Source organism: Cyprinodon tularosa, unplaced genomic scaffold, assembly GCF_016077235.1.
Source record: "Cyprinodon tularosa strain WSP-4 unplaced genomic scaffold, ASM1607723v1 ctg815, whole genome shotgun sequence".
In the NCBI taxonomy this organism is placed as follows: Eukaryota; Metazoa; Chordata; class Actinopteri; order Cyprinodontiformes; family Cyprinodontidae; genus Cyprinodon; species Cyprinodon tularosa.
The window spans coordinates 217,472-502,500 of NW_024039580.1; the positions used below are offsets into that span (position 1 = coordinate 217,472).

The window sequence follows — 285,029 nt, forward strand, 5'->3', positions numbered from 1 at the left end:
AAAAAGACCTATCATCCTCAGCCTCAGCCTTGTCCTCATACTCATCCTCGTCCTCATACTCATGCTCAACCTCTTCCTCATCCTCAACCTCGTCCTCAGCCTCATCAAGAGACTCAGTAGAAAAAGACCTATCATCCTCAACCTCTTCCTGAACCTCGTCCTCATCCTCATCAAGAGACTCACTAGAAAAAGACCTATCATCCTCAGCCTCATCCTCGTCGTCATCCTCAACCTCTTCCTCAGCCTCCTCCTCATCCTCGTCCTCAGCTTCATCAAGAGACTCACTAGAAAAATACCCTTCATCCTCAGCCTCATCCTCCTCCTCATCCTCAACCTCTTCCTCAGCCTCCTCCTCATCTTCAACCTCGTCCTCAGCCTCATCAAGAGACTCACTAGAAAAAGACCTATCATCCTCAGCCTCATCCTCAACCTCTTCCTCAGCCTCCTCCTCATCCTCATCAAGAGACTCACTAGAAAAGTACCTATCATCCTCAGCCTCATCCCCGTCCTCATCCTCAACCTCTTCCTCATTCTCAATCTCTTCCTCAGCCTCATCCTCTTCCTCATCCTCAGCCTCCTCCTCATCCTCAACCTCGTCCTCAGCCTCATCCTCAACCTCTACCTCATCCTCTTCCTCATCCTCAGCCTCCTCCTCAGCCTCGTCCTCAGCCTCCTCCTCAACCTCTTCCTCAGCCTCATCCTCAACCTCGCCCTTAACCTCTACCCCCAAAATATCCTGTATCTCCACCTCCTCATTCTCCTCCACCACTACTGCTTCAGCCTCTACCTCCTCCTCCTCATCATCAGAAGAAGCTTCCTCCACCTCCTCAATGTGTAACTGTTCTCTCAACCTCCTCATCCTTCTCCTCAGTCCTCCCATGAGGTTATTAAAATTGAAATTAAAATTACCCAGTTCCTGAATCCAGAACGGGAGCTCCGGGTCAGGAAGGGCAGCGACTGGAACAGTGAGGGAAAGAAGTCATTAGACCAGGAACCTTGATAAAGGAACATTAAATAAAAAATTTAATGCTTTATTTTAGGTTGCTGGATGTGCCTGTGTGAGTTTGTCAGGTTAAAGTAGATTTAATCAATAAGAACATCGATCTGTGAGCTAAAATAACCCAATAAAAAACATATTAAGAATGTTAGTGGTTTGGTTAGTCTTAAAATAAAAATGGACATTGTTGTAAAAGAGACAATAATACAAAAATTAATACACACAGAAATATTAAAAAATATGTATATATGTGCGTATATGATTATCAGCCTGAGGAGGATTTTAATTACTTCACCATCACATTGAGGATATCTTTTAAATCACAAGACTGCCATTAAATTTTAATTTTTTTTTAAATGTAAATGTTTATTTTACTGTTTAGTAGGGTTTAGAATTTATTTTCAGAATATTATCAAATAATGAATGTTCCATTTATTTAGTTTATTTCTACCAGGCTTCCTACAATGAGACTGAGCTCCCCCTAGGTAGGGCTGGGTATTGTTCAAAAATCTTCGGTGCCGGTACCAATACTGATACCTTCACTTCGATACCGGTTCCTGAACGACACTTTTTTCGATACCAGTTTTATAATATCAATTCGAAGAAAAAGAAAATTACACAACATAATAAAGTACAAATCTTGAGTTTTATTTTAAGCTCTGATTTTTCCATTTACATTTTTCCTCTTACATAATTATTTTTTTCAGTGAAGAACAGTTGCAAACAAGTCAGTGTCTAATATTAACTGTAACATTGTGAGGACCTTTTTACTTAGCAGTTTTTCTTTAGAAAAATTAACATGTCTACTTTCTCAGGAGACAAACAAGCCCGTTGAATGGGATCCTACTAACGGCACACCGCTGGTATGTGAGGGTCTGAGCGGCTCCGACAGAAATAATATTGGAAGGCAGGATGGTAATCTGGATGAACTGACTGCACTGATTTAGTTTTCAGGTGGATTGTCCCACTTAAAAACATAATAAAACTACTTTATTCCACTGATCACAGCAAATATAGCTGCAAGGCAAATAAAGGATAGAGTAGCTCCGCCCAACGCCCAGTAGCCACTTTTCAACTGCGCAGCCACAGCAGCAAAGCTGCTTCAGCCGCGCGTCAGAAGCTGGTATAACATCAAAAAAGGAAGCAGCAGACACGATTTTGCTGCTCTTGTTGCGTCCGGTGTGAAAGCAGCATGATTCACTCCGCTCTGGCTTTGCTCTGCCCACGGGCTGCTGAGAGGAGGATGGTTGCGCTGGCTGTGGTCCGCTCTTCTTGCAGTCAAACACCGCGCAACTTTCTGCTCTTAAATTGTTTCCATGCACGATGTATTGCATTGCGCACTATTGGCATCAGTCTTAGTAAAGTGAAGCCACACTTTTGACCTGGGGGGCATTTTAAAGGGGTTCCATGACGCTCGCAACCAGGTCACAACAGATACACATGAACCCTGGCTGTAGGCGTGACCACGTATCTATTTTTCCTGGATGACGCAATCAGATTAAGTGTTACAGCCAATCACCGAAACTTGGTACCGAAAGACAAGGCATGTTTCGATACTCTGTAGAACCGAAGCATTTCGGTCAGTACCTTAAAAGAACTGATGTTCGGTACCCAGCCCTACCCCTAGGAGGCACCCACCCCCCTTTGGTAACTACTGACCCAGACTATGCATCTAGATTAGTTCAGATTGAAGGACACTTTAAGCTGCCAGTAAACATTTTTTGCATTAAACTCATACTACCAAATTAGAAATTGTTTTGATCCATTAAATATATTTCTTTATCAGAAAAAAAAGCTTAATTGGGTGATTTAGTAATATAATCATACATCTTTGAAGTTTATTTACTATAAGTAGAAAATTATCCTAATTAAAAAAAATAAAGGTTTAAAAACTTCAGGCTTTAAATTTCACATGTAAAATGATCAGAATCAGAACCTCAGCTTATCAGACCCATTCCTCAGTGCATCCTTAATTAACACACATAGGAAGCCCAGAGCAGAAATGGACATTAGCAAACTTTATGCCAAACTATTCAGATTAAATTTTTTTTCTACAAATCTAAGAAAGGGGATCCTATACAGAACCTTTAATTGTTTAGAAGAACAATTAAAGGTTCTGTATATATCCAGCGTTAAATGTTTTGAAGATCTAGAAAATGATGAAGTCATCTGTAAACAAACTATTATTTCTGGTGACAGATAAGATTCAATTATTTACATTAACCTGAAGATCAAAACAAGGGCTGCAGAAACACGTTTAAATAATATATTGAATCAAACATTTATTCTTTACGCTTTCCTCACAATGACAGCACTTATAATAAACTCTGCCAAGTTCTAAACATTTTACTGCCCAAAAATGTAAAGGATCTGATTTTTAGTCAAGTGCAAAACATTAAAGTGTTTTAGGAAACAAAACTAAAAAAAAAATGACAATGTTTAGGGTTTTATTAATATAACAAGAAATACGTTGCCTTTCAGAATAATTTTAAAAGCTAAAGTTGTTTATTGTTGTATTAAGAAGACCATACTTGTTCTTCGTGTCCTTCTCTGACAGAAGGGGCCAGACGCCACCTTATTTTGCAAAAATTTGATACCAAACTCACCAAAAACGATCCTCTGAATCCAGAAACTTTTAAAATGACTAATTTTTTAACACCTTTGACCTTCCATTAAAGTCAAAAATATATGCTACCTTAAAACCCTGTTTAATGCATTCTACTAAGGTATCCATGGAGACCAATATGTTTACCACTGCATGTTTTAAAAAAGAACTTCCTTTTCAAGTTTAAATATATTTAAAAAAAACGTTATATTCTAAAACTGTTTTGTATTTTTTTCAACCATTTCCACAATAAATTAATCAAAGATTATTCTCACAAACCAAAATGTGTTTTTGTTTTACATAATTACATCTCTGTTGTCATTCCTCCCATTTCCAACCAATAAAAATCAATTTAAATAAAAAAAAAACTGGTTATAAACCTAACATTTCCTAAACACATGAACTAAACTATACAACTTGAGAATCTTTATCTTTTATTTCCCAGTTGTTTATCAGGAGAAATTCAGTCAACTTCCAAAACACTCAAAATTATATATATTTTTATCAAATACAAAAAAATAAACAGTTTAGCTTGATAATATATTATGCTAAATGTCCTTCAAGTGTCTTTTTATATTTATTTAATGTAATTTCACCAACATTTTCATACAGAGCAAACTTATTTTCAGGGCATTTTTTAAAAATCATAGACCTAGCACATCTAGTTTCACAAACATTTCACCTCAAATTCAAAAAAGGTGTTTTTCTTAAACACAAATATATTTTTTTAAATCACTGTTAACATTCCTGGCAAGAACACAAAACACTTTTAATCTCTGAGATGTCAAAGATGCTAGATGCTAAGCTAGCTGTCACAACTTCCATGAAAAAACTTAAAACTTATAATTTTTCACATAACATTTTTGCTTTTAATTAACATAGTAAAAGAGTGAGATATACCTTCTAGATGATCCAGGAACCAGTTGTCCAGCGGCAGTGTTGGGCATGTTACTTTGAAAAAGTAATTAGTTATAGTTACTAGTTACTTCTCCCAAAAAGTAACTGAGTTACTAACTGAGTTACTCCACAATAAAAGTAACTAGTTACTAGTAAAAGTAACTATTGCGTTACTTTTGAGTTTCTCGCCCCCGTAACCCTCACCACCCGGCCCCCACCTTCTCGCCGTGTGTTTCCAAAGCCAGCTGAATAGAGCGGACGACAAAGACAAGAACCTGCAGAGAGTTTCTATCTATCTATCTATCTATCTATCTATCTATCTATCTAAATCTATACTCTGTGTGTGACATAAAATATGGATCTCCATCCCTGCCACAAAGGCCATCAAATAATGTTTAAAATAAAAAATACAGTAGGTTGAGAAGGCAGAGTATCCATCCATCCATCCATCCATCCATCCATCCATCCATCCATCCATCCATCCATCCATCCAGATTTCTCCCTTTCTCCATATAGGCTATCATTTGATCGTTCACGCTCTCCATAGTTCTCCTGTGGCGCGAGCACAGGGCGACTGTTGCGCGCCTTTAGCGAGCATGCGCGTTTCCTGTCGCGTGTGCGGTGACTCTTGCCGCCTGCGCTGTGCGGAGATGCAGGGGAAACCGTATGTGATGGGGAAACGCAGCTCGATGTAACACCGGTATTTCTATCAGGAAAACGCTGTTTTGCTGCTGGAGTCATCCTCACTCTCCATCTCTCTGTGTGTGCTGTACGTTAACACCCACCAGCGGAGACACCCGCCTACCCAACTGACAGACGGAATCTCACTATACATCAGCCATTCTCATCCTCCCCTCTCTCATGACAAGGCGCGCACCTCTGGATGACCTAAAAATAATCTTTAATATCTCTTAAACAAAAGTAGCACAAACAATATTTTTTTCTGCACAAATCTTCACTAACGTTGCACTAACCATTCAGTCTATTTGCAGAGTTTTTTTTGACGTGGGTGGGGTGTCAGCTTCACGCAGCTGCGCACGAGTCCTATCATGAAAAAAGGTTCATTGTGCGACCTGAGTAACGCGCAGTAACGGGGTGTCTGCAATGGTAACTGCGTTATAGTTACAGTCAAAGTAATTAGTTAGATTACTCGTTACTAAAACAAGGTAACGGCGTTAGTAACGCCGTTACTTTCAACGCCGTTAGTCCCATCACTGTCCAGCGGTGCGAAGCCAATCTTTAACAGGTTAGCAAACCACAGAAAGCAGCAACTTCAATCTCCAAGGTTCAGGTTAGAAATGGGTTAAAAATGGCTGGTGCTCCGTTTCCATGGCAGCGGGTGAGCGTGCGCACGCACACGTGCGTGCGTGAGACCAATTAGAAAAGCTTGCTAACTGCACCAGCTAATTAGCATCAAACAAAGCACGTTTTTCTGCAGTAATATATTTTTATCCTCACCCAAAGGTGAGTTCAGTCAAAGTGTGCATTTTTCTTTTTTTTTTTTTTTTTTTTTTTTTTTTTTTTGTGTCCTGTCCAGCATCATAGTAAGCAGAATGGTAGTCTGGTTGCTTTATTGTGTTGAACAGATTTTGCTTTGCCAAGGGGAGCTTGGGGGTTCCCCTTGAGAACCTATTTATTATTTTATTAATTAATTTTATTTCTTAAATTACACATTTTTATAGCAACATTTTACATCATACCGCTGGGCTTGACAAAACGAAACTGAAAGAGGCAATGATAGAAGTGGAACAGAGAGAGATAAAGGAAAAAAAAAACAAAAAGAGTGATGGAGAGAGAGAAATAGAGAAAGAGAGAGAGAGAGAGAAAAAAAAAAAGGATACACTCACACACTACCTTGGTGCGTCTATACAGGAACCCCTAAACATCATTCCGCGAGCCCCAAGCCCCCGCCGCCCCCCGCCACCCCAACCACCGTCCCCCATCCCCAGGCGCAGCAGAACAGGCGCCCCCTGGGTCCAGCTGACCCCCCGCAGCGCGGCCAGCCGTGACCCTGAGCCCGCGGAACAGCCACCACCCTCCCCCCCAGCAGCGCCCGGGAGGCCAGGGCATCAAAGGATCCCGTTTCCCTCACCCACTCACTCATGGCTATGTGTAAAATGTGTGTTGTTTGCGGTTAAAACTGAGAGGCAGTGCTAAGCCATGTCAGGAGCGGGGCCGCGCAGACAGCATGGCCACCTACCCGGCCCCCCCCCCCCACACACACTCCGCGGCCCGCCCCCCAGAGGTGATTGCGAGCTGTTGTTGTTTCATGTGTCCAGTGTCTAAATGCAGTTAAAAACTGGGGAGCAGGTTGTCTCGGCATGCGGCGAGCTAGGGCACGTTGATGCCCCCCTCTCAGTACCAGCCCGAAGTCCCCTCCCCAGAGCCCTATGTGTGTGTGTGAAAAAGAGCGGGGGGGGAGAGGAATCGGGAAGGAAGACCAGCGGGGTGTATGAATTCCCCTCTGGAGTTTAAGCCGTTAACGGCATTAAGTACCCCTGCCTCCTGGGATCCCCCCAGGGCAGAAGAGGCCAGGCACGACCGCCCCCAGAGCCACGCACCCAGCACCGCCGCAAAAGGGCCAACAGTGGCCCCCCAGGGGCCCCCGACCACCACCGCCACAGAGGAGGGACAGGGACGGGAATGAACGAGGACCGCGGAAGGGCCAGGGCCCACAGGCCCCTCATCCTCAGGTCCCGTAGACCCCCCCCCACGGGGCAAGGACGCCAACCACCCATACATCCTCACACACAACAAGCACCCACCCTCCACTCCAGCTCTCGTCCACTCCAAGCACACCCCACTCCTCTCCACCTGCGCAGGACCAACCCCCAGCCCTACACCCCAACCCACCACACAGCCCTCCGCCCATCAACAACCCTCTCACCCCCCCACCCCACACACACACACTCCCCCCACGGGTAACCACACACGCACCCCCCCCGCACATCCAACCCCCGCATCCTCAAGGCCGCTCTCCTCCACCAACATTAAGTGATGGAGCTAATCACAGACCAGAGGGAGTGGAATTCATCTAACTGATTCTTAGAGAAGGCAGACATTGATTCAATACTGATGTGGTCTACTAAGAAATTCCTAAACTGGCTGATACTCAGATTATTTTTGGATTTCCAGTTTGCTAGGATAGTTTTCTTTGCAATACATAAGACAGTAAGTATCATATGTGCACAGTTGGTGACCATGTCGATCTCATCCAAGTTCCCCAGTAAACAAAGTGTGGGGCTTACGGGAAAATTACACCTGAGCCACGTTGACAGGTCGTCACATACCTGAAGCCAGAACCTCTGGACAGGTGAACAGGACCATAAGGCGTGGAGATAATTGTCTGCTGTATTCTCATTACAATGTAAGCAAGTATTTGAAGGTAACAGACCCATCTTAAACATCTTCTGTGCTGTGAAATGAACTCTGTGCAAAACTTTGAATTGTATCAGTTGCATATTTGAGTTTTTGGTAATTAAAAATGTGTTTAAACATATCTGTGTCCATGAATTGTGGTTAAAGGTTCTGGACAAGTCAGCCTCCCACCTTGAAATTGGAAGGGACATTGAATCATCCAGTTTTATTAATAGTCTATATATTTTTGAAAGTAGTTTAGGGATAGAGAGATTCAGAAATTCTGCTACCCTAACTGGAGTCTGCAGGTTCAGTTGGTTAGAGGTATATTTTTTGCTTATTATAGATTTAAGTTGATGATATTCTAAGAATTTAGTACTACTGATTCCATATTGTGAAGTAAGTGTATTAAATGATAAGAAATTTCCGTTTTCAATTATATGTTCTAATTTTTTTATTCCTTTATCTTTCCAATGTGCAAAGTTAATCATTTTCTTATTTTGTAAAATATCCAGATTATTCCAGATGGGTGTAAGCTTGCATGGAGTAATAGAAGACTCAGTTAATTTCAAGAATTCCCACCATGCTTTCAGAGTAGAGCAGATATTGATGCTTTTAAAGCATGTATGAGACTTAATTGCTGAGCTGATGAATGGTAAATCGGAGACAACCAGATCTTCACAAAATGCCTGTTCTACGTCTAGCCACGGTTCGTCCAGATGGCTGGGTTTCAGCCATTTGTAGATGTACTGTAGTTTGTTTGCCAAGAAGTAATAGTTGAAATTGGGTAAGTCTAACCCTCCTCTGTCTTTTGTCTGTTTTAAGGTTTTTAAACTAATACGTGATGGCTTGTTTTTCCAAAGGAATCTGGTTATGTGAGAGTCCAGTGACTTAAACCAACTGGAGGGAGGTTTGGTGGGTATCATTGAGAACAGGTAGTTAATTTTGGGTAGAACCATCATTTTAATGGTAGCAACTCTCCCCATTAGTGATATGGGTAGGTGCTTCCATCGTGTAAGATCTTCCTCTATTGATTTCAAAAGCTGGACATGATTTAGCTTTATTAATTCTGAAAGTTTCTGAGAGATGTTTATTCCTAAATATCTAATGGTACCGGCCTGTATTGTGATACCAGGAATGTTTTGTAAAGTACACTTAACAGATAGAGCTGTGGTCTTGGACCAGTTAATAGAGTACTCAGATACCATTGAGAATTTTTTAATCAATGTAATTGTCTGGGAGAGAGACGTTAATGAGTTCTGGAGGAAAAGTAATACGTCGTCTGCATAAAGACTCACTTTGTGCTCAATATTTCTGCCAGAGATCCCTTTAATATCTGTATCCTGTCTTATCGCGGCTGCTAGTGGTTCAATGAAAATGGCAAAAAGTGATGGGGAAAGCGGGCAGCCCTGCCTAGTGCCTCGCTGTAAACAGAAACTTGGGGAGGTTTGATCATTAGTCCTAACCCTTGCATTTGGGCTATTATAGAGAATTTTTATCCAGTCTATGAAATAAGGCCCAATACCAAATTTATTTAATGTTGCAAATAGAAATTTCCAATTAACGCGATCAAAAGCTTTTTCTGCATCTAACGAAATGATAGTGGATTCTAAATTGTGAATGGTAGCGTAGTCTATCAGATTAATCAGTCTGCGCGTGTTAGTAGAAGAGTGTCTACCTTTTATAAAACCAGTTTGGTCAGGATGTATTATGAGAGGAGTTATTTTTTCTATCCTTTTAGCAAGTGCCTTACTAATTATATTAAGATCTACATTTATTCATGAGATTGGGCGGTAATTAGATGGGAGTGTAGGGTCTTTCCCTGGCTTTAATAAAACAGTGATAATGGCTGAGTTATTATTTGGTGGTACTTTCTGTTTCTCTTTTATTTCGAGTATCATTTTATAAAAAGTGGGAGCCAGAATTGTCCAAAACTCCTTATAGAATTCTACCGGATACCCGTCTGGTCCTGGGGCTTTGTTATTGGGCATATGTTTCAGAGCGTCATGTAATTCACTTATTGAGAGGGGTGAATCTAAAGCCATCCTATTTTCCTGTTGCAGTTCTGGAAGAATAATACTATTAAGAAAATGATTGATATTGTCATCTGAGGGGTTTATTTGTGATTTATATAATGTTCTGTAAAAGTCTCTGAAAATATTATTTATCTTGTCAGGATCATGTCTGATACTTCCTTCAGAGTCTTTTATCGAAGAGATTGTTGTTTTTTCCTTATTTATTTTTAATTGATTAGTTAGAAACTTTCCAGATTTGTTGCCGTGGTCAAACTTTTCTAAGCGAAGTCTTTGAATCAAAAATTGTGTTTTTTTGTGGATTATTTTGTTCAACTCGAATTTAGCTTTCCTTATGTTGTTCAGCATGTATTCCTCCGGGGAGACTTGGTAGGCGTCTTCTAGTGTTTTAATTTTGACCTCTAATTCTGAGATTTTTGCAGCATCCTTTTTCTTCTTGTAGGAAGAGAAGGAAATAATTTTCCCTCTCATTACTGCTTTCCCTGTTTCCCACAGGACGCATGCTAAGGTTTCTGGTAAATCATTGTTCTCTAGATAAATGGACCATTCTCTTTTAAAATAGCTGATAAATTCAGGATCTTCCAGTAGGAGAGCGGGGTTGGTTGTCACACGGGTAGATTGTCACAGTCATCATAACTCAGCCACTAGAGGGCGCTGATCAAAAATTTTGACACAGATCTGTTCAGAATTTAGGTCAAAGGTCACCTACATTGACATTGGAGGTGAAAGCAGCATCAGTTTGAGGTGAGACAACTTTAAGTGTTTTTCACATGTAAAACCAACTTTTGAGGCCTCCATTGTTTTTCTTATAAATCATGATACTATAAGTTGGTGTAAGAATAAATATTGCCATTTGAAAGTGTAAAGGGAAAGCTACAATTTGGTAATTTTATTTCAGAACTAGGGTAATACATGTGGATGCTAGCCTCCAAAATAGCTAAAAATGTCTGTTGGGGTAGGTTGTCACATTTTTTTCGGGGTTGGTTGTCACATGTGACAACCAACCCCATTGTTTATATTTGCATGCATGCTGTTATAAAGCTAGTTATCTTATTTTTTTTAGACAGAAGAATGGGTAGAAAGTACATTAGGAAGACAGTTCAAGGCCAGACACTGCCCGATGTCATGCTTAGGGCAGTCAGGGAGGTGAAGCTGGAGAGCAAATCCATACGAGGGACAGCTGAGAAGTACAACATTAACTACCGTACACTGGCAAGATATTGCAAGAAAATCAGTCCTGCAGAAATTGAGGGAGATTGTGTCCAGCCATCCTTTCCAGTAGGGTATGTGAAGAATAGGAGAGTTTTCACAGAGGAGAGATCAGATCTTCCCCTCTTTCCTCCAGAGTGTACCCTTTACGAAATAATTTGTATATATGTTTCTTAATTTTAACAATTATTTGTTATATTGGCTAATGGTAATAAATTGAGTCAATAAGTGTATTAACCGCCTGGTTTGAATCAACCGCCGTCTCACAGGAACTGTGTCACTACAGCATTATCCTACAGTGTCACAGCCTCATCCTCTAAAGTGCAAAGTGTGCATTTAATGAGGCAAAGGAGCGAGTTCTAAAGCTCACTGGCCGCTTTCTAAGGTTTTCTACCATAGTTTGAAATATTGTGCATTAAATCTGAATCTGAATTTGGAAAGAAATTTCAATCCAAAGCCGCTTTTTTCTGATCTCCATTCTGATTTGCATCCATGTACACACCCACTTAGATCTTTGGAGTAAAATAATCTCCACTGTGGTGGACGACATACTCAATAGTAGTACTTGATACTATTAAAAACTTAATCAACTACAATTAAAGTTACTCACTTAAACATCTACTCAAGTTGAAGTATTGAAGTATTCAATTTAGAAAATATTCCAACACATTCTCCATCCCAACTCGTCACATTTAGACGCTCGGTCAGGCTCCCTCTGCGTCACATAATGACAAACCGGGTATCCCTTTCAATATTTGACGCGCAGGGCGCTCCACTTGACTGTTATAGCCTATATGGCACCAGGAGGATGGTCCATTATCATTTTTTGAAAGGTATAAAAGAATGTATCCCCAAATTAAATCAAATGAAATATGAAAATGTTGTTTTCCTGTTTTCCGAATGAATCTATTGTAACCCTATTAATTAACCCTTAATTACCTCAATGTAATGCATTTCCTGCTGACATTAGGAAATCAAGTGCAACTCAGATTTTCACCACTGGGTGGCAGCATATACAAATGAGGTAAATCTTCCATAAAAGGTGATTTAAAGGAATAGTACACCCAAAACATGATTAGCCTTCATTTTCTACTCACCCCCATGCTGAACAAAACTCTGGAGTACTTTTTTGATATCTCAAATGCATCTGGAGATCTGGGAGGCTTCTTGCTGTCTGCTGACAGTCAAATAATGGAGGTCTATGGCGCCCGAGACAGAAAGGTCCACAAAAGTCCACAAAAACTTGTCAATATTCCTCCATACTGCTCGTCCAATGTAATCCAAGTGTCCTGAGTGGGTAGCATCCAGAATTTACTCGAAACGAAGTCATTTAGAACGTTTTAGAGCCTAAACAGTAGTGTATAGGATTTCCTAATAGCGCCCCCATGCGCGCTCACGATTCTACGGAAGCCGGCAGACCAAACCAGCGCATTCAGCTCGGCAAAGAACTCATGCTCTTCCTCAACACTGAAGTCCTCAGACATTTTTCTTTCGTTGTTTCTTTCTTTGCACAGGTAAACAGCACATTTCTTCTTCTACGCTTGCATTATCGGCAGAGCAGACGCTGAATGCGCACTTTCTTCCGGTTTGGTCTGCCGGCTTCCGTAGAATCGTGAGCGCGCATGGGGGCGCTATTAGGAAATCCTATACACTACTATTTATGCTCTAAAAACATTCTAAATGACTTCGTTTCGAGTAAATTCTGGATGCTACCCACTCAGGACACTTGGATTACATTGGACGAGCAGTATGGAGGAATATTGACACGTTTTTGTGGACTTTTATGGACCTTTCTGTCTCGGGCGCCATGGACCTCCATTATTTGAATGTCAGCAGACAGCAAGAAGCCTCCCAGATCTCCAGATGCATTTGAGATATCAAAAAAGTACTCCAGAGTGTTGTTCAGCATGGAGGTGAGTAGAAAATGAAGGCTAATCATGTTTTGGGTGTACTATTCCTTTAAGCATAAAAAGGATTCAGAATATAATTCATAGCTTATTTGCAGATACACCAGGCTGGTTAATGTTGTTGAACTCCATTGGAAATTTAATTAGAATCTCAATCGAGTTGTCTCAGTAAGTGTTAGCTACCATTTTGTGTATTTAGCACATGACGTAGTCATTGAAACACGATATAAAAGGGTGTTAAATGATATCTAAGCCTTCATTTTTTACAAACCAGTCGGGATGACTTTTAAAATTAGCTGTGGTAGCTGTTCACGGTGTGTAAAATGTTTTACTCACTGAATTGTGTTCTCTAAAACCAGAGATGTTTTAGCATAGTAGTATGGACGACGAGATGATTGAAAATTAACACAATGGAGATCTAGTCCTATTGGCAGACATTCATTTAAAATGTAGGCAACGGCATGAAAAAAGTGGTTTCTACTTTTACTTTTATACTTTAAGTAAATTTACAAGCCTGTACTTTGTTACTTTTACTTGAGTAAAGAAATTTAATCAGTACTTCCACTTTTACCAGAGTATTTTTTAACCCAAGTATCTGTACTTTTACTCAAGTACGGAAAGTGAGTACTTTTGCCATCTCTGGGCTTATGGTATATGCCAGTTCCTAACTACATCACTTAGCCTACCTCAAATTGACATATGTCTTAACAAAATGGCTGTGATCACAATAATGGCTTTTTAATGTGAAGATGTTTTTTAATTATTATTTCATTGATCTCATGCCACATGTACATGTGGCATGAGATCAGCAGGGGGCAGTTATCACCTGTTGCTAGCAACCATAGAAAAAGTGTAAACACGATAGTTTGGATAATGCTTAGCAGGTCACAAGCCATCTACTTTATACTTTAATACTGACAATATGCTGACGTTTTCTGAACATATAGTTACATTGTCAAACACAAGAACGAGATTTGGTTTGACTGTTTACTGTTTTTTTTCAACAGATACACATTTACAACCACATACATAAACATTACTGTTTCATGAATGCAAAAATGGATTGTCAATAAAACCTAATTAGAATATTCAGTGCCCATGTACAGAGAAAATTTTTAGAAGGGTGGCCAGGCAATAACCAGTGTACACTGAGTGTTGGCCAAAAGTAGAAAGACGCCAGAACCTCATGGTCAATCTACACTATTGGAACAGGAAAATTAACAAGCACAACATCCACATTTTCAAAATAAAGACAGACTTTACTTTCCTACAGTCTTTGCTAACATATAGATGCCTGTATTTAAACTTCCGTGCATTCAAGAAAAAATGTATAGTGGATAAAATTCTTTCAGGTTTGAGTTCTTGGGTAAACATCTTTTCCTTTGTCATTACTTACCTACCTTTATCTGTAATCATTCTGTATTAAATTGATATTTAAAATTACTTGCTTACATAATACCTACATAAATTGATCATTTAATAAGTTTTTATTGAAATAGTTATTTATCTATGATTTCACTAAAGACTCCTACATATATTACTTGAAAATACATTATTTTATTTTTATCATTTTACCCCATATATAACACAAAATGTACAAACTGTAGTTCTGAAAAGAGCATGAATTTTGTACTTATCTTTATTGTTAGTATACTGATGTGCATAATTATAAGTTACAATAAACAATTGTAAGTTACATCACGGTATTTCACCATCAGGACAAATATCAGCTTTCCCTCTTTTAAATACTCTGGATAGGGTAAATGACCAGTCCATGGGAATAGCAAGGGTAACAAAAGCATGCTAAGGAGCTTTAAGAAGCTTTAAAAAGAAAAAAGAAAAGAAAAAAGAACTGAGATTGCATGGTGTTTTTTTTCTTTTTGTTGTTGTTGTTTTTTGTTTTGTTTTTTTTTGCTTTGTTGGCAGTGTCATCAAACACAAATGGCAAATGTATCACTGCATGAAAAGTGAGATTTTCGTCCCCGTAAACCCCCGTAAACTCCCGCAGATCTGCCTGATTTTCGTCAGTTTCCGACAATTTGCAACCCGTGCTTGTCCGCGTTTGTCGTGCCACAAATTGTCGGAAACGGACAGTGACGTAGGTGGAGAGCGATCAGCTGTACTAATGGCCCTAATTAGCATATGAATGCAGCAAACCCGCGCGGCTGGCCAGGTCTGGCTTGAATAACCTTCTCAGTATTGGCTGAAACCACTATTCTCAAACAAATGAAATCGCTCGTGATTGGCAGCAAAACCACACGTGGCTAGCCAGGCTTTAATTTTCTTACTGAGTATTGGACGGAACCACTTCTTTTTAAACAAGTAAAGTCGCTCGTGATTGGTTGGCATATATATATATTTACATATATATATTTATTCATATATATATATATATTTATTCATTCATATATATATATATATTCATATATTTATTCATTCATATATTTATTCATTCATATGCTGTGTATTTATGTTATCCTACACTACTACACAATTATTATGCTACCATCAAGGACATGAATGAATTTATGAAGGAAATGGAGATTTGCCAGGAAGCTGTTTATGCAAAGAAAGAGCTTTATTAAAACACACACAACTATATACAACGCGTATCCAAACACATGCGTATCTAAAAATTACAACTCCGTGAACGGTCCGTTTGCTTCCTCTGGGTTGGAGGTAGCATTCCCTCCGAGGCAGGTCCGATGTGCAGACGCCTACTGTGCGTGGCCCTGTACTTCGGCATCGCTTCTAACCGGGACTGCAGCTTAACACAGAGTTCAGTGAGATCCGGCCTACGAAATGGCGACGACCGTACAATCCATCCAGAGACACCGCCGACGACGCCATCTTCTTCGTCGGACATGAGGTCGACGGTGGCGGACTTACAGAGTTCCACTTCCTCATCTGCCAGCACACTCTGCCTCGCCTTCAGCAGCTGAAAAAAAAAAAAACATGAATCAGCGCACTGCATATGGACACAACACATCCATCAATGCACCCGAAAAATAGTCACCAAATAAAGTCTTACCCTCTTTCGTCTGGCCCGACTCCGAGCAGATAGCCTGGCAGCCTCCGCACGCACTGTGCTGGCTAGCAGCGTGTATCTGAAGCTCCTGCATACCGTCTCATCTTACAGGCAGCTGGAAAACAATTAAATGAGAGTGGTATGAATAAAAAAATTTAAAAAATCAAACGCAAGTCACAGTAACAAGGAAGGAGAAAACATTAAAACAAGTCACTTACACACAATGTCGTCTTTATCAACATCGTGCAAATCCGAGCAAATAGGAGGTCACCGCCTCATTGTGAGGCGACTGTAGTCTGTGAAAAAAAAAAAAGTACAGCTATGGTCGGTATCCATCCGTATCCATGTCCTTTTACCGCAGAATGAAAGCATATTCTTTAAACCTCACCCCTGCCGGTTCATAGCGCCTGCAATTAGTCTCCGAGTTGTTAAGACGGCATAATGCTTCCTGTGAATCACAAAAAATACACTTTAGTAAAGCTTTAGGCTAGGCTGCTTTTAGCTTACCTAGCTAGGCTAGGCTGTCTTTAGCTTGCCTAGCTAAGCTAGGCTGCTTTTAGCATAGCTACCAGTAATCGAACATACACTATATTGCCAAAAGTATTTGCTCACCCATCCAAATTATTGGAATCAGGTGTTCCAATCACTTCCATGGCCACAGGTGTATAAATTCAAGCACCTAGGCATGCAGACTGTTTTTACAAACATTTGTGAAAGAATGGGTCGCTCTCAGGAGCTCAGTGAATTCCAGCGTGGAACTGTGATAGGATGCCACCTGTGCAACAAATCCAGTCGTGAAATTTCCTCGCTCCTAAATATTCCACAGTCAACTGTCAGCTGTATTATAAGAAAATGGAAGTGTTTGGGAACGACAGCAACTCAGCCACGAAGTGGTAGGCCACGTAAACTGACGGAGCGGGGTCAGCGGATGCTGACGCGCATAGTGCGAAGAGGTCGCCAACTTTCTGCAGAGTCAATCACTACAGACCTCCAAACTTCATGTGGCCTTCAGATTAGCTCAAGAACAGTGCGCAGAGAGCTTCATGGAATGGGTTTCCATGGTCGAGCAGCTGCATCCAAGCCATACATCACCAAGTGCAATGCAAAGCGTCGGATGCGGTGGTGTAAAGCACGCCGCCACTGGACTCTAGAGCAGTGGAGACGCGTTCTCTGGAGTGACGAATCGCGCTTCTCCATCTGGCAATCTGATGGACGGGTCTGGGTTTGGCGGTTGCCAGGAGAACGGTACTTGTCTGACTGCATTGTGCCAAGTGTAAAGTTTGGTGGAGGGGGGATTATGGTGTGGGGTTGTTTTTCAGGAGCTGGGCTTGGCCCCTTAGTTCCAGTGAAAGGAACTCTGAATGCTTCAGCATACCAAGACATTTTGGACAATTCCATGCTCCCAACTTTGTGGGAACAGTTTGGAGCTGGCCCCTTCCTCTTCCAACATGACTGTGCACCAGTGCACAAAGCAAGGTCCATAAAGACATGGATGACAGAGTCTGGTGTGGATGAACTTGACTGGCCTGCACAGAGTCCTGACCTCAACCCGATAGAACACCTTTGGGATGAATTAGAGCGGAGACTGAGAGCCAGGCCTTCTCGTCCAACATCAGTGTGCGACCTCACAAATGCGCTTCTGGAAGAATGGTCAAAAATTCCCATAAACACACTCCTAAACCTTGTGGACAGCCTTCCCAGAAGAGTTGAAGCTGTTCTAGCTGCAAAGGGTGGACCGACGTCATATTGAACCCTATGGATTAGGAACGGGATGTCACTTAAGCTCATATGTGAGTCAAGGCAGGTGAGCAAATACTTTTGGCAATATAGTGTATATTTACCGCTAGCGTGGCGTTGTGCACCCGTCTTCTCTTCCTCGAGTTCGTATATCCCGCAAAGTTGCTCGACTGCAGATAGGGTGGCCAGATGTCTGGCTTTAGGGCGGACAGTCCGGATTTTCATTGCACTGTCCGGCGTCCGGCGCTGCACCCAGCCGGACGTGTATTTGTCCTCCTTTACCCCCAGATTCCACATACTCCGTCAGCGCTCCGCCCCGCTCACGTACGGAGTACTTGTCTGTCTTCTTCTTCTTCTTCTTCTTCTTGTCGAGTTTTATGGCGGTTGGCAACAAACTGTTAGTAGCATTACCGCCACTTACTGGTATGGAGTGTGGTTCGTGATGGTTTAAATATTGATCCTGATACATTCTACCCTAACTTCTTCTAAACATACATTCACACATTCACACTTAAAAATATAAACATATTTGTGCACAGCTTTGTATATCATTCCTTCACTCACAAACACACTTACTATAATTAAATTCTATGGAATAATTTCGTTTTCTTTAGAAATCGAATAATTATTTGTATGTGTTTACTCCCTAAATTTTTCCTCAGTATATCTAATAAATTAACCTTCTCCTTAATGTCTTCAAACTCTCTTCTCATATATCTTCTCTCTTTTTCATATTTATGACATTCTAATATAACATGTTCTATGGTTTCATATTTATCACAGAAATCACATTTGCCCGTTTTATGTTTTTGTATTTTAAAAAGTGTATGATTAAGTCCCGTATGACCAAATCTTAACCTTGTTATCACTCTTTCATCCTTTCTATTTCTTCTTCCATTTCTTCTTTCTCCTACCATCTTCTGAATTTTATAAAACCATCTTCCTGTTTTATCTTCATCCCACCTTTTTTGCCAAATTTCCATAAGTTTCTCTTTAATAATACTCTTTCCTTCTGATTTACTTATTTTAACTATAAAACTAATAGAATGTTTAATTGCCCTTTTTGCCATTTTATCTGCCCTCTCGTTTCCTTCCACCCCAATATGTGCTGGAACCCACACAAATGTAACTATCAGCCCCATGTTTCGTATTCTGAACAGTGTATGATTTATTTCTAATAAAATGTCCATCCTACTATCTGTATTACTTGTCTGTCATGTAAATCAATGAGAGCTGTTCCACATCCTCCGCTCGTCACCGCCCACGTACGTCTTCTCCGTCCTTCACCGTCAAAATACGGAGCTGAGCTATTTTTTGCTCCCCTCCGGTCCGTCCAGATCAAGACCCGCTATTGCAATCGCACCAAACAGAAAAAAGAATGTAGAGAAGACCCGGTTTGTCAAATTAAATTATAGTAAAAACAGATCGGTATCTAGAAATTAGAGCATAGTTTGTATATATTCCCAAAAACTAAAACAATAAATTTAGATTTTATTTCCTGGCAAAACATTCAATTCGGTTTATCCATTAAAGAAAAAAAAATTTGGAATTTTTAATCAATATTCTAATAATTGTAACAAAGTATTATATCCATAAATGTCGCTATGCAAAATGCTCCCTCTCAATCTCTGCTCTCAAAAATGAACTTTCCCTTTTCAAAAGATGTCTGAGAAAGATGCAGAATTTAAATGCAATTAAATTGTTTGAGTTAATTGAAGAATTTCAGTTGGTAGTCCCCACTGATTAATTTACTTTAACTACTATTATTATTTTATTTATTTTATTTTATTTTATACTTTGTTCCAGCCTGTGCATTTAATTTTATTTTTCAAAAGCAGGAGTTGTGATATTTCTTCTTGTATTGAAATATTTGTTATTGACTTGTTATTTGAGATTGTTATTGTTTTCTTATATATTCAATAACAAAAAAAAAAAAAAGTGGAAATCTAAAAAAAAAAAAATTAACCATTACAGCCAACTGATTCTGATTAAAACTAATTTTTGAAGTAAATTATTTTGTGTATATTTTTTACATAACATTTGCATACACAGTAATCTAGCGTACTTTAATTAAATAAATCAATTCAAGCTAAAATGTAAGAGTCTATAATTAGGCTATACTGAGCCTGATCTATTTCTACCATCTATTTGGGGGATATTTATTGCCACACTTTGGGCCACTTAAAACCAATTTAGCATGCTGACCTATGTCCTTATGACCACAGTGTACCAATCTTCTGATGGCTACTTCCAACAGGATAATGCGCCATGTTATAAAGTGAATCATCTCAGAATCATTTCTTGAAACTTTTCCACTTAAGTAATTGTGAATTGAGCATATTGACAGACAACATTTTATTTTTTATCTTATATGCAAATTTTAAAAAAAATAATTACTGCTCTAAATGTATTGCTCTGTCAGCTAAAGATCTGTTTTGGTCTCTATACTTTAATTAAATAAATCAATTCAAGCTAAAATTCAGGCTATACCTGATCTCTTTGTATCAGAGATTTTCTTACCCAGAAAGATGTCACTTGGGGTAAAACCCCCCCTGCAACCCTGGTTTGCATTTGTATAGCTCACAGCATGTTCATTTACATGTTAAAGCCTCCCCTAGAATTCCATGGGGGGGAGGCATGGGGGGAACACTGCCTAAGAAATTCCACGTCAATTTCTGACAATTTACGGGAGTTTTCGTCGAAGCCTGCAAATTGCCGTAAACTGCCGCTAACCTGAAGTTCCACGACAATCTACAGTGCCGTATATTGACGAAAATCCCACTTTTCATGCAGTGTATAATCCAGAAAAGAGCAGGTCCAGGCAGAAACTGAGGAATGCAAAGTGGAGAAGTCCCTTATTATTAGTATTAGTGTTAACTGATACCGCCAGACAATTTGGAATTTAGAGCTATTTATTTCAGCCTGCCTATTAAGGTTTGTACAAGTTATACTTTAGACTGGTGTGGGACATCTCTTTGACGTATTTTTGTTTCCAGAATTCCAATAGTGGATTATTAAACAACACATTAGTTGTCTTCATCTGTTCTTTAGTTAAACTATGAACTGCCAATTGAAAGTAAGCATAAAGGCTTGCATTTTCGGCCAGATGAGATGCTCAGTTAAGCGGGTCATGACAGTTAAAAGTTAGCCAACCATGTCTGTGAGTAAATAAGAAAACTACATAGTTGTTATGAATATAACTTTTAGTGAATATACATAGGTTTATAGAAAATTATTCAATCCTTTAAAGGCAGCAAGATATAAAAAGTACAACTGGACAGCACCTTTTGCTTTCTACGACACATGTTTAAATACTAGTGTTAATTGATGCTGCATTTTGCTGCACACACAAAGTAAAATATCTGAAAGAAGTTGTTTTGCAAGAAGTTCTTACAAATGTCTGTTTCATAAAGTTGTTAGCATGCCAACAGCTCTATGTGGAATAGCCTGAAATCCATAGTGGATAAAGAAGTCTCCTTATATATTTGATCTAACTCCATCTCCGCTCTAAACATAGAGGAGGTGCAGGTATTTATAAACAAGATGAATGCTTGTCTGTCTGATAGCCTTTGCCAATTATTTATATAGAACAGTTTCTTCTGCTTGTTGATACTATGAATATAACATACATTAGTCTTGATGGCCATGTAGAGTTACAGAAATATAGGTATCTTTATTTCGTAATCATGTTGACAGGGTACATTTTAATTCTGTCCTGTAATTCCACTATTGTATATCTTATTGTTATTCATAAAAACCTGCATGAGCCTATGTATATGTTTATTGCTGCTTTATTAATCAATTCCATTCTTTTCAGTACTGTTATCTACCCAAAGCTTTTGACCGATTTCCTATCTGAGAAACAAATTGTGTCTTATCAGTTTTGTCTCATACAAGCGTTGTTGTTTTACTCTTTAAGCTGTTCAGAATATTTGCTGTTAGCAGCCATGGCTTTTGACAGATATGTGTCCATATGTAAACCTCTGCAATATCATTCAATCATGACAAAAAGAACAGTGAGTATTTTTCTTATTCTTTCCTGGTTTGTACCTCCTTGTCATACTGTTGTGCCTGTCATTGGAAGAGCAAATACCAAGCTCTGTAACTTTAGTTTGAAAGCAATTTTCTGTAACAATTCAGCAAATAGTCTTTTCTGTGTTGCTTCGAAAGCATTGATGACATATGGCCTTGTTGTTGTATTCAACCTTGCTCTTTTCCCAATGCTTTTCATACTATTCACCTACACAGCGATAATTATTGTGGCCAGTAGAAGTTGCAGGGAAGTTAGGAGAAAAGCTGCACAGACGTGTTTGCCTCACTTGCTGGTTTTAATCAACTATTCTTGTTTGTTTTCTTATGACATGATTATTGTTAGACTGGAATCTAATATTTCAAAGACAGTAGGTTTTGTGATGACAGTGCAAATGATGATGTGTAATCCTCTTTTTAATCCAATCATATATGGACTGAAAATCAAAGAAATTTATAAACACTTAAGACAATTGCTTTATAAAGTTGGAGTTAAGTAGCCCTTTTACTTGATGTGCACTTATTGTAACTGTTTCAAGATATGTCCCAGATATATCTAGCTAAAATATCCATCCCATAGAGGTTTGACTGTAGTTATATTAACTATTTTCAAGATTTTTGTATGTCATTTTCTGTTTGGTACAGTTGAGCGTTGTTTATGTGAATGTGTGTGTAAAAAACTGTTAAGATATTTAAAATATTTTCTCAACATTTAAGTAGCAATTCAAGCTGTCATCTGGATGATCTTTTGTGAATGTAATCCAATACATCTACATGCATTGCTGGATTAATAAACAAGTCAAATAAAGAACTGGAAGAGAGACTGCCAAGTCATCTGGACCCACTGCACACCAACAGCACACAGGGTTGGTTTAGAGGCTTTTCTAAGGACACAATGATCAAGACAGATGTCACGGGATATCAAACCGGCAACCCAGTAGTTACAGAAGAAACCCTTACCTACTAAATAACCATCTCCCCAACAGGTATATTAAAACTGGGAATGATTCATTAAGTTATCAGAAATTCCAAAGGTTTATTAAAAGATTGTAATTGTAATACTTCCTAAAAATTTGTTTTGGTTTAAGCTTTAAATGTGGTATGTTTAAAAATGTCAAGCCTTTTCAATAAATGTCTTAGAAGCTTTTTTATTTTGTATTTTTTTATTGTAAGATCTCAACCCTACACAGGGTTTGTAAAATTGCAATTAGTAATAAGGTCTTGATAATTGGAGGAGTGTTGGTCTAGTGGGTCACAGCAGTGTGCTTGTGCTCTGAGAAGGTTGCAAATACAGTGTTCGATCCCCACAGCCTCCACTCTCAGTGGAGGCTGAATAAACAACTTAATGATTGAGTCACTAAAAAATTTGTTATGGATGAACAGACATCTGTGGCCAAATCAGAGGTAATTCACCCTACAAGCAACTTGCCCCAATGCTAATCTTTTGGGAGGTCAGGCGATTAGGTCTTGCTGTTTAAAACTAATTTGGACACTCAGGTTGGGCCCCTATCTGACTTTTATAAGGCACGTCTGAGCCACATTTATATGTGAGATTGAATTCGACATTTGATCTCTTGGAACATGATTAGAGTATGAACGACTAATGCAGATTAGAAGTGACTGAGTTCACTCCATCAAATTCGCCACATTCTGTGCCACCCAGCTTTTAAATGTGTGTATATAAAAAAAAATTAAAATACTCGATGGAGTCAAGGTATACTGTATGTGCAACGAAGCCTTTGCTTAGCCAAATTATATAGAATTTTAGAAACATACAGGTATATTCAGGTTCTGAAGATATCTGTTGTAAAAATAATACCTTATGTTCTTCATTCAGTAGCAGATATTTTCCAATATAGCTTGGATGCTTTAACTTCATGTGTCACTTTAAATTTTAAGTTGATGTGGCTGTGGATGTATGTTAAGTCTCAGCAGGCACAGTTTAATGTGATTTTTTTTTTCTTTCCAGGTCTTCCTTTGATAGTTCATAGAACTCTGCCAAGCACTCTACAAAGCTGGCATCCGAAATACCAGGCAATGAGTAGGCCATCATTTGGGACTAAACCAGTTGATATTAATTTGCACTGACAAGAGTAAGGATTGCTTCCTAATCCCTCAGAGATTTTGGCTGGCCTTTTTGCACCTTACTTTCTTCATGTGTTCAATACTTTTTCCCTGTGCCATTCCACATTATTACACATAACTTCTAATAATCATCATCATAATTTCTGGACATCTATAGTTTAAAAATTTTCTATATGTGAATTCCATGGATTGTCGATGTGAGAGAATATTCTTGAACTTAATTGGTGCTCTTCAAATGCATGTTATTTTAGATAAGGACTACAAATTCTATAATGAAAATATTTTTCTTTATAAAATCCTAATATTGACACTGTAGTTCCGTAGTCCCAAAACTACGGCCCGCGGGCTGCACACGGCCTGTCTCAACATTTGACCCTGTCTCTGAACAATACCAACTCTGGACGCAAAAAAAAAAAAAAAAACTACTACGATGTCACTTTTGCCCAGTCACAGATCGTGAACGTCACCCCCTAGGAAGGAATAATGGCAAAAAGGTTAGGTAAGAGAAAAATTGATTCAGAATGCAGGGTGTTTAACCTGCAGTGGACACACTACTATTTTTTGTTCAATGCAAAGAAAAGGCTGTTTGTCTCATCTGTCAAGAGCCAATGGGGGTATTCAAAGAATACAGCCTGTGTGGACATTATGAATCCCGTCACCATGACAAGTATGCTAGCTACCAAGGTGAAATACAAGCAGACAAACTCTCAAAGCCAAAAAGTGGACTGTTAGCTCATCAGACTACATTTCTAAGGCAAAATGAGCTGAACCAATCATTAGTTCGTGCAAGCTTCCATGTTGCTCAGCTGATAGCAAGCTGCGGTAAACCTTTTACTGAAAAACAGTTTGTCAGGAACTTTTGAATGTTGTCGCGGAGGAGGTGTTTCCCGAGAAGAAAGATGTCTTTAATGCAGTGAGTCTGTCGGCAAGTACAATTACCAGACGGGTTGAAGAAATCGGGGGTAATATGTATGCCCAGACGCAGCAGAACATTTTGGCCTTTTTTCATTAGCACTGAATGAGAGAACGGATGTTCAGGACAAATTGAAGCCTCCAATTTTTTATTCTTGGAGTTACCGCAAACTTTGAGATGTGTGAGGAGCTGCCAGCCCTACAAAGACTGAAAGGCACTACCACTGGAGAGGATATTTTAGTATTAATTAGTATTAAGTATTCATTTTTTTGCATTAATAGTGTTATTTTATGAAATAATTAATTATAAAATAAAATTTTTTTTACTTATTAAACACATATGAAGCCTTCAAATCACCAATTGCTGGGAAAGGGATTTTTTCAAGAACATTAAACAAAGGTGAATACGAGCGCCTGGGCTTCAGCAGGGAGAATACATCGAATTCTCTGCAGAGATGGAAAACACGGGTCAGTGACTGGAATAAGGGGTTGATTATGACTTGGTGCAAAAGTCACTAACCTGGTTCAAAGTTCAGTCCGATCTCAGAGAAAAGGGAGGAAACCAGGGGAGAGGTTATCCAAGCCAAGGTCAGTGAAACAGTCCAGGATCGGTAACCAGAAGCATCCAGGAAAAACAGAACAAAAAAACAAAAAAACAGACAGAGCAGACAAGGACAACGCAAAAACTTGAATATCCAGAGCAAAAAAAGAGGTCAGAATCAGAATAACAGACAAAGTCTATTAAGCGCTAGAGTTACTCTCACAAAAGCTAGAATAATCTAGGTGGAAGCGACTGCGTTAATTAGCTGCGGGGAAAGCAGACCAGGAACAAATGAAGAAAAACAATCATCAGGGCCAAAATCATGAAAAAACACCAATGGCTGAAAACCAAACAGCATAAAATGGAGAGAGCCCAGTGGTGCTAGAGGGAACCAAGTTATTGCCATGCTCAATCAAAGGGAGTTGGCTGGCCCACTTAGTGGGATCAACCTCACAGAGGATGGGGATCTTGGTCTAAATCTCCTGGTTGGTCCTCCCTGTCTGATGGTTTTCTCCAGCCTTTGCCTATTCTGTCCTGGCCTTTGTCCCACAGGCTATTATTTATTTATTCATGTATTTATTTATTTTTACAGGGAAGTTAAATACCACTTAAACTAGACAAGGTGTTTAGTGGTTGGCATTTTTTTCTAACATAAAATCCCTACAAGGCCCATCTTGAACAGAGAACATTTAATATGGTTTATTTTATATACCAGAAGTAATATTTTATTTATTTATTTATTTTTATTAGTTATCACCAGTGTTGTTGTTGGGACCATTTAGGACCTTCTCTAAATGCTCTTTAGGCCCTAAAAGCCGGACACTGTCTTACACATTTAGGTACAATAGGAGTAGGAGAAAATAATCTCTGACTCTGCCTTCTTCTGATACAGGTATTGATTCCTTAAGTATAACTAAAAAACATTGATGTAGTTAGGCATCTTTATTTATTCTGTTCTGTCCAGCTTATTTTGAAACTGAACATTTACAAGGTTCAGTTTGTGACCTTTTACAAACCATAGCAGTGGCACAATTTTCAGCATGAAAGTATCATCAAAATACATTTTATTATTTAAAAAATTGTACAGGATTATCTAATTTTTACCAGCTATCAAAAATGAACCTGCATGGAATCAAAAAACAAATTCATGAAAGCCCAAAATCAGATAAATAACACACAAGAACTGAAATCTAGGTAGGTTTTTCCTTGATTATGTATATTTACACTTTATTTAAACAAGTGAGCAAGACAATTTGTCAATAGAATAAGATTATTTACATTTAAAATAAATCAACTTTCTTATTTCGAGTAGATAATATCTAAATATCTTATTTAAGGGCAGAAATACTAATTTTATTGGCAGTTTATCTTATTTCCCTGATTAAAATTAGGATACATTTTCCGTATTTGCAGATTAGTTTGCAAATCAAATGTATAAAGTTCTCAGAAAAGTATCCATTAAGTGATGAAATTTCATGTTCTTAATTGTGTGTGTCTCTGACAGGAAAGTAAAAAGGCAATTTAACAAAGCATGATGCAACGTGTTTAGAGAACTTCAGCATGGTCTTGTGAGACAGGTTTATCATTTGGAATGAGGCGCTTTGTCTTACAGTCTCACTGGACAAGTCATGTTGGTACAGTAATGACTCTATTTTCTGTCCTTTGCCATGGCCTCCCGAGTGTTTTAACTGCTCTGAGGTAAACAGGACAGGCCTCAAAGGACCGGCCTGAATACAGCCACGCTGAGAAACAGGTAATTATCACCCAGTGGCCACAATGGACTGGACCAGAGGGATTTTGTTACACTTGCCTCTGCAAACAGAAAGTGTTGATAAACTAGGCTAAAACATTTATTGTAAAAAAAAAAAAAAAAACTCTTTAGCTATTCTTTTACTTTGAGGTTTAGATATCATTAAATTAATAACTTATTAATTAATAAAATTAATAAATAATATATGAAAAAGCTTGGGTGTATTATTGGCACAAAATTTAAATGACAACTGTTTAATGTGTCAAAAAAAGACAATGTACAAGGCATGTACTTCTGGCTTTTATTTTCCTGTATTATGATTGCTGGTTCAGGAACTGACAAACTAATATTTTATGTGTGCTACCAGCAAGGGCGTAGGAATATGTTTACTATTGGGGGGGACACATGTCGGAAATCTGAGATTCGTATTCAACAGAAACATATCTTAAGTATGCTACTTAAAAAAAGGCTATTTAATCTTTTACTTTATTCCTTTATAAATGTGTCTTGCAAAAATAATGCATTTAAAATTTACATGATGCATTTGTTCATAAGATGTGAGCATATCACCAAACAAAATGACTGGAGTCTTTTATTAAGCAAAGGGAGGTGTCTTTCAAGGGCTTCAACCCTTAGCATATTTAGTGTCTGCATCACACTAGAAAATCAAATATTTCAGTTTGATTAAAAACAATTCACTAAGCCACACATGTGCAAAGTTTGATATGTTTTATTTTGTCAAACTTGCAATAATGGTCAAAAATGAATTTATATAGGTTGACTGACAGAGGGAGCTGACAGTGTGTTGAAGAATTATGGACAGGGCGCTTTGAAGCATCTGGTTCAAAAATGCATTCTAAACCTTTGGTAGAAATCCATCTATCCTTCCATTTTCTGTACACCCTGTCCCTTAGTGGGGTCGGGAGGTGCTGGTGCGGGGTCCACCCTAGACAGGTGGCCAGTCTGTCCAGACCTTTGGTAGAAATGGCGCCTTTAATTCCAATTTGCAGTACAGAACAGAGAAAACTACAGAGTTGTCAATGTTGTGTTAATCTGTTTATCGTCTAAAAAGAGGAGCCAGCAGTTTATTTGAGGAAATAAAGGTGCAGAAGTTAATTAGTTGGTTAATTAGTGGTTGTGCAGTGGACTGCTGCACAACCAATGCGACCGCCGCTGCTAAGAATTAAAATTAATTCTCCCTGTGGTTTTAACTAACGATCAGGAGCGCGGCAGGTATAACATCTGTCAATTTCGGCGAATCAAAACCACGCAAAAAATAAAAAAATCCTCGTTAAACGCACGCCCAGACCAGGCTAATTTCAACACAAGTTGTGTTAGGTGACTGTAACTCACACTGACGTTTCTCTTTTTAAAAAAATCTGAGTAAGTCCTACTGCTGTTTCAGCCTTTTAGTTGGTGGTGGCATTGTACTGAAATGAGATATATATAAAAAAAAAAAAACATTTTGGCTAGCGTAGCAAACGTCTAGAGAAAGTTAGCAGTTAAATATTGGATGAGTGATCATCCCAAGACTACGGAAGAGGATTAGGGCCACTGAAAAAAAAAAAAAAAAGTTAAGTGATTTTTAAATTTCATTTCAGTTTAATACGGGAAAAAGGTCAGAATTCTGACTTTTTTTCTCAGAATTCTGACTTTAATCTCAGAATTTTGGATCTTAATGTAGATGGGCACCATGAAGGAAGAGATGTGGAGCACTCAGCTTCACTGACAAAGATGTGAGTTGTTTGAGGTGGCCAGTGACACATTGGTGGAAAATGACGGAATTAGGCAACTTTTTACGTGCCCGAGGGGTCCCCTCATTAATGGAGGAGCAGAAGAGAGCTAGTCTCTAAAACAGACATGGCTATGGCTGGATGCTAACATGTTTGTTTTTAAACATACTTTTGTTATATTACATTTGTGTTGTGTTTTCCAAATAATGTATAAAATGGATGGTGGGTTTATAATGTTTACCTTTTATGAGCAGGACAGGAAGCAGAGAAGTGTAGCATTACCTCCAACTAGTTAAACTCATAATTATGAAGTTATTCAACAAATTCCTCAAGTAAAAAAGTGCAACTTTTATTTTTTATTTCTTTTTGTTTTTTGTTTTTTTACCAGATTTGTTGATTAATTTCAAAATTATGTATTCCTTCCAAATTTCCAAATCTGAAGAATTTTTTAAACCAATATCTACATTATTTAACATTTAGTTTATGTTTTAGCAGTACTTCCTGTTATATTTCTTTATACGTATATTTTACATTTTCTTGCACAGCAAGCTCAGCAGATTTGAAATTGTGTGCTTGTGTAAACACTAGTCAATCTTTACTCTAAACATATATTCTGGTTATTTTTTAGTTAGACCTACTTTTTTTTATGTATCTGTATAAGTACCCCCTGAAAAAAAATAAAAACACTGTAAATTGATTAGAAATATTAATCATCTGTCAGATTTCTCAGAAAAAAGTCAGAATTCTGAGATTAAAGTCAGAATTCTGAGATTAAAGTCAGAATTCTGAGATTAAAGTCAGAATTCTGAGAAAAAAGTCAGAAGAAAAAAGTCAGAATTCTGAGATTAAAGTCAGAATTCTGAGAAAAAAGTCAGAAGAAAAAAGTCAGAATTCTGAGAAAAGTCAGAATTCTGACTTTTTTCCCCATGTTAAACTAAAAAAAAAATGTAAAAATCAGTTAACTTTTTTTTTCCAGTGGCCCTAATCCTCTTCCCTACAAGACTAAGATGACTAAACCAAAAAGATTCAGTTTCTATATATAACAGTGAACTAAAAACAAAACGTTATAAATGGGCAATCGGTCTCCGCCAAGTGACGTCAATTGTTTACCTCGGGCGCGGTACACTATGCCTTTTCCACTTAAAATGGCGTCTTAGCAACAAATGTCACGTGACTGGCGGAGACCGATTTTCCTAAATCCGCCCCTGTTTTCAGGCTTATGTTAACTGTAATGACTTATCTTGGACAGGCTGCTATGTAAACAGGCCTTTAGTCCTTCGTTTAGCTATGCTGCGGTTGTTTACACTACACCTTTTCCAACTAAAATGGCGTCTTAGCAACAAAAGTCACGTGACTGGCGGAGACCAGTGGTGTCAAAAGTACACACATTTGTTACTTAAGTAGAAGTATAGATACTGCAGTTTAAAAACACTCTGGTAAAAGTCGAGGTATCAACTTGATCTCTTTACTCAAGTAAAAGTGAAAAAGTATGTGCTCCAAAAACTACTTAAAGTATAAAAGTATAAAGCAACCTTTAAAAAAAAAAGCCAGATGCCGCTATATGAATTGAAAGCTCAATTTCTCGACTGTTTTGAAAAATTCTTTGAGATCGATCGACCAAGTTAATCTGTTGTTGGTCTCCGTCTCCATCTCCCGATACGCTCTCCCCTGTGTCCGCCCTTTCAGAAATTTCAACATCTTTTTCTGAATCCAACATTGTAGCATGGCATAGACAATTCATGTTTGCAGTTTGAAGAACCCCTGCTTGATTCTGATGATTTCCTTTAGCTAACCAATGAGTGTTTGCGTTATATGACTCATCCAATTACACTAGTTTTAACTAGATGTGAATGGAGCCAATGATTTATAAACATTAAACTGAAGCCAAGAGTAACGAGTAACGTTCGTTTTAAAAATGTAAGGAATAGAAAGTACAGATACTTGTGTGAAAATGTAATGAGTAGAAGTCAGAAGTAGGAAGAAAAATAAGTAATGGAGTAAAGTATAGATACCTAAAAAGTGTACTTAAGTACAGTAACAAAGTATTTGTACTTTGTTACTTGACACCTCTGGCGGAGACCGATATTCATAGCAGCATCCCGACAGACTATTTTACCTCTTTCACAAGTTTCTGATTTCTGTGTCGCCGTTTCCCTCCCTGCTGACTGAGTGCTCAAACACTCAGCAGTTCAGAGAGGGGAGGGGGAGTACAGTGACGTAACGCTATGCTGCGCCTTCAAAATAAAAGCACGCTAGTTAAAAAAATGTCAAAATCTAATATTTTGCGGTACAATTTTTGGGGGGGACATATCCACCTGGCTTTTATATTGGGGGGGACATGTCCCCCCCGTCCCCCCCGCTTCCTACGCCGCTGGCTACCAGTAACATTTAGGAGAATGTGGCTGACAATGGATCCTACTTTTACACTTCCAAAACATCAATATGCAATATCACTCATTTTATATCTTTCATTAAATACAGACTTCCTCTGGAATTAGCAGGTTTTTGAAATACGGGTCGACCCGCTAACAATCGGCATTTGGGTCCCCTCTGATGCCCCACTAGCAAGCTGCATAGCCAATGTCCAACACCACTGCTTGTCTGGTGACTCCATCAGGCACAGATGATTTCATCAGAGTGACAGAAATCAGGAAAATAAACAATGGAGAGCAACATGGAGAGAATCCAGGGCATAGCCAGTGTGTTTTGTTTTTTGACTCTTTTGTTTGTACGAATCCCTCCTACCTGTGCTGCCCCATGTTTATCGAATGTAAGCGGAGTTATTCTGGCTTGTTAGATCAGACATACTGGGGTGATGTTATGTTCAATGATATCATGTGAATTAACTGGTCGACCAAGGTCACCACATCGGAATCGAGCCGTTTGAAGCTGTTCCGAATGGTATTGAAAGCCGATTGTATGCAGGTTATTTGGCCAGTGGGAAAGGGGTATATGTGACAGAAAGGATATCATCCCCATCATTTGTCAAAATGCAAGGTGCCATCAAAAAGTGTCAATGCTACATATCCCCAAATTAATTTCATAAATTAAAATATGACCATTTTTAAAACACAACCAAATATACCTTAAGTAAATATTTCTTCTATTTCAGAAAGGATCCAGGGAGGAACAGGTTTGGAAGGGATAAGATGTTTTCATATAATGTAGGTCACAGAATAAATGTTTGTATTTGTCCGGCATTATATCATATAGTGTATACAGTCCAGATCACCAATATCATTAGGGAAGCAATCCCTCCATCCATGCATTTTCTGTCATGCTTATCCCAGTTGGAATCGCAAGGGGTGCTGGTGCCTATTTGCAGCTGTCTACAGATGAGAGGCGGGGTACACCCTGGACAGGTCGCCAGTCCATCGCAGGGCGACACAGAGACAAACAGGACACACTCACACCTAAGGAGAATTTAGAGAAGCCAATTAACCTAACAGTCATGTTTTTGGACTGTGGGAGGAAGCCGGAGTACCCGGAGAGAACCTACGCATGCTCAGGGAGAACATGCAGAATCCATGCTGAAAGACTGGGAATTTAACCTGGAAGTTGTTTGCCGGAAGGCAGCAGTGCCCCCCTGAGCTCCTGCATTAGGTAATCCTGTATGAAAAATGTTTAGCCCAATTATGTCAGGTGCTGGACCTAGTTAGCCAGCCTGTTAGCCTGATAGCAAGCTGGCTAGCTGCACAGAATTAATAACCGTGGTACCTTATGTGTTACTGGTTTTGTGAAACTGAATGAGACCGCATAACTTAATCCCTTGTCTTGGCTTTGTGAAATAGATGTGATAACCCACTAACACATACATAATATGAAAAAAACAGATAACGCCAGAGCCATAGTTTGTACTACAGACCACATGCATCAAGTATCTAGAATATAGCTTTATATAATGCCAAAACAATGAAAGCTTTAGTTTTCTTTGTTCAATTGTAAACCCTAGACAACACCAAAAAAAAAAAAAAAAGATTTAAAATTGTAATTCACATTTTACATGTTTGTTAAGGTGCTTGAAGTCTAAATGAGTAAATTGATATTAAATAGATTTTGAACTCATGGTCATTTCTTGATTAATTTGTACACAAACAACACCTTGACCAAGTTTTAGCTCACATTGTTTGAAGTATTAGTATTCCTAAAGGGTAGCATTATTAGGCTACCCCTGGATGTGTGAAGTAGCTCTTTTTGAAGAAGTTATGTCCAGTTTTCTATGCTCTATTCTCTCTGAACCAATGCTAGCCCATTTCTGTTGTGTGTACAGGAGTCAAAGATGCTGCAACCTACAGTAGTAGCCATTCAAAATTTCTCCACTTTCCTTGATTGACCCTTCGCTGGTCCTTGGCTGGTGCCCTACAGTTCCATTTTAAACATCAATCTTTGCACTAAAATATTCTTTCTGCCATGATTTGTGAACATTAACATCTAAACAGAAGTGCCATCGCCTGGTCAGACCCTGTAATTGAGTGAAAGGGTGGAGTCAGAGTACAAAACATGCACACCCAGGAGAAGGAGGGGGTCCCTTCAGTGGCTGGAAGTTGGAGGGGATTCTGCTGGGAGTTGCAGGGAAGTGCGCTGGCATTTGACTGGGAAGGGCCATTTTGAATGGCTGCTACTGTACCATTGTCATGTATGATTGGGGGACAGCACTGGACACTCTACCAAGCCAAAATCTTTCCTTAACACTCTATTGCAGGGGTGTCAAACTGGTTCCAAGGGCCATGTGGCTGCAGGTTTTCTTTCCAACGAAACAGTATGCTATTGTTTGGTTGGAAAGAAAACCTGCAGCCACACGGCCCTTCCTGGAACCAGTTTGACACCTGTGCTCTATTGCATTGACTCACACTCTCTGTGTGGGGGAGTGCTTTATGAAAAAGACACAGCTAAGGTGTTTTTTCAACACAGAAAGGGTATGGAAAACCTCACTACTCTGTGTCTTTAGCATTTTACAAATCTCTTAAGTGACCTGAGACCTTTATAATTCTCTCAACCATGATGCAGGAGAGAGCACCGTTTATGACTATCATTATCAGAACTTCCCTCCAGGCTATGCTAATGATTAAAGACAATTAAAGGTACTGTGAATAATTATGACAACTAGTTTTTCAAATTGCAAGTACAAACAAAATAGGCAGCAACCAAACCAAGTATTGCACAGGCTGCCAAGTCAAGAGGGATGAGGATGTCGTGCTGCTAAATTCAGGATGATAAATAAAGACGATTTAGTCAGTAAGTTGTGGGGTAAGTACTTTGAACGAATACAGAACTTCATTGAATATTGCTGAGAGTGTTTTTGATTCCATAGGGTTAATCCTCACCCATACTCTGCCCTTTTGCCAAAATACAACACCAAATGCTGCACAGTGTTTTGGCAACTGGTGACTCTCCTTCACTAGTGTCATCAAAGTTCAATGATCCACATGCCATCACTATTGTTATCAGTTAATGGCATTGTCAGGTTCATTATGTGTAAATAGGTATGTAAAGTATTGGGGTTTCAAAGACCTAAAAAAAAAGGGGATGTTAAACTTAGCCCAATAATGTTTTTCCTTTGACTTGAGGAAGTAACAGAGCGGACTAAGTTAGTGAGTTGAAAACTAATTTAAGAAGCCCTGAGCCCTCTATTATAAAACTCAGTGCTGCTGTCATTTCTTATTACTATTCTCATCTATGTATACTCATACTATAATGGTACAGTTGAAGTGAAGGGTTGTCTTTGTAAAAGTTTATTGTAAAAAGGTCCACATTATGTAGACCTAATAATACTCATTTGCTGTTATTAGTTGCAAAGTACAATGAAGAAAGAAAGAAAAACGTTGCATATCTATCCTAAAGTAAATTACTTGAAAGCATTGAAGTTCAAGCTTCTTATAGAAAAAGACAACAAGATTTGGCTTATCCTGAATTTTAGCTAAAGAACTGAATGTTTCCCACAGTAAATATCTCCTGCTGATTTAGTTTCACAGTTTTTGACCCAAATATATTAACAGGTTGTATATTTTAAATGTTTCTGTTTGGTTTCATTGATTAAACTGTTAAAAAGTAATATTAACTGTTTTAAACATTGGAGAAGTGAAATCCCACTCCTATTTGTTTTAGCTTAGGAGTTTAGTTTGCTCAGTAGCAAACTTAATAGTCCTTAGTTTGCTCGCTAAGGACTATTGAGACAAGTTTGTAACAGTGAGTAATAGTTACATATTGGCATCCTGGATACTTTTCAAAGTGTCAATGTCCTCTGTGGGCATTTTGGTAAGCAGAAAGCAATCTCTTCGGACTGGATGTAAACAGCCAATCTTTTTGGAGCTAATGAGGACCCAGTTGGCCACCGGACCCTTGGGGACCCTTGGGATGTCCATGTGAACAAAAACATGTGTTGAACTGAACTAAAATAATAGATCATTACAAACTCCCTAGATGCCACTCGACCACTTTTTCCCTAATTAGTTCTTTAATCATGCACAAAGGTATTTGTCAGAGTAAGAGTTGGTCAGCAGGTCAAAGTCTAATGAGTGTTGTGGAGAGCTGTTAACTTTAGCAAAACTAGAGCCAATGTCAATCATCTTTAACAACAGTAGAAGTTGTTTTTGGTATTCTTTTTATAGTTGTTCTGAATGCTAAATCAAATGAACGTGATCATTTCTTGCATTCCAATAATCTCAAGTTTAAGTTGTTAAATTGAATGTCCAAAAGGAATTAACCGTAATCACAAAGTTAAAGAAATACAATTAGTTTTAGAATGTGCCTCATCTTATCATCTTTCCATCTTCTAGACCCTCCATTTGTTAAAACTAGTTTTGGGATTTTCTTTTATGTTAAACCCTTATAATGTATGGCTGTTACTTACAGTTAATGTTTTCCCAAGCAGTAAACCTTTGTAATTATGTAGGACAGTTCTTCCATCAGGATAAAAAAATTATAATCTTCATCATGTGTGTGTAAGATTTAAGAACGAAATGGGAGCATTGTCCTTGTTTTAAAAACAAGTATTATTCTGATATGGATGGGGTTTTATTAAAACTAGATAAAAAAAAAAAACGTTTTATATGTGTTTTTAAAACTACGATGTGGGAGATATAATGAATAAATGTTTTCCAAAGCACATTTTGCTCTGCTTATATTGAATTTGTTGATGAGAAACCGCAATACCTTCACTTAATTTCTTAACTCACAGAATCCAGCTCTCATGCACCTAAATGCACCTTAAGGCTAACAGTGGGATTGCTGGTTTTTCACTTGGATTTTGCTTACTTTCTTGGTGAGAGTCTTTAATTTTTGTGCTGAAGACAGTCGTGAACTCCTTTGTTGAATTTTTTTTTTTTTTTTTAGAGTAAAATCTTAATGTTTAATTTTTTGGACCCTCTTTGTTTTGGTCATGTCTTATATATTGCGCCTAAAACGAGTCGGGGTTGAGATAAACCCCAGGATGTGACACTGCAGGTCTAGTGATACGGTTAGCACAATGTTCCCAAGTCCCGACTAAAACCCTTTTCTCTACACTAAGCTGAGCACAGAAGGCCAGGAATAAAATAAACGCAGCTCATATTCAGATTTTGGGGGGCTCCTTTTCCTCCTAGTTCCACGCATTCAGGTAACACTCACAATGCCACAATGAGATCTTTAATAAAGGGGATCACAACAGAATACCCAGATTTTCTTTTTGGGACAACATCTATAGCTCCAATTAGGAATATCCTAATTCATTCATAAATGAGAATAAATGAGAGGCTTACAAGCCATGGACATCCATGTTTGATGCCATAGTTCTGGTCCACCATGGTACTCCAGATGATACAGGCAATTGAAATGATATGTTGGATTTTTATAGAGATGAGCACTTGCTTGAATATTTCAGAGTAAAAATAACTCCCCTGATGACTTACTCGAGGAATAAAAAGTAATTTTTGAGTAGAAAGAAATTCCAGCTGGTCACTCAGAGTTGGTTCCAACTGAAAAAATATTATTCTGGCTGCATTTGCTTGGTATTGAACAATCAAACTCACAGACTGTGCCTACTTTCAAGCCATTGAGGTGATACGCCATTTCTCAAAAGTCAGGTTATGTTACTGAAATCGAATGTGTCTCTGCCTCTAATTTTGATGAAGGAATGACAGTATAGCATAGTTAAAATGTTTAAAAATGTGACATTGCATGATAGATATAGAACCATGATTGGGATACCTAGCCTAAACCAATACATTTAGTTTATCTTTTGTAGTCTTTAATACCTGGTATATTACTGCTAAAATATGTCGCCTTTCTAACGTTTATTGCCAGCCTTTACAAAAAGCAGTGGTGTCAAAAGTACACGCATTTGTTACTTAAATAGAAGTATAGATATTGCAGTTTAAAAATACTCTGGTAAAAGTTGAGGTATCAACTTGACCTCTTTACTGAAGTAAAGTATAAAAGTATCAAGTAACCTTTAAAAAAACAGCCAGATGCCACTATATGAATTGAAAGCTCAATTTTTCGACTATTTTGAAAAATTCTTTGAGATAGGGCCAATTATGAGGGAGGCCTTATTGGTCTCTGATATGCTCTCGACCTTTCAGACATTTCAACATATTTTTCTGAATCTGACATTGTAGCATGGCATAGGCAAGCTATCTGCTGTGCATGTGACCTAATAAAAATATAATTTTCATACATTTGGATGTTAAATTTAAAAATACCTTCAGATTAAAAAGCCATTGGTGTTTGACAGAACACAGCCACTTTATGTGGTCTTGTGTCAGTTTCAAGTAGGCCTATTTGAAGTAGTCCAAAATCCTTTATAAAACTCGAGAAAAATGACAACAAAAAAGATGGGAGACTGACAATTCTTTTTTAGTTGACCAATTTGTTTTCTGAGGATATCAAACTGTTGAATTGTGGATGTCCGTCCCCTGCTCTCTGAAAACCTCCTCAAATCTGCTTTTCGTAGATTTTCAGTATTCTATTCAGTATTCTAGGTTTTTTATATATATAGTTGTGCTCCTTTTGCCAATTAACAAACTAAGAATGGTGCCCAGCAACTCTGAAAAGGAAACTCATTTTTGCACATTGTATGCACCATCTTGTCCGTTGTGTCATTACCCAAGACCTCTAGTCCCTATTCTCAAGACCGCCCTGCACTGTTGGAGCTGGACTTCGCAACCTGGCAATTCCCTTTGTCTTTAATGTTTGTTATTTGTTTTTATCCCAATCTCTGTGTATGTGTTCCAGAATCACCAGTGTAACCTGAACTAACCTGGATCATTCCAACTGCTACGCTTTGGTGTTAAAATAAGTATCTCTCAGTTTTGTATGGCTGTCTTGCGTTCTGGTTCTCTATCTTAAAAAGTGACATAAAGAAGCTGACAAAAATGAATAGAGGGTAAAAAGAAACATTGTCCAGTGTCATGGGCGGCTCTTGGCCTTGCTGATAAGGCCGGTAGCAGTTTCCCATCTGCCTTACCAACAAGGCCAAGAGCCGCCCGTGACACTGGACAATGTTTCTCTCCCCCATTCAGGATTTCTGCGTTACATTAACGCACAGTCTACTGTTTGTATATAGCTTCTGTGTGTGTGTGTATATATATATATATATATATATATATATATATATATATATATATATATATATATATATATATATATATATATATATATATATATATATATATTCTATCTTATTTAGTTTTTTGTCTGCAACAACAACACCAAGTGAAATTCCTTGTAAGTGCAAACCTACTAGGCAATAAACTTGATTCTGATTCTGATTCTGAAAGCACTGGTTTTGGGCATTACATTTTGGCCAATTTTAGGACTCATGACAATGTTTCTGAAGGTCATGCAGAAGCGTTCTTTGGACTGGTGGCTTCTAGTATAAAATTACACTCTTTTTCCTTCCGTCTGCTCTGGAAAAACACAAAAATAATTTCTTACTCCCGCGAATATATGATGTTAAATCTCAGGCACCCAACAGTCTTAGTCAGCTAAAGGCCAATTTATGCTTCTGATGCATAGCCTCTGCATCCGTCAAATCTGTCCCTGTGCAGAGGTTCTGCAAACGTTGTTGCGCACGTAAAAAAAACAGTTGCAAACCCAAGCAGACCTCAAACGTAAGTGCATAGACAAAAAGCAGCTGTGATTGGTCCTTGGTCCTTGGTATTCCTTTCCGGCTGTCTGTGTGGTCGTCCTTCTCAATTTGGTGCCAGAGGGCGCCATTTTTAAAAACCGAGGAACAACTATAATGGAAAACTACAGCGAAAGGTTAATAGAGGAGGTTTGCAAGTACAATCCGTCAAAGTTCCCGCAAGTTCTCGAGTAAGCTCCCCCTTGCGCTTTGGTGGGAAACTGCTGTGCGTCCCTGGAAATTCCAGACCTACGGTGCTGAAGCATACCAGCAAAACTGGTTCGCAACCAGACCCAGGTGAAATTTGATGTGTGCGGTTGCAGAAGTCTAATCTGCCCTTAGCAGGCCAATAGTCAAACCTGGGATCCACAAGTAATAATGCAGTTTTCTTCCTGGTCGCAGCACATTGGACCAGACCTAAACCCTTCATCTGATCCGTTCTGGTCTCCCCTTGTCCGTTCTTTGTATGACCCCAGCAGGAGCTTGGTTCGCATTAACGGCAGTAAGTCAGACCTATTCCCGGTGCATGTTGGTCTCCGCCAGAGCTGCCCTTTGTCATCGTTTGTGTTTATTATATTTATGGACAGAATTTCTAGGTGCAGTCAGGGACCAGAAGGTGTCCGTAACCTCAGGATATCATCTCTGCTGTTTGCAGATGATGTTGTCATTTTGGCCTCATCAAACTGGGACATTCAGCGTGCACTGGAGCAGCATCTTCAAATCTGAGGCCATGGTTCTTTACTGGAGAAAGGTGGACTCCCCTCTTCAGGTCGGTGGAGAGTCCTTGTTTTAAGTTGAGGAGTTCAAGTATCTCGGGGTGTTGTTCAAGAGTGAGGGACGAATGGAGCATGAGATCGATAGACGGATTGGTGCAGTGTTGGTAGTAACGCAGTTGCTGTATCAGACTGTCGTGGTGAAGAGGGAGCTGCATGGGGCGCAATGCTCTGAATTTACCGATCGATCTATGTTCCCACCCTCACCTATGGTCATGAGATCTGGGTAATGACAGAACGGACAAGATTGTGAATACAAGCTGCAAAAATGAGTTTCCTTTTCAGGGTGGCTGGGCACCATTCTTAGTTTGTTAAATGGCAAAGGGAGCACAACTATATAAAAAAAAATAGAATACTGAATTGGTTATGAAAAGGAAGTAGACATGGAAGCCCTAGAAGTACTGGGTTGGCATTTTCTTTTCTCCTTCTGGTTTTTTATTTTTTTTCCACAGCTACACATTAGAACTAGACACAATATAATCCTGCAACACACACCTGACACTAATAGTTGAATTCCCTTTGCACATCATTCAGCTCAACAGGGGCCTCATAAGAAGCCACACATTTAATTTAGGTGTTTTGGATAAGAGATGCATCTAAAAGTTGCAGGATGGTAGCTGTCGATGACAGGGCATCTTTGGCCTCTTCTTGGGTTGTGATATTAACAGGAGGGTTTATTGTCACTTTTATAGGTCACAACATATTACTCCATTCAGTAGACTGGGCTGCAATAAGTGCACCCAGTTAGAATCTTCCTTTCCATGTGGCAGGTGAGCCGTGTACAGTATGTGCTTGGTTTGCTGGCTGGAGCCAAACAGTTAACTTGGGAAACATGAAAGCCAGCTGGTGCCTTTTTTATGTGCTTGTGCTGTTGCTGAAAGATGCTTTAGTCTTAAAATTTCAGAGACTGATTACTTACCCATTCCCCCAGCTAAATTTCTCTTGAGCCAAGTCTAATGAATTTAAGTGAAATTTTCTGCAATTTTTTTATAGCTATCCTAATATTCCTATCCTGCAGTTAGAAAAACAACCAAAACAAACAGTTTACTCAGACAATATTTAAACTGAACAGACTCTTGTGAAGTTATTCCTTTAAAGCATTCAGTGTTACTCCATGTAGAACTTTAATCATAGATTGACTCCATCAATAAAAACAACAGTGTGACATATACGTTTGCCCTGGTGAGCTAAAACGTTGCCCAAGGACCTGTCTCTTATAAGTCAAAAAGACCAATAAGTCAACTCAAATCTTAAATCAAAATTTAAATAATATCCAAATGTTTTCTCACCATCCAATCTCTCTACCAGTTATCACCAGTCATGTACCACAGATCAACACATATTCGTCATGATCTCTACAACAATGACACCCAGTTTTCATCTGATCAGCCTGTTCCAGCTCCTTTTTATGCTGCTTGTTTCCAGTCATTAGTGCCAGATTATTTGATCCATGTGTGAGAGTATTCTAGCGTACCTGTGCGTTTCTCATTACCTGATCTTCAGAAGTTTCTGCCTATGGATATCGAAAATCTGGACTTCGGACTGTTTCTTGGATTCTGCCTGTTTACGACCTTGGATCTGTCCCCTGTCCCCGGCGGGTCTTCTGACTTGGAAACCTGCACCTGCATCGACTCTGACTCTGGATTCTCCCTCCAGATACTTCTGCTCTTCCGCATCTGCTGACTTCTTTTGCTATGTTCACACCGGACGCAGCTGGCGCAGCAAAATAGGGTCTGCTGCTTCATTTTGGCTGCTTGTACCAGTTAGTTCTGACGCGCGGCTGAAGCAGCTTTGCTGCTCTCGCTGCGCGGTCCAAAAGTGGGTCTGACGCGCGTTGGGCGGAGCTTCACTGTCCTTTCTCTGCCTTGCAGCTATATTTGCTGTGATCAGTGGAATAAAGTAGTTTTAATATGTTTTTAAGTGAGAAAGTCCACCTGAAAACTTCATCAGTGCAGTCAGTTTATTCAGATTATCATCCTGCCTTCTAATATTATTTCTGTCGGAGCTGCTCAGACCCCCACATACCGGCGGTGCGCCGACAGAAGGAATCCCTTCATCAGCAGCCTCTGGCCGTGTCGCCTCCTAGCGGTTCACCGCGGCAGCTGGTAGGTGTTTTTCATCTAAATAATCCAAACTGCAGGCAGCAGGATAATAAAAGCAAACATATTCTGCCGGCAGATGTCTGCATTTTAAGTTAATTTATGCGTCAATAAACTGTTACAGAGGAGTGATCATAGCGCTCTGTATCATGAGCGATGTGTCTGTCTCTCTGCCAGCTCCCAGATCAGCTTCTCTGATTGGTTGACGCGTCCGGTGTGAACGCAGCATTTTTGTCAGTCTGCTCTGCTTCCCTTCTGGAACTCTCGGGGGTGGCTCCCGCCGCGTACTGTGGGGAGAAAATCCTTCTGGATTCCACTCCTTCCTTAACCGGGTTAGTAACTCACATGCTTGTTATCATTTCCCATCTGTTTTATAGTCACTAACCTGAGTTTCCAATTCTACAAAGTATCCAGTGATCTTGCCCCAGCTGACGAGCCACTGTACACAAAGCAGTTTATAAACGCTTGCTGTGAAAACTCTCTGATCTGTCTGCTTGAATTCTGGATCCAAGTTTTGAGCTTCAGACAATCAGACTGTGAACCAAAATACAACTAGGAACAATAAGGAACAGTTTACTATTAAATGCTATTAAACTAGTTTACTATTGGAACGCTGCAGAGAACTCGGTAGAAGGTTTATCCAGGTGGAAGGAACCACTGAAAGGGAGAAAGCAGGTTGGTGGCTGGACAGGTAATTCATAGTAACGAGAGAGTCAGGCAAGGGTCAGAGCCAGCAAATTCATTCCAATACAGGGGTTTTTAATAGTAGACAGAAATCAGGGAACAGGAGCAGGGTAGATATCCAGAACAAAACAACACAACAATCCAGAAGGCAAAAACAGGGTTAAAATAAGGCAGTCCCTTAACGCTGGATGCTTACTAACCATGGGCTTTCAGACAATCTGGCACTGCCAACTGGTCAAAGGCATGCTTATGAAGGCTGGGAGGCAGGTGGGGGGAATGAGTGGTAATAAGACTGAGCAGGAGCAGCACAGTGAGTAATCAGAGCAGGAGGGAAAGAGGAAAGTAAACACACTATTAGACAGGTCAGAATATTTCACAGTACCCAACCCTCAAGAGCCGGCTCCCATTGGACCCCTAGGTTGATAGGGGACAGACAAATGAACTCCCTGATGAGCAGAGATGGCAAAAGTACTCACTTTCTGTACTTGAGTAAAAGTACAGATACGTGTGTTAAAAAATACTCTGGTAAAAGTGGAAGTACTGATAAAACTTCTTTACTCAAGTAAAAGTAACAAAGTACAGGCTTGTAAATTTACTTAAAGTATAAAAGTAAAAGTAGAAACCACTTTTTTTTCATGCCGTTGCCTACATTTTAAATGGATGTCTGCCAATAGGACTAGATCTCCGTTGTGTTCATTTTCAATCATCTCGTCGTCCATGCTACTATGCTAACGCCACCGCCACCAAGCTGCAATGATTTGCCGCCAATGAATACAGCCGAATCTGTCGATTCATCTTGTAGTGGTGCTTCAAATGCAACGTAGATTCCCATCCAATTAGATTGAATTGGGTATTGATAACGTGAAAAATAATAACGGTAACTCCATTGAAATGATTCAAAACTAAAGTAACGAGCCAATTTTTTTAAATGTAAGGAGTAGAAAGTACAGATATTTGTGTAAAAATGTAAGGAGTAGAAGTAAAAAGTCGCCATAAAAATAATTAGTAAAGTAAAGTAAAAATATCAGAAAAATCTACTTGAGTACAGTAACAAAGTATTTGTACTTCGTAACTTCCCATCTCTGCTGATGAGTGACTTAGCAATGAACTGTGCTGTAATCCAAAACCATTCCTCCGGCCCATATCCTTCCCAGTCCACCAGATAATGGACCCCACGACCCCTCCTGGATCATAAGATGTGTCACACGGTATAGATAGGTTCTCCATCAAGGTACTGGATGGCAACTCGGTTAACGATCTTAGAAATGGGAAAAGGCCTGACAAAACAAGGTGCCAACTTAACACGCGCCACTCTGAGAGGGAGACCCTTGGTGGAAAGCCTGACATTTTTGACTTGATAGGCAGGAGAGGGGACAGGATGACAATTGGCAGTTCTGGAATGTAACCCGGACAATGGCCTGTATAGCTTTTCTCCAGACTCGTTTGCACTTCAAGGCAGTAGTGCGGGCAGAAGGAACATGGGCTCCCTCTCCCGGATAAGGAATACCGGTGGCTAAAAACCATACACAACATAGAACATGTGAGGCCAGTGGTACATGAGAGAAGAGAATTAATTACACTCTCAATCCAAGATTGTGGGAGATTGTGGGACCACTTAGAGGGGTCAGACCAGCACAGGACACAGAGCTTGGTCTTAATTTCCTGGTTAGTTCTCTCAGTTTGACCATCAGTTTGAGGGTGGAAACTGGAGGTCAGGCTGATAGAGATGCCCAGCATGGAGCAGAACTCTCTCCAGAAGCAGGAGATAAACTGGGGACCTTTATCTGACACAATGCCAGAAGGGAGCCCATGTAGACAGAAATCCTCCCTAGCCAATATGGACCAAAATGAGCGGGATATAGCTTAGGCTGAATGTGCTGTCAGAGACCACACATTTGTCCTACCTCTACCAAACATGATTTCTTCTCAACTCTCCACTTCACTGACTCGAAGATTAAATTCTACCTCACTGAAATTGCATTTATCTGCTATTTCCTTTCATTGATAACCATGAGATGAATTCTATTAGTTGGATCATTTACAGTAAAAACACATTAGCCTGTTATCCAGTTCACAGCCATGCTGGAGATTCTGTGGCCAGACGGATGTAGGCCACACGAACATATTCTGGTCTTGTCAAAAGCTAACCACATACTGGCATAATGTTTGCCTAATTTTGAAATACATATTGGGTTATTGAATACCCAGATCATGTAAAACACTTTATCTAGGATGCCTGACACATGATGTAATTCAAAAGGATGATGAATACCTGCTAAAAGTATTGCTTTCACCATCAAGGAAAACTATTACAAAACTATGGTATAGACAAGACCCCCCTGAGGTGGAGCAGTGGTTGAACATTGTGGAAGAGATTTTTCTAATGGAGAAAATCACACATAGACTGAGATTGCAGGAGGGTTAGATTTATGTTAAATGAGAAAAATGGAGCGACTACAGGCGCAAGGAGAATACCACTCTTGTATCCAGATAAATATGGTCAAGGTTGTCCAGCATTGTATATGAATTTGAATGTATTGATGCCTCTCCACTGTATGTGTTCAGAAATGTTCAATAAAAAATAAGTATATAAAAAAAAACATTAGCCTTCATGAGAATCCTTCTAGCAGCCATTTATGGCTAAATGCAGGTAGAGGACAGAAAATGAAGTGGCCTGTCTGTCTTCATTTACAAACTTGTCCTGCCATGTATTAATCATCCTCTTCTAATGCAACTGCAAGTTCCACTTAGAGGACCCTCATTTGTGCTCACTCCTTGGCTTGGCTTCTGTATACAGACAGAACCAGATTTTTGAGAGCCGTGTGTGAGTAAATCTCGAACATCCTTTCCCTGCTCACCTGATCTTGACAAGTTTTTGCCTCTGGGATTTTCCTGTCTTGCCTTTCCCTTTTTAGACTATACATAGGCCTCTGGTTTGGGCCCTATGTGTAGGCTCAAGCCAATGACTTTCGCCTAGCACATGGATTACTCTCCTTGCCTGTGATTGACGCTACTACTGAGGGGATCTTTCAACTCCATCCAAGTGGTGGGAGAAAGAGAAACTCAGACAACAATACTATCTGTGTTTAAGAGTTTCACCTCACACAAGCATGAAGCTGTTGCAGAGCTGTAGCACTCCTTATGACAGCTGCATCTGAAATGCACAACAGTGCATTACCACAGTTTCAACCAAAAAAACAGTTAGACCCTATTACAGTTACAGCACCGTACAAATTGAATAGATGCTTACAATGCAGCTTTATTTATTTATTTTTTGGCTACATTATATTGACTCTTTTGTAAATTTTCCCAATCTGTACAGCTGACTTTTTAATGTTTTTTGTTTTTTTTCTGTGTCTACAGTATCTGTATGGTCCATTTGCCTTTTTTATATCCAGATGACAAGGCCATAATAGTTCCCATGACAGGCCGTGATGCTTTTTCCATTTACCAAATGGTATTTGAAAACCTAAAGGTTTATGTGACAGTTTTTGACTAAATCTCACAAGATCGACTGTAATGTTCTACAAGGGCAGAGTTAAAAATGGCAGATAATTTTCCTTTAAGCCACCCACCATTTAGACCCAGCAGGTGGTGCAAGTGGAGGTTTATTTTTATTTTTTTTGATACCTTGAAACAACCCGGAACAGACATCAAGCTGTTTTAAAGAGCACTAGAGACTTCCACCTTGCTCTTTCTCCCGTGTATATCCCATCTCTCAGTCTGTTAACACTCTAGATAGATGTGGATAGAGTATTGATTTTACAAAATAATGTATCTTAATCTTGTTATTATACTTAGTATGAGGTTGTAATCTGGCAAAATCACAACAATGTTTCAATGATATTTTACATTCTGACAATATGACTGTCAGCATTTACATGCTGCAGAACTGCATTTCTGTCAGCAGTGCATGTATTTCTGTCCGTTTTTATCGCTGCGTCTGTGACGGTGGGATCAGTGATAATCTCTGAGGTGACCCACTGACACTTGCCCGGGAATAACCCCACATGCACACATATACTCTAATGCAGACAGCTGCATGCAGCTGGCCTCTTTAGCACCCAGATGTTCCGATGGGATTAAATGTAATGTAACTATAAAGTTGTTCCATTTAGCAAGAATATTGCTGTATTACTTGCCTCTCTTATTTGTCTACTTGTTGACTTTACAGTGGAAGATTTGTATCCTACCAAGTGGAGTCACTAGAAAAGTAAGGATGTTCTTCAGAAAGCTAAAGGAACATTTCATTATAGTGTTGGTCTTATCGGTCCATGCTGGTATCAGGTTAGGTTAATAGATTATGCAAACAAAGGTCCTTGCAAAGAACAAGCTTTTGTACTGTCTGGGTTTGTGTGGCTGTGGCTAAAAACAGTGGGAGACTAAGAGGCTTTGTGATCCTCTGAGCTACACTGAATGAGTGAGATAGTGAGAAAAGGACCAAATAAGAAAAGAAAAAGAGTTCACACACAGCAGAAAAAAGTTAAATAAATGTAGAAAATTGGCAAAACTGTTTCAAAAACTAAGAACAAAGAAAAGATATTTTGAATTATTTTTTAAAGAGAAAGAGGATGCAGTGGAGGCGGAGAGGAAGAGCTTGGTAGATTAAACTGGGTTAGAGGGGATTAGTGTCAGGTTTGGTTTGGTTGTAAACTCACATCCATGTCAGTCACTTTTGGCTGTGACTGACATGCTCACACTGCTGATTCACTCCATCTCAGAGATCAATCTCTAAATCAACACACCCAGGAACACTGGAGCACAGGAAGATAAGGTACATTGATTTTAATGCTGTTTCCGTGAGTTGACTGGATTTAAATGCATTTGTTTGTGATTAAAAACTGAAGAAAAAACAGGTTGAACTGACTGACCACAGATGTATTTCCTGGCGCTGTGGGTTGAACATGAACACGGTTCTTTTTGATTGTTTGTTCAAATATATTCATGTCTTTATTGCCTTTTTAATTATAGGAAATGTGGCTGCATTGTTTTATTAAATTATTTTTATTCAATAGAATGTTAAACTAATGGATTGCTTAGTGACAGAAAATTATAACTGGATTAGTTCAATTATAAAGACATGTCAAAATTCACAGTTATTCCAGTTTTGTATGAAATCATATACATGTAAGGAAATGCAGTTTGTAAAAACTACTGATTAAATCCTTTTAAATGAAGCCCTGTTGATTGCACCGGGTCAACAATTTAGCAACCACACCTCCTTTAGTGTTAATGCAGGAACGATAGGGGATTAGGGAGGGGGATCAGGAATATATAGAATAAGCCACTGAACATTGGTAAAGCAATTAAGTTCTAACCTTACTGCCATTTCTATCAAACTTTTTTTTTTTTTCCTTTGTTGTCGTTGTTTTGGGGGTTTTTTTAGGGCTAGATTTGTGGAAAGCTTTCTTTTTATTTTCAAGTGTGTCAAATTATTTTATTTATTTATTGTCTAAATTTTCGTTAAATATTTAATATTGATGATAAAATCAGAGTGCTTTGACTAAAAATGGTCATGGAATGTTAAACTAGTGGGAATAAAGCATCAAAAATATGTTGGTGTTTTTTGTTTTTTTTCTTTTGGTTGGATTTTAGTGTAATAAATACTCTATGTCAGAACCGTACAGATTCTCACCGTGTCATATTTAGTAGGAGGTTTTAATGATTTCTTAGAACTCTTCTATTTTGGTTTCCTATGACTTTAAAATAAATAACATTAATAGTTTTCCTTAAAATTAGTTTTTAGCAACAGTGGAGAAGAAAACTCCTTTAATAGATAATGTAGATGCTATTTAACAGAATTGGTGAAATGTAATTAAATCAGTTTTTCAGCAGTTTTTTTCCATAAATAATGTAGTTTATACTTTTTAACTGTACTGAGCTCAGGACCCCTCCATAAACTGAATATTAGCTCTTTTTAACCATTACTAAGAGCCATGTCACACCTTGCCAAGTTATCCATTTCTATGTATTTTTTCAATGTACATAGTGTAATCATAACGAGTCCAGAACATATGTCCAATGACAATCTAACTTATGCATAACGCACGGCAGCGTAATGCCCATGAAATGTCACAAGCCAGTGTCCTGGGGGGGGCAGCAATGCGCCCGGAGGTGCCCGGCCTGCATAAAAAGATGTCTTTGATCGCGGTATTAACCCAGCCCCTAAAAAGAAAAAAAATAAAGAATGAAGGTTTGCAGTTGCAGCAGATTCAGTGTCATGTCTGCTAGGAAGTTTGTTGGTCATAGCCATGGGCGTGAACGCAGGGAGGATCCATCACACTCACCTTCACACCTAACCTATGATAGGGATGAAGTCTGGAGGAGAACTGACGGTTTCCTCCTGCGACCCCACTTTTATACCAAAACGCTGCCAATACGCCATTACACAATAGCTATAAGTGAGAAACAGGTTCAGCGGTCGTCTGGAACACGTCAAATATGTTGATATGATTTGGAGATAAGTTCTTGATAAGTTCTTGATAAGTTATACACAAGTAAATCATAGGGTTTTGGATAAGCTAGACACCACGACATATGAGTAACTTAAACTTAACGTATGTCACCGATCAGATAATTTTATCTGTAACTTATGGCCCACGTATGAGCATACGCTGGCATACTTCGGGATTTCTCAAAGAACTTGTTGTATGTCTACGTGTTTCAACGTACTTCAGCATACAACAGCGTGCTGTTTTACAAAGCTTACACATAACTTATCCAACATATGACAGCGTTTTATGCAAGATTTTTTGTGTGGAATATGCTGTTTAAATCGTCAAGGTGTGAGAGATCCTTAAACAAGATGTGTTTTTATGTATGTGATCATCCTGCTTGAAACAGCATATTTTCCTATTTCAAATAATCAAGCATGATAGAAGATAAAGTTAAAAAATGTAGCACCATTCCTTCATTATTACTTGTGTTATATACTGTCTATTAAATCAGCTCTATCACTACCACCATCAAGTTTGTTCCTAAGTTGGAAAATCTTTCCATGACTCCTCCAGACATTTCTGTGGTCCAATAGCTTAATCTTTGTCACTGCTAGCTATTAGTTTCTTATAATTGAAAACCATACTACCATTTCTTGATCAATTTCTATTCTGCTCTTTTCAAATGTACAGCAATCATACTTTTTGGATTTTTGAACCTGTCACAGACGGTTAAGTTACCTTTATTTTCTATATTAATTGTACTATTATTGACAGGTGTGACAATCTCTAAAGGATAGTATTGCGTACAAAAAATTATCTGAAATCAGTGTGAGGAAAAGGAGTTTCCTATATTTACAAGGGGAGTTTTGTTAAATTTGTTTCACACCTTATATATTTTTATCAAACCACTGCATACCACAAAAACAACTGACTGGCTTAGGTAATGAAAAAACAGGCAAATGAGGAGACACAGGTGATTACAATCTGTTAAATAACAGAAGGCTCTGGCTCAGACAGAAATTATTAAACATGAATAAATCAGGAAAAATGAAAGAATGTAACTGAGAGATTCAATCCAATGATATAAATATCATGACCAATGAAAGTAAAGACAAAACCAACTAAAGAAAAAATATGCAAGAGACATTAACTAGAGAATATCGGGCAAAAGGTTAACAAAGCTAACTAGTATGGTAAACCCAAAACAGCAAAACTATATCAAACCATAAAAAAACAAAAACATGATGCAACCTGCAGGACCTAAAAAGCATATCCGTATTTTTAAAAGCTATTTGGCTGTTGTGCAGACAGTGGTTATACTGAAGGTATTCATATTAACAGAGAGTCTTAAAGTGGTTAGCATTGAGGCCAGCAGCTGCAGTCAGTCTGCCCACCTTAATTTGATCAGGGGAAAGCAGCTGCTTTAGACTATTACTTAAAGCTTAGACGGGCCATCTGTCAGCAACTTCAAACCAACACCGATATTAAAACCAAGGAGCAGGATGTCATCAATAGATTATTTTTGTGTAGGACTGCTGTACCATCTTGTAGTGATTCACATCAATCTCATGACCTTACAAATAAGCCCTGACAGCATTTCTAAAACCATATTTAGTTCCCAGAACTTTAAACAACACTGTGGCTTCTTTTGGCTCCAATTTAACCGAGTAAGAAGGAATGCATAACTATAAACTACATTTGGAGGTATTGAAAAAGTTGTAAGCCATATGACATATGGCATATGAGGTATGACATATGCAACTTGCTCTACTGCATTTCATGATAATGTTTGGCAAATGTTATGTGATTTCTTTACAGGTTAAATACAGATTCCTTTCTCTACGGTGTTTCTAGATGACAACAATGAGACAATCTATGGAAGATGGTGAGAAAACAAAGAAACTATGAGCTACAAACAAACATCTTTTCAAAGCTGCCTTTTAAACTATGCTCTGCTAATGCTTTGTCTTCTGTGTATATACTCACACACGTACACCCATTCACTCCTAAAAAACAACCAAACTTTCTCATTCACACTACTATGATCTCAGTGTATAATAAAAACATTTCAAAACTCTTACAAACATGATGTAACTCTCTAACATTCATCAACCTCTCACACATACCAATAAACCTATATATACACCAACACAATCATATACAGATATATCCAGACATATCAGATTATCGTACACATACTATTAAATGCTCTAACATATATTATGAAACTCTTACACTTAAGAACAAACTCCTAAAACCACCATTCAACACTCCTAGATATAACATAAAACACTTAATATTCAGACATGTACATTTTTTTTCAGCAAAGGAACATTTTAATTATTAGTTTACATTAAAAAAAAAAACATTTCAACAACAAAAAGTTGAATACATTGATAAATGCTGCTCATTTGAATCTGACTACAATTTGATTTTAAAAAATGACTTTCAGCTTGATTGTTTTATGGTCTGTAAGAGAGATTTTTATGGTATATGTGAGAGAGTGTGAGGATTTATCTAAGATTTGTTAGTATAAAGTTTGTTGGTATACATGAGAGTTTATTGACATGTGAAGGAATCTGATGTTTATATTAGATAGTTTGATGTAATATATGAGAGTTTAATGGTATGTGTGAAATAACCTTTTGTCTAAGTTAGTTTGATAACAGATGTAAGAGAGTTTGCTGTTAAGTAAGAAAGAGTTTCATTGTACGTGTTTGAGAGTTTGATGTTTAAAAAACTTTCATAGTGTATGAACATGAGAGTTTGGAAATATTCAATTGGGACACTGAGAATATAGGTGTTCTGATATGGTTTGGTTGCTTTATACAACTTAATAGCTGTGTTTATAACAAAGTTTATGCAAGGATGTATCATTTTTCATAAATTTTGTCTCATGGTGCTCTTTTACACATGTATGTGTAGAAGAGCTGATATAGATGCCGCTTTCCTTCGCTTTAGTCACTATTCATATCTCAGTTGTTTCACTTTGGTGATAGACTCAGGTCATAGTTTAAAAAGGCAGCTTTGAAAATATGTATTAATAAGTGGCAGCTGGTGCCATTTACTATTTTCCCCTTTTGAAACAATAAAAAAGACTTCCCTTTGAACAAATCAAATTGGATCCTCCAACTTTTATTCCACTTACCACACAGATTTATATTGGGATTTAGGTCTAGGAACATTGCAACAAAAGGAGGTTCAATTTTTTCTCCAGTGACTCTTTTCTATGTTATTTTGGCCATCTGTTTTGAATTGTCACTGTGCTGTAAGACCTTTGATTTTTCTTATAGGCTTCAGGTTTTTACATAAAAATCTCCTGATACGTCTACGAGCTCCTGATGCCATTAGTTGCAACAAGATTCCAAAGACCTTTAGAGTAGAAACAGTGGGATAACACAGCATCTGTTGGATAACTATGTGTTTTACATATTTATCCATCATGCGTACACACCTATTTCTGTGTATGCTGTTTTGTTTCCTACAGCCTAATAGTTTGATGTCCGATTATATGTCTGCATTTATATTTCTGATTCAGTTACAAATTTCTTAGGCAAGCTGTAATTTATCAGACAGCAAAAATAAGGCTGTGGTTGAGAAACGTCCCTTCTCTTAATTTGGAAAGCTGAAATAGCATTCAGTTGTGATATGATGTCAGTTGTGATATGAAGGTCTCTGTGTTTCTGCGTTTGCAGGAGTCAGTGAGGTATTATCGAGTGTTGTGGAGGATGTTGGTGAAGCTGTCAGTAGAAACATTAGTGGTGCTCAGCTTCTTCATGAACTACTGAGTGCTCCATGGCTACGCGCCTTACTAAAGGTATTTCATAAATTTTTTGTTGATGCAATGCATTGGACCCGGTATATATAGCTGGGGATTGATTAAACAATTGTTTGTGTTGCCTTTTTAGATTTATGAGTGCCTGTTGCAGTTCCAGAGATTTACTCCAAGTCCACTTCTTCCATGTGCCTCTGGACTCGTACAAGAGGTGAATAGACAAATCTAGATACATCAATCATACCTAGTTTTTAATCTGGACTTATTTTCTTTTACAATGTTAAATTTCTTGTTTTGTCGTTTTTCAGGCATTATCATATTTCATCAGGCTAAGGTTTTGAATGCATCTTTTAAAAGAGATGAATAAATAACAATTTTGAAAATTGTTGAATTTTTGACAAATTGTTCAATAAACAACAGTTTGAATAAACAAATTGTTGTTTATTAATCATCTCTGCTCCTCCCATGTCTTTACATTTTCTTTTTAGCACCTTTGCTAACTTAGCCAACTCCTATTCTTTCGTTCTTTTCTATGAGCTCAGAATTCTAACAAAAGAGCACCATAATTAATACCAAACGGTCAACTTTATTTAAAATTTAAGCACATGAACTACTCTTCACCAAGATTTAAGTTAGGAATATATCATAAGGTGTACACATTGGTGTATAAAATCTTTAGGCTTTGCAAAACGTTATTTTGAGGTGGAATGCAGCTGACTTTTTCTCTTTGTTACAACAGTATTTTTTTCCTAATAATGAGCAGTATGTGTGTTTGCCTAGAGGTGGAAATTTCATAAGGAAATCAGTTTTTGGTACAATATTATGTTTCATAGGATAATTCAAACAACCAGAAAGTGTAATGCTACGTTTGCAATGCGATTTGAACAGCAAAAAAGTACCTGCAGCTTCCTTTTTGATGCTTGTACATTAAGACCAGGTGTGTACAGATGCATCTGATGTTTCCGCTGCTCCTGTGTTGAATGGCAGAGAGCAGCTTTGGAATATTTGCTGTGATCGGTGGGTGAAATTTGGTTTTAATATTTTTAATTGAGAAAGTACACCTCTACACATTGTCTGTGCAGTTAGTTCATTAAGTTCACAATCCTGCCTTAAAATATTATTTCCGTCTCGGACGTGAGCAGACCCTACATACTGACGGTGTGCTGTCTCTAGGAATCCCCAGCAGCAGCTGCCTCAGGCCCTTTTACCCTTTGGTTTTTTACTCCTACTATTCGTAGTGGCTGAAAGTAAATGTTAGCCTTTTTCAGATATGTGGTGCTAACTACAGGCACTAGAACAATAGAAGCGAACATAGTTTGCCGGCAGATTTTTCAACATTGTAAGGTAATTTAGGCAGTAAACAATTTTAATGGAGTGATTACAGCGATCTGCATCAGCAGTGCTGTGTCTGTCTCCCTGCCAGCTACCAAATCAGCTTCATTGATTGGTTGATGTGATTGATTGCTTTTTATACACCTGTAGATCCTCTCCTACTCGTGTGTCAGTTTACATCGGTGGCAGACTTTGAAGTGTGTGGTATAATAATATGCCTTATTACAGTGTAATTTTAATAACCACATAAAGAGCCATTGCACTCTAATATGCTAGCAGAAATCCTACCAACATCATCAAAGCTTTGGCAACATCCTTATGCATAATGCTTTGAGAAGTTGTTAATAAGCAGAGAGTAGTAGTGGGTATTCACAACCAATCAAGAAATTCACAAAGGTTGATTTTGGAAAATCTTTAGATTTGTAGATGATTTGCTTGTGTACATAGAACCTGGAGTAAATTTTTGTTCCTGTTATTTTATGTTGTAAACCTTGTAAGGCCATTAACGTCATTGAGGTGTCTAGAAATGTTAATGCTTTTTTATTATGTTTATGTTTTATTTTTTGAGATTTTCAACTTATGTGTTTCACACTATGTCTAAAATTTAGAAAAACTAGGTGAACCCAAGCGGCCCCATTAGTATTGGCTATGCAAAGAAAAATAATTACACATGAAATTACATGAAGTATTAATAGACTTTTGATGTTTTCATGTTTAATTGCAAAGCATAATCCCAGAGCATGTGAAGTGGTTAGAAAAAATTATAGTTTTTAAAACGTTTACAACAGAAATCTGGTTGATTCCTCCTAAATTCAGGGAAAACAATTATTTTCACAACTCATTTATTAAGAAAGTTGAGTCCTAGAGCATGGAGTTTAGGCTTAGCATAAATCCATATTCTGTGAAGGGCTCAAAGCATGAAAAACAAGAGGCGCAAGAGAGATTTTAGGGATTAATTTAGGAAGAAATTTAATGAAGGATCAGGTTTCAGAGCAATATCCTGCCTTGTTCTGCCTTACTAATGGGGTATTGCTACATCCATTCTGCTAAAATGGTGAATATAAGCCCATCTGCACACCCAGCATGGCTGTCTACTAATACAGAAAGACTGAACAGCAATTATCAAAAAGGCAATCAACAGGCCACTTTTAAACCTGGAAAAGTTGCAGAGATCTAGAGCTAAGGTTTAAGTGTTTTGAAAGGAAAGCTCTTAGTCTTTGCACTTAAAAAGTCATGCTTTTATTAAAAAGATGAACACTATGGTCTAAAGAAAGCAAGACAAGGAGGATTTGTGGTTCTTAAAGGAAAGTAGGGGAAACAGTAAACATCTGGATGGAGGTCAAGATCTGACTTTTTTTAACGATATGCAACATGTAAGGGTAGATGTAGATTAAGATTAATCAAAACTTAAAACACAGTGAATATTGAAAGAAGGGCAACACAGAGAGACAGAGACACAGAGGACAAACAACCGTTCTCACACACACTAACACCTAAGGAGAATTTAGAGAAGCCCATTAAGCTAACAGTCATGTTTTTGGACTGTGGGGGGAAGCTGGGGTACCCGGAGAGAACCCATGCATCCACAGGGAGAAAATGCAAACTCCATGCAGAAAGACCACGACCCGGGAATTGAACCCAGAACCTTCTTGCTGCAAGGCACCAGCGCTACCCATTGATCGACTGAGCAGCACCCAAATGTTATCCTTTCCTTTCAATCCATAATTATGTGTTGGTCTGTTGCCCAAAATCGTATTAAGCACTCTAAAATGTTGGGTCGTATTCAGCAAATGCAACCAGTTTCATTTGTTAAGTATACGTTTCTAAGGGAATTGTATTATTTGAAATTCCACCTATGGTTAATAATCTTTCTTGTTTTACTTATTTTTCAGATCATGGTAATTATACAAAGAGCTAATCGTCCTTCACCTGATGCTCTTGAGCTCTTCAATCTCCTCAGCTCACCACATATCCAGGTTTGACCTTTGATTGAACCAAAACATCCATCTAAAGCATTTTCAATGTTGATTTAACACCTTTGGGTGGTATTTGTGTCCACTAGGCCCTAATATCATCTCACGACAGTGTGGCACAGTGTGACTATTTACCCATCCTTCCTCCTCTTCCTGATGAATTACCCGAGGATGAGGAGGCCATGAGGATTGTTTGTCTTGTGAAGAACAACCAACCTTTGGTGAGATTTAAGTAACGTTTTTGTCAACTCTCCATTGAAGTTTAATGATGGCCTAAATAAACCTATAATCTTTGTGTAATTTCTATTATTTGATGTATCTAATTGCAAATATTTAATTATTTTATCCATTGAATCAATTAACATTCACTCAAACCAATCTCAGTTTATGATTAATATTTGATACTGTACTAAAGTAGTTTGCAGTTAAACTCTAGATCAATTAATACTCAGACTTTGAGTTTGACAGGGATTTCTTTAAACCTTAAAAAACAGAGTTTCTTGTTCATCCTCCAAGACTGGAAAGAGTTGCAGAAATGTAGAAGATGGGGTCGGAGTGATCCGCAGTCGTTGGAGCAGCCTCCGCCGACTCACACTGGAGCGCCTCATTCCTGCAAGAAGGGCGTGCTCAGGGGAGGAGTTCAGAAGGGCAGAGAGTGAGGCCAGGCCTCTGCCCCCTCTTGGAAATCTGACCTGCCAATCTCTTCCTGGTTACATGTTGACACCAACATATTGTTTATGTCCACATAAAGCAGAACTTCCAAAGCAAGTGCTCCATCACTCAGCTCCGTCTGTTTTTAACTCAGGCAAGTGTTCCGGTAAGACAAGGATGAGTTGAACCGATCATTCATTTGTCTGTGATCAACCTCCATCTTCAGCCGCAATGATGGAGAATTCTGAGGAATCAGCCCATCATTAATCATGCTGATCATCATTATGTTCATCAAACCCCATCAGCATTAAATGTTCCTATTGTGAAGACATCGTTATTGATTTTTCCATGGACAGGCATATTCTTTGTTCCTTTTTTGCTACCATGTAAACCTGAGGGGGTGGGTCTCATGGTTCCATTTATGGTGTGGGGTCCCGTGGTTCCATTTCTTTGGGGGGTCTCATGGTTCCATTTCTGGTGTGGGGTCCCGTGGTTCCATTTCTTTGGGGGGTCTCATGGTTCCATTTCTTTGGGGGGTCCCGGGGTTCCATTTCTTTGTGGGGTCTCATAGTTCCATTTCTTTGGGGGGTCCCGGGGTTCCATTTCTTTGTGGGGTCTCATGGTTCCATTTCTTTGGGGGTTCCCATGGTTCCATTTATTTGGGGGTGCCATGGTTTCATTTCTGTGGGGGGTCCCATGGTTACATTTCTGTGAGCTTCGAACATAATTTGCATTCTTGTACTTTGTAGATGTCTACAGCTTTTCTTCTTCTGCTGTCCCCCACTGGTTTGTTTCAGAGAGACCCAAAACCAACAAAGAAGATGATGCTTCAACTGACAGGAGCAGTGATGATTATTCTTACCCTCCCCCTCCAATCCTAGCCTACAGTGTCAGTCTTCCCAACTCTCCCCTCATGTACAAAAAGGCTGCTTCAGGAGGAGAACTCAGGAACATTCGTACTCCTGGTAGGACTTTTGTTGAAGTCCACACAGCACCAGCTATTCCTACAGCTCAGCTCTCTCATTGGCAGCAAGAAGTCCGCACTCTCCCTAATCCTACACACCGTCAACACAAACAGCCTTTAAAGCATTCAGTTACACTCAACTCTTCTGTCCTGCATCACAATCAACCACAACTGGAGCAAAAGCAGGAACAAAAACATGATCCACCGCCCAACCAAACCTGCTCCATGGAGGAGCTCAGGGCCACAGTTCAGACTGTGGCCAGCAGTATTGAACACAGTAGTCAGGATGTACGCCACCTAGGACAAAAAATGGTGGCCGCCACAGAAATCATCACAGATCGTGTGGAGGAGAATGCCCAGGCCCTTAACCTTCTTGCTGAAGTGGTGGATAAGCTCCAAGGGATCATTGAGGCCAGAAACCAGCAAGAAGGATCCACTCGGTCTAACCGTCGCCCTTCACCACCTCCAAGAGTCTCTTCTTTATCTCCAAAAGGGATCTGCAAACCTCCCACATTGTACCCACAGCCCGCTTTGCTCTCCTCCTCTTCCTCCAGCTCCTCCTCTTCTCCATCCACCAGTTCCTGTGTGGATGGTTTTATGGAATACCAAAGTCCAAAAAGGCAAAACATAAGCAGCAAGCAAGCAGATTATAGGGACAACAATGGACAGGTTCTATTCAACAACGGACCTTTAACACAAGCTCAACAGGAAGGCAATCAAAGCCGTAATATCACAGGCTGGTTAACAATGAACAAGAAAAAGAAGAAAATTAAGCAGCCACAATAAAAGATTCTTGTTTGGAAGCTAGAAACACACTAAAACTTATCTAGCCATTCTTTTTACAGGCCTTTTTTAGACAGATTTTCTAAGATGAACAAACTAACATGTATCTTTTGTGATCACAAACTCAGAGTTTTTTTTTTTTTCTGAATCATCTGAAGAATGCTAAAGGAAAATAAATCAAAGGTACAAAGACTTTGTATTTTCTTCATGGGAATTTAGAGTAAGTGTACTGTTACTATGATTATCATTATAAGTTTCCCATTTAAACCTTTAAAACTCTGGTTAGACTTCATTTTTTTATTTTTACTTCTACTATGATTGCAGCCTCATACACTTAACCCTGCAGCTAGCTTTGAAAATTTGCTTGAGCATTTGTCTTATTGACACAAAATGTTTCTGACCACTTCTCTATGTTAAATATTTTCAGCTCTGCCTCCTTTCTGAGAAAATAACTGCTTTGTTTTTTTTTTTTTGTTTTTTTTTTTTGGATGGCTGGCAAATTTGTTTTATTAAGTGTGTCTTTTGTCCCATAAAACTAATGAACTTCTAGTGTTTTTACCTTTATTGTACTGCAAAATACTGTATTGTAGGATTGAAAACCATTACAGGTGGTTAATTTTTAATCTAGGGGGCGACAATAAGGAGGGATGAGGAGACAGGAGACATCTACATTGCCAGAGTAATTCATGGAGGACTGGCAGACCGCAGTGGTGAGATAAAATTTATCCCAGCTGTCTTAGAAAGGCCTTAATAATGAATCTGAATTAAACAAAATATAGTATGGATTACCGTAGATTTCTGTCTCAGGACTCCTTCATCCTGGTGATCTGTTAGTGGAGGTGAACGGCAACTCAGTATTGGGGCTGGAGCCAGAAAAGGTCATTCAGATACTGGTAGGTTTACAGGATAAAGGCCTATTTATGGTTTAAGTCAATCAGTATCAACTGGAACTAAATTATCTTTGTAATTGTCAGGTCCAACACCTAAAACAATGTAAAACAAGAGTCAGAATTATTTTTACTTACAAGGAGAGTAGGAAGAGACCATGCAGTTACAATCTCCACCCCACTCTGCCGGTCTTCAGCTTTCTCATCGCTATTTATTATGGTCAGGGTGACCCTAGTTACACAAGCTGAGGTTGCACTAAAGAAGAAGGGGAACAAAATGACCTTACTTTGAACCTCATCACATATGTCAAAACAAAGCATGTGGTTGATTTGCAGTTAAGTTTTTTCCAAGAATAGATATTTCAAGAGTGACTGGTTCCAGCTCGAAAGAAAGGGTCGTATTACCCGAAGAAAGAAAGACCTTTATCTGGAACGGTCTTTAGCAACAGTTAATAAGCAATGAATCACACATTAAACATCATAATAACAAACATTAAGTATCTTATAAATGATTCCAACAGTAGTTTTCAAAGCATCAAATGCACTTGATTAGCATGGATATCCTGTAGTCACACTGTTTCCTGATCACAGGGCACTTGATCGAAGATTCAAAATAAGGAGCTGTACATTACTTAGAAAAAAATCCAGATACAATTACCGTGAGTGTTGAATGATATAAGATAACAAGCACAAAGGATAGCAGATACAAATTCCCTTTGATCATCTCATTTTAACTAGTAAATTGCGTAAGGTAGACCTTATTTGGATATATATAGTATGCCTTGATATTTAAGTTAAAAACACATTTTGTAACAGATAACAATGAGGACCAAAAGTCTACAACAGAAGAATATTTAAATATTTATTGAAATGTGTGCTGCTAGATTGTCAGGCAGCCACCTGTAAAACAATCAGGACCCTTTGAAGGAAATAAATAGGTTAGTGGCTGGGGAGGGACTTGTTGACAAAATTTGGTAATGAAACCACTAACCTTCATAGGATCCGTGAAAGAGCAAGGATGCCAAATTTTGGCTCATTAATTTAGTGGGCTGGTGACAAGAGAATGATGTCACAGTGGGACTGCCAAACTGTGACAGATAATCCCCGGTCTGATGTTTGATTAAACACATCCATAAAATGAACAAAAATAAGTCAACTTTAAGGTTGACAAATCCAGTGGATTGACAGCATTCGGCGATCAGAAAGCTATAACTGGCTCAGAACCATGGAAGCAGAAACAGGTGACAGAATCTAAGGGTCAGGCTTGAACAGGTTGTAAGGGTAGAGAAACCACATCAAACACAGTGAGGCAGATTAAGCATGACAAATCCGGAGGTTAGGCAGGAAGTAGAAACAAGGTCAATGTCCAGAGATGAGAAGCCAGGAGAATATTTGAAAGGCGCAAAGAAAAACAGGGAAATCAAGGCAGAAATCAGATCGAAAATTGGCAAGAAAGAAACGCTTGACATTTGTTCTCTCTAGGCTTTCAGTAATCTGCCACTGTTTGCCAGCCAGAGGGCAGTATATAAAGCTAGGTAAACAAGTTGAGTGAATGAGGAGTGATTAGGGTGCAGGCAGGGAAGAATCTTAGATGCATCTGAAGTAGGCTATATAGTTCGAAATTATTTCAAACTAAACAACTTTCACTGGAAACTGTTTTTTCTGTGCTCACCCAGGCCAAAACTACGCCTATTGGAAAGAAGTTGCTAAATAATAACAATTAAAGATCCCCAGTTTAAGCGACAGTTTTAAGCAACCAGTCTTGGTAAAAATTTTTAAACAGTAGCTAAATTTTTTATTTGGTACTGTGATAAATAACATATGTTATTGATAATATTACATTGTGTTTAATGATAATCTGAAAGAATTATGTTTCTGTTGCTGGTCTGATGTTTCTGAGAAATTTTGCAATTGACATTGATTGTCTGTGTTTTCTCCCTGTCAGAACAGTTCGATTGGAACTATTCTCTTTAAAGTTATTCCAAGGTCCACTCAGGTCACCAGCAACCAAAAACCGGTAAGAAAACCCCTCTGCTGAAATACTAAGGCTAGTTTTTCGTGCAGACAGATTGAGAGTGGTAGCTTCATTAACCTTAACCATTGTGAATTCAGATCTGACCAGAGGTCATTATTCACAAGGGGATTTTTTTCAGTCTGTATTCTACCTAAGATTTTTTACTTCCTTGATTTAATTCATATAATCAGCTAAGATGATAAAACAGTCACAAGGCAATAATTCCCTTTGATTTAGATTGCTTAAATTGAAAGAAAATCTCTTAATCTTGCTCAAACTTAATTCTTCCCATCAAAATTCCTTTTTTTCTGAGTAAAGTTCGGTTCAACTAAATTCCCTTTTTCAGAATCCAGGTTGTAATTTCTTAATTTATCAACCTCCTACAGTGTTAGCTAATCTCCACTAAACACCTTGATTTATTGCTAGACATTGGATTGACATGGACCCAAAATATGTTGAGCGTTACTAAATTTGTTTATTGTTGTGAAAGTGTGCAATGAACATCTCCACTATAATATGATGAATATAGCTGGTTAGTTATTGGTGAAACGAAAAACACCACTTGTCCCTTTAAAGAAAGGTATACTTTATACGGTATAATCCTCTTCTGTCCCTGGCAATTTAAAATTGTCGGATATTTTTATTATATTTTGATTTTTATATCATGATATTTTGATGAGCATCACACTAAAGTCAAAATGACCAAAATCTCTTGCACTTTTTCATTATGCCTGATTACAATTTCAGTTTTCAGAGTCTTTTGTCAAAACAACATCTTCAGAAAAAATCTTATTGCCTCAGATTTAGGCAGAAACATATTGTCAAATTGAAATATTCATTAAATTAAATTCCATTATAATTTGACCAAAAATTGGAAAAAAGAGGAAAACTTAAAAAATTAAAAACTTGCTGACTGGAAAGGTTTCTTATGTGTAGATCTCTCTGATTTTATCGTTTTAAGGTAGATCATTGGAATCTAGTTTCTCATTCCAGTATCATTGATTCAACTGACCTTTGGAATTATACAGAACATGACCTCTGTTTCTTTTATAATAGTTTCTTATGGCAATTACTTTGCGTGATATATTTTCCTGAAATCATGTGTAGGAGGTGAACATCTAGTAATGTGCGGACCAGTAGTCTCTTGAGATAATGGGTTTAAAGTTAAAAACGGATTCTGTGTCATGTGTGTCTATAAAGCTTTAAGCCAATCAGGAAACAGTTGAGCCATCAAGCAGGAGGCTGAAAGGCAACAATGTGGAGCAGATCAGCAGCTAATCTCACCCTCCGGTTACTTTATTTATAAAAGTTAGTTTTTCTGCTTCAGGCTGCCACATAAAGCACTATTTTAATTTAGAAGCGACAAAATAATAAGCATGTAGTGAAGTACTTAAAATATGATAAGTAATATGTCACCAATATTTAAAAAGCAAATAAAAAGGGCTACACCTGTCCTGTAGTTATCTCGTAATTTCTTTTCCTCTTAATGTGAATCACAGCCTTAGTTACACCCAAGTTAATTCCAGCTCTTAAAATTAACTTTTTATATACATACATACATACATACATACATACATACATACATACATACATACATACATACATACATACATACATACATACATACATACATACATACATACATACATACATACATACATACATACATACATACATACTTACATACATACATACATACATACATACATACATACATACATACATACATACATACATACATACATACATACATATATACATACATACATACATACATACATACATACATACATACATACAGCCTTATGTAAAAACATTCATATTTTTATATAAGGCGGCATCTATCATTTCTTAAGTTGATTCTTTTAAAGCACCAGATTATATCTGAAGATAAAGTCTGCTAATGATAGGCCATGTTTTGATAGAAAAGAAAGATCTAAACCAAGCTTATTTTGGCACAGAGTTTGAGTTTGTTATTTCATTACCATGTTCTTTTATTTTCTGTCTGCTATAATAGAAAAATATAAAAGTTTATCTTTAAGTATATCAATCTCTACCTCAGATTGAATCAAGGAAAACAGTATTCATAATCAGTGTTTATTTTTGTTTTTTTCTTACAACTTTATTTAATTCCTTATTGTGGACATCAGAAAGATAGAAGCAGTTATATTTGTCTATCTTGATCTGTTTTTTAGGTGTATATGAGGGCCATGGTGGACTACTACCCCCTGCAGGACTCCTCTATACCATGTCCAGATGCAGGAATGGCTTTCAGCAGAGGGGAGCTGCTGGAGGTGGTTGACCAATCAGATGCACAGTGGTGGCAGGCCAGAAAGGTTCCCTGTGGTGCTTCCTTTGCTGGTCTAATTCCTTCTGCCAGCACCCTGAGGAGGTGACACACACACACCTGCTAGCAGCTCAGTCTGCCACCAGAGGGAGCAATTGTTTCTCCAATTGTTTTAAGTAGCTGATAGCAAAAAAATTTGATATTCCATTTTATTGACTAATATGACTAATTGGCTATAAATGAGTGATTTGTACTTGTTGAGTATTTTATAATAGCCGTGTTGTTACAACTCTGGTTGTAATTATCTACTAGTATATCTCTATTTTCAACTTCACAGTAAACAGAGGGAGCAGTGGTGGTGCCATCCTTCCCAGGTTCACACCTGCATCAGGCCTTGTGAGAACATTCACTATTTCTGAATTTATGTTATATACATCCATACTGTACATTTCAGGCATCCATTCAGTCTCTTTAGACCAATTTTAATCAACTATTCTCAAATGTGCGTTATCATGAGGCAACGATACACATTTTCATCTAATAGACAGGATAAACTGCTTAAATACTAAATATGAACTGCATGTTCAGGTGGAAAAATCTATCATTTACAGAAATTATCTTTGTCCAGCATCCTTGGTAAAAAAATATATATATTATATAATATATAATATATATTTATTTTGATGCCACCTTAACAGGTTTTGTATAGTTAGTTCATAGCTCCTGCAGACAGTGCACATGTTCATAAATTCCCATGGAAAAGAATTACAATATTGGTCCCTCAAAACAAGTAAAAAATTATCAAATTAATCCAGGATGCAGGGCCCGTTATTAAGTGGACAGAGAAATTAGGTATATCCCTTTAATCAACATATATACTGCTTACCTTCTTTCTGTGAAATATGTTTCTAGTCCTTTTCATAGGAGTAAAGCTAAACTTCTATAAACCTTTATTTAGCATGTAGTATTCGAATTATAATGAACAGTGTTCTAGTCAGAAAAAGTCTTTAAGTGTTCATGCATATTTCTACCTGTGTTGCATTTATGGAGAATCGCTTTCAACAGCTGTTTGTTTCCTTCCTGCTTCCTGAAGACAGCGTGGCTGATAATGGTGAGTGTTAGCGCTGATAGTGCAAATGCTCACATTTTTAGCATTTACAAGAACCACTGTGCAGCGTTTAAGATATACCAGCGATGGACAAAAGCAGCTGCAAATGTTTTAAACCTTTAAATGTTCCTTGGGTAGATGAAAATGCTTTTTTTATCATCATCTAAAACGGGGGGAAGTGTTGGCCAAGTGGTTAGAGCAGTGTGCTTGTGCTCTGAGAAGGTTGCAAGTATACTGTTCGATTCCCACAGCCTGCACTCAGGCTCTCTTAGCAAACCCTTAACTCCACACTGCTCCCCAGCCGCCACACAATGGCAGCCCACTGGTCCCCAAGGAGATGGATTAAATGCAGAGATACATTTCTCCAGTGTGAGATCAACAAAGTTCAATTAAACAGAGTTTCCCAACCTTTTTTGACTTGTGTACCCCTTTGGGCATTTTGCCTTACCATAAGTTCCCCTCTCAGTCAAAGGTATTGATAATTGTCTCAAAGTGGAATGTATAATAACCGAAATAAAGACTATTTTACTTAATCTTTTAATATGAGCATTTAATTTTTTTTATAATCTAATGCTTTACATTTCAAATATAAAAGAAAAACATAGATATGTTGCCTGGAAGTTAGTAAGGAATCAAAATAAATAACCTGAGCTGCTTTGATGAGCTCCGATAGCTCAGTGTGAAAAACAGTTGATAGCAGGCTGTGCTCTACATCCAGTCTGTTCCTCTGCTTGGTTTGGATGTGTGTCACAGCTGAAGGTGAACTTATTTTACTACCTAAGAAATAAAATATTTTTATGTACCCCTGGCAATGCACTCGCGGACCACTAGAGCTATTTGTACCCCCAGTTGGGAAACACTGATCTAAACAACTATTCATTGTAGATCTCCTCCTTTTAGCGATATGGAAAGCTGAGGTTGAAGTAAAGCTGTCTTTGCATTATTTTAAAACAACCAACATGGCGTAATTTTTGAAATTCACATGCATTGATTGCCTAGGCTAAGAGAAATTAATGATTACAGTTTAATCTGGTCAAAGTGCCCAGTGGGTTTAATAGTAAAGCAGCCTCACACTGTCAGTGTGCCCCAGGACAGCGGTGGCTACAATGTAGCTCACCACCATCAGTGCATATATGGCTGAATGTAATGTGAAGAACTTTGGGGACCATTTCTAGAGTACAATACAAGTAGAAGCCATTTATCACATTTATTTACCTTTGTGTGACTCACATTAAACATTTCCTGTTTTGTTTGGTTCTTTACAATTTGTTATTTTGACAAAATAATGAGGAAAAAACATAGGGTTTTAATAGATTTCTTGGAAATTTCCTAAAATTCAGACATTTTCAATTTTTTCATTGTTATTTTATAGAAATGTCTAATAAACTTTGTAACTTAAGTCAGATTGATAGAACGTTTGGTTCAGAATTGGTCAATCAGAGCCCTGTATGCTGTCAATCAACAATCAATTTGCTTTCCTTAAGCCGTTTAGTTATTAATGCAATTCAGTTTCTTTATATAGCACCAATTCACAAAACTTCTCATCTCAAGGTATTTAGCAGAAAAAAATCAATCAAATCATGCAGTCAGAAAACAGCTGATTGCATCTTGTCATTGATTTTGCAGGATTCCCTCCTCCTGGATGCAAAGAAAGTAGATATTTGCTTGCTTTGTGTTGCTGCGTTGTGTTGCAATCCCTCAAACCAAGCATGCATAGAGTGACAGTGGAGGGGAAAAATTCCCTTATAAAAAGAAGAATCCTCCAGCAGAACCAGACTCTGTCTGAGCGGCCTTATGTTGAGGCCAGAATTAATTCAGTTATTAATTATTGTTTAATTGTAATCAATTGGTATTTAATCTCCTGTTAAGGTTTTGGTCATGGACATTTGGCTCACTTATGCCTACATTTCTAGACATCTTCAGAACTTCTTTTGATTTTTACCAAGTATTTCCTCTTGATGCTGTCCATTTCACCATTATCAGTCTCTTTGTAATCCAATTACAGCCAAACACCTTATATTTTGGCTTCATTAGACCAGAGACACTTTTTCATAAAACTACTTTTCTTTTCCCAGAGAAATAAACAAACAAACTGTAATCCTGCTTTTTTTTATTTCCGTTGCAATATTGGCTTCTTTCTCCCTTGAGTTACCTTTAACAATATGGTTGAAGAAAATGACATTCTATCGTCAGCTAAATCTAAAATCTTTAAGAATATTTTGATTTTAGCCTATGCTTCATAAACGCCAAGATAGATATGTGGCGCAATACCCCATGCTGTTTATTTTGGGGTTTAGTATTGGGTAATATTACTGTCACTAAAAACCTATGCATTGCCCAAATTTATAAATGAAGGTTTAATGGTTTCATATTTGTATTTGTCCCTATTGTGAGCTCATACATAACATATCACATCAGATTTTTAATCTGCAAGCATACAAGTTTAGTATTTATGAAAACAAGCCCTCTAAGCTCTACAAAAATGCAAGTACAAAATTAAAAAATTCTGAGAACAAATCAGAAATTGAATGGTACAAATCACAATTTTCCAGCACAAATCTAGAACCCCTAATGAAGCTGTTACTTTCTTTACCAGTTGGTGGCTCTAATGCAGATGAAAGTGATTCACTTACTGCCTCTAAATGAGAAGAAGAGAAAAAAGTAACCATTTAATGAATTTTTATTCTGTGCATGCTCTGAAAGCAACATTTAACAAAGATATAAAAGAAGATCATTGTTTGTTTTATCGTCCTCCTCCTTTCGTTAGCAAACAATCTATAGTTGCAACACTGCCACCAACTGGTAAGGAGTGTAACAGATTTATTTAGGTTGTAGAGTTTGTTTTTTTATTTTGCAAAGTTGCAGCTTTGTTACTTGTACTAATAATTAAAAAACTAGTGTTCTCCCAGATGAAGCATCTGATGCTACGTGAGTCTAGAAGAAGCATACCAATCTTCAATATAATTACATTCATTGACTGCATTTACACATTCAGACACCTATGCTTACATTTTACTGACAACTATCTTACCTCATAATGCAGTGGCTTAAATAGATGAATCTTGTGCCTTTAGCTTTGTGGAAATTGGCTATAAGATAAACCAGTCTTCTCATAATTTACAATTCTCTTCCTGATACCTTTTCTCATTTTTTTTGACTGTCCATGTTTTAAGAGACAGAAAAGGGCAGAGGCGTTTCTCCATTTAACCAAATTATTTAATTCAACCTCACAGAAGCTTAAAAAGCAATAAGTGGTTAATAAGAACCATAATTCTAATAAATCCAAAGAGAGTTTTGTATTATTCCTTGTCATGTTATTATACCATTTATAACCCAAAACCAAATTTTCTTTTTAGTAGAGCTAAAAAGGAAACATTTAGTCTGATTTATATGAAACCTGTTAGATCTCTTTTTAAAAAGCAATTTCTGGTGAAGTGCTGCCATTATGTCCGTGTTTTTTGTTACTGTGATATCTTCATCAGTGTGCTATGCTGACATCTTGAAGCGTGGCTTAAAGGAAACAAAGTTTAACTGTTATTTTCTGCCTGTAGAGGAGGATCTAACACAAGCTGATGGCAAGAGGATCCAAACTGGTAATGGCACCATTTGAAAACATGAGACGTTTGAAAGACTGAAGTTTGGCTCGGATTTAAAAAAGGCGTTTCTCTTTTTAACAGATTTGGAAAACAATAAAGAAATTAACTTTGGTGGGTAAGTTTGTCCAGACCAGAATGAGTTCATCTACTCCAGATATTTAAATATAATTTATATGACTCCTTAGAAGTCAGTTTTTTATTCATTATGTCATTCTATAGATAGAGTCTGTTCCATAGTTTATATAGATAATTAGAAAAATTATTCATAATTTATTGAAATTACTGAATAAGTAAAAAAGAAGGGAGCTGATGAAGATATTGTTTTCTATATATGGTGAAACCTAATAGGTTTGGTATTTCATTTATCCAGTTTTACCAAAAAAAAAGTTAAGATTTGTGTTTTTTTAATGTAATATCAATGTGCATCGCTGTCACTTCACTTACGGTATTTATTTATTTTTTTTACTTTGACTTTTGATGTTTTCTGATTGAAAAACAAAAGTAAAAAAAAAAAGTCTTTGGTGGGAGAGTACAAAGTGAATGTTTCTTTCTCCAGATGAGGAGGACTCAGATATAACTGAGGGGATTTATCTTGGTAAGTCACCGGCTCCCTGATTTTTAACAGCACAGACTTGATCATTTGTTCATTAAAATGTTTATTCATTTGAACTGTTATATATAAAAGTTAGATATTATAGATAATATGAACTAACCCAGTTATTTCATTTAAAATCTATATGGCTTTTTGTTCTTATTGTAAGTTTCTAGAGTAAATACATTGAATCTAAAATTGACCTGTTACATACTTTAGAAATGTTGATAGTCAAGCTGAAAGAGTTATATGGTATGATCCATTTATTATTCACATGTTAAAATAGAACCATTCACTGACTCAATTAAAAAAATATAAATATTCATGAACATACAATTATTTAGGCAAAAACATATGTATTTTCCCTTTGAGCAAGGTAACGCCTGCAATATGTGGACAGTTTGCTTTTATATCAAATTGTATCTAATTGCATAATTTGTTAAAATTCATATATTATTGGAACCTAAATCTGTTTTCAGTAGAAAGTTAAAACATGTTTTTTGGCCTCCAACAGCGGGCTTCCGGCGGAGCTTCCGCCTCTGGAGGAGGACATCCTATAAGAGGAGGCGGCAGTCCTGCACTTCCTGCACCCCCAGTAGCAATGCACTGGCCACCCCTTATGAGGAGGTAGCCTTGTATCAGCGCCTCCCGCAGGAGAACCACCGCCTCATCATCCTCATTGGTGAGAGGAAAACCTTCAGAAAACAGAAGATTACAATTTTCTGAAAGCAGCTTAACTTTGCATAATTGCATGTTTTTAAAGCAAAGGAGATCAGATTGTATAATAAAAGCTCATATTGTGCTATTATGACTTCTCCCTTCTCCACATTGTCAGAATCCAATTCAATCCAATTCAGTTTATTTATAAAGCGCCAATTTACAACACATGTCATCTGAAGGTACTTTACAGTTCAACCAGATCATCCAGTCAAATTGATTAAACATTTTCTATCCAAAGAAAACTAGTTGATGGCACCAACTTATTGACTCAAAGGCAATCCCTCACACTAAGCATGCTTGCAACGACAGTGGAGAGGAAAAACTCCCTTTTAACAGGAAAAAACCTCCAGCAGAACCAGGCTCAGTGTGAGCGGCCATCTGCCTAGGCTGACTGGGGTTCAAGGAGACAGAAGCAGAGATAGAAAAATAAGCAGAGATACAAAATGCAGCTGTAAACCAGCTACACAGACGGTACTGACCAGGAAACACGCAGCCAGACAGACGAGCTCCGAGACAGCTCCTATGTCAGAGGATGAACGGAGCACATCCAGCCAGTCAGGGTCAGAGAAACAGGACTACTCTGAAAAACAGGCCGATCTCGAACATCTATAAACAAAGGTGTTGATGACAGCAATACAGCTGTTATTTCTCTCTTGGATGGTGTCACAGCCAAACAGGAACAGACCAGATAAAGCTACTATGGGAAAAAGCAGAGCGAACATAGTGTAAGAAATTGAACCAACAAATTCTGCTGGGTGGGTGAATAGAGATAGAATGAAGCAGAATGATGAAAAAGGGGTTCCTATGTCCTCCAGCAGTCTAAGCCTATAGCAGCATAACTATAGAGATAGCTCAAGATAACAAGAGCCCCTCTAACTATAAGCTTTATCAAAGATCCACTATTTTTAATTTTATTTAGGCATTTGATGAGACAGCTGTGGGTCACTTCATTCCTTAAACAAACAATGGCCCCGCTTCTCACTGCAGACTGTCATACTGTCACTTCCCACTTCTATTTCTTAACCACAAGCAAACTGTTTCATAACAATGCCTCCATATATAATATATTCTAGCAAATCAGTTTATTTCTCTAAAAAGTTTATCAAATACAGTAAAGGTATATGCCCCCCTCCCCAAAGATGGTTAATATGATGAACTACAAAAAGCTGATTTTAAAAGGTTAATTTGTATCTACCGGTATTAAGGTAAAAAACGATATCCAAACCAAACTATTGTATTCTGGGGAATGTATTATTGCCCCTATAATTAAATAATTAGATCAGGTCATATGTTGGAGGGCTATATTCACTTTAACTCGCCTGATTATTCTTTGGCCTGCAAAATTCAGAAATGATCTAAGGAGAAGCTGTCTGATAAGATTACGTTGGTCAAAAGCGTCGATCATTGACCATGACCTGGATGACTGAGAATCTACAGAGGTATGTTACTTCATTAAAGTAACTTAAGGAGTCATTGTCTACAAATAGAGAACACATTGAGCTTTCCCAGAAGAAGCTATCAAATTAAAAAATATTCAAAGACATCATCAGCAACTAATCTAGTTGACACCAAAACAATATCTAAAGCCATGCAGGCGTGTTTGTTTCAGTTAAGGTCAGAGTTCAAGTCTCCACAACAAGAAAGAGACTGGATAAAAATGGCCTCCATAGCAGAACTGCTGACTAAAACATAGTTATGTCCAAATACTTCTGTGAAGAAAAAAAAACTAATCTGGAACTTTTTGGAAGACGTTTATCTAACTAACACCAAATTTTACAAAAAAAACAACAAGAAAACGAATCAAACGTGGTGGGGATCTAATGATTGAGATGCTTTGCCGCTTAATTTCCTGAGGAACTTGCTACTATGATTACTATTTATGTATTACGGTTTTAAGATTTGTATTTCCATAGTTTGGTATTGTGAACCATATTTGTGTGTTCTTACAAGGTGCGATACATTATTACACCAAATGCAAACAAATATTGTAAACAAAACATTCAGTAGCTAGATGTTATTTCTTGTAGTTCTATAACCACATTTCTATGCTGTAGACCAGGGGTCTTCAACGTTTTCCACGCCAAGGACCCCCAAACTGATGGCGAGATGGAGCGGGGACAGCCTAATTATATATGTATTATGAAATTGTGTTATATCAAACTGGTCTTATAGTCACTCTATTACAGATGGAGTAATGTAATGAAAGTAATTTCTCCCTGGGATTGTTAAAGTATTTCTGATTCTGATTCCTGGTTGATGGGACAGGTGTTGTGAATGAAACGGTGCCCAGTTTGAAAGAGCTCCTGTGTGTCGCTGAATGTGTGCATTGATGACTGAAAGACATCTTCTGCCTCCATTTACAGTATCTGTTTACTACAGTGTGTTGAAGTCATGTTAATTTGTATTTAAATACATTTCAATTAGTAGAAAAAAATAGCAGGAGGAATATAAAAAAAAGCCTAATAAATCAAAACTTTCGAGACCCCCATGCAGTACCTCCAAGGACCCCCTAGGGGTCACGGACCCCCCGTTGAAGACCTCTTGGCTGTAGACCATGAGCAGAAAGCATTTATTTCTAAGCAATAACAAAATGTATCCAAGACTGAAAAAAACTGATCTGGGGTGGTCAATAACAACAACCAGTCAAAGGAAGATATAAAACCAACACATTGTTTGTGTCCAACAACAGGTGCTTCAGGAGTTGGAGTCAACGAGCTGAGGAAGAGGCTCATCAAACTAAACCCTTCGACCTTCCAGGGACCCGTACCTCGTATGTTTTCTCATCTCATTTATGACACTTTAGTTTTGCAGCTCCTTTTTTTTATAAACTGATAATTGAAATCCATGGAAAATGACTTGAAAACAAAACACATTTGTTTCTTTATAGAACTATTTGACTTTAATCTTTTGTAATATATTCATATTTTTATATCTTCATGTAGTAAATATTGTTTTATTGTAGCAAAACATACATTTTATAAATAGAATTTTGAAGAAAATAAAACTCAAAAATCCAACTTTGAAGAATTTCTTTAAAAAAAAAGTTTCGAGAAGAATTTTATTTTTATTTTTTTATATTTTATTTTTTCAGACTGTAACAAAAAAAAAAGGAATTTCTTTTTCAAAATGTAACTTTGCTATCACCTCTTTATTTGTTTTTATGGATTTTATTCTTTTCATACCAGGCTTCACAGCTTACTCGCCTTACATTTTAAGTCCAATCCAAAACTCTTGCTCTTGACCAATAAAAATGTTGTTGCCAACCACCATGCAGACCAATAGATATGCGTCTTCACTCCTTCCTCAAGAAGTAAAGAATATTTTATCTGTAATAATCAATTTTCAAAAATTCTGTTAGTAAAACATCAATCTAAAAAAGACTAACTTTAAAAACTAAATCTGAAAACATGAAATCTGTAAATAAAGACATAAAAAGATACAATATATTTTACAACAACAACACAACAATAAAGCTACTCTCAAAACCTTCTTTCATTAAGTATTTGTGGATTACATACATTTTTTTTTCAAATTTCCATTTCAGTTATTCAGATTAAAGAATGGGAATATAATTACATTCTTGTTCTACTTACTTGGTTGGAATTGAACTGAATAAAACGTTTTAATGTCAATTTCAAATTTATTTATATAGCAATTTAAAAACTGGTATAAAACTGCACCAAGACAGCAACACCAATTAACAAAACAGAATATGAAACACTGCTTCAATTAAAAGCCAAAGAATAAAAATAAGTTTTAAGAAGCGATTTAAAATGATCCAAGCTGTGGGTGGATTTAATTTGAAGAGAAAATTGGTTCCACAGAATTGGAGCAACAACAGAGAAAGCCTGATCTCCTTCCCTCTTAAGTCGAATCTGAGGAACTGTCAGTAATAGTTGATTATTTCAATGTAGACTTCTCAACACAGACTGGAATTTTAAAAGGTCTCTAAGATAAGGAGGAGCTAATCCATTTAGGACTTCATAAGTTAATAAAAGAATCTTAAAATCTATTCGGTAAAAGACAGGCAGCCAATGTAAAGAGGCCAGTATGGAATTTACATGGTCACGCTTCCTGGTTCCAGTAAGAAGCCGAGCCACTGCGTTCTGGATCAATTGAAGTTGCTGAATCTGTGATTTATCCATCTATATAATGATTTGTAATAATCCAACGGGGATGTAATGAAAGCATGGATTAGTCATACAAGGTCCTTAAAACAAAAAAAGGATTTGATTTTTGCTAAAATCCGCAGGTGATAAAAACTTGAGCTAACTGTTTATCTAGCTTTAAACAGCTGTCAAAAGTAAAACCAAGATTCCTTGCAGGGGTCTGACAAAACCGAGCTAAAGAACCAAGAATCAGATCTGAATTTGTAGTATGAAGACTCTGACCAAATAATATAACTTGAGTTTTACTTTGATTAAGGTGAAGAAAGTTTTGCTCCATCCAAGATTTGACTTCAGCTAAACAATCTATAAATAGCTGAAGAGATTCTTTTTTTCTTATTTTGTAGTTTAAGGGGCATATAAATCTGAACATCATCTGCAAAGAAATGAGAAGAAACACCAACCTTATGGAAAATCTGACCAAGAGGCAGTAAATACAAAATAAACAAAATGGGATCTAAAATTGAGCCTTGGGGAACGCCGTACTTTAAAGGTTTGGCTCCAGAACAGCATTGGTCAAGACGAACTGAAAAAGTTCTATTTTCTAAATAAGATTGAAACCATTCAAATTCGGGGCCTCTCAGGCCAATATAATGTTTTAATCTGTGTAGAGAATCTGATGATCTACAGTGTCAAATGCAGCACTCAGATCTAAAAGTAATAAAACTGCAACATTGCCTGAATCAACTGTTAAAAGACGATCATTATATTGTACACTCCAAGCAAAGTTGTTTCAGTGCTATGTGCAGCTTTAAACCCAGACTGAAACTGCTCAGTTATATTATTGTCTTTTAAAAACATCTCAAACTGATTAAGAACAAATTTTTCCAGAACCTTGGATAAAAAAGGGAGTTTGGAAATTGGCCTAAAATTTGCTAGTACCGGTACACTTGAGTTTAGATTGTTTTTTTTAAGAAGGGGTTTAACCACAGCATGTTTAAGTATTGATGGGACATAACCAGACTGCAATTAGGCATTTATCACCATTTTAAAAAATGGCTGGAAGAGAGAAAAATGTCCTTTATCAGACGAGTAGGAAGACAATCCAAAGAATAATTTGGTGGCCGCAGATGCTTAATGACTGAAGTCAGTTCATCTAAAGAAACTGTCTGAAAATGTTCCAGAATCCCCAAAGAGAACAACAATTATGAAGTCTAAATGGTGGAAATATAAATAAGAATAAAAAAAATCATCACTAAACCTAAACTGAAAGTTGTTGTAAGTCTATAAGTTATAAGTCTGATGTAAAGCAGTAGATTTATAATTTTAAAAAAAGCAGCCAAGTGTATAATGTTACACAGACTTAGAGCAGCACATCCATACAGTCTCTATCCATTGCTGCTCTTTTATTGTGAAATTTACACTCAAATAATTTAATGGAAAACATTAATTCGTTAAATTATGACCCTAATATCCTCAGGATGTAAATTTGCTGCCGTTTCCAAATTCAGTATAGTTCCTACTATTTAAATTCCCGGTCTGCTTAACCTAGAATAATTTATACACCAAAAGCACAAATACTTTTTTATTGTTGGAAATATGGAGCTAATCCCTCTTTGTTTTGCACATCTCATTTAGAGCTCAAGTTATTTTTAGCAGAAGAAATAGAAATTAGTTCCTTTTTTGCTTTCATTTGTAACTACCCAACAGTTCCTGATTAATTAGTGTTTTTGATAGCTACACATTAGTTGTTTTTAAACCCTTGGTATCTATCCATTAGTGTCTGATTAGTTACTCTTTGTTTTCTTGGTAACAAAACATTGGTTCCTCATTAGTTACTATTTGTTTCCTTTGGTAACTAGACATTAGTTCCTAATTGGTTACGCTTTAGTTACTCTTTAGTTCCTTGGTAACTATACATTAGTCTGCTATTAGTTCTCTAGGTGTTCTCTCGTAGTTGATATTTGTACCTTATTGTGAAGTTCAACCAATTTAAGATATTCTTCCCATGATAAAATTATGCCACAATGTGCTCCTGTAGATACAACTCGCCCAATGAAAGACGGGGAGCAGGCAGGCAGAGAGTACCACTTTATCACTAAAGAACTGTTTGAGTACATGGTCTGCAACCACAGGTAGGAATCTTTAGTACCATCCTTTGTGAAAGGTTTGCCTGCTTTTGTAAACCATTATTGATGATCTGCATAATTCTCTGTGTTCAGATTTGTTGAGTACGGGGAGAGTAAAGGTCACCTGTATGGAACCAGCATTGATGCTATTCACGATGTGCTAAAACGAGGCCGGATGTGCATCATTGATGTTGAACCACCAGTGAGTTCACTAAGGAAGCCAACATGTTAAGAGTTTTCTACACTTCCTGATGTTATGTTTATGTTATGAGAGCCGGTGGAGTCAAATACATTTCCTGCCTTCCTAATATTGTCCTATTCATAATTCAATTTTATATTAAGTCATTTAGACATAAACAACTGCATCATTTTTAGTTTCCCATAACTGTTTGGTCCTGTTGTCTAATAAGAAATATTTTTAAAAAGTATAAGAATAGCTAATTGATAAAGCAAATTATCATTTAAGGAGGATGGCTCCATTTAGTGAATGACACTGAAAAATTCCAAATTCCATGGATGGATGGATGGATGGATGGATGGATGGATGGATGGATGGATGGATGGATGGATGGATGGATGGATGGATGGATGGATGGATGGATGGATGGATGGATGGATGGATCTGTGAAAAGGTCAATAAAACAAATAAGCTGGACAGTTATAGATTATTTGAATTTAGAAATTATACAGTGCAGCATGATGCTCATCCATTTCATAGGTGCGATTGGTTAAACAGTGCCTTTGTGTTTTGTTCTTTTTTTTTTTTGGTTCTCAGAGCATCCATTTTTTACGATCAAGAACCCTGAAGCCGTATGTGATTTTCATCAAAGCACCAGGCCCAGAATGTCTAAGACAAAGTCGAAGGAACGCCAGAATCATCACTTGTTACGCCGTCAACAGGGCATTCACAGTAAGAGCACTCGCAACCTGCTTTTATTTCTAGAGAGACTTATCTGGGTAAACTTGGTAAGAATGTAAATCTTTACAATCAGTAAAACACCAGTGCTGAATGCCAATGATAGGATTACAGCAGGAACTAAGATCTCAAATGTTTACTTTTCTTGTTACTCAGGAGGATGACTTTTTAGAGCTGGAGGAGATGTCCCAACTCATCGAGGCCAAATGCAAACAGTACTTTGATAGCGTTGTGGTGAACGATGACCTACAGGATGCTTGCATGCAGCTCTGCTCCATCATCCAGCAGGCGCAGAACGAGCCTCAATGGATCCCTGTGTGCTGGCTGCATGCAGAGGAGTAGCACATGAGGAAGGCAGGGCCCTGCTGATGAGTTCTAGGAGAAGACAAGGAAAATTAGCTAAAGGATAGACATAATCTTTCAGTCAAGCTTACACATGATGCATGTATTGCTTCAGTATGTAGCAGATTTCTATCTGTCTCATTAAATAGAAGCAGATTTTCAGTCTCAGTTGGGATTCCATCTGTTACTTTTCTTTATCTGTGATCCTGAATTGAAGGCCTACATAAAAAAGAGGAATGTATTCTGAAAAATGTAATTTTTTAAATTCTTAGTTGAATTGTTATATTGTGACTGATACCATTGCTATTGCTACTATTGCTTAATGTTTGATAATGTAAATAAAATGGAGAATTAATTTCCACGATAAACAAACCGTCATGAAATCTAATCATTTTAGGGGAATTATAAAATGCTTGAATACTAAACTGTCACTTTGTAGTTGAGCAAAGATGTACATTTATCAGAAGGTATCTCTCTCTCTCTCTCTCGAGAAGGATAACTGTATTGTTTACTCTACAATTTGGATTCCTATTTTTTTTTTTTTTTGCTTCCATTGTCCTCAAGAAGTTCTAGACCCACTTCTTGATTCTTTGTGATGGTCAGTCAGGGTTTGTTAATTTTTTGTCCATTTCAGTTCACATACATAGCTCAGTCAAATGTATATGTATGTTTTTTTATACGCTTAATGTATTTCCAAAGCACACCTTGATTAAGTTTTCACTTTCTTGCCTGTTTATCTTAAGCATTTAAAATATCTCTACAGCTAAGGGGACAATTGTGGTTCTAGGAAATGTTTCCCTGGGTTACTATTGTTTACCGAGGGTTGGCTGGAAATTGATAGGCCCAAAAACATCTTAAGGTCAATATGTATTGATCAAAATAAACCAAAAGGAAAATAAACACACACATCTATATCTTCCAAAAATATCACAGACTTATTTTTCATTAGAGTCCTTACTGACAAAGCTATGCGCATATTTATACATTAGTGCGTTTGGAGAGAAGGGGTAGAAGAAAAGGGAAATTAACTAAAGGATAGACAAAATCTCTCATCAACCTTACACATATTGCATGTATTGCATCAGTAATCAGCATATTTCTATTTGTCTCATTAAATAAAAGCAGATTTTCAGCGTCAGTTGGACATCCATCCATTACTTTTCTTTGTCTGTGATCCTGAATTGAATGCCTACTTAAAGAGGAGAGAAGGTATTCAGAAAAGTTTTATTGTAAGATGGCTGTGGAGACCAAAGGAAGTACATATTTAATCATTTGTTTGGTCTTGAATATAACATATAGGTTAAAGGTTTAGAAAAGATTAATATAATTGATATAATAATTTTATTATCAGGAAGCTAAGCTGGATGAAAACTTTCTGAACAAAGGTTCAGGTTTTAAGCAAAAGAAATAACACCTAACTTAAAGGCTAAGATAGCATTAGAGAATGATAAGATTTCCCACTATAATAACACAATCAGAATTTATTATTAAATCACTAAAATACAGAGCTAGAGCACGGTAGATTATACAAAACAATAAGGGAATTTAATCATTTGCATTTGTGGGAAACTAAGAGTGAAATACTGAAAGGAACTGTATTTATTAGATGGCCTGACATTAACCAATAATTTAACAGGGACAGTTGAGTACAAGAGCTGCAGTGGAAAAGGACCTTGGTAAATCATAGCAACTCAAGGCTTTTAATGTGTCTAAGTCAATCCCCCCACACTACCAAGAGCTGAAGATACTGTCATGCATATAGGATGTGGAGCAGCTTGTGACATCCCATATGAGTGTGAGCAAGAATTAACTCCTTCAGTGACACAGATAAAAGGTGTGAAGAATCCCTAACAATACCCCTGTTGTCCTGAGACCTGTCCTGCCTTTGTTTCTCATGTCTAATTTTAGATTTCACACATTCTTCCCCTGTGACATAGAAATGTTCATTCAGTAGAGCCAAAGAACCAACACATAATGTGTCCTAAAGGTCAGCTGACATGGATGACTTCAACCAGGAGATTCTGTCTGTGGCCCCAAACTGATCCTCTGTTTGCTGTGCTTAACGTGTGCATTATTTAAACTCAGTGGAAATGCTGCTGTTCTGTAAAGATCTCAAATATTTGTTGAAGAGCATTAGTGAAGAAGCAGGATAGTAAAAAAAAAACAAGGAAAACAGTCAAATCAGGGATAGAGATGCAGAGAGGTTGTAAAGGGTGTCACATCTAAAGACGATATCCTAATCTATGATCATCTCATACGGCTCCGTTTTATTCTAACATCTTAAAATGGAACGGCAAACCCAGGGAAGAGCTGCAGCACTTCGTTGAAAGAAAAAGACAGTTTTACTCGTCCCACAAACATCATGTAAACCATAAAAGATGAAGGTGGAGGCATCATGATTGGTTGCTACTCATCTTGCAGAGGTTTAACTTTAAAAGATCTGTTCAAAACAGAAATAGAATAGTGTTAAGGAAAGCAAATTAATTGTGTAAATAGTCTAAATAAAGTTAAGATTTAATCCCATCGAGAATCAGTGGTAAAAGAAATTGGCTGAGCATAGATACTCTGCATCCAATCTGACCAGGTTAAGACTATTCTAGGAAGAATTGACCAATAAACCAATCTTAAGATATTTAATTTTAGCTGAAACTTACCTTAAAAAGCATTTCTACAAGTTATTGACTCAGCGTCAAACCTTTCATTTACAGTTATGCCTGATTTTCAAGCTACTTCACTTCTATTTGCAGCTTTTTTAAAATCTATGAAATTAAATCCCATAAAAATCTGTTTTTAAGAACATCATATTGGTCCTATTAAGTTAACAGTGTATTGATCATTTATGACACTTTTTTTCTGTTTAAACTATAACAATTGTGCATTCTCAAGTGAAGGGTGATTAAACAATATCAATTTATAGGTGGGATTTCTTAAAACGTAAGAGTAAGACTTTCAGATGGGCTCTTCTTTGTTGAAAATATTTAGTTTCTTTTCCCTAAAACTTCTCCAGTCTGTAGAGTTACAGTACAGATAAACTTAGCCTTAAAACCAGAATCTTTGCACAGCAGACAACCCAGTTAATGGTGACAATCCTACCTGGTTGCTCACATACAAAAGAGGACTGACAGTATGATAATGATAGGCGTTGATGACTGAGTTTTATTCCAGATGGCTGAGTCATCCTTCCAGTTACTGCATTGGGAGAGGGCAATAAATGGACATCAATGCACTTCCATTTAACAGTGGGCCTTCTTTCTTCATGAAAATGGCTTCCTTTAACTCCTTCATTCTTATAAGAACATCATCCCAGCAGATGTAAACAGCAGAATCTTGGCCTGATGATGTTGTGTTGCTGGGCCATCTTTTAGACCAGTGGCTGCTCTGTTTCCCTGATATAGAACTCGTCCTTCTGGTATTTAACAGCATAAACCATGTTTCCTTGTTTGTACCTTAGGACCCGATCTATAAATCAGATTGTCTTTCCTTTCAGATTAAACGATTTGTCCCATAAAAATATGGAAAAAAGAGAACGTTACAGAATACCAAAATACTTTGACATTATTAACAAATGAGATTTTCAGACATCCTTATAAAACATCAAATGATTAGGAAAACACATTTTAAAACATCTATTATATGTATGTGTATATATATATATATATATATATATATATATATATATATATATATATATATATATATATATATATATATATATAATATTTATATCAGAATGATATAGCAATGTTTTTTCCTCATTGTCTTTCCATTTGAACTTCATCTATTAGATTTTCTCTTTAAAAGGTATCAGAACTGTGTGAAGCAGAAGAGCAATAGATAGAGTCACAGAATGCATTAATTCACCTCTCAACCAGTTCAAATATTAGTTTTGCCTTCATACTTCATTTTCATATCCTGTACAGAACCATACTTTTTTTTTTTTTTATTCTAAATAGGTACGTTTTTAATGAGTTACTCCGACAATAATCTTAAAGATGTTTAATATTTTCAAGGATATCTAATTTTTTCTTTCCGAGTAATATTTCCATTATGTAGGCATGTATCTGTTCAGACTTATAATCAAACAATAGCGACCTTATGCTGGTTGATACTATTATTCAGAACCATATAGCCATATTTCTTTCTAAATTTTCAAAATAAATAATAAAAATACTATATTTAACAATGTGTTGGTATTATTCTGATGGGTACTAATCAGCCCATTTTTACTTTTACTTTTTTTTTTTTTTTATTCATCCATTTCATTGAATACCAAATAAAAACAGCCTATCAAATTTTTGATATACTAAAAAATAAAAATACACCTCCATCCATACATACCTACATATCCATCTGTATACATTACATACATATATACACACACAGACATACTACATATGTATTTCAAAATTTTAAAACAAAATTAAATGAAAGGCAGCAGAAAGAAGAAAAAAATCTTATAATATCTGCCCCTTTTTTCTCAGCTCTGAAACTAAACAGGAAGAAAATGGTTATCTTCTGCAACAAAAACAAAATCAGTCGTCAATCTCAACTAAACAACGATAGTATGAGCTCACTTTATACTATTTCATACTTCTTCAAGAATCCAGTCTTTAACATTCTCTTAAACATGTGCAGTGATTTGGCATTTTTAACATAATTTTGTAGTTCGTTCCACAGTTTTACTCCTTGTATCAAACACTAACCTGTGCAGATCTAACCCCAACTATTGTAGAAAAATGAAACAATTCAATGTTTTTTTTAATATACTTCTTATTAGTGCATATAAGGGAATGGCAAATCATGTGGATGGGATGCTTTTTAACATAGTTTATTAAAAATTAATTACAGTTTTTTTTTATTACTATGCTTTTAGAAATGAGAGGAAAGTGAAATATAATATGAATGGATACATTTTATCACAGTTATTTCAATTCAATTCAGTTTATTTATATAGCGCCAAATTCACAACACATGTCATCTCAAGGCACTTTACAGTTCAACCAGATCAAATTGATACAAAGTTTTCTATCTAAGGAAAACCAGTTGATTGCATTGACTCATTGACTCAAATACAATCCCCCACACTAAGCATGCTTGTAGCGACAGTGGAGAGGAAAAACTCCCTTTTAACAGGAAGAAACCTCCAGCAGAACCAGGCTCAGTGTGAGCGGCCATCTGCCGAGGCCGACTGGGGTTCAAGGAGACAGAAGCAGAGATACAAAAAGCAGCTGTAAAAGGCGGCCCCGTCCAGGAAACACACAGCCAGGCAGACGAGCTCCAAGGCAGCTCCCATGCCAGAGGACGAAGAAAGCACATCCACTCAGTCACGGTCAGAGAAACAGGACCACACTGGAAAACAGGCCGATCTCCAACATCTATAAACAAGGGTGTTGATAGAAGCAGCACAGCTGATGTTTCTTTCCAGGATGACGTCACAGCCAAACAGGAACAGACGAGGCAAAGCTACTCTGAGGAAAAGCAGAGAGAGCAGAAGGTTAGAGATTGAACTAACAGATTCTGCAGAATAGGAGAACAGAGAGAGAATGAAGCAGAATGATGAAATGGGGGTCCCTATGTCCTCCAAAAGTCTAAGCCTATAGCAGCATAACTATAGAGATAGCTCAGGATAACCTGAGCCACTCTAACTATAAGCTTTATCAAAAAGGAAAGTTTTAAGCCTAGCCTTAAAAGTAGACAGGGTGTCTGCCTCACGGACTAAAACTGGTAGTTGGTTCCACAGGAGAGGAGCCTGATAACTAAAAGATCTGCCTCCCATTCTACAGTTATTGAACTTAAAGTTAATTTTTCTTGATTGCAAGCCATATGTGTCACAGTGTAACACTACAACAAAGTTTAGCTTGATGCTTAACTGAGAAAGTAAAGCACCTTCAACTGGATTGATCATTGAACACCAATGACAACCACAGCAACCAAAAAAAGATTTATTTGGACAAATGTTTGCTAAATGCTTTTAAAACACACAAAAAAGCATTTTTTAAGCCATCTAAAGTAAGTTATATCTATGCTTTAAATTCAGGAATAACAAAAACCGAGAGGCACTTTTTCCCTAAAGTCCGAATGGAATAATTCTAAAAAATAAAATAAGTATAAAGCTATAGGTTCCACCTTCTTCTTTTTTAGAAAATGTTTTTTCCTGTACTCAAGTGTCTAAAGAGAAAGAGAAAAGTAAGGACAAAAGTTGCTTGTTATAGTCATGCTGAGCAAACAAAGGGGTATTTTCTTGTTAATGCTGAACCCCGTGATCAAGAGATAACTAATATGACACGTCACATCTGTGAGGTAATCAATTTCAGGCCTCTTTGGTTTCCCACATGACGAACCCCTATATAAAGCTCAAGGATCAGTAGATACGTAACAAACCATTAACAGTCTTAGTGCCTCACAGAAGAAGCTTTCCTGCCACTTTGTAACCATGAAGACTGTGCTGCTGGTTTCTGCTCTCATCGCAGGAGTGATTGGCTCCCTGAGTGCTATCCCTGTTTCTTACAATGCTTTCTGCAATTCTCTTTGGTAAGTATGGTGCATTTTTCACTTACAGAGAAAAGATCAGATGCCACTCAATTTAAAATAACTTTTTTCTTCTAGGCTTTTTGAAATGCCTTGTGCTAAAATCGGTGCCACACTAATTAAGCAAATCGAAGCCTTCAGTCCTGCGAATGGCTGTGATAAATGCCATTATGAGGTAAAAGCTTTTCTCATGTCAGCATTATTTTTAAACTCAATTTTATTTATATCACTCAACCAGACATGTTTTCTTTTCCAGCTGGTGTCAACCCTTCCTGTGCTCATCAATGCCAATCACACCTCTCCAGATGGGCTACAGGCTGAGAACATCACCTTTGTTCTAAGTCCTGGCACGATTGGCAGCGGTTGTCATGTTTCTGTAAGAAATTCCCCTCTTCTTGTTAGATTAAAAACAGCTTTGTTAAGCTCTGACAGTTTCCTCAGACATTACTTAGAGTAGTAATAACTATAGATTGATGCCTTTTCCCTGCAGCTTTTAACAAAACATTTAATCTTTGATATGTTTATTTTTCTTTCTTTAAATAAAAAATAGCTACTTCCTTCCTTCCTTCCTTTCCTCCTTTGGTTAATGTATTTTTTACTACCTTCCTTTCACTCTACATCCATCCTTCCTTCCTTTCTTCCTGCCTTCCTTTGGTTAATCTACATTTTACTACCTTCCATTCTCCTCTACAGCCTTCCTTCTTTCTTTCTTTCCTTCCTTCCTTCTTTCCTTCCCTTTCCTCTTTTTGTTCATCTACTTTTTACTACATTCCTTTCTCCTCTACATCCTTCCTTCCTTCCTTCCTTCCTTCCTTCCTTCCAACAACATTTTCAGCCTGTAGTGTCTAAATCCTCCAATAGAGGACATAAAGTCAGATTAAGAATCATTACAAAATTAGCAAGTTAAATATGTAAATCTATGCAGAAATGGGAAAAGCATATTTTGCATTGTAGGATTTAAGATGTAGAGGTGTCATTGACAGAAATATTTGCCTCTAAAGAGCTGTAATAGGTGGGATTATCTGTGAGATGTAAACCAAAAGTGATTTATTTAGTGTTATAGGGTTTACGCAAAACATCTAAAACCTATAAGTACATCACATGCTTTTAAAAAAACACTTGTCTTAAGGTTAGTGATTAAATGCTTTAAATCATTGTTATTTATGTGTTATTTTACCAGGCTCAGTCCCTTTCACAAAACTTTACCAGCTTTGCTAAAGATGGGGTCAACTACTGCAACCTCTACGACCTCCTGACAGGTGAACCATTTATTTTCCACCATTGGCTGTTAATCTGACTTGTCCTGACTAAGCCTAGTGTCTCATTTATACCTTAATAGGAAGCATTGATGTTAACTGATGATCTGTCATAAATGTCTATATTTTAGCAAGCAACCTCACCTCAAGCGCAGGATTCACAGAAATGACAAACCCGTGGGCCTGCCCTGGATTTGGATTAGCCACCTGCAAATCCTAACAATCCAATGTGACATTTCAAAACAAGACCAAGATTCAGCTCTTCCAGCTTCATCAAATGATGTGTCATGAATACAGTGTTATCTGCTAATTTAATGCAGCTAAATATTTAAAATGACAACATCCCTACTGGATCAACTGTATGAGCATAATCTCCAGTGCAAAGATTGCTGAAGATCAGTTTAAAGGTGCTGAATGTATTTGTTCTTGTATTTGAAGTTTGGGACCAAAGTTTCTCTGTATTTTGTTGAGCTTGTTTTAGATAAATCTATTAAAGTTCTTAATCCATAAATAACCAGGTCTGGATTTAACGTGTCATCATATCACTGACAACACAGAGTCTTAGTCTCTAGGATGGATGAGATCATATTTGTCTGAAAGTTTTAATTTGCTCATATTATTGATAAGTCTGACACACACACACATTACATCTGTGCTGTGGTCTAGCACAGGGTTCAGAGCTTAAGCATATTAATTTTAGGATAAGCTGGTGAAGATTTCAGTCATGTCATTCTAAAAATGAAAATTAAAAATAATCTACAGGACTTTCTTTCCAAGTTTGAAGACGTTTTGCTTCCCATCCAGGAAGCTTTCTCAATTCAGAATGTCAGGAAAATTGAAACGGACGAAGGGCTCCACCCCCTTGGGATGGGGGTCGTTTGGCTTCGTTTGTTGGCTTCTTTTGGGGCATGGCAGGGTAACAAAAGAAGCCAAACGACCCCCAATCCAAATGGGTGGACCCCTTCCTCTGTTTCAATTTACATGCTTACAAAACAAAAACTAGGCTTTGTTGGGCTACTGTATAAAACCTCGAACTCAACGCTATTCCTGACATTTTGAATTGAGAAAGCTTTCTGGATGGGAAGTCAAACGTTTGGAACATTTTAAGATAACTTTAAAAAAGTACCGGCATGTTAGAATTATCAGTTAAAGGGAAAGTGTTTGCTGTTATGCTGATGGTACCCTACAGGTATACTGTATATATTTATCTGCAACCTGATACATTTAAGCAGCTAGACTGAAGATATAAAAACCAGGAGGACTTCATATTTTCTGCTTTTAAAATTAGTCATCACAGTAGTTGTTTTCACAGAACTAAAACCTGCCGAAGAGCAATAAGCTTAGTCAGTCACTTATTCAATTCCGTTGCAGCCATTATATAATTTGATAATATGAATGACTCAAATAATCAGACTAGTTCTCAGACTGCTGATCAATAAACCTTTTTAATCCCCAAAGGAGGCCATCATTGCAGGTTCCTCATAATGACCAACAGGCAAAGATTGTGCAATTAGCTGTAAATCCTCTTTCCTGCTCCCAAAATCTGTGTTAACATTTAATGGCAGTTTGGTATTTTCTCTGTAAATGTGGATTAAACTGTTTAGTATGTCTGAAGCAGGCAGCCACAGAGACAAGCTGTCTGAGATTTCACATTTCAAGCTCTTTGCAGGTTTGAACCAGAGACCAAGCAAAGATAGGATCTCTAATCACTGTAACTGAAGCATAGGGGCAGCATTAAAGCAGAGAGCAGCCTTCTTCATCCTGCAGCTTTACCTATCAAGCAAATACAACATTGGTTTCCCTCCACTCAGGCAGGACAGACAAGTACCTTAAAAACAGACTGAGGAACAGCTTTTTCTCAAAAGTTATAAGACTGTTGAGTTTGGTAAAGCACCAGAACCCCATCGCATACTGGATTTATCCACCTCATTGGCCGTTTGCACAATAGACATGTGCTTTGCGTATCTGCATTTCAAGATCAGCACGTTTAGTTGGACCCTTTGTAATACTCGTGCATACTGTATCTGACTCATCTGCTTGGCATTGATGCTTGTTGTGGTCTTAATTACACTTCCTTGTTTTTAAAATGCTTCAGGGTTACCTCTCTACCACAAAAAAAAAACATTTTTCTATACCATGTAATGAGTAAGCATTAATGACAATAAGGTTTCCTCAAATGTGTGAATAAATTGAGAAATAAGGCAACATGGAGTAGGAACAAATAAGGGAACCAGAAATTTCTGACAACCTCAAATGGGCATGTGACTTACAGTAAGGATTATCTGCTTCAATAATCCAATCACTTAAAAGAAAGACGTGGTTTAACTTAATAACTAAAGACAATCTATTAGAAAAACACTCTGGACGGTTTCCTAAGTTTCTCAAAGAAAAGAACTGCTGACCTGAAATGGCCAATTTACATTCAAGCACAAACACCTTTTAATCTATTTTTCTCCTTTTAAAAAGGAGAAAAATCAAATGAAAACAGCCAAAGTTAAGAAATTAGTCAGCAACCATTGATTTTATCCTGTGAAAAATGTCCTTTTTTATATTACCTATTTAAGTGAAAGAAGGAAGAGAAATCTGTTTAAGGAAGCAATACATTTTTCTTTAGTTAACTGAAAAACTCAAAACTTAAAATCTGCATTTGAAATAAAAAATAGAGGTGTAACGGTCAGTGTTACATCATGTGTGTCAAAGGATTCATCCATATGTAGAAGGAAAAGGTTGCAAAAGAATGGGATGATTATTCACCACGCTTTCTTAAATGATGAAACCTGAAGTAATGTAGTTTTAAAGCATGAATGAAACGGTGCAGACAGAAAAATGTAAATTAGTAATAGTAATGTAGTAGTAGTAATGTGGTTTTAACAATCTTTTCCAGTGTTTGTATTACTAATGCCTTTTTTATTATTGTTAAAAAATTATTAACACATCCTTTAGCTATATTTCAGTTACTTTTTGTAAACTATAAAAAACATTGGCATGCCTTCATCACACAATGCAGCACACTTTTAACTTTTTTTTCAAAACAAATTCTTACTCTTATTTCAAAGTGAAATAAGCCTTTTTATTTTTTAACTCAACACTAAATTTACCAAAGCCAAGGAAATCTAGACTAAAATAATTTGAAATACGAAAAATCTTTATATCAAACAACACCAGGATTCTTTAATGGAGCCTATGCAAAGTTTAACTGAAGGAACTGATTGCTATCCTACATCCACCTGCGACACAGCCAATCAGCTTTGAACCACGCCTCCATGAAAGCCAATCGGCATCCAAAGTTCCTCTTTGGATGCCGATACGCACTGGTCTGCTCCTGTGCGCAGGTGGCAGATGCACTGTGACTTCATTCAGATGACCCTGGTTCAACCCACCTGCAGCCCCTCTTCCAACGTCGTAGCTAAAGCTTCATCAGTATCATTCCTCTCGGACTCTTACTACATTCCTTTAACAGGTCCGGCAGAAGACCGCCATGTTGAGCCTGGTTCTGCCAGAGGTTTCTTCCATACGGGAAGTTTTTCCTCTCCACTGTCGCTTCATGCTTGCTCATCATGGACAGGTTCCCTCAACCTGTGTTATCCAACTGGACTTCCATCTTCCAGGTCCATGAGTGAAGCTCTACAGTAGTATCAGCTTACGCAGTCCACTGGATCTCCCCATAAAGCTCAGCAACCAGCAGTCTACAGACTGATCAGCTTCAGCTATCTCCACTCCACCACCAGTTTCATGCCTGGGGGGAAACAGCCCTATTCTTTGCTCCTGTTCATGCATATCTATCAAAATTAAGTGCTATGTTTCCTGCCGAGGTCTGAGCACCAAAGACAAAGTAATTGTATCAATAAATTCCTCCTAATTGTCTTTTCTCTTCGAGTTTTTTCAGATTGAGCCAAAAAAACAAAACAGACTGTCAGCAAAAATGTACTTTTATTGTACTTGTATTTTTATTTACAGCTTTCATGATACTAAAGCAGACTACCTACCATAGGCAGTACTCAAGTTGAGGGTGAATGAGGGGGGATGGCATCCCCCTTATTAAAAATCTTTTAAAGTCATCCCCTTCTTAAATGACCATCCCTTGTGACATTTTATTACTGAATGTGTAAAATTTCTACTATATATTAACAATAATGGCAATAAATATTGCCCTTTCAACATTTGGCGGGCTGTGGGCTTATGAGAAGCCTGACCAAAATAAATCAAATCAAAGAAGTGTCCTACCATTACAATAAAGCTGATCCCCGTGGGAAATTAGTCCCTAACTATGTAGGGGCAGTGATAGCCATGCCAGTCCAGGGACTGACTGCGGTTCTACTTTAAGATGCCTTGGTCAAGGTCAATGACCGGCGTACCTGACTTGTAACAACCATACCACGCATATTGCTTTAGGTTAATGGACTATATTTATTAGGCTATGTACGCTTCCAAAAATATATATATATTCCACCATCCCATTTCTTTTTTTTTTTCACATCTAGACTACTGACCAAAGGTACTGATTTCTTGTTGTGAGTCTTGTTGTTCGCCGTATTTACTGTGAGAGCAGAATGTGAACATTTACTGCATGCATTCTAACCCCTTTAATATAAAACAGCATAGACATTGTTGGTTTACAAACAGGAACTGGGAAAAAAAAGAGGATCAGAACTGGAATAGAAAGTTGATCCATACGATCATCCTTCCATCTTCAGACTTAGGGCTCATGTTCTCACCAACATTACACCTGATTTCAACTAAAGCTGTGTATTAAGGAAAAAACAGATTTTTGTGTCAGCAGTGCCTTGCTGCTGTCAGCTGTGAAATTCCCACTATTAGTAGAAACAAGAAGATGAAAAATGTGGTTCTGTGGTTGATGATCACAGTCGCTTTACCCTTTGTTTTAGAGCCATCTTCTATGTTTTTAATTGTCTTTTGTCTGAACTCTAACTCCAAGTCATCAACTCCTACAGAGTTTTAATCTGTTTGTTAGTTTGAGTGACTAAATGTAACCGATTAGGCTACCAAACAAAGAACACAATCCTAAAAATTAATGAATTTCACTGTAAATAAATGATAAACTTTTTTGTGTTTTAAATATTACCTTTCTATACAGATCGTATTTCAACATGTTTTACTTGTGTATCTGCTTCCATTTGCGTTTCACTTTGCTGCTAATACACCTAAATTTCCCAACTGAAGGCCAATAGAGGATATTTCTGTTTTGTAAGGTTTGAAATTTGACATATTTCCTTTGGTATGGATTGGTTGACGTGAACCGATTAAATTGTTAATGGATTTTTGGGATAAAATTAAATGTTTGTCTTCTAAAATACCTTAAGCAGAAATTTGTTTTGATTAGGCACTTAATAAGTAAACAGATTTACTTTAAATACAACTTTTGTGCCGTTATTTAATATCCTATGTTATTGCTGTTATTGTTATTTTTATAATCTGTCTAAGGATTATATCTGTGAAGATTCTCAGTCATCCAGGTCATGGTCAAGCTTGCAAAAGTTCAGTCCAGGTAACTGGACCTGAAGTTTCCTAGAAGACATTTCGCCTCTCATCAAAGCCACTTTTGTTCCCCCCTAATTTCTTTGTTCCACCTACAGTATATTAATCTCAGTGCTCCCTATCAGTAGTTAGAACTGAAGAAGCCTCTTAGATGAGAGGCGAACCATCTTCTAGAAAACTTCCCATCCAGTTGCCTAGACTAAATTTTTTCAATCTTGTGTAAGGTTTGCAATATTTGAAGTTTTAAACTAAAGATAAAACACAAATGCTTACTGTTGACCGCAAAAAATAAAACCTGTAATATAGTGACTTCAAAATTTAAATTATTTTTGTTTTATTGTACTCTATATAATTATTTAGTTTAATGTGACCTAAAATAATGAAATGTAATCAAAGTTCAGAAATCTTTGAAAACTGAAAGCAAGTGGCACCGTCATTGTGAGAGTAGGCTACAGAAGTATGGCACACTGTGGTCCAGCCCTGGCTCACATGGGTTGTGGTCCAGATTGGATAAAACTCCACACTGAACCAGCCAACATTAGAACATCACAGAAACTTCCTGAGGGCCCATCGAAGAACTTAACGCAGCCTGGCAGAATTTGCACAAATCTTAACCTTTGGTTCTCCAAATGGCCGGCAAAATGGCGCTCGATTCGGAGTTTGTAATAAGACTTTTTAAACTGATTCAACCTGCAGTCAGTATGTTTCTGCTGATAATCCTGCTCTCCATCCTGCAGTATGTATTTGACATGCATTTCACTTGCTCTTGCAAGCCGGGTTTACATGTTGGCGGTTTCTTATATTTGCTTTTGCCTCCCTTCATTCTAACCTGTGTCGTCAACATTGTTGAGCCTTTTTATCGCAGGAGAGTTTTTTCCAGTCAGCGTTGTTTCCAATGTCATTTTCCCAGTAGCTGTGGTTTTCACAGCTTTTTTAAGTTTGTCTCAAGGTATTTCAGCCTCACTGCTCTCTGGATTTCACTGGTTTTATTTGATGGAGACTGGTACTTTTGCATACTGACAAACCTCAACTCAAATCAGACTGGAATACCTTGCAAAGAAAATCCTACGTATTCTGAGAAACGCATAATGGACCAATACAAAACTGAATCACTGGTAAGTGTCATTGAAGGGATTTTAGCTCCTATCAAGCTATAAAGTAAATGTTAATTCTGATCCAAAAATCATCTGTTATAAATATTGTATTTCTCCTTGATACAAAGCATCCAAAACTTTAACTATTTTATTGACATTTATTTTTGAAAAGTCTATCAAAGTGAGTACAGTAATATATACCAGTTTGGAGTCTTTGATTTTGCAGCATATACTTGTTAAAATGTTATATGGTTAAATGTGAAAATGTATTTATAGATGACCGGATGCAAACCAAAACTTTATAAAAGCTTTAATTCCCGTTCTCCTTTGCTGTTCCTTAAGAAAAAGGCAGATCTTAATTAACTTATTTGACTTGTTTGATTTGCAGGACATTGGCCTCGGTGTTTGCGGCTGTTTTCTGCTTCTGTGGTACATCTCTGAAATTCGGAGAGCTTGTAAACCAAAATACAGAAGAAGTGCCCCCTACTACAGTGTGGTGTACGAAAACCTCTTGGCAGAAGAAGTCAGCAACTATATGAATGATCAGCTACAGGAAATTGCAAAACAAAAAGCTGAAAAAATCTGTGAGGTCTACATCCAGAAGATCAAGGACCATGAGATCCTGAATGTAGATGAAGGCGTGGATGTCACTGAAAATATTTCTGAAGTATGGGAACAAGTTTCAAAATCTGACTTCTTCATGGGAAAAGAAAAAAAAATAGAAACTAGTAATGTACAGGAGAGGGCAGAGTTGAGTGAAGGACATTATCCTATTATATGAACATTAAAACACATCTAACAGTAGAAAGGGACTTTAATCTTCCAATATTTGGTTATTTTCGCAATATATAAAAGAATAATTTATTTATGAATTATAATTCCTTTAAATCAAAAATTTGCTTTTGTGATCTCATGCCTTTTCTGATCTCTTAAGTAAAAATATTCTATGTATAAATAAATGTTAAAGCAAATAAAATGTAGAGGATGTAAATAAAAAATGTACAGATTTTTTGATTTTGACATTTTCAGTAAATAGACCAAAAGCAAGCTTGTTTTACTTCATAATAAAATGTGAGCACTTTGAAATATTTACACCACAGTATCCAGCTTCACTGTTTACAACATTATCAAACTCATTATATTTAAAATAATAAAACTGAATAAAAATATATCATGTCATTAATTCTATATAGCATGTTTACATTTTGACAGAGTTTTATATAATATGCATTCATGCACATATACGAGAACAAAACACACACACACACACATATACACAGGATTCTCAAAGTTGTTTTCTCCACCTGCTTCTTCTGTTGGGTTGGAGTTAGTGTCTTTCTGCAACGTTCTATTGGCGAGAGGCGAGGTTTAAAGGCTGATCCCTCTCAGAGCAGCAATGTAACAATCATATACATTAAATTATTAGATTTTAAAGAACAATAAAAGTTATTTTATTGTCAGTAGCTCAAGGGGGGAGTGGTGGCCTGGTGGATAGAGCATTCTGTTTGGGTCCCTGAGGTTCGGATGAGCACTCTTAACCCCACACTGCTTCCCGAGCGCCGCACAATGTCAGCCCACTGCTCCATAAGGGGATGGGTTAAATGCAGAGGAGAATTTCTCCAGTGTGAGATCAATAAAGTTCATTTATATTATTTATTTCACTTGTTGAAGGTCTTAGCAAGATAGATTACTTACACACAGACTGATCTTCTAAGGCTGTTAGAGATAGGAAATTAAATGGCCTGTGATTGTATTCTATGTTGGTGACCTGTGATGACCCTAGTACTTCCTCACCATCTGTTTAGAAAAAATTAAGCTAACTTAAGAAGTTTTTACAGAAAAATATCTTTAAAGTAGCCTTTTTATTTGACCCTTTACGACTAAAACATCATTTCATGAGCAGACTGACACCTCACTAGTTCAGCGCCGATGCATCTTTAAGCCTGTAGCCTATTTTCCTGAATTTACTCTGTGTCAGAAATCTCCACTCTGTTCTGCAGATGTGACGTCAAGCTTGTCCTTATCAAATGGGTCCGACCTAGCAAAGAGTCCAAGAATTATATTCAAGATGGATTTTGTAATTACTTAGAAGCGACTAGCATTGGTTGAGCTGGTCGGCCGTCATCTGTTGGTCGGAGCTTGAAGCTTTCCTTCTGAAACGGGTTGTTGAATGATTACTTAATTCTCGTAATAATTCAACTTTCTTCTCATAATGTTACGTCTTTATTCTCGAAATAGAAGAAAAAAATCTCTAGCCTGGCCTACTACTCCGTCATATATGACAATTCTTACAAGAAGCACTTTCTCCCCTAAAATGAGGAATGATGATCATCGTGTGAAGTTATGCTTTGGCTCTGATTTAACAAATAAGGAAATCTTTGAGCACCAAATTGGGCAGGATGTCAGGTTGCTGATTGGTGGAGCTGGTCGGCTGTCATCTGCTGGTCAGAGCTCGAACCTTTCTTTCTGAAACGGGTTATTGTACGATGATTTAATTCTCGTAATATTACGACTTTATTCTCGTAATGTTATGACTTTGTTCTCAGAATTTTGCAACTTTATTCTCATAATATTATGACTTTTTTCTCGAAAACAAAAAATCTCTAGCCTGGACGTAATACTCCGTCGTACATATCAATGATTTTAAACATGACTGGAATAAATTCTATTAATACTTGATGTTTTCTCTTTTATAAACACTGAGAACTCCCCCTTCCCTATTAAATAGTCCGTTTTGGAACAATTTCTAAAATTGACATATTACATCACACGAATACAAAGACATTTTACGCTATAACATAATTAACCTATAACTTATTAAAGTTTTCAAAAGGACATTTTAATGTGACAAACTGAATTCATTGAAACCCAAAGTTCTATTTATTAAATATACCTGCTTGTTTAATGACTGCTTGGTTTCCATGTTAGACATTTTGAGCCTTGTTGTTTTTTCTTGCATGACAGCATAAATTTCCCGTTGTCCTGTTAAGCAAAGTACCAAACCCAAGACATGAGCCAATGAGCCGTTCTTTGGTCTTAATGAAAAGATTTAAGCTGCTGTCAATTATGTTTGCTACTTTAAATATTAGAAATTTAAAAAAAATAAATAAAAAAGGAAATATGAACTTTTGACTGTAATTTAATAAAACAGGTTACATATTCTGAATTCTTCTAGATATGTTGAAATGTTCATTTTTCAAAGTTAAATGAGCTGCTGTGACAACAGAAGAGTCCACACCTTAAATATAATATTTACTCATGGTGTTGTGTTATGCTTGCAGTAAGGGAGGTAGCGGAAAGCCGCTCTGTGCAGGCTGCATTAAAAACAAGCTGCACATGTGCAGAACATCAGGATGAGGACAAAGCAGCAACACTTAAAGTCTTAAAAGTTTTTTAAAGTTGATATATTTGGAGAAATGGCTACAGTTGGACAGATTATTTTTTACAGGTAAGTTTTGCAGATGTTCAGTTTTGAATGAATTGGGGAAAAAATCAGTGCTATGATATAATGATATAATGATTTGTCTTTTATTTTGTTTCTACATACATCTGAATGTATTTTCAGGTTACTATGTAAACAAATATTACATGGATTTATATTACATGCATATTTACTCATGTTTCTAATCCATAAACCCCTGCTAATGTTAGACTAATACAAACAGTTATGTAGCTCAGCACATATAAAGCTCATAAAAGTGTATAAATATAATTGTTCCTTCAATTTTCCTGTTTGTTTATCTCTACATTTAGCATGGTGACCCTGATTGTCATCTTAGCAGCCCTCATCATCCTCATCCTGTCCTTGACCTTCTCCAGTAAGACCTGCAGATCTACTAATATTAGTATTAATGTTTCATTCAGGTTTATTGGCAGATACGGGTGTGTTCAGCGCATGCTGTGCTTGTTTATTCTAAAGACATGCACCATGGGGTTCTATGCATGCAACCACATGATTCTTTATGTATCAATCTGTAGTAAAACTCATAAGTAAACTCTTCTTTTCTGTTAACAATTATTTGCAGAAGATACACATTTACCATGGTTATGTTCTCAATCTAGGAAGTATTTTCTGTACATTTTTTGTAATAATTCAAGGAAACTTAAAGTAAAGCTTCCTGCTTTAACCTCATAAATACTTCATAATACTTGTTTTCTGTATTATTAAATATTATTTGAAGATTTAAATGTTTTATTTTAATGATTAGTGAGCAGAAATTTTGAATATATTCTAAATTTAGAGCATTCCAACTCAACATTTCTAATCAAATTATACTGAGTGGAAATTTAACCCCTTAAGCCCTGAGGATCTTAGGAGCAAATTCCGCCTGAAATTACATATGTGAATGAAAGCAAGTACAGCTCCCAAACTATAAATTGGAAATATACTTGTTTGTATTTGTGTGACGGAAAGGCATTGAGGAATATTTTTCAGGTGGAACCACTATTTTAAATGTCACCATGTCTTATTTATAGGTGATCAAAGAAAGAAAAAAAATAAAAGTATTTAACCTCACTAAACAACATGAAAACCCATTTCAAACTGCGGATGAACCCTCAGACTTTATAGATCCACATCTTGACTACAAGTGAAGCAAATTTGGACTGAATAAGTTAAAACATGGTTGTTCCACAACGGTTTTATTGGGCAGTATGCTAGGTGGAAATGTGATTTTGCCAGTGTCAAATATGACAAATTATGCCAAATTTATTTTTCCATTTATAAAAGGGAATCTGGTCAGACAAATATGCTGATTTACATTATTGGAGACCTTCTGCATAAGGCAAAGTCTTTGCTCCTAAGATTTAGCTGTTGTTTCATTGAAATTTAATAATAATATCACCAAGCTGAATAAGATTAACAGAGAAAGCTTATGTAACCCATGCCAGTTGCATCACCTGAAATGGCCGCAAAATTACCTCCGACCCCTCCTTGAAAAGGTCTGAGCCTCTAGTTTCCAATGATACCGGCCTTGAGGGGCTGTGGCTAAATATGAATACCTGCTTTTGCATTACTCCTGCAGAGTCACACATGTCAGGTGGAATTTCAAATCTAATTTCATTTATTTAAGAAGCTATAAAACAAAAAGTATTTGTGAAAAAATAAATTGTAAACATTTGAAAGACGTGTGGATGAAATACCATGTGACTGTGTTTAGGCCATTTCTATAAATAGATAAACATCAGTTGAGCGCTGTATCGGGCCCACTGGGCTTAAAGGAATAGTACACCCAAAACATGATTAGCCTTCATTTTCTACTCACCCCCATGCTGAACAACACTCTGGAGTACTTTTTTGATATCTCAAATGCATCTGGAGATCTGGGAGGCTTCTTGCTGTCTGCTGACATTCAAATAATGGAGGTCTATGGTGCCCGAGACAGAAAGGTCCATAAAAGTCCACAAAAAACGTGTCAATATTCCTCCATACTGCTCGTCCAATGTATTCCAAGTGTCCTGAGTGGGTAGCATCCAGAATTTACTCAAAACGAAGTCATTTAGAATGTTTTTAGAGCATCAACAGTATTGTATAGGATTTCCTAAAAGTGCGTTCACCAGTCTACGGAAACTGAGGCAGACCAAACCAGATGAAAGTGCGCATTCAGCTCGGCAAAGAACTCATGCTCTTCCTCAACACTGAAGTCCTCAGACATTTTTCTTTCGTTGTTTCTTTCTTTGCACAGGTAAACAGCACATTTCTTCTTCTACGCTTGCATTATCGGCAGAGCAGACGCTGAATGCGCACTTTCGTCTGGTTTGGTCTGCCGCGGTTTCCGTAGACTCGTGAACGCGCTTTTAGGAAATCCTATAAACTACTGTTTATGCTCTAAAAACATTCTAAATGACTTTGTTTCGAGTAGATTATGGACGCTACCCACTCAGGACACTTGGAATACATTGGACGAGCAGTATGGAGGAATATTGACACGTTTTTTGTGGACTTTTATGGACCTTTCTGCCTCGGGCGCCATAGACCTCCATTATTTGAATGTCAGCAGACAGCAAGAAGCCTCCCAGATCTCCAGATGCATTTGAGATATCAAAAAAGTACTCCAGAGTGTTTTTCAGCATGGGGGTGAGTAGAAAATGAAGGCTAATCATGTTTTGGGTGTACTATTCCTTTAAGGGGTTAAGGGAGAATTCTTATTTTGTGAATGAAAACGGACGAGACTAGTCACTTTTCACCTGATCTTACAGCCTGATCTAGATCTAGATCTTACAGCCTGATCTAGATCTAGATCTTACAGCCTGATCTAGATGGGTTGCTTTACCAAAGTTCAAAGTTGGGTTTGCTTCACCAAAAGTTCCAATCAAACCCCTTAGTTATGTCCAATAGAGGATCTGTAACAAACTTGGAAATGTATGTTTACAGATGCTGACCAACTGATCTGAATGGGTTTATGTTATTTTACAAAGCAAACTGGGTACCAAAAAAAGCAACAAGTATTTGTGATTCCTGTTTTTGAATTCTTTTTTCTATCATATCATAAAAAAATATTTCAACATTATATAAAGATGATCTAATCAAGTACAACAATTATTTCAGCCAAACTGCAGAGTTTTTCTAGGAATCTAGAACTAGTTTAAGGTCATTCTACTGAAGCTCAACTGGATTTAAGTCCAGAACATCAGAATCAATGTTATTGGCCAAGACTGATCATTAAATATGGACTTTTACTTAAATAAAAGTCCTTATTTGCTCAAATCATATCTATAAAAGTTAGACTGAGTAGCTGAAATTCATTACTTTGCCAAATGTCTAAATGAATCTTGCTGAATTAGTGTCACACATTGTTGTTTTTTTGGCACATAGAACTCAAATCTTTGGTTAATTTTAATTATTGCTGTATTAACTAAGCAAATAACTAAATAGATAACAAATGTATGGTAATAAGTAAGTAACTATGTAGATTTTGATAACTGGCTGACTAGTTGTCAATGGGTGGGGCTATTGCTGCGCCACCACGGGTGACGTTGGATTTAATTGGACATTTTTCGATGCTGCTGGATAACAGGTTTGTTCCAGTCAATAAAAACATTCTGCAAACAGCTTCTTAGTGTTCTAACAAACTGCATGTGATTTTGCTTATCAAGGTATTGATGTCATACCCAAAGGTAGAGAGCAAGTACTGCTAATATCAATGTCACTATTGATACCTTTTATTGTGTACATTTTACATCATACAGACCTTTAACATTTTGGTGGTTTTAACTTTGTGCAGCATTTGGACCACTTTGTTAACATGATATTAATATGAAAAACAAAGACAACAGAACAAAAATTTTTACATTTATTTTCATTAACAAATTGCAAAACATATTTAAGGGGAATCGAAACAGAATCTGTTTTTTGATAGAAAGCTAAGAGAGTACAACTACTATACCAGACGAGTGCAGGTACTTCCTGGATTATTCTGACGTAAAAAAATAAAAATATTAAACCAAAGACATGTCTGGCATGACTGGATGCAATCAATTAGATTTCCAAACCAATCTTTCAGTATCACTCTGTAAAGTGCTGTGAGATTATGTGCTTTATAATAAATTAACAGAACTGAATTTAAATTGAATTGACACCTTGGTGTCTATATTACTGTCAGTTTGGATACATCTGCCCACAACTAGTTATTAAAAAACCAACAGGGTATAGCTATGTTGGCAAATGGATTATTAATAGTAACTAGATGTTGTAGCCTTTGGAGTGAAGAGAAAATAAAACATGACATTTTTAGTTAATGTAACTAAAAGCTTTAAATAGTAGAAAGTTAAATGTTTTGAGTTGGAGTAATGAAAATGGAGAAGAACTGGATTAAAAACAAATTCACATAAATTGTGATTTGAAGTTTACTAACTTTAAAATGTTGAGGTAACTGATTGTTTCAGTAAACGTTTATATTTATTGAAAACTTTAGAAGAAATAAAATAAGGAGAGACAGCAGTATATACATCTGTGTGCTTGTAGTCCCTTTTATTTATTTTTTTAGTGCACTATTTTTATGTTTCCCTGCAAAGTGAAGCACTACTCAAATTTTTAGGTGTTTCAGGTGTATTTTTGTCTCATGTTGAAAACATTTGGAAGTGAAAACAAACAATACTGTACTGTATGTATTCTGAACCCAAGTTGCTCTCCACAGAAACCACAGTCAAGGTGATGAGCAGTAACACCAAACCCGTCGCAAACCTGGGTGAGGACCAGATTCTCAGCTGCTACATTGATGCAGAAATTGAAGCAAACAGCCTGAGAGAGGTGTTGGTCATCTGGGAGATGACCCAGTTTATCGCTACGAGAATGGAGCTCCTGCTCTGGATAAACAACATCCCCAGTTCAAAGGCAGAGCTCAGGTCTTCCCTGATGCTGTAGCCACAGGTAATGCCTTTCTGCTGCTGCAGGGTGTGAGAAGTAGTGATGAAGGAGAGTACACCTGCAGCATTAGCTCCTCTGTGGGCCAAGGCAACGTCACCATCCAGCTCCGAACTGCAGGTACAAAGACTCGTCCTTCCAGTTTCCCTCTGTAAAGATTCTTGAGAAAATGTGGTGCTAAATAAATATCTTTATTTTTGTTGCAGTGTTTTCGGCCCCAACTCTGGAGTTCTCAGAAAACACCTTGACCTCCAAGGCGAGCAGCTGGTTCCCTAAACCTAACGTCACATGGCTGAACCAAACTGGGGATAAACTGAATGCAAGCACAAGTTTCACAGAAGTATCAGCTGAAAGATACCGTGTCCTGAGCAAGCTGCCGTCAGCACGGGTCAACGAGAGCTACAGCTGCAGGATTGAAAACAGTTTAGTGGTGGCGGTCACCGAAGCAACTATAACAGGTAGAGTTTTATCCATTTGTGACATCTGCTGATCAAAGCACTAAAGCAAAATATACATTATATTTGCCATTGAATAAATGCATGCATTACATGCATACTGCATACTGCACCAAGAAATACATTTTCTAAAATATTATTTATGTTTTGCTTTGGCATTTCAGTCTGTAAAAAATTGCGAACCTTAATCATCACTATATTATAAAATGTATTTATATATAGTTGTGCTTAAAAGTTTACATACCCTTAAATTAACCACAGGAAAAAAAATCAGCTGCCAATAAAATTAATTGAAATTGACAAAAGGATTAATAGAAAAAAATAGAAAAAAATTAAGATCATAATTTTGAACATATATACATATATATCTATATATTAATAAATAAAACAAGTAAACAAGCCTTATGAAGCTCCTGAAGGGATTTTCTTCTGTTGCAACCCCTAAGCTGTGGAATGACCTTCCCTTGGCCATCAGACAGGACTCTTCACTTTCTCATTTTAAATCTCTTCTTAAGACTCATAGCTTTTCCTGTTGACTTTGTCACACAGTGCGTACTTTACTGTTTTATTACTGCTTTTATTTATTAAAACTTTTATCTACCACTGTATTTATTGATTTATGCTTTACTATTTCTACTTATGATTGTTTATAGAACTTTGCTGCTGTTTGGTGTGTGACAGTGCTTTATAAATACATTTGGTATCATTTGGTATTTTGTTGAGCGACACTTTGCACCTCTTGACAGGTATGTGGGTTCACTGTTAATGGGAAAAGTGCTTTAGTTTGTCTGGGACGGATTGTTTTTAATAATGTTCCGCCAATGCCATTTTTTTGACCAATTCCCAATACCTAGCTGTGCATTTTCGGGCCGATACCGGTACCATACTGATACCATCTATTTGAAATTGATGTGTGTGTATATTAGTGTTGCACCGATACCAGTATCGGACTTGGCCCCAATACTGCCCTAAAATGGTGGTATCGGTATCGGCGAGTACCAACAAATAGGGCACCGATACCATTTTGAGAGCCATAAGTTTATTCAACTATTGTCACCCACTCCTGGTAGGCAATAAAAAGTTCTACTGGATTCACTTTGTATTAGATTTTTTCCTGCTTCACAAAGGTAGGCAGCAGCAATTATTTTACATTATTATGGTATCGGTATCGGCAGATACTGCACAGCCAGGTATCGGGTATCGTATCGGGGCCAAAAAATGGCATCGGCGCAACACTAGTGTATATGAAGAACTGCATACTACTTGGATGTAAAATAATTGCCATCATGGCTTTGTCAAGCTGCTGCCTACCTTTGTGAGGCAGGAAAAAGACTAATACAAAGAGAATCCAGTAGAACTTTTTATTGCCTAATGGCTGAATGGGTGACAATAGTTTTGTTGTCACTTGCCGATACCGATACCACCATTTTAGAGCTGGATCGGGGCCCTGCCCGGTACTGGTACCGGTATCGGTGCAAACCTAGTTTTTAAGAATTATTTTTTTAAACAAAAATGTAAAATGTAAAGTTTTACAAAATGTAATAATTTAGTGCATTTTTATTTGTTATTACTTTTTAAGTTTTGTGTTATTTGAATTACTATTATGAGTTTATTATTTTTCTTTATTTGCAATGTATGTAAACTTTCAAGTATAGAAACCTGTTCTAAAGGAAGAAGCTTTGGCTAATTTATACAGTAAATAGAAAAAAGGATCTATTTAAGGCTATTAGCATTTAATCGGTGGTTTGTTAGCTTAGGTTTTTAGTCATCCAGAACATGATGATCCTCAATGCTTACATAGACAGGGTAAGGTTATTTATATAGCACATCTCAGCGGCCAGATGATTCAAACATGAGGGAAAAAAAGGAAAAGTACATTTCAGTTTAATTAAGAAACACAAATAGATAAAGAGAACAAAGATTAATAATTGAAAATAGAGCTTAGCTGGATTTATTTACCTGTTTCTTGAATACATTACAGCTCTTAGGTGCTGAACAGGAGTTGGAAAGTTCAACCATATAAATTATAGTCGGAACAATCCCACTAATAGGGGTTTTAAAGTCACAAGGGACGGGTCCTAGCCTCTTTTTGTTCATGTTTGAATCATTGGGCCTCATGCAAGGAGAGTTTTAGTGGAAAAATTCATTCTTAAATCTGTAGCATGAATAATTTAGGATAACATTTTGCATTCCCTATTTTCTCCTATTTCAAAATCTTCTCTCAGGTACAAACACATTTTACGAGTGCTCCACACTTGATGTAGGAGTATTGTGCAATCACTCAGCTGTTATCCAAACCTAGTTTTCAACTAAATGACATTTGTTTTATTTAGAAACAATTGTCCATTTATTAGACTGCATCGTTATGTATTATGCAAGCCTGTAATCAAAAATTTTATTTTTATTCCCTGATGACACTACTGTCGGTCATTGCACCAGCAGCTGGCATGTCGGTATCTAGGGGACAATGGTGTAATCTGTTGTAATTTCATCAAAAGAAAGAACAGTCAGAGATCCAGCTGCTATTAAAATAACATCTGGAACAGAAACTATACAGCGTTATTGGGGTGGTGATTTTTAAGATTCACATTTCTTGGTTTGGAAGCTCACATTATGTACAGGTGCGCTGCATCAGGTTTACGAGGATCGTTTAAGATCATTTACTGAAGTTAAGAATGTTTGTTGAATCTGATGTGGAGCACGAAAAACCCATAGTAGGAGAAAAAGTAAGAGAAATTTATGATAAGTACATTTTGTTGCATGACGCCCTTTGCTACTTCAAAAACATACTGCCTAACGATACCGACATGAGTGCTGGTCCCAACTGGGTCATCGTCTGTTCGTTTTTCTGTTTGAAACCAAAAATGAAAAAAAATTTTAAAGTGTCAATAAAGTGTTTATATTTTAACCAAAACAGAAATCAGTTAAAATTGTTATCCAATTTCTAATTTTGATTAAAAAAAATTAAACAAAGGGTTTCAAATAAAGATAGGAACTGCCTGAATGTGGCTCCTATGTAAGGCAGCTTCACTTCTGTCAGTGCGCCCCAGTGCAGCTTTGGCTATAATGACTCAGTGAGGTGTAAATTACTTTGTAGTCCCCTTATTTGCCTCCTGATTTATATCATATTTTTGTAGATAAAAATCAGCTAAGTAAATCTTAACTCATTTTTAAAGGCTCTAATTAATCAATGAAATTTTTCATAAAGCAGATTCAAAGAGTAGTGAGGCTATTTCTTTATACGTTGACCCTTTGGGTACATTTTTCTGTAGTTACAATAAACCAAAGCATGACTTAGAAAATTCCTGTTTATTATCTAAACCTTTCATTTAAACATAGGGCCTGTGCAACATCAGGACTGCTGAATTAATTTAGTTTATAAATCCAGGAGGCATGTTGGAGAAATGCTGAAAAGTAAATTGAAAATGTGTTATATTATCTAAAACTAATTACTATGCATTCATTATCTAATCTTGTGGGGTTTTTCAGGTACTGGTGTTTTGGGAAGGACATTCTTCACCTTCAGCATTGCTTCAACCCTGCTGGTATCATTTAATCTCAATCTAATAACTAGTGTCCTGTGTATCTTTTTTGTGGTCTAGTGGCATGAAACCATATATTATGTCATTATAGTTTACTGTCTATGTCTTGGATAATTGAAAGGCAGAATAATCAGTGAAAATTTAATCTAAATGCGTCACTGATGTGTTGTTTTCTGTGTACTTTCACCAATTTATAATTAAATCTTTCAAACATTTATATCACAGGAAATAACTTAAATGTTGTTCTTAGCTGAGATTTTTTTTTCTTACCTGCAATTATCTACAGAACAATTATAGTTATGGTATGCACTGGGGTATCTGCAGCAAAAGAAGAGGAATGATAAAGAGTTTAATTAAAGGGTATACTGATTGCTTTGTATGTAATATAACAAAAAAAAAACTATTTCTCCATGTTACCAATGTTTTATGTTATAAAGTAGTTATGTATCTATGAATTTCTACAATGTTGAAATGGATTGAGACTACAGTGGCTGAGGGTATAAATGCCCTGCAAATACAAACATTATTACAAAGTTAATTTAATAACTCTCCTCCCTTAAAATAAGGTTTAACTTTAGCAGATGATTATCAGGTAATGCAATGATACATTTTAAAGATTTTGTTACCTTTTTTTTTTATCTCCTTTGGATTACAGAACAATACTGCAGAGGTCAACCATTTAATATATCCCCCTCCACAACTGGCACTAAATGTGGCAACAAAAAAAAGCATACCTCCATATAGAATGACCCTTTATAAACAAGAACAGCATATTTCTCGTTATTGATAGAGGAGAATAAGAATAATCGTAGATTTCTTTTCAATATAGTTGCCAAACTCACCCAGAGCCATAGCTCTGTTGAACCGTCCATCCCTCCTGGTCTTAGCAGTAATGATTGTATGGAATTCTTTATAAATAGGATTGATTGTATTAAAAATAAGATCATTGGGACCCCTCTAACTATGATTGGTTTATCTATGGAAGGTATAGCAACTTCTATGTTAGATCCAGTTCAAACCAAGTTGTTTAAGAAAGTATTACTTTTGATTTCCAATTATTATATACTGTAGATATTATTAATCTATCCCTAATAAAGGCTTTTAAAGGTAGCTGTAAAACATTTACTTTAGAAACCTCACGATCGAAATGATTTGATTATTAATATGTCATATCGAAAACTTTTAAGTTAAGAGCTGCCAATCAAGTGTGTGCCCACTTACACCATAATGGACTTTTTGAAGAGTTTCAATCTGGCCTTATACAGCTCATAATAGCACTGAAACCGCTTTGGTGCAAGTCACTAATGATATTCTCATGACCTCAAACAATGGACTTTTATCTGTACTTGTCCTGTTAGATCTCAGTGGTGCATTTAATACGGTTGGTCATCACATTCCTATGGAAAGGCTTGAACATTTTGTTAGAATTGGGAGAACTATGGTCTGAATTGTCTTTGTAAAGGGCCTTGAGCTTTGTGTTGTGAATTTGTGCTATATAAATAAACTGAATTTAATTGAATTGAACAGCACTAGGCTGCTTTGAATTTTATTCATCTGACAGACTACTTTGTTTAGGTTAATGATAAATCTTCCTTATTATCTAGGCTTACCTGTGGAGTACCACAGGGATCAGTGCTAGGACTAAATTTATTTTCTATATATATGCTCTCAATTGGTGAAATTATCTAACAGCAGGTATTTTATTAATTTGTTATGCTAATGACATTCAATTCAGTTTATTTATATAGCACCAATTCACAACGCATTTCATCTCAAGGCACTTTACAGTTCAAACAGATCATACAGTCAAATTGATTCAAAGTTTTCTATCTAAGGAAAACCAGTTGCTTGCATTGACTCAAATGCAATCCCTCACACTAAGCATGCTTGTAGCGACAGTGGAGAGGAAAAACTCCTTTTTAACAGGAAGAAACCTCCAGCAGAACCAGGCTCAGTGTGAGCGGCAATCTGCCAAGGCTGACTGGGGTTCAAGGAGACAGAAGCATAGATACAAAAAACAGCTGTAAAAGGCGGCCCCAGGAAACACACAGCCAGGCAGACAAGCTCCATGTCAGAGAATGAAGAAAGCACATCCAGTTAGTCACAGTCAGAGAAACAGGACTACACTGAAAAACAGGCTGATCTTCAACATCTATAAACAAGGGTGTTGATGGCAGCAGCACAGCTCGTATTTCTCTCCCGGATGGAGTCACAGCCAAACAAGAACAGACAAGGCAAAGCTACTCTGAGAAAAAGCAGAGAGAGCATAACGTTAGAGATTGAACTAACAGATTGTGCAGAGTGGGAGAATAGAGATAGAATGAAGCAGAATGATGAAATAGTGTTTCCTATGTCCTCCACAAGTCTAAGCTTTATTTGTCCATTAATTCTGATTAAAATTTTAATTTTTCCTCTCGATTGTTGCTTCATGTGTGCTTGGTGTTATGAAGAGATGAAGAGCTCATGTCAGTGCAAGGGAATATCTATTGTTCACACATGCTCATACAGGAGGAGAGAATTAAATGATTCAGTGCAATCATATAGTCTTTCTTTGATATACAACTTTTAACCAATTTGACTACATATGATCTGATTGAACAGTCTATTTTGTGGCTAGAGATGCCTTCAGAGGACATGTGTTGTAAAATTGTGTTATATAAACAAACTGAATAAAGCTTTATCAAAATATTAAAATTCATATTTTAATCCTTAAGTTTTTCATCATTAAAAATGTCTTGATGAGAAAAAGGGTAGTCAAATTGTGTCGGTATGCTTCTTAAAATCAAAGGTTTTTATGTTAATATCTTGAGTGAGTTCTTCCGAACCCTTTTGACATCTTTTTGTTTTTGGGGGAGGGGCACAGACATTAACAAAAAGGAAGGTAATGTTTTTGTGATGCTTTTTATTTGGACCTTTCCAACCCCATCTGACCCAAAATTAAATTAAAAAGCCGTTGACTTTTCTGTGACATTTAAAGATTATTCTTTACACTTCATTTAATGATTGAAAGAGGTCATACAGAATTTTACTAAGATTCACAAAAGTTATCAGCACCATTTACTCTGATACCTCTGGATAGCACCTAGTGCAAGCCACTATGAAATTGATTAGTAGTGTAACACTTTAAAGGAGAAGTCCAGTCAGCAAAGAATAACTAATGGGGCAATATTTATACCTAAAACTAATATGTACGTGGTGATCTAATGATTTTAGCTTTAATCAGTAAAAAAATAAGCAATATGAGTCCGGGAGCGGCCATTTTTTTCCAAATATAGTAACACCCAACTCCTGACATCTTCCAGCAGTGACGTCACGGTGCGGTAAGCCTAGCGCAGGGGTGTCAAACTGGTTCCAGAAAGGGCCGTGTGACTGCAGGTTTTCTTTCCAACCAAACAATAGCACACCAGACTCCAGTCATCTCATCAAGTGAGTCCAATCTGAACACGATGACCTAATGAGAGGACTGGAGTCTGGTGTGCTATTGCTTGGTTGGAAAGAAAACCTGCAGCCACACGGCCCTTTCTGGAACCAGTTTGACACCCCTGGGGCCCTAGCGCCATTCTCCCTACTTTACAAGCAAAATCAATGGGAACTACTAGACACATCTGCAATTAACAACAATTATTTAAGATTTCCATTGGACTTCACCATTGCCATTCGTGAGAGCTATAGTTAAACTGACAATGCCCAGGTGCAAGGCAGTTGGATGTTGCAGTAAAAGTGGGAAAAAAATGACTTATTTCACCTTTCCAATTCATGATCCTCCATGGACTGGTTCATCGTTGGATTACCAACTTGAAGAAAGAGGATTTACCATCAAACTTCTGGCCAGAGAAAAAACACGTCATTCATCTGTACTCTCTGCTTCACATAGTGCACTGGTCATCGCCATCATGGATAATAGCGTGTTGTGACAAACACCACATACAGCACTGGGACTTGCTCAACAGCCAATACCGCACCGTGACGTCACAAACCAGTAGGTGGCAGTAGTGTTCTTTGACAAACATGGACGCCTCCGTGAAATTACTCTTAATTAAAAATACTTATTAATTGAAAGTATCCAATAATTTCATACTTAAAGTACTTTCAGAAGTTTGTATTCTGAATATGAAGGAGCTCTTCAACAGGGGGTCCGTGATCCCTAGGGGGTCCATGGAAGTACTGCATGGGGGTCGGTTGATTAGACTTTTTTTATATTCCCTCCTACAATTTTTTCCACTACAGTAATTGAAATGTCTTAAAATACACATTAACATGAATTCAACACACTGTAGTAAACAAAAAAATGGAGGCAGATGATGTCTTTCGGTCATCAATGCACACATTCAGCGACACACAGGAGCTCTTTCAAGCTGGGCACCGTTTCATTCACAACACCTGTCCCATTAACCAGGAATCAGAAATACTTTAATAATCCCAGGGAGAAATTACTTTCATTACATTCCTCCATCTGTAATAGAGTGACTATGTTTGATATAACACAATTTCATACAATATATATAATCAGGGGGTCCCCGCTCCATCTCGCCATCAGTTTGGGGGTCCTTGTCCTGGAAACGTTGAAGACGCCTGCTTTAAGGTGTGTTTGCACTTATAGTTCTCCTTTTTTAGAACAGGTTTGATAACTACTTCCATTAATTCAGCAGGAAAATGTAATAACGGATGGTTTTCTGCACTGCTGCAAGTATTTCATCTATGTGGTTTGTGTTTAGGGAATAATGTCCAACTTTGGCTTTAAAGATTCCTGGAAAGTTTCTGGACCACCCCGAATAGTCAGGGGGAGTCTGCCATTGGTCTGTCAGCAGTGAGGTGTCAAATGTCCCAGGCAGCTTTGAATGCAGCCCACTTCACCGAGGAAACATGGGATTTAATTAGGTAGAAAAGTTAGTTACGGTAAATTTGAAATCCTCTGGTAAGAAAACAGGGATTTGGCGATACAACTTGAACATATAGGGATGAGTTTTCTCTAAACTTTGACAACTAGGTAAGTTTTACTCTGATTTTGGAACAACTTTTCTAAAAGCAACAATGTTCCATTCAGTGGGAGGAGAGCCCACTGTGGGCTCCGACCCGGAAACCAGATTAGCTCCGGTAAACCCCAGAGCAGTCTGTAATCTGTGCAAACGGCTGTACCGTGATCCTAAAATCCTGCCCTGCCTGCACACCTTCTGCTCCGACTGTATCGAGCAGCTGGAGCCGTTCTCGGCGCCTCGGGGCTTCAGAAATGGCCCGGAGGACGGCGGCGCTAGGACCGGGGGGGAGCGAGTGTCGGTCACCGTTCTCTGCCCTCAGTGTGACACCGAGGTGGATATCCCTGAGGCAGGACCGGCCGGGCTCAGCACGGACCACCTGGCCCTGGATGAAGTCTTCCTGGAGACCCTGGTGAGCGACGGCCCGCTGGGCTGCGACCTGTGCGGGGAAGGCAGCGCGGAGAGCCGCTGTGAGGTCTGCTGCGTGAAGCTGTGCGGGTTCTGCTGCCAGGCGCACAGGTAAACCACAGCTTCTGATATAGGCCAACAAAGTTCTGATTTAGTTCCTAATACTTTAAACTCACACTAACATCACCCATTGTTTTTTGCACTTTATTTTTATTTATTTATATATATATATATATATCTTTTCTATTTATTTATATTTTACTGATTTTTTTCCAGGGAAGAGGAGAACAACATACATAAAGAAAAAACTAGTCATATATATATATATATATATATATATATATATATATATATATATATATATATATATATATATATATATATTATAAAGGCCTAGTAGCTGGAGATAAGAGCTTTCAAGTATTGCTCTAAGAAGAGTTCCATGTTTGGTTAAAATAGGTGGTTATTTGTTCCATCTGATATATTTCCATCACAATGTGTGTCCACGACCAAGTATTGGGCTTTCCTCATGATAGGTTTTTTCCTGGTCACCAAAAGGATGTTCATTAAGTATTTGTCCACTTTCAGCCATTCTTGAGGAACACATGCCAGATACTGTCTTAGTGTCCAGTGGCAAGTCTTGTAATGAGTTGTGTATTTCTGACCAAAAACCTTGAAAGTTTGGGCAATCCCAAAAGACATGGCGATTATTTGCACTTTGTTGACCACATTGTCTCCAGCAGACAGGGGTGGTGTCACTTGGTGACAGACATGTTCACAAGTCATTTTTTGCAAGTCCAAGTCAAGTCTCAAGTCTTGAGAAGGCCTGTCGCAATAATCAATTAATCGCACAAAAAATTCTAATCACTTGATTAATTAAAAAAAGTGCAATAATTTTCGTGCTTGCTTGTTTCTCCTTGTGTTTTCATCTCCGTCACTGAGACGGTATAGCTTAAAGGTCACTATTATATCTATAATGATCATTATCTTGAACTGCTAAATGAAAAATACAATTAAAAAAAGCACACATGCAAAATTATTTTCCAGATAAATTTTGCATTTTTAGTTTTTTTTCTTTCAAAAAAAACTATTTTCTTACATTATTTACCTGACATTTGTGGTTACAACTTTTTCTAGTTTTAGCAGTAAATGTCTGCTCTTTTATTTTTAAGTGAAATTGAGGACTGTGGAAAAAAACACAGTCACAATCCTGCCTTTTATTAATACATATGAGGTTAGAAACTATAAGAGATAAAGAAAAACCCTAAACAAATAGCAGGACAATACTTTTATAAAAGAAAGATTGTGGCAATAACTTTTTGTAACTTAATGACTTGGCGGGCAGTATTTTCAATTCAGTTTATTTATTTAGCGCCAATTTACAACATTATTCACAACATATTTCTCCTCTACCACTGCCATGAAGCTTTTAAAGCTGGGCTTGTCGATCAAAGACAAGGGGAGGTTGCATGAAATAATAAGGTCCTGAATTATTGCCTTATGTCTGTGATGTCCCTGGCTGTACACCTGCACTGCACTGTGGCTGATAAAGTTAGATGTGGTGGACCAAGCATCGTGTATTTTTTTCTAAAGAAGCTGCAGTTTTCTGCTCTTTTATTCCCGCCTTATGTAAAGTTTTTGTCTCCAAAGGTTATTATGAACGGTGGCACCGAAACAGGGGGGGTAATCATCGCTTCCATATCTGTATGGGTTGCATGCATGCATGCGCACGGGCATATATGTCACGTACTGTCAGTGACGTCAGTGTGTTGCACAGGGAAAAATATGATTTATGGTTTTCTTTCATTTAAATGTTTTATGCTTTGCATGTTTTGATGTTTCTTTTTTATATGATTGCTTTCCTTTTAGACTTTTGAATTTTTCCTGCATGTTGGGTTGTTTTGGTTTGTTTTTCCCTTGTGACAATCCATGCGCACTGGACTGAATTAGTTGTCTGAGGAGTAGGGCTGAACAATTAATCGCATTTTCAATATAATCGCAATTTTAAAAAATGCAATTTCCAAATCGCGGACGTCTGCAATTTTTGGCTATGTAACAATTAGTGAATCAGACGCGTTCTTTAGGTGTCAGTAAAATTTTTAAACTAAATTTGCCTCCACATGGAAGGGAAGACAGTTGCAGCAGTGAGATAATCTAATTTTATTACTTGTTTTAGAGTTTATATATTCATACATAGCACTAAGTACCAGTTAATCAGTTTAATACATAGACTGGTTTGTTGGTTGCACTTTGGACTTCATGTTCAACAAGGACTGATGTCTAAATCAGTTAAAAGCTGTTCTCTTGAATAATATTCTGATTAATAAAAACATTAAAAGTTCTTGATTTAAATAGTCCTTGTTTACAATTGTCTTTATTTAGAGGCAATTTTTGTTTCTTGTGGTTATGTAGAGAAAAGTCAAAATGAAATTGCAATTTTGGTTGAAATATATCGTAGGCAGAATGCGATCATTAATTAGGACACAGCGTGTCTTTTAGCACCTAATTGGTTGTTTGTATATGTTTAAAAAAAGACATGATCAATTAAACTGGGGGAAAAAATTGCATTAAATCGCAATATAAAGAAAAAAAATTGCAATTAGATTATTTTCCAAAATCGTTCAGCCCTACTGAGGAGGCGGAGTGCATTAATTGCGCTGCGTAATTGCTGCGCTCAGGTGTGAGCAAGGGCTGATTAAAGCCGACATAAAAGGAGTCTGAAGGAAAGGAGAAGGAGAACGGAATCTGCAGGTGACAGAGACGGATGCGCTGACGGGGGAGAGGCAGGCGGGTGCACAGATGGCCCAGTAAGGAGTATTAGGGCAGAGGAGGAACCTCGCCTGTAAGTAGCGCTCCCCCTCGCTTAAAGCATAAACAGGAATATATCTTCCGACGGGGTTTTGGCGCGTGGATGCTGGTGTTCTCCTTGCTTCTCTTTTAGCTGGATCGGTCTGGGAATGGGGGTGGCACACCAGGGAGTGGAACAGTGCCGGAGCGCCGCTGAGTTGGCTGTGGATCAGTCAGTGGGTGCTCCAGGCCGACCACTCGCACCAGAAGCAGCATAACAAGCGGAGCCCAACTTCCAGCCTCTGATTTTTAAGGAAAACTCTTGAATTTTAGGTTTTATCAGGAGAAGAAAAGGACTGTTTTATTATGCCACTTTTGGTGTGGCTTTTTGTATAAATAAAACACTTGAACTTGAGTGCTTCACGGTTTGGGTCTTTGAGTTGTTTGCTCCCCCTTGTGTCAACGACTGAGTGTGGGGCCATACTGGCCACAAGTGCTACTTTTTTTTTTTTTTTTTCCTCTTCTGTGTGCGGGTAAGGCGAGCGGCGATCAGTCAAGTTAGTAAAACAAAAAACACTTGAATAAGTGTTTTTACACTGGAATAAAATATTGTTCACAAGTCGGAAATTTACGAGTCTCAGTCGAGTCTGAAGTCCTTCAAATGCAAGTCTAAGTCGAGTCTGAAGTGATTAAATATGCAACTTAAGTGAGACTCGAGTACGAGTCACAAACTCGAGTCCCCATCTCTGCTTGGTGACACATGGGCACGTGATGCCCATGAAATGTCATTAGCCAGTGTCCTGAGGAGAGCAGCAATGGAGGCGCCCGGCCTGCATAAAAAGCACAAGAATATTTCTCTAAACTTTATAGTCACGGTATTAACCTAGCTGCTCTTTACAGCCCACACCAAAAGGTCAAATTGATGAGATCATGCTGATGTTGGAGCTAGTATTTATTCTCGTCTCAGCCTTGCAGAATCCTGCATCTCTTGTGGAACGTGAAGTCTGGAGGAGAACCGACGGTTTCCTCATGTGAACCCCCTGTTATACCAAAACGCTGCCAATACACCATTATACACTAGCTGTAAGTCAGAAACACGTTCGGCGGTCGTCTGGAATACGTTGATATGCGTTGAAGATACGTTCTTGATAAGTTATGTGTAAGTTATGCACAACACGACTTATGAGTAACTTAAACTTAACGTATGTCAACGATCAGATAACTTACCTGTAACCAATGGCCCACGTATGAGCAGACGCTGACATACGTCTCTGATGCTCAAAATTTCTTGTTGTATTTCAGTGTGGAAGTGTGCTTCAGTGTGCTCTTAACTTATAAAAAACATATCCATAACTTATCCAATGTATGCTAGTGTTTTTGCCAGCGTATGCTGTTCGTCGGCATACGCTGGCTAAATCGTTAAGGTGTGACAGCAGCATAACAACCATGCAGACCAATAGAAATGCATCTTTGTTTCTAACTCCAGAGGAGAGCCAGAAGGAAAGAGAATATAATCAAACACAAAACACAATTTAAGAATGATTGCGATAATAACGATCAATGTGAAAAAACAAAAGCTGAGAAAAATATAATTGAAAATCTGTAAAAATGTAAGTAAAAAACATTGTTTAAACTATTGTATTATTTTTTTTCTCATATTGCTATAAATAAAACTTTGCTTGCAACAATAATGAAACAGAATTCCCTCCATGGTTTAACCTGATCAGGAATCTGTCTGTTCTCCCTGAAGGCGGCAGAAGCGGACAGCGTCTCATTCTCTTCAGGCCGTGGAGGAGCTAAAGGCTCGAGGTCGTCTCTGCCGCCCCGTCCTCTGCTCCCTTCACCCCGGACAAGAGCTGAGGCTCTTCTGCCAAACCTGCGAACTGTCCGTATGTCTGGAGTGCGCGGCCACGCTGCATCGGGACCATCGCTGCTGTCCAACAGGTGACATCATTGACCACCATGGTGACCGGATCCGGGAGCTGGTCAGCGTGCAGCTTCGACCTCGCCTGCAGAGACTGGAGGAGTCGCTGCAAAAGGTTCAAAAAGATCCATCTTTAGATTCCTGTTAGATTTCAATCTTGAAACATAATTCAGTTTGAAGTAGGGATGTAAACAGGTAAGGTGTGGCACAATGCCTGACCGCTTATCAGAGCAACATACCCTGTCTTTAAATTACAGTTTTACTTCTCTGTACCTTTCAAATAAAAATGTATTCATCTTTTTTAATTCAGTTTTCTAATGGTTCCTTTTTTGTTACATCTTCTAAATGTGTCTTGTTTATTTATGTGTAAGAAACCATGTTATTTTTAATTCAGTCAGTATTGTGAAAATATAACAATGAACTACTACTACTACTAAAAATTAAAACATTTAGGCCCTTTTCTTAATGTAAAGGTTTTTTAAAACTGGCCACTAATTGTCAGTAAATTAAAAAAACAAATAAACTTTCATTATTTCATTAATCCTTAGCTTTATTTAGTTAACATGGAAAATGTGTCGAGGAACAAATACGATAGACCTGATTAAAAATATTGTTATTGCTGTAAATTAAACTTTCGCCTTTCTGATTCTCCTGCAGGTCGATATTTCCCAAGAAAATCTGCAGGTTCGAATAGATGCAACGGCCAATGAAATTCGAGCTTTTGCACGAGGCTACGCCAGTGCCGTGGAGGCTCACTGCTTGTCCCTGCTGCGCCGCCTAGAGGAGCTCAGGGTGCAGCGCAGGTAGGACCCTACTAATGCTGTAAAGTGCTTCAGATGATGTGTTGTGAATTGGCGCTATGTAGATAAACTAAACGGAATAATTAAAGGTTACTTATTGTAAAAGTCCAGCATTAACCGACAGTGAAACGCTGACATCATAATTGATTTATCTTTTTTTTCTTTTCCTGTTTTAATTAACAGTTTAATCCATTATTCTAAAGTTGGACTGATGTGTTTTTCCTCCTGAATAAATTAGTAAAGTCTCACTGCTGCCTGCTGTTTGGTTTCCCAATGCCTCTTTCCTGCAGAAACCACCTCCACCTGCAGAGGGCGCAGCTGCAGCAGGCCCTGCTGGATGTCAGAGGGAGTGTGGAGTTTGCAGAGCGGCTCCTGAGCTGTGGATCTGACGCTGAGATCCTCAGTACCAAAGGCGTGACTCTAAAAAGATTGACCACTCTGGCTGAGAGTGGATTCGACCCCCACCTGGCAGCGGTGGCCCCTGACGATGGCAGCAGTATTTGCTTCCTGCCCAGGGAGCCGGCGGGAGAGGTGGAAGGCTACCCAGTGGTGGGTGTGATCAACTCGAGGACGGTGGACGTCAGCAGGTGCACCATCGAAGGGGAAGGTAATCAACCGAAAAGGACGTTGTCTGCCTTTCATTGTTAGTGGTTGCTTCAAATTCCTTTGAAGGATAAAAGTTGGAAGGAAGCTGTGTACATGTAGGGCTGAGTAATAAAACATTAACAATAAATATCCCGATAGATGCTCAATCAATATCAATAGAAAGTAAACTTAATTGAACTGAGATCCAGAACCACATGGCATTCTGGTTTATTCAGAGCCAAAAAAGGGAAAAGGAGGCAAAAAAGGTCGAATTCCTGTAAGAAATCTTCTAAATTCATAAAGACATTACAGAAAATGGTTTTTAAATCTGTTTATTGTCTCATTACTGTATCTCCTCTAGAAAGCTAAGAAAACGTTAAGGTATAGACTGAGTAAAAGAAAATACCACAAAAGAAATAAAGAAATAGATACAGAAGACAAATTAAAGAAAATAATTCTTACCATACGGGACTGATTTCAGCCATGACTTTCAGGAAAGCTTACCGCAACAAAGTGACGCCAACCGTAAGGTTGCTCCACCTACATGAGTGCAAGCAAAGCCTGGAGAAATTCAGCATTATTTTAACAGCTGTACAGTGAATTACAACTTCATTTATGAAGCATTTTCCCTGATCAACCCTGATGCATAGACAGCTGACAGTTTTATTTACCGCATCTGGGGCCTGTTTCAGAAAGGAGGTTAAGTGAAAACTCTGAGTTTGTTAACCCTGAAATGAGGGAAACTCTGGGTTTTCTGTTTCAGAAAGGGAGGTAAGTTAAACCTGAGAAAGCAGAGTAAGTCAAGCCCGTTTCTGAAAGAGAGGTAACTTATACTCAGAGTCAGTTACCATGGCAATTTACTCTGTGAACCTAACCTGGTCGGGAGCAGGTTTTCTTCAGAAAATCCAGAGTTTATTTTGGTCTCCTCCCCTTTTTTAAAGAGGAAGTGGTGTTTAAACACCTAATTGATTCTTTGGGGACATACAGTATTCATTGCACACATTTCAGTCACGTAGAGCGCATCAAAGGGAATGAAATGGCATGTCCTTTTATGGATGATCCTGTTTGTAAAGCCAGGTAGCTACTCTACTCCCATGATGTGCTCAAGGCTTACCTGCTTGAAGTATGTTTTTATATTTCATTTTCAGCTGCTGCCATGTTCTTTTGATGCCTGCAGGATTGCACCTATCCATGAAAACTAAATTAGGTTTAATAAAATACTGTTCTTCCAGTTTCACCTCTGATATTATAACAGTTGGGTAAGTTACTCTAAAATAGTTCTTAATTACTAACTACAAATTTTATCTTCAACAAATCTAATTAGCTTAATGTAATAATTACTGTCTCTAGAAAGTATTGGTCTACTTACTAATTTGTTTTACTTACTTATTAATTACTTTCTAAATCCCAAATCAACCTCAACCACTTGAAAAATACAAGGAGAGACAAGAAACTGCACTTCTAATGCTTTCAAATAAACAATATTCAATTGCTTGAATTAATCTTAAATTGACCAAAGTGTGTAACTAGACGGAGAAAGTTCAAATCAAAATATACCTTTTAAAATATGATATTAAATCCACTATTGTTTTATAGTCTTTAAATTAATTACAGTATTTATATGACTTAAGTAACTTAATTCATTACACCCAACACTGTATAAAAGTAATTAAAATGTAAACTTACGCATTGACTCGAGCAGCTATTTTCACCCGAGCTAACTCTCTCTCCTTCGCCGCTACAGCCGTGTTGCTTTTTTTTATTTTTTAAATAAATGTTCAAATTCTGCATATGCTTGCATAAGCACATCCAGTTCTGCTGGTGAGAAATATGCACACCTTTTTTTGTCTGAAGCTGTTGCCATGGTGACTCGTAATATCTGTGCTCCATTGATAATGGCTTTTTATAGTTGTGGTGCACGCGCTTAACTCAGAGTCAGTCAATTTAGAGTTGATTGAACTAACTCATTTCAGCTGTTCTGAAACCCAAAACTCAGAGTTTCCAATCTCAGGATAAGTCAACTTAGAGTTCAAGTTTTAACTCAGAGTTGGTTGAACTTCCTTATTGAAACAGGCCCCTTGTCAGTAAAATTATTGCAAGTCAGCAACAAACAAATCAGCCTTCAAGCCTGCTGTAGGAAGATAACAAACAGTTCTTTAGTTTTCATCATAGCGTTGTTTGCTTATGTTTTAGTTAGGGCTGGACGATATAGAAAAAAAGCTTATCGATAAAAAAAAAATGCATATTGATCGATATCGATAATTATTGAAAAGATTTGAAACCATATTTTATGTGCAGCTCCGCCTGGACATTTTATGATATTGCTAAATGATTTTATTTTAATAAAGAACACAAACACAGACTTCCAATTAAGTCTTTATTTAACCAACTTTTTTAACCATAACAGAATTGTTTTAAAGAAAAATAACTTAAGAGACCTGAGTTATGTTATTAAATACTGACAAAGAATAAACGTTTTCACTGGTTCCCTACACATTTTACAGATGACTGTGGTTTGTTTTTTGTCCGACTTGCCATGACCGAAATACTGCCAAACGGGCGAACTACGAAAACCCTTCTTTGGAACAATTTCCTCCGCCTCTCCTTGCTGCGAAATCTTCATGTGCTCTGTGTTGTGGTTTGAGAGGGCGGCGCTTTGTGACAGCGTGCCTGGGTCCGCGATTGTGATTGGTTGGAAGGAAGTAGTGACTAGCATAAACCTACATGCTAGGCTACAATGAGAAGGAAGGAAAACTGCGTTTCTTTATCGAACTTTTATCAACCCTCTTTTTTTCTATTGCGCCACACGTCTATCGATCAATATATATCGTTATTGAATTATCGCCCAGCCCTAGTTTTAGTTAGGAAAAAGCTTGAATTGCTTTATTATTTACGAAGGTGTTTGGTTATAGTCTGTGTCCAAGACAGCATCTTAGCATAGGCTTTAAATTTTCACCATTCTTTCAATAAAACAGCAAAAATATTGCCAGTTTCATGTCATTTGACTATAAATTTGCACAGTGGGTGATTTTGTATAACTGGCGAAATGCTCCACAATGCCGGCTAATCCACTGGTTGCTGGTTTCACCTCAACATGGTGGACCTTCATCTAAAAAAGCAAGTCATGGTGCTTCACTTCTGAAAGCAGCCGGCATCCCCTGGTCCAGCAGATCTTCCAGAGATTCTCCTAGTTCTGGGAGTCCAGGAGTCACGGCAGGTTCATGGCCGCTTTCCATGGGGGGGATGGCGAGAACCCCGGCAGAGATGCACCAGGGCAGGGAGAGGCTTCAGCTGCTGGTCAGTATATGTGTCATGATGGGTCTTAAGTTCTTAGCCCACATGTAGAACACAACGGAGGCTGGGTAAAAGTTTAACAGAGTTTATTTGGGTTTGCACAAATACACAAGATCATAAACTGGAACTGGAACTGGTCAGGGCTGGTTCACTGGAGTCTGCAGAGATGATAGTTTGATTAGGCAACGGACTGATGAGTTATGAGTCTTTGATTATTCAGAAGAATACCTTGAAGGAGTCCGGGCTTCTCTTTGAGAGAGAAGGAACTGTTGGGTCCAGAGACTGTTTGTTCAGCAGAGTCCAAGAGTAGCTGCAGCGTCTTGCTTCTGACTTTGAAGGCAGACCTTGATCTGAGTTTCCAGCTCTTAGCCAAGAGAGCAGGGGAATCCACATAGGAGTCTTCAGGTTTGGCTCACGAGGGCAATCTCGGCAGTTTAAGCTCATCCAGAGCCTCAGGTAGAGACAGGTTTCCTGTGAGGCAAAAAACAAGGAAGAATTAGAATCAGGATCTCTCTCAAGAGACAGCAAAGATTCTTAGGTTCTAGGCTCAGGTCGCTAACCAAACTAGGTCAACACTGCGGCGTCGAAGCAAGGTCTGGCAGGTGGTTATATAGTGCAGGTCTCTGATGAGAAGATGCGCCTCAGGTGTGCTGGAAGACTCCAGCTCTTGGAGACCCACGGCGCACTCTGCTGTAGGAAGGTGGTACAGCTCCAGATCCCAACAATATGAGCTGGAGCTAAAAGAGGGTGATGAAAGACTCAACAATCTTTCAAGGGGCTTAAGAGCATTCCCTCCTCCATCCTTTGTCAACATTAAAGGAGTCATAGAATGCAAAACCGAGTTTCCATTATCATAGATAAATAACGATAGTTCAGTGGGTGAAATGGACATACAGAGAAGTTCAAACCCCATCAACACCTCCTTTCTCTGCAAATATCACAATTCTAAACTTCCACCATAAAACGGGTGAATTCCAACAAAGTCTTGAGTTTATGTCAATTCGGGGATGTTGCCTTATTTGGTTCTGGCCTCTACTTTTGTCACACCCTGAAATTGACATCCAGACCAGCCCACTGGTCCACTGGCCCAAGAACATGAATAGAAGGAAGATGTAAGACACCAGTTTAGCTGTTTAGCCTACAGTTGGGTTTACTTCTCCAAGAATTACAAAGCAGGAAGTTTCTCTATTAAAAATGAGCCTGAACCAGAGGCATAAATGCAGTGTTCCAGGCTGCATGGAGAAAGGGGAAAATTTCACAGTCTTCCCAAGGATCCGAAGACTCGACAGGCATGGATTATTGTTGTTTGACGCTCAGCTGTTCATTTGCTCTCAGCATTTTACCGAAGACAGTTTTCAAAATCTTGGACAGTTCAAAGCAGGATTTAATAAACTTCTTTTACTGAAACGAGGGCCTGTTCCGACTGTAAGGCCATCACAACCGCAAGCTGTAAGAAAGATTCTGTCGCTAAGCTGTTCATAGCTGTGCTGGGCTGCTGACAGGACCAGACCTCAGCAAAGAGCCATGAGCCGCCCGTCCTCAGCCAGAGGAGGGGGGCTGGGGGCCAGCGAGGGGAAGCAGGGGGCTGCCTGTGTTCAGGCTGCCACCATGCCGGGTTCGGTCACTCTGTCCCCAGCTGGCTCCCTCCCCCCTTCTGCCGGGTTCCCGGACCAGCCCTGGAGCTGACGGCTCGGTTTGAATGCGCGTGTGTGTTTTAACTACATGCTGCGCTGTAGTCAACCAATATCGTGGACGATTTTTAAATTGCTGTTTGGTCACCCTACCATATCAACAGTTTGATGTTTCAGTGAATGAGTCCTTGTTGCTATGATGCGTCTTTGCTCAGCAGCTTTGCTCGTTGTAAACCAACTAATCAGCGCACAGCTCATCTAAATATTCATGAGCACCATAAAAAGAAGAAAAGCTGTCATTTCATTCTGGGGCTTTTAACCAGGCTTGCATTAGGGCTCATAGAACAGCAAATATGCCATTTTCAGCCCAACCAATGTTACATACCCTATTAAGGGACCTTTAGGACCAGCACCAAATACCCTATAGAACCATTCTAGGACCCCTTTAATTTCTCCATCTTCCACTTTGATTGCTAAAAGCGTGTCTCTGCTCTCCTCCTTAACCCGATACCACAACCACTTCTAGACAGATTTTTATAATAATTTCTAAGCTGATATGTCAGAGATACCCCCCCCCCTTTTTAGCATCAGTCAGCCAAAGGAAGAATGGGTGGTAATAATCGAGAAGATTTAAGAGGAAAACTGTTGTCTGGCGTCACAATTTAGATTTGGCTTAGCCAAAGATTATTTAGCCTAATGTAGCTCCAGAGCCTCTTCAGGGGAGGAGTAGAAGCTACAATGCAGACATGTTTTTCTTTTTACTATTTTAAGACTTTTGTTTTCTTGTTGGCTCTTTGGCTCAGAGGCAGGAATTCCTTTGAAACTATAAAAGACTCATCAAGCCTTCAGGCAAACAGCTTAGTGAGTGTTTACACATAAATACTGCAGGCCCATGCACATCCATCAGGTCATATGAAACATTCAGTGTCATGAAGATCATTGGCTGATATATTTGTGCAGAAGAAACGACAGCAAAGTCAGGTTTTTAAAGAACATTAAGAAGAAGGACTGTGAAATAATCTGTTATTTTATCCAGTCCAATTAATACTGAGTTTTAATGCTTAATCAAGAAACAAGGAATAAAATCCGTTATTCGTTTAACAAAGAAACCTGTACTTGCTGAGGTTAGATATAATGGCTGTTAGAAGATTTGTTTTAGTGGCAAATAATGTGACAGTAATGTGTTCAGATGTATCCTGAGGGATTTTAATGAAAATATTCGACATTTCAACTTCCTTATTGGTTCAAAAAGCAACAGGTGGCAACCTACAGAGCAGGTGCTTGATTTATTTACAAACACATGTTTTTAAATATTTACATAGTACAGTTAGTGATCAACAGTTTTCTAAATGGCCTCCTTTACAGCGTGTAATCTGGGAGCCCTTTACTTATATCATAATACAAAGCAACATAAAAAGAAATCAAACAACTTAAAAAAACCACCCAACAACCTAAACTATCAAACTGTTGATAAAGAATGCTATTAGTTCTTCAGTAGAAATTACACATTAAAAATCATATTAAATGCTGATTTATAAGAATCCTTTATTAGTATTTACAGGGCCTTAAGCTGGGCATCCACTCTGCGATATTTTCAATCGTTGCTCGCAGCTTCATCTCAAACTGTGCGGCGAAACTTCAGGGTGTAAAAGTTCACAACTCACGACCTCACGATTCCTGATTGGGAGGCGCTGATCGCACCTTGTTACCTGCTGTACGCTATACACAGCACGATCAGGCTGAAAGTTCGCCCAATCAGAAATTGTCGCACAGCTGGAAAACCGTCCTATAAAGGGTAAAAAATCGTACAGCGAATGCTCGATCTTCCTAAACCAGCACAGCATGAAGCTCAGCCTTTGGGGTTTATATCGGCGCAAATTGTGCAATAAACTCATCTCGAGATGTTGTTAAATAGATTAAGAGACTGAGAATCTTTAATAGTTTTTTTCAGTCTGATTCCTCAACATGCTGCACTAAAGCTAGTGCAATTCAGCTTCCACTTTTTCCCACTTAGTAGGGATTTCCACTTTGTGTTTGGTTTATGAGATTAAAAAATTACTGGAATGAGCTGGAAATCCAGGATTCAGTCTGTATACTTCACCCTGCATAATGTATTCTTTATATCAGTTGTTTCCCTCACACCCAAACTTTAAAGTCTGGGTGTGTCAGAGGGAGCATTATCATTTGCATGTGTTTTTACTTATATGCCTTTCTTTTTCAGAATCTTAAGTCTCTCAAGGTGATTAGGATACGTGTTACACCATACTACATTACAGGAAATAAAATAGAGACCTGTAGAAGTTAAAGGAGCTTTAAGAATTAGATGGTTTTATAAATTATAAAATAAACCAACATATTTAAAAAAGTTTACCATTATAATACTCAATTTATGTTTTGAAATACAAAGGCTCATTAAGAAATATTCCCAGGTATTTAGTACTTTCCACATTCTCAGTAGTTCTGTTATTATACTCAGTTTGTATGTCCCAAATATTTTTCCTGATTCTATTTCACTAAAAAATAGGGATAAGTTTTTACATTTAAACCAGTTATTGACAAGATTTTGTAGATTATTTAGATTTTTATGAGAAAATTAGGAAATTGGTGTCTTCTTCATTGGTGTCCTTGTTAAATTTACAGTCATTTGGGTAAAAAATAAAAGGAGAAATCCATCCTTTTATCAATATGCAATTAATATCTATAATTTTTACTAGGGATGCACGATATAATCGGCCCCCTATCGGTATCGGCCACAAAACTGAATATCGGACATCGGCCACCCCACCGATATTTAACCCGATATTTGATCAGCTTCTGAGTTTCTGAAGTCAAAAAAAAATAATTCTACTTCTTCTTCTTCCTCAAAAACTTCTCTTTTACAGACTTAAAAACTTCTAAAGAGGAGGGAAAAAATATTGATGAATTAAATTATCACAGAATCTTCATATGCTGATATATTGCCATTTAAAAACACCATATCAATCTCTTTTACTAATGAAATATTGCTATATGTCATCGTTATGCTACGAAATCCCCCGAAAATTCACGAAATTTTGCCATATTTTTATATGTTGATATATTGACGCGGCATCGATCTATTTTACTAACAAAATCTCACAAGAATTTGCAAAATATCTCGAGAGTTTGTAACAGAACGATGAAGTTTCATGAGATTTTTAAAGTAAAATAGATCGATACCGTGTTTTTAAAAATCTATTTGATATCAGCATATGAAAATATATTTGAGTTTATTATTTTTCAAAGTGTCAGAAATGGATAACAAAACTGCTATTTTCAGTGACTATTTTTGTCCAGCTTTAACATCGGTATCGATATCGGTTATCGGCTACATGAGTTTTAAAATATCGGCATATCGGATATCGGCCAAAATCCCAATATCGTGCATCCCTAATTTTTACGGGAGTCCAAAGGTCCCAGTTCTGCTCTTTTCACCTTTCAAAAAAGTACAATGTGGTGATGATACTATTGGCTCCCATCAATAAAGGGTTTGATAACACAGAGACACAAGTGCTTCCCCCTTTAGTTTTCTGTTTTTTTTTTGTTTTTTTTTTAAATGCAAACTTTATTGAACACCTCTAGTGACAGTCTTACTACTATAAACGGTACGTTACTGTGGAGCGTCTACATTCTCCTTCTCTCTGATGTCCTGAACCGCTCAGACTGAAATCTGGTATTGTCATATTTTAACAGTAGAATAAAAGGCAAAGTTAAAAAGAAAAAATATTTTGATTAAGCATCTAGCCCTACTGTGTGAAGGTAGCCTTAAGGGCATATTCTGAAATAGTCAGATATTAATTAGAAATTTAAAAACCAGTCTTGTGTCTGTTTTTATCATTCTTGGTCAGAATAATAACATTTTAATCTCTGTTTAAGGTTGGTGCTTTTCTCAATACTCCACAGTCATGTTTTGCTGGTTCCAGGTCTGCAGCAGGGAACGGAGGGCCAGAGGGGACAATTCACTCTGGTGTGTCGAGACTCCGGTGGAGAGCAGCTGAGCCGAGGAGGAGAACTGGTCCTGGTCAGCATCGTCCACAAAGAGAAGAAAAACTGGTGAGAAATCCTTTCTCTGCCTTTGCTGGTTCAGCTAGCCAGCCGAAACACTGTCCGACCGCCCTGGAGCAAGTGGAAAAGTTTTAGCTTCACCTGAATGAATTTAGTAAAATGTCTTTTTTAAGGAACATTTGGCAATCTGATTAATCAAAAAAATAATCAACAGATCAATCGATTTGCAAAATAATCATTAGATCCAGCCCTAATTACATCTATAATTCAATTCAGTTTATTTATATAGCGCTAATTCACAACACAATTCATCTCAAGGCACTTTACAGTTGAACCAGATCATACAGTCAAATTAATTCAAAGTTTTCTATCTGAGGAAAACCAGCTGATTGTAGGGTTGTCAAAAGTATCGATACTCAAAAAAGTATTAATACTGAAACATTGTATCCGGATACAAAACTCGTTTTTAAAAGCATCGATACAGTGCCACCAGCAGTGGCACCTAAGCAGTCATTCATCTAAAGTGCAGAATAGAGGAGAATGCACTTTCTGAACACTGTGTGATTGAATAATTCTGTGCACTTTTCAGTTTCAGTCTTTTTTTTTTGTAAGAGGTGCAGCTGCTGAGAAATATTTTTGTTTTTTAACCGGTTTGGCTAGTGTCATTGTTACAGTATGTGTGCAAAGCATAGCCAAGGAAGGAACACTTAATTTTAATTTTATAAGTTTTTTTATCAAGCTTGCTTAATATTGTGCACAACAAACAATCTCAAAATATTGTTCTTATTGTTTATTGTATTTTATTTATTAATGAAAATATTTCTGTAGAATTTTGGAGTCTTTGTTTTTATCCTTGTGGTATGGAAAATGGTATCGAGTATCGAATATTTTCCGTAGTATCGGTATCGAGTTGAAAAGCTTAGTATCGTGACAACCCTAGTTGATTGCATCGACTCACTGACTCAAATACAATCCCTCACACTAAGCATGCTTGTAGCAACAGTGGAGAGGAAAAACTCCCTTTTAACAGAAAGAAACCTCCAGCAGAACCAGGCACATCTATATCGTTGTGTAGTTTGTAAATGCTTAAATTTTAGAAGAGAACTTCTAAAAAGTTCTAAAGGAGCCAGAAAGTCGATGTCAGATCTTTTTTTTTACTTATTTATTTAAAAAAAATGTTAAAAGTGGGATGAGATTGAAATTTTTAATGGATTAAATTCAAGGTCTATCATTAATTAATCAGAACTAATTGCATTTTAATCGTAAACAATATTTCAACAACATAAACTACCTTTTCATAAAAACTCTTTTTTTCCTCCTAAATTATTGAATGAATATGAAACAAAAATATTGTTTTTATCCAATAAGTAGTAAAGTCCATCATCAGATTGTTTGAAAGGCATCCTTTAGCTTTTTTTTCCATTAACAACTCATATTCTTTGCAAACCTTTTTGAAAAACTAATTCCAAGTGTGAGAAAACTGGAACATTAGTTATAGCAAAATTTCTTCCACTAAATATGGTGAAAAGAAAATGTGCTGCACTGAGATGGTTTTTTAAACCTGAATTCCCCCACAGGACCAATGCTTGTGATGCTGTTTTTTATTGTATTTAGGTGTTTAAATCTTTCTTATTTGTTAATAGAAATGAAGTTGGTCCTAAATAATATGTATGTAAGATGAGGAAAACAGATTTAAAAAGATTTGCTTTTTACAGCAGAGTGCTGATTTAAATATCTGTTAAGGAAATAAATTTTATCAAAGTTATATGTTTGTTTTCTGCGTTCAGCACAATAGAGACGACGGTGGCAGACAACAGTGATGGAAAGTACAGCGTCTCCTACAAACCCGAGGAACCAGGGCAGTACTCCGTTTGGGTTTGTGTCAGAGGCCAACATGTTAAGGTGCTGTACTGCATTTAAATAGAAACGTTTCTCTGTTTCTACATTGCTGATAAATATCACTATTTTCTGGTTTCTGTTTCTTTAATATTTCTAATCTTATTCATGTTGCATATATATTTATATTGTTTTCTTGTACTTCTGCTTTTATTTGGAGCCTTGCAACAAATAAATTTGATTTCAGTTCTATTTATTTGAATGAAAATAAAGTCTAAATCTAAAGAGCAGCACATGGACTGTAAAATGAAGCGAAAGAAGCCAGATTACTTGATATTTTGGGGAAATAATAAATTATTTATGTATACTGGTGAAAATACTGAATTAGAAACACTTTAGTTCAGCTGCAGCACATGCTATAGAGACCGTGTTTAGCATAACTATGACCACTAGATGGCAGCAAACTGCTTAAATTTGGGTTTTGTTTGAATATTTTTTAAGGCAATATACTGTTAGCTTGTTTGGGTTAAAATGCTCCTGAGTTTAAAGCTGTTCTTCCTGCAGGGTTCTCCATTTAATCTGAATGTGAAGAGGAAGTTCAGGCACCACGGCGGGACCTTTCACTGCTGCACCTTTTGCTCCAGTGGTGGAGCTAAAGAGGCTCGCTGTGGGTGCCCAGGAACCATGCCAGGTACTCACACAGAAAAACTATCAGTAAAGCGATTGTTTTTAATTAAAGCTTTTTTATCATTTAAACTAATGCAACTCTGTTGTCTCTTATGCCCGTCCTCCTGCAGGAGGATTTAAAGGCTGCGGTCACGGCCATAAGGGGCATCCAGGGAAGCCTCATTGGTCTTGCTGTGGCAGCACAGTGGAGAAGTCTGAGTGTTTGCCTCAGAGCATACTGGCTGCCGTTTCCCCTCGGGGACACCTTCGAACTGCAGAGCTCTGATAAGATGGTGAAGGGGACAGCAGGAGGGTCAGAGAAGCTGGGAAGTTAGACTCGGTTTGAAAGTGTAAAGCTAAAAAAGGTTCAACATGGAGGAAGAGAGACTATGGAGAGATAATCGGTCTGCTGGCTTCTGTAGCTACAGCTCAGCCAGGAGGAGAAACCTAAAGGAGTTTCTCCTCTGGGTTAAAGCTCCGGGGTCACAATGAGGAAAATAATATTGTGTTTAAAAATCTAATGTTTCGCCTTTAAAATCTTGTTTTCTTTGTTTTTGTTTTTTTTATTGGGAAACAACCCTAAAGGGTCCACCAGTTGGGAAAGTAATAAAGTACATACAAGTTAAAGATTTAGAGATGGTTCTGGGAAGTCCTGCTGCCTGATATTTTGTACCCCCCCCCCCACAGTATGTTTCAGTGTAGCCTTTTATTGTGGGAAGTCTAATGCACACCTGTGCACTAATCACAGGTCTAATCAGCATCTTGATATGGCACACCTGTGAGGTGGGATTAATTATCTCAGCGAAGGAGAAGTGCTCATTAATACAGATTTAGTTTAGCTCGTGAACAATATTTGATGGAAATGGTGATATTGTGTATGTGGAAAAAGTTTTAGATCTTTGAGTTCATCTCATGCAAATAAAGGCTTTCACATCAATTAAAGGGTAGGAATAAATGGCGACACATAGTTAAATGTCTCAAAATGGATTTAAAAAATCCAGAAAATGTTATTTCCAATCTATAGAAAATATTCTGAAGCTAAATAATCTGAAGTCACAGGAACAGCAAACTACCATCCTAGAGTCTATAGAGGAGAAAATAACGGTGCACCAGAAACAAATATGGCAGAATGTGTGTTCTAAAGGGAGAGGACCACACAAGGTGCTAGTATTTGTAATATAATATTAATCACACATAATATCTTAAGACCAGCTGGTTGTTTGGGGCAGTTAAGCTTTCATCTGTTATAGCAATTTGAAACAGCATCGACTGAACACTGGTTGCCTTTCTGGTTAAGAAGCCTTAATGTGAGGCGACACTGGGACCCTAAAGGTGTGACTGAGCCATGAAAGCCTTTCTGTATATTCTGACTAAATAATAAAAGCTAACTTAGTTTTTATTTGCTGATTGTTAAGATGATTTGAAAACTAACACCACTTAGTGCTCCAAAGTATATCATCGGTTTAGAGTATTTAAAATCACTGTTAATTGGCACTCGTCTGTTCTAAACATTAAAGTTTGTGTTTTGCTGAATTCTCTCTGCCTTCCGCTTGTAATTCTAAAGGAATAAAAACATTGTTTATGTTCTGATCTTTACATTTACTTTTATGTTGTACTGTTTTGAAATTAGACCCTGATTAGCAAACAATCAAATAATAATGTATGTGATGTTCTCGTGCTTGGGATCTATAGGGATTCCCACAATCCTTTGCATCGTAAGGCATTTAGGCACAGCACTCATTAAGTTAATTAAAATAGTTTATTTCTTCACGTGTTTGCTGTATTCAGAGTGAGGGTGAACTGGAGCCTTCATCCTATCTGTGATACTGTTTCAATGGTAAATTCCAGGTGCAGTCCAGATTATTAATCTCCTAAATTTTAGTACCTTTATTGCACTACTGGTATTTATTTGGAAGTATGCTAAGAGGAAATATGATTGAGAGGAAGGATGCAAAGGTCCATGGGCTGAGAGTCAAACAAAAAAGGCTAATTTCTTCCAAATACTTGACTTTCAACCACCAGCCTCTTCAGCTCTGACCTTTTTGCATCATAACAGCTTTCTAAATCTTCAGTTCTCAGCAGGGGTGTGAAGGAGAGAAGATCTGCTTTAAGGAATTATAAACATGTTCTAACAAACAAAATTTTGGACTTTAATTATAATTAATTATATGTCATAAACATACAGTGAAAATATTTGATTTGGGAGTAGGACAGCCATCAGAAGGAGGTGGTTAACAAAGGATTATACTACAATTAGAATATGACCAAAGCAGGGGGGAATTTATGAAATGGAGAAGCAAAACATTCATCCTTTGGTATGATTAAATAAAACTGGAAAGTTTATGAAACATGAAGACGAACTATTTGGCGACAGAGATGATACTGTTTGAAGAGATTGAAACTCTCCTCTTTTAATCTTTGCTGAGGCTGTTTTTTTTTATTTATATATTTTAACCTATTTGTTGTAAATTTCTATATTGGTATTTGTTTTTTTTGCTATATTCCCTTTTTGTTTGTTTCCTTGTTTGCTTTTTTAATGCATGTTTTGCAGCAAAGACAAAGAAAGGAAAATTGTTTATAAATGATACTTCACAGAATCATCCATTCGTTTTATTACCTTCACCGTTTTCTTTATATACTGTATATATATTTTAAGATATTTGATTTACGTTGATGTCTAACTTGATTTTCAGAACATATGCAGTTAAACCGCTAACTTAAGTCCTATCCTTTCACTATTTTGACAGTTCTTTATCTGTCTTTCTTGCTAGAACATAATATGACATAGACAGAAAATGTGTCATTGTATACATAATAATAATTAAACTTTAATCTCACACTTGAGAAATCTATCTCTGCAATGAACTCATATGCTTGGGGAGTAGTGGGCTGCCATTGTGTGGCACCCGGGGAGCCGTGTGTTATGCTCAGAGACCCAGAGTGGAAGCTATGAGGATCTAACTGGGCACCTGCAACCTTCTCAGAGCACAAGCGCACTGTTCTAACCCCACGGCCAACATTCCCTCTGTTCTGAGAACACTCTAATGTGGAGGTCTTCAACGGGGGTCCACAGAGGTACTGCATGGGGGTCGTGAAAGTTTTGGTTGATTAGACTTTTTTTAATATTCCCCCCTGCAATTTTTTCCACCAACTGAAATGTCTTTAAAATCCACATAAACATGAATCCAACACACTGTAGTGAACAATTAAATGGATGCAGAAGATGTCTTTCAGTCATCAATGCACACATTCAGCGACACACAGGAGCTCTTTCAAACTGGGCACCATTTCATTCACAACACCTGTCCCATCAACCAGGAATCAGATTCAGAAATACTTTAATAATCCCAGGGAGAAATTACTTTCATTACATTCCTCCATCTGTAATAGAGTGACTATATTTGATATAACACAATTTCATACAATATATATAATTAGGGGGTCCCCGCTCCATCTCGCCATCAGTTTGGGGGTCCTTGGCCTTTAAAACATTGAAGACCCCTGATCTAATGTTCTTCCTTGAAGAAAACATTTTATTTAAAAACATGTATAGCGTCACAGCTGTATTATATTGAGTTACCAAACAGGAAAATGTCATTCTGCTGACTGTTATTCAGATCCAGCCATTTAGAGCTCAGTAACATAAACTAAAGCTGGATTCTGACTGTAGGTCCAGTATAGGAGGGAGACTGAACGTCTGCCTAAAGAGTTTTTATTTTGTTAGATGTGAGCTGCTGCCTATGTCTCTTTTTAAACCGTTATAAATTGATGTATCTAATTTCATTTCCTTTTTTCTTGTTGTTTGTGACATTAAAGCTAGAGGTAAGCAGAGGGTTTTTCTGCAGAGGGATTATTCCTAAAGTGTCTCAGGCTGAGGAAGTAAAGCCACAGCAGAAAAATACATTTCTAGTCCGTTTAGAAGTTCAGGTGAAGCAGGAAGATCAGGAGCTCCGGATGATGGGGTGATAACTAACCCATCCAAACTTCGACAGCCAGACCATTTCTGGCTGCTTTTGGTTCTGACCTGAAGAACTCTCTGGAAGGCCACCATGACTTCATTTAACCTGATTTAAAAAGACAAATCTCAGAGAAATTGTAGGAGCTGTTTATTTAGTACATAAAAACTTTGCTGGTTTAACACTTCACACATATAAAAGTCCTAAGTAATGACATAAGGTGGTTCTTCACTAGAAAAATGTTCTTAATTTAAGCTATGGTCAGAACGGCCCGCTCCCTCTTCCTCCTCCTCTTCTTCTTCTCCTCCAGCTGGCCAGTGGCGTCAGTGAAGAAGGTCACATCCTCCTTGCTCTCTATCTCCCTCTGGAGGAACTGCAGAGCAGCGCTGTTGAATCCCAGCAAATCCTGAAAAAAAAAATAAAACCTGTAGAAAGAACAGCCTCTGTGTGTGTTGACCAAATTAACCATTAATGAACAGAAACCCTGATAAAAATGTTAAATTATACTTTTAGTTTAAAAGAAAAATCTATATCAAACTCAGTTATTTCTAGCCTCACAAATAATGTAATAGTTCCTTAAAACCTTTCATTCTTATCTTCAGGTAACACAGAGTACATGTCAGATTAAATAATAGTACTTTAGCAATAGTTTCAAAGTGTTACTTTATTGTATGTCTTGTACCATGTCTGTTGGTTGTGCTGTTCTTTTTAAATCTCTTTGCAGGTGATTTCTTTCATCTTTTCTCCTTTTTTTTCAGTTTTTCCTTTCCTGTTTTACTTACATTGCAGTGTCCATATAATCTGTAAAACTCCCTGCATAATTATAATAAAGCAATTTATATGCATAAAACAAGCGGAACACTGTGGCAATAGCCGTACTGCTCCACTTGTGAAAGTAAAATCTGTTCTGCTCTTTTTGGCATCAAGACAATTATTCTTAATGCCAAATTGCCAGACAGGACACAGTTAAAAAAGAAAACGTAATTTTTCATAAACCACTGAAATCAAGCATGTGTGAGGATGTAAAGAATCCACTTTTTAGTATTCTGTATTTTCAACATGTTTTTTTTTTCTTTTTCATGGCATAAAATGCATTAGCTGTTAAATTATTAGTTTAACTAACCTTTAACTAAATTAATATGTATCCCAAGAAAAAACTGAATATAAAAACCAAAAATGTGATCAGATGTTCTGGTCTAATTTCCCAGGCTGCTTTTCTATGCAGATGATAACTTACTCTGATTTGCCGCACTCTGGAGAGCGTATTGGTCTTTAGCTCATCAATGACGGACACCAACATCTGGTTACTGGTGATCTGACCAAAGTGGATCCTAAAAAACAAAAAAGAGCTGCTGCAGTGACACCTTTATCAGGAAGTGCTTCGCTAAACACAGAGGGAAACATGGTTATTTTTCCTACGACTCATATTTCTTTAGAACGAGTAACACTGACAGGATTAATCAGCTATGACTCCTTTTTTAGATGAGTCAATTATCATTCACCGTACTTAAACTCATTGGAAAAAATCAGATTGGCTACACGTAAGCAGCTTCTCTTCCACTCATCATTTCGCAGTGCAGATAATATGAATGGTTTCATATAAGGAGTGGAAGACTTAATAATTTGTGCTTTAAAAGCATCCTAACAGTTGATGTTTATGTTTCAAATTGCTGTTTAAATTAAAACAGCTGTAAAGAGATTCACCTGAAATCATCTCCTGTGTTTCAGACGGAGAGATGATAATCTCCACATCTTTGGGGGATTTATAACTGTGTTGGATATAGCAGCAACAGATTCTAACATTATGAATCATAAAGATAAGATAGATAGAAAATGATTAAAGATCTAAATTATATAAACAATATTTTACTTCTATCAGGAAATGAAAACAACTAAAAGACATAATTCCACTTTTTCAAAAGGCTTCCACCTGAAATATTCCTACATTAAGTGGCATTTATTAGAGAAGTGGGAATCAGAGTTAAATACAAGGCTAAGTGGGATAATATGTGGAAAGATAACCAATGAGGGTTTAATGGTCAAATATGGAAGAATTTAATGGAAATGATACAGTTAGATTAATCCACCCATACAGACATGTTGTAAAAGAAACTTTGGACAAACAGAACACCGTAAACACAAATTCTGTGATTATCCAGTTATTCAAAAAAACGGAGAGATGTCAAAGTGGAACGTGCGAACATTTTGGTAATGGAGGTTCCAATAAATCCTTTTTTTTACTTATTGGGGGTCGTTGATTTCAAAATAAATCACTCCATTCACACAACTCCAATAATAAAGTGAACCGTTGTTTAAAAATGTTCTGAAATGAAAAACTGCTGTTTTTCCATTTGTTCTGTTTATATCTTAGATACATTATTGACATACTTAATAAACTTAGAGAATCTTCTGTCAAATTAAATAAAAGACAAAATAAATAGCTTAAAATATATATATTATATCAAAACGTAAGACTTTTTAAAAGCCTGTATCCTGTTTAGCTCCACATACTGACAGCCATCAGTCACTTCATTTCCACTGAGGCCATTCATTTATTACCATGTAATAACAAAACAACTAAAAAACAGTGGGATGATCAACACCCCTCACTGGGTTTAAACATGTTTGCAAACAGAAATACACATTAAATATGTATTATGATTAGATAGTATAAAGATGCTTTAAGTAATTTCCCTCTGGGATTATTAAAGTATGTCTGTTTCTGAAAGTATGAACAGTAGAGGGATTGAAAGTGGCAGATGACTGAACATCTCCACCAGTGGAAATGTTGATTATTCAACTGATTCCTGCGAAGCAAACAGGTTTGTGCGACGAAAAGCCCTTAAAACTAATCTTAGATCATCTTAAGGGGGAATCTAGTTTAAAAATGCACTCGTTTGATCTGTTTTAATGTTTAAAAACAGCATATATTGTCTATGTTTCAACAGGGTTTATACAGGAATGAATGACTCTAATTTAATGTTTTTTAATGCTCTTAGAAATAATTTTAATGCAACCAACAGGTCCCCGTCGACAGGCTGCAGCCATACCCTGAATTCCTCGTTTTCCAACCACTTTTGTTGAAATTGGCATTCTTCCCCATTTTCTAGCTTTTTCTCCGACTCAAGTTTCTTTTCCAAACATACGTCTTTGCGATCAACTGGACGCAGTTCCATGCAAATATATTGTGATATAATATGTCTGACGAAATTGTTTTTAATAATTTTTTTTTTTTAAAGAAAGCATTTTAAATGCCACCATAAATACATTTAATGAAATTTAATGCCAATTAAGGCCATAATTAAAAAAATTATAATTTAATGACTTTTAATGATTTTTAATGACCCACGGAAACCCTGTTTAAAGATGCATGAAAAGAGGCTTAAAAAACTTTTCATGCATCTCCCAGAAACTGAACTAAAAACACTGCAGAGAATAAATCTGAGGTTTAATTTGTATTATTTAGTTTTTTTATATTAATGTTATAATGTAATGTAATGTAATGTATCATAAATATTAAAAGTGTGGCCTTTAGAAATCCTGTTGAGCTCTAAATGAGGAGCCATTTATGACAAGAAGGTCTGGCTACTTGGAAGCAAATATATCCATTTGTATGCAGACGTCCTGCATAAATAAAAGTTTATCAATAAGACAGAAAATACCTGAATGTTTGAGAAAACAGAGGAAACTAGATTTAGAAGCAGATAATTAAGCTGAACAGAGTTACGACTCACTTTAGAAGGAAGAAGAGGCAGCGGCAGACGAGCTCCACCTCCAGGCCCTGCTGGATGTAGCTGTTGAAGAGCTTTAGCAGCTCAGGGACGTAAGGAAACGGCAGCACCAGCAGAGAAACCTCCAGCTCACTGATGATCAAAAGAAAATGGTGAGAAAACCAGGAGAAAGGAGCGTTTAGTTCTTCTGTTCATTCCTTACCTCGATCTGACTTTCTTTATGACGTCTAAAACGTAGCGGGACGGCTGTAGGAGGGATGGAAACCATGGTTACTGATAACATTTGTTAATCTGTGGGAATATTTTAGGTAAATATTCAGTAAGAATCGTTTTACTTACGGTTACGTTTCCAAAGGCCACCAGGATGGGATTGGGTTTAGGAGGAGGCAACTAAAAAAGAAGCGGATTACATCTTTAGATATTCAGAGGTTCAGTCCAGCTAAGCCTTGATAAAACATGCGGGCTGGAGGTCAGAGCTGCAGCTGAAGCTTGGTTTCACCTCTTTGCCAGCTTTCTCACAGAAGTACTTGTGCTCCTCCAGCTTCCTGCTTTCTTCTCTGAAAAGCTCCAGCGCCTCCATGATTCGCTCCGCCTGCACAGAAACAGGCGCCATCAAGGTTTTTATTCATCATCGGCCGTCTGAACAGACAGATGAACAATAATTCAGCCAATCGCATTAAATGGTTGGAAATAACAATAATAAAACTTTCTTAAAAAAAAAAAAGTATAAATAAAGGAATAGGAGAAAATGAATATCTATTAAAGGAAAGTTTAACTATCCACTGCACTTTCTTTTCCTCGTTTTGACCCGTGGGTTTGTGAAAAAGGGTAAATACAAACTAACTTACATATGAAATTTAGATAATTTACCTTGTTTTCAAAGTTAGTCCTTAATTTTAAGCATTGAACTTTTCAGTATAATCTTCAGTCTTGCCAAGTAAATTTTTCCTGTTAAACTTACAAACTATTTGACTTGTTTTGAGCAACTTTTCCCTCAGATTTCGTGTTTTTATCTGGTTTTTAGACAAATATTATTGGTGGCGTATTAAATACCCTGTCAGTGTTTTAAAGATGTTGAATTCTGTTTATTATGGACAATGTTCCAGTTCATGATTAAAAAGAATGAGCTGAAAGTTCAGCTCACATAGATGAAAGTTAACTAGCTCATTAACTAAAATGAACAAAGTTTACACACCTTTAACTAGTTCAGGTTCATTTGTTAAATTAAGCTACAATCCTACAATAAAACCTCTTATTTCACCCTTTAAATGTGTGTTCATAATATATAGAAAGAAATGGAAAATACTTGATGCAGTCAATGTATACTGGATGTGCAGTGAAGCCTTTATTTAGCCAAACTACAGAGAACTTCAGAAACATTCAGGTTCTGGATCAAAACTGATTTCTTATGTTCCTCATTCCGTTGCAGATATTTCCAAATTTGGCTTGGAGGATTTAATTCGATGTGTTGCTTTAAATGTGAAGTGGACGTGGCTGAATTATGGACTTGTTCTGGTGGGCCCAGTTTGCATAAAAATGTGAGAGTCTTGTTTTTGATAGCGCTCCACAAAGCTGGCATCAGAAAATACCAGATGAGTCTGAATGGTGCAGACTAGAACTAGCAGGAAACATGCTGCTCTGTCTGTTTGCTGTAATAAATGCCATAAAAACTGACGTTATCCAATAAAAATTGTCGTTATCAGTAGGGCTGCAACAACGAATCGATAAAATCAATAAAAATCGACTTTTAAAAGCATTGGCAATGAATTTAATCATCGATTAGTTGTGTCGCGCGATTAATGCGTCATCCGCCGCCGCCGTCATCTGGGGGAAGAAAAAAAAATATGGCGGAGCGAGTCAGCGCCGCAGCTGCAGTGTTGCCAACTCAGCGACTTTTCAGACCCCTCCAGCGACTAGTTTTCAAAAAAGCGACTAGCGACAAATCTGGCGACTTTTCACGGTGTCACTGGCGGCTTTTGCCTGCCGTGGGTCGCCTCCCCAATCCCAACCCCTTTCTCCCTCTCCCACAGGAATCCCTCTTAGCGCAGCAGTCAGACTGCAAATTAAGCGCGCATGCACCGGGATTGACGGCGCAAATTGATCACAATAATTAAAATAGCCTGCGCTTTGTACAGTGAAAAAAGTCGTAACATGCAACTTTTGTAAAAACAAATTAACATAACACGGAACCACCACTGTTATGACGCAGCACCTGAAAAGAAAACACGTTGGAGCCTTCAATGGCAGTGAAGAGAGCTGATCAGCAGGATGAGTAACCATGTTTGTTTGGTTTTAAAATTGGGGAAACGTAACGTTGGTTTCTCAGGTAGCTCATCTGATGCTTTCCTTACCGTGTTAGTAGGTTACAGACAGTGATAAGGTTGGCTACTTATTTTACTTTTAATTTCATTTGAATTAGCTTAAGCAGCGTTTACATTTACTTTATAAATAAATTAACTTGCAAATTATGAGGGCAAGGCTTTTAAAGTTTAAATCTTCTGGCAAAGATAAAGAAAAGAAGATCCTGCAATTTATGGAAGTAAAGCAGAATAAAATCCAGCAAGATCAGTAATATGTCAATGAATTATCTGCCACATTCCCATGTAAATATCTGTCTTTGGAGGATGTGTTTTTTAGCACCCCTAGTTCTCTCATTTTTATTCCAAATACAATTTATAATTTGAATCACAGGGCTATTTTTATCTCTATGGTTTAGTATTTTCTCAAGCAGCAACTTTAACTGCTATACTTTCCTGTCTTAAAAGGCAGAACTCTTCTAGTCTAAAAAAAACTCATTTGTTGAAATGGGGGGGCCTATTGTTTGAACCCCTTAGGGGTTCAACAATAATGGAACAAATTTCCCGCCGTACATAGGGCCACCATGTTGATGTTTGAGTACGCAGCCTCACTAGTACTGACACTAGTGAAAGGATTTCAGTTAATATGACTGTGTTAATATGACTATGACCTGGATGACTGAGAACCTTCATCAGCATTTCAGTTAATAGTGAGTACGGCGGTCACTGCTGTTCAGCTTTCCAGTTTGGTAATATTAGAAAGCAGGAGACATACTAAAGTATTTATGTCTAGTCTGATGCACTCAGTGATAAAAATATTTTCTTGTTAAAAAAACAACAAGTTAAAACACAAACAGAACAAACGGCTGGAATATACTGATTTATCTGAAGATGAATATTTGTTGCTTTGTGTTTTTAAGGGCATTTTAACAGATAATTTGTTTCATGAAACGTTCTCTTCTTTATGATTTTGTTTGAACCTCGATTACATGTAAAAAAATATATATTATAAAAAAAAATATCCATCTTTGTTCCCTCTAAACTTCAGAGATAAGGTGAGGAGTATATATTTAAAACAGATCAAATGTTGAGTGATCTTAGAGTCCGTTTAGGTTTAGAAGAACTGCTGCCGACGGCTGAGAAGAGGAAGTAGACTTACAGCCTTTACTGTCTCGATGCTCTTCTTGCCGGCTGGTGCCGCCTCTCCCTCCGTCTCTCCTGGTACCTGCAGACACACCGTAGTTCATTTGGCCCAGTTCATTATCAAGCCTGACTTGACTAAAGTTTATATAACATCAAGTACGAATCAGTACTATATTCTTGACCCAGTTCAACTTTATACTTTAAATACAGGATTTCCCTCTCATATTTAAAGTAATCATTAGACATTAGTTGAATTGAAGATGTTAGACCATAAAAAAAATCTCTTTTATCATGGTTTATTAGTCAAAAGGTTTCTAAAACAAAAGGATCTGCTTAATGACTCTAGTTGAACTGGCGACACATAAAACTACAGAAACATGTGAGGAACTAAATGAAGATCTGAGAAGCCAGACTGAAGATGAACAATAATGAATAACCAGAGTTTAAGACAGCGACACAGCATGCATTATTAGAATGTGTCAATATTTGGTGAAGGTTTGGAATAAGAAATCTGTCACCATTAGATGAAAGAACCATAGGAACCATTTTATCCTAGCCTGACCCTCCCTCCTGGTGGGCCGTCGCAGGCCTCCAGTCCTCCACTAAAAATCTCCCTAATCCAAAACTGTCTGCATGGTTTGTAGAAAAAAAAACAGAAGAAGAAAACATAACTACTTCCTTTTCTTTTCACTGGTAGAGGAACCTTAGAAAACCTTTCTATGGTAGAGGAAAATAATTATCTTATCTTTTAACTCTGTTTTATACAGTGTTAAAGATGTTGCATAAAGGACTGAACAAAAAGAATAAGTAGAAATGTCTTTAAACCCTAGTCTGCCTCAGCATATCGCTGCTCACACTGAGCCTGGTTCTGCTGGAGGTTTCTTCCCGTTAAAAGGGAGTTTTTCCTCTCCACTGTCGCTACAAGCATGCTTAGTGTGAGGGATTGCTGAAGAGTCAATGAGTCGATGCAATCAGCTGGTTTTCCTTAGGTAGAAAACTTTGAATCAATTTGACTGTATGATCTGGTGAACTGGAAAGTGCCTTTAGATGACATGTGTTGCGAATTAGCACTATAGAAATGAAATGAATTGAACTGAAATTTAAACCAGAGTATGTGTCCTCCACTTCAGCAGTTAAATAATATGATCTGCCAACAGAACAAACTTTTTTGTCCATAAAATAACATCATTGGCAATGAGGTGAAATAAGCAGTTTAAGGTTTAGATATGAAAGCAGCATAAACTCACCACAGGAACCGGTCCTTTAGCCAGACTCTCTTCAAACTCCGCCTCCCTCTCCTGTAAAAGTAAACATGGCGTTAATACAGACACTGGGTGATCAGAGGCGTCCACGCCTGCAGCTCACCATCTCTCGCTCCTCCTCCAGGATGATGGGCTCCCTCGTCCTCTCCCACAGACGCAGCGACTTGTCGTGAGACGACGACACCAGGTGATCTCCGTTTGGGCTGATGGCCAAGCACCAGACCTCCCGATGGTGACCCTGAGACCCACAGAGAGACGTTAGGGTGAGACAGAGACCTTGCCAGGCCGCTGGTCACAGCTTCAAAGAGGAGAGTCACCTCCAGAGTCTGGATGAGCTCAAACTTGTCAGCGTCCCACTGTTTGATCTTCTTGTCCTTCCCGGCGGTGAAGAACAGATGAGTCTTTGGGACAAACTGAAGAAACATGACGCTGAGGAGAACAAACAGGAAGTCAAGACCAGCAAAACTTTTACAAGACAAAATAAAGCAAACTGTGAGCAAAAGATGCACAGACATGTTAACTGTGTCTAAAACTAAAGCAACACAATCAAGAAGAGCTGAGAGGATATGGAGTTAATTTTGTTCCACTTTTTGTTATATAAATGGAATAAAAAAAAGAACGCCAGCTAGAAATGAAATTTTAAAAAACGTCTTATTTAAAAAAGGTTTTAAGAGTTTTTTCTGAGATTTTATTTTTTCAGATAACTTCATTTTTTCTTCTTTCATATTTCAATGTTAATTTTCATTTGAGTTTTTTTTTTTTTACCTCTTTTTATATTCTGTTTTTTTCACCTATATTTAATTTTCTAAATTTTGTTTTCCCACTGATTCTAAAGAACTGTATTCTTTAAAAATGGCGTTTTATGAATCCTATTCCCTCCGATTCTGGAGGCAGCATCGGAGCACTCTGGATTGAGGCGCAAATGGACGTTAGCAAAAGTTATTCACAAAACATTTTCTGATTAAGATGTTTTACAAAGTTTCATTTCTGGATTGCATTCTTCAGATTTCCTTTTAAAAACGTGTCTGTTGCAACAATAATGGAACAAAATTCATGCAATAAGAGGAAAGAGCAGGGTGAGATTAAGGGACATGGATCAGGTGTTTGTTTAACGTCCTGAGCTCCGACTGGGGAGAAAAAATTTGTGCTCCAGTGAACTCTGGATTGGTTGGTTGGTACCTGTCATCATGAGCGAACAGAGATCTGTGACAGTCTCCGAAATCCAAACCCCAGATCTTAACGTTCCTGTCAGCAGAGCCGGTGGCGATGAGCGTGCTGTCCTGTTTAAACAGAGCAGAGTCAGATTGACGAAGGCAGAAAATGATCAACTGGACTCGGTCGGTCATTTACCAATAAACACCTTACAACAGGAGGCGTCTAAACTTTTTCAAACCATTTTTATGTTCTCAAGAGCCACAAAACTAAAACTGTAAAAACATTTTTACATTTGATCAGCTTTGCCTCTTCAATGGCAAACAAAGCTCAGATAATTTGAATAAATCAAGCAAAGGAGTCTGATTTCTAGAGAAAAGCAATAAATATACCGGTATATATAACAGAAAAATTACTAAACAGGTTTAAAAGGTTGCATGTCAGTGCAAATTAAAACCTGACATTTTACAAACATGAATCTAGGGATGAAAGAATTAACCGGATTAATCGTGATTGATTATTGAAATAATCATCAACTTAGTAATTGATCAAATGTGAACAGGAATGTAGATACTCTAAAACATTCCTTTAGCTGATTGAGCAACCCACTTACAGCAGTAATTGCATCAAAATTATCAGAAATAATATAAATATTTTGCATTTTAGCATTAGCGCCCTCCTCTGGCTGAAGTTATAACTGTCCTGCTGCACAAACCCAGGCATAGTCTGAGCTCTGGTGTTTGTGTTGGTAGGTCGATCTGTAACAGCATCATACAACTGAGCAAAATATTCCTCATAGATGTTCAGACTTTAACTGTCGCTGCTGCTCCTTCGTGACCGCCGTGATATATTTAGTGTTCAATACAATCTATCTGACTTAAGACCAAATTAAAAACCAAAATGCTTTAAAAGTCCCCCGAGCTGATGCTTCTGCAGCCTCAGAGCCACTCACATGTGAGATGTCCAGACAGAGCACAGGCAGCTTGTGTCCATACAGGGACAGGAAGAACTGAAACAGAAGCAGAGACGCGCATCCATTAGTAAATGAGAACTGCATCAAACACAGCTGGATGTGACGACTGTGAGACGCACCTTCAGGGTGTCTGTGTAGAAGATCTTGACGGTGCAGTCTAACAGAGAGACGGCCAGCAGTCTGTGATCAGGAGAAAACTTCACACACAGGACGTCTTCCTCCAGCTGCAGCGTTCGGGTGTGCTTCAGCGTCAGCCGCCTGCATCACAAAGGCAAAGATTTAATGAGAAAATACGAGAAGCCCTGTGAAACATCTTTACCTGGAAGAACCATCAAGGGGAAACGTGGAAACTTACTTCTGACTCGTCTCTGGGTCTTTGATGAGCTCAAACTCCCAGAACTTTACTGTCTTATCAGCGCTTCCAGAGATGATTCCTCTCTGCAGGAAAAACAGGATAAACCTTAAAGTCGTAGGGAAGCGGCTGTTCCAACCGTTGCATTTCCAAATTCTCCCGAGAGGTGCCCGACTTTACACGAGTGAATAAAGTGAATGTGATTGGTCGTTTATCAAGGGGGCGGGATTGTTGTGGCAGAAGGTTCACAAGCTTTTTGGTTGTGGCCAGTTTGTCGGAAGCATCTTGCTAACCAGTTAGCAACTTAGTGCTAGTAGGTTCCCAATGGGAAATAACATTGGGACCAAGTAGCACTTAGCAACGACACTGTCACGGAACGCTTCAGACAGCGGAAACATGCAAGAGGAGGAGAGTTTTGTGTCGAAGGTCGTGGATGAGTCTCCTCCGTCATCCATTTTTTATTTAGAGGAGGAAAGCGGGGACCAAGTTGTTGTGGAAGAGGACGCCAGGGCGGCAGAAGCTTGGTTTGGTGTAAAGGCTTACAGCCGTACATGTTTGAGCCCTTGCCTCGCAACGCTGCCAGTTCTGTTAGCTCTACGCCTGCTGAAGACACAGACGTCCATCCCCGTGAACACTGGGACAGAACTCAATAAAGTAAAGTAAAATATTCTTATTATTTCAACCGTTGCGTATATTAGCTGGGACATATGAATCAAGATGCTATGAACAAAGAAATTTGATTGACAGATGACCGTTGACCCAAATTTAGGTGAACAAGCTGACGTATAACTAACTGGCCTGCATAAGATAACGAAAAAAAAAGACAGATTTTAGGACAGGATTTTATTTTTTTTAATAGAAATTTTCTACATTTTGGGTCTGATAAAGTGTACATTTATATACATCTTTAAGCCAGAATGATTTGACATTTAAATATGATTTACGACTTTAAGAGACGGCTGCACGTTTTAGGGCTTTATTATGAAATGATGGTGGACAGATGCAGACAGAGGTGAGTCCGGCTCACCTGATCCGGGGCCAGGCACAGGGTCCACACCGCGCCGCTGTGGGCATCTACTGTTTCCAGCAGGCTTCCTGAAGCCAAGTCAAAGATCTGCAGCTTCCCGCTCTTATATGAGAGGAACATCAGACAGAGAGAAAAAGAGACGTTTAAAAGCTGAACAGTGTTTTCTAAAACTTCCCCTGAGAGCTCAAATACCTTCGCTCCCAGGATTATCTGTCTGTCTCCAGGCACAAACAGAGAGCAGAGGGCGTAATCACACGCCATGGTGCGGACCACCTGCAGGGTTGCCCTGCGACAGAAACACAGATATAAGCTTAGATGAAAAGCTAAACTGCAGGTTCTCCCTCTCTGATCGGCTCAGTCACCTGTTCCAGACTTTCACCGTGTCTCCAGAGGCTGACAGCACAGCCAGGTTGTCGGAGCTGAAGGCCAGCGTGCGCACGTCTGTGCGGTGACCGCCCAGTGTGAGCCGAGCCGTCTTATTGGCTGTCGGGTTCTTGTCGGAGGTCTTCAGGCTGTAGGTTTCTACTGTGTTGTTTTGAAGCAGCAGCGCAAACTTCAGCTCTCCTCCTGCACAAGACAGGACGTCCACCCACCTGAGCGAGGACATGGGGTTAATAATCACCTCCTCCACCATGTTTGGATCTATCGGCTCCTGGCTGACCTGATCTTTGATGAAGCTTTGATGTTCGTTAGCCTGATGATCTCGTCCTTCAGCGTCCTCTCAACCACCGGCTCTGTCTCATCGCCTGCGTCTTCCTGAGCTCTACAGCAGGGGGCAGCAAAGCAGCAGCTTTCAGTGATCTGACTTCTAGTACTAAACAAGTGCTGCACTCAAAAACAACCACAGCTTTAAGATAAATCAAATATAAAGCTGGTATTAGCAGACCAACATATGAGGCTGAAACTCATCATCTCCTGACACCATTAAACTGCCTTCATTTCTGTTGCAATGCATCACTGGACGGTTTAGTGAAGTCCAGCTGATAAAAAAGGTGAGAATATATCAAAGAGAACCAAAAAATCCAAAAAGCGGAACTCCAAGGTTCTAAATTCATAGATTTTCCACCAAAAAAACTAAAAAAATAAGTGACTGGTGCAAGCAATCTATATGTTACTATTATGTCAAAGTACATCCAGGAGTAAAGTAACAGTCGTTGATCAAAAGAAGCATTTTCAGTGATTCAAACAGAACAAATATGTGGATTAGACAACCGGTGCTGTCAGTGTAGATCCAGATATTTTTCTCTGCAGGTTAAAGGTTAACCGTCCATTCCACCTGCTCTTAGCAGCAATGATTTTATGGGATTCTTTATAAATAAGATTGATCTTATTAAAAATAAGATCATAAGCACTCCTCTATCCGCGATTGTACCTGAGGTAGTCATGGAATCTGAACCGGGTTTAGACTGCTTTGATCCAGTTGAACTCTCTGAATTAGCAAAATTATTGTCTTCATCTAAGCCTTCAACTTGTATGTTAGATCCAGTTCCAACCAGGTTATTTAAGGAGGTATTCCCTTTGATCTCCTCCTCCATTTTAGATGTGATTAATCTATCTCTGTTACAGGGATATGTACCTAAAGCTTTTAAGATTGCTGTAATTAAACCTCTGCTTAAGAAACCGTCTCTTGACCCAGATGACTTGGTCAATTATAGACCTATATCCAATCTTCCTTTCTTATCCAAAATTCTTGAGAAAGTAGTTGCCAAACAAGTTTGCGATCACTTCCACCATAATGAACTTTTTGAAGAGTTTCAGTCTGGCTTTAGAGCTCATCATAGCACTGAAACAGCTCTGGTGAAAGTCACTAATGATATTCTCATGGCCTCAGATAATGGACTTGTATCTGTGCTCGTCCTGTTGGATCTTAGTGCTGCATTTGATACAGTTGACCATAATATTCTTTTAGAAAGACTTGAATATTTTGTTGGAATTAAAGGAACAGCACTAGACTGGTTTAAATCTTATCTATCTGATCGAATTCAGTTTGTTCATGTTAATGATAGATCTTCAACACGCTCAAAGGTTACCTGTGGAGTACCACAGGGATCAGTGCTAGGACCAATTCTCTTTACTTTATACATGCTCCCAATTGGTAGAGTTATTAGACAGCATGGGATTAATTTCCACTGTTATGCTGATGATACCCAGCTATATCTGTCTATAAATCCAGATGAAGCTAACCCATTACATAAATTACAGGCATGTCTTGAAGACATAAAAACCTGGATGACTCTTAATTTTCTGCTTCTGAATGCAGACAAAACAGAAGTTATAGTCTTTGGACCAGAGTCTCTGAAAAAGAAACTGATTAGCCAGTCACTTCATTTGGATGGGATTAAACTGATTTCAGATAATAAAGTAAAAAATCTTGGTGTTATTTTTGATCAGGACCTGTCATTTAAATCCCATATCAAAGAGGTTTCTAGAATGTCCTTCTTTCATCTGAGGAACATTGCAAAAATTAGAAATATCCTGTCCAGGGGTGATGCTGAGAAACTAGTCCATGCACTTGTTACTTCAAGGCTGGACTATTGTAATTCTTTACTATCAGGAAGTCCAGAAACTGTAGCTAAAAGCCTTCAGCTGATCCAAAATGCTGCAGCCAGAGTTCTAATGAAAATGAAAAAGAGAGATCATATCTCTCCTATCCTGGCTTCTCTTCATTGGCTTCCTGTTAAATCCAGAATAGAATTTAAAATCCTCCTTCTCACATATAAAGCCTTAAATGGCCAAGCTCCATCTTATATCAGAGATCTGATTGTTCCTTATGTTCCTAACAGAGCACTTCGCTCTCAATCTGCAGGTTTACTAGTGGTTCCTAGAATTTCTAAAAGTAGAATGGGAGGCAGATCTTTTAGTTATCAGGCTCCTCTCCTGTGGAACCAACTACCAGTTTTAGTCCGTGAGGCAGACACCCTGTCTACTTTTAAGGCTAGGCTTAAAACTTTCATTTTTGATAAAGCTTATAGTTAGGGTGGCTCAGGTTATCCTGAGCTATCTCTATAGTTATGCTGCTATAGGCTTAGACTTTTGGAGGACATAGGGACCCCCATTTCATCATTCTGCTTCATTCTCTCTCTGTTCTCCTATTCTGCAGAATCTGTTAGTTCAATCTCTAACCTTCTGCTCTCTCTGCTTTTCCTCAGAGTAGCTTTGCCTCGTCTGTTCCTGTTTGGCTGTGACGTCATCCTGGAAAAAAACATCAGCTGTGCTGCTTCTATCAACACCCTTGTTAATAGATGTTGGAGATCGGCCTGTTTTCCAGTGTGGTCCTGTTTCTCTGACCGTGACTGAGTGGATGTGCTCTCTTCGTCCTCTGGCATGGGAGCTGCCTTGGAGCTCGTCTGCCTGGCTGTGTGTTTCCTGGACGGGGCCGCCTTTTACAGCTGCTTTTTGTATCTCTGCTTCTGTCTCCTTGAACCCCAGTCGGCCTCGGCAGATGGCCGCTCACACTGAGCCTGGTTCTGCTGGAGGTTTCTTCCTGTTAAAAGGGAGTTTTTCCTCTCCACTGTTGCTACAAGCATGCTTAGTGTGGGGGATTGTATTTGAGTCAATGAGTCAATGCAATCAACTGGTTTTCCTTAGATAGAAAACTTTGTATCAATTTGACTGTATGATCTGGTGAACTGTAAAGATCCTTGAGATGACGTGTGTTGTGAATTTGGCGCTATATAAATAAACTGAATTGAATTGAATTGAAAGGAAAAGTCCCGTCACATTCAGAATTCAAACTTCTAAAAGTACTTTAAGTATGAAATTATTACATACTTTTCAATAAAAAAGTGTTTTTAATTAAGAGTAATTTTAATTTCAATGTGCTTTACTGGAGGCGTCCATGTTTGTCAAAGAACACTACTGCCACCTACTGGTTTGTGACGTCACGGTGCGGTATCGGCTGTTGAGCAAGTCCCAGTACTGTATCTGGTGTTTGTCACAACGCGCCATTATCCAAGTCATCTTGAAAACATTCTTCTTCCAAAAGTTGGCAACATATTTCCGTATTTTCACGACCATAAGGCGCACCGTACTAAAAGGCGCACTCTCAGTTATGTGTCCCATTTCTGTATTTAACACACACATAAGGCGCACCGGACTATATGGCGCGTTTTTTATATACAGGTACAAGTCCTCTACTACCTTTAAATACCTCTACTGCGTATTTAAAAATACAGCGGGCCCAAAACTGAGTATCACTGTGCTTTATTCATGTATTTATTACAAAGTATTAATCAAACCTGGGTGCTGGCCGTGAGTCAGACACATCGCAGATGACACAGCGCTGTGATCACTCCTAAATTAACTTAAAATCCTGAAACCTGCCGACGGAATATGTTCGCTTTTATTACCGGTATCCTGGTGCCTGCAGTTTAAATTATTTAGATGAAAAACACCTGCCAGCCACCGAGGTGAACCCCGCAGGCTGCCCAGCCTAGAGGCTGCTGTTGAAGGGATTTCAACTGTCGGTGCACCGCTGGTATGTGGGGGTCTGAGCGCCTCCGACAGAAATAGATAATCTGGATGAACTGACTGCAATTATGAAGTTTTCAGGTGGACTTTCTCACTTAAAAACATATTAAAACTACTTTATTCCCACTGATCACAGCAAATATAGCTGCAAGATTTAGATTATTTAGATGAAAAACACCTGCCAGCCACCGCGGTGAAGAGGAGGAGACCCGCCCAGAGGCTGCTGTTGAATTAAGTTTTCAGGTAGAAAAATAGAGCGGGAGCAAAACTGAGTATGATTGTGCTTTATTCAAGTATTTATTACAAAGTATTAATCAAACCCATCAAAGTCATCATCCTCTGTTTCTGAATTAAACAGCTGCGCTAAATCAGACATGCCAATTTCCCCTTCTTGGCTGTCAGTCACTTTCCGTGCAGCGCGGCTCCTCAGAAATAATGCCGGCTTTTGCAAAAGCTTGAACAACAGAGCCAGCAGACACGTTAGTCCAAGCATCTACAATCCATCCGCAAACGGTGGCGTAACTTGCCCGGCGCTGCCTTCCACTTATCCTGAAACTGTGGTCTCCGTCTGTCATCCATCGCTCCCACGCCGCTCGCAGCCTTACTGTGAACGGCCGGTTCACACTGATGTCGAGCGGTGGAAGTTCCTTTGTCAGACCCCCCGGGATAACGGCGAGCACAGCGTTCATTTGATTCACCATGTTTTTCTCATCGGCTGTGAGATGGGCACGCAGCAATGGTGATAAGTGGAAAAAAACACCTGTTCTCCTCACATACACCTGCCTCAGCCACGCTTTCATCATCTCCTCATCCATCCAGCCTTTTTCATTTGCCTTAATATCATATGTCATCAGAGCGATGTGTCTGTCTCGCTGTCAGCTCCCAGATCAGCTTCTCTGATTGGTTGATGCGGCGCGTCCAGCAGCAAAACTTCAATTTTTCCATCTCGAGCAGCAGCAGCGCGTTGGCGGTGCGTCAGATGCTTAAACGCTCCCGACGCACTGCACCTGCTGCTCAAAACGCGCTGCGGGACCTTTTGCTGCACCTATACGCGCGTCAACCATTGACTTTGCATGTAAACTCGCTGCTTCTGCTGCACCTGCTGGGTCCGGTTCACACCGATGTCGAGCGGTTGAACAGCGAGCACAGGGTTAATTTGTTTCCCCATGTTTTTCACATCAGCTGTGAGATGGGCACGCATGGAGTTACATATTAACAGCGATGGTGATGAGTAGAAAAAAAACACCTGGTCTCCTTACATTCAGCCACTCTTTCATCATCTCCTCAATGAGGTGGTCCCAAAAGTCGCAGTTACAACACACATAAGGCGCAACGCACCAAAGGGCGCACCGCACATTTTGAGGAAAAAAAAAAGACGTTTAAGTGCGCCTTATAGTCGTGAAAATACGGTACGTGTTTTTTCCTCTGGCCAGAAGTTTGATGGCAAATCCTCCCTCTTCAAGTTGGCAATCCAACAACAAACCCGTCCATGGGGGATCATGATTCAGAAAGGTGAAATAACTCTTTTTTTTTTTCACTTTTACCTGATGTATTATAACATCCAACTGCCATGCCAGTGCGCATTTTTACTTTAACTATAGCTCTCACAAATTTAAATAGTGAAATCCTCTGGAAATCTTAAATAATTGTTGTTGATTGCTTGGATGTCTAGTAGTTCCCATTGATTTTGCTTGTAAAGCGGGAAGAATGGCGCTAGGCTTACCGCACCGTGACGTCACTGCTGGAAGTTTTCAGGAGTGAGGTGTTACTATATGTCTGCAAAACAAAAATGGCTGCTCCCAGACTCAGAGATCACAAGAAACATTTATACCTTTTATTTCTTTACTGTTTAACTCTAAATTCATTAAATCCCTGCAAGCGTATTAGTTTTAGGTATAAATAATGACCCATTGGTTATTTCTTGCTGACTTTTCCATTAAAGCTACAGTGTGTAATTTTCAGCAACATCTAACGTCCGGACTGCAGACCGCAGCAACATGAACATCTCCCCGCCACCGCTTCTCCCCCCCAACAGTACGGCGAGCGTTACAGGACAAAATGTCTTCCACGACGTCCGCATCACCTACCTTCTCAAGTGATGAGGTTTGTTTACATAGATAATTTTACAGATAGTATTTCATTTGTCTTTGTGTTCAGTACCGTCTCAGTTCATCTCTCTCAACTTGCCGTAGTTACTTTCGAGCGTAATGGGCGATCTCGCAATCGCTAGTTTGTTGGCTATACAGTATAAACAGTGCGTCCACATATGACAGCTTTTTTTTTTAACTTTATGACACACCTGAAACTATTCTGAACAAAGTTTGTTTAAAACCAATTTGAATGCTTGCTTTCTGTTCTCAGGTTACTGAGCGACACGGTTTCTATTCTGACCGAACTCAACACAAGCCTGTCTGTCAGGTTTTAATGACAAGGAAACGAAACAAATTGCATAAAAACAACAACAAAACAGAATGACTAAGCACCAGGATGTCAATCACTTTTACCTAAACTTAGCTTTCCTTTCTGTCTTTAGAAATTTACAATGAATTAGGGCTGCAAATAATGATTATTTTGCAAAGAGATTCGGCTGTCTAGGTTTTTTTTCGATTAATCGTTTTAATAATGGGATAGCCAAAGGTGGAGGAGTTCTGGATAGAGCATATTGACAGACATTTTTTTTTATCTTAAAAGCTCTTTTTACTCCAGTTAACGATTAATCGATTACTAAATTAGTTGACGTTTATTTCAATAAACGATTAATCTCAATTAATACTATGAATCCAACTGTTTGGAAAAATGGTTTGCCAACATGGAAATGGGGACTTTCTTCTGTTACAGTAAGAACTGAACTAACTTTAACACTTTTATTCAGAAAGAAAAAACTAAATGTCATAAGCACAGTTGAAGAAAATCCTCTAATCAAATCCAAAACATGATGCCAGACTATACAACACTGCCTCCTGCTGGGGGAAACAACATCTGCGACTGAGGTAAGATAGGATCTAAGTATACAAAGAGTTCTCCTCAATTCCAAGATTCTGTGATCGTCTCTTACATGAAATTCAGATAAAATAAAAATTGAGGTTTGTCGATGTTGGATGAGTTTGAGTTTGTGTGCACTGCAAAAATTTAAATCTAAGTATTTTTGCTTAAAGCTACAGTGTGTAATTTTCAGCGACATCTAACGTCCAGACTGCAGACCGCAGCAACATGAACATCTCCCCCCCACCGCTTCTCCCCCCCAACAGTACGGCGAGCGTTACGGGACAAAATGTCTTCCACGACGTCCGCATCACCTACCTTCTCAAGTGATGAGGTTTGTTTACATAGATAATTTTACAGATAGTATTTCATTAGTCTGTGTGTTCAGTACCGTCTCAGTTCATTTCTCTCAACTTGCCGTAGTTAACTTCAAGCGTAATGGGCGATCTCGCAATCACTAGTTTGTTGGCTCTGCGCTGCCGTAGCGCAAAGATGTCTGCCTCCATGGCTGCGAGACCCGCTCCTATGTAATTATAAATAACGAATTCTAAGGCAACGCAAATATTAAGGTTAAGAGGCTGAGCTCGTAGATGATGATAAATAACATAGTTATGTATAATATATTACATTTCTGACAGTATATACCTGTAATTATTACACACTGTAGCTTTAAAGCACTGAACTGAGGGGCTATGAATCAGTCGCAGACATGCAAACAAAAGAGGTTCTCTCACTGATCCTAAATCTGCATAGAATAGGTTGGATAATATAAATTACATTTAAATTTTAAATTTACAACAAATTCACTGCATCTTGTTCCCCAGATTTGGTTAAACTAAACACAATGAATTCACCAGCAACATCTGGTGAAGTTCCATCAAAGTTAGAAGAGTTAAAAAACAAACCACTGGACTTTTTTTTCCGAAGCATGAAGATGTTTCGCTTCCCATCCAGGAAGCTTTTTCAATTCAAAATGTCTGAAAAATCTGGTGAAGTTATTAATTATTACATCGATGATAAATGTAGAATAACCTAGAATTAATTAGTTAAATTGCTAATTATTTTTACTTAAATTTTTTTTCTCGTACAGTATAGAAATTAAACCAACCACTATTTTATATAAATTACTGGAGGAAAACAAAAATCCACATAGGTTTAAATTAAAGTAGCATTAATTCATCTAATCATCAGTTGAATAGAAAAGCAGAAATCTGACCAATTTAGACCTTTATTTATTTATCATGGAAATTTCTCTGCAATTGTTGCTCCAGATGCTTGTTTGTTCCAGATGATATAATCAAGTTAAATCAAAGTTGGGAAAGAACCTCGTAAATATTCTAATAGAAATAGAAATACTTTGAAACCACGGGACTGCTAAGACCGATGGAGGCGAAACATCATCAGCCAACGGTTGACGACCCTCGCTGAATATTTGCTGCGTTCCGTGTGACGGATGAGAAAAGGTCTTGATCTAAACGCTTCCCGCTGAATATTTCAGACAGCGATCAGACAGATCCCAGCCGGTATGTAGAGAAAGCTGTGAATCATCTATGATCAATCCGTCTGCAGGTGCTCCACATGGCTGCGTTCTTTCACCACTGCTGTTCACCCTTTCTACCAATGATTTGTAGCATTTAAATTCACATATTTCTACCATTATTTATCGTCTGAACTGATCAGAATTATCACAGAGCTGAGCTCTGAAGAAAAATCCTCCTCCATCCATCATTATCAACACTAACATCAAAAGTTTTCAGTCACACGTTGTCTAAGATTTACATTTACTGAGATTATAGAAAGCGCTGACCTGACAATGAAAGTAGACTTCCTGTTAACTTTTCTAAGAAACTATTCAGATGTTTCGTTCTTACTTTGCTGCCTTTTTCTTGGCTTTCTTCAGCTTCTTGGTCATTTTTTTCTGCACTTCCTGTTCCGTCAGCACGGTGAACACTTCTAGTACTGCATCATTCCCCTGAACCAGTTGAGAAAGAAGTGTTATTCATTTGACACAGACAATATAAATCATAAATACCTTAAAATTCAGCTTTTCTAGATATTTAACAGATAAAAATTCCAGAATTTTCCAGATTTCGCTTATTAAAACTACAGACTAATATCACTTTAGCTGGCAGAAGAGGGAGAGAAGGTATGGAGGGAATTTTCTGCCAAAACCTTGCATACAAAAAAGCATGTTTCACAAACAAATCTTATAAAAATTGTGTTGCAAACTCTCCTCAAGTGTCGCACACAAATTAAACTTGTTTTTCAAACCATCCTTAAATGTTGCAATCAAAATATAATTTATAGAGAGAAATTATAAGTCAATATAAAACACAAATATAGATTTAATTACTCAGTTTGACAAAGGATAAAGTAATATTCCTGCTGCAAACAATGAGATTTTTTTAAGGAACATTTTGAAACAAACATAAACGTTGACTTTCAGAGAAAGGAGTAGTCACTGCTGTCAGCTTGCTGTTATGAAGCAAACGTTTGTTTTCTTTTTTAATCAATATCACTGCCGATATTCTGCTATAACAGAAGGGAAGAATAAAATAACGGCGCTCATCTTTAATAAAAATATCTGAAGTTTCACATTTAGTAGGTTGGAAATGAGGTGGAATGATCTCTATCAGCTCTCTCTACTCATGCGCGCTCCAGCGAGGGGATTCAAATTGTCGCAGGCATAACTACCTTCACACAGACACGTTTTAGTCGTTCTGATTGGATGGCGCCTCCTGCTGTCGGTCAGTCAGGATGACAATTCTTCACTTATCATGTGACTTTTGGCAGAAATTTGCCGTGGAGTGTAAAGAATTGTCTCGTATGCGAGGAGAGGCTGTTTTCTATGCGAGCAGAGATCATTTTGTACTCGGGGACAATTTATAAATTATACTTTGAGTGCAACATTAGAGTCCGGCTTGTTAAACTAACTTTTTTATGTGTGCTACATTTAAGGACAGTTTGAAAAACAAGTTTCATTTGTGAGTTTGTAACACAAGTTTTATTTGGGAACAATAAGATTTGTTTGTGTGCAACATGCTTTATGTGTGGGCGCAACATGCAATGTTTTGGCAGAAATTTCACTCCATAAGAAGGATGGATGCAAGGAGAGGTCACAAGGAGGGATAATGGTTCATGGGTAAGAGATTGAGAGAAAAGAAGAAAGCACCGAAGAAAGAAGTGGAGGTATGAAAGAGAAGGAAGGCTGGAGTTAAATAAAGGAGGATAGGCTCAATGAGGAAAGGAGAAGAGGATACAAGAGTAGGAAGAAGGAAAGGAGGCGATGTCTGATCATACCAAGATTCTTTTTTGCCCCTTTTTTTTATATGGTGCCAGAACTCCAAAAAGGTCTGAATATTCAGTGACTTTAGAATAAAAATCTTTATTAGGTTTAGTTTTGGATTCCTTGTATGCTATGTTGTGTTTATCTTTGGCAAAAACAGGATATTATTATTATTATTTAAAACAGTTCATTTAACTGGGATTTAAGTGTTTTCCAGTTAAAAACTGCTTTTCTTGACCAGAGGCAGCTGATTTTTCCCTCCTCTCTCTCAAAACACTTTCTTGATTTTTAGTAAAGAAAAATTGAAGCATAAAAAAACAAACAACAAATGAAATAAAATCTTAGGCAAATAAAGTTAAATGTTTAAAAGTTTCCAAAGCAACTGAAAGAAAAAAACGTGTCCTCTTTATTATTTAACGGCTTGTAATTATTCTTTGAGTATTTAAACAGAGGGCAGCAGCGTGACGGCATCCTGTGATCTGCTCAAAGCTAGGAACATTTTATTTGATAGAGCAGCGTGGTTAATAGTGGAAAAAAGAACAGGGTGTCTCCTTTAAGAAAAAACAAACAGCTGAAAGAGACTGGGCTCACATGGCAGGCGATCACTCTGGCCTTGGTGTCTGCGGTCAGGGAGACCACCCGATCTCTGGCTTCTCTCAGGATGGAGCCGGCCTTCTTGCAGCTCAGGATGCGCTGAAGAGCAGAAAGTGACCTGGTTACGCCACCACTCAGAGCGCCGACTGTCCTTAGCTACACACTTTAAACACCTCTGTACCTCTTCCAGGGTCTCCTCCTCGCTTTCATCATCAGCTCCATCGTTTTCCTCCAGCAGAGATTTTTCCTTCTTCACTTTGGGTTCACCTTCAGCTTTTTTCTGTTCAGGATGCAGAGCGTCAGACAGAAAGAAATGAACAAAGAGAGATGAACTAATGGGCTCGGAAACGCTGCCCTTTAAGAGGAGAACGGATCAGAACCACCAGTTCTGAGAAATTATCCAATGTTTTTGCTTCTGATCTATTCCTTATGTCCTTTCCCCCCAAGCTGCGTTCATCCTCACCTCCTCCAGGTAGCTGATGTCCCAGGCGCGGAGCTCGCTGTCAGCTGATCCGGTCAGAAGCCGGTTCTCCTGGTCCAACAGAGCCATTCCCCACACCTGAAAGAGAGCCGGCCTCTTTAGAGTCATCACAGCTTTATTTGACCCCAGTTTGCTGCAAAAGGAGGAACCAGGATTCCTGCTGATGGCAAAACTACGCTAAACCAATCAGATCCTCTGAGCAGGAGTCAAACTGAGTAACTTTTGACTGGATTAATAAGAAGTCGCCTCAGTGGTCTAAATGATTGAATCATTCTAAATGCTGCACAGTGAAAAGCAATTAAGCTCCTAAAGGCAATGCTTTATGCAGAGCTGAAAGTCATCGTTCTGTCAATATCAGAAAAGAAAATGTACCTTCTTTTTAGAGGAAATGTTAAATGCCTTGTTGCTGTATATACCCATCTTTCCTACCATCAAATTGAGGACCAGTTGTTGTAAAGTGAGGACATTTTGCTGGTCCTCACATGCTATTTATCTAATGGTTAGGTCTAGGGTTAGGGTGTCAGTTGGGTTGGGGTGAGATATTCATTGATAATGCTTAGGTTTAGGACATAGAAAGGTTTGAAAATGACTGAAAATCAATGGAAGTCAAAACATGGTCCTCACCACAATAGAAAAACAAGTATGGGTGTGTGGGTGTCGCTCTTATATTCATATTTATTCAAAAACTGAGGGGGAGAAAAGAGTTTTAAATTGAAAAGATGCTTTATTTTGTTGATTATATGTTTTCTGATTAACAAGTGATTAATTTAAATTAGTTAATTACAGACCCTGCAATTAACTCGATTAAATATTTTAACCTCGTGTAACTTTTGGCCACCAGGAGGTGCTAGACTGGTAATTTTCTGAATTTTCTGAAGGGCAGAGGCAACTAGAGCTGTTAAAACTATCGTTTTCCACTAAAGATCAATTTCTACAAGTAAACATTTGTTATGTATTCTCCGTTGTCCTATGATAAAATATGATGGTTAACTACACATTCATAATTCAAGTAAAAACTATGGGGCCAAAATGGTAGCTTTAATATTTGCAGGTCAGGGCAGCATGTGAGCCTGCGAGCCTGCGCAAGGGGTTACAAATCGCGAAAATACACATACAAATCCTTCTACGCATTTGTGCATCTCACGCGGCAGAAGAGTAGCAAAAATCACGTGTGTAAAGAGAGCCAACCGAAAAACCGCTTGACTTGTAACCAATGATTTGTCTGTATTTCTGGGTCTTGAAGCGAAAATACTTCAGACACAAGTGTCTCTGTGTGTGCTTACAGATTGATCTACACATTTGCAGATCTGAATACAGATTTGTGGATTTTTTACACATTTGCAAAACGGATTACACACAAGTAGTTTTACACATTTGCAGATTGTTGTACAGACACACAAATCTCCTCACACATTTACAGATTTATTTACACATTTTCAAATCCCACTGCACACACACAAATCGAGATACAGACACACAACTCTCCACACACATTTGCAAATATTGAAGCTACCATTTTGGCCCCATAAAAAACTGAAAAATTATTAGAATGCCAGCGATCTAATTATAGATTGAAACCAGGTCAAAAAGAATCGAGTCGGTATCCTGAGAATCAGAATCGAATGAATTCTGTCATTTGAATGGATAGGAAGCCCTACAGTCACTAAATTAAACCGTTTCCCTCTGTGTGTTAGAATCTGATAGCAGACCAATTTAGACGGAGAAGTCATGGAGTTAGTGGCAAATTCAAAACCACTATCACCCAGTAGATTAAATAAGGTTCAGGTCTGGTTTGTTGGCAAACAACAGCTTTTGGTCGAGTTAGCTCTGATGAGGAACTCAGAGTTGCGTTAGAGACACACTGGAAAAACTATCAGAAATAAGTAAAAATGTCTTAAATTAAGTGTATTTACCCTTTATTTGAGCAGGTAAATTAGATAATTTGCCAATGGAATGAGTATTTTTAGTCTTGAAATAAGATAATTAGATAACATGCACATGAAATAATACAATGAAATAGTTTTTTTCTTATTTTAAGTGTAAATTGCTGATTCCTTTGTCAAAGTGTCTCTTTTACTTCCTCAAACAAAGAACAAATCCACTTATTTTAAGAAAAAATGACTAGATAACTTTTATCTCATTTTATGACATAATCTATAGTAAAGATTTAGATTTCCATTTTTCCAGTGTGGTTTGTATTAGTGTTTTTTTTTTTCTTGTTATGTACAAGCGGAGATTTATTAGAGCATTCAGCAGCTCAGCTTTGAGATCATTTCGATTTCAACATAGTGTTGTTAATGTATGACAACTTCCAAAACCATATTTCTCTTAGGAAGTTAAGCCCTTAAAGTCTCTAAACTGTGAACCGATAAAAGGTACTTCCTCCTTTTCTAAGTGGATCCCTATTAATGCTGCTCTGTGTGCAGCGCAGGAAGCTCTCACCTCACTGCGGTGTCCCACCATGGTCTTGAAGCAGTGCTGGGTGTCCAGATCCCACCACTTCACAAACGTGTCCTTAGAGCTGAACAGCAGAAACACAAAAGGTTACGACTGCCTCAACATGATTTATAATTTCCTCTCATCGTTTAAATTTACACTAAACAGAAGTTAGAACAGATACTGTTGGACATCGATGCCATTCAATCGAACGCTGATGAGATTTTCTACTGGAGTCTGTTCTGGAGATAAAATTCCTGCTTGTTTTTGATCTTTCAAGAACTTACTTTATTATAGATTATGTCATAAAATGTTTTATTTTACAGAATCCCTGTAAAATAAATGCTACTTTTTTAGGTCTCTAAAGCCGCTGTCACACCTTGACGATTTAGTGCAACGAATGCCTGACGTACGAAACATCTAGCATAAACGCTGGCATATGTTGGATAAGTTACGGGTACGCTGAAGCACGCTAGAACACGCTGACGTACGGCAAGAAATTTTTAACATGATTAAAATTTCTCAACGTATGCCAGCATATGCTCCTGCGTGGGGAATAAGTTACAGGTGATTCAATTGTTGACACATGTTAAGTGTAAGTTAACCATAAGTCATTGCGTCTAGCTCATCCAAAATTCATGGTAACTTCTGCATAACTTAGGCGTAGCTTATAAAGAACTTCTCTCCAACTCATCAACAGAATTGACGTGTTCCAGACGAGCGCTGAACGCGTTTCTAACGTACAGCTACTGTATAATGGTGTATTGGCAGCGTTTTGGTATAAAAGGGGTTCACAGGAGAAAACCATCGGTTCTCCTCCAGACTTCAGACGTTCCACTAGATGAAGGATCCAGCAAGGCTGAGATGGGAATACATACTAGCTGTCCTCCAACATCAGCAGGATCTCATCAATTTGACTCTGTTCCAGTTATAGGTTGAGAGTGAAGGTGAGTCTGATGGATCCTCCCTGCGTTTACGCCCACGGCCAACAAACTTCCTAACAGACACGCCGCTGAATCTGCTGCAACTGCAAACCTTTTCTTTCTTTTTCCTTTTTTTATTTTATTATTTATTTATGCCATTTTTTTTTGGGGGGGGGGGGGGGGGTTAAACAGCAGCAAGGTTAATACTGTGATCAAAGACATCTTTATATGCAGGATACTGGCTTGTGACATTTCATGGGCATTACGCTGCTGTGCGTTACATATAAGTGAGGCTGTCATTGGCTTGTCATACGCTCTGGACTCAGTATGAATTCTCTATAGCCCCATTTACACTACCCGTGAAAAACCGATCCATGCCGACACCGGTCCGAGCTCGGATCTGTTAACCAGGCCGAGCTCGGTTCTGGCGACCGTTTACATGTCACACTATCTCGGTTCCTCGCCTCCTAGTGACGATCTGCGGTATTACTGCCGGTATTGAAGGAGGAAATCAAGCAGTTGGTGGCGGTAATGCACCAAAAGTTGTTTGCCAACCGCCATAAAACACAAGAAGAAGAAGGCGAAGAAGGAGGGAATCAAGCAAATCCCGTCACTTTCAGAAAGTTATACTTGATTATTATTGCTGTACTTCGGTGTTATTATTTAAAATGTTGCGTGAAGAAGATTTTGATTGTTGTTTATAGTTGAAGAAGAAGTTGTTCTTCTTCTTCTGTTTCTGGAGGGGCATTACCGCCAACTACTGGAATGGAGTGTGAATCGGGATGTGCAGCCAGACGGAGATGACGCGTTCTACTCATGCTCTCTTGTTATCAAAGAACCGAGCCAGGGAAAAGCCGAGCCGAGCCCACCTCTGGAACTGGTCTGCAGTTAGCGCGGTCCGGTCGTGTCTAGCTCGGTTCAGTTCAGTTTGCTTTGCTTTTACACACGATAAGTTATCTCAGTTACTGAGCTCGGACCGGTCTAGGCACGGTTTTTCAAGGGTAGTGTAAATGGGGTATATGTATGCTCCCAAACTTGATAAATACATAGAAAGTTCAGCCTATGGCAGCGTTTTAGAAGATTCTGGGACATCAGGCAAACGCTGGCTAAATCGTCAAGGTGTGACAGGAGCTTAAAAGGCTCAGAGCTCCTTAGATTTTATATGCAAACAGTGAGAAAGGAGGCGACGGCTGATCAGGTTCAAGGCTGCCGACCTTGTGACCAGGAGGTTCTTGTCTTTAAGGAACAAGGCCTGTGTGATGAGATCCTTGTGTCCCCTCAGCCTGTACAGTCCACACTCATTGATGATGTCCCACACAATCACATCTGTGTCCTGAAAAGAGAGAAAAGCTGCAGCTAATCAAGAAGAAAGAAAATGCACAGAAGAAAAAAACCTCTCAGTAACGTGGCCCTAAAACTCTCCATCAGTGAAAAACGGTTTTCTCAAAGAGTTTTCTTCCCTTCTGAACTTTTGCCTCGTTACAAACTTTCATCTGGGATTTGTGTAACAGGCCGACACACACAGGTGTGACTGTGAGGAAGTGAGACCGTATTCAGCTTCTAGAATAAACCAAGTGCAGCTTAAATGACGTGATGCCAAAACACAGAAAACAACAAACTCAGGGCAGTTTTAATGGGGAGACAGTGAAGCAGGACTTTACCTTTTAATGAAAGATTTCACCTGATTGAGGCATAGAAGGGCAGAGAGTTTCTATATTAGAGGAGGAATATTAATGGAAACAAACATGGCGCCTGGGAGTGAAGTTTTGTGCTTTTACAATTACGAAAAAAGGTGAGTAAATCCAGCCCATGGCAGCGAGATATTTTATTACCATAAACCTTCATAATGAATTAAGCAACAACAGATTTTCTCTGAGCTAAAATCAAGCAAACAATATTTGAAAAAAAAAAAAAAAACATTTTTGAGGTAATGTTTGTAACATCCTGCAGCCCCAAAACCTCCAGCTTTGTTTCTAACTGTTGAGCTGTTCGTACCGTCAGCTTTCTGTTCTTCTTTTACATCTTTAGAAGCAAAGTGAACCGTCTTTCTTCCTCTGAATATTTCAGTAATGTGTCTGTTAGCTGAATGTTTCCCACTGACAACATTTAGCATTTCATTCAGGGTTTATACAGAAAAGAGGGACTCTAATTTAATGCTTTTTAAGTCTGTCTGTCTGTCTAGAACACAATTTCAGAACGATACCTTAGAGCCGGTGACGAGCCGCGCTCCGAGCGCGTCGTAGCTCATTACTGTGACCCCAGACTTGTGTCCGTTGAAGGAGACGTTGCTCTCCCCGCTCAGCAGGTTGAAGATCCGCACCACGCCGTCCTCGTAACCCACAGCGATGTGAACAGCGTCTGGAGAAGGACAGAGGAAGCTCACCTCGTGCTTCTGTCCCTGCAGGATCAGGACCTGGACAGAGAGAGGCTGCTGGTCACTGAGCTGCCACGACGTTTTACTCAAAATCTCACCAGAATCTGCCCATAAAAGCCCCACCTTCTCTCCTTTTCGGACATCCCAGATGAAGACGTGTTCGCATGCGGCCACAGCCACGTAGCGGCCCTTTTCCCCGCCTCGAAGCGTGACGTATGTGATGTTGGCCCGCTGGCTGCCGATGACGCCGAACACGGCGCTGGCGGCGTAGCGTAGGTACTGCTTGGTCAAACCCATGACCGGCGGCCTGAGACGGTGTTCGATCCTGCAGCAAATAAAACATTTTACAGTCAGAAGCCAGGAATGCTATGAATGCTAGTTTCATCAGATGGCAAACAGTTAGCTGGAAAGCAGGTCATTGTGTTGAAATCTATTCTTAAGATTTTATTGAACTGGACTGAGTATATAAATACAGTAGCAGCCATTAAAAATCACCCTTCCCAGTCTAACGCCTGCAGAATGGCAGCCTACTCCCCTGCGACTCTCAGCCACTGGCCTCCTCCATCATATATTATTTATTTAGAGGAGGAAAGCGGGGATGAGGCTGTTGTGGAAGAGGACGCCAGGGCGGTAGAAGCTTGGTTTGGTGTAGAAGGCTTACAGCTGTACATGTTTGAGCCCTTGCCTCGCAACGCTGCCCGTTCTGTTAGCTCTACGCCTGAAGATGAAGACACAGACGTCCATCCCCATGTTCACTGGGATGGAACTCAATGGGAAAGTAAATGATTGTTATTTCTTATTTAAACCGTTGCGTATATTAGCTGCGACATGAATCAATGACTTAAACATTTGATTGACAGATGACCGTTGACATGTGATTGGCCGAATTTAGGTGTTCAGGCTGACGTATAACTAACTGGCCTACATAGGATAACGAGAAAAAAAAACAGATTTTAAGACAGGATTCTTTTTAAATAGAAATTTTTTAACTTTAGGGACAATATGGTCTGATAAAAAGATTTATTTTAAACATTTATATACATGTTTAAGCCAGAATGATTTGACATTTAAATATGATTTTCCTGTGACTTTAAGTATTTTGATTTCTGCCAATTTTTCTTTTTTTATAGTGCATTGATTCATTGGTGCATTCAGCTTTCATCAAGAACATGCATGGTTCCTTTCATTCGCTATCGATTGCTAATATATTTATTAAAAAATATATTTTTGTTTGCATTATGCAGTCTCTATCGTGTTATTTGCATCGTTGACATGGAGGAAGAAAGAAGAATATCAGCTTAAAATATATGCAAATAGATAGCCCTGTGACAAAGAAAAGAGGGGTTGAAAATATTTTACAATTTATACATTCTCTGAATTTGTCTTTTATATTCATTTCTATTAAATCTTAAATGCAAACCATGTTGGTGGCAGCGTGATGCTCTGGACCAGTTGGGAAACTCAAATTGGGCTTGAAAACGTTTAAAGGGAAAGCAGTTTAGTGAAGCCCTGGAACGTGATTTTAACATTAAGCAAAACTCATTAAAAATATCTACAATGTATAAACAGCAACGTAATTCTCACCAAAAGGTAAACTAACAGACGTGGTTTGTTACACAGGACACGCCGTGAGGGTGGAGTTGAGTAGTTTCCGCCGTTGAACGAACCCTAAGCTCCTTAAAGTCCGCTCGGGCAGATTATGAGAGTTTGACAAATCGAGCGCACCTTCACGCAGCAGCCTGCGCCCAGGGCACACGTGGTGCTGCTCTCGCTTATATACGCTTTTAAAAATCGAAACAAACTCCTAATAATGTATATTAATGCTTCAGACAACGCTGAGATATCAGTTACTATGAAGGTGTGTTTGAGCAAAGGTTGTTTTTCAGCTTACCTCTGAAATGCGGCTCAGAGCTGCCTGCTTGTTTTCTTCCTCCGGCCGCTGATTCTGAATCAGACCTGACTAATCTATCGCAGATCGATTAAAAAAAACATCTATAATTTTTTTTACCTCTTAAACTATATGAAATATATTGCAACACATATGAGATTATTTTTTTATATTTATAGCTATATTATATTTGTACATATAATGTATCATTTATTCTAATTATATTATTATTCTCGTTTAAGATCAATCGTTTGCTTCTGTCTGCAATATCAGAACACAATTCATGACGTTGCTGTTCTCAGAAAATTAAGCGGATATTCATTTAATGCAACTTTTTGTAGATTTTTTTTTATTTGTAAGTATTTTTTAGCCTAAAGTTCGAAGTTAAGTGGTTTTAAAAGATGAGTTTCACCACGAAAGTCCCGAAACGACCACAGCGGAAGTGGTTGTGTCAATCAGTCAGCTGATTAAAGCAGGCGGAGCAATGAGTCAAGTGCTCGTGACGAAGATCATGCAAAAACACCGGAAGCTTGTTTGTAAGATTGACAAAATAAAAGCAAAAAAACAAAAAATATTTTAGATTACCAACGTCTGCAATGGCCTGTTTTTTTCTCTTTTTTTGTTTGTTTGTTTTTTTCTTTCGGGGATTATAGCTGCAGAACAAAACAGAAAAGAAACACGTCCTTCATGCTATTTCTATGGATCAAAATCGTTAAATAAGAAAAGGCCAGACTTTTCTTATTTTCTTATATATGCAGGTGAAGGCCCCCATCGTGTCCTGGATTGTTGATTGCCTGACGGGCAGACCACAGCATGTATGCCTACAGAACTGTGTGTCTGACAGGGTGGTCAGCAACACTGGGGCCCCTCAGGGGACTGTCCTATGCCCCTTCCTCTTCACCCTTATCACCTCAGACTTCAACTATTGCTCTGAGTCCTGCCACCTTCAGAAGTTTTCTGATGACTCAGCATTTGTTGGCTGCATTGAAAAGGGTGAGGAGAGTGAATATAGGAGTGTGGTGGGCAACTTTGTCACTTGGAGTTAGCTGAACCACCTATAGCTCAATGTGACAAAGACTAAGGAGCTCATAGCGGATCTGAGGATTACAAAAACAACTGTGACCCCTGTTTCCATCCAGGGGGTTCCTGTTGACACTGTGGAGGAGTATAAGTACCCGGGAGTGTACTTTAACAATAAGTTAGACTGGACTAGAAACACCGAAGCGGTCTACAAAAAGGACCAAAGCCGACTATTCTTCCTGAGGAGGCTGAAGTCCTTTAACATCTGTGGGGCGATGCTGAGGATGTTTTATGAGTCAAATGTTGCTAGCATGCTCTTCTTTGCTGTCACATGCTGGGGCAGTGGGCTGAGGGTCGCTGACAACAACAGACTGAACAAACTGATCAGGAGGGCCGGTAATGTTGTGGGGGAGGAACTGGACACCCTGACCCTGGCAGAGAGGAGGATGCTGTCCAGGTTTCAGTCCATCTTAGACAATGACTCACATCCTCTCCATGACACACTGGTCCAGTAGACGAGTTCCTTCAGCAGAAGACTTCTCTTGAAGGAAATAATTCCTACCTGTGGTCATCAATCTCTATAACGCCTCCCTCAAGTGATTCAGACGCCCCCTCCCCCCTCTGTAATTGACATTTATCCATTCCTTGCACTATTTTTGTACGTCGCTATCACTTAGCTATACAGATGCATATATATATATACATATTTTTATATATATAAAACTGTATCTGGAGCGTGTAATAAAAGTAATTTTCCTCTGGGATTTTTAAAGTATTTCTAATTCTGATATAAGAGTATGGAGAACTTTTGAATGCTCTGTGGTCCCTCCTCTGTCTTTTGCTCTGGATTATTTTTTCAGCTGGCAGAAAGATTTGACCTCCTTTATCAATTTAGGATTATTGTGAAATATTTGCAGACATTAAAGGGGATTAATTAAAAATTAACACCTCTATTAACGGAAAAAGTGCTGTAATATCACAGCCCATGCCCAGTAAGCATTATGTTGCCAGTTGGCTCTTCAAATATATCCATTAATTAACTAATAGGTGTCTGCACAATTAGAAAACAGAATAATTTTACATGCACTAACAATGATGACATATACATCAAAGTAAAAGTGACCCAATTTTAGTGGATTAATATAGGCAGAAAACATCATAGAAAAAAAGTGAAAAGTAGAAACGGTTATGAGCTGGTATTCAACAAATCTTATATTAAAATGAATTATATGAACAAATAATGAACAAAGCTCCTTATTCTTGATCTGGAGTTTGGGAATTTTATTTTGAAGCTCAGGAGGCGGAAGTAGTTTGGATTGCTGCGGTTCCGCTGAGCGTCAGTCAGCTAGTAACATGTTTGCTAAGTGAGTAAGTCATGGTCAGAGAGCCTTTTTAATAACATTTCTCTCACTGTTGGAGTGAATTTCCTTCTTAAAATGAGAAATCAGCGTAGCAACAATCCCACCTGAGCCTTTAAAGCAGAGTTTCATAAATGTTTTTATGATTTAGTGTAGGTTATTTTGACGTGGAACATCAGCTCAGCCAGTAGACACGGTAGGTAGGAAGGTATTTTGATTCTACTTTTATTACAAACCAGCTGGACTGTAATACAACAGGTCAAAATGTTTAGAAACATTGTTTTCCTTCTATAAAGTAAGATAACTGTTAACTGATAATTTTTTTTATTTAAAAAAAACTAGAGTTGTCGTTAGTTTGTTTACTTTTAGGAAGCTGTCACAGAATAAGCTTAAAAACAACAAACAAGGTTTGATTTTTAATTGAGAAGGAAATGTAATTTTCATATTTAAATATATATATTTTAATATATAAATGTTTATTTTTTTATATACATTTGTATATATTATGTATTTATATATGTATATTTATATATTTGTATATATATCTGTTTATATACGTATATATTTTTATATATTTATATTTTTATATATATATATATATATATATATATATATTTATTTTTTTTATTTTTTTTATTTTAGAAAAACTATAGTTTCCATTAGTATGTTTACTCTTAGGAAGCTGTCACAGAATAAGCTTAAGAACAACAAAAAAGGTTTGATTTTTAATTGAGAAGGAAATGTAATTTTCATATATATATTTAAATATATATATTTTTTTATATATAAATGTTTATTTTTTTATACATTTGTATATATTATTTATTTATATATGTATATTTATAGATTTGTATATATATCTGTTTATATACGTATATATTTTTATTTATTTATATACATATATATATATATATATATATATATATATATATATATATATATATATATATATATATATATATATATATATATACACACACATTTTTTTATTTTAGAAAAACTATAGTTTCCATTAGTATGTTTACTCTTAGGAAGCTGTCACAGAATAAGCTTAAGAATGGGAAACAAGGTTTGATTGGCTGTAATTGAGAAGAAAATTTAATTTTCATATATATATATATATATATATTTGTATATTTTTTATTTGTATGTTCATATATATATTTATTTATATATGTATATTTATATATTTGTATATATCTATTTATATATGTATATATTTGTATATATACAAATTTTTTAGTTTTACAAAAACTACAGTTAGTTTATTTACTTTTAGGAAGCTGTCACAGAATAAGCTTAAGAATAACAAACAAGGTTTGATTGGCTGTAATTGAGAAGGAAATGTAATTTTCACACACACACACACACACACATATATATATATATATATATATATATATATATATATATATATATATATATATATATATATATATATATATATATATATATATATATATATATATATATATATATATATACAATAAACCTAAGAAATATAAAGTGGGACAACATCTGCTTAATTCACAAAAGTTGAGATCAAGACCAGCTTGAAATGATAAAAACAAGTGTAATACATAGTCATCCATGTTAATGCATGTATGACCTCTCTAACCTTTTCACATTCTGACGCATTAGAACATCAAGGCTGAATGTAGTGAATTGAACTTTGATAAGGAAAAATAAAGATCAGAAGTTTTGAATGAGTGAGAAATAAAATCTAGAAATGGTGGATCTATTCAGCCTCCTGGGTCTTCAGGAGCGTCTCCCTTCCTTCTATATTCACTGCAAAAATGATCTAGAAATGAGTAAAAATGGCTTCATTTAAGTTAATTTACCCTTAATTTGAGCAGGTAAATAAGATGATTTGCCAATGGAAGGAGATTTTTCACTCTTAAAATAAAATAATTACATAACACGCACTTTAAATAAGACAATAAAATAGTTTTTTCTTATTTTAAATGTAAATTGTCTTGTTCCACTGGCAAAAACTCTCATGTTCCTCCTCAATTCAAGACAAAAAAAATCACTTTACATTTTTTGCAGTATTTATCAGGAGCCTGAGGTTTTTCTGAAATCTTTACCTGAGTTTTAGTCCAAAGGTTTACCTCACTTTCTCATTTGCGTTAAGGATTTTGATGAAAACCATCCCGCCGTAGCTGTGATTGTTTAATCAGGGTTGTTGTTCTGATGCAGGGTGAAACATCGGTCTGCTTTAGCCTGGAAAGAAGGGAAGGTAAACTCATTTTTTACCTCAAACTCATTTTTATATCAGGGCGCTTCAGCATCACAAGGTCTTGTGGTGCAAGGTAGATCTGTAAAACTTAAAATTTGTTTTCAGTATCTGCTATGCAAAGAGAAACCTGCTCTGATATTAATTCCATTCATTTATCAGTATGAGTCACTTTGCAGAATTCAAAAAGCAAATGGTTTTATTTTAGAGACCTACTGACAGGCTAACCGACAGCCTCAGCTGGGACAAAATGTTAGGATATTGGCTGCAGCTCATGGCATTCATATTTTGCAGATTATATCTACTTGGTAAAGTAATGGATAAAAATGTGACTAATTTATCTAACCTAATCTGGTACCGAGAAAGGTTTTATTTGTAAGGCAAAATATTAAATACATTGATGATGGCCATTAAAAAGAAAAAAAGTATTAGATAATTAATAACCAAATAATAATATTTAATAAAAAAAAGGTCATATTCAATGACCTATGTATTAAGAATAAGAAAATATATTTTTTTAAATCTGCTTCAGTCCCAGTTAATCTCATATTACAGACTTCTGCTTGTGTCCTTTTTTAATCTGAACACAATTTATGCCCCAAATATTTCTTTATCAGTTGAGTTTCTGCAGTAATATTCTCTGTTTATTCCTTTCAATACCTTATTGCTCCCAAAGGGAAATATATTTTTTTATATTCGCCTCCACTGCTTCACCTGCCTGATCCAGATGTTGAGGCATTGGACACGCCTGGTTGTCATGTCATTATAATGCAAATTAAAAACAGCGCAGCCTCTTATTAATACCTATTGCCGCTGGCCTAAATATAACCTCATTTTTAAAAGATAAACAACAGATCCGTGACATAAGCTGCTGATTTTGTAAGCATCAAAAGAACGCTAACATGTCAGCCTATGCAGAGATCAGGCTGTCTGCAGCTGAGAGCGATCCAAAGTTATGAGGCCAGTTTTTACCGTCGCACCATGTAAGAGCTGCTGCCTCTTACATGGTGCAGCGGAAAAACTTTAAAGAAGATGCATTAGTGGACAAACAAATTGGTTAGAAAGGGAGGTGACAGGACTTCCCCAATACTGCTGTGGTAAATTAGAAGAAAATTATAACAGAAAAAGATTTATTTGTTCTGTGTCCTGGAATTATATTAGTTTTCAAAGCTCAAACAAACAGGTGCACATAAGTAGAAATTAAATCTTCCAGAAAGTAATGTCTCAGGTCTAAGAGCAGGAAAACATCCTAAAAAAGATGGTTTTTAACTAATGCTCAAAGTGACATTTAACAATTATCAGTTTCAGATCCTACTGCCACAGTAAAGCAATGAGCAGACGCCCCTTTTTGTTAATTAGTTCCCTCTGAATTTTAAGGGATTAATTTCAACCTTCTCAATCCAGTTGCCACAGACAGGATCTGATCAAAAGAATACGCAACAGATCGTTTTCTGCTGTTTCCAGAAAAGTCTGTAGAAAAAAAGCCCCTAAAATGGGCTAAAATGTTGAATTCCTCTGGATACTCCCATGAAACGCGTCCTAAACAGGTTTAATCAATGAACGGACCAAAGGAAATGGCTACGGTTCCTATGATGGGTGCCTCGGCTCCACCAGCAGATATCAGATCATCTTTCGGCCTCATTTCTGGTGTTCTGGTATAAATAAACTTAAACTCTCTTCACATATTTGAGTTGGTCACCACATGTAACTCTTCAGAAGCGTCCTCCCCTCCCTACTTCTTTGTTTAAGTAAAAGTTAGGAGACGGGTTGGTTAAAAAAATTAGAGATGTCACCAAAAAATCTGTTAGTTAGACATATGGAGTTTTTTCCAGCTAAAAATGGCAACAGATTGTAAGTTTATACAAGTCAGTATTATAATGCAAGAAGTAGGGATGCACGATATAATCAGCCCCCAATCGGTATCGGCTTGTATCGGCCTTAAAACTGAATATCGGACATCGGCCACCCCACCGATATTTAACCCGACATTTGATCAGCTTCTGAGTTTCTAAAATCTAAAAAAAAAAAAAAAATACTACTTCTTCTTTTTCCTCAAAAACTTCTTTTTTACAGACTTAAAAACTTCTAAAGACGAGGGAAAAAATATTGATACATTAAAATATCACAATATCTTCATATGCTGATATATTGCCATTTAAAAACACCATATCAATCTCTTTTACTAATGAAATATTGCTATATGTCATCGTTATGCTACGAAATCCCCCCGAAAATTCACAAAATTTTGCCATATTTTTATATGTTGATATATTGACGCGGCATCGATCTATTTTACAAACAAAATCTCACAAGAATTTGCAAAATATCACGAGAGTTTGTAACAGAACGATGAAATTTCACAAGATTGTGAAAGTAAAATAGATCGATACCGCATTTTAAAAAATCTATTTGATATCAGCATATGAAAATATATTTGAGTTTATTATTTTTCAAAGTGTCCGAAATGGATAACAAAACTGCTACTTATTTTTGTCCTGCTTTAACATCAGTATCAATATCGGTTATCGGCTACATGAGTTTTAAAATATCGGCATATCGGATATCGGCCAAAATTCCAATATTGTGCATCCCTAGCAAGAAGCTTTACTAGAAATCTTGGCTTCTAAGAGGACCATGACTCCCAGTTACAGGTTATAATTAACATGTTTTCTTATTGATCAGACAGAATCAGACTGCAGAGCTTCTACATATCTTGAAATGTTTCTGGCATCATTATATTAGTGGAAATGTTCATAAATGTTTTTAAACAGCACAGAGAGAAGCAGGGAGAGCTGCAGATGTAAAGGTGGAATGGGTTTACTGGGATATTAAACATGCATTAAAATATATCTCCAAGTTTACAAGAAAACAATATGCAATATTTAAAATGAAGCATATCAATATTTTTCTGGATGGAATTGAAATTGTACATACTAGAGCAGGTACATTGGAGATGATGGTGAGGTGCTTACATTTGGTTTCGTAGGTATATCTATGTGGGTGGGTGGTTATATCGTAAAAAAAAACACACAGGTTCCCTACACACGGAGTTAAGGAAGGATTAATGGTTGATGCTATTTTTATGCCAACGAACCACCCAGAAGCACAGAAAAACAACTTGCTCAGCTACGTGAAATTGGAACAGATGCATCATGGGTAATGTGGTGCTAAACAAACGGACAGACTTTTAACACTAATATGAGCGAAATATATCGGCTGGCCATTGTATTGATCTATCTCCACATGACTGAAGATTGTTTTGGATCTTGAGGGCGGATTAACCGCCATAAGGGGGCCAGATTCGGCCCACGGCCCTCCAGTTTGACACCTGTGCTGTAATGGATGTCTTGCAGGATTTCCATAAATTTAGTTATAAGAATCTCATCATCAGGATCTTCACAGGATGACTTATTTTTATCCTAACAGTCTTTAGCCCATTCTTCCACTTATTTGTCTGTTAGCATATTTTAATCCAGACATTTTCTCTCTTTCGTCCTCCTACTGTCCCTCCATAAAGACCGAATGCAGAAGTGAAGCTAGCAGTGTTTGTAACTCCGTTTATAAATTGTGCTTGAGCCTATGCCCTGGGCAAGAAGAATGTGTTTAACAGTTAAAAATATCAGTAATGCATCTTGGATTTGTTAGGTTTATTATTTATACATTGTGTGCATTGTTATTCTGTTAGCCAGATTAGACAGAGTAAAAGGCTTTCCTTCACATTGTGATGTCACTGTGTGTACTGAGGTCATCTAAATAGGACAGCCTTCTTGTCCTTTAAAGATACACAGGATATGGGCACATCTTGGAGCCGGTCTGATAGAGGAGAGCTATCTGTAATTCTTGGGCATAGAGGCAAAATGCATGAAGTTCAAGACATGGATGGTGTGTCAGGTTCTGATACGGACAGCTAAACATCCACATGATGCAACACATAGACCCATGAGCTATAAGAAGCAGGAGATGACCTTGTTCGGGGCTCAATCTTTGTCGGACGCTCGCGGACGTGATTTTTGAGCCCACAGGTGTGCAAACTCCAAGCATTTTCTCTGTCCTGTAATGACCTGATCTGGAATAAACTCTGTTACTATTTTACTCCTGTTTTTATAGTCCTTTTTTATATGGTTTTACCCAGTTTGAGTTAAGAGTAGTAAATAACTTGCTCCCAGGAAAAGAACCGGTGGGGAAGCCCTGAGGCGCAACTGCCTTTTTAGGGGACATAACTTCCTAATTAAACAGATTGTATAGCACACATTTTGAATGGGAAATTAGTTGTTATTCTTTTTATTCTCAACACTGTAGATTTAGTTTATTTAATTTATCGCATCTTGATTTTAAGCCAGAAAGAGAAAAACAGCATGGGAGAATAATAAATATTAATATGAAGGAAAACATGGGAAGCTGTCATCTTTTAGGAGGTGTCAGACTTTGATAATCATTCGTACTTTTAGCACTGAGTGATTAAACAGTTTCTTCTGCTCTGCAGCTCATCTTGGAGACCCTGCGGAAGCTTCTAGTGGCAGCTGTGGGGGGGTGGGATGGATCCTCTGGGTGCTCGCTCCCAGTTTGTGGATATCCAGACTCTTCCAGTGTGGCAGCAGCAGCTGAGTGAGGAGGCTGAGGAGCTGGACCAGAGCGACGGCCTGTTCAGCCAGCAGCCCTTCCCTTCGCCCTTCCCCTACAGACCGGACATCAACCGCAAGATCATCCTCTTGTGAGTCACTAGTCTATTTCTTCATGCTGTCACTGCAGAGGAGAAGGAGAAACGTTAATAGCATTGCTATCCTGTTTGGCAGCTTCTCTATTTTTTAAGTGACAGATACACTGTTTTGCTTTTAGATAAATAGTTTGTTTAATATTAGTTCAATTTGTGGACTGAGGGGTCGTAGTGAGGAAGTAGTGTGGGAAGATTTAGAAGTGGTTCCCTTTTCTGGCCTCAGTTTAGATGTGGAGCCTAAAGGTACCAAGCAAAAGTATTTATCACATAACAAAATAAAGTAAGACATAATTATTGATTGAAAAAGAAAATGAGGCTTGATATCAAAGTGCTTCTCTACAAAATATTTGTTTTCATGTTTTAGTTTAATACCCAGAAACGATCTCAGCTTAATCTTTAATTAATTTCAGTTCATTTATATAGCACCAATTAACAACACACTTCACCTCAAGACACTTTACAGTTCAACCAGATCATACAGTCGGATTGGTTCAAAGTTTTCTATCTAGGGTAAACCAGTTGATTGCATCGACTCATTGACTCTTCAGCAATCCCTCACACTAAGCATGCTTGTAGTGACAGTGGAGAGGAAAAACTCCCTTTTAACAGGAAGAAACCTCCAGCAGAACCAGGCTCAGTCTGAGAGACCATCTGCCGAAGCTTCAAGAAGACAATAGCAGACATGCAGAAAAAAGCAGAGATACAAAAGGAAACTGTCAACCAGCTCCACAGGCGGCATCCAGGAAACACACAGCCAGCGGATGAGCTCCGAGCCAGCTCCCATGTCAGAGGATAAAAGAGAGAACACTTAATCACAGGAAGAGAAACAGGACTACACTGAAAAACAGGCCAAGCTCCAACATCTATAAACAAAGGTGTTGGCGGCAGCAGGACAGCTGATATTTCTCTCCAGGATGGAGTCACAGCCAAACAGGAACAGACCAGATGAAGCTATTATGGTGAAGATTTAACTAACAAATACTTCGGAAAAGGACAATATTCATAAAATGAAGCAGAATTACGAAAAGGGGTCCCTATGTCCTCCAAAAGTCTAAGCCTATAGCAGCATAACTATAGAGATAGCTCAGGATAACCTGAGCCACTCTAACTATAAGCGTTATGAAAAAGGAAAGTTTTAAGCCTACCCTTAAAAGTAGACAGGGTGTCTGCCTCACGGACTAAAACTGGTAGTTGGTTCCACAGGAGAGGAGCCTGATAACTAAAAGATCTGCCTCCCATTCTACTTTTAGAAATTCTTGGAACCACTAGTAAACCTGCAGATTGAGAGTGAAGTGCTCTGTTAGGAACATAAGGAACAATCAGATCTCTGATATAAGATGGAGCTTGGCCATTTAAGGCTTTATATGTGAGAAGGAGGATTTTAAATTCTATTCTGGATTTAACAGGAAGCCAATGAAGAGAAGCTAATTTTCTGCAGGCTGCAGCCAGTACCTGTAGAAACCTGTAGAAGCTGCACCTGTTTCAGCTGTTAGATATAACTAACCTGAATCAAACGATTAGGTCAGCGGGGCTCTGGAGAACTCCGATGCCACTGAGGAGGTAATTAAGCTGTTAGATACTCATGTGTTGGACCAGGATGCCGGCCCTCAAGGACTTGAGTTTGACAACCCTGCTATAGATGATTCCCTGTTGGTCTGAAATAGTCCACTAATCTATTAATTTAATTTTTTTATCATTCAACTAATCATGATATAGTTTCATGATCTCCATCTTTGCATTATGTTATTAAAAATTACCCTAAAACCTAAAAGGTGAGCATGTCAACATCTTCAATTCACTTAGTTTAGGATGTCAGACTTATTCTTTTATATGAGGCAAAGTTTTCAGTGTCTTCAATATTCATTATCCAGATCACTTTTCCTCAGCTCTACTCAAAGATGCATAGCAACGTTACATACCTATACAGAAAAAATAATTTGTTCATGTTAAAATAAGCTTAGATACAACAAGCGTCCATTCTGATCTTTGAGCCTGAATAGAATTTCAGCAACAGGCGTAATCAGCCGACATAAAGCGATATGATGCCATCTGCTGGTAATACTGCGGAACTACCAGAAAGCCACATATTGACTTGGTAAGAACCAATCAATGAATCATCAATCTATCTATAATGTCATTTGAACGTAGGCTGTCTAGTATTGATAAAGATCTTTACTAACATGCATCGACTTAGCAGCTACATCTGAACACCTCTGTAGCTTTAGCTTCAGTGAACGCCAACTTTCAGAGAACTACTGGAGTCTTATCCCTCTAAAAATTAAAATATCTCATTTTTATTCGTCACACTTAATTTTGGACTTTTCTTAATTTTTTTCCCCCAGACTTTGCGAGGAGGTGCTAACTGGCTTAGCCACAGTAGGCTGCTTCCTTGTTTCAGTTGTTATTGTAAATATAAACAAAGGGATTTATTTACTAGAATACAGTTAAATACAGAACCTTCCTGATTCATTTTCTTATTAAATATCCTGATTTGTTTTATATTCAGGTGGATTATGTTTTCCATTTTGACTGATGCTCCTGCATGCATCCTGCAGTAAACAGAAGGCATGGGATCAGTCATGTGTGCACTTTGATCTTGTTTCATGATTAAGCTCTTTTCTCTCTGAAGTTATAGTTTAACTACTTGATTCCAGGTCCTTTGTGACTGATCACATAATGACAGACATTATGAAAGGCGGCTGATGGGATCAATTAGATGTTCTGAACAGTCTGAACTCGTCAGGATCGCTGATGATTGCTTTCAATCAGCGGGGCTACAAAGGTGCAAACTGTGTCATTATTTAGTAATTACTGCTAACATTTTCTGACGCTGTGAATTAAAACATGCTGTAGGATTTTTATGCTGAATTAAATGACAAAAGCAAATTTTTAAGGTGAACTAATTCATAGGAAAAGTAAATGTTTATTCTTTTGATCTTTTTTTCCCTATAGATTCCACAGTTCTCTGTAGAGCGCTGAATATCAATTATAGAAGATATGTTTTATTTATCGCTCAGTTTCTGACCTTTAATTATAAAGCTTTGATGTGAAGAATCTAACAATAACAACCATGTTTGGAATTACTCCAGAAAGTTTCCCAGTCATGAGCTATGTTTAATTTTACATTAGCAGAGAGGCTAATTTCACCCTGTGATTGAGCTGGACAGTCAATTGTATTTATAATATAACAAAAATGTAAAGATTTTCTAATTCGTAAAGGTTTTCAATTTTTCTGTCACGTTTAAAGCAACACTGTGTAAATTTTGAGCATGGCATGGGCTTAATCTGATATTTATTTAATGATCTTTCAGGTTGTCTGCAGCATTTGGTGTGTTTTATTTTATTTTTATGTTTTTTGTTCTTTGATGTTGGATTTAATTTAAATTTTTTTTTCTATATAAATTTTTAACCAGTTGCTCTAAATTGTTCTGCTATCAGATTCCAAAACACAGAAGGAGGCTGCCTCATTAAGCTACAGTGAAGACACTCTGGTGCGACTCTCCATAATTGTAGGTTACCAGTGATGCAGACAGAAGGCCTCTGATTGGTCAAATCTACATCCGCTCTACACTATGCGTAGTTCCTGTTTGGTACCTTACTGGCTTGTTTTGCTTGTATGACCGCCATTGTGGAAAACGACTCGTGAAGATGGACCAGCTAGAAGAGCGAGGTGCGCGAGAACGCTGGGACCCTTATTCCACCTGGATCCCTGCTCTTTTTTTTTGTCCTCATTGTCCCTCCGTTGTCATGTTTTTCCATTTCCTCACCGCCTCGGTCGTATCCAGACCCACAGCTAGTTCGTGATTGTCCCTCTTGCGTTGTAGCGTGGAATAACATAGAGCAGACCACGCCTAAATATTCAAAATCAATAAATCAAAAATATCTGCGTCATACCTGTGACCAGCTCACTGTGGCACACTGCTGCGGGAGTATAATCAGCCCTTAAAGATGGCCTTTAGGGACGCTAAACCTGCAAGTAACTGGTCTGCAATGTTACACAGGCCATGGATGAAATTTCAAAGGTTTGGGCCACACAAGTATTTTTTAATATAACTAACTTCAGGGTGTTTGACCGTCCCATCACAGATCCATTCAGTGGCGCATCAGATGTTTGTGAAGTGAGCATCTCAGGAGTGACAGCAGTGACAGCCGATCACACAAGAAAAGATGGAGGGCCAATCAAGAGCTTGTGGGCGGTAAAAACTAAGGGAAGTAGGCAACTGTAGCATACAATTGGTATTGGACAGTAAAAAGTTCAGGGGATCAAAAAGGACGTTTGAAAAAGTGCAGGGGACATGTCCCCGCCAACAACACCCAACCCCCCCACCCCCTCCAAAATTACGTCCATGACACAGGTGTGTCCGAATGTCCTCCCTAACCCTTAAATCCCTCAATCACTATATAGAGCAGGGACTTTATAGTGGACTCGGGTAGCTTACCATATGGACAGATGATCACTACTTTTCACTCCCTGTTGGTCACATGACTCAGCTTCCCTGCACGGCGCCTGCAATACCTTTCAAGGTGCATTGTGGGAAATTTCAAGTTCACTACCCCTTCATCTCTAGATGTTTGGACACTCATTTAAATTGGCGTAACAAATATATAGTTCCATATATAGTGATTAGGGCAGATGTTTGGGCAGTGCCTTAGTCTTCCTTTAATAAGAGGAAATCAGCTACCTCCCTTTAGGGGGCAGTATTACGCTTACCTACCACCGGAGAAAGGTAAACTCCCCTCTTCAGGAGTGGAAGTTTTGGACAGGTGAGCATTCAAGCCCATGAAAACAATGAGACATAAATATTAGTGATGCATTAGGGTGGAATTTTGGCTGATATTTTACAGCTCAACTGGCCGAAAATCAATGCCGATATTTATTTATTTTTCTAAACCCTCTTAGAGACAGCGTGTATTTTCTTTTTTTTTAAATGCAGTCAGAAAATAGTAACTGTTTTACTGCTGCTTTATATTAGTGAGCTTTAATATTACCCAACTAGCAGGGGTTTTTTTGTTTCTAGTTCATTTAGATCCTAACCTCAACTGTGATTTTATTTCTTATTGTAGCTTTTGACAGTGAAACTGAGCTCAAAGGAGAGAACAGGTCAGTTTTAATGTTAAACCTTTAAGCTGTCCTGTTACCAGGAATCACCTCACAAAAATGGCTATTTGTATCTGTTCTTTGTTATTGCAAGCAGAAAACAGGTTTTGTAAATGGAGAAATAAATGCAATCCAGTTATAATTACATCAGCTTTCCAACTGCAGTTTGTCATGGTGCAAGGCAGCAGCATTGACAAAGACTCCTGGATAGGTGTTGAAACTTCTTAAAAAAAACTAAGAGAAAGTGTATTTGCCTCTCATTTTAAGCCTGTTTGTGGTTGTATGACCCGATGACTGGGAGTTTACACAGGCAAATCCAGAAGTTAAACTTTAAAAAACTACTTAATCAAAAACAAATTTGAGAAGAATTTTGCTGTTCTGTCAGTTCCAATTTCCTCTTTTTGAAAATTATTTTTGTTATTAGTTCTCTTTTTCAAATAGCGTTTTTACAGATTTCATTCTTTACATTTCTGGGGGCGGGATTTCCTCTGGAGTGAGGAAGGAAAATGCTTTTCTATTGGTCTGCTGGACATTTGTATCGGTCTTTGTCAGTCACGTGACTGACACGCCCCCGTAGCGCCACTTTTGTGGTGAGCGGAAGAAAAACAAAACAGCAGAAAACAAGAGGAGAGCGCTGCAAGCCAGCAGTGAGGATTATCAGTTAAATGGAAAAGAACAAGAAAACTGAACAGATACCCTACCCAGACAAACTTTCTAAAGCTGCTAGGGAACGATATTATATATTATTATTACAGTGACAAGGCAGATTTTGTGGGCAGTTGCACAAATAGCTGCAGTTATTAGAGTAGTTTGTGCTGCTCATCAGACTGAACGAAAAAACTTGTCATAATTTTTGCACATTGATAAGTTGCACACTGTATTTGCTGTTCACTTTACCCAGGCCTGTTTTCACTGGGATCTGCAGTCTTCTTCACAGATATCACCTGTTAGGTTATATCTCTACGGAAGACCACAGACCACAGTAAAAACAAGTCCAGGGAAAATGAAAATCGTCTAATTTAATCTAAAGAGCAATCTGCTATATACGAGGGAGGAAGACAAAGTAAAACATTTGAAGCTTTGCACTGTTTTGCATTATTTATGTATTTGAGATTTTTTATTGCATTTTCATAAATTCTCTGCTTGATTGAAAAGATAATAACAACGCTTGTTTCAAATTTCAAACTCCACTCTTTATTGTACACACATTTTTACAACTTCAGAAACATTGTTAATATTTGAAGTGATGGTGAAACTTATATTTGTTTTGCTGTTATTTTTCAAAAGTAACTTTAAAAAAAGCAAAATTCTATTTGTGTGAAAAGAAGAATAAAAAGAAGAAGAATAAAGTTGAAACAGTACTTGATCTGGCATTCATTTATTAGCTGGTTTCTCTGTGAAAATTTCAAAACAGTCAATAATCACTGTGACTCTATGTCCAAAGGCCTCCACAAACTGATGAGGCATAATTTTGTGCAAGGTGTCTCTATCTGGCCACACAATTGCACGCTTTAGATTTGCATATAAAAAGGACAGCATTTCATTGAATGTTCTGTCTTTGGTGAAACACGGAAGAGATAAGCAAGGTGTTGTGAGGGCAGATCCAATCTCAGACGCATGAAGGTTAGCAGAAGCATTTGAAATGCACTGAGAATTTTAATTTTGAGCAGACATGAGAGGCAGCAGAAAATTAAACAAAGCCATAAAGGTTGCCAAGTTTGGTAGACCCGTATAGTACTGTCTCCAAAGAAGCAATCAGAGATCCGCAGCTCATCAAGTTCACGCCGCAGCTCTCTGTTTTCTTCCAAAAGACAGTTCATCTCTGCACACCTGAGCACACACAGGTTACATTCTGTCTGTCCTTCCTGACGACCACCTTCTGTGTCATCCTTGGTGTTTGGCCAGCCAACGTTTTCAGCAGCCTTCTGCATGTCAGTCTGTTGCTGGTTAGGGTTCTCTGTCGCCTCATGTGTAACTTCATCCTGTCGCTCAAGGATTTCATCAGCCTGATGGAGCCCCGTTTCAGTTGCTTGCAGGGCATTCTTTTTCAGCTGTTCCCGATAACCACGTCTTAAAGAGCGGTCTGTGTCTGTTGGTTTGATGTCAGTGTGGCCCAGATGCAGGGATGGAGCCCAGTCTGGGTCAGTCTCCATCATCTCATATGCGGGTTGACCTGCAAAGTAGATGAAAGGTTGAGTGTTTTACACATCTATTCAAAACACTATATAAAGCACCTTAATAACAGAGCCCATTAGATTAGATGTGTTATAAAATAAGATATGCTTATGTTTCCCACAGTGGGGAAATTTGCTGTACCGAAACAGCACAAGTACATCAGACTAGTAAGGCCAGAGGTAAATAAACAAACTGAAAAGCTTACAGACGAACAAAGGATTATAATAAATAAACTTAAGTAGATTGCACAGGATGAATAAATACAGTGAGTTGGCTGACGAGTGGGTATGTACAGTGTTTTTATATGTACAGTGTATTTATATATATTTATTCATTAAAAAATATATATTTGTATTGCAGATTGTGTAAATGATTATATAAAGAGAATGCATTATTTATTAAATTTTAGCGGTCTAAAAAAGAAATAAACAAAACAAACATCACTTTGCGCTTCTCTTCCACAGCATGTTTCAGTAGGTTTACATGAACTCCTGCAACTTAATAAGCAAACCATTTCAGCGTGTTGATTTCTATTAGTGTATATTTATAAGGACTTACCTTTGAGAAAATGCCGAGAGCAAACACGAGCATGAGGAGATATTTTATGAAACGTGATGTCTTTCCTTCTTACAGCAGCGACCCATGCAGCCCGACGCCTCTTTGTTAAGTCCTCTGTCTGCGGTCCGTATTTTTTTTCCATGTCTGGAATACGAAAAACCGTAAGGCCCCATCTGCTGTTTTCTGTTTAGAATTACTATTGCATCCTTTGACGCAGCACCAGTGTCCCATTATTTCCAAAGGAAGCAACTAGAACACTTCTACTCTCTGTTAGTTTTCTTTTGTTTGTTGCTGCTGTCTCTTCACCACAGAAATGGCGCTAACTACCCTAAATGCATTGCGCTTTTGCGGAAGTGACGTACACTGTCAAAGACCGATTGGGTTTGAATGGAAGAGAATGTGATCTGTAAAACTCAGTTTGATAAGAATACAATTCTTATCAAACCTTGTCTGAAAAAGAGAAATCCGTAAAAAAAAAAAAAATAATAATAATATAAAATGTAGTAAAATAAAAAAAGTTTTTTGAATTTGAAAAAAATAAATTATAAGTTATAAATAAATTTTCAAAATATTTAAATATTCTCAGCAAATTGATTCTCAAAATCTTTTTACATTTTTAATATTTTAGTGTGTAAAAAATTGCAATAACATTGAAACAAAAATCCCTCCATATTAAAGCCACTTTTTTGTTTTGGAATCTGACAGCAGACCAATGTGGACCAGCAGACTGAGAGATCGTGGAACTGGTGTTAAATTCAAGGCTACATTCATGTTCTAGATCAGGCCTGCTGTCCTGCAGGTTCTACATAGAGATGCATCGATTCAATGCATAGATCAGATATTGACTTTAACCAATTAGCTGGATTGGATATCAGTGATTTCATACCAGATATTCCACTCCGTTGCACTTTACATAGAACTGTTAGTTTTTTCTTATTGATGCTTATTTGTTAATAAATAATATCAAGTACATTTATAATCTTAATGTCAAGGCTAAAGCCTTCTCTCACATGACAAGATATATGGTTCATTCAGTCTACAGTTGGATCGGTATCAGATATCGGTCAATACACTCAGCTCAGGTTTCTGTATCAGATTGGATCTGAAAAAATACATCGATGGACCTCTAGTTTTAGTGGTTTCCCTGCTTCAAGGCAGCTGATTTCCATTGATGGCTCATTAACAGGCTGTTGCTGAACTTCAGTCATCAGAATCAGCTGTGCTGAAGCAGGGAAACCTCTAAACCCTGCAGGACAGCGGCCCTCGAGGGCCGACTTTAAATAAATCTGTTCCAGAATGAGCTTTACATCAGAGAGCAAAAAATATTTCTGATCTGGTTTGTTGCTCAACAACTTTTATCTTAGTTCATGTTGATATTTAAGAGGAGCTCAGATTGCTGTAAAGCGGCGCTCTGGGTCACATGACCCAACGAGTGACGGATCTGACCTTCTAAAGTCACATAGCTGAGTTTTTGAGAAGAGCAGCCTGAACAAAGCAACATTATGTGTCAACGCTGTTTACAAAGATGTTACTTTAAAATAATGACTTTTACCTTAAAAGTTGTTTTAAAAAACTAAATAAACCTATAAAGGGGCAGAAACCATTTCACTATGACTCATTTGACCACATCAGTAAATAACTTCATGGATCCACTTATCTATTCACTATAATCCTCAGGATAATTCAACCTATAGAGTAAATCCCACTATGAGAAGGACACGAACTCTCTGAGTTCATGTGCATCTACAGGCTCTAAGCTTCTCTGCAGGAGCCTTATGGTTGCAGCAGCCCCCACCAGGAGGAGGAACATTCCTGCTGCAGTAACATGACCAGAGCTCAGGGACTACAGACCCTCAGGCAGCGGCACCTTTTAGCTTGTGACCACTTAAACCGAGCTTATGTATTACAGCTCTTTAGAGGTCCACAGAGGGACCTTTCAACTGCTTTTGGACCAATGGTTTAGAAATCCCTGTGGCTCAAACCTGATAGAAAACAGACTCTTTTTGCTTAAACTACTGCTGTGTCCTCAGTGTCCCGTTTTTTTCTTATGTCTTATAAAACAGATCTCTGTTTTAAAAAATAAATAGCTAAATGAGAAATGATCAGAATGAAAAACTATGGAGGCCTTGAGTACGACATGGTTTGTGATGCCGTTTGGCCTGTGGACTGTTTCTGCTGTGATACTAACAGCCAGCCTGTTTGCTGATGCCCCACCTCCATTGGATGATTTAGTTTCTTTCTGTTTTATACAAAGAAAAGAAAAGATGGTCAAGTTAAAGGTCAGAATATCAGTTAGAATATGATGTTGCCAAATTGTGCTTTAATGTTCTTTTAAACATCAGTTAGTTGCACTCAGTTAGTTAGGTGGATTTCCTCCAACCCACATGTTAGGAAATTATAATTGGAGTTTTAATATATAAAAACAACCCTGCTAACATTTAGCTGTCAATCAGCGGGCTACTAGAACCCATGGCGTATTATAGCCTAGCTTCAACCTTTACGGCTCATTTCGTTTGAATATTTGACTGTTGTCAGAAACAGCAGTTCAATTCAATTCAGTTTATTTACATGGCGCCAATTCACAACACATATCACCAGATCATACAGTAAAACTGATTCAAAGTTTTCTGTCTATGGAAAACCAGTTGATTGCATCGACTCATTGACTCAAATGCAATCCCTCACACTAAGCATGCTTGTAGCAACAGTGGAGAGAAAAAACTCAATTTTAACAGGAAGAAACCTCCAGCAGAACCAGGCTCAGTGTGAGCGGCCATCTGGGGTTCAAGGAGACAGAAGCAGACATAGAAAAAGCAGCTGTAAAAGGCGACCCCGTCAAGGAAACACACAGCCAGGCAAGCTCCAAGCAGCTCTCATGTCAGAGGATGAAGAGAGCACATCCAGCCAGTCACGGTCAGAGAAACAGAACTACACTGGAAAACAGTCCGAGCAGCGCTCTATGCTATCTTTTGCAGGGCTCTATGAAGTTTGTTGCTCTTCTTTTGAGGTTCATAAGTTGACGTCAGGGTTGAGGTAGTGGCCCGATTAACATTAGCTGCTTTGATCCAGTCTGTAATTGTTCTAATTGTTCTAATTTATTAACATAAATCGTGGTTTTGTTGAAGGTATGAAGAAAGAACATGCAGCAGTGGATGAATGTTTATATTTAAGCCTCCAGATTTATTTAGGACCCCATAGGAGAAGAGGGAAAAAAACACAATAAACTGAAGATTGTGGACTTTCTGTTTAGAAAACCAGTAAGAGTTAGTCCTGTATCTACAGTTGTTGTCTGTTTGATAAAAAAAAAAACAAAAACAAAAAAACAATAAAATTTACAATAAAGTCTGGAAAATAATGTTGGTTAAAATAAAGACAGGGTGTTTTTGAAAATTTCATTTAAGAAATTGTTTTTTTTTCACTCATGAGGCTTGTGAGTTCAGTTAGTCAGTCTCCCACAGCATCTTTCCTCCAATAGAGCTGAAGCTATTGACCCAAATTAATCAATTACTGAATATTATTAGGTTCTGTTAGAAAAAAAGTTTCCTATCGAGCACTTTTTGCTTTTATTAATTGGTTGATTCAGTCAATTTTTATTTATATAGCGCCAATTTACAACACATATCATCTCAGGAACTATAGAAACTGTTCAACTACAGTAGATCATACAGTCAGACTAGTGAACTTGATCCTGGATGAGCATATGGAGACAGTAGACATTTGCTTGCATTGTGTCATTGACACTTTAGCAATCCCTCACACCAAGCATGCAGCAACAGTGGAGAGGAAAAACTCCCTTTTTACAGGAAGACACCTCCAGCAGAACCAGGCTCAGTTTGAGCGGCCATATGTTGCCTGGGGGTTCAAGGAGACAGAAGCAAATATTCAAAAGGAACATAGAAGGCCTGATCTATAAATACTTTGCATGTTTGAAATGTTAATGGTAAACTAGCTCCATAGTTTGGCTCTGTTAAGGAAAGAAATTGTTGAGCAAACAAGCTCTGAGCCCATTTTCATGTCAAAAGGGATGGAAGAGAGGACATCCACTTAATTAAGACTAAAAATAGACAGAAAATGATCAATTAGCAAAATAATCTCAATTGAAAAATTGAGCAAAATGTGCAATACATGTTGTAGCTTCTTCCAAGTTAAACAATTTCTTGGTAATTTACCAAAAGTATCTCATTTTATTGCTTTAATTTAGGCTGCTCAGTGGGGCAGTGAGTAGCACTGCTGCCTTGCAGCAAGAAGGTTCTGGATTCAATTACCGGCCCGGTCTTTCAGCATGGAGTTTGCATGTTCTACCCATGGAATCTTAAACTGATCTGCTAGCTTACTGTGTATGCTCTATTTTTATTATTTACAGTGACATGGCCTGTCTGCGTTCACAGCTTTGATTTATGGGATGTTTAAAATAAGAACTTAAAAAGTATTTTTGTTTAAATAACATCTTTCATTTGGAGAGGAAATTTTAATTGATACATTTAATTCTATTTTTTTTAGCCCTTTTAAGCTGTTTGTAGCATTAAGATTCATTTCATAAACCCAATAGAAACATGTGTTAAAGACTGCTGTTTATCCATTGCAGTTGTTTTGTTTCATCTCTTTATTCTTGCTTCACACTCATGAAGTGTTTCATAAATATTTGGTCAGATTAGACCAAGTTTTTGCTGTCTGACAGAGATCTGAAACCGTTCTCTTCCTCTCCTTTCTGCTTCAGCACTGGTGACGTCGCCCTGCTGAACTGCACTGCCATTGTGAACACCAGCAATGAGTCCCTAAACGACAAAAACCCGATTTCTGACAGCATCCAGCAGCTGGCTGGGCCAGAGCTGCGGGAAGAGCTGGTCAAACTCAAAGGTTCGGACGTAGGGAAGAAATATAACGATGATGTAGAATCTGGGATGCATACCTAGTTGATATGAATTTGTTTGCAGGATGTCGGACAGGAGAGGCCAAGCTGACCAAAGGTTTTAATCTGGCGGCGAGGTACATCATCCACACCGTGGGACCCAAGTACAAAGCCAAGTACAGGACGGCGGCGGAGAGCTCGCTCTACAGCTGCTACAGGAACGTCATGCAGCTGGCAGCGTAAGACGCAGCAGTTCAGCCGCTCATTAAACCAGTCTGACACAGTCCAGCTTTAAATTGCTCGGCCTCTCCCTACCTCTCTGAGCTTCTCCACCCTTATGTTCCCACTCGGTGCCTCGGGTCAGCTGATCTGCTGCTCCTGGAGACACCGAGATCCCAACAGAAGCTCAGAGGAGACAGAGCCTTTTCAGTTGTGGAATCCTCTTCACTGTCTATTTTTAAAACTTGAGTTAAAACATTTTTTGATTCTTTGGCTTCTAACACAGCATGAGACTCTCTCTGTTTTTTTGTGACTTTTTTCAAAATAATTTTATAAATAAAGTTGAGTTGGATAGCCGTGCTTTTAAAATGTAGCAAACAAAAGATTTAGGGGTTAAAACGTGATGTGAAAGGTTTTATTTCTCTTCCCTGCAGAGAGCAGTCAATGGCGTCGGTCGGTTTCTGCGTGGTGAACACAACCAAAAGAGGCTATCCGCTGGAGGACGCGGCACACATCGCTTTCAGTAAGAGTCTCCCAGATATACATATATAAATTTATTTTACTTAGGCTCTTGTGGGACCTTTAATACTAAAATATCGTGAACGTCTGGTTGGATTGAGGTGGATTCTGTTACTTTAATATATCTCTTACCTTCAGTAGCGTGCTGAGAAGGTGACTGAATGGTCAGACGCTCACAGTCTGTTTGACCCGACTGCTGAGACTATAGCATTGGGATACAGCAGGGGGCTGTTGTCATAATTAAAGCTGTTTTGCCCTAAGAGCAGCATGTCTGTTTCAATGCTACTTGACTCTCCCGGTTGTTTAAATCCAGACAACAACAGAATCCAAAAGAGTTTATTTATATGGTCCCATGTCAAAAAGAGAAAAGACAGGACATACAGGTAGTCAGAGGGAAAAAAACAAGCCAATCGGTACAGTATGTTTAGGAGAGGAACAGGACTAAACACTGAAAAACTGACCCAAATCTTTTCCACTATATTCAAAGATGTTAGATGCCTCCTACCTGCTGTCACAGAGTCAGATTTTAGGTTAGAATTTTTCATTAAATAATTAAGCAGAGATTTTAAATTATGCATAATTAAAAAATGCATCTAATTCGTTTACTCTTTTTTATTCTATTAGTTTTCTTGGGAAATAATGTATTTTTAGTTGGTTGGAAGCTTCTAGAAGCCGCACACCATGCCTGCAGCGCCCCCCTGAGTGAAAGATTGCGTACTACTGGTTGAAGGAGGCTGTGGTGCCATAGTCCTTAAACCCGACCAAGAAAAGCAGAAAACCAGGCAGCTTTAAGGTTATAAACGAACGCAGAGATGCCTCCATGATTTACAGAAGTGATGCGAAGGCAGATTATTGTAAATCAAGTAGCCTCACTCTATGAAAACACATTGATGGGACACATGGAGGACTTTCCCCTCCAAAACTCCCAAGAGTGATTAATGATCATCTGAGCAACATCATGCTCTCATTAAAGCAGCGGATTTGTGTTTAGTTTTCCATAAAGCTTCACCTGAAGTGTCGGTTTCTGACCTCTGGGTAAATCTACATCCACTATTCTACAATCAGAATTGCTAATGGTCTTTGTTAGGGATGCTTTGAAAGTTATTTAATAATTAATTAACCTAGATTTAATTGATTTTGTTCGATTCACGATTATTTGATAAATGGCCATTGAAAAAACAAAAAAAAGTTTTCTCCTGTATAAGGAGGATCTTTCTATAACATGAAGGGCTGAATTTCAGTTTTTACAATATGCTCAATGAAAAGATATAAGTCAATTTATTATAACAATTTTTATGCTAGATGTATAAAACACTGACTGACAAAACAAAAAAATGTTTTATTAAACATTTTTAATTTCCTTTAAACATTTTAAGCATAAACTAGATGAATTTATAAAATATAGTAAAACAGGAACATATTGGCTTTCCTGAATAAAAAGACACGATGAAAAATGTCAGAAACGTATAATTATGGTGATTAAAAGACAGGGTATGCCGCTCCGATATACTGTCACACTGTTAATTATTTCCTTTTAATGACGCGGACGCTAACTGTGATTATATCTCTTTGTTTTTTTAGTATAACTCAGCATTCATAGGCTTTATGCTGTTAGCAGAGCATAAAGTGCTAATAGCATAAAGCACAAACATTGCGTTCTACTTGCTCACAGAGGAATGTTATTTACTGTACTTATTAGCAACATGTCTTCTTCTATCATGTAACATAGGTTTTGCATAATGCCCTCTACTTTTCTATCATGACACTCTCCTCTTCAGAGCACAATAGGTAAGTTACGCTGCCTCACCATGCAGCACAGTTAGACAGGCGCTTTTTAGGCGATAACTCAAGGAGTTTATCCAAAACCAGATAAAGTTCGTTCTATATCTTGAGGCCATTTAACAGTGTAAATAATCCTGTTTTCTGGATGGATTCATGTTTTTGCTCTAGCATCTTCCCCCGCATTAGCCGTACTGCCCTGGCAAATAAGATTGAGGCTTTGTTTTGGAATGAACAACAGCACCCTCTGCTGGTCAGTGGTAACATTAAAAGATTCCATTAAGCTGAAGTAATCAGTTAATGGAATGGACCAATTTTTTACCTATGATGTTAACCATCGCTCGATCCCTGGGGCAAGTAGTTTTTATTGTTGGGAGAGTACAAATTTCATTGCATTTTCCCGCCGAGCCAGTGCAATGATGGCAAAAAAGAATTAGTTATCACTCAGAATTACTTTAAAATCACCAACATTCGATGAAAACGACCCAGAAGCGTTGCCGGCGCCATTTTTGTTTTGTACACATTCTCGCGTGATTTGAAAAACGTGCGTGATTTGAAAAAGCCCGGTGATTTCCCGCCAGATGGCGTGATTTTTGTCCACCTAGCGATAATTTTGATTTAGTTAGCAAAACGACAAATGAGCTAGAAAGCGCTATCATATGGCAGTCTTCTGTACAGCGATGCAGGTCATACATTAAAAAATGTTCATTACATTTTTTTCTATTAGACATTGGAGAGGTGCATTTAAATGTTATAGAGCTAAGCATGTTAAATTGGTGACCTGTTATTATTATTGTCTTGTTGCTGCATTTATTTTGTCAGGGAAAACTAATCCTGAGTCAGTTAAAAGTCAGGGAATTCTGAAATCATGTAAGACTGTGGAAACCCTGTATAAAATAACTATGTATAATGATTCTCGACAAAAAGTTCATTCAGTTGAGTTCATTATCTGACGCATGCATATACACACCGGGAACCTGGAAACTTAAAAAATACTGAATTACAAAAAAAATTTAAAAAAACAAACATGTTTCATTGATATATATATACAAAAATGAATATTAGGAACTATATTTATATAGTTTCTGGGCAAATTAAATGTGAAAGTCACTTGCCTGAAGGGCAAGTGGTAAAAATCCTTAGTCAACCCCTGTAATGGTCCATCAAATTAACCAGAAGTTGATTGTTTGTTTACGTCTCCAGTTACAAATCTGACGAATTACTGGTATTTTGATGAGTGTTTGTTTTCATTTTTTAGGAGGAGTGTGGATCCACTTATTATGTCAGGTAACGTGTTTGTGTTGCTGTGTTTGCAGGAACGGTGCGTCGGTTCCTGGAGAATCATGGGAACAGCATAGACACAGTGGTGTTCGCCGTGTCAGAGACAGAGGAGGTCTGTATCTCTGATAGGTGCCAAGATAACTCGGTCATTTTTACAAACAACACTCAAAATAACATTCAGTCAAAGTTTTTTTTTTTTTTTATTATTTTACCAAGAACAGTTGTTTGTATTTGAAGAATTATGTTTTGTTTGAAGCAGCTGAAGCAGCTTAGCAGCATTACCTTTAAAATTGTAGTTAATTCTGCAAAGGACAGCAGGTCCGGATCTGTCTACACAGATGTCACAGACTCAAACATCTGATGTTTAAGGTTGGAACAGCCAGTTATTAAGTTTACAAGGCGAGTTTTTGTTCACAGACTGCTGTGTTGGTTTACTTAAGATTGTCTAGTTAATCTGGTAAAGAACAGAAATGTTATTGAGGACAACAAAATCTGTGTGTACTGTTTTTTCAGCCTGTGTACAAGAAGCTGCTCCCGCTGTACTATCCACGCTCCGAGGAAGAGGAGAAGGTCTGCCTGCCTCTCATTCCAGCTGACATCGGCAACTCTGAGGGCGAACCTGTGGTTCCAGAGAGGCAGATCCGCATCGCTGAGAAACCGGGCAGCCTGGAAGGTACTCTTTCCCATCGATAGAGCAGAACAATCGGTGTCAAACAGACGTCATGTTTCAGGTGGTTAGAATTAGGACTGGAAACTGAATTGTTTTGACTTCCAGATCAAACATTCGTTCTTTGGCTTAAAAGTCCACAAAATAAGCAGATCCATGCAGAATTTGATATATTTCTCCCTTCCAATGATCCCTCCCCAAAGGAAAACAGTTTTTATTTTTCCGCTGAAGGTTTTTTATTTTTTTTTTATTTTTTTATTTTGGTCCAAACTCTGTCATCTAACGGATTAGAAATGTTCCTTTTTCCAATGGGTTCTGTGGAAGCCATTCGGTTTGTATTGAAAACATTCAGCTTGTAGCTGCAGCTGGTTTGGTGTAGAAATGTGAAGTTAAAAGAAGTCTCTGTTAAGCTGAGTCTGCAGGGATGAAGTCAGGACTGTATTTATAAAAGAAAAACGGCGATTATCACTAATCTTCAAGCTCTAGAAACCTGTTCTTATAATTTGTGAAAGATAAAGCACAGAGAAAGAGATAAAGTCAGGAGTTCAGACCAAAATCATTAGGCATGTTTGATTCTAAATAAAGGGTGATGGATGGATTCACTGATTGGATATTTTCTGATTTTATGACCCACTTATTCTGGATGGATATAAAAGACTTTCCAAACATATGGGAAGAAATATTCTGCCGGATTTTTGATTACCGTATTTTCACCACTATAAGGCGCATATAAACGTCTTTCTTTTCCCCCAAAATGTGTGGCGCGCCCTTTGGTGCGGTGTGCCCTATGTGTGTTGTTACTGCGGACTTTTGAGACCACCATGAGAAGATGATGAAAGAGTGGCTGAGGGAGGTGAATGTTCAGACCGGACGCTGCAAAAGCAGCAAAATCGCGTCTGCTGCTTGTACCAGTTAGTTCTGACGCGCGGCTGAAGCAGCTTTGCTGCTCTGGCTGCGCGGTGCAAAAGTGGCTCTGACGCGCGTTGGGCGGAGCTTCACTATCCTTTCTCTGCCTTGCAGCTATATTTGCTGTGATCAGTGAGAATAAAGTAGTTTTAATATGTTTAATATGCCTCCTCGCGGTTTACCGCGGCGGCTGGTAGGTGTTTTTCATCTAAATAATCCGATCTGCAGGCACCAGAATAATAAAATCGAACATATTCTGCCGGCAGATGTATATATTTTAAGTCAATTATGCGTTAATAAACTGTTTAAGAGGAGTAATCAGAGCGGTCTGTGTCATCAGCGCTGTGTCTCTCTCCCAGCCAGCTCCCAGATCAGCTTCTCTGATTGGTTGACGCGGCGCGTCGAGCAGCAAAAATTCAATTTTTCCATCTCGAGCAGCAACGCATTTGCGGCGCGTCACGCGCGTCAGATGCTTAAACGCGCCCGACGCGCTGCTTCAGCTGCTCAGACGCGCTGCGCCTGCTGCTCAAAACGCGCCGCGGGACCTTTTGCTGCGCCTTGACGCGCGTCAACCATTGACTTTGCATGTAAACTCGCTGCTTCTGTCGCGCCAGCTGCGCCCGGTGTGAACGCAGCATAAGGAGACCAGGTGTTTTTTTCCACTCATCACCATCGCTGTTAATCTGTGACTCCATGCGTGCCCATCTCACAGCTGATGTGAAAAACACGGTGAAACAATTGAACGCTGTGCTTGGTGTTATTCAACCGCTCGACATCGGTGTGAACCGGACCCAGCAGGCGCAGCAGAAGCAGCGAGTTTACATGCAAAGTCAATGGTTGACGAGCGTATAGGCGCAGCAAAAGGTCCCGCAGCGCAGGTGTAGCGCGTCGGGAGCGTTTAAGCATCTGACGCGTGTGACACGCCGCCAACGCGCTGCTGCTGCTCGAGATGGAAAAATTGAAGTTTTGCTGCTGGACACGCCGCATCAACCAATCAGAGAAGCGAGACAGACACATCGCTGATGATACACATATAAGAGGGCTGTGATCGCTCCTCTGAAACAGTTTATTGACGCATAAATTAACTTAACCAGCCGACAGAATATATTTGCTTTTATTATCCAGTTTTCAGGTGGATTTTCCCACTTAAAAACATATTAAAACGACTTTATTCCCACTGATCACAGCAAATATAGCTGCAAGGCAAAGAAAGGAACGCCACCGTTTGCGGATGGATTGTTGATGCTGGGACTAACGTGTCTGCTGGCTCTGTTGTTCGAGCTTTCGCAAAAGCCGGCATTATTTCCGAGGAGCCACCCGGCACGGAAAGTGACTCTGACAGCGAAGAAGGGGAAATTGGCATGTCTGATTTAGCGCAGCTGTTTAATTCAGAAACAGAGGATGATGACTTTGATGGGTTTGATTAATACTTTGTAATAAATACATGAATAAAGCACAATCATACTCAGTTTTGCTCCCGCTCTATTTTTCTACCTGAAAACTTAATTCAACAGCAGCCTCTGGGCCGGGTCGCCTCCGGGTTCACCGCGGTGGCTGGTAGGTGTTTTTCATCTAAATAATCTAAAGGATTATAAAAGGATAATAAAAGCGAACATATTCTGTCGGCAGGTTTCAGGATTTTAAGTTAATTTATGCGTCAATAAACAGTTTCAGAGGAGTGATCACAGCCCTGTGTCATCAGCGATGTGTCTGTCTCACGGCCGGCTCCCAGGTTTGAATAATACTTTGTAATAAATACACCTTGCAGCTATATTTGCTGTGATTAGTGGGAATAAAGCAGTTTTAATATGTTTTTAAGTGAGAAAATCCACCTGAAAACTTAATCATTGCAGTCAGTTCATCCAGATTATCATCCTGCCTTCTAATATTATTTCTGTCGGAGGCGTTCAGACCCCCACATACCAGCGGTGCACCGACAGTAGGAATCCCTTCAACAGCAGCCTCTGGCTGGCCGCAGGCACCAGGCTAATAAAAGCGAACATATTCCGCTGGCAGATTACTGCATTTTAAGTTAATTTATGCGTCAATAAACAGTTTCAGAGGAGTGATCACAGCGCTGTGTCATCTGCGATGTGTCTGTCTCACGGCCAGCTCCCAGGTTTGATTAATACTTTGTAATAAATACATGAATAAAGCACAGTCATACTCAGTTTTGCTCCCGCTCTATTTTTAAATACGCAGTAGAGGTATTTAAAGGTAGTAGAGGACATGTACCTGTATATAAAAAACGCGCCATATAGTCCGGTGCGCCTTATGTGTGTGTTAAATACAGAAATGGCACACATAACTGAGACTGCGCCTTTTAGTACGGTGCGACTTATGGTCGGAAAAATACGGTACAGTTTGAAGTTAAAACCACAGGTTATACAACATTACACTTCTGCATGAGAGCATGTTTCTTGTACCTCTATCTGCTTGTTATTTTTAGTTAGAAAAAGTGCATCACTATGTGTTGTTTTGGTTTTGATGTTTTTTAGATTTGGATCAAAACATCTAAGATCTAAATCTGCGTGCATCTTCTGATTTAAAGGTAGAGCAGAAGATGGTTTGTAAGTTTCAGAGAGGAAATAATGAGCCATGCTCTGATTGAAATGAAGTTTTCTTCCATTTTTAAGGAGATTAAATCCAATTAATGGGTGAAAAGAGAGAATACAGATGTTTTTTTCCTTTTCCTCTGGAGCTAATGAAGCCTCTGGCTGCTCTCTGAACATTAAGGTTTCTGAGAGCTGGACGGTGAAAGCCAGAGCCATTGTTTTTGTGGACGAGAGCGTTTTCCGTGTTGATCCTGTAGCCTAGATCGACCTCAGCGATGATGTCTGCTGGCATGGAGCTTCAGAACATGGAGCTGTGGCTTTAGAGCGTGGATCCAAAGTAAGCCCTGCTGATTGCAAGGAAGCCCAGTTGCTGTGGTAACGCAGGCCGAGTGACTCACCGCATGGCTCTGTCAGTGTTGATCAAATTCAGGCCATAAGTGTGGTTGTTTGGAGAAGCAGCAGAGCTGTGGCTGGATGCCGTCAGCTGAAGTTCAGCTGGATCGTCTCCCCCCAAACACACACAATACGCCATCCGTGGATTATAACCAACAAGGACAGGCAGATATGTTGACATGAACATGGAAGTCAGCTTTGGTTTGAAAACAGGAAACTGATGCAAACTGGAATCGGTTTTTCTGTTTTGCGTGTTTCTTTGTTCCTTAGGACGTCTCAGTGTTTCGCCGCAGGTCTGATAAAGAAAGTATCTCTTTGTTTCTGTGCAGACGACTGTGCAGAGGAGAGCCTGGAGCTGGATTTGGTTCAGGTGGGGAACCACGCCTTCGCCCGGATGGAGGCCGACGTGGACAAGCAGAGAAAGCTGATCTTACAGGGCCAGATGTCAGAGGTGGCCATGCAGAAACAGCACCAGAGGAAGTAAGAGTCCAAACCACCGAAAGCTTTCTTAAAGTTTGCTTTTATGTCATTCCTCCAACCGATACCGGCTCTGTGGCATCAGCAGCCATGGTCAGGTGTTACGTATCCGAAAATGACTTCCTTATACTTTCTGTTCATTAACAGGCAGAGATCAGAGACCTGCAGTCGATTTCCAAGCTCCAGGGTTTATTCAGATTTCTCTTCAGAGCTTTCAATACCAAGCTTTTATAATAATCAATCCTGCCTTCTTTCCAGGATCGGCCATTAATCATTTCTATCATGAGACGCGACGTCACACTGTGCGTGAGAGAAAGCATTTAATCTGAAACAGAGTTATTTATCTAAGACAGATATTTTAAGCTGATAACATTAGCATGGTTAGCATTATGGATAGTGAAAATCAGTTCACTCTCATCTGAACGGTGAGATTTCCCAGGAGGCTTTGAACTTGTCCAAATTCAGGAGCTTCTCTGGAAGAAGGAGTCCGGAAACTCAGAAGAAGATAAACAGAGTGAAACTGAATCAAATTCAGAATTAAAGGAGAAATTAGGTCAGCAAAGAATAATCTGTGGATTATTATTTATACTTAAAACTAATACGTTTTCAGTGATTTAATAAATTTATTATTTAATCATGTTGTGATCACTGAGTCAGGGAGCGGCCATTTTTACCCAAATATAGTAACACCTCACGTCTTACATCTTCTGGCAGTGACGTCACGGTGCGGTAAGCCTAGCGCCATTCTCCCCGTTTTACAATCAAAATCAATGGGAACTACTAGAAACATCTGCAATCAACAAAAAAGATTCCACCATTGAAATTCACCAGAGCTGTAGTTAAACTGGCAATGCCCACATGCATGGCAGTTGGATTTTGGAACACATCGGGTAAGAGTGAAAAAAATTAAGTTATTTCACCTCTCCGATTAATGATCCTCCACGGACGGGTACGTCGTTGGATTGCCAACTTGAAGAGGGAGGATTTGCCATCGAACATCTGGCCAACATTTCAAAGAACAATGTTTTCAAGATGACCTGGGTAATAGTGCGTTGTGACAAACGCCACAGAAGAACATGTGTTCTTTTGCATTTGGCATCAAATGGCATTAAAAACGAAGTAGAAAATAATTTAAAGGTTTGCCGTATTATCTGTGTTTATTTCACTGAGGGAAAAATCAGGTTTGTGAAGATAGAAGGCCTGTAAAGGAACCGATGGACTTCCAGATTTTGCAGTGTAATTTATAACCACCAAATTAAATGATCTTCTGCACTAAGATCTCCGATTCCCTCCTAACGTGTCGACACTTCCTAAGAAACCTCCATGCTTCAGTTTGACCAGATGTTGCTTAATGATGGTTACTTAGTCACTGAAAGTAACGAATTACAATTTTTCTTTGTGTGTTTTGATTTGTGCAGCTACAGCCGCTGGCTGTGTCGAGCCAGAGCCGAGGATCTGTCGGACATTGCTGCACTGAAAGCCTTATATCAGACGGGTAGGTCTCACTGGAGCTCACTGTTGGTAATATTCCTAACTGAAATATTCATTGATCTACATGTTGTTTTCTGGGGTTAAGTATTAAATTTTTAAGCAATAGAGGCTCTACTGGTAGGCGATATGGCTTAAAAATCTAAATTATGTTTTTTTTTCTACCAAATACAATAATAAAAAGTGACAAATGAGATAAACGACTTTCAAAAGTAGCTTTTATTTCACCCATCTCTGGAAGGTGGATGGGTTAATCAATTTAAGCTATGAAAGATGCTTTTAAAACAATAAAAAAACAATAAAACAGTTAGAACTAAATGCAGTTTGTGCAAAAACAATCTAAAAAAAAAGAGTATTTACCCTTAATTTGAGAAGGTAAATAAAATGATTTCCCAATGAAATGAGTGTTTTTACCAGTAAAATAAGATATTTAGATAATATGCTCTTAAAATAAGACACATTTTTTTTCTTATTTTAAATGTATATTGTCTTGTTCCATTAGCAAAGTCTCACTCACCTCCTCAATTCAAGACAAAATGCACTTCATTTAAAGCTACAGTGTGTAATAATTACAGGGATATACAGTCAGAAATGTAATATATTCTACATAACTATGTTATTTATCATCATCTACGAGCTCAGCCTCTTAACCTTAATATTTGCGTTGCCTTAGAATTCGTTATTTATAATTACATAGGAGCGGGTCTCGCAGCCATGGAGGCAGACATCTTTGCGCTACGGCAGCGCAGAGCCAACAAGCTAGCGATTGCGAGATCGCCCATTACGCTCGAAAGTAACTACAGCAAGTTGTTTAAGTCTACATGAAATATATACCCTACACAGACTAATGAAATACTATCTGTAGAATTATCTATGTAAACAAACCTCATCACCTGAGAAGGTAGGTGATGCAGACGTCCTGGAAGACATTTTGTCCCGTAACGCTCGCCGTACTGTTGGGGGGGAGAAGCGGCGGGGGGGAGATGTTCATGTTGCTGCGGTCTGCAGTCTGGACGTTAGATGTCGCTGAAAATTACACACTGTAGCTTTAAGCAAAAATACTTAGATTTTCATTTTTGCAGTGCACACAAACTCAAACTCATCCAACATCGACAAACCTCAATTTTTATTTTATTTGAATTCCATGTAAGAGACGATCACAGAATCTTGGAATTGAGGAGGAAGGAAAATAATTTTTCTTTACATATTTTCAAAGGAAAAGCTGGAGTCTCACTGCGGATTTTTGGCACATACGAAGACCAGCATTTTTTTTCCTTCTCTGTTCCAGGATAGTTCAGTCTGATCCTCCATATCTGGAATTTGGAATTGGTTATTTTGAAAAACGGCAGCTTTGATCCAAACCATATGTTTGCACCTCGGGCTGGATGTTTAGTGGTTTTCCTTGGAACATCAACCTCAGTCACATTTTAAATTTTTTTTGCCGCTTCCAACACATTTCCCTCCAGGATTGCTCTTTATTTAGATCAGTCTACCCTCCATTAGTTCTGATCCCCGCTGAGAAACGCATACGCACAGACTGATGCTGCCAGCGTTATGTTGGGATCAGGCTAGAGCCTTCAATCCACACAGACAGGCTAGGATGTAGACAAAAAAAGGTTATTTATAAAAAAAAAAAAAAAAAACAACAAAAAGAAAATAAGGTGTTATTTTTCTTACTTTATCGTTACGCAAAACTTTATCACTCCATCATTAAAGATATCAGTGTAAAATGTTAAGGTTTGATGTTTTAACAGCAAAAGCTCAGCAGATAAAATGGCAGCCATGTCCTTAAAAATAAAAATCTATAAACCAGATTCTTATGCTGCCTGAAAAACAAAATTTGCTTCTATCATTTCTTGGGTCTTAAAAAAGTAGTAGAAAAAGTGAAATCATTATAATAAAATTAATATATTTCCTTATGTGAATGAGAAAAATCTGGATTAAAGGTTAATAATCGATCACTGTAGGAAGATTAAGTTTAACACACGAACATAACCAGAACCATTCAGCTTGTTTTGCGTTAGTCTCCACTTTTTATTACCTTCCACATTAGTTTTTCTGACCTGTTTTAGTTTTAGTTTTTTTGTTTTTTTTACATTGTTTTACATTAAATAGTTTCAAATTTAGGATTGTTTCCTGGGCTCTTAAATAGGTCTAAAATCCTAAACATCTCCCCAAATAAACAATTGGACAAGTCCAGGTCCTAGATTTTAAAATAAAGAAGAACTAAGCCAGTGCGGGTTCTACAAAAGCTTTGTATTGTTTAATCATTCTGGGACGTGTATATAATAAGACCTAAGTTGTATTAATATAGGGCCACGTAAATATTTACTGAATTACCTCTAATATCTTACCAAAAATACTGAATATAAATGTATATATATATATAATGATTGATTGTCTTTATTGATCTCACAGTGGAGAATTTTACTCGTTACATCAACTCAAATTGTCATAGGAGAAAAATGTGCCGAAGGGAGAGGAAGGTGCATGGGATATACACAGTATAAACAGTATATGACAGCTTTTTATATATATATATATATATATATATATATATATATATATATATATATATATATATATCTAGTAGGATTATTATACAGGGTTATTGCACAGGGTTTTTACATGGGTATTTATTCATCCATCCATTTCCTGTCACGCTTATCCCAAGTGGGGTTGCTAGGGGTATACAGGAAAAACAACCATTCATGCACACACTCACAGCTAAGGAGAATTTAGAGAAGCCAATTAACCTAACAGTCATGTTTTTGGACTGTGGGAGGAAGCTGGAGTACCCGGAGAAAACTCACACAGCTCAGGGAGAACATGCAAACTCCATAGAGAAAGACTCAGGGCCGGGAATCGAGCTCTGAAACTTCTTGCTGCAAGAAAGCAGTGCTACCCACTGCTCCACTGAGCAGCCCAGGGGTATTTATATATGGATATTTATATTAATAGTTATTGCACTGGGTGTCAAATATAGACAAACAGGTTATTGCACAGGGTATCAAATAGTAATTGCACATTATATGTGCAATTACTATTTGATAACCTGATACCATTATGATAAACAGAAGAACTCTTTGTATACTTAGATCCTATCTTACATCAGGTGCAGATGTTGTTTCCCCCAGCAGGAGGCAGTGTTGTATAGTCTGGCATCATGTTTTGGCTTTGATTAGAGGATTTTCTTCAATTGTGCTTATGACATTGTGTTTTTTCTTTCTGAATAAAAGTGTTTAAGTTAGTTCAGTTCTTACTGTAACAGAAGAAAGTCCCCATTTCCATGTTGGCAAACCATTTTACCAAAAAGTTGGATTCATAGTATTAATTGAGTTTAACCATTTATTGCACTAAACGTCAACTAATTTAGTAATCGATTAATCGTTAACTTGAGTAAAAAGAGCTTTTAAGATAAAAAAAAAATGTCTGTCAATATGCTCTATCCAGAACTACTCCACCTTTGGCTATCCCATTATTAAAACGATTAATCGCAGCCCTAATTCATTGTAAACTTCTAAAGACAGATTGGAAAGCTAAGTTTAGGTAAAAGTGATTGAGATCCTGGTGCTTAGTCATTCTGTTTTGTTGTTGTTTTTATGCAATTTGTTTCGTTTCCTTGTCATTAAAACCTGACAGACAGGCTTGTGTTGAGTTCGGTCAGAATAGAAACCGTGTCGCTCAGTAACCTGAGAACAGAAAGCAAGCATTCAAATTGGTTTTAAACAAACTTTGTTCAGAATAGTTTCAGGTGTGTCATAAAGTAAAAAAAAAAAGCTGTCATATGTGGACGCACTGTTTATACTGTATATACCCCATGCACCGTCTTCTCCCTTTGGCACATTCTTCTTCTCTTTTTGACTATTTGAGCTGATTGAACGAGTATATTTCTCCACTGTTGGATCAATAAAATCAATCAATCAGTCAAAAAACAAAAACCCAAACCAGGTTTAAGGTGTGATGGTGAACCTGCCTGATTCTCCACGATTTAGAGGCTACTGTTTTTTAATGCAGAGGATTCCTGACTGAATAGTTTCTCTGCTCTTTACATTATATTTCCTTTTACGGCCTTGAGGATTTTCTCTGCTGAAAACTACCATATGTAATAAGTAGAAGCAGGGAAATGTCCTATTTCCATGTATTTGTAACCATCTGAGCAACTCTGTTTTACTCTATTCTAAATCTTATGATAAAGAAACTCATAACTAGAGTTTTTATTTTATCAAAGGACAGATATCAAAGCTAAATATAATAAGGAAATTATTTTAGAAAACTCACTACCTGCTTTTGTATCACCAAAAATTACAAATATTATGAAATGACACAAATAAAACTATTTAGAAGACACTTTGCAACACATGAATAACTATTTGTTCCTCCCTTAAGTAGTTAAAACATGTCTTCTACATTTAAAATATATAACACCAGCCTGCTGTTTTAAAAAGGAAAGAGGGTCTTTTATTCTGCTACAGTCGATATTGTTAAATGTTAGAGAATCCATTAATTTACCGAGTATGTTGTCCTTTCTGTCAGGAATACTCAGACATTTTTTTAATTAGCAGTCAGTCAGGGTGCGAGAAGAAGTAATCTTTGTTAAACACCTCAGCTGATAAACAGGTTCCATTCTTTTAGAACCAGGTAATGACAGCTTTTATTTCATACTATTTTAGCTTCTAAAATTAGCAGCTAGTGCAGTAAGTTCATGCAGCATTATTAACATCAGTCCCTGCGTGTATTTCCTGGAGAGATAGTGAACTTCAAGTGTGAGAATTCAGGAGGTACTCTTTAAACAGGTAAACCAGAGTCAACATTTGTTTATGTCCCCGGTGCAGCACACTCACATGCCTCTATAGGAGAATATATATGGGACTGTAAATATTCTGACAGAGACAGCTGTGTTTCTAATTATGGATCCAAAGATTACCTCAACTAATAAAAGACAAAAAAAAAAATGAGTCATGCAGGTGAAGTTCTGCCTTTCGGCTTTAATTTTGTGGGTTGAACAAAGATCAAGCATAAACATGCGAAAGAACCACAAATCTATGAAACCACTTCCTTTGTTTTACAGCGTAAACGTAATTTGTGAAATTATATAGCTGTAGATAGAACTTGTATTACTATTGATACTGTCCACAGTGTTTTACAGGAGATATTACATGCTTTGGATCATGAACTGTTCCACGTCGTTCTGATGGAGTTTGATCTTGATTTTAACTGTCAGAATTTTCTATCCTTGAAGTGTGCAATGAACCCTCCGTATTAAATTCAAGCAGTCTTCTCTTTATGGTAGACTGGATATTTATACACCCTCATCCTAAACAGTCATCTTCAGTGGACAGCAAGGTTTTTATGACCAAGTTCTGCAGGGTTTCCTTTCTCAAAATGTACCAAACTACAAATTTTGCAACTACTGATAAATTTTTTCTACCTGAATTTAAAGTTTTATTGGAGCCCCGAGAAAACTGGGCTGCTGTTTCTGGTTCAGGCACACTGGACTGGTTTAAATCCTACTTGTAGGATAGGAACTTTTTGTGTCAGTAGGTAACTTTATATCAGAGACCACATGTGGAATTTCACAAGGTTCCATCACAGGGACCCTCAACTCAATTCAGTTTATTTCTATAGCGCCAATTCACAACACATGTCATCTAAAGACACTTTACAGTTCACCAGATCATAAATCCAAACTGATTCAAAGTTTTCTATCTAAGGAAAACCAGTTGATTGCATCGATTCATTGACTCGAATGCAATCCCTCACACTAAGCATGCTTGTAGCGACAGTGGAGAGGAAAAACTCCCTTTAAACAGGAAGAAACCTCCAGCAGAACCAGGCTCAGTGTGAGCAGCCATCTGCCGAGGCCGACTGGGGTTCAAGGAGACAGAAGCAGAGATACAAAAAGCAACTGTTAAAGGCAGATCGCCAACATCTATTAACAAAGGTGTTGATGGCAGCAGGACAGCTGATATTTCTCTCCAGGATGGAGTCACAGCCAAACAGGAACAGACGAAGTGAAGCTACTATGAGAAAAAGCTGAGAGAGCATAACAGATTCTGTAAAGTAGGAGAATAGAGATAGAACGAGGCAGAATGATGAAAAAGAGGTCCCTATGTCCTCCTATTCTATATTACTTTAAGGCCAATTTATGCTCCTGAAGCATAGCCTCTGCCATCGTCAAATCTGTCCCTCAAAGAAATTCCTGACTACGCGTCAGACGGCCGCAAACCCGCGCAGACCTCAAGCGGAAGTGTGCAGACAAACAGCAGCTGTGATTGGTATGCCTTTTCGGCAGTCTGTGGGGTCATTGTCGATTCGGTGCCAGGGCGCGCCATTTTTAGAAACCGAGCAACAATTACAATGGACAACTAAGACGAAAGGTTAATCGAGGAGGTTCGCTCCATTAACAGAACCTGTTCCTCTTCGATGTCTATCAACTCTAGATCCATCTCTGTGACCGTGATATCTTGCAGACACGCCATTGTTGCTTTAGAATATAAACACTCCCGCTAGCGCCGCCGAAGTTCTCGCAAGTTCTCGAATAGGCTCTCCTTTGCGCTTTGGCGGGAAACTGCTGTAAGTCCGTAGAAATTCCAGACCGACGGTGCAGAAGCATACCAGCATAACTGGTTCGTGGCCAGACCCAAGTGACATTTGATGTGTGCGGTTGCAGAAGTATATTCCGCCCTTTACTTTAAAGATGTATGAGTCCTTGAGATTTACATAGGACAAGTCCAAAGTATCTGCAGCTGTACAAATAAATAGTTAAAAAAGTCATACATTGTGATTTCTGGATTTTTTGTTTTTAGATTATGTCTCTCACAGTGGACAGGCACCTAGGATGACAATTTCAGACTCCTCCATGATTTCTAAGGGGGAGAACTTGCAAAATAGCAGGTGTTCAAATACTTATTTTACTCACTGTAACACTTTTTTCTTTAAAAGCCTCACAAACTGACAGAGGTCCAATTCTCCCCTCAATAGCCTGCAAAGTGTTCCTGTGTTGATCTGCTGTCTTTCGTCTGTTACCATGATCAGAACTCTGATTGAGCTTTCTTACCATTCCTAGGTGTGGATATGTGCGGCAGGACAGTAATGGTTGTGGTTGGGCGAAACATCCCAGTCACCCTTATTGACCTTGAAAAGGTAACTTAAATGTTTAGCATCTCTGTGTGTCCTTATCTTTTATAGTTTCTGATTGTTTTTGACATTGAACAATAAATGCAGAGCTATAACTTAGTTATGATTTGTTTATGCTGACTGTTTAACTCTGAATGTAAATTCATAAAAGAAAATTAAATTGATTGATTCCCAAGAAGAAGAAGAATAAAAAAGCAACATTATGAAAAAAAGGGGGAAAAAAAAACAGTGTTTGCATTTTCTCTGCAGGCTTTGTTGTACTTCATCCATGTGATGGATCACATCACAGTGAAGGATTATGTGATTGTTTACTTCCACACACTGACTGGGGAGCACAACCATCTGGACTCAGACTTCCTCAGAAACCTCTACGACGTCGTCGACATCAAGTCAGTTTGATCTTCTTCACTCCTCGTTTATCTCAATGTCTCAATCCTTTATTATCTTAAATCAGTGCTGGAAATTAATCAGCCAGTAACTAGTGACTTTTCAAGCCAAACCAAGACTTTACTGCTTGGATTTGATTTGTGTCATGATGAACTAACAGGGTTCAGTTCTCCTTCTGCAGTGGAAACGAGCTTCCACTGGAACAGGTAGTAATTAAAACTGATCAATGAGTTTCTAGAGGTTTGTTTTTAACTCGCGTGCTTCAAGGTCGTGCATCAGGGGATGGATAGATTAAGAGCTATGCTACATTTTAAAGCACACCAGCCTCATTTTCTCTAAAATAGATAATAATTAGAACCACCATCAGCCTTCAGAGATCTGGTAGCTCAGCCAGAGCAATGATTAAAGAGGAATCTTTTTGAACATGTAGCCAACTATTTGATATCCTTAATAAATGAGATCCAGAGTTCTTTTAACTCGCATAGAGGAAACGAACAGAACATCTGACAAGCTGAGCATTCCACCACAGGTCATGTTGAACTTCTGCATCCATTTCTGTTAAATGTTTCTTTAAGAATCTAAATATAGCAAATATTTTACTGATTTCTGTGTTTGTATTGATACAACAGAGTATTAGGGCCAGGCTAGTGATTTGTTTTCTTCTATTTCGAGAATAAAGTCATAATATTACGAGAATAAAGTAATAATATTATGAGAATGAAGTCTTCAAACGCCAACCCGTTTAAGAAAGAAAGCTTCGAGGTCTGACCAGCAGATGACGGCACCACCAAACAGCAACCGAAGCCAACTATGACATTCTGCCCAATTTGGTGCTAAAAGATTTATTTGTCAAACCAGAGCCAAAGTATAACTTCACATGATGCTCAACATTCCTCATTTTAGGGGAGAAAGTGCTTCTTGTGGGAGTTGTCATAAAATATAACTTGTTTCTCGTTATTTTTTGGACTTTATTCGCTTAATATTTCGACTTTATGAGTATTCTTCTTGTGACTTTATTTTCTTAATTTTAAGACTTTGTTCTCATAATGTTACGCCTTTATTCTTGAAATAGAAGAAAAAAAAACTCTAGTCTGGCCCTAATACTCCTTTGTAGTATTGAAGAACAGTTAAAAGAGTTTATAGTCTTTAATATATGAAGCTCTGACCTGCCTATAGCACTCATCCTATTTTAATCTCTTTTGAATGAAAATTGCTCCAATCAAAATCCTTATCAAGGCTTTTTCTTTCTGAGTAAATTTGATCTTTATCAGGAGCAGAGAGCAGCAAAAACAACGTTTTTTTATTTTAATTCTATACATAATAAGGTGTATATTTGTTGGGGATCGGCCTGTTTTTCAGTGTAGTCCTGTTTCTCTGACTGTGACTCTCTGCATCCTCTGACATGGGAGCTGGCTCGGAGCTCGTCTGCCTGGCTGTGTGTTTCCTGGACGCCTTTTACAGCTGCTTTTTGTGTCTCTGCTTCTGTCTCCTTGAACCCCCAGTCAGCCTCAGCAGATGGACGCTCACACTGAGCCTGGTTCTGCTGGAGGTTTCTTCCCGTTTAAAGGGAGTTTTTCCTCTCCAGTGTCGCCAAAAGCTAGGGGTGGGTATTGGCAAAGAAGTCACGATTCGATTCGAATCACAATTCACATGCCACGATGCGATTCTATCACGATGCATCATGATACTTGAAATATTGCGATGCATTGCGATATCTTCACTGAACACAGTTAGAAAAAGATACAGCCCTTATGCTACGTTCAGACCGGACGCTGCAAAAGCAGCAAAATCGCGTCTGCTGCTTCATTTTTGCTGCTTGTACCAGTTAGTTCTGACGCGCGGCTGAGGCAGCTTTGCTGCTCTGCCTGCGCGGTCCAAAAGTGGCTCTGACGCGCGTTGGGCGGAGCTTCACTATCCTTTCTCTGCCTTGCAGCTATATTTGCTGTGATCAGTGGGAATAAAGTAGTTTTAATATGTTTTTAAGTGAGAAAATACACCTGAAAACTTCATCAGTGCAGTCAGTTCCTCCAGATTACAATCCTGCCTCCCAATATTATTTCTGTCGGAGCCGCTCAGACCCCCACATAACGGTGGTGCGCCGACAGAAGGAATCCATTCATCAGCAGCCTCCTCGCGGTTTACCGCGGCGGCTGGTAGGTGTTTTTCATCTAAACAATCCGATCTGCAGGCACCACAATAATAAAAGCGAACATATTCTGCCGGCAGATGTATATATTTTAAGTTAATTATGCGTTAATAAACTGTTTAAGAGGAGTAATCAGAGCGGTCTGTGTCCACAGCGCTGTGTCTCTCTCCCAGCCAGCTCCCAGATCAGCTTCTCTGATTGGTTGACGCGGCGCGTCGAGCAGCAAAAATTCAATTTTTCCATCTCGAGCAGCAACGCGTTTGCGGCGCGTCACGCGCGTCAGATGCTAAAACGCGCCCGACCTGCTGCTTCAGCTGCTCAGACGCGCTGCGGCTGCTGCCCAAAACGCGCCGCGGGACCTTTTGCTGCGCCTTGACGCGCGTCAACCATTGACTTTGCATGTAAACTCGCTGCTTCTGTCGCGCCAGCTGCCCCCGGTGTGAACGCAGCATTACCAGTGGCTGACTGGCTGTTTGTGATCTGGATAGTGTCTACATGGCTGTATTTATTGAAACGACTTTTGGAGGTGTTGCCATGAAAACAAATACTGGACAGAAATATTACTATTACTGGCATGGACACACTGACAAAAAGAGCTTAGGATTCATCAAACTTAAAATAACAAAATAAGGATAATCAGTGCCATTTACATGGCCTCAGTGTTCCTTTAAACCAATCAAATGAAAACATTCAAATGTAGGACATTTGCCCTTTTGCAAATTACGTGCGTCATATCAATTTCGTTTTTACCTTCTTTGTTTTTAAAGCCAAAATGCATCCAAGCATCTGACTTGAAATGTGATCCAGGGGGTGAATTTTCATAGTGTCCTCCATGTTTTATTTCATATGACTCGTCTCAGTATCCCGCGGCCGGAAATGCTTGTGACACAAAGCAGCGGGCGTCAACACATCCGCAGCGACATCTGCTGGACTGGAAGTTGTATTGCACTGGGTTTGGCTGATGTGCGCCAACCATTCATGTATTTTATTTGTTCATTTTTATTTATTTTTTTATAATCGATTCTTGCCTTCAAGAATCGATGCAGTAGATCACAAAAATTAGAATTGCGATGCATCGTCATGACGATTATTTTGTACATCCTTACTACAAGCATGCTTAGTGTGATGAATTGTATTTGAGTCAATGACTCGATGCAATCAACCTGTTTTCCTTAGATAGAAAACTTTGAATAAATTTTCCTGTATGATCTGGTTGAACTGTAAAGTGCACTTAGATGACATGAGTTGTGAATTGGCGCTTTTTAAATCAACTGAATTGAACTGAATTAAATTGAAAACAATTGGAGTTCCCATTTTGTGTTAGCAAATTATAAAAAAGCAGTCTGTGTGCATCCACTAGATTAGAGTAAGTAGACCCTACCTTAACCCAGATATTTCTTAAAAAGCCAAGTTGCTACGAGACGCAGCAAATCTCGGCAAATCTCTGTGTCTGCTAAGCTCTCACCCCTTTTTTAAAGATAGGAGGCAAAGAAAACTACTTTTCTGCATCTCATCTCCTTCTCTTTATGTCCCTCTTCCAGAGAATGTACCAATGAATAAATGCCACCAAAGTCACAAGATATAATAGTGATAAATATCTAACAGTTATAGTATTAGTACCGGTAGATCTAGGCCATTTTTGTGCACCGAGATGGTTCACATCAGTGTTTGCAGATAGATTTATAAACCCTGCTTGTGACTCGGTTTATAAACAGTGTCAGCTCTTCTGATATCACTAGATGGTGCTTATAGTTCTCTGGAACCACTCGAGTGGAAAAGCCTACAGAGAGATCAGAATGTACATACCCTGGTCTCTTAGGATGCTGTTCATATTTGAAGTGGGAAATGCATGATTCATTTTCCAAACTAAAGGGTTTTTCTGACTGGGTGTCAAACTTTTTTTTTTCCTCCTGACCTAGATTTGCTCCTGTTCAGTGGGATACTTCCCCTTTTTTAATCTGCGAGCTAGTAGCCCACATAAATACAACAAATCTTTTGTAATCTTCATTTGAATATAGGATTTTGATTACTCAGACTGAGTTAGTATTACACAGGAATATTATCAGTGGGTTTTTCTTTCTTCTTCCACACACAGTGACATATGGGGGGGGGGTTCAAATTCACTGTCAAGCATAGTTTCTTCCATGATAAAGTAAAGAAACTCACTCAGTCTGTGTCTGGTAACCACATCTGAATCAGCTTCCTGTGTCAGATGGAATCTCCATGCACTCGTTGCACCCTTTATAACACATATGTTTTCTGCTTCCTATGTGGGTTCATTTAGTTGGTTTTAGCTCATCTTTCTCACTCAGTTTCTGTCAGTTAAATTCCAAGTAGCACCTTTTTGTTCTGGTTTCACCTTAAGAGCTGTAATAGAAGTTGTTTAAGCGAGTGGAGAGAATTAAGACTGTGAACAGAATGAGCGCAGCTCTCAAGCAGCTGTCACTGAATATGAATCAAAACACCTACTGGTGTGCCTGTTCCTCTTTCAGTGGAACAGGGAAAGCCCAGGCGGTCATTCAATAACGTTGAGCCTTTTTGTGCTCTTTGCTGATTCATCACAGACCACAGAGAAGGGAGATGAAATGCAAATTACACCGAAATGTCAAGAGACCTACATGAATCCTACCATCGCCCCACGTGGCCTAACTTGAGCTTCATATGGAGACTGTTTCTTGCTTGTATGACGGAATTCAACAAGGCTGCACGGATAAAAAGTACTTTATTTCAGGTTTTTAGTAAGGTAAGGAGTAAATTTCAGGAGTTCCAGTTATTTAGTAGTTCTGCAGACACATTTTGGCCAAACTTGATAGCAGAACTATCCAAACCCTGTCTAAATGACTCATAAGTCGCTGGGCTCCATCAGCCAACCGTTTTGTATTTTTAAGAAATGAAATGTATTTTAGAAACATCCTTTGAGCTTTCCTCAGTCTAATTCCAGCTGTTCTCTGAGGGCTTCAGAAATTTCATCAAGCAAACTGCATCAGGAAGACCTGGAAACACATCAATTATACCAGAGTTAAAACCATACAGATGTTTAAAACAGGAGTGGGTTAAAAAAAGGACTTTCAATGAATCGAACATCATCCCGCCACAACTGTCATCCTACAAAGACATCGCAATCCACCTAAACCGAAAGCAGTACTTAGAGAGGCAACTCAAAGGACCATAGGAGCCCTGGAGTGGTAAAGATCCACAGCTCCGATGGAAGAACGTTATAAAAGGACAGCTCTTATAAATCTAATAAAGGCCAATGAAAAGAAAGCCGAGTAACCACAACCCACACCCCTACATCCAGTCCCCACAGTGAAACATGATTATTGTGCCTTTGTGTTCTGTGGATGCAAACAGGATTATTCTGTCATTGACAGCAAAAGACTTTAAGTCTGAGGCAGAAGTTTACTTTCCAGCAGGACACTGAGCCTAGAATTACATCGAAAGCTATAATGGAAATGTTTGATCAAAGCATCTACATGTGTGAGGTTGAGTCAGGCAACCTTTGCATTTAAATTCAGTCGGTAATCTGTGAAAAGTAAAATTACGGTACTGAAAGATTCTCCTTATCCCATCTGTCTGAACTTAAACTATTTTGGTGTTAATGATGGACAAAGACGACCGCTCCAGGTTGTGCAAACCTGGTAGAGACAAAGAAAATCAAGCAAGATATGGTTCTGTTGAATTGCACTCTGTGCGTTGATATTGAAAGCACTTTCCAGCATGACAAATAATAGAAGAACCTCCACCCCCGGGTTTGTTGGTGACAGACCAATCACATCCTTGGTGATTAGATTTATCCACTTAAACTGGGCACTGAGCATTGAGGTTGGTCTGTAAGATGGTTTTTCAGGGTTTGCAAAAGGTCGGTGATAAAATTGTTGTTTTCTATTGTGGTTCTGAATTTATTACTATATGCCTGTTTTATTTCTGGCCATCTGTGGTTCAACATAATTGTTTGATTTTGTCAGATATTTCTACCACACCCCATGCGGTTTGGCTCTGGGCTTAGTTTGGCTGAGGCTGATTTTAAAACAACAACAAAAATCTCATCTCTCCCTCAGAGTGACGGAAACCGTCCAGAGCTCTGCCCACATGCTTCCGTTTTGACCCTAAGTGGTCTGTGTTTGAGAGGTGTTGTCCTAGCAAAGACATCATTTCCTGTCCAGTTTTGGTTATGTTTCCTGCATGACTGAAGCCCCGGCGGATTTCCAGTGTTGAACTGTATGTGGGTGTCATTTCTTCATGTCATGTAGGCCTTGGTAATGTGGTGATACAATAGTACTCTCTGATGAAGAGATTTATGGAAGGGGTCAGTTTGCTGGTGAAGATTCTCAGTCATTTAGGTCATAGTCAATCCAAAAAAAGAAACAACTGGACTTTGTTTCCAAGTTTGAAGATGTTTCGCTTCCCATCCAGGAACCTTTTTAAATTGAAAATGTCAGGAATAGCGTTGAGTTTGAGGGACCAAATATGAGCGGAGTGGTGTATGCAGTTCAGTGCAGTGAGGAATGCTCTGATCTTTATATTGGAGAAACAAATCAACCTCTACACAGACATATGACCCAACACAGAACAGCGACCTCCTCAGGACAACATTCATCTACACCTTATGGACAAAGAACATTCTTTAGAGGGCCAGAATGTTCACATTTTGGAAAAAGAAAATAGCTGGTTTCAGAGGGGCTTGACGGAAGCCATCTACGCTAAGAAAGAAAAAACAACCTTAAACAGAGGGGGTGGACTCAGATTTCAGCTTTCAAAACCTACAGTGCAGCAATTGAGGAGAGTGGAGGATCTCGCCTATTCAGCCAGGCCAACAATTCCCTTTAACGATCCCTCTTTAAGACATTTAGACAGTTATGGGGCATTGCAGGCTCACAAAAGAAACCAAACGACCTCCATTCCAATGGGGTTGAACCGTTCATCACTTTCAATTTGCATGTTATCAAAACAAATACAAAGGTTTTGATGGGCTGCTGATTAAAACCTTGAACTCAATGCCATTCCTGACATTTTGAATTGAAAAAGCTTCCTGGATGGGAAGCGAAACGTCTTCAAACTTGGAAACAAAGTCCAGTGGATTGTTTTTAATTTTCTGTTTTTGGAAGGGGTCACTTGTGTTCCAGCAGTGAAGCTCTTTTTCCTTTGGAATTTACCTTTTGGAATTAGTGTGCCTCTCTGGATGACCCCTAAAGCCCTTTAAATGCATCAGCTGAAATTAAGTCTTCCAGCTGACTCTGTCCTAAGAAACAGGGGAGTAAGTGACCGCCATGCTTCTGTCTGGGAATGATTCTGTTTGATTTCCCCAAACCACAAAGGAGTTATTCTTAACGGTCCCCTGCTAGACAAAGTTACATCTGGAGCTACTTTACCATCTCCCTGTATCAGTGGGTCTATGTTCCTTTTGTCTGCCTTTGTCTTCTGAAACCCCCAGTAAATCCCTGGGGGTCCCACTAACCCTGGTGCTGCTTCCGGTATCTTCCGGTCAAAATTACGCTCTTCTTCTCCACTGTCCCCATGTGCATGCTGGTGTAAAAAGCTCTAAAGTCAATGACACTATCCCAGCGAAATCTCCCCTGTGCTATAAGCTGATCCAGGAAGAGCGAACCCTGCTGTCAGTCACTCGATGCAATTAGCTGGGTTCGTTTAGATAAAAACCTTTAACCAATCTGTCTCAATGATCTGATTGAATCAACTCTGTAAAGTGCCTTAAGTGGCCCATTAATGGAATTGAATTATGCCTTTTCCATGCATTTGTACCACATTTTACAAAGTCCTTCTACTGATGTTTGGCCTAATTGGTTTTCATCTGTCTCCATTTGCTTCATCTCATTTACCAATGGGCTCGAGTGGTGGTAAGAATGTCATAGCCTTTTGGTTGTAGGACAATTGGCTGTCTAGTAGAAGACTATTAGACTAGTATAAAGGTACACTATGCAACCGGTGTTGATTTTCCAGCGAGGCTCCCCCCAGAGGGCGAAAGTAAAAGTGCACTGTCGTAAATATGCACATCTGTTCTCCTGGTTTGTCCGTCAAGCCAGGCGCGGTTGTTTTGAGCTTAGCAGACAGGCGAACGCAACAAATGACTAACGCTGCGTTCACACCGGATGCAGCTGGCGCGACAGAAGCAGCGAGTTTACATGCAAAGTCAATGGTTGACGTGCGTCAAGGCGCAGCAAAAGGTCCCGCGGCGCGTTTTGAGCAGCAGGCGCCGCGCGTCTGAGCAGCTGAGGCAGCGTGTCGGGCGCGTTTAATCATCTGACGCAGGGAGAGAGACACAGCGCTGATGATCAGAGGCTATGATCACTCCTCTTAAACAGTTTATTGACGCCTAAATTAACTTAAAATGCAGAAATCTGCCGGCAGAATATGTTGGCTTTTATTATCCTGCTGCCTGCAGTTTGGATTATTTAGATGAAAAACACCTACCAGCTGCCGCGGTGAACCGCGAGGAGGCGACCCGGCCAGAGGCTGCTGATGAAGGGTTTCCTACTGTCGGCGCACCGCTGGTATGTGGGGGTCTGAGCGGCTCCGGCAGAAAAAATATTGAAGCCAGGATGATAATCTGAATGAACTGACTGCACTAATTACGTTTTCAGGTGTATTTTCTCACTTAAACACATATTAAAACTACTTTATTCCCACTGATCACAGCAAATATAGCTGCAAGGCAGAGAAAGGATAGTGAAGCTCTGCCCAACGCGCGTCAGACACACTTTTGCACCGCGCAGCCAGAGCAGCAAAGCTGCTTCAGCCGCGCGTCAGAACAACTAACTGGTACAAGCAGTAAAAATGAAGCAGCAGACGAGATTTTGCTGCGTCCGATGTGAACGTAGCATAACTGCACAAAGATCGCCACTGTGCTAGAAGCGAGCATGCTTTTAACTGGGGGGTGTAGCAGTTCTCGCCGTAAAGCAAGACTGACTCTCGCAAGACTTCTGAGCCTGTGGGTGCGGGTCGGTGCTCCTGCAATTGCAAGTGCGGTATTTCCCCCACAGACCACCAGGGCGGCCAAGAATACCTTTGTTTAACCTGAAATGACTCATTTAATCATCCAAAACGTTATGGAACACATTAATTAACTGAAAAATGTTGCATAGTGTGCCTTTAATCGTACCAGGAACCACACCCTTCTCTATACCATAGTCCTCATTCCACTGGTGGAATTTCTTCCTCATTGGCCCCACTCAGACTATTTCTGTCGAAGACATCAGTGATTCTGCTAGTTGAGCTTCCTCACATACATTTGTCAGTTTCTGCTGCCTGACATGGCTTCATTTTAATTAGAGTGTGGGGTGATTCCTCTGCTCATATCCTTGTGTGTCTCTTCCTCTGTTAATGTTTTGTTTGGAATTCAGAGCATGCATTCTCCTGTAGAGAAGTACAAAGCAAGGTTTAAAATGCACGCTTAGGCAACTAGGGGAATTCATGTTTTACCAAAATTGAATTAGACAGATTACTGAGTTTCGGGCATTTGTTGTGTAGAAAAGGGTGTGAGAATGCAACTAGTAAGGCAGTGGAGTTTATGAAGGGGAGTGAGCCCCTGTGCTGAGAACAGCAGTGTTTAATCACTGTGAGGCTTTGTGGTACGGATCCTCCATGGCCGAACACACAAGAAGGCATCACTAAGACTTGGATACCTCACTTGTTTTTCAGAGGACTGGGGTTTAATGCACTTATGCGTTTGTAAAAGACAATCATATGTTGTTTTTTCTTCCATTTCACAATCACACATTTGTCTGTCAGACTAATCCTAAAAGGTAGTTTTAAATTTGAGGCTGTAACTTTAGCAAAGTATGAAGAAGTTTTGGCTATTTTTTTCAAGGCATTGGAAGGCTTTTTTAAAATGTTTTATTTAAATTAACAGATACATTGATAAAGCAGTCCATCTGATTTAATCTGTGACCTCTGAACTCCAAACAGGAACTGTAGCTGCGCTGCCTTAAGCTGGGCTTACACTTTGCCATTTTTTTGCCCTTTTCAGGACGACTTTCCAGTCGTGCGAGAATTTTCCGATAGGCCCGACTTTCAGCCTGATTGTGCGTCGTATACTGATGCACTCTCACCACCACCTCCCGATCAGGAATCGCAAAGTCGGGAGAAAATCAAATTATGTGTATGTGTGTGGCCATCATGTTCAAGTCGCTCAGTGGGCAAACAAGGATTCTTCTTCTTCCTCTCAGATGAAAAACCAATTCTGGGGGTGCGAGTGAAATGGCGTTCTTTCTGTAAAGTTGACAGAAAGTAGTAGCCACGTTTGCTCAGCCATGTCTTTGCCAAATATGTCGCTGCCTTTTAGGGCTTTCAGCACAAAATTGCTCAAATTGCCAAGGCAGCGCATTTCTTTCTACCGAGCTTCATATTTCTCTTCTACTGGTTTAGCTTCCGGATAGACGAGTCCGAGTAGCTCCATCTTACTGCAGAGCTGAGTACAACATGGTTTTTAGACGTACAGTGTGAGCAAGTAGATCGCATCAGAGCGTCATACTGCACAGTGTGAGAAAATACATTGTGAGCTGTGAACTCGCACTGCACGACGAAACCCTGCGGTTTCACCTTACGGCAGATTGAATTACATTCTATGCATTTTATATTTTCAAGTTTCTTAAATTGTTATTCTTTGATTGACTTTTATAAATTGCATTATTTTCTAATTGCATTTTACTGATTACATTCTCTTCACTTCTTGGGCGGGTTTTCCTCTGGAATGAGGAGTGTTTGTGTTGGATTTGAAGTGAAGAGAATTTTATCTGTAAAACCAGATTTTAAAAAAATTCAATTTTCAAAAAATTTAATTTGAAAAATAAAAAATTTAAAAAGTAAAAATTGAAATATAATTATAAAATATATAATTTGTAAAAAAAAAAAAATTTAATAACTCGAATTTGTAAAAATAATTTAAAAAAAATGCAGAAAAAAAACCCTAAAAAATGTTTTGCTTGAAACATTTTTCAAAGTTTAATTTCTGGATTTAATTTATTTATTTTTTTTTCTTAATGCACAAATTTGTGTTTTTTTTTTTTTTGTCTTTTATTTTTCAAGTATCTTTATACAAATTGTGTGCTTTGTTTGCAACAATAATGAAACAAAGTTCACTCCATACTGCTGTCATAGAATAATGAATCGGGTGGAACTAAGGACTTTAAGGACCGTGTCTTAGGATCCCAGGAACGGATGCATGAGAACGATCAACAGGCAAATGCTTTGGACGACTAAAAACTCCCCAACAACTCTTCCATTTATCATCTGTCTGCTAATTCAGGCTCAGGAATATCCACAGTTGTTCAGCATATGTTCCTTATGTTGTGTTTGGTGATGACTGATGGCTTTCTCTGATTATTTATATATTGTAAGTTCTCATGGTTACAAAACCATCAGCTGAACTGGGACGGCTGATTCCCGTGGCCACTTTCTGATTTAACATGTGTATCTAATTGTTGCGAGGATTGACCCTACTTCCTATAAGGGCCTTGGCCAGCTGCTTTAAGATGGACTGGATCATTTTACATCTGTCCTTACATATTTTTGAAGTTTTTTTAGAGTTAATATAAAATGACACACACATGGCGCTGTGGTCTCTGAGTTGAAGCTAATGTTCTTGCATGACTGTGTGGTAATCATTCCATTGCTGATGGACAGGTTGGAGCTGCCTGTTGGTGAAACTTGTCATCTTTGGAGCGAAGCAGCTCCTCTGACTTCGCTTTGCACACATTTTGCTCTTTTCTTTTAATATAATAGTCATGAGATCATTCTGACCTACAGTTCCATGCCTGTTCTTTTTCTTTGTTATTGTCCTACTTTAAAAGCAAGATGGCTGCAGAATGAGTGGGTTCGTCCCTAATATGTCCTGTTTTTGTGTGTTGCAGGTACAAAAAGAATCTGAAAGCCTTTTATTTTGTACACCCAACGTTTCGTTCAAAGGTAAGTGTCAGGAATCTTGATTGCAGTTTAAAGAAGATGTTAAGATCTTTTAATTAATTGTAATATTAGCACTATCAAATTAAAACGGTATCTTAAACATTCCAAACAAAGTAAAAAAAAAAAAAACAATCCACTGGACTTTGTTTCCAAGTTTGAAGACGTTTCGCTTCCCAACCAGGAAACTTTTTTCGATTCAGGTTTGGTCATTAAATTAACTTTGTCCCAATTTATGATATACTTTATGGGCTTTCAGAGTTTGGTTAATTGTACCGTTTGCTCCAGTAGCTGCTTCTAGAGAAGAGCAGCTCTCAGTGTTATTCTAGTCTATCGCAGGCCCAGTTTGGCGACCCGCACCAGTCCAGTCCTACCCTACCAGGACTTTGACTTTTTATTTTAGCTAAAAAACAAAGCCAAGCTCCTCTAATTAGTTAAAATTTTCCAACTCTAGCGTCCACAGAACGCACAACAGATGCTTGACATCTCAAAACAGACACATGACATGCGCCACCGGACCGCTTGACTCCATGAGATGCGCATCCAGCTTGTGCTTTAAATGAAAAAACGGACGCTCCTGATGCTTAAACTACGTCAGGTCTAAACACACCATTTGGCAGCACTGTGGTTTTTTTCTGAACAAATATTGCAGAACAAAAAAAATTGTTAAAATTTAAAAACAAGCACAGTACAGTTCATAGTCATTTTAAAAAAGTAAAAAAAAAAAAAAACAATCCACTGGACTTTGTTTCCCAGTTTGAAAATGTTTCGCTTCCCATCCAGGAGGTTTTTTCTATTCAAAATGTCAGAAATAGCGTTCAGTTCGAGGCTTTATACAGTCGAGTGCACAACTTATACAGTTTAAATGCACAAAAAAAAAAGTGGATTATGGGGTGAGTTACTCTCTAATTTGGCATTTTATTAAAAAAAAAATTTAAAATTCCCTCTGTAGAAAAGGTATTGTAAGACTTGAATTTCAGTTCAGTGTATTTATATAGGGCTAGTTCATAACACGTCATCTCAAGGCACTTTACAATTCAACCAGATCATTCAATCAAATTAATTCATAGTTTTCTATCTAAGGAAAACAATTTGATTGCATCTGGTTTGCTTCTAAACTGCTATAAACTAGGATAAGCCCCATACTTCCTTTACCTTTAATTTATCATAGATTTACTGGTATTTAGTTCATCTTTATTCATTGAGAAATATTAGTTTTACTAAAATAAATACAAATTTCAACAAAAGTGGCTGCAAAACCAGGAATTTGGGACACACACACATATATATATATATATATATATATATATACATGTATAAATCAGAGTCCTAGGTACTTGTTGATGGCATTAAAATTCTTTCTAATTGCATTAAAATGCTTTAAGCCAGAGTTACTATAAACCCGCTCAAAATGGCACAATAGCTAAAGTTTAGTTCTAATAGTGAAAAGCTAATATTCTTTTTAAGATGTAAACTTTCTCTAAGTTGTTTCTGGTAGTTTTATTAGACAATCTGCACCACTTCATCACACAAAGCCCTTAGATTCTTAAACTTCTAAATATTTTTCTTTTGGCAAAGAGAGTTACAGCGTCAGTGCATTCTGGTTTATGTTAGTTCTTCGTTGTTTAAATAGAACCACAGGACGTTTGCATAAAGGCAGAGCGTTTTGTCAGACCATTAAAGGGCCATTACATTTCATTTATTATTATTTGTCTCTGAGAATGACAGGATAACAATCTGAGAACCACCGATAGACTTTTGTTTTGCTGCTCTCAAACCCTACGCAGGTTTCCACTTGGTTCTTCACCACCTTCACCGTGTCCGGCTTGAAGGAGAAGGTTCGCTACCTGGACAACCTCCAGCAGCTGTTTAGCTGCATCAAACCAGAGCAGATCGACATTCCTCCGTTCGTCATGGAGTACGATGCGCGGGTAAGCCCCACTCGCTCAGGGAAACACAGATTGTGCTTAAACCAGTCAAAAACTCTGCAACTACTTTTAAAATATGAGGAATAAATTCATTGGTGTGAAAAAGTTTTTCCTCCCATAAAAGATTTCTATGCTAGTAAGGTAACCTGAGCAAAGAAATTGTTTCATCAATTAGGGATTAGAAGCTATAGACATAAAGCAAAGTTCAATGGGCCACTTCAGACCCTTCATTCAGCTTCATGAAGCTGACTTCAGATCATCGTCACGCTGCATTTCCTCAGTAGCCTTCAGCTAATTGTCAGTAACTAATGTCGGCCTTTCTGCTATTTACAAAGAAAAGAATGAATACAGTGGAACCCGCTTATAGTGCTCATGTTGGTCCAGAGCCATTCTGAGCACTATAAGCGGTTGATTACTAAAACGGAATTTACCGTTATTTCACTTATTTTTTATGCAGAATATCATCTAAATGTCATTTGTATGTTTTTTTTATGAGAAAAAGGAAATTAAATGGATAGCTTCCACATTTACTGAATTTTATTACAGTACTTTTCAAGTTTAATTACAGTATACTGCGCTGTGCGCAGACATAACTCTGATAGCCTACAGTAGGCCTATGTAACTTATTCTGTGTGTCGGCTGTGTCGTGCCGCGGGTGCATTGTTTTACCATCTCTGAAAATAAAGTTTGACACAAATGGTTTCACAGAACAACATAGAAGATAACTGAATTGGCTACAGAAAATTAAAGCAAGCCTACGTCCGGTTATGTGTTAAGGATCTGCTGCGCCGCATTAAGAAATCCCTTCACATATTTTTCCATGGTTCCCTGGATCAGAGTGTCCAACACCAATTTCACTTCTTTTTCAAAACGATGTAAAAGTTCAAAATTTTTGGAACCAACATGCAGGAGGCCAGTCTTTAAAATGCAAACTTCTACATCCCAGCTCTGGAAGGGACAACAGTCTTCATCCCCCTCCTCGCTGCATGCAGCACTCGTACCCGCACCAAAGCGCTCTTGTACCTCTGCGATTTTGTCCTCATCTGTCACGGGCTCTGACACTGGAGTGCTGTCATCACATTAGATCCACTTACCGTATTAATTATTTTTGCACGTTTCCATTCATAAAATGGCCAAAAATGAACACTATAAGCAGATTTCTTGATTACTATTACTAATTATTTAAACAGCGTTCCTATAGAAATGATTGTGTCCCAAGCATTTTGATATATATAAGCAGTTGATTACTATATCCGTGACCACGATAAGCGGATTTCACTGTATTTCCATTTCTTAGTCTAGGTTTTACAGTAGAATAAAAACCCCATGTTTGACTGTAGGTTTCATGTTCTTTGCTGAAATGGTGGTAGGGGATGCCTTTCTCACACAGGGTTAGACCGGGTCACATAGCCTGCACCTAATAATTGAAATACTTGTAAAAGGAGTATTTGTTTTACTCTAATCGTCTTCTAAGGGGGAGTGGCGGCCTAGTGGTTTGGGCATCGAGCTTGAAATCCGAATCAGACCCTTAACCACGATTGCTACCCGGGCGCCCCACAATGGCAGCCCACTGCTGCCCAAGGGGATGGGTTACATGCAGGGGTAAATTTCTCCAATGTAGATAATATATATCAATATAGATAAATTATTATTATTGTTATTGTTATTATTCTATATGGACTTTGTTCTATCGCTGTTGCAAGCAAAGAACGTGGTTTGGAAAATAAAATTTGAAGAATACAATCCAGAAGAACAACTCAAAAACAGTTTTTTATTAAAAAAAAAAAAAAGTTTCAAGACTGTGTTTTTTTATGTATATTTTTTATTTTATTTTTTTGTTATTTTATGTTTTCAATTTTGTTTTTATTATTTATTTCTATTTCCATTCAGATTTTTTAGATTCTCTTCTGATCTTGGGTCAGGCGTGTAGAGCAAGAATGCGTTTCTATTCATCTGGTTTATGACACTTTTACTGGTCAGTTTGCTCGTTAAGGGCAGGTGTTTGTGAAACGCAGTTTGAAAGGAATTACATTTTCAAAGCTAGATTTGAATAAAATACATAAATATAAAATGTGGGAAAAAATGCAAAAATATAATAAAAAAAAATTAGAAAATATACAATCAGTGAAAGAAATCATTGATAAAATAAAATTAGAAAATATAAACAAAGATAAAAGCAAAGTTTCCCTCAAAGCATTTTTTTTTATTTATTTACAAAACATTTTCTTCTCTTGCACCAATAATGGAGAGAAATCCACTCGTATTTTAAGATGAAACATGATACTTTGATAATCGAAAACATTTCAAAACACCAAAAAAAGTTTAACGACCTTGTCTGGGTTTCAGGCGTCGCTTCGATGTCTGACGTTGCCTTCAAAAATGTTTTCTTACCCCTTTCTAAGTTCTGTGTTTATGCCTTCGACTAGAAAATATAAATCATTTCTTTTTTCTTTCTGTGAATGACTGATGATGGTAGTTTAAACTGGATCTGGTGATTGTCGGATTTTTTTTCTGAGGCTGTAAACTGAAATGCTTTACCTTCTAACCTGAACTCATCATACGGCTGTAATGTAAACAGCTTACATTCCTCTTTACGAAGACATCAGGCTTTACTGAAAAAGCCAGAATCAGTCAGTCGGGTTCACTCAGATTGATTGGACAGAATAAAGGTTTAATATTCTTGGTTTTCTAAACAATGAAAGGGAAGTACACAACTGATCATTTAATATAATAAAGATATTGTGCAACCTCTTAAAGCGAACCTAATTCAGCACTGATTTCCCATGCCAAGCTCTGTAATATGTTTACACCCATATGCATTCAATCCCAGGCACTTCTGAGCGAGCTTTTATCTTAGTCTGATATTACCCAGAAATGACGGAAACAATCAGTCATTGATTGGAGTAATAATGATGTGCTTTTCTAAAAAATGGCACCTATTAATCACCTTGTTTTCAAACCCAATTTGGATGAGGAAGCGCAGGGCATTCTTTGTTGGTTTCTCACCGCATCAAATCAAAAGAGTTTTTAAACAAGAATCGGTTGCTGTAGAAAGAAGTTTCTTCTTTGCAAAGCTAACCCTTTAGTATCTCAGAGTCTCCTGGATGTCTGGGTTCAAATGTAGACAGAGTAACTTTCTTGTAATATGTGATCATCAAAGAAATCTACATATGTACTAGGGGTGGAACGGTTCACAAAATCCACGGTTTGGTTCACGGTTTTGTGGTCACAGTTTTCGGTTCGGTTCGGTATATGTTGATTGTTCGGAAAATCTATTATGTCTTGTATAGTCAAGTCAAAACTGAAAGAAAAAAGCAGTCTGACATTTGCTACATCATTGCGACAGTCCTAGGTTAAAAGTAGGTGAGATTCTGGCATTGCAAGACAGGAGACCAGAGATGGCAAAAGTAATCACTTTCCGTACTTGAGTAAAAGTACAGATACTTGTGTTAAAAAATACTCTGGTAAAAGTGGAAGTACTGATTAAACTTCTTTAATCAAGTAAAAGTAACAAAGTACAGGCTTGTAAATTTAATTAAAGTATAAAAGTAAAAGTAGAAACCACTTTTTTCATGCCGTTGCCTACATTTTAAATGGATGTCTGCCAATAGGACTAGATCTCCGTTGTGTTCATTTTCAATCATCTCGTCGTCCATGCTACTATGCTAACGCCACCGCCACCAAGCTGCAATGATTTGCCGCGAATGAATACCGGAGAATCTGTCGATTCATCTTGTAGTGGTGCGACAAATGCAACGTAGATTCCCATCCAATTAGATTGAATTTGGTATTGATGACGTATAAAATAATAACGGTAACTCCATTGAAATGATTCAAAACTAAAGTAACGAGCCAATTTTTTAAAATGTAAGGAGTAAAAAGTACAGATATTTGTGTAAAAATGTAAGGAGTAGAAGTAAAAAGTCGCCACAAAAATAAGTAGTAAAGTAAAGTAAAAATATCAGAAAAATCTACTTGAGTACAGCAACGAAGTATTTGTACTTCGTTACTTCCCATCTCTGCAGGAGACCAACTAGTTCCAACATGTGCTTCATTTATTTGTCAAACAATCTTTAACAAAGAAGCATAAGCTCTATCAAAACTAGACTTAGGCCCCTTTGTTTGAAATTAACTCAAGATAAAATGACATGTTTCAATTCCCTGATTATCAAAACTCAGTTTGTTCTGCAGTGTTTGAAATACAATCAAATAAATAAGGCTGGATTTCTTATCAAACTGGAAGTGCCACTGTGTTATCTAAAATAACAAAATCAATAATCCAGTTAATATTATAATCATCAATATGATTATAATATTTATAATCATATTGATTATAAATATGAGCTGACATGTTGGTCATGTTGCTGTTAGCATAAACAACATGTGTTGCACAATGCTTGCACACTGTTTTTATCCACAACTTTCTTTCCGCCGTCATCGTAGGTCACTCTAAATGCAAAGCGCTCCCATACAGCAGACCTATAAAGTGCTGCTGGCGCGTCTTCCAACTATTGTTCTTTCCCACTCGCCATACCCACACAATTCTCCACAACATCTGATTGTTTTCTGCTACACCCGGCTACGCTGCTTCGCTTTTTCTTCTTCTTGTTTACTACTGGTTTTCATAAACCGTTCCATCCCTAATATATACGTGTTTATTGCTTTATTGTTATGTGTTGTTGATGATTTCTCTGATAATTGATATCTGATCAAATTAAGAAATGAATTGCAGTTTGTACTACACTGTAAAAAAGGGCTAAACTTCAGTGTTTGCCTATTTGGCTCTTTTGCCGTTTTGTACACTAGGTTTTGGCCACTTTGTCGTCAACATAGGTCATGTTTTTTCTAATTGTGGATGGAGCAAATTAGGGCTGCAAAATACATCCAACCCTGATCCTAATATCAGCGTATGCAATCAAGGGAATGTTTGGATGCAATATTTGGGAGAAGGTAATATTTCCAGTAACTTACTTTGCAACTTTGCATGGCAAAAAAATCAATTGAATAGCTGAATGGACTTTAACTTTTCTCAATGGCTGAGTATTTATTGGTGTGCGAGATGCTGGAGCTAATGAGTAGCAGTGGGAACAATGTGGAATGGTAAAGTAAAGCGTCGTATTTTTTAAATAAGTGCATTTGTTGTTGGATTGAGGAGGTAAAAACAGACATTTTGCCAATGTAACAAGACAATTTACATTTAAAATAAGAAAACACAATTGCATTGTCTTATTTCAAGTGCATATTTTCTAATTATCTTATTTTAATAGTAGAAATACTCATCCCATTGGCAAACTATCTCATTTACCTACTCAAATTAAGGGTAAATACACTTAATCTAGATCGTTTTTTCCAGTGTAAGGAAAAATAAATTCAGATGTAAAACAAGTGGAAACACATGAGACCAGGATTTAATTTGAGAAACATTCTGAATTTAGTATGAAGGTCAGGCTGTCCACTGAAAAGGCAAAAACCTGCAAAGATGCAGCTACGGGCTGAGAGAAAGGCCCAGTTCTTTCAGGGTGGAAAGTTGGTCAGGTCCAAGTCACAGACCCAGGGGAGCCCAGTTTGCAGGGGTCGGGGGTAAAAAAGGGAAGTTGTAATCATTGATTCCCAGCCAGAAGAACTAACTCATAGAATGGATCACCTTGACTTTTAAAACCTCTTCTCTATCTTTTGTCTCTCAGGTGAATGGACAGAACCACCCCAATGAGGCCTCCGGTCTGTGACAGGAGACCAACCGGACCTCTGTGAGAGGCCGACGCCGTTATGTGGACGTCATTAATGGACATCAAACTGCCTCAGTGGTCTGAACTGCAGCGGGTAAATCTCACTGCTGATGTGTTCTTGTCAAAACGAGGAGTCGTCTCAGGTCAAATTTATCATGACTATGTGCTGACTGTCGGTCTGAGACCATCGATGGATTATTCCTCACTGAGTTTTTTTTTTTAAATGCATTTTCTTTAAAGCGAATAAAGAGTCAATCCTCAAAACCTTTCACTCACGATCGAATCACACAACTTCATCTCATGGTTTAGAAAGACTAGAGAGAGAAACTTCTGCTAAGGGAGAGCAGCAGCTTATTCAGCAGTAATAAATGTCATTATGACCGAAACGAGAAACGTCAGCCCAAAGAGGAGTTTATTCTATGGAGCCAAATGTTGTAGCTGTTTAAAGAAGTATTTTAAACAACTACAAATCATATCAACATCAGACATTTACATATATATATGCTGTATATATCTGAGGTTAAAATAAAACATCTGATATATCGGGAGATGTACTGAAAGGTTTTTAAAGGGTCGCTGGTCTGCAGCTGCTGTATGTTAAATTATAAAGTCCTGTTGTCTTTTAGAAAGTTTCCTCCTTTCCTTCTTGGGTTTGTGGTTCAGCTGAAAGGCCTCTGATGAACTGGTGCAGCTGTTAGCATTTAGAACGATAAGTAGTCAATAATATAATAATAATTCTTCAGTTAAGAACAATTTCTTTAGTATTTTTTCTTTTCAGGGGATCATTTCAGGTTTGCAATCAGCAACATTTTCTATTTGTAGCTCAAAGCGTTTTCAGTAAAAGCCAGGAGAAAGTATACGTTTGCTTTCTTTATTTCAAAAAGTATTAACATGCATGTTTACCTTTTTTTTTCTTTCAATCTAAAGTCCTTAAATATCCAAATATCGAAGATCCACTATGATAGGTAAAAAAAATGCTGAACAAGTTCTATTAACAGGTAGATGTGCATCTATCAGGCTTTACCTGCTTATACTAGTTTTCTGTTTTCTTTATGTTCAGAACGGATCACATATTTCATATGATCACTTTATTTTATTTACTGAGCTGCAAGTTCATGGATGGGTTGGTTTGAATACAAAAGAAAATGACTGTTTCTTTTGATGATGAAAGGATTTAAAAGCTCAACGTTTCATTGTCATCTCTGTTCTGCATAAAGCTTCACTCCGTATTCCCCTCCTTTCATCAATTACTGACCAGCAGGGCTGAAACAATTCAAAGTGATTGATCGATTATGGAAATAATTCTTTGGTTACTGCTTATTCTGCTTAATACAGACTCCATAATATGCCATTTGGAGGAAAAGAAACTCATTCATAGAAGCTATTATGCCAAAATTATAAAAACTATTTAAATATGAATAAGCTCTATCCATATCCTCTGACAAAGGGGCAACATTTTAGTTTCAGTTGCTTTAAAGTCTGAATAAAATCCTCTTTAAGGCGCTTTTTTCTGTCCAATTATTAATCGATTAATCAAAAATAATAATCAATTATTAATTGATTAGTAAAATAATGATTACTTTGTGCCCTACTGACCAGCTGCCCTGCAAAAACAAAATAATAGATGCAGCATAATACTGCCATCGCCATGCTTCGTCATGGGGAGGCCTCTTTCAAGGTTAGTTTTCCACTACATGCAGAATTTTGCATGAAGGCCAAGAAATTTGGTATCATCTGATTGAACAAGAATGATTACATTTCACCTATTCATGCATCATTTTTGAAATTAATAAATTAAAAAAATCTGCATCCCATCGCTATTTTATAAAGTGGCAAATTATCACCAACCAGAGCTGCTCAAAGTAATTATATTTGTGTATAGAAGAACAATTTAATTAATTTATTTATAAAAAAGCGCCAATTCACAACACATGTCATATCAAGGCGTTTTACAATTCAACCACATCACACAGTCAAATTGATTCAAAGTTTCCTACTTGCATATATTAATATTGCAGGTCGTGGTGCCTGAAAGTTCATTAACGAAATCTTCCTTCCAAACACCAACGTTAAATCTTTTAGCTGAAATCTGTTTTATTTTTAAATATAATCCCATTTATAAAATAAATTAGAAACTTTCACATTTAGATTTTTGTCATTTTTTGCCAAAAATCCTCATAACTATTTTAATAATGTACAGTAAAGGTGGTTTTTCTGCAATTCTTAACTGCATCCTAATTCTTTAGTTAACTTATATTTGTCTCATAAAATATTCATTTTCTTGTCCTACAGAGGATTACAATCAGTTCTCATCCTGAAATTGCAATTACTGCTGCGATTCCATGTTTCGGTTCTTTACGCTTTGTGGAAGTTTCATTACTAATGGTCATTAACAGCTAATAAAACTGCTCTTTTAAAATATTTACAATTGACTAATTAAATCCTGATATATAATCCATGTTTCCTTCACTCAGCGGATGACAGCTGATCACACTAATTGATTCGCTTCTTAAAGCTGCAGGCCATAACCTCAAACATCTGGAAAATATGACTCATAACCTAATTTAAAAAAAACTCTGTTAATCATTATGGAGAGAGTTTGCGGACCAGTTTCTAAGTGTCACATTTGATCATTTCTCTGACATTAAAGTCTCTTTAAAGTCTCCCAGACCCTCGGTTGCAGTGTAAACATGCCTGCCTGGTATGAGCTGCAGTAATACCACCACATAGCTGCCATCTGTTGGAGCTACGCTGCCTCTGTGAGCTGATTCCACCTGCATCATGTCATTGCTGCCATGTTCAGCATCTACACGTCTCTGGTGTCAGCTCCATTGAAAGTTCCCAGAGCCGCACAGGGTAATGAGCTCCGTTCTTAAAACATTCCTGATCTTAGTCCAGATAAAACCCAGAAATCCTGAGATTAAGCCATGTTCTCTCCTGCTTCAAATTACCAGACTTTAGTTGCAATTCTTGTTTTAATTTAGAGTCAAATGGGAAGAGTGCTAACACATTTATTTAAGACTTGAGGCTTTACAATAAAAGCATCAGGTGCGTTTATTAAAACTGATGGTATTAAAAGAACAAAAGAGAAATAAACCCTGATCATTAACAACTGCAGTGAAAGGCTTCTAGAGTTCAGACAAATGAACGTCTTTTACAAGCATTGATTTTACGCACTATTAAAGCTGTGATTATCTCAGAATGTATTTAACTGAGCCAAATTCTGACGTCATGGATATGTGTCTTTTTTTTTTCTTTTTTATAAATATCTGTAATCTCATGTTGTAGATTCAGGTTGTCCAAAGCTTTCAGGGTCTGAAGGTGGTGTGTTCTTTTCTGTTTGGATCTTTCTTTTTATGTTCCAATTAAAATGCTCGTCTTTCATCATAGTGTTTGCAGTCGTTTTTTCCCCCCCCCCGGTGATTAAAGACAAAGGAAAGAGCTGGTAGGTACGTGGTAACTTCACTGTCTCCAATTTAAAGTAGGAAAATAAAAAGAAGAAAGACAGTGAGGTTTTTTTCTATCCTGTTATTTAGGCCATAGGAGTCTATTGTCTGTCCTCTTCTTCTTATCCGTGTAACAAAAACAAACTCATTTTGTCTTTAACTTTAAACAGTTGAGCTTAAAAGGTGCAGCAACAAAATGAAACAGTAAGAAGGCGGAAATGATTGTTGTTTTAGTGGCTCTGTTGACCAAAAGCACGGCGCTCCAGTCGATGAAAGTCTGCTCCTTCCTAATGAGGTTTTGCATGTCAAAAAGAGAAGCAATCTGGTTCAATATCAGCTTTTTATTTCACAGATCATTCTGCAGGTTCATTGTAAATATGCAGCCTTTTTGATCACTTGCATACCCCTTACAAATGGAGTCCCTCCCCTCCCTCAGTGAGGTCTAGAAGCAGAAGATCTGTATCCAGCCATTCAGCAAAGATACTGCTACATGACTGTAAATCTTATTTTGGTAATTGACCAATTAGATGAGCCCCTGAATGTTATATATATTACCTACTGTAAATTAAGTTGGAAAAAAAGGTAAAAAGCTCATTCAAAAGTGAAAAAGTAAAGTTAAAAAGTTAATAAGCCTAGTTAACAATTGTATATAGGTTTATAAACTAATAATTGTAAGTGCCTTTATCCAGATTAATGTCTCTAAGGTTATGTTATACCAAACAAAAAGTGTTTCTTTCACTCTCAGAGTGTTTTTCATGAATTTCTTCTAGAAGCACTTTTATTATTTATTTATTTTTTTTGGGAAAGCTGGCATTGACATTATTACATTGACATTGATTTTTGCCATCAAAATATCCGTATTTTTTTATGTTACAAAGGTAATAAGATCTTGTCCTGGATTCCAATAACACTATTGGCTTGAAATTTAGATTTTCAAAAATATTATGATCACATCTTAAAGGTACAGGGAGCTATTTGACAAATTTTTGAAGAGATCCGCCCTCTCTACGTAAAAAAAAAAAAACACATGCAAAACCCTGTACCCAAAAGGGAATGCCTATTTAATGCGTGTGAGAGTGTGCTTGTGTTCTCCTCATGCACGCTCAGTTTAAAGTTGCTTACAAGCTTACTTTCCAAAAGAAGATTTGCAATTTTTTCATTACGTCAGACTCACCACCCGTAAGAGAAAATGGTGACAAGCTTGTAGGACGGCCTTATGTAAACATATCACCAGAATGATTGACAATTAGGAGGACCACTTATTTTGATGATCCACCCGGAAATAAAGCATCCTCCACTATACCTTTAACAAAACGAAGAAGGGTGACAAAAAAGGGGGCTGAATTATTTACTGTGTGTTTTTGTGGAGCAATGACCGTGGTGCTGGCGAGGGGTCTGTATGAATTAGTGGTCAGCTTGAATGATGATGTCAGTCGGATGAAATGCAGATCCGATTTACTACAACACATGGAAGCTCCACATTGGGCCATTCTATTGTGAAAAAGCTTCATAAGTCAAACCTGGGCCATATTTGCCTGCCATGTGAATGTAGCCCACAGGTGTCAAACTGGTTCCAGAAAGGGCCGTGTGGCTGCAGGTTTTCTTTCCAACCAACAAATAGCACACCAGACTACATTCATCTCATTCATCACATTCATCTCTGGTGTGCTATTGCTTGGTTGGAAAGAAACCCTGCAGCCACACGGCCCTTTCTGGAACCAGTTTGACACCCCTGATGTAGCCTGAGACAATGGGTGGGCCCCTTCGCCCTTGTAGACTCTTTGAAGATGTAATGGTGCAAAAAATTCCTCTTAAACCCACCTGATACTGAAGTGAGTGACCGAACCGAATTTATACCGCATGCCAGATTACAAAGTTGAAACATGACACCAATAGCAAAGCAAGCAGCGGTACTTTTAATTACTGTGTTAATAACTGTGTATAGTTCATTAGACGGTTGGTAAAAAAAAATACACTCATATAATCTGTTTCAAACCTCAATAAAGATCTTAAAAGAACGATTTGAGTGTTTTATTTTTTTTACAGATAAGAGATAAGCATCTCCCTACAATTAGTTTTTGGAACTTCGGATGTCTGTGGTGGTGCGCTGTCACCAATGGTTCCTTTCAAGGTGCGCAGTCACTATGTTTGTGATCATATACTACTGAAAATTGCATAATTGTATCTTCTTGGCCGATTTATGGAACTGTCGCCGGATCCTGAACCTTTATCACGTGTTGTACTTCATATGGGGCCCAGCCAGATAATGTTACTTAAGGGCCTGTTGTTGTGTCGTTACGGCGTTGGCCTGAGAGGTATGGTTTCAGTTTGTGTCCGACCCCCTTACTTTGACACCCCTAACTGTAATCTAGATAAATGATCTTCAATGATCACATCAATGGCAATCAGAGTCCAACTGTGTTTAATTTAGGCTCAATAGAAAGTCCAGTGTTTTATGAAGATAAGTGAGCATCATGAAGACCAAAGTACAGACAAAAGATCAGACTAAAATATTTTAATTATTGGCGTACATGGAAAATGTGATGTCATTCTGAAAGCTGGGGTCAAGGGTCATCATCAACCAGGGGAAAGGGAGCCTCAAAATACAACCACAGCTACTATGAGATGTGTAGAGGAAGCCGATCCATGTGTGAGAATGGCTCAGACAGATTAATATATATATATATATATATATATATATGTATATACATATATATGTATATACATATATATATATGTATATATATATATGTATATATATATATATGTATATACATATATATATGTATATATATATATGTATGTATATACATATATATATGTATATATATATATATATATATACATATATATATGTATATATATATATATATATATATGTATATACATATATATATGTATATATATATAGTAAGGTAGACCTACTTTTTAGAATCAGCTAAGAAAATCTTTCAATCTTTGAAAAAGATACATTTTTAAAACAGAATTTGCAGAAAAAGAAACAAATGTTAAAATGCAAAAATTGGAATTCAAATTGTATGTTAAATTTATTAGTTATTAAGCAAGCGAACAAATGTCTAGACCAGCTAAGCTGGTTGAGATCTTCCCCAATTGACTGTAACCGCAGTGACTCATTGACTCAAAGGCAATCCCTCACACTAAGCATGCTTGTAGCGACAGTGGAGAGGAAAAACTCCCTTTTAACAGGAAGAAACCTCCAGCAGAACCAGGCTCAGTGTGAGCGGCCATCTGCTGAAGGCCGACTGGGGTTCAAGAAGACAGAAGCAGAGATACAAAAAGCAACTGTTAAAGACGGCCCGTCCAGGAAACACACAGCCAGGCAGATGAGCTCCGAACCAACTCCCATGTCAGAGGATGAAGAGAGCACATCCAGTTAGTCACAGTCAAAGAAACAGGACTACACTGAAAAACAGGCAGTTCTTCAAAGTCTATATATAAAGGTGTTGATGGTCGCAGCACAGCTGATATATCCTTCCAGGATGGAGTCATAGCTAAACAGGAACAGATGAGGCAAAGCTGCTATGAGAAAAAGCAGAGAGAGCAGAACGTTAGTGATTGAACTAACAGATTCTGCAGAATAGGAGAATGGCAGAGAAATTTATGGTGTACATATAATATACATGTATTGATTACATTGTTATGGTAATTCTATCTTACATATATATATATATATATATATATATATATATATATATATATATATATATATATATATATATGCTGCCAAACAAAGACTCACCGCCCTGGCCACCCGCCTAAAGAGATACAAGGGAGAAGCAGAAGCCAGGAGAATAAACCAGGTGTTCTCCACCAACCCATCCAAAGTGTACTCACAGTGGCAGGGTAATTCAAGATCAGATCCACCCAGGGCTGAGATTGAACAGTACTGGAGGAACATATGGGAGAAGGAGGCATCCCACAACACCAATGCTCAGTGGCTAAAAGATCTAAGAACATATCACAGCAATCTCCCAGAACAAGAACCAGTAACCGTTACAACGGCAGGTGTCCAAGAAAGAGCGGCAGGTATGAAAAGCTGGAGAGCACCAGGCCCTGACATGATCCACACCTACTGGCTGAAAAAACTAACCGCACTTCATGCACGCCTTGCAGCACAAATGAACCAACTGTTAATGGATGGGACCCACCCAGAATGGTTAACCCAAGGATGGACAACCCTAATCATGAAGGAGCCCCAGAAGGGAACAATCCCATCCAACTAAAAGCCAATAACTTGCCTATGTACAACATGGAAGCTCCTGTCAGGCATCATAGCGGCTGAGATGAGTAGGCACATGGCTCAATGCATTCACCCTTCCCAGAAGGGAATAGGCAGTAACACCAGAGGAGCCAAGCACCAGCTACTAGTGGATAGAGCAGTCACTCGAGACAGTAAGACCAGGCAGACAAATCTGTGCACTGCCTGGATTGACTATAAGAAAGCCTACGACTCAATGCCACATACGTGGATACTGGAAAGCTTGGAAATGTACAAGATCAACAGGACTCTAATACCCTTCCTCAAGAACTCAATGAAGCTGTGGAAAACAAGTCCGGAAGCCAACGCAAAGCCAATTGCACAAGTCACCATCAAGTGCGGCATATACCAGGGCGATGCACTATCGACACTGCTGTTCTGCATAGGCCTGAACCCCCTCAGCAAGATCATCGCAAAGACTGGCTACGGATACCAATTCCGAAGCGGAACAATCATCAGTCACCTCCTCTACATGGATGACATCAAGCTGTATGCCAGGAGTGAGCGAGATATCGACTCACTGATCCACACTACCAGGATTTACAACAGTGACATTGGAATGTCAATCGGACTGGACAAGTGTGGTCACATGGTCTCAAAGAGAGGGAAGATGATCAGAACCGAGGGGGTTGAACTACCAGAAGGCCACATTACAGATGTTCAGGACAGCTACAAACACCTTGGGGTGCCACAGGCTAACGGAAACCAGAAGGAGATAGCAAGAAAGATTGCCACAGCTAAATACCTACAAAGAGTAAGGCAGGTCCTGAAAGTTTAGCTGAATGGGAAAAACAAGATCCAAGCCATCAACACATTTGCCCTGCCAGTCATCAGATACCCGCTGGTATAATAAACTGGCCAAAAGAGGAGATAGAGGCCACTGGCATCAAGACGAGAAAGCTCCTCACAATGCATGGAGGATTCCACCCAAAATCCAGCACCCTGAGACTGTATACCAAGCGTAGTGAGTGTCAAGACCAATGTCCAGGATGAAACAACTAAGATCCAGGAGTGCATCAGGAAGATGGCCCCCAAAGACAAATGGCTTGGCGAATACCTCAGGCAGGAGAAAACCGAAAGTGAGGACAAGAAAGATGAAGGAGAACCATCATGGAGGGACAAGCCTCTGTATGGCATGTACCACAGAAAAATAGAAGAAGTGGCTGATATAAAAAAATCCTACCAGTGGCTGAAAAAGGCTGGACTGAAGGACAGCACAGAGGCACTAATCATGGCAGCACAAGAACAGGCACTCAGTACAAGATCAATAGAGGCCGGGGTCTACCACACCAGGCAGGACCCCCGATGCAGACTGTGCAAAGATGCCTCAACAATACAGCACATAACAGCAGGGTGTAAAATGCAGGCAGGAAGTGCATACATGGAACACCATAACCAGGTAGCTGTCATAGTGTACAGGAACATCTGCCATGAGTATGGGCTGGAAGTACCAAGGTCAAAATGGAAGACACCTCCTAAGGTTATTGAGAATGACCGAGCTAAGATCCTATGGGACTTCAAGATCCAGACTGACAAACAGGTGATGGCTAACCAACCAGACATCGTGTTGATCGACAAACAGCAGAAGAAGGCAGTAGTGATAGATGTGGCAATCCCAAGCGACAGCAACATCAAGAAGAAAGAACACTAGAAGCTTGAGAAATACCAAGGGCTCAAGGAGGAGCTAGAAAAGATGTGGAAAGTAAGAGCAGCAGTGGTGCCAGTAGTAATTGGAGCACTGGGGGCTGTGACCCCCAAACTGGGAGAGTGGCTACAGCAGATTCCAGGTAAAACATCAGAGGTCTCTGTCCAGAAGAGCGCAGTCCTGGGAACAGCTAAGATACTGCGCAGAACCCTCAAACTCCCAGGCCTCTGGTAGAGGACCCGAACTTGACGATGACACATACCACCCCACGAGGGGTGAGAAAACAGTTATATATATATATATGTGTGTGTTTGAGTTGAGTGACTTTTTCAAATGAGAAATACAACAAACACTACAAAATTGACAGCATCATGCACGTAATAAAGAATTACTACATTGACATCTCACAGTGAATTACGTTCTATTTACTCTACTTTCTATTTTCTAACATTAGACACAATGTCAATGGCTAATTTAGTCAATAACTTTGAGTCAGTCTGAGATAGCCAGACTAATGTTATTCTACATACTATACTAGGAGATACATGGGCGTGTATATATGGATTTTCTTGATTAGTACATCCACTGACTGTTAAATTACATGTAAAACCTATTCTTCAATCAAATGCTAAACATGTAGGCATTTTTACTACGTGTCTCTGTAGGAATGGGGAGGACCAGCATGGTAGACGGTGGATTCACTTTTTTCGGCCAGTCAGCAATCCAGTGAATAAATAGAGATCAGTGGTTAGTTCCAGCTGATATGGTAAACAATAAACTAGCCAGTCACATTTGTTTGCTTCAACAGATATCTCATCTTATCTCATGAAAATATATTGTGAAGCTTAAACCAGTCAAACTCGGCAGGTTCTGGTCCAGTAGAACCTACCTGCATCATCAACCCAGCATGCATTGCACAGGTTAAAAAATGAATGACCTCCATGAGTAAAAAACATAAGAAATTATTTTTGAAGTAAATATAGTCTTTTACATATCAGAAATTGATATTAAATATTGAATACATTTATAGGAAAATGACTGCATTTTTAGGTCAACATGTTAAAGTAGTTGTGGATCCCTTTAACACCTGGTCCAAAAACCACAGGCCCTGCAACAGAGGAGCAGTATGAGTTGTGACAACAGTTCACTATCATAATTTCACTCATGTAAAAAAATCTTTGCTTTAATAAATACAAATATTTCCTTTACATCTGTTTACTTTATTATCTTTAATGTGATGTAAATGTTTGAGACAAGCTAAAAAACAAATGTTTTTTCCTTAAAGAGCGCAGGAAAGATGGAGACATAGAAGTGGCTGCATGAGTGAGACAAACAGCAGGTGTTGGAATCAGAGTGCTTTTTCCAGTGGTCTCGCCTCCTCTTTGCAGGAAACCGAGTCATGTTCCAGGAAGAGAAAAAGATGTGGTACCCTGCTGATTAAAGTCCGTCCTTCCACCTCCTGTTTCTTCATCCTGCTGACCACTGTGATCCTCCTTTATGTCTTGTTTTTTGGCCATTTTTAATCTTAGCTCATCCTGGTCGGATTAAAGTGCAGAGCGAGTCGGAGGAGGGTGGAAGGATGCTGCTGTAAATGGAGAGCTGTGAGGCACGGAGGAGCAAATCCATCTTTTATGGACCTCCATGTGTGACAGGTCGGGATTAGCTGATCCAAACAGACTGGGAGAAAGAATATGTTGTTTTCTTTAGCCTGTATTTATTCACATAAGATAGTAATAACAATTTTATCTTTGACTGGAGTCCAACATACTGAATACATGAAAAAACATTTTTCTCATAAGCTCTTCCTCCTGTTTAATTCTCCTAATATTTAACAAATCTTACTAACCAAGCTCACCTTTACAGAACATTCCATCTAAGCACGTAAATATATTTTACAGAATAATTAATCATCTCTCACTCTACAACCAAGCATTCTTTGTCTGATAAGCTTTTTTTGTGGTAGAACAGTACAAAATAGTTAACTATAGTTGGAAAAGAAAGGATTCAACATTATTTACAAAAAAAATCTAAACAAAAGTGACATTAATTTAGTGTTCTGTGTCTTTTATTCTGATACCACTAACAAAAGTAAAAGATATCTACAATACAGGCTGCAGATTCAGTTAAGTTTAAAATCTGACTATAATGTGTTTAGAAGGAAACCAATATTTGATAAAAAAAAAGGATCACATTAAGTCAATTTTAAATGCTTTAAGAAGCTGTGGAGGATGAAATATCTTAACTAAAGCATCTCCACTGAAACACGGTGTTGGCAGCATCATGGTGGGGGGATGCTTTTGTTCTGCTGGAGCAATGAGGCTGTTATTGTAGGTCAATGGAATGAATGATAGCTGTGAAAAAAGGACAACCATGGGATAAAACAGGTCACAGGCAGAGGAACACTTGAAAATAATGTGTTCTTTTGTTTATATTTATGATTTAAAACTGCTGTTTGCAGTCGACCCTGCCGGTCTGACTGAACTTGGGCTGTTTGCAAAGAGGAAGAGGCAAAAACAGTTGGGGCGCTTGCATGAAATTTCATACCATCATCGTTTCCACATACTACTTTGTGTGAAACCGTTGCCCATACAAAGCAGAAGTTTGTGGCTGTGAAGTGACAAAGTTAAAAAGTCCTTCAAAGGGAAGAAATAACTTTGCCAAGTAAAATAGTAAAACCTCCATTTAAGAAGAAAACTCATCCCCTGCTGTGGTTATGCATCCACCAAGCAGTAGGGATCAGGCACACTGACTTCTTGCTCTTAAGGAATCTGTAGGAAAACCAGCAAATCACATGTTTCTTTTTCAGCCACGGAGAGTTCAAACAAAAGCCTCACATATTCAAGCAATGACTGAGCATCTGACATTTCCCAAACAGCTGTCAAACCAAACAGACGAGTCTGTTAAAAAAGCATAAACTATAAACAGCTCATTCAGTCAAACCTCATGGCCGGTGGAGTAGCAAGAACGTTTGGGTTCAGCTCGTCCTTTGAAGCTCTCATGCACAGCCCTGTGAGAAAGCTGGATCAATAGGAGCAGGTCTGATCTCCAGATGGAAGAAAAATAAAAACTGTCCTCTTTAATAATTAGTAACAGGACACAATGCAAACTAAAGCAAGCTGGAAAGCAGTGGGATGATGTTCAATTTAGTTTATTTATGTATAACGCCAATTCACAACATGTCATCTCAAGGCACTTTAAAGTGAAAATTCAACCAGATCATCCAGTAAAATTGATTCAAAGTTTTCTACTTGAGGAAAACCAGTTGATTGCAACTTCAAATGCAATCTCTCACTCAAAGCATACTTGTAGCGAGGAAAAACTCCCTTTGAACAGAAGAAACCTCCAGCAGAACCAGGCTCAGTGATAGCGACCATCTGCTTAGGCTGACTGGGGTTCAAGGAGACAAAAGCAGAGATACAAAAGGCAACTGTAAAAGACGGCCCTATCCAGGAAACACACAGCCAGGCAGACGAGCTTCCAGAGGATGAAGAGAGCACATCCAGCCAGTCACAGTCAGAGAAACAGGACTACACTGGAAAACAGGCAGATCTCCAAAATCTATAAATGTGTTGATGGCAGCAGCACAGCTGATATTTCTCTCCAGGATGGAGCCACAGCCAAACAGGAACAGACGAGGCGAAGGCTCTGTTATAAGGGCATGTTCAGTGGATGCAGTAATGAGGCCATGGCTGGAATGTTGTTTAGTTTCCAATGTCCACATTTTAGGTTTCATATCAAGATTTGAACCTCAAGTGTGAGTCATTCTAGAGTTCTTTGTTTCTTTAGCCCATGCGAACCCTTTTATCTTCCATCTGTTAAGGGCTGCAAGTCAATTTACACAAGCAGGAGGACAAAACAAAACCAAAAAATAAACATTGAGCTATTTTAACATTTAAAAAAGATAATCTGGACTACAGATCTGCAGCCCGAGCTGTCAAAAGGCTAGTTAGTCTGACTTTGATTATAAATGTACATTTTATCAAATTTATGTAGCAGATGTATTTTCTCCCTCTCGGCCTCCCTGAATGGCTTTTAACAACTGGAAAAAATTAGAAAGACTCAGATTTTAGTTTTAACATACTATGTCAATACAACAAATGCAGGTTTCTATAGGTTTTTCATTGAATAACTGCAATTAATTTCTTGGTAGAATTACATGAAAAGTACAGTATCTTTAATACATACATTTTTTCTTGACATTATGTTAGAAAGCAGTTTTTCGATCCAATTGTGAGAAAAAATGTATATCCATCCTAAATTTGGAAAAGTTTTGTTTTTCTTTCATTCCAAACCTTAAAAGTAGAAGTAAAACAATGGCTCTTTAAAAATGACAATAATTTAAATCACAATACGTTTGCTTTAAGTAGGTATTTATCAAAAATCATACTGATTTTTAGAAAAGTCGTTTAACAGTGGCAGCTTTAAAGCCTTTAGTTAGATTGGCTCAGGTTATCCTGAAGTATCTCTACACGTATGCTCGTATAGGCTTAAGCCGCTGTCACACCTTTACGATTTAGCCAGGGTATGAATGATGTATGGAAAATCTGGCAAAAACGCTGACGTATGTTGGATAAGTTATAAGCTGAAGCACGCTGAAACACATCGACATACGGCAAGTACGTCAAAGTATGCCAGCCTATGCTCATGCGTGGTCCATAAGTTACAGGTAAGTTATCTGATCGCTGACATATACGTTAAGGGAAAGTTACTCATAAATTGTGGTGTCTAGCTTATCTAAAACCTATGAGTAACTTGTTAATAACTTAAGCATAACTTATCAAGAACTTTTCTCCAACGCATATCAATGTATCTGATGTGTTCCAGACGACTGCTGAAAGTGTTTCAAACGTACAGCTACTGTTTAATGGCGTATTGGCTGCGTTTTTGTATAAAAGGGGGTTCACATGAGGAAACTCCTTCAGACTTCAGACGTTCCACAAGAGATGAAGGATCTGGCAAAGCTGAGAGGGGAATAAATACTAGCTCCAACATCAGCATGATCTCTGTTCCAGTTATAGGGTGAGAGGGAAGGTGAGTAAGTTCTGAACTCATTATGAATACTCTATGTATACGCCCAAAATTGAAAATATTACATAGAAAGTTTCATGTATGCTAACGTTTTAGAAGATTATAAGATGTCAGCCATACGCTGGCTAAATCGTCATGGTGTGACAGGAGCTTTATACTGCTGGAGGACATAGGGACCCCTTTTCTTCATTCTGCTTCACTCTATCTCTATTTTCCCTCTCTGCAGAATTTGTTAATTCAATCTCTAAGACTATGCTCTCTCTGTTTTTTGTCCTCATAGTAGCTTCATCTGGTCTGTTCCTGTTTGGCTGTGACTCCTTCCTGGAGAGAAATATCATCTTTGCTTCTGCCACCACACCTTTGTTTATAGATGTTGAAGCTCGGCCTGTTTTTCACTGTAGCTGGATGGAGCCGCCTGTGGAGCTGGTTGACAGTTACTTTTTTTTGCTTCTTTCTGTATAACTGTTTTGTCTCTTTTGTCTCTTCATGTTAAAAAGGAGTTTTTCTCTCCACTGTCGCTACAAGCATGCTTTGGTGTAAGGGATTGCCTTCAAGTCAATGAGTCGATGCAATCAATTGGTTTTCTTAGATACAAACTTTGAGTCAATCTGACTGTATGATCTGGTGAACTGTAAAGTGCCTTGAGATGACATGTTTTGTGATTCAGCGCCATATAAATTAACTGAAATCAATCAAAAAGGTTTTATTTAGCTGGACTGAAAGTGAAAAATTGCCTTTTGGATTGTAATGGTTGCATACTCTAGAACTGCATATTCTAGAAGTGAATCAAACCAAACTGGGCCTTGGAGGTAAAACACTTTATTAGAGTAGGCAGATGGCATATCATGACAACTGACCATATCATGGGAAACATAATTCAGTAATTTTTTTCCCAGATCGGTTAGTTTGTTGGGCAATTTAGAGATGTAAGAGATTAGTATAAATGCACAATATAATAACCATAAACTACGCTGCATGGACTCTATATGTTGTACTAAGTTTGTTAAGATTATTTTCACATACATAGTCGATGTAAAAAAAAGCACAATATATTTAACCGCTTGATGCCTGTTGTTGAAAATCTGCAGCAAATCTTATGTAATACACACGCAGCCAGAGTGGCGTGTGATTTCACTCAGTAGCAGTAATTACAAATTAATTCAGACCCGTTGACCGTCAGCAAGCAAATATTTCTGGTACAACTGTTCTCTGATGCGGTATGTTATCACTGACTGTCACAAATTTGCATTATACCTAAATATCATTTTTCTTTTGTGAAGTAGTCAATGTAACAATCTGAGTTTTGCAACTAGAAAAAAACAAGCAATTTCTTATACATGTATATGAATTCAGGCGTTGAGGGGTTAAGATGTGCACACGTATTTTACAAGCATTTTCACTACTGAAAAATTGTCTCTCCTACTGTTTGTCTAAAGTTAGAGTGTACATCAGAAGGGAGGCTTTTAAGGAATCAATACAAATAATCTAATCATTCGAAATGATAATTTAAACATTTTAAATGATACCAAGATGAATTACTCTGTACTACCAGAGGTGGAAGGCTGAAGCAAAACAAACATGGGTGCGCCGTTTTAGCTGGAATACCCTGAGCAAATGAGCAAAATGTTGTGATTTTTGCCTTTGTGGATGGAAATGTTTGCACATTCCTCCTGACCAGATTTGGTAAGAGCTTAATTTATCATTTAACTTTTCCAGTTGTGAAACAAATCCTGAATGTGAGACGTCTCAGCTGCTACGGTTGCTGTGATTGGCTAAAAACATGACATGTGGGGAAGGTACCTAATCAGCCTGAAGAATTGTAATGAATGTTCCTCCCTGTTGCGAACACTCTCTACATGAGACTTCCCAGATTGATGCGTCATCTAACACACGTCATCTAAGGGCATTTACAGAGACAATTCCTCCAGAACATACAGTCAGATTGGTTCACAGTTTTCTAAGGAAAACCAGCTTATTGCATCGACTTATTGAGTCGACGGCAATCCCCCACATCAAGCATGCTTGTAGCGACAGTGGAAAGGAAAAACTCCCTTTTAACAGGAAGAAACCTCCAGCAGAACAAGACTAACTGTGAGCGGCCATCTGCAGAGGCCGACTGGGGTTTAAGGAGAGAGAAGCAGAGATACAAAAAGCAACTGTAAACCATCTTCACAGGCAGCCCCGTCCAGGAAAGACTTAAACTATTTTTCCATTGGTCAGAATGTTCAATGACGGCTCCACTTTAAAAAGGAATATACATTTCTGGAAATGATTTAATGCTTTAGGCTTCACAGTTAGTTAGTTTATATTACTACAAATCACATGTTTAATCTGGATTTGGGATATTTCCTTAAACTATTTAGATTATTGCTTCTATAATTATCATATTCAGCAGAAACAGAGTGAGAGAGGCTTCTTCATCCAAACAAGCACTCATTTAGGATACTAAGGCATGCTGCATCTGACTGCTGTACACATACAGTAACAGTACGAATGGTGCAGATAAGCTGCTGTAATGATAAGAAACTCTTCACAACATCTGTTGTGTGTTGATACTTGCTGTGACAGATGCATGTAAACACTTCATCACTGTGAATGTTAAATGACTGTAGAAAACAACACTTCTTACACACTTACAGTCATGTTAACCAAACTCTATACATATTTCCTGCTCTTTCAACAGCTTTAAAAATATTTTTTGGCTGTTGAGAAAGAAAAATATATAGCTACCCATCCAGGGGCGGAACTAATATTTTTTTGTTACGGGGCCGGGGGGGCACGATACTATTTTACTCCACACTATTAAAATGAATTATTGATGGAAAGATGATCAACAAACTTTAAGAGATCTTTTTATGAATAACCTAATAAAGATTACCTTGATTTAAACACAATTCACATAATTTTACCACAAATGATTTAAGTTCCTAATATGAAGCTGAAGCGCAAATTCAGCCTGGAAGGCTCCTGAGCCTCACCTGGATCACCTGATGATGTTTCATTTACATGCTCCAGCCAATCGACATCAGGACCGCACTCCGTTTAAGTTAATCCTCATCTAAAATCCCCTTCATTAGCTCTATGTCCAGCTTTCCTCCTGCATACCAGCTGAATGTTCACCCACCTCAGGCTCTCAGGCTGTTCTTTCCCATTCGTCCTTATGCCTGATCCACCACTAAACATGTCTCCAGTTTACATGTCTTGTCATTGTGATCTCCAAAGTGTAAGGATCAAGATAATGAAAAATTTGCCAATTTATTACAGCAAGACGTAAAATGCAATATGAAGCCAGACCTTATTTATCACATTTCCACAGGTCCTAGTAATACTACCACTACTAGTTAGAATTATTGCTCTCCTGGCAACCAGTTTATTATTTTTATATTTTTTGTTTTGCATGAAATATATAAAAATATATTATATATTCTGTCACAATGTTTTGTTTTAAAGTCGTAGGGAAACTGTTGCGTTTTTCGAATTTCTAAATTCCGAGTGATGCACGATTTTACACGAGTGAATAAAGTTAATGTAATTGGTCGTTTATCAAGAGGGCGGGATTGTTGTGGCAGAAGGTTCGCAAGCAAGTTTGATTGTGGCTGGTTTCTCTGAAGCATCTTGCTAACCAGTTAGCAACTTAGTGCTAGTAGGTTCCCAATGGGAAATTCCATTGGGACCAAGTAGCACTAAATTGGTGAGTTAATACGACACTGTCAAGGAATGCTATGGACAGAGGAAGCATGCAAGAGGAGGAGAGTTTTGTGTCGGAGGTCGTGGATGAGTCTCCTCCGTCATACATTTTTTATTTAGAGGAGGAAAGCGGGGATGACGATGTTGTGGAAGAGGACGCCAGGGCGGCAGAAGCTTGGTTTGTTGTAGAAGGCATCCAGCCGTACATGTTTGAGCCCTTGCCTCGCACCGCTGCCAGTTCTGTTAGCTCTACGCATCCCCGTGAACACTGGGAACTCAATAGTAAAGTAAATGATTCTTATTTCTCATTTCAACCTTTGCGTATATTAGCTTCAACATATGAATCAAGATGCTATGACCAAAAACATTAGCAACAGATGACTGTTGATATATGATTGGCCGAATTTAGGTGTACACGCTGAGGTATAACTAACTGGCCTGCATAAGATAATGAAAAAAAACCCCCACAGATTTTAAGACGGGTTTTTTTTTTTTTTTTATAGAAATTTTCTTAATTTTGGAACAACATAGTCTGATAAAGAGTACATTTATATACATGTTTAAGCCAGAATGATTTGACATTTAAATGTGATTTCCCTCTGACTTTAAGGCTGTGTGGGGCTTTGGACAAACACAAGTATTTTAAGGACATAAAAGCATGGGGGCACTTGCTCCTGTCTCCCCCCTGTAGAACCGCCCCTGGTTCACTGCAAAGCTGCCTGTTTAGTTATCAGGCACAGCCAAAGGTTTAATAAACAACACCTTTGCTTTGGATGTTTGTGAGAGTATGTGGTTCCGATTAGCGAGGCTGTCTGGTTAAATGAATCCTGTTTCCATGAACATACAGCAGCATCAGGCGTTTGGAATCAGAGCCACACTCGTTATGAATCAGCAGAAAACTACGTGTTCAGCTTTTACAACAAACACAAGAATCTTAGAGAACAAAAAGAATGGACCAAAGACAAAGAATAAAACGTTGAGTCCTGCAGCTGAGGACAGGCTGGATAAAATGCACAATTGCAGACGATAATGCAACCTGATATGATCATTATATGAAACAGTGCTTTCCCTCTCCCACGGATTCACAAAGGAATCCGTGCGACACCTCCTGCACCTTCACTTAGTTACTTTTCACTGATGAAGAAACAAGAGGCCAAGTTCTCACTGTGATTACAGTTATCAACAGTCTGCCCTCAGCTGAACCTCTGCTTATTGTCTCTCCAACCTTTAGGCCTTTCAGCCTGTTTTTAAATACTGGAAATCATTTTGGATGAGGATTCCACAAAGAGGTCCAATAAACTGCATAAAAGAGGTTTCTGCAAATTAACATTTCGTTATGGAGGCTATAAAGCCAGTTAACTTGATGCTATATTCTTCAAGCAAATCACATAAAGTATTTGGCCATCTACATATCATTTTTTATTGGACATGTTCTCCTGAAATCTCACATAGGAGCGCCACTTCCTCATTTCAGATTCTTTCTAGCATTTTTTTTTCTTTTAAACCTCTAACTAAATGGCTGCTGTGATCCTGAGAGGAAATGCACTGTTAGCATCTGAGGGTACAGCTCAGCTCTTGATTTTCACTATGTAAATACTTAATGTTTTCAGGGCTCTGGGGATTTACGGCTGTTATTTTCAGTGTAATTTACTGCAGCAGCTGGGTGAATAAATGGATACGATGGACGGATATTTACCGAATATGACCCAAATAACTATGAAATAAACCAACATTGACAAACAGTTTGAACTGCACAGTTCAAACTGTAATGTACAGCATCCCAAATCTGCACTCATCATGAGGTAATCATTAAGATTCTCAGCAGAAAATCTGATCTGGCAAATGGCTTCAATTAAGCCTATTTATTTTATTATTTAAACCTGAAGGACATTTATTAGGGACCAATCTAGTCAACAATATCTCTGCAACAATGAGAATGAATCAAGAGTTCCTCCCGAGGTCACATCGGAAAACCTTTCATGCCGAAGTAAAACTGAAATCATTGCATTGCATAATAAAGACTAATAATTGCGCTGTTGAATCGGTGCTAGAACAGTCTCGATTCCAAGTAGTTTACAACTATAGAAAGTCCGTATAAAGATTAATGAGAAATAATAAGAAAACTTTAAGTCATTTTCAAGGACCTTTAGATAAAAAAATCTAAAATTTTTTTTTTTTTTCTTAAACCAAACATAAAATCTTAGAAAACCTGGTAATTACGCCAAATATTGTTGGGGAGAAACCTTTTGGATTATTTAGAAAAAGCATTTTCTGCTCACAAACAGTAATACATGTCTAACTACCTTCAGAGCTTCTTCAGTTCTGGACATTTTGATAAAACTGCTGCTTAGAAATTCTACAACATTATAATTGCCATGCCGTTGAGAATCAAACTGAAATGAACTGCACAGTTAAGGTCAGATTTATTCACACAACTGGCAGATTTACTTTCACTTGCATTTTGTTGTTGACTCAACAGCAATCCTTCACACCCAGCATGTGTGCAGCGAGGGTGGAGAGAAAAGAAATCTCTTTTAACAAGAAGAAACCTCCAACAGGCTCAGTGTAAGCGTCCATCTTCCTGTTCAAGGAGACAGAAGCAAACATACAAAATTAACCTAATATACAAAAGGTAACAGTAAAACTAGCTCCAAAGGTGGCGCCGGGCTAGGAAAGAAACAGTTTAGCAGACAAGCTTAGAGACAGTTTTCATGTTAAGGGAAAAAGGAGAGAACATCCAGTTAGTCACAATGAAATCGAAGCCCATAGCAGTAAACAAGAGAAACAGGACTATGCACTTAAAAACAGTCACAACTCTTTCCTTTATAATATAAAGTGCTGATGCACCACTGATATTTCTCTAGTACGGTGTCACAGCCAAAGCTATAGGTTGAACTGACAAATACTGCAGACATGGAGAATAGTAAAAGAATGAAGCAGGATGGTGAAAAGAGGTCCCTATGCCCTCCAGCACTCTAAGGCTATAGCAGTATAACTAAATAAAATTGTTCAGAACTACTTTACCATTTTGGATAAGCTGGAGTAAGGTAGAGTGCAGAACAAATGTCTGGACTGAATTCTCCTCCGCCGGATCAGGCAGTTAAATATACCTCCTCCTACCTCTCTACTCATCTAGAGACTGAGCAAACACCTCTCTGTTTATAAAGTTTTCAGTTGATCACGGAGGTGGCTGATGGATATGAAGTCAGAATTCAACTCTTAAACAGAACAATAATTAGCCTCAAGATTTTTTGCTAATGTTACTTGCATTTACTAGAGTTGAGATTTCCTTAAAAGTAGCCAATAAAAAGCAGTTTATCTCTAGCTTGTTCCATCCTCTAAGTGACAAAAGTTGGCAGTGGAACGAACCCACAGAATCAGGTTCACACACCAGTAGGAGAGAGGCTTACAAAAAGCAAGTCACAATGCATTTACTCATGGTTGTGATATAATTGGGGCCTGATAGTATTGAAGCTGCACATATAAAGCATTCAAAATGAACACAGACAATAGTTTATATGCATATTTTAAATAAAACTTCTCATATTAGATTTTTTTAAGTGTGTTCTACATATGCATGGGTCACAACATATTGTGGGGTGTTTCTACCTTCCATGCATGCATTGTTTATACCCGAGGCTGCATGTTGCTAGTGTCCCTCAGCAGTGACGGGTGATCGGCAGCATACATCACAGAGATGTCTCCAGCAGCTCTATGCCAAAGCAGTCCAAAATTGTCTGAGCAAAATGGCTCAGCCTCAAGTTTGGTGTAAAAACACATCAGCTGTCAAGTGTTGTTCAAATTCAATTTAATTCAGGTGTGCGCTATAAATAGGTCATTCTAACACATGAATGTGCTACAGTATAAACCATTTCCCGTAGCTCTGGATGTATGTTTAAGATCAGTTTCCTGGGGATACTCCACCCAAGCCTCAGGTGTCTTGCTGCATCAAACAGGTTTCCTCTCTGGATTCCCTTGAATTCAGCTCCTTCCACTCTCCCTGCTTCCTGTCACAGACAGTCCCAATAAAACACTTAGGAACTTTTTTGGTTGTAATGTGATAAAATGTAAAAAAACAGGTATGACGGTACTGTAAAATGTGTCGTCAAACAGGCAGTGAAGTGTGTGCTGAGGAGGTTTATTGTAACTCTTTCTGGGAAAGAAATCAGCCGTGCGTGGAAAGGTCCGAGAACACTTTGACTTCTCTCTCTCTGTTTTGTTTTTCTCTGTTTCAGCCACAGGTTGCTCGCCTTCTGCACACCACCCATCACCTGTTTCTCAGGGCCTTGGTCTCGTCCTACATGCGACACACGTGGGATGGCTGTGCCTGATGGAGCCAGTGGCTGTTTGCTCAGCTTGTCTCTGAGTCCTTTGAAGGGTAAAACAGTTTACACAAGCAGCTCTACTTCTCACACTTCTTTTCCATGCTGATTTTTCCAGAGGTCAGAGTCCAAGCATTTACCTTATGGAGCGGAAGTTCAGGCACTTTATCACATTGTTAGGCTCCTTCGCAGGCGTGTAATTTTACTTTATTTTTTTCGAACAAACAAAAGCACATGTAGAATCTCGGATGTTTGATTCCAGACATGGGTTCAGGCAGCACTGTTTGTTCTTGTTTGTGCTTGCAGAGTCCGGGACATCTGCTGGCTGGCAGTTCTTATGAGCAGACGCTCATCGTTATGGCAGCATGTCCCTAGATATGAGCTGTCAGGTTTGACAACATTAACTAACCATGTCTGTGCGGCCACGCAGATCAATCAGATAAACTGCAGCACATTAGCGGCGATCCTCTCATCAATCCCAGAAAGCAGATGCTGTCAGAGCTCCAGCTCATTACTCTTGGATCGTTCACAGGGCTGCTGATGATTTCGCCGATCAGAATCTGCAGCACATCACCACAGCCCAGCCGTAATTAACCTACGCTGATCCAGGGGACCCCTGCATAGGAAAACCCCGAGGAGCAGAGAGGACAAGACAACATTTTTCAGATTAATTGCCAAACAAACAAGCTGTAATCAGATTTTGGCCCAGGCTCTTCATACATGAGGCCAGTGGGAGTGATGGGAAGATGTAATGCAATCTCTGCTCTTTCTGGCTGACTTGCTTTGGCCCACCTTTTTAATTGCAGTTCCCTGGTTTTTATTATTCTGTCAACAGATTGTCCTTTTGTTTTATTACCAACAGGATATTAGAAACAAATCCTGCCAGATAAAATTCTAAGCCTAATTCAAATCTATCCCTTTATGGGGATTTTATCCTTAAAATGTAGACATAAAAGAATGCTACTGGAGCTGCAAACCAAACAGTAAAGTTAGATTTAAGATAGATGGGTTATCGATTATTTACATGGACTGGTGACCAGTCCAGGGTGGACCCCGCCTCTCTCCGTGGACAGCTGGAGATAGGCACCAGCACGCCTCGCAACCCTGCTTGGGATAAGCGTGACGGAAAATGGATGGATGATATCTGCAATCTTCATTTTGGCGAATCTGGAATGTAGCGCTGAGGGGCCAAAGGATGAAGACATGAGCCGTTTTTAGATCATCCTCTCACTCACTGACCGATCATCTGAAAAGCTCTGACATGCTTTGAAGGGATGAACTCAGATCCACTAAACTTGCATTCCTGTTCCACCTCAGAAGGTTCTCACAAATGTACACTGTTAAAAATGACCTAGAACTACTATTAATACTACTACTTTACTCAAAAAAAGTAACAATTTGCACTCATTTTGTGTGATTAAATTAACTCAGATTTTATTAGTAAAGTGTTTCTATTTCAAAAGGTATGAAAGACCAACAGTTACACTGTTACCCAACAGGGCTGCAAAATGAGTCTGAAATAAAACTCTGACTTTGTTTAACAGAAAAAAAAGACAACATAAGGAATTGTTTTCTTTTTTTGTTGTAAGGTTCTCTTGTTCTGAACGATTCAGCAGAGCAGTTACTTCCGGGCACATGAACACAGTAGATGACCAAAAGTTATTGTCATGCTGGATTTTTTTACAGTCAACAAAAAGATAAGCATCAGCTGTGCTGCTGCCATTAACACTTTTGTTTATAGATGTTGGAGCTTGGCCTGTTTTTCAGTGTAGTCCTGTTTCTCTGACTGTTACCAACTGTATGTGCTTCCTCCTCTGACATGGGAGCTGGCTCGGAGCTCTTCTGCCTGGCTGTGTGTTTCCTGTACTGGGCCGTCTGCGGAGCTGGTTGACAGTAACCTCTTGTATCTCTGCTTATTTCTGTATCTCTGATTCCGTCTCCTTGAACCCCAGTCGGCCTCAGCAGATGGCCGCTCACACTGAGCCTGGTTCTGCTGGAGATTTCTGTTAAAAGCGAGTTTTCCTCTCCACTGTCGCTACAAGCATGCTTAGTGTGAGGGATTGCATTTGAGTCAATGAGTCAATGCAATCAGCTGGTTTTCCTTAGATACAAAACTTTGAACAAATCTGACTGTATGATCTCTGTAAAGTGCCTTGTGATGAACCTGCATTGAAATTGACTTTACCCATTAAAATAGTTAATTTACCATCTAACATGTGAAGGGGATTTTTATGGCCTGTATTTACCATCCAGCAAAAAATATTGAGTGTACAGACACTGCAGACTGTAAGGAGTGACATGAGCTGATTAAACAAGTGTGACTTGGTAAAATTTAGGAGGTGCTGCAGTATCATTGTGGTTATGCACGCTGATCTGATTGGAGAAATAAGCTGATCAACAGGATCTGATGGCGATAACATCGTGAGAATGGCGTGCAACAGCTTTGCTTTATTTAAAGCTCAGAATGCATCTAGATAACCTGCCTACATGAGGATCTTGAAAACAACCAGCACTATGTGTGGGTTCTTACACAGATGAATGCTGCAAGTTGTAGGATTGCCTTTGTTAGGATCAAAAGCCCGGCTGCAATGTCTGAAAGCCCATAAGGTGTGTAATCCAGGTGGAGGCAGTAGTATGATGTGAAACAGTAAAAGCCATCTCAGAAGGGAGGTTTGTGTCCTCATTACAGATCTGAGAGGAAAAAAAGTGAAGCTTTGACTCAAACAATCCACCAAAGCAATAAAAATTATATGTCAGGATGCAGCAGATGGTTAAAAAAAAAAAAAAAAAAAAATAACAAGTCTGTTTATTGTATTCCTTCATTCCACATTTGTACCATGCATGGAAGGTATGCAGAGGTTCTGGAAAACAAATTTACATCTCTGTCTTCTGGTTTAAAGTCATGTTGGTGAGATTTATAAGAAAGTATTGAAATTACATGTTTTTTTAGGGTGTGTACTGCTGGTCAGTTGGCTGCAGAAGTATTTGCAATGGATAAATAAATGATTTTGTGTTTTTATTGACTTGTACGAATTTTAATGATTTCATTATTATACTATAGTTGTTCAGCCATGATCTATGTAGTTCAAATACCAAAACTTGCTAGTTTTAGCTATTCATTTGTTAGATCTGCGTATAAAAATCAGATTACATAAAACGAGTATTTTAAAGAACATCTTTACAGCAACATCTAATTAGCTGAGGTTAAAGTTGTTTCTCTGTTAATCTAAATACAATTTTTGATAGGATGTATTCATAAATGCTACTTTCTTTTTCTATTCCAGGTTGCCAGACTGTAAGAATGCTTGAAAAACACTGGCTTATTTGAAATAATCAGCCTAAAACTAAAGAAAAACTTTTACAACTGAATGTCAAATTAAGAACAACAAGGTTTCAAACTCACTATGCTGATCAGGTTGATGCTGTTTGATTTTCAGCTGTTATTATAGCCTTCATTATTTCAACCAGCTTTAAGCTTTATAATGATAATGATCACTATGGATGCCAGAACCCCCCCACCCTCCCACCCACACACACACCTTGGAGGAAAACAATCAGGTTCTGCTGTCAACAGAGAATTCACCTGCAGGACAACATGAATAGCTACAATATTTTTACAGCTGATTCATGTGCAAGATGAGCACCTAGAGAAGCCTTTCGTGGCTTAAGTAGTGATCCTCCCATTAACTGATGACTAATTCAGGTACTACGTGCAGCAACTGTTTCAGTGTAGCTACAGCATGTTTCGAAATCTGATTCATATCTCCAAAGAACTTTGTTAGACAGTCGGCAGTGCATCGCTTTGCAAAAGTATTTACACTGTTTCACCACGCTTGCATCGTGTCACGCTAAAGCCAGATACTTGAAATTGTCTCACTGGGAATTCGTTTTAACCTGCAGATACTGATTAGAAATGAGTGAATATATCTTCAAATAAGTGTCATTGAACTTATTTTGACCAGATATATATGATAATAATATGCTTTCCAGTTAAGGCTCTTTGCCTGTTTCTCCAGGTACATTTTCTTTATTTCCTTAAACTGATTCAGATTCTTGCAATCCTTTTCAGCTGGATTTCTATTTTTCTCTCTACGTTTCACTGTATTGGAGGATCTATCTGTGTCATTTCAAGGGATTTCCAATCTTGTAACTTGTAGATACCTTCCTCCTCCAAACTTAAAACAAAAATGGCAGAATCCCTCATCCTCATCATGATTAAGTCCTGCAAAAGTCTGATAAAGAGAAACTCGTTTAATTCTGGAAACAGTGTCTAAAAGGTTCAGTATTGAAGCTCTAAAGGACTGAATATGGGAATACTTGGTTTAGATCAAAGTAACAAAGTACTAATACTTGGTACTACTACTGTACTTAAGTACACTTTTTAGGTATCTATACTTTACTCCATTACTTATTTTTCTTCCTACTTCTGACTTCTACTCATTACATTTTCACACAAGTATCTTTACTTTCTATTCCTTACATTTTTAAAACAAACGTTACTCGTTACTCTTGGCTTCGGTTTAATGTTTATAAATAATTTTTCACGTCATGTGCGCCATCCAATGCAGATCATTGGCTCCATCCACATCTAGTGAAAACTAGTGTGATTGGATGAGTCATATAATGCAAACACTCATTGGTTAGCTAAAGGAAATCATCAGAAGCAAGCAGGTGTTCTTCAAACTGCAAACGTGAGTGGTCTATGCCAGGGGCGTTGCTAGGCACAAAGCTTTACTGGGGCACTGGCCCCCTACCGCATATGCCCCTCCTGCCATACACAAATACAGACAAGCACACTGCCCCACCCTGATATATTCCTACCAAAATTACCAGTTGAGATATTAATGAGTGTAAGAGCATATCTGTTTTAACAAACATGAACATTTTCAACATTGCAGCTATAAAAAATAAGACATCACCAACTCTGACAAATAAAAAGTTTCCTTATACACATTCTGAAGTAATCATTAATTCCTAGGTTTCCGAGTTTTAGTTCAGGGTAAAGTCTAACTCAACCCGAACTAAGTTTTTCTCTTATTTATTGAGCATTGAAGTGTACCTCCTATTTTTCACTTTTGCAAAGCGGTCAATAACTTGTGACTCAGCTTAGAAAGTTCTTCCTTTTCAACTGATAAAATAGCAAGATGATGGAGCCTGTCTTGTCCCATTGTGCACCTCAGCCAAGTGTGGAGCTTTCTCAACACACTGAATGACCTTTCACAACTCCAGACTGGGATTGTGAGGGAGATCTGGATGACCTGCGTTAGTGTGGGGAATATGATGTTATCAAGCAAGTTGAAAACACACTGCATATCCTTGATGACTATAGGCTTTCTTTTTTCAACCATAAAAAGCTTTCAAACCATTTTGAATTAAATGAAAGTTTTTTTTACTCCAAATTTGTCCTGGGGATTGTGGGACAACTTTACTTGTCTAGGACCATCATGCTTTCCCTCTAAGTCACTAATGTCCCCTTCTTGTTTGTGGAAGCCGGTTGTTAATCCCTCATCACCTTCATGGTCCTGTCTCTCCTGTCTCTCACCTGTCTCTTGCCAGTCAGTCTCGCCTCCTCCTCCCTTTCCTACTCCAGCACCTTCATTCTCATTCTCTACAGCAAACATTAAAAACTTACATTTATAATTATGTAAATATCTATCATATTGCTTATAACGTCCCTAATATAACTGCTTAGCTTAAATCCCTAATTCATCACGGGACCTTACCTCCCTCTCTCTCATCTTGTTTTATTGCTTCCCTGTCTCTGCTTCGTGTGAGGAATTTCCTGATATCCATCTAACCAATGCAGTAATTTTCAGTTAGTAGCCTATAAAGCATGTGGTTTCACTGGGAAAATAATAAAAATGTCAGGTAAGAAACGTTACCAGAACAACGTTTCTTACCTGTCAATTAAAAAAAAAATGCGCCGCACAGTGTCCCATCCAACTCAGCTGAGAGCAGCGCGTTAATTTACCTGCAGTTCATGCAGTGACATACGCTGACGTGGGGGCGCTAATACATCCTCAATTTGGAGTTAACAACACACTTGCTGCGCATTTGAGTAGAAATATACGTCTCCTTCCGTTGGAATTATCTAAATTGATGCATTAAAAAAATGTATCACTGTTGCAAATATTCATGAGATTTATACTGGGGCACAGCTCATTTATACTGGGGCACGTGCCCCAGTAAATGGGGTCTGGCGACGCCGATGGTCTATGCCATGCTACAATGTCTGATTGTAAAAGAAAAGAAAAAGATGTTGAAATGTCTGAAAGGTCGAACACTAGAGCGTATCGGGAGATGGAGACCAACAGGACCTCCCTCATCCTTGGCCCTATCTCCAAGAATTTTTCAAAATTTAGCTTATAATTCATATAGTGGCATCTGGCTGTTTTTATTAAAGATTACTTCATACTTTTAAACATTAAGTAGTTTTTGGAGCACATACTTTTTCACTTTTACTTGAGTAAAGAGGTCAAGCTTATACTTCAATTTTTACCAGAGTGTTTTTAAACTGCAGTATCTATACTTCTACTTAAGTAACAAATGTGTGCACTTTTAACAGCACTGCTTATTTTCTACACATTGATTCTTCTTATTCTGACTAAAACACCCAGTTTTAGAAACAAGCTTTTCGTTTGGTAAAACGTTTTATTTACTCCATCATTTACACCAGTTCTCCATCATGGCGATACGGTAAAAATAACTGCAAAATAGTTTGATGAAACTTCTCTGGGTTTTTAGTTTCAGTTCAATCCTTCATATAAAAACCTTAAATAAAAACTTCAAGGGCAGATTTAACAATGCAGCTGCTGCTGCAGTTCCAGGACCTGTAAATGCAAAATCCTTCATATAAAAACTTCACTTAAATCGATTGGCTCAGTGGAGCAGGTTCACCAAATACAGAGGTTACATTCTGAAATGTAAATATATGGGGTTTAATTTCCTGATTTTGTCTGTATTTTACTGTAAGTCTTCTCTCTGGGCACTCCGTCTTTTCTAGTGACAGCAGACTAAAACAAGGGAAATCCTGCACCAGTGCTGAAATGGAAATTGTCATGAGTGAAGGCAGTAGGATGTGGGTTCCCTTCCACGTTAACCATAAACTCCTCTAAGAACCAGCAAACCGTTGAGTCAATGAAATGCTGTAATGTTGGAACATTTAAGGTTTCTGTGCAAGAGAAAAAGTCCCACAGCTTTGAAGGTAAGAGGAATGATGCCATCAGTCTTCAAATGACTAATGTGGCTTCCTGACTAAAAAAATCTGAACCTCGGTGTCACTCAGTAGTAAGATGATATCTCAAAATAAGAGAAGAACGACAAATAAATCCGTCATTAAAGACTCTTCCATTCAGTTCAGTTCTGGATTTGGAAAAAGACTTGATTTTAAACTTTTAGAAGTAGGTGGTGGAAATCAAAAGAGCTGAGGCTACAGGATTGTGAACCACTCTGACCTTTGTCTGTTCCCTGCTTACTTGTTTGTGTAGTTTTCCAGAAATGGTGGATTGTTTGACCCGTCCAAACACCGCTGCAGGGTTTGAACGTGTCGGTGTGCGTATGTGAGCGCCGGGAGCACGTGGACATGCATGGGGGATGTGGGTGTGTGTGAGATGGCGGTGGGGGAGGTTTCTGTTGTAGGTTTGAAACTCTGTGACAGAGAACAGTTGACACCTCGATCTGAGCTCCTGTCTCTGACATGCAGGAAATGAGAAAAGCTGAATCCGCAACACAAAGGATGTAGGGGATTGACGTAATTTAACTTATAAGTTTTGTTTTTCTTAGCTGTTATAAGATTAACTCTTTAAAATGAAACTAAAATGAAAGGAAATTTTGTTTTTGAAAAGTAGGATCTTCCAATTCCAGTTTCTATTGAAGAACTGTAAAACATTATTATATGAAAACATCTTCTCTAACCGTCCTGCTGTGAGCAATTATTTATTTCTGTCTGTCAGGAACAGAGCTGACTTGTGTGGGAGAGCAGGGCCTGTTAAACAGGGTTTTGCTATTTTAAAAATCAGGAATCATCACAGAGTTTAATATTTCTAATAGACTTTAGCATCTTTAACAAAAACTTTAGGCACAGAGTTTAAAACCTTTTTTTGAACTCTTCTAAACAGAAAGGTTATGGAAGCTGAAACTGATATTTTTCTTCTGAAACTATAAACAAGCTTTAAAATCACAACAAAAGGCTGCCAGCATTTCTAACCCGGCATATTTGTTGATAGAGGTGGTAAAATGGTTTAACTCGAGCAACTTGGCGAGACCCTTCTCAGCCTTCCTGTTATTCGCTTCAAGTCTTACTCTCTCTCACGTCTTGCAGCCTAAATGAACAGTATCTTCATCGACATTTCTCGGCATGTACCGTATTTTCACGACTATAAGGCGCATATAAACTTCTTTTTTTTCTCTCAAAATGTGCGGCGCGCCCTTTGGTGCGGTGCGCCCTATGTGTGTTGTTACTGCGGACTTTTGAGACCACCATGCACCATGCAGAACTCCTCATCTCCTCATGGAGGAGATGATGAAAGAGTGGCTGAAGGAGGTGAATGTAAGGAGGCCAGGTGTTTTTTTTTCCACTCATCACCATCTCTGTTAATCTGTGACTCCATGCGTGCCCATCTCACAGCTGATGTGAAAAACATGGTGAAACAAATGAACGCTGTGCTTATTGCGGGAGATCTGACAAAGGAAGTTCAACCGCTCGACATCGGTGTGAACCGGACGCAGCAGGTGCAGCAGAAGCAGCGAGTTTACATGCAAAGTCAATGGTTGATGCGCGTATAGGCGCAGCAAAAGGTCCCGCAGCGCGTTTTGAGCAGCAGGTGTAGCGCGTCGGAAGCGTTTAAGCATCTGACGCGCTTGACACGCCCCCAACGCGCTGCTGCTGCTCGAGATGAAAAAATTGAAGTTTTGCTGCTGGACAGCAAATATAGCTGCAAGGCAAAGAAAGGATAGAGTAGCTCCGCCCAACGCGCGTCAGACACACTTTTGCACCGCGCAGGCAGAGCAGCAAAGCTGCTTCAGCCGCGCGTCAGAACTAACTGGTACAATCTAAGGATGATGACTTTGATGGGTTCGATTAATACTTTGTAATAAATACATGAATAAAGCACAATCATACTCAGTTTTGCTCCCGCTCTATTTTTCTACCTGAAAACTTAATTCAACAGCAGCCTCTGGGCCGGGTCGCCTCCGGGTTCACCGCGGTGGCTGGTAGGTGTTTTTCATCTAAATAATCTAAAGGATTATAAAAGGATAATAAAAGCGAACATATTCTGTCGGCAGGTTTCAGGATTTTAAGTTAATTTATGCGTCAATAAACTGTTTCAGAGGAGTGATCACAGCCCTGTGTCATCAGCGAAGTGTCTGTCTCACGGCCGGCTCCCAGGTTTGAATAATACTTTGTAATAAATACACCTTGCAGCTATATTTGCTGTGATCAGTGGGAATAAAGCAGTTTTAATATGTTTTTAAGTGAGAAAGTCCACCTGAAAACTTAATCATTGCAGTCAGTTCATCAAGATTATCATCCTGCGCTCAGACCCCCACATACCAGCGGTGCGCTGTCAGTAGGAATCCCTTCAACAGCAGCCTCTGGCCGGCCGCGAGGAGGCAGGCACCAGGATAATAAAAGCGAACATATTCTGCCGGCAGATTACTGCATTTTAAGTTAATTTATGCGTCAATAAACAGTTTCAGAGGAGTGATCACAGCGCTCTGTCATCTGCGATGTGTCTGTCTCACGGCCAGCTCCCAGGTTTGATTAATACTTTGTAATAAATACATGAATAAAGCACAATCATACTCAGTTTTGCTCACGCTCTATTTTTAAATACGCAGTAGAGGTATTTAAAGGTAGTAGAGGACATGTACCTATATATAAAAAACGCGCCCTATAGTCCGGTGCACCTTATGTGTGTGTTAAATACAGAAATGGCACACATAACTGAGACTGCGCCTTTTAGTACGGTGCGCCTTATGGTCGTGAAAATACGGTAATACTCAATTCTACAAGAGCTTCCTATATCTCTATAAGAACCTCCCTCACCCTGAAAACATCCAAAATGGCTGAGTCATAGCAGTCCTGTAACCCTCTGACTTCTCTGTTTGTCTCTAGAGCCTCTTTCCTAATGAAAACACCAGGTTAACCATTGAAACATGGGTCGTTTTAATGGTTGCAATTAAATCTGAATACAAAAATCTGACGTCACTTTTTTAAAAGTGACTCAGATTTTAATCCAGGCTGCTGGAGGCTATCCAATGCACTGCAGCTGTCCGGGATACAGTATAGACAACTGGAGGCCATTTCATCTTATAGTTATCATAATGGAGAAAAAATATGTTTTTCAATTTGTGTATATGTTAAAAAGTTTCATTTAAATTTTTTGGAACTTTTTATTGATGCAAACTGGCCTGTCCCTGAACACAATGTTATGTTGCTCACAAGGGAAAAGAGAGAGAAGATTGAATGACCAGACGGCGATAGTAACCACTATCTACTGATTAATATTATTCATTTTAGAAAATGGAAGAGGCGCATTCCTGGATTAATAAATATTAATAAATATGTAAAAATGTCTGCGATGGACTGGCAACCTGTCCAGGGTGTACCCCGCCTCTCGCCCATTGACTGCTGGAGATAGGCACCAGCACCCCTCGCGACCCCAATTGAGATAGAGCGTGTCAGATAATGGATGGATGGATGTAAAAATGTATGAAAACATCACTGTCCCCATTTCTTATTTTAATTTTCATAAAATGTATTTATTTTTATCTATGAGCTGGAAATGTCCCCAGATGAGTTAGCAGATAATCTGGTCACCATAGTGTAGATTCCAGTCTAGGCGATGTCTCCCCAGCTGCATGATCCGTCCTGTGCATGCGCAAACAGAATAATAAGATCCGGATCATCGGAAGCTATGTAATAACGGTACTGAAAATACTTATTTATATACTTAAAACATGAAAGAATGCTAAACTACATCCTGTAGAAAATATACAAGACATTTCTGCAAGAAATGAATACAGAGCATCCACAGTAATGTTCGAAAGGCTATTTAAGTGCTTTTTGTTTTGTTTTTTTACGATATCCAATATTTACGCAAATAAAAACATATTTAAAAGGAATGACTGGCCGCAAAAAGACAAAACAATAAAAAAGTAAGAAAAACAAAGTAACAAAGCAACTTCCATGGGTAAAAATACAATAAAGATACCTATTTTATTTTTTAATTATTCTTTTTTTTAATCCCAATTGGCAATATTTAAGTTAATTGGAAACATTTTAAGGCCATCGTGTTCAGCTAAAACATGTTACTCTGAGGTGTGGGCTCTTCTAAATATGGGCAGGTCTATATTTTGAAATGAAGTGGTTAAAAAAATAAAATCCCTACATTAGATTTCTCAAGTGCAGAGGAAGGATCACTCTGTGTGCATGACTCATGATTTAGTCAACCTTTGTTTAGCCACAATAGTCTTAAATAGGGACAGCAAATCACACCTTACAAAAGATGTGACGTTGCCGCCTGTGCAGCTGGTTGACAGTTGCTTTTTGTATCTCTGCTTCTGTCTCCTTGAATCCCAGTCGGCCCTGGCAGATGGCCGCTCACACTGAGCCTGGTTCAGCTGGAGGTTTCTTCCTGTTAAAATTGAGTTTTCCTGTCCACTGTCGCTACAAGCATGCTTTGGTGTGAGGAATTGCTTTCAAGTCAATGAGTCAATGCAATGATCAGTGGAGCACCCTAAATTTAACAGGGAAAACTGGGTAAATGTGGGCGGTGTCTATCATTTCCCACCACAAATTCAATTCTATTTACAGAAATTATAGAATCTTTTTTCAATGTTTTAGTCATATTACGCCTTAAATTTATCATAGACGTTAAATAGAATGTAGATCTTACACAAAAACTGACTCTGATCCTTATTCTTTCACCTCTGTAAACCTGTAACAAATCTAAATGGAAACAGTAGCTATAACTGCAGCAATAGGTGAAACTATAAGTACTGACCCAGAGGGGCTGGATACAAACACACTTTTTAGATATTTGCTAGCCAAACTAAAACACCACGTGGCGTTTTTACTTTACTTTCCACTTATTGAGCACTTTGTGTCGCTTTAACACATTCAATATCAATAAATTACATTGAAGCACCTGCACCTGGCGAAACGTGGAAAATCAATTTGCTTGGCACAGTATTTCCCTGCCAACTTACTTCCTCAACCTACTGATCAATTTATGAAGTAAACTTTGGTCAGAAAAAAAAAAAAAAAAAGCAAAGGCTTATTGATTTCGATAAGCGTTATTATGTCTTCTGTTTGCAGAAGGTGCAACCAGAAGAATCAATTTTAAGGTCTTGATAAGAATAAAGGACAATCTATCTGAGGTCTGGGTTAGCGAGACAACTTCAGCCTCAACCCTGACTTTCTGCTACCACGAGGCTAAATTCTTTCTTAGCGAGGCTAGTCAAATTAATATGCAGTATGGGTGTGCTTTGGTGGCACAGTGGTTAGCACACATGAGCTATTTATGGAGGCCTTAGTCCTTGACGCGGGCGACCTGGGTTTGAATCTGGCCTGTGGTCCTTTCCTGCATGTCTCTCCCCCTTTCCTCTCAGCCTAATGTCCATAAAAACAAGCCACTAGTTCCGTAAAAACTCCAAAAAGAACAATAAAACAACGAAGATGCAGTACAGTGATTGGGATGCAGCCTTTGTTAAATGACACTGACATGTCACACTATTTTGGATCCTTTTCATGTCGCCACCATCTATGACTTTTAATTGAGATTTGTTTTTTCCACTTCTTATTTCTGTAAGCTGAGTTTTTGTTCCACAAAGGAAAATAAGGCGCTTTTCCTTCTGCACTCAGGAATGTGATTGGTCTACTGACTTGTGCCTGCCCCTTTATGCGTGCACGTTCAGACATTCATAATTAGTTAAAGTTGGTTTGAGTTAGTGAGTTGATAACCAGCTCCGTGGTACCTCTAATCCTGATTACCACTGTTGTGGATTGGTTAAGCTGGACAGGCTGGGAGTAAATCCTCCATGCTGAGCTTGCTTCGAGCTACGGGCCTCTGGAGTTAGACTGGGAAAACAGTCTGACCGCTGGACTTCTGTAACGACGGGCATATACTGTACAATATTTTCAATCTTCAGACTCACACAGCTCACACTGTTTGTCAAAATTGCAGGGTTTAAAAGTTCACAGCTCACAATATCTGTTGGACACTGTGTCCAAAAGCCACAAATCTACCTCAGCACTGAGAGGTGGTGCCTGTTGGAGTTGTCAATTCGGAAGCCTCCAATGGCTTCATCTGGATATTCACCCTAATCACTATAAAGGGAATTATATAGTGGTTACACCATTTTTAATTAGTGTCCGAATCTTTAGTGCAGGGGTCTCAAACTGGTTCCAGAAAGGGCCGTGTGACTCCAGCCATCTCATCAAGTTAGCCCAGTCTTAACATGATCACTTGATGAGATGAATGGAGTCTGCTGTGCTATTGCTTGGTTGGGAAGAAAACCTGCAGCCACACGACCATTTCTGGAACCAGTTTGACACCCCTGGTCTAGTGAACTCGAAATTTCCCAAAATGCACCTTGAAGAGTAGTGATCAACCATGCTCTTTAGAATAGCAGATATATCCCAGAATGCTTTGCAGGGAGAGCTCTCCTTGCAAAGCCTTATGGGATTTGTATTCACAGTGGCCCACTTTTGCCATAGGCTGTCGCTACCTGACAGCGGCGAAAAATAACAAAGATGGCAAAGGCACCGTGTGGGAGGCGGAGTCACATAACCAATATGGAGTGAAAAGTAGTGATTCAGCTGGATGCGCTCATGATCACCTCCCAGACGTTGATAATTCCTAATCAGGAAGTGATTGGCAGAGGCTAATTGCCTCCCCTTATGTCCTGTATATTACACAGACGCAGGACCCCAATGAGGCTGAAACTTCCAGACATGTTTGCACAACAAAAACCCGTACAGTGCAACCCGCCAAAAAGCTGGAGCTAAAAAGCTCAGGAAGCATTCTGATGTCGCTGTGAAGCTAATCGACACGTGAGGATATTTCTCAGCTAATAGTGCTGCTGGTGTTAGAAATGCCTTTAAGCTCCATCGTCTAAGCTGTAGGTTTTCGTTTAAGCATTGAAGCAGTCAGGACTTATTTGTTTGTTAGCATCAATGTCCCCCATCTGGTTTTCTGGTGGTTCTGCTGGTAGATGCCGCCATATCGGTTCATGGCGTTGCTCATGGCGCCCAGGGTTGGGGTTCTATACAGGCTCAAAAAGAACAATACAAGCACTATCAAGACAGACTTTGGGAATAATTTTATTATAATCAACTGGAATTTGGTCTTTTTGGAATAGGTGTGTAACTCAACTATGTACCTTTAAGTACAATTTTCCCAATCTGGGATGTGCACACATGTAATTAATTTATCATGTAATACTAGACTGATAAATGGGGATCATCGGGCTATTTCCTTTTTTTCTATCTGTCCTGTGATTTGCTGTCAAATTCACTTTAGGGCAGGCATCCCATACGTCAGTCTTAAAGGGCCGCTGTCCTGCAGGTTCTAGAGGTTTCCTGCTTCTGCTGATTTACATTGATAGTTGATTAACAGGCTTTTGCTGAACTGCAATCATCAGAATCAGCTGTTCTAAAGCAGATAAATCTCTAAAACCTGCAGGACAGCGGCCCTCGAGGACCGACTTTAGGGCTGCCTGGGGGGCCAGAGCCAATCTGTTAGATCTTTGACAAGAACATAAACGGAAGCTTTTTTATCAGGTTTCTTCCGAGGAGTACCGAGTGGGAAAGGTGTTGCTTTGTGAGTGAGGTTCTTCACAGGTCAGCTTTAGCTACAGACTCTCTGAGGAAAGCCTTTTAGCTGCATTCTGGGTATTAAACCTAAATTCACAACAGCTACAGCATCTTTAAACCACAAACTTTAGAAAAGAGGAACCTTTTGGTTGACTGACGATAAGAAGACATTTGATCTTGGTATGTTTGTTCGTGTGAAACCACATTTAAACCACAGCGGAGAGGGAGGGGGAGGAGGTGGTGACTCAGGGTTGGTTAGGACGGAATTAAAGGGTTAAATAAAGTATTTGTAATAGAATAAAGCCGAATGGAAAAACAGGCTGCAGAGCCAATTACTGAACCAGCTAGGTCAACGTGGTGACTCACTGCCCTCAGATAGTCACTGAATAGTAAACGGGGAGCAGAAAGCGACATTAATAGACCGCAGCTGGTCCATGCAAAAGCATTAGCTCTTTATGGGTCGCACATAAATGATCTAGTTGGTTTAGTTCTATTCAATGATGCCAGATATATCCAGGAAACTAAAAGAAAAAGAAACTTGTTCTAACCAAAAAGTTCCTCACGTGTTTGGTTGTTACAGGAGTTGAAAAATATTCCTCAAACAACATCTTAAAACAAGAAATATTGAACTTATTACCTAATAAAAAAAAAAAATCTGGATGGAGCTGAAGTGTTTTCCGCTGCATTGGATCAGAACGAGCAGTTTTTTCTGTGTGAGCAGACTGCTGAGGCGATGGATCTTCCCGCTAACCGCTTCCACAGTGATGCAGACGGAAAACATCTCTGGTTTAGGTTCCCGTCAGGATGCCCACAGGATCAATGTGCAGTCAGGACACTCTCCAAGATGGGAACATTTAAGAAAAAAAACAGCTTAAAGGCCACTCTGCTGGGGCATTTGAAGCTCCTAATTGGTGTGAAGCTGCCAGGATACATCTAACACGCTTCAGATGTTTTCAGTCCTCATGGTCGTCTGAGATGTCAACCATGTTCTTCCACTTAACTAACCAAATTAGCCCCAGAAAGTTTAACTACCAATGGCGTGAAAGATGCTGCAGCTGAAGGAGCTCGCAGAACTAATCCAGAGTCTGTAGGTGAAGTGGTGAGAGGCTCTAAATGGTGTTAAATTTTGAGGTGTTGGATCATGATACGCTAAACATGTTTGTCGAACAAACAAACCTGCTGGAGGGTGAACTATGCAAAAAGTTTTTTTTTAAAGTTGCATAACCACAGATACTTTGGTAATGTGCCCTTTGTTGAAACTATAGCATTCACAGGGTTTATATAAGAATTAGGAAACTGTAATTTCATGTCTTTTAATACTGTTTAATACTTTTAGAAATAATTTTAATGCCATTAACAAGTAGCCATGGCTCTCATATACAATATATATTTAAATATATATATATCTATAAACAAAACATAGCAAAATCCTTTGTCATTTCTACCGTTGACAGACTACAGCCGATTCCCAAATTTCTAATTTTCCAGCCACTTTTGTTGAAATCAGCATTTTCCCATTCTCTTGCTTTTTCTCCACCTTGAGCTTCTTTACCTACGGAGCCCCTCTGATGACATGGTCAAAAAAAAATGTTTAATTGTGGCCATGAAGTAGTATTTCGCGGCCACACAATAAGTATAACGTGCGCACGAAATACTATTTCGTGGCCACGCAATAAGTTTAACGTGCGCACGAAATACTATTTCGTGGCCACGCAATAAGTTTAACGTGCGCACGAAATACTATTTCGTGGCCACGCAATAAGTTTAACGTGCAAACAAAATACTTATTAATAATATCAATAAATCCGCCCCTGTTTTCAGGTTTATGTTAACTGTAATGACTTATCTTGGACAGGCTGCTATGTAAACGGGCCTTTAGTCCTTCGTTTAGCTATGCTGCGGTTGTTTACACTACGCCTTTTCCACCTAAAATAGCGTCTTAGCAACAAATGTCACGTGACTGGCGGAGACCGACTGGGTAAGCAAATCGAGCGCGCCTTAGACCTTAGAGAAGGCGCGCCCGATTTGCTTACCCAGTTGTCCGGGAATGATATTATTATTAATAAGTATTTCGTGCGCACGTTAAACTTATTGCGTGGCCACGAAGTAGTATTTCGTGCGCACGAAATACTACTTCGTGGCCACAATTAAAATTTTTTTTTGACCATGTCATCAGAGGGGCTCCGTATTTACCAAACATACAGCTTTACAATAAAACATCGCGATATAACATATCTGACAAAATCTTTTTATACGTTTTTTTTTTTTTTTAATGCCACAATAATCACATTGAATGAATTTTAATGCCAATTAAGACCTTAATTCAAAAATTTTAATTTAATGACTTTTAATGACCCACGGAACCCCAGATTCAGCCACTTTGGACTTGAGTCTCTACATATGAGGTTCTGTTGAAGTTCTGGACTCTGGCCGGGCTGGTCCAGACCTAGTTTCTCCTGGTGAAAACAATCCCTGGCTGATGTGGATGAGTAGCCACCTACTGTAGAAGTTACTGAAACCGACTGGTTTCTGAATCCCACAGCATAGTGCTGCCACCACCATGTTCAGCTGTAGATTTGGTTTCACCAACCATGTTCTCCCAAAAGGATTTAGACCTTACCGTTTAAATAAAAGCATTTTCAAACCGTAGCACTGTGTGTGTTCTAGGGCTGGGTAATTTCACCATAGTCCTGAATCGATTAGATTTTGATTAACACAGTTCTAAATCGATTAATTTCGATCTGTTTTTACAACAATGACTCATGTATTTTATTTTTTCCTGTCATATTAAACACAAAGTGCAAACTTGTAAATCGGACAGTTTAAACATGCGATGTGAACAAAACTGTCTCAAAAGTGCAAACTTGTTTGTGAAAAGCGATAAAGTGAAGCCTCACTCAAGCAAGACGACATGCATGAGCTGCATTATCTTCACTGCACAAACCACATGTGCAGCGTCGTCGGTAACAACTACAGGGCGTTTTCTGGTCAGCTCCCATTTTTTAAGGTCTTCAATCAACCTATTGGCGATATTTGCAGCTGTCTGGCTTGAAGTCATGTTGAGTGCATCTTTCCTGCCCATTTGAATGTGAACGTCACGCAAGTCACTATAAAATGAATCGATCTCATTCCCTAGACATCGATTTTGCAAATATTTAAAGGAATCAATTCAAAATTGATGAAATCGATTTTTTTTTAACTCAGCCCTAGTGTGTTCAGTGTTTAAAAGTAGCTGATTAAGTTAATTAAGCAAAAAATTCAAATTACACAAAGCTGTTATTTTCCCACTTAATGAGTGAACATGTAAGAGTATTACATAAATACACTATAAAAAGCAGATTTTAAGTATATTTAAAACCACAAAACAGGTTTAAATGGAGGCAACAGGAATGCCATGTGAGGCATATTTTTTATGTTTTATCTAAATGTGCTTTTATTCTGACAAACATGGATTAGAATTATAAATACATAGAATGAATTTAATGCACCTCAGATGTTTTTTCATAACTATGGGGTTTTAGTATCGTTCTTCTTTGCAAATGTTGGATTTTAAGGTTAAATATTTACATGATCTACATAATTATAAGTTCATTTATAAAGTTTCTGCAGTGTATTGCGTGCATCACCCTCTGTTGTAGATCCTGTTTCATGCTTTAGATGAATTATCCTGAGAGAAAGTTTACAATAAGGCTCCTGATTTAGAAATAACTGGAACAGGTTTTAGTTTTTTTTTTTTTTCTTTTAAAAGAATGCAGAAATACTGTATTAGTCCAAAACAATTCAGCTTTATATATATATATAAAAAAATAATAAAATAAACCACTAAAAAAAGAATGCATTTAAAAGTCTTTTTATTCATCATTTTCTTCTTCAAAACACACTTTCCTGGTGTAATTTTTACATTTTCCATTTCAAAAAGGAAAACTCAATTGAGGTAAAAGTGCTGAAAAATGAAATAGTACCATCATAGCCATCATCACGATCACAAGGCTGACAGAAATGCTTCTTTATTTTTACTATCTCCCAAAAAATACAGAAAAAGTGTGACAAATTTCCCCCTTTTTCCAGCTGTTCTCACCGAACCCACCTTCCGCATTACATTTAGGTAAACACAGGTCTGCTGGAAAAATAATTCACAACTTTTTAATAAAGAAACTGTAGCAGAGCTTCTACACCCCCCCCCCCCCCCCCCCCCAAAAAAAAAAAAAAAAAAAAATCACATTCTTATGGTGACACCCGCACAAACATTAGGCTCTGTGCGTCTCCTGAAAACATCTACAGGTGTTAAGAGGAAACACTCTGTACTGATAGACCACAGCCCAAACAAGGAGGGGGGGTTCGATGTGAAAGGGTTACAGCAGGAAGGTGGGGGCCAAAACAACTGAAAATAAATAAAAATCAGCAGATGCCATCCGATTCTCGTCTTCCTTCTCAAAGTGTTTTAAACACCATCAGCAGCCCTGCTTCAGACATGAACCGTAAACACATGAGAGCAGGCTGGGAACTAACAACCAAAGCACACGATGGACGTTTGTCATCGACCCTAAAATGCGTTAGGAGTTACAATGCCGGAGAAAGTGGCACAAATGGTTATTCACAGAATATACGCAGACAGAGGAGAGATTTCATTCCAGCTCAGAAGTTCATCTGGCTTTTAAGGCCAAAGATGTTAAATCTGAGGGAGGAAGGCGCAGATCATCCTCTAAAACTGTGCTCTCCCACTGATGGGGTCTCCACACACTACATTACGCCGTGTTTACCTCAGGTATTGCTGTTTTTTTTTTTGCATTTTTTAATCTTTTTTTGGATAAAGGCTGAACAATCAGAAACAAAAAACCCAACAAAAACTCTTAGCTCCCCAGGAGGCGCTTCGATGGAAGACCGGCGGTTAAACTGAGCTTTAAAATGCGAAACCTTTCCTCTGCAAATCAAATCCTGTCATTTAAAGCATCAGATTCCAACTGGGCAGAACAAAGACGGAAAAAACGAACGTCTGAAAGGCCCGACAGGAACGACTGCACACGAAGCTTTGAGACTGAAAATTAAGAAAGCAAAACACAAACAAACGTCTAAGCCATAATTATTCTCAATCCCAAACTGGACAAAAAAAGTATGAAATGATTAATCTAGAACAGCAATGACAGTCTTCTAAAGTTTAACTGGGTGTTTTTAAGAAACAAACTGACTCTCCTGATCAAAGTTAAAACCCCTTTAAAAATATTCAGCTCTCCAAAACAAAAAGGCACTTTGTTGCTTGAGTTGCTGGTTGTTAAGCTGCTTGTGGCTCAGAGCTGACAGCAGGGAGAAAGAAAGAAAAGAAGTGCTGAACACATCAGGACCCGACCTCCCGACCTGCAGGCCATGCCAAGCTCTTCCTTCCTTGACAACCCTTAGCAGCGCCGCGCCGCGAGCCGTCCTGATAAGGTAATCTAGCCGCGCCAGGAACTACGCTTCCAAGAAACTATCGGGAGATGGGAGTGGCCATTTACTCAAGTTTAACTCTAATCTCCTCTGTGGTGATCAGGCTGCAATATCAGGAAGACAAGAGAGGAGATGACTGGCTAAAATCTTCACAGCCTCAGCATTCAGAGCGTCTAACGGTGACGGCTAATAATAGGATTTACTGGAAATAGAAATTTGGACATTTACAGCTGGTTTCATTAATCAATATGCAAGTCTGAGAGGAGAGACGTCCCGTCTGCCCTCCCATGACCACAAAAGGGGTTCAAATGCTGCAAGATGCCAACAGGCACCTGATGAAGGACAGGAAGTGACTCAGCAACACATGTAAGGCAGCCGAGCTGAGGGAGGGAGGATAATAATAGACGGCCGGCGGCTCCAGGGTCGGTTAGCGGGGCTGCGTCAGTGGAGGATCCCTTTTCAGTGACGACCCTGCAGGTCTCTCCATGTGCTGCTCCTTTTAAGGTAGGAGCAGCCAGTAAGGATCCCTGCTGGGCACATTCCCTCCACAGGCTGCCATCCAACCCAAATCAGACCTCCGCAGGTCACTTCGTCTGAACGCAACTTAAAAACAGAGGAGGAAGGGACGATCAGAAACAGAGCGTGGCTCAAAGCCAGAACTCTGGGTACCCTGAAGTTCACAGTGAAAATTTTAAAATAAAGGTTTGCATTTTTTTTTTTTTTTTTTTTACAAATATCAGGCACTGCTGGCAGGTATGGAGCTGATCATGAACTACAACCAATGATCCAAGCTTCACATACACCGAGCACATAGCCCCCCCACCCACACATTCTTTTTTTTTTTTTTTTTTAAACAAGGAACCCAAACTGAAGGCTACAGCATTTAATTTTCCATTTTCTTCTAACAACAATCCGTACTCATAACTCTGGAGGGGTGAACCTGACAGCTAGAGGTTAAGGCACAAACGTCTCCACTAAGATTAAAGGTATACACCCAGAAAGATTGAAAAATAACACTTAAAAACGTTAACACCTCTGCAGAAAAGGAATGAGAAAGAATGCAAAAAAAAAAAAAAAAAAAAAAAAAAAAAAAAAAACTTGTCCACTGAAAATGTGCCTTAAGAGAAACGTCGCATTTATTGCCACTGTGGTTTTTTTTTCTGACATTTTTTCCCCTCTTTTAATATTTTTTTCTGAATCTTTTTTTTCTCAAATCAGTTCCTTCCCTCTTGAAAAGCAGTAGCTGCGGTCGAGTCGTCCAGTGACCCGTTTGTCTCGTCAGTTACACGGCAGCCATGTTGGAATGTTCTGGTTGGCCACGTAGTAGTTGCTGAAGTTATGGTCTCTGATGTACGGCGCCGGCTGGTAGTAGCAGGTGACGCAGGAAGCGTCTGGGATGGCGCTCTGCTCTGCCAGCACCCTGAAGGCCATTAGCGAGAGGAGGTGGAGGGTCTGCCGCCGCTCGTGGCCCATGAGGCACACGGTGCTCTCGTTAACGACCTTCCGTAGGATCTGGAGGTAGTCATACTTGCTCTTCTCCTCGCCGATGAAGTGGCTCATCAGGTAAGCCTCCACTTTGCGCTGCTGCTCTCCAATGTCGGGGAAGTCTATGAAGAAGCGGGAGCACATGTACCTCTCCAGGGCCTTGAACTCCTCCTGATTGGCCGGCTGAAAGTCCCGCACCAGCAGGTTGCAATACTTAAGCAGCCCGCCACCACGGATCTCCTCTGGTCTCTTTGTGGCGATGAGCTTGCCGCGCAGGTGGCCGAGCGCGGCGTTGAAGTCTCCGTACATGCTCTCCCCTCTGACGGCAGGGTGAAAGGCCTCAGACATGTCCGGCTGCGTCTGCTCGTAGTGGGAGAGGATGGAGTCCAGCACAATCTGAAAGGAGTCCACGCTGAACTCGAACTGTCGGCGTATCGAGTCGACGAACTTCAGCTCCACGTTGCGGCCGTTGTTGTTTGACAGCGAGATGAGGCTCCAGCGGTCCTGCTCCGTGTTGACCTTCACCAGCTTCTGGACGTACACGTCCTTCAGAGTCATGGGAGTGATTTTCTCCTTGTTCACGCCCTCCGGCAGAAAGTCCAGCAGGATTCCCAAAACAACATCCTTAACCAGCCTGAACTCCGCCTCGGTGGGGAGGTCCACCCTGAAGATGAAATCCAGGTCTTTGTAGCTCCAGCCGATGTCCTGCACCAGGACGTGGCTGGCGGTGGAGCCGTTGAGACGGATGTCCTTCACTCGGATGCCACTCAGCTCCAGGTGAGTCCGCACCCGTGCCACTATGTCTTTCAGCTGCACCTCTAGGGTGGGGAAGTTCCCTCGTCCGTGAACGGGAACGACCTCTGTGAGGACTTCATTCAGCCGGCTCACCTGCTCCCAGGTAAGGTCGCTGACGGAGCTGCAGATGGATTCCTCCTTGTTTTCCATCCTCACAAAAGCTTCAAATCACCTGGGATCAAGAAACAAACCAAACACAAATGTCAAAGCAAGGAAATTAAATTAAACCCAGGGTGAAAGTTCAAACAGAATTCAGCCCAACGCAATTTAAACTAAATATAAAAACATTTAGTTTGGACAAAAAAAAGGGGCAGCTGCCCCTTTAAGATTGACCAACTTTACCCATCTGAGCCAGCCTTTCTAAAGAAATGTTTTTCTTTTTTTTTTTTTTTAAAAAAAAGGGGGGGGGGGGGGGGGGGGGGGGTTATTAAAACCAGACATTCAAAGCCCATTATATCCATTTCTATGGCCTGGATCCCTGCAGAGTTCTCCATTTTCAAAATAAGCCTCTGCTTTGTTTGTTGACAGCCAGCATCAATTGTACCTCAACAAACAATCAGTTGACTTTTGCTTGATGCTCTTATGGATTTCCTTTGAAGCCTCAACTCCTGATCAGGATTTTTATTGATAATCTGAAGGATTAAAATACTACCAGAAACATAATGAGCATCAAAATGAATGCCGCTTTAGCAAATCAGTGCAAATGTATTCCAAGACATAATTTATACATTAAAAACTGAAAATAAAGCGACAAATTTAAACCTTCTCAGTGAAATACACATTATATGAATCATATGATGAATGATTTTGGGCTGGTCTCCCCTTTTGTTTATTTTTGGATCTCAGGCTGTTCTTGTTGGATGTCGGTGGTTTGTTTTATTGTGGCAGCAACTGTTTGATTACATCCAACAGCAAAGTTTATTGTTTGGTTCATTCGCTATGAACTGCTGTCTAACGCATGATTCATTGTTATCTTGACAGATGGTTGGCATTACGTTAAAACAAGAACACTTCTGGAACATGACACATCAGTTTTCTGAAGTTTGAGCCTTGAAGTTTACAGTTCTGTTTTTCCATATTTAGATACAATCCTGAAACAGAGTTTAAAACCCTTTATAGAGCAAGTTAGGGTTTTTGATCCCCTTTAGAAATGGAGGCCCCCCTCCTGTCCCTCAGTGAGATCTAGAAGCACAAGATCTATATCCAGCCATATAGCAAGCACAATGCTACATGACTGTACATCTTATTTTGTCCTTTAACCAATTAGATGAGCCCTTAAATGATATATTAACTACAGTAAATTAAGTTGGGGAAAAAAAGTTAAGTCAAGAAAAAAAAAAAGGTAAAAAAACTAATTAAAATTTAAAAAGTTAATAGTCCTAGTTAGCAATTATATTTAGGTTTTTAAATTAAAGATGTAAGTGCCAGTATCAGCATTAATGCCTCTAAGATTATGTTGTACCAAATAAAAATGTGTTTCTTTCACTCTCAGTGTTTTTCAGGACTTTCTTATAGAGGCCCTTTTATTTTTCTTAACATATTTGTGCAAGTTGGCGTTTGTTATTACATTGACATTCATTTTTGCCATTAAAATATCCATATCTTTTTAATGTTACAAAGGTAATAAGGTCTCCTCCTGGATCAAAATAACAGTATTGGCTTGAAATTTGTGAAAGTATTTCACCGAGTATGGAGCACCAGCTCTGCCATATTATTAAAAAAAATAAACACCCCCTCCTCCTTTGCATAATGAGTCAGAAATGCAGACAGAAATGTAAAAAACGACTGCCAGAAATAAATAACATGGAATATAGGGTTAAAAAAAATACAAAGGAAGAATAAAACAGACGAAAATATTATATCATGCACACAAATACTTAAAAGTAATAAATTAAGTTGAAGAATATAACATACAATAAATAAATGAGGTAATTATAACAAAGGCAAATAAATAAAAAAGCTAATTAAAAGAGATTCATACATTTATATCTCACTGTATAATTTTATTTCTACCTACATGCATTTGTTGATTATATTTTTGGGGGCAATTAATGGTATGCTTATCTATTTATTGAGCATTTATTTATTTTTAATTGTGGCAGAGTTGGTCCTCCGTAACTGAGTGCCCTCTAAAGGATTAAAAGGTTGGTATGTTTTAGAAAACATGTCATGCTTGGCAGCAGTCAGCGCTGTTATCACTAATCTCACCAGAAAAAGCTGCTCGGAAGTTTTAAAACAAAACACCAAACCGAGGCGAGGTCAGTCAGCACGAGCGGGTTAGAATGTGCGCGCGAGGCGAGCAGCTCGTGCTCTCAGCAGCCGTGAGCCTTCTAGAACAGCTCCACGCGCGCGCCTGGCTTTCATTCCACAGACAAACAGCATCAAACCACCAGCTGAACACCGCTTAGAATCACTCTAACGCGTCCAGCGAAGACATTTGATACGTTTAACAACGCCACTGGTGACGGTTTTTAATAAAGTCAACTCAAAAGTGCAAACGCCAAAAAGTCCGATAACTTTCAGAGCTTTGAAGTTAGCAGTAAAGTCACGTTTGCTGGTGATCCCATCCATATGGCAAAGAGTTTCAAGCTGTTGAGCAAGTTTGAAAAGTTTCGAGCAAAACAGGATAAAACTCCTTAATCGATATCCAACTTGTGTCACGTTTTAGAATTACGCAGTCGGATAGGGAGAGTTTTAATAAAATGACACAAAATTACGTAGGACTTTCTGAGTGAGGGTGGCTCGCATTTACGCAGGAATAAAGTATTTAAAAAGATAAGCAGTACATACGTTACCAAAGGAGATCACTGGAAGCATTCAAAATCCGAAAGAGATGATGACTTCGTGCACACGGCTCCACATAATAACCCCACGGTGAAAGCCAGCGTTTAAACCACAACCTCCGCTCCTGACACGCCTGTTTTATAAAGCCGAACTACTGCCTGCTGAAATAAATGCGCCGCTCTCCGACGCAGCCCCTTTTGCTACGTAGACGCCAACTGCTAACTACAAACACAGCTATGAACCGCACACAGTTGTATAATTAGTATAATTAATATATTTACCTAGTAATCCAAACAGGTATCCTCTAAAGCTCACATCTGATGTTTGAGTTGTTGAGTTCTAATGTACCAATGCGCCAAACGCAGCGTCTGATTGGTCAAAGATGTTTTGCGTTGCCAGGATACCGGACGGGTCTACAGGCAGCCGGAGTCCGTGACGTTTACCGTCACGTGACGCAACTCAAAGGGCAGCGGAAGGTTCCGGCAGATTTCCTCACTGCTCTGTGTTGTCTGACCATTTGCCCTGTGCTGCTTTGGTCACTATACTGCTTTCTGTTTAAAAATATTGAAATCATGCAGGTATTTTTGTAATTTTATCATAAGAATGTTGCTTCTTAGAGCAAATTAACCTCCAATATTCAGTTAAAGTTTAAGGCTTGATATTCAAACATATGAACTCAGTACATCAGGAACTCATTAAATATAAACTTTGCTTTTATTTATTTTAAAATCTGTATTTGCAACTGTGGGAAATGTTGTAATTCAAACAAGTATTTTTATTTTATTTTATTTTTTTATTTATTTATTTTTTTTATTTATTTATTTTTATATTTTATAGCGTATTTTTGTTATGGCAAAACAGTTAGACAAGAGCATCAGCACCAGATGAAAAATTTAACCTTTCTGTAAAATAAGCCTTGTACAAGTTGCTATTGCTTTTTATATCCCCCTTATATTTGTACCAAGTAACTTGTTTTCCCACACAACTTTAGTGTTTGCATAACTAACCATCTGCTTTTGCATTTAACACATACCATGAATTTAGTTTTGTTTAAATTCTAAGTTATTTCTTAATTAACTGCTTTTCTACATATATCTAGAAGTTTTCCCCTAACCAAAAATGCTAGAATTGTGTGAAAACAGCACTTACAGCATAGTATTTAAAATTGCAAATAGAATTTATATGAAAAATTATCAGCTTAGGACTGAAAATCAAGAAACCTCCAACCTTGAGGACTTATGTTGTCAGGGGATGTACCAACAGCAAAGTTTTATAACCAGAGGAACCGAGAAATTCATTCTAGCTTAAACTGATTGTCCTAATTCTTTTTGTTAGTATTTATTTAATTCTTAGATAATCAGTTTTTCACATTCAAATATTAGATGAGTATTTATATGAGAGATTGAAGTAAAGTTACATTGTTAACATTATGAATTGCTGATATTTATCTATGTTTTGCCAGTTCAGCCCCAATGGAATCTAAAAACAGTCTGGAGCATCAAGCTCCAAACATGTTTCCGAAGTTTCTATTTTGCAAAAATTACAAACATTGCTCCAAAGACTTTACTAGATGTGTAAAACTGTAAAGAAACACTTAGAATTTATAACAAATGTTTTCCTTAAAAATCATTTTACTAAAAACATATTTAACCAGTTAATCCAAGCAAATATCTCTTCAAATACTTTTTGTTTTTAATATTTATTTTATTTTGTTTAATTAACATAAGTGCCCACAAAAATATCCGAGGCAGATTTTAAGAAATAAAACATTTAGACGTTACAAACGTATGTTTTTTTTTTTTATTAGCTATTCATGGAAACCTAGAGATAGAGGATATTACTTAACAGAGGAATATTCTGCTGAAGAGCTGGGAAAAAAAGAAAGCTGTGGGGGATACTCTGCAACTTCCAAGGAAGACATCTTGTTTCATTCAGGCACTTTCTTGAAACACTGAAAAGAAGAAAAAAAAAACATGACTTGGCTGCTAGCAGGATTCACTTTTGAAACAGATTACGTTCTAGCTAACAAATATAAACAACTAAAATGACCTATAACAGTCTGAATGCCTACTACTTTAACAGACACTACCTGTATAAAACTCAATGAAACATGACATTGAATGCTGTTTAAATGCACACATCAATCTGTGAGGATTTCAGAAGAAACTGGCCTCCCTCAGGATGCAGTGATGGGAAAACCAGGAAGCTGAAACAGAAAAGTGAGAAGGGGAAAGCAAAAGGTGTGTTGTGGTTGTGTGCTGTGGGGAGCCCCTTGAGGGGTGACTTATACATCCTTTCATTGTATTGACAGCAGAAAACTGATCAGGAAGGGGAACCCCACTCTCTCTATAGACTCACTGAAAACTGTTCACTCAAGCATTTCCACAGAAAAGACACAAAACTAATGCACTGAAATAATCAAAACCTAAACAGTAGCATCAATCCAACTTGTTCATTCCCTATTTGAACAAAGTCAGACTTTAAAGAGTCTTAATATGAGAGGGAGTTAATGTTGACTTTAGTTTGTTGAGTTTCAACAGAGACTGCTTTAAGGTTCTTGGGAAATCTCCTCAGCATGATTTAGGGAGATTGCAGGTTAATACATGACTAATTGACAGAGAAGTATAACGTGTTTACAGTTCAGCCCTGTCCCAACTCATTTTTACATCTCCATCCATCTACCCAGATAGATGGATTTATAATTTTTAAATAGAGAGAATTAGATGGGAGCAAACATAAAACCTTGAGGGACACCATAAATAAATAGTTCAGATGTGCATGTATCTTATTTTTTCTTCACATAAAAATCTGTTACAATAATAATTTTAAAAACCAATTCCATTTAATTTCTGTGAATCCTATGTAAACATATATTTTCAAGAGAGGTTTATGTTTCACTGACTGAAAAACACACAAAATCAAAACAAAAATTGCTAGTAACATTTTCTAATTAAATTCAATTCAGTTTATTTCTATAGTATATTCACAACACATGTCATCTCAAGGCACTTTACAATTCAACCAGATCATTCAGTCAAACTGATTCAAAGTTTTCTATCTAAGGAAAACCAGTTGATTGCACCGACTCATTGACTTGAATGCAAACCCTCACGCTAAGCATGCTTGTAGCGACAGTGGAGAGGAAAAACTCCCTTTTAACAGAAAGAAACCTCCAGCAGAACCAGGCTCAGTGTGAGCGGGCATCTGCCGAGGCCGACTGGGGTTCAAGGAGACAGAAGCAGAGATATTCTATCTCTGCTTCTGTATCGCTAACTGCTTTAGGCACCATACTTTTACTAATATATGAAGTGACAGGGATAATAGAAAAAGCTCATGTGAAGGTCTAAAACATTTTATGGCTCCTATTTACATGTCAAGTCAATAGACATCCTTTTGTGTTGCGTAAACTATAAGCACTTCCATGAAAATACCTAATTGCATTTCAGAAAAAAAATTCTGTCCTTATTCATTCAAAATTTGGCATTCTGATTGCACCAGATTAGCAGATTGGACAAAAGAGCTTAAAGATATAGTGTAAGATTTTCGCAAATCTTAAGAAGGACCCGCCCTCTCCACTTATACACATGCACAACCCTGTACCCGCTCCCGAGAGGGAACGCCTATTAAACCCATGCAAAAGCACGCATAAGCCCATTTCTCCTTGTGCACGCTCTGTTTAAAAACTGCTGTTTGCATCACTCATACAAGCCTACTTTCCAAAGAAGATTTGCTATTTTTCTCTATGTCAGACTCACCACCGGTAAATGAAAATGGGGACGAGCACGTAGGACGGCCTTACAGAAACATATCACCAGAATGATTGACAATAAGGAGGACCACTCATCTATCTATATAAATACCCATGTAAACACCCTGTTCAATAACCCTGTATAATGATCAAAAAAAAGAAAAAAGGAAAAAGCTGTTATATGTGGACGCACTGGAGATATTGTTTATATCCCACACACCTTTTTCTTCCTTTGGTACCATCTTCTTCTTTGACTATTTAAGCTGATGTAGCAACTAAATTTCTCCACCTTGAGATAAATAAAGTCAATAAATCAATCGCCCACTTATTTGGATAATCCACCCAGAAAAAGGCCATCCTCCACTATAGCTTTAGGGTTAATTTAATGGCTGCAGGCTTCTTTGGTCATGTAGCTGCATACGAAGCACAGTTTTTCACACCTAATGTGCCATCAGACGAATAATAAGTTGTGTTGACATGTTATATCTTGTTATTGCCAACTAAGGTGCTACATGTTATGGCAAAACCTGTTCTAATCAATCATTTACAATTCACAAATCTGCTATTCTATTTTGCTTTTAGAGCAAATGGGATTTCCTCAGAACTACTGTTCCAAAGATCACACTACGGTCTTTTTAAGATAAGATAAGAACTTCCTTAATTGTCCCACAGCGGGGAAATGCGTTTGTGACGGTGGCAAAAAAAAGTAGACAGAAGTAATAAAATCTTTACAGAGGACTAATTAATATGAAAAGAACAAACATTTGAAGGTTCATCTGCACAGAAGAAGAGCTTAATCATCATGCTATAATAAACTTTAACCCTCTGCTATAATTGAGCCCTTTGCAGTTTGAGTTGTAGGTTTATTTACAGCTTCAAGTATTGCTCAGTCTTATCTTTTGTTGTGAATTTCCACAGAACAGAAAGATTTTAATTTAGGAGTAAATAATCCCAGTATTGCTCTAAAATAATAGAGGAAAAAATAAGAGTTCAAATTGCTTAAAAATCTGGCACTACTCACTGAAAAACATTACCGGGTGAATTATATTAGCACCACCTAGCTGCTATATCTAGTGAATGCTGTTTGTGTCACTGTAGTTTGGTTCTTTTTTTAATTATCCAATTTTTTCCCTTATCCCTGTTTCACGAAATAATGTTATTTAAAACTTTTCCTGAGCTGTTTCTATATTAATGCTTTCATAGGCTTAGGCTGCTGGAGGACATTCTTCTATTCTCTTCTGCAGTATTTGTTGTTTCCGCACAGCGCGGCTGGCCAATAGAGGGCGCTAGGGCATCGCCCCCACCCACCCAATGACCTTGAATAAGACATAAAAAAACAAGAAACAATAAAAAAAAAGAAATATTTCGAAATATATTAATATAATATTTTAGATGTGTAAGAGAAGTATTTTATGTTTAATGAGAAGTAAAGCTGTTTCATTCCTCGTCGGATTGGTGACGTATTTCCGTCCTGGGGCACAAAAATCTTTAGCCATAGACTCGTAGAAAGATGTACATGCACAGTAGCTCCTCTGCAATACAAAAGATAGGAGAGCTCAGGGTGCAGGAGAGGTGCGCCCTGAGGTGACTGTCGTCGTGGTCATAGCATGGCTGAATGACAGATCCCTTAAAGCGAACTTACCAAGAGAAGCAGGAGGTCAAACTGTTAGGACTTGATCAGCCGAACATCAAAATAATCAGCAGTCCAAAGACAGATGGAGACGGTATACTTGGTCTCTTTCCAGGACATGGTTTAGCTACAAGGCTTGGCTAACTGCATGCCGTAGGGCTAAAGCTTTATTCTGCTTTCATGCTTCCTTTTTCAAATGTCAGGATCTGACCTAGCATGGATAAAGACAAGTAGGACTGATTTAAAACACTTTTTAGAAAAGGCAAAGAAGCATGAACAACCTGGGATTCACATGGAAAATAATATAATATAATATAATGTATGTCATGATTTTATTCAAAGATCTGACCCACATGCAGAAAACCAATCAGAGAGACAAGGGGAAGGTTTAACAGGTTTATTGAGAACTGGTAGGGATGGGTCCAGTGCTGCTCTGAACACCGGCGAACCAGGACTGAAAAGAGAAGGGGAAGTTCCTGTGGTTAGTTCAGGCTCAGTGGGAAATTTGAGCTTCGATTTGAAAAAGGGAGTAAAGGCAACAGGACTCACGTTTCCAGAAAAGGTGTCTTTCTTTGAATCCAGTCGGAGCGGGTTGTTCCAGAAATTAATTTGCTCGTTGGAGGGCGGACAGAGTTTACCCAGGTTAAATTGTTTCCTTGAGGAACGGAGGAGCTGACTGCCACTTAGATTTCCTTCGGTACGTGAACGGATCTTGTGAAGATGAATCCCCTGCTCAGGGTGAAGCTCAAACAATCCTTTGGGGAAAAGTAGATCCAAACCTCCAGTTTGAATCCCCAGCTCAGTTTGAAGCTCAGACGATCCTTCGAGGGGCAGAAGGTCCAAAACATCCAGTTTGCAGGATGACTTCCCAAAACTGGCAAACACTCTGGCGTCGAGGTAGTGGCAGTCAGCAGCTTAAGAGTCCTCAGGTAATGAGGCAATCATCCGCAGGTGTGTGAGAGGGCCAACGAGAACCAGGCGCCACCTGGTGTTGGAGGGAAAACAAACAAAAACACAACCCACACAGACTGGATTCCTAACAGTGTACTTTTTTTTAGGTATTTGTTAATTTGCATAGTTGCTCTTAAATAAACACATTCTCATAAAATAAAAAGTTTTATATATATATATATATATATATATATATATATATATATATAAACAGAAAGCTGACTAATAGCTTCTCTATTATTTAACTTGTACATAATTTTTTTTAGGTTTGTGACACAATACTGGAGCATGCAAAACACAATTTTGCCTTCACAAAGCCTCAGAAGGGCAAAATTTATGTACAAAAAGTACACAAAATTATGTTTTGTTTTTATAAATTGGTTTTGTAATGTTTTTGTTGTTTGCATTCATATAAATATACTTGTGTAATAACTTAGTATTCGTTTAATTGGTTTTTGGCATACGTCTATTTTGAATTTATAGCCCCGCCCTGGAGAAAACTCCACCAGCCGTCACTGGTTCAGCCCCTAACTTAATGTTCTCGCTGCCTTTTCTCATCATAGTAGCTTCATCTAACCTGGTTCTGTTTGGCGTGACACCTTCCTGAACTTAAACATCAGGTTGACTGCTGCGATCAGCACTTTTGAAAATAGATGATATAGTTGGGCCGGTTTTTCAGTGCTTAGTCCTGTTTCTCCTAAACATAGTTCTTGGTATGTCTCAGATTTGTGGTCTTTTGACATGAAAACTGGTTCAGACGTGATCTGTTCAACTGTTTCCTTCCTAGAAAGAACCACCACTGGAGCTAGTTTTCTTTACCTTCTGGGAGAACAAGAGGATTATGGATCAGTTTTTCTATGTTTATCTTGTATCCCTGCGTCTGTCTCTTTGAACCCCCAGTCGGCCTAAGCAGAAGGTTGCTCACTCTGAGCCTCCATCACATTATATTATATCCCATCTTCTGTTTTATGTTATTATATAGACACTGTAAACAGCTGGATTCTTTTCACACCCAGTCCAGTAACATACAGATAAATCAGGTCAGGATCCCCATCAGCCCTACCAGCAGCTCAGTCACCTGACAGCTAGACAGAGAGACAGCCTTTAACAAACTCTTCCAACAAAGTTTGAAACACAACACTGTTTAAAATGTCATTACATGTGGTAGCAAAAGTTGGAGCCTGGAAAGTCTGCACATCATGATTTATGTAAGAGAACTTCTGACTCAATGGCGGTTTGGGCAGTACTCTTTCCTCCGTCTGCATGTTGGGACTTAACCCAAAACAAAGCTGCTATGCATAATGAATCAGTTATGAGGTCCCTTTGCCACTTCAGCCTTTAGTGACTGGAGTGTTCTCTCTATTTTTGCTCAACTGTCGCTTTGAAATAACTGTAAGCAAACCTTGCTGAGCGCAAACATGTACATGCATAAGTGATCAGATAATCATCAATGCTGAAGGCAATATGCATACATTTCCATGTAAGGCACAACGTCTCAACTTGGTTTGTGTGCAGTAGAAAACAGACGCTGTCAAAATATTAGTGTAAAGAGGGAGCCAAAAAGCAGGACTTTGATGGGATAGTTTAGGACTTCGTTAGTGGAGTTCTTTAAAAAGAGTATTATCAATATCCTTTTCCAGACATCATTTACAATTACTCATAATGTAAGCACATTTTGTATTTTAGATGTTTCTTCCACACACTATTATTTTACAGTACACGGTCAAGTCTTTGCACCCATTAAAACAGGGCGATTAATGGCCCACCTTTTAGCTCTGTGTCATGTGTAAAAATGAACTTTGCTGCTTGCAGAGTTCTGTTAGAGTTCATATTATGTTTGTTGTACAATGAGCCATGATGTCAATTTGAGGACATTGGTGGAACGTCTATTCAGGTTTCCTCTGCAAACTCTACAGGCTGCAGATCCTCCGCAAAATTCTCCCCCAGAGACATTTACAAGATGTGATGCACCCCCACCCCAACATGCTTGGTAAAGGCTTTGAGATTCCCTTCCTCCCCCCTCTTTTGCTGTAATACTCCCCATTAGAGGAGGCCGAAAGTTAAGATTGTCATGAAACTGAGGACAGATGGACCCAGTATTCAAGGGGAGACAGTCAGTAGGAAAGTTCAAAAAGTTTATTAAAATAAAACAAAAACTGAAGTGGAGCTGAGGCTCACGGAGACTGCAGGAGGGGGGCGGGGCACCACCCAATCTCAGACACTCTAAGGGAGAAACACATGTAAGTGACCACGATCACCTGACTGAAGATGATGTTCTCAGTGAGTCACTTACCTGGTTTAGCAGTTCAGTCCATACCCCTGCAATCCAGCCGATGGGCTGACAGCTGACGCGGTTCGCGTCACCCAGAGTGTCCCCGGTGCTGCAGCTCCGGAGGAGTTGCAGGAAGCCAATCCTGATCAGGGATACAGATCAGGCAGGAATGGACAGAACAGGTTGTAGAACAGGCAGGAACAGAACAGGTGGCAGGAGCCAGGCTTCCAAGCAACACAGAGCTCTGGGACAGGTTCAGAGTCTCAAAGGGTCCGAAAGCATGACCAGGTGGTCATGCACAGGAGCAGATAGGATCAGGTGCAGATGAGCAGGCTCAGTGGAAGAGTTTAGCCGAGACAGGGTGTGGAACCAGAACTTGATGCAGGGCCTTTAAACTGGTCTCCTCCCTGGAGCCAGGCTTACTTGGGTAAAAACTGAACCTCCCCAGGTACAGAGCCAAAAACCCAGAGGACTCAGCGGGGGAGGAACAGTGGACGATTAGGAGACGAGACAGACACAAAACCCTCTTTCCACTGGCCGCCAGGATCCAGGACATGAACCAAGAAATAAAGACAGGCTTACAAAAAAACAAGTAATGATCTGGCCCTGAATGCTCAGGCTGAACTGAATATAAACCAAAGGAAGGGAGGGAAAACGACAGGTGAGAGAAATAACCAATTAAGGGGGAGCAAACAGGCCAGATCATGACAAAGATGGGCAGCCGACTGATCACAGAACCACATTTCTGCAAAACAGGCCCTCTGAACCGTTTGTCCTAGAGTTTACAGGTGTAACTTGGAGGCATATGGATTTAGTTTCTGTTATTTTTATTTTATTTTCTATAATTTTATTTATTTACATTTTTCTTTTTTGAATTTCTTTCAAATGTATTTTTCATATTTATCTTTTTTTCAAGTTTTATTTTTTTCAAGGTTATTTTCTCCAAATATTTTTTACAGGTTTTATATTTTAAGATATATATTTTTTTGCACATATTATATATATTGTTTGGAGGAATGAGTTTTACAAATAGTAACCTTTTCAATTGCGTTTGTAACTTGGCATATGATATTCTCTTGGCTCCTGGAGGCAGCTTTCTCCTGGAAAGAGGAGCAAGGATGCATTTCTTTTGGTCTTCAATGGTCATTAGCCACAACATTTTCAGTGGTCAATAGCGAAATTCTACATTCACAGAATTTCCCTAATGCAATCAAAACCACCTTGATAGGAAAATTCAAAATCTCTATTTACATGGACATTAAATGAAATGATCCGTGTGTATACAAGCTTTCGATATTAAAGGATTAGTACACCCAAAACATGATTAGCCTTCATTTTCTACTCCCCCCCCATGCTGAACAACACTCTGGAGTACTTTTTTGATATCTCAAATGCATCTGGAGATCTGGGAGGCTTCTTGCTGTCTGCTGACATTCAAATAATGGAGGTCTATGGTGACCGAGACAGAAAGGTCCATAAAAGTCCACAAAAAACGTGTCAATATTCCTCCATACTGCTCGTCCAATGTATTCCAAGTGTCCTGAGTGGGTAGCATCCAGAATTTACTCGAAACGAAGTCATTTAGAATGTTTTTAGAGCATAAACAGTAGTGTATAGGATTTCCTGAAAGCGCGCACATGCGCGATCACGACGCTACGGAAGCCGGCAGACCAAACCAGCGCATTCAGCTCGGCAAAGAACTCATGCTCTTCCTCAACATTGAAGTCCTCAGAAATTTTTCTTTCGTTGTTTCTTTCTTTGCACAGGTAAACAGCACATTTCTTCTTCTACGCTTGCATTATTGGCAGAGCAGACGCTGAATGCGCACTTTCATCTGGCTTGGTCTGCCGGCTTCCGTAGCGTCTTGAGCGCGCATGTGCGCGCTTTCAGGAAATCCTATACACTACTGTTTATGCTCTAAAAACATTCTAAATGACTTTGTTTCGAGTAAATTCTGGATGCTACCCACTCAGGACACTTGGAATACATTGGACGAGCAGTATGGAGGAATATTGACACGTTTTTTGTGGACTTTTATGGACCTTTCTGTCTCGGTCACCGTAGACCTCCATTATTTGAATGTCAGCAGACAGCAAGAAGCCTCCCAGATCTCCAGATGCATTTGAGATATCAAAAAAGTACTCCAGAGTGTTGTTCAGCATGGGGGTGAGTAGAAAATGAAGGCTAATCATGTTTTGGGTGTACTAATCCTTTAAATCCTTTAGACGTGTGTATACATGTTCCAAGCTTTCGATCAGGTTAAATCGTTTAGACATGTTCGGTACTGTCTAATTTCCATGAAACGCTTTTATAATAGAAGGAAAAACTGTTTTGTACCCATACTTGTTCGCTCATCCTGAACTTTTAGCTACTCTTGCATTTCTTTTTCTTCAGTCATGTCTGATGGTGTGTTTTTTACCATAATGGACCTTCATTGCACCTTTGTATAGATACTTTTGTTTTTGGTGATCATTAACCAGTCAGACCAGCATACCCATAGCCAAAACAATAATAATAATACTTTGGACTTGTAATGCACTTTATATTTAAACAAATCCCAAAGTGCTGCATATTAAAACAAGTAAGTGCTAAATAAAAATACATGGTGAGCATGAGAAATAAAAAGTAAAAGAAAAGATAAAAAAATAAAAGACAATAAAAAAGGGGGAAGAGTTCAATTAAAAGCTCTCCTTAAAAGGTGGGGTTTAAGGCCACGTTTAAAAGCATCCACAGTTTGTGGGGTCCTCAGGTGGCCAGGGAGAGCGTTCCACAGCTGAAAAGAAAGCCCAATCTCCCATTGTATGAAGCTTTGTCCTTTGTGGTTTCAGCAGATATGTTGCAGTAGATCGGAGGTTACGTGTTGAGGTCTGTGGGGTGAGAAGTTCCTTAAGGTATGGAGGGGCATCACCATGGATGCACTGATGGGTAAGGAGGGAGACCTTGTACTGTACTCAATTCAGAGTGCGACAGGAAGCCAGTGAAGTGATTTGAGGAAGGGGGTGATATGGTCATGTTTGCGCACCCTCGTCAGGATCCGAGGATCGCCTCTTAAGGCTTTTCTCAGGGTAGCCCGATGAGGAGCGCATTGCAGTAGTCCAGCCTGGATGAGACAAAAGCGTGGACAAGCTTTTCTGCATCTGCAGGAGTGAGTGTGGGACGAAGTGTTAGGTTTATTCAATGATGATTATAAAATTAATGTGTGCTTATAAAACATTTTTGCAAGGGGATGCTCCACTCCTGTCTCATGATTCAGTCAGGAGACCATCCTGCCTTGTCATTCTGATGGAGCATTCTGTCTTTATGAACTGATCAATTGTTCTGTCAGAACAATACTCTGTTTGTAACCATGTGTCATGTTCTGTTAATAAAATGCTCTGCGGAGGAGGTCCAGTGGGAGACAGTGTGTTTGAGTCTGGGGTTCAACTGTCTCTCCTTTCTGCAGAAATTGTATCCATAATTGTGTATTTCAGTTTTTCTTTGCAAAAACCCTACATTTTATGAACCTGACACAAAGTTTGGTGATGTTTCTGAGGTGGAAGAAGGAGGTCTTGCAGAGGTGTTTGATGTGAGCCTCGAAGGTCAAATACGAGTCCATTTTAACACACAGTTAGTGGCAGATGTTGAAAGGGGAAGAGTTTGTCCAGAGAAGGTGATGCTGGTGATGTGCCGACTAAAATGGCTTCAGTCTTGTTGCTGTTTAGCTGAAGGAAGTTGTGCTTCATCCAAAACCTGTTTATTGCTTTAGTTTTGTACGGAAAATAGACTTTAACCTTCCTCAACAGGTGTGTATGCCTTTAAACATGTACAAAAAAATTATTTACCTACTTTTTGGTGTTTTATGAAGCGTATAATGATCTGACCTTGAATCGTTTTTTTGGGGACATGGCTTAAGGGATACACTCCTGTTGAGGAAGTTTAAAGTGTATTTTTCATACACTAAAGGGATAAAAGCAAATCTGACGTCTTGCGCATGCGTATTGACTATGGGTATGCTGGTCTAACGGGGTATACAGATCTGACAGAACACCGGCATTCAATGTGTGATTTTTGGGGTCGTTTTTGGGATGAGTTTCCAGTCATGCAACAAGTTTGAGGATAGGAAAACTCTTTGCCAAATCTTGTGCAGTAAACACATGGGTCATGAAAAGCAACTGGCACCTCAGAAAAAGCTCCTGATGAGACACTGTGGGTCGCCAGAAAATCCAACCTTTTTTATTTCTAGTTGTGGCTCGTGGGTGAATCGTATGTTGTAACGGTGAAAAGACCAGGCTGAGAAGTCTTTCCTCATTTTCAAATAATGGAAGCGCAAAACAAAAACAGAAGTTTCTTCTTCTATTTCTAGTTATCTCTATTTGTTGTGTTGTATGTCAGGATTGTTCAAGATGTCAACCTGTATTTGAGGCATACAGTGTGATCAATCGGATCGCATCCAAGCGTCAGTTCATGCAGTGTGAGGACATACATCGCAAGCTATGAACTTTTGATTTATTTGTACGATTTGAGTCTTGGGCTGCAAGCAAAGCTTAAAAATGTTGCACAATGTCTCCAAGGCTTTAGGTTGAGGCTTCAGCAGTAGCCTATGCTACTGGATTCAGAGAAAGTGGATAAAGGTTAGAGGTAAAGGGAAAAACATAATGCTGATGGTGCATTTATCCAAGTGGAGATTGTTTTACTCCAAAGCTCTGATTGGGTGTCTACATGTACATGAGCTGAAAAAAACAAATAGGAAAACAGCAAAGTTACCCTCAAAAGCTGTTTTTTTTTTATTATAGCATTTTTCAGAGGGTCATTTCCGGATTGCATTTCTTTTCAATTTACAAAACCGGCCGTGTAGCTAGAGAGCCAATCAAGCCTTCCTGAACATTTTAAGCACCTCAGCTTTCCAAAATGGAGATAAAGATTTAATGTCTGGCATAGGGAAAACTGTCTCCAGCTAAATAATTTGGCTTTCTGTTTTTTTTCTAATCAATGTTGTGCTTTACTGTTGAGAAAACCAAACCACAGAAGCTAATAACAACTGCATCAAAGCTCCTCTAATGCTATCATGTTTTGAGCCATTGTTTATAAAGTTAAGAAAACCTTTATTTTAATAAGGTTTTAAACATTACCATGATCCTAGCATTTATGTGACTCCTGATATGCCCATAACATATGATTGATGAAATATCATCACATCTCGGTTGGATTATTGCAATTCATTATATAGAGGCATGGATAAATCACAGATGCAGCGACTTCAAATGATCCAGAACGCAGCGGCACGGCTTCTTACAGGAACCAGGAAGCGTGGCCTATACTGGCCTCTTTACATTGGCTGCCCGTTTTTTATCGAATAGATTTTAAGATCCTTTTATTAACTTATAAGGTTTTAAATGGATTAGCTCCTCCCTATCTTCGGGACCTTTTAAAATTTCAATCTGTATCCAGAAGCTTACGATCAAATAATCAGCTATTACTGACAGTCCCTCGGACCCGACTTAAGAGGAAAGGAGATCGGGCTTTTTCTGTTGTTGCTCCAATTTTATGGAACAATTTACCTTTTTAAAATTAAATCTGCCCACAGCCTGGATCATTTTAAATCGCTTCTTAAAACTCATTTTTATTCTTTGGCATTTACTTGAAGTGTTTTGATAATCTGTTTTTATTAATTAGTACTATTGTTTGTCCTGTACAGTACATCACTTTGGTGCAGCTTTATACCTGTTTTTAAAGTGCTATATAAATAAATTTGACATTGACATTGACAAATATATCAGTGGAGCAGTGGGTAGCACTGCTGCGTGCAACAAAAAGGTTCTGGGTTTGATTCCTGGCCCGAGGTCTTTCTGCATTGAGTTTGCATGTTCTCCCTGTGCATGCGCGGGTGCTTTCCAGGTACCCCGACTTCCTCCCACAGTCCAAAAACATGACTGTTAGGTTAATTGGCTTCTCTTAATTCTCCTTAGGTGTGTGAATGGTTGTTTGTCTCTGTGTTGCCCTCTGTCCAGGGTGTACCCTTTGTAGGGCTGAATTACCACTAAAACATGCAAAATCTCCCAACTATGAGAAACCCAAAACATCTATCAGGTGACAGCAATCGCCTTAACTGCTCAAACTGGGAAATTATGCGGGCATGACTACCCAGCTACATGGCACATTTCCTTGCTACTGCAGAAGTCAGACAATATAAAAAACATTGAGATGCACTGAAGGTACTACAGTCATATCATCAGGTTACTGTTAAAGAAATAAAACAAAACCAAGCTTGACAAGTTGGTGCAGGCTGCTCAGCTAATTTGCCTTCATAGTGAGGAACTCATAAAGTAGGCAAAGCCTTTACGATGTCTAAGACGGTGCAAACAAAGCGTAGCTTTAGGTTATCAGATCTGCTTTATTTGAGAAGATGGAACATCAAAGTGTACCGTTTGAATTTTAGGTTTAGTAGAATACCCCTTTAAATAGTTCAAATAATTCATATGGCCAAAGTATACCTTCAACAATCCAAAGACGGACATACTATTTCACAAAAATAGGTGTGGAAAAGTATGTTGTATAACTTTCTGTCCGTTGCTCTGAAGAACTGAGCAACAACTGGATGCCTCAAAACCCTGATCTGTTTTTGAGTCATTGCAAATAGTGGAAATCAGAGATACAGAGGAAACAAAACGTTTTATTTTCAACTGCTCATAATCATACATCTGAGAAATCCAACTGAAGCATGGACAAAATATTGATTTCAGAAGTTGGGGGGATGCAAGTATTTTTCAATATAACTAACTTCAGAGTGTTAAACCATCCAATCACAGAACCGATTCTGTGGCGCTTCAGGTGTTTGTAAAGTGAGCTTCTCATGAGTGACAGCGGTGACAGCCAGTCACACAAGAAAAGGCGAAGGGCCAATCAGGAGCTTGTGGGCGTGTCACTACCCGATCCATCCTGGAAGCAAGAGGCGTGCTGAGCATGCACAAACAGATATACATCCGTTTGTCCATAGATAATGTAATTATGGTACTATTACTTATTTCTATCCTAAAGTCACTAAAGAATGCTAATACACATCTTTAAAAAATGTTTTATGACTTTTTTGAGATAATTTAAATTCTTTTTAATTTTTTTTTATTAAACAGC

At 38.5% G+C, this 285,029-nt stretch overlaps 7 protein-coding genes across 11 annotated transcripts; 5 read left to right on the plus strand and 2 right to left on the minus strand.

The window, feature by feature from the left end:
- The first annotated feature begins 21,378 nt into the window (after positions 1-21,378).
- Positions 21,379-22,800, plus strand: LOC119774521 (olfactory receptor 6N2-like). Its single transcript, XM_038272051.1, has one exon. The coding sequence runs from the start codon at positions 21,385-21,387 to the stop codon at positions 22,297-22,299; it is 915 nt and encodes a 304-aa protein (XP_038127979.1). The 5' UTR covers positions 21,379-21,384; the 3' UTR covers positions 22,300-22,800.
- A 24,257-nt stretch (positions 22,801-47,057) lies between these two features.
- Positions 47,058-77,799, plus strand: LOC119774507 (MAGUK p55 subfamily member 4-like). 2 transcript variants are annotated; one of them, XM_038272036.1, is made up of 21 exons: positions 47,105-47,252; positions 50,734-50,800; positions 52,611-52,732; positions 52,824-52,901; positions 55,915-55,998; positions 56,085-56,216; positions 59,022-59,103; positions 59,201-59,286; positions 61,226-61,297; positions 63,490-63,686; positions 63,919-63,977; positions 64,675-64,692; positions 68,241-68,282; positions 68,367-68,396; positions 68,842-68,880; positions 69,392-69,559; positions 72,287-72,367; positions 75,745-75,838; positions 75,926-76,034; positions 76,608-76,742; positions 76,905-77,799. In XM_038272036.1, exons 2-21 carry the CDS (start codon positions 50,770-50,772, stop codon positions 77,088-77,090), a joined length of 1,845 nt encoding a protein of 614 aa, XP_038127964.1. In that variant the 5' UTR covers positions 47,105-47,252; positions 50,734-50,769; the 3' UTR covers positions 77,091-77,799. The 2 variants fall into 2 exon arrangements, 1 of the variants encoding a protein (XP_038127964.1); XR_005279542.1 differs by lacking the exons at positions 61,226-61,297; positions 63,490-63,686; positions 63,919-63,977; ... (8 more) ...; positions 76,608-76,742; positions 76,905-77,799 and adding exons at positions 56,512-56,812; positions 57,444-58,613 and having other exon boundaries at positions 47,058-47,252; positions 59,201-59,228.
- A 17,006-nt stretch (positions 77,800-94,805) lies between these two features.
- Positions 94,806-105,541, plus strand: vtcn1 (V-set domain containing T cell activation inhibitor 1). The gene is given in 6 exon segments (XM_038272056.1): positions 94,806-94,912; positions 95,218-95,282; positions 99,600-99,734; positions 99,737-99,946; positions 100,033-100,284; positions 103,771-105,541. Coding segments are annotated over 6 exon segments (807 nt in total). The 5' UTR covers positions 94,806-94,880; the 3' UTR covers positions 103,884-105,541.
- A 3,104-nt stretch (positions 105,542-108,645) lies between these two features.
- Positions 108,646-127,699, plus strand: trim45 (tripartite motif containing 45). Its single transcript, XM_038272035.1, has 8 exons — positions 108,646-109,315; positions 113,742-114,030; positions 114,573-114,718; positions 115,006-115,322; positions 124,167-124,296; positions 126,036-126,150; positions 126,649-126,775; positions 126,882-127,699. The coding sequence occupies exons 1-8, from the start codon at positions 108,855-108,857 to the stop codon at positions 127,034-127,036; spliced, it is 1,740 nt and encodes a 579-aa protein (XP_038127963.1). The 5' UTR covers positions 108,646-108,854; the 3' UTR covers positions 127,037-127,699.
- Positions 127,700-130,834: 3,135 nt separating this feature from the next.
- wdr3 (WD repeat domain 3) lies at positions 130,835-162,161 on the minus strand. The gene is made up of 27 exons (XM_038272048.1): positions 162,081-162,161; positions 160,313-160,514; positions 160,019-160,228; positions 159,030-159,148; positions 156,899-156,977; positions 154,439-154,534; positions 154,157-154,255; positions 153,973-154,074; positions 151,967-152,067; positions 143,305-143,406; positions 143,006-143,236; positions 142,836-142,929; positions 142,644-142,745; positions 141,620-141,702; positions 141,384-141,522; positions 141,244-141,300; positions 140,319-140,419; positions 139,457-139,568; positions 139,243-139,377; positions 139,125-139,175; positions 137,894-137,959; positions 134,937-135,029; positions 134,777-134,827; positions 134,640-134,683; positions 134,441-134,569; positions 131,944-132,037; positions 130,835-131,112 (listed from the first exon to the last, which is right to left on the minus strand). Exons 2-27 carry the CDS (start codon positions 160,484-160,486, stop codon positions 130,957-130,959), a joined length of 2,820 nt encoding a protein of 939 aa, XP_038127976.1. The 5' UTR covers positions 160,487-160,514; positions 162,081-162,161; the 3' UTR covers positions 130,835-130,956.
- Positions 162,162-164,420: 2,259 nt separating this feature from the next.
- On the plus strand, positions 164,421-224,997 carry gdap2 (ganglioside induced differentiation associated protein 2). 2 transcript variants are annotated; one of them, XM_038272047.1, is made up of 14 exons: positions 164,421-164,461; positions 171,175-171,402; positions 183,954-184,093; positions 184,171-184,324; positions 184,739-184,827; positions 187,919-187,995; positions 188,397-188,556; positions 192,734-192,884; positions 194,300-194,376; positions 201,439-201,515; positions 201,759-201,898; positions 213,906-213,960; positions 215,742-215,885; positions 221,567-224,997. In XM_038272047.1, the coding sequence occupies exons 2-14, from the start codon at positions 171,227-171,229 to the stop codon at positions 221,606-221,608; spliced, it is 1,482 nt and encodes a 493-aa protein (XP_038127975.1). In that variant the 5' UTR covers positions 164,421-164,461; positions 171,175-171,226; the 3' UTR covers positions 221,609-224,997. The 2 variants fall into 2 exon arrangements, with proteins under 2 accessions (XP_038127975.1, XP_038127974.1); XM_038272046.1 differs by having other exon boundaries at positions 164,428-164,651.
- A 38,613-nt stretch (positions 224,998-263,610) lies between these two features.
- tent5c (terminal nucleotidyltransferase 5C) lies at positions 263,611-269,695 on the minus strand. Of its 3 annotated transcripts, none has more exons than XM_038272043.1 (2): positions 269,603-269,695; positions 263,611-266,709 (listed from the first exon to the last, which is right to left on the minus strand). In XM_038272043.1, exon 2 carries the CDS (start codon positions 266,685-266,687, stop codon positions 265,536-265,538), a length of 1,152 nt encoding a protein of 383 aa, XP_038127971.1. In that variant the 5' UTR covers positions 266,688-266,709; positions 269,603-269,695; the 3' UTR covers positions 263,611-265,535. The 3 variants fall into 3 exon arrangements, with proteins under 3 accessions (XP_038127971.1, XP_038127969.1, XP_038127970.1); XM_038272041.1 differs by lacking the exon at positions 269,603-269,695 and adding an exon at positions 269,328-269,480; XM_038272042.1 differs by lacking the exon at positions 269,603-269,695 and adding an exon at positions 269,333-269,454.
- Positions 269,696-285,029: the final 15,334 nt, after the last annotated feature.

Excerpts from the sequence above, each read along its gene's own strand:
- LOC119774521 (XM_038272051.1), top strand. The coding sequence starts at position 21,385 with ATGAATATAACATACATTAGTCTTGATGGCCATGTAGAGTTACAGAAA.
- LOC119774507 (XM_038272036.1), top strand. The coding sequence starts at position 50,770 with ATGACAACAATGAGACAATCTATGGAAGATG. Across the intron at positions 50,801-52,610 it reads GAGACAATCTATGGAAGATG|GAGTCAGTGAGGTATTATCG; the intron begins GTGAGAAAACAA and ends CTGCGTTTGCAG. Across the intron at positions 63,687-63,918 it reads TCTGCCAGCACCCTGAGGAG|TAAACAGAGGGAGCAGTGGT; the intron begins GTGACACACACA and ends TCAACTTCACAG.
- trim45 (XM_038272035.1), top strand. The coding sequence starts at position 108,855 with ATGTTCCATTCAGTGGGAGGAGAGCCCACTGTGGGCTCCGACCCGGAA. Across the intron at positions 114,031-114,572 it reads TGGAGGAGTCGCTGCAAAAG|GTCGATATTTCCCAAGAAAA; the intron begins GTTCAAAAAGAT and ends ATTCTCCTGCAG. Across the intron at positions 115,323-124,166 it reads GTGCACCATCGAAGGGGAAG|GTCTGCAGCAGGGAACGGAG; the intron begins GTAATCAACCGA and ends TGCTGGTTCCAG.
- wdr3 (XM_038272048.1), bottom strand. The coding sequence starts at position 160,486 with ATGGGTTTGACCAAGCAGTACCTACGCTACGCCGCCAGCGCCGTGTTC. Across the intron at positions 152,068-153,972 it reads CCAGAGTGATCGCCTGCCAT|GGGAATGATGCAGTACTAGA; the intron begins GTGAGCCCAGTC and ends CAACTGGTTCAG. Across the intron at positions 141,301-141,383 it reads TCTACACAGACACCCTGAAG|TTCTTCCTGTCCCTGTATGG; the intron begins GTGCGTCTCACA and ends CTTCTGTTTCAG.
- gdap2 (XM_038272047.1), top strand. The coding sequence starts at position 171,227 with ATGGATCCTCTGGGTGCTCGCTCCCAGTTTGTGGATATCCAGACTCTT. Across the intron at positions 194,377-201,438 it reads GAAAGCCTTATATCAGACGG|GTGTGGATATGTGCGGCAGG; the intron begins GTAGGTCTCACT and ends TACCATTCCTAG. Across the intron at positions 201,516-201,758 it reads CCCTTATTGACCTTGAAAAG|GCTTTGTTGTACTTCATCCA; the intron begins GTAACTTAAATG and ends TTTTCTCTGCAG.
- tent5c (XM_038272043.1), bottom strand. The coding sequence starts at position 266,687 with ATGGAAAACAAGGAGGAATCCATCTGCAGCTCCGTCAGCGACCTTACC.